Raw genomic sequence first — 219,004 nt, 5'->3', positions numbered from 1 at the left:
AGTAATTGATTATAAAAGTGAATTTATTCTAACCTAATCTCTACATACGGATTTCGAGTGTCATTTGAATAATAGGCTTTCGTCCTATCTCCTACGTGTAACTGCGCTGCAGCCTCAAAAAGATTGGAAACTCCTGATACACTCTAATATAGCTTTCCTGGGTAAATGGGTTAAGATTTTTTTTATTGGATCAGTAGTTAATTAGATTAGCGCGTTCAAACAAACAAACTCTTCAGGTTTATAATATTAGTATAGATGTGCCGCCCGTCCGCCCCGTCCTTCGTTTCACAGTCCTTTACACTGCGAAATGTTGGAAATCGTTTCACAGACAGTGAAGTTAATCATAAAAAATCACATCTGAACATAAAACATATATTTTTATCTCCTTCGTTTTGGAAGTCGGTTAAAAACAATAGCATATGACAAGTTAATCAACTTCCATCCCTCACTCATCAAAAATTGATGTTTCCGATGATCAAACTCAATTCATTTTGTCTCTAATTACCAATAACTATTTACCTATTAATACAAAATTTAATTTACCTCATAAATCGCGGGTAACACCGCGGGGCACAGCTAGTGGATAATAATTTGTAGGTGGCAAGACGTCCGTTCACTACTTCATAACATAGTCAACTGACGGTTAGAAGGCCGACCGTCGGGCAATCTGTAGCAATGTCGGAATCATGTCGGCCCCGTATTGGTTGGCCCGATCAAATCGAGGCGTCTGTTACTAGTACTATTATCTGAGTTTTTAACCGACTTCCAAAAAACGAGGAGGTTATAATGTGTAATATTGGTAGGATATTGACCATTAGATATTCGTTATCGTGCACAAGCGTGGGAAAGTGATGTAATAACCAGAAACGTGCTCTTTTGTGTTCCCTCCAATGATATTTTACTTATACAGATATGTTACGTCCATACTATTTTACGGCTTAAATCTCTTCCGAACAATTTTCAAATTCAAAATTGCAGATGTTAGGGTAACACTTATAATTAATGCACTATGCTGTACTCTATGTCAAGGATCTGACAAGTGTCAAACAAGGATTGACAAATGACGTTTGACAGCCAGCGTTTTCTATTATATATTTTCCCCGTTCTCCATTCTGCCGTCGTAATTATAAATGCAGTAATCGTCATTTTTCCAAATTCCTGTTTTTATCGAAAATGAAGTTAAGAGACACGTATGTAACTTTTGGTAAAAAAAATAATAAAAAAAATACTATGGAAGGTATTAAAATTATAAGCAAAAATGCAGCATTTGTATGTTTTTCCCGGGAGTTTGCTAATTTAAATGCAGTAATAATAATTTACAAGGATAAAATGCAGTACTAATGTCTATACTACTAATTTAAATTGCAGTACTAATCATGTCGTACATCTAAATGCAGCACTCGCATAATTAACTGCATTTTAAAGTTGTACGTTTTATTTTTGTATGCGTCTTTTGTTATATACTACTAATTTTAATTGCAGTATCATTCTTATCGTAGAGCTAAATGCAGCATTCGCATAATGAACTGCATTTTAATGTTGTACATTTTATATTTCTATGAGTGTTTTCAAAATTCAAATGCAGTAAATGTTTAATACTGCATTTGAGTGTAGTGTTAATAGAGTTGATTCATGGCGCTGTGCAAAATATGATATTATGTTTTGAATTTGAACGCGGGTACTGCATGTTGCCTAAGCAGCGCCCCGAGCCTCAGTCTGCGATTGCAAGCCGAACTCACCGCACGCGGCTGCTATTTAACATACATATACGATATTTGACGGTAAGTAGTCTCGTTTTTTATTTATAATAATAACCAATAATATAACAACTACAATAATAAATCAAATCAATGTCATAACGTATCCAAACTAGGTATTTACGTAACATTAAGTCCCATTAAAAGACCACATTGACTGTCCTTATATTTTTATTTATTAATATCTAACTAGTAGGTATTCCGTATTAATAAATGGGACGATCAATGTGGTCTTTTAATATATTTCTGTCTATCTTCTCTTTGTGCTCCCGTTTGTCAGCTTGCGCATTATAGGTTTTTTTAAAGAATCCAATATTCAACGATTATTTTGAATACCTACTTGGTATGTATTAATAAATGGGACCATTTATTAATAGATATTTTTGTAGATATTTATGTAATGTGTCCGTTAAATGTAGTAGATAGTTAATGTTTATTAATTTTATTTTATTGCTTTTGTGTTGCAGGTAATAATGACGTCAAATAATTTCCGTGGTCGCAAATTAGTACAAATGGTGGCCAACGCTGAGATCGATAGAAATAATGTTGAACAAAATGAGTTAACCAGCACAATTATCATGGAAATTGAACCAATTGATTTGAAAGATAATGGGATCGAAGTTGGGGCATGTTCTCGCGATATCACAGTATCACAACCTATGATTAATTCGTCAGAAAATTTTAATGAGCCACCAGGGGATTTGGGAGACATTAGCATTTCAGAATATTCTTTTTCAAAAGATGAGAGCTTTGGCTCATTATTGTGTAATGAGATAATTATGGAAAGTAAATATAAAAAATCTACATGAGGAACATGATACCACCACCACGCCTGGTGACGAGACGGACAGTCAGGAAATCAATAAAAATGGGCCTGAAGAGATTATGGAAAAGACTGGAACAACAACTGAACTGCATCAACAAATTATACAAACAGATTGTGTTCTGCAAAGACAAGAAAATGAATCTGATGTTTCTATGAGAGTGACAAAAAAAGGAACACCAAGAATAAGAAAACGATTCATAGAAACTGTGAAAACAAGAAAAGAAGTAAGGAAACAGAGAAAGTTAGAAAAATTCTGTGTAAAACCAGCGTGTACTACATCCTGCAAGAAGAAATGTTCTGATTCATTTTCAGAGGCCGACCGTTTTAATATCAATAACACCTATTGGAAACTAAATTATGAAAGTCAGGGACAGTACATACAATCCTTAGTAACTAAGCAACAAGTCTGTAGGCGGATACAAGCAAGTACCTTGTCTCGTAATAATACATTTAAATATTTTCTCGATAAAGGAAATGGAAAAGTAGAAGTCTGCAAAATATTTTTTTTAACAACACTAGGATATCATAAAAAAAATGATCGTAGAATATTGGATTCTTTAAAAAAACCAATAGGTGCGCAAGCTGACAAACGTGGAAAAAGGGAGCACAAAGATAAAATAGATAGAAATATATTAAAAAACCACATAGAAAGTTTTAGACCTGCAGTTGCCCATTATCGAAGAAAACACGCACCGAACCGAAGATACCTACCTAGTGATCTAAACGCGACTGTAATGTACAAAGATTTCATCGAAAAATATCCGCACATTAAGATTTCTTATGAATTATACAGACGTTTTTTAAAAAAAGATATGAATATCTCGTTTACCCTTTTGGGCAATGAAGAATGCGAAGAATGTGAAGGTTTTAAAATACACCAGCCCACGTGCCAGGACCCCGCATCCTGTGATACCTGTAATTTCTATAAGCTTCACAAGACAAGATATGAGATGGCCAGAAAATTGTATCAAGAAGATGTCGATTCGTCTACTAAATTTATTCATAAAGCCTTTTATTCAGCAGATTTACAAAAAGTCATCATGTTGCCTAGAATTGACATGTTCAAAGCAGTTATTTTTTGTCCTAGAATAATAGCATTCAATGAAAGTTTCGTGCCCCTGGGATCCAGTAAGACAAAATCTCTGCCATTTGCCGCAATATGGCACGAAGCAATTTCCGGCAGAAAGCAAGAAGACATCATTAGTGCTTTTAGAGCATTTTTCATTAGCAAACGTGATTGTACTGATATAACGGTATGGACTGATAATTGTTCGAGCCAAAATAAAAATTGGGCATTTTTTACATTTCTAGTCCATATAATAAACAGTTCTTTAATAAATGCAAAGAGTATTGTAATAAAATATCTCGAACCAGGACATACTTTTATGTCTGCTGACAATTTTCACCACCAGGTTGAAAATCAGTTGCAAAAAGCAAAGAAAGTATACGATTTTAGTGACTTTATAGATTGTGTGCAAATGAGTAACTCAGGAAAAGTAACAGTGAAAGCTATGGAAGTCACCGACTTTTTCAAATATGTTGATCAATCATCTCAACATAAACTAAAAAAAATAATTAATCGTATTTATTTGAAAGACATAGTCTACGTAGAGGTACGCATACAAAACTTTAATTTATTTGTTAAAACTGGATACGATGGTGAAATTCGAGAAATGGATTTTCTGAAACTTAAACTAACAAAATCAAAGTCAATTCCTGATCCAATTCAAAACACGATTCCTAGAGGTATAACCGAAGCTCGAAAATCTGCCATTCTTACCTAAAACTCTATCCAAATTAATTCCACCAAACAGGTTACCATTTTGGCAAAATCTTTACACTGATAATAATTCTATTGATCTCGTAAATGTTTTAGATGTACAAGAAGAAGACTGAATTTAAATAAACAAGTAAGAAGACTGATAAAGTGCCTTTAGTAGAATTAAGTTCGTTGTTTAATGTACGTTATTTAATTTTTATTTTTTGACGGTATAAGTTACTTTTGTTTTTAATTTTAAAAGAGAATAAGCAAATCTCTTTAGAAGATTTAATAATGAAGAAGTTATGATTGTTGATTTTGAGTAATTTGTTGAGTACAATTTTTTATGGCTGTGTTTTTAACATTGAATTGTTTAATGAGAGCTTTACTTTAATAAAGTACTTATTATTTTTATAAATTGTGACTTTTATTTGTAATTTTATCTACATTCCTATTATTTTATGTGTCCACAAAATGATAATTTACTGCATTTATAGAATTTATAGTCGATTGTTTAGTTTCGATGTACTAGAAATAATTGCAGTTTGAATTATTTCCTAGGCATAAACGCAGTACTAAGCACAAATACTGCATTTCACTTTAAAATAAATGCAAATATCAAATATAAATACCAAGATAAAATGCAGTATTCAACATTATAAACTAATTAATCGATAAAATTGTCATTAATGTTAAAGTAAATAGTAAATTGACTTATTATGTACATACTCAGTCAAAAATCAAACATATATGATTTCAGTAATTGTAGAGAACGTAAAAAAACCTTTAACCGCGTTTTTCTCGAAACCGCCATTTTGCAAATACTGCATTTACAATTACGAGGGCAGCATTGTGCATTGATATAATACAATAGTGTAAAATACTGTGTTATTAATAAAATAAGTTCAGCCGATTACGAAGTTTATTTCCAAGTACATATACAACAAACTGGCGACGAGGATGGGATCTGGACGCAAAAGCTATTGGTCGTTCTGACTTGTCTGGCATTATATGTGATAATACTGCTCCATAACCTGTGGATGAAGCATCAGTAGCTAAAGTTATGGGTAAGTTTACTTGAAATGGTGTAAGTACTTTGTCACTACAAATTTCTTCTTTTAATTTTTGAAAAATCTTTTCACATTCTTTTGTCCAAACAAATTTAGTATTCTTATGAAGTAATTGGTAAAGGGGATTTAATTTTGATGCAAGATTGGGTATAAATTGTTGATAATAGTTTATCATGCCAAGAAATGTACGAAGAGATGAGATGTCAGTTGGACGTGGACTATTTTTAATGTCTCTCACCTTTTCTTCTGTAGGGTGTAAACCTTTTACATCAATCATGTGTCCCAGGTAAGTGATGGACTTCTGGAAAAATTGGCATTTCTTCCTGTTCAGGTGTAGTCCGCACTTCTGTAATTTTTCAAAAACTATCTTTATTCTTTGGAGTAATTGTAAATATGTTTCTCCTTGTAAAGCAATATCATCAAAGAAACAAGCTGTACCTGGAAGCCCTTGAAGAGTTTGATCCATGTATCTTTGCCAGATATTGGGAGCAATCTTTACACCAAACATTAGCCGCTTAACTTTGTAGGTCCCTTGACATGTACTTATGGCTTGCATTTCAGATGTAGCTGCATCTGTCTTCATGTGCAAGTACGCCTGATTTATATCTAAGGTGCAAAAATATTTACCACCACTCAGCTTGGAAAATATCTCCTCGACTCGTGGAATTGGGTAGTTATCATTTTCTAAATTTTTATTCAGTGTAGACCTGTAGTCTGCACATAATCGTACTTGTCCAGATGGCTTAACTACTGGTACTATTGGTGTACCCCACTGAGAGTATGTGACCTTCTCCAGAATTCCGACTTCTTCCAATCGGTCTAATTCTTTTTCCACCATGTCTCGTAGGGCAAACGGTACAGGTCTTGGTTTCAAGAATACAGGTTTAACACTTTCCTTTAGTTTGAATGAAGCTTCATAGTCTTTTATCTCTCCAATTTGTTCCACAAACAAGTCCTTGTATTCTTCAAGTAAACTCTCTAACTTCGCTTTGAACTCCTTTTCTGTTATATCTTTTTCTACTTTATTTAGTTTATGTATTTCAAAATGGATCCCTAATTTTCTTATCCATTCTCTTCCAACAACTGGATCTACATCTCTATTTATGACAAATAATCTTTCTTTTACTTCCTTATTCTTGTATTTTATTTGTATTAAGCAGGTTCCTATCGGATGAAGGATTTCATCTGTGTATGTTTTTAGTTTAATCTTTGTATTTTGTAATTTCAGGTTAGGAAAATTTTCTTTGTAATATTTTGCCGAGCATGTAGTCACCGCTGCTCCTGTATCAAGTTCCCATGTATGCATTTTCCCATTTAATTGAAGTGTAATATTGAATTTATCATTTTCTGTATTTGTATTTCCTGTATGTAATTTATTTATTTCAAAAATCTCTTCCTCATCGCTAATATTGGAATTGGATGTGTCATACATTTGTAATTGTTTTTGTTCTTTGAAACATACTGATTCTACGTGCCCTTTTAAGTTACAATTCCTGCAAAATATTTTATTTTTCAGTCGGCATTTGTAAGCTGTATGATTATTTTTCCCACATCTGTAACATTTTATTTTATCTTCATTCTTATGGTCTGTATTTTCCTTGTATATATTTTTGCTCTGATTTTTTCTGTAATTATTCTTCTTTAATGAAATTTTATTAATGTTTGTGTAATTTTCGCTTTCCATTTCCTTGGATTCAAATTTAGAGGTTTCTATAGCCATTGCTGTCTTAACAATATTATCAAAAGAAGTTGTAGATGCTTCTTGCAAAAGTATTTCTTTAATCTCTGAACTGCGTAACCCTCTGATAAATTGAACACGCAGGTGTGTTTCAAATGTAGATTTCTTGCAGCTTCCACATACAAAGTTACATTTTCCACCAAGAGCTTTTAATGCTGATACATAATTAGAAAGAGATTCATGTTCTTGTTGTGTTCTGAGACAAAACTTGTGTTGTTGGGCAACTTCTCCAGGTTCCGGAGCTATATAATTCTTTAAAGTATCGATTAAAATTTCATATGTTTTGTTTTCCGGGGTATCTGGAGCAGTTAAATTCTTTAAAACCTGATAATATTTTGGCCCAATGCAATTTAGGAATAGCTGTAATTTGATGTTAGGATCAGAAACATTTTTCAATGTAATGTAATTTTGAAGACGCTGAATATAGCTTTCAAAAGTTTCATTTATTTCATCATAGGGCTGCAAGTTAATGCCACTCATATTGGTGCTTTGCTTACCCTGACTTAGCAGTGATTGTTGTAAATTCGCCTGTTGTAATTGTAAGCCGCGCATGGTTTCGGCCATTTGTGCCAAAACTTGTGCCAATTGATTTTCCATTTGGATATGTATGTTTGCTGAAAATGAAGATGGGAAAATTTGTGAAGCGGGCTATCATCACAGGACTGGGAGCCCCTGGATCATGGGAGTAAAGGGTTGTATGGAGCGCATGGGTACCGTACGTGATATTTTATCCACTTCCATCCACGGCACTTTTTACGATCCTCGTCGCCAGTTTCCATTTATTGTCGTCATTATAGCTTCTTACTTGAACTCTGTCCCCTTCTTTAAAATATTTTCTGTCCGACAATTCTTCTCTCTTATCGTTGATTTCAGTACATAAATTTCTCTTCACTAAATCTATTCGTGTCCGGTATAATCTCTTAAACATCATTTCAGCAGGACTGATTCCGGTTGTAGTATTCGGCGTTTTCCTGTAGGCCATTAGAAATTTCGATAATTTATCCTGTAGGCTTCCTTTTTCATTTATCATAGCTTTCAGCTTCCGTTTAAAAGTTTGCACATATCTCTCTGCTTGTCCATTTGTAGATGGATGAAAAGGTGCAGTAAATTTTGATTGTATTCCATTTTCTTTTAGAAACATTTGCATCTCTTCAGAGCGGAATTGCCTATGGAAAATATAGAGCAGCCTCCTACTACCCGGCCCAAGGAAAATATAGAGCAGCCACCTACTGTGTTACGTCGCAGTACTCGCATAAGAAAGGCACCTACCAGATTGGACCTTTAAACATTCTATATAACGTGGGAGAGTGTTAGGGTAACACTTATAATTAATGCACTATGCTGTACTCTATGTCAAGGATCTGACAAGTGTCAAACAAGGATTGACAAATGACGTTTGACAGCCAGCGTTTTCTATTATATATTTTCCCCGTTCTCCATTGTGCATTGATATAATACAATAGTGTAAAATACTGTGTTATTAATAAAATAAGTTCAGCCGATTACGAAGTTTATTTCCAAGTACATATACAACAGCAGACATTGACAAATTTGACAGATAAGTGAAACAAAAGATACGAAAAACCATTTACATAAAAGAGACAGTTCTATTTTTAAACGTCGAATCGTATCGCTGTCACTTTCTTCGCCTGAGCTATGACGAAAATTCGATTTTTTCCAGATTATTCGAAAAAATAATTGAAAATGTAAATAATCGAGGTAATTATTGTAGTCAAGACATGTGGTAAGAGATTCCATGTGTTTTGTTTACTTTCGAGTCATAATTGGTACACGTCATTTTCAATTTATTCAGGTAAGACAAGACGCGGCACTTTCGTGACTGCGCTCGATGCAGACTAAGCAACAGACGGCCCAATTGGACCGTATTTGAAGCTTCACAACGCGCGCAGTAGTAACATATCTGGTTTGAGTATTTCATCATTGGTTCCCTCCAAAACTCCATCGAAAGTTTCAGTAAAGCGTCTACCACTTTACTGAATCGACCGACTTGACTTCTTGACTGTATTGTCTTTATACTTAGACTTTGACTAGACTTTAGACCTGACTGACCTGACGATAATATAGAAAAAATTGTAAAGAATATTGTTTTCCCATGGTTTTCCCGCCATAATATTATACTCGACAATGACCATGGTTATAGCCGAAGTGCCATTATAAGAAAAAAAGGAACAAGTATGACAGATGACAAACGGCAAACAAATTGAACTTTGTTTTGGTGGTATTGGATTTTTGTACTTTTGTGTAAAATATCCGTAATCTTAAATTATAAGAGAAGAAAAACTTGTTTAACAGTAGCTACTTGAGTAGTAAGTTAAAAATGGGTGAAAACGAAAATCACAAGATTGCTGCGTGCACTTTTTTCGCGAAAAATCATCCGGGTGAAACCTGTGGAAGCAATGGGCTGCCTTTAACTCCCAGCTCCATAACTATTCTCGGTAGAGCACAACGCTTTCTAACTATAGAGCACACAAATTTGTGCACCTACTTGGACATTATACGAGGAAAACATGGTATGTTTACTTATGTACTAACTACTAAGACCTAAGTATCCACCTACCAAACAAATAATGGATTTAAAATATTCCAACGAATAATTCTTAATTTGATTTTATTTACTGTTTTAATGTTACGTTTGTTAATGTTTATGAAATCATATTATGATAAGTCATAAATCACTTATAGCACCTTGTGAATTTTTCAGAGAGAATTATAGTTGTGGCTGAAATAATAGGAAAATCATTATCAGAATATACATATAAATTTTCACATGAAGAAATCATTAATATTGGCCTGCAAGTAGCGACTGCAATGGCTTATCTGCATGATCTACAAATAACACACAGAACACTTTCCGATGATAACATCTTACTAGATGAGCATGGCAGAGTAAAACTATTCAATTATGGAATGTACTATATGACAAATTCTGGGAATGAAGTCCCTTTTCCTCTTGGGTAATGTCTTTATATTATTAAGTTTAAAAATATTACCATTCAATTTAACTAAATGAAAACAAGAATGTGAAATCAAACAATTTTATTTATAGTAAACTGCTCAACCAGAACTATTTTTTATATTACATTTAGATAAAATATGTAAAATTAATGAAGACATGAATACTTAATTGTAATTTTTGATATCTACATTCTTTTATTGTTTTAGCCTGCCAAAATACCTAAGTTCGGAGACAATATTAAACGGAGGTGGTCCTGCGGCTGATGTTTGGACATTTGGTATTATTATTCTAGAACTTTGCATTGGTAAGCTATGGAGTAATCTAAAACCAGGTCCTACACTGCGGAGAATACTCACCCTAGTTCATGCTGGAAACCCTGCTGAGAGGATAGCTCGGGAACATGATTGTTTAGAGGCCTATAAGGTCAGTAAGGCCGCATTTTGCAGTCGAGAACCAACTGCAATATGTGGTCGCCACATGCCAATCTGCACTTTTCAAACTAAATTCATATCAGCCATACATGGACCAATTGAACAGTTCTTGAGCGGTTGGTACAAATTTCAATGTGTCCGCTCTAGAGCAGTAGATTGGTCTATGGCTGGGCTAAGTGGTAGCACATTGAAGTATTATTATTGTTACATAATATCAAATACTTGAGTATTTGAAACACAAGATGGTACACCTTAATAAAAGTACCTACATCAGTGTCTACAGGCTTATAACAGATTTATTTTTATTTTTTTACATCACTTCTTATGTGTAAACATAATAATTCGACTATCCAATATTTTTACAATGTTACTCACGTAATCCATTGCTTATACATATTATAGGTACATATAGTTGATCAAATTTTTTTTCTGAAAATAAGGTTTTATTCATGTAGCATTACATTTTTCAGAATTTACCAGAGAATATTAAAAATTTAATAGAAAAATGTCTCAAAATTTATCCAAACGAGAGAGCAACATTCTCAGAGTTAGTGGAGGATTTAACTCAAATGAACAGTCAAGAGATGGTGGAAGTAAAAAGACCAAGAGGTCTCATGGGTTGCAAAATACAATATTTGTACCATCTGTGGCAGTTAGCTGGTGGTGATATTCAGGCGGAGTTAAAGAAGAATGGCTTGATCAAAAATAATCCACCGATACTTTCCATGCCAATGTAAGTTTTATTCTAGTTTGTTCTGCATTTGAATTTAGCTTTATATTTTTAGGAAAATTCCTATATAAACCTACCCCATTACTACTGAAAGTATTTACACAGGGGATAACAAGGTCTGTTTGTCTTGTCTAGCAAATTAAAAAAGTCACACGACAGGCGAAGATACCAGACAATAAATAGTTATTACTAAATAAAATGTTTACTAGTGAGGGGGTTAATTTATCTCAGGTAAAAAAATCTAAAAATCTGTTCTTCTGTCTGTCTGTCTGTCTATCTCCCGGCTGTAACTAAAGAACCTTTAAGTTAGACTTCTAAAATTTGTTACGGAATGTGTAAAGTGTATTTTTGTTGCCTCTATACTAAAAATACCACAAATACCAAAAAACACTACATATTTGGCCTTGCTCTATAATGATTTGTCACTCTACAAGTGCAAGTTCGACTCGCATTTTTTTAGTGTTACTATGTTCTGATAATGCAAAATAACATTTTTCAGTGCACTTTTACTAGACGGTTGCACAGTGGGTGGTAAGACTGGGGCGTTGTTTGACCGCCGTCTAGCCAAGTACAGTTGGAATCTACTTCAGAACCGACTAAGCCATATCCCACCACAAGAATTCTACCCTCTCATGCACGAGAAGAGAAAGCTACATGACGCTGTACATTTACCCAAGATTATTAGAGAACGAGACACAGAGTACCAGTTCCACAGACTGATATGGTTTCAAAGATTGCTACATGTAAGTTAAATTTAAAAGATGATTTTTATTTTCATAAAAAATAGTTTTTTTTTACTTTTCCTAAGTCTTTAATTTAATGGAATTAAAAAAAAATCTATACGCAAGTCAACAAACAGACGTTAATTCTGCATAAGGCCTTACACTACTTAGCTTTTTTACTTGCATACAATGGTAATGCAGTCTTGTTTCTGGTGATTAAGACTGCGATAGCAATATTATTGTAGGCGTAAGAAAAATAAACTTTAGGCTTTATGCAAAATTCCTCGCTTTTGGTACATTTTTTTTAATCTATTAAAGGAGTAAAATCAATAATATTACAGGGTTATCCATACATGGCTCAATACATAAGAGCAGAGGCAGAAGTAGACATACCTCCATTGCTCCGGGGTGATGTCTGGGCAGCCCTGCTCGGGGTCAAAGGTGACATCGAGGATCAATATGAGAGGATCGATAAGGAGACTCCTACTCCTACTGATAGACAGGTACTAAGAAATTATTTCATAGGTAGTTGGCAGATATTATGTACGTACATATTATGGTCTGGTTAATGCTAGTTTTGATCTGTCTGAAACCATAAAGTTAATATAACTAGCGGAATAGAGAAACAAAGGCCTGAGCAATAGAGATGTAACTATCAGCAACACTGCGTGGTAAAAAGAGACGTGTGATACATGACAGCAGCACTCTTTTTTTGACGTCCAGTCGGCACGTGCCGCCCGTTGAAAATTTGATCTCATAGAATTCATGTTCAATCATGCTTGTGTAAGTGTATACGTACACATATTTTTACACACTGATGAAACCAATTTCGGTTTCGTTTGACAGCTCGAGATTGTTGCTCTATTCCGCTAGGTATATTAACTTTATGTCTGAAACTCAAGATTATCTTGTTCAAAGTATATGATCCTTACCTACTAGATTTTGCCTTGATTTTGTTGCGTAAAATTTTGTTTATTGCGTAAACGCAATTTTCCAGGAGTCCAAAGTATTTGCGTACTAACATTGCATGAAAATCCTCTTGGCTGTAAAACCGTAAAAAAAGTTACAGCTACATACACACTTTCGCATTTAAAATAATATTATTGTAGATGCCTCAAGTCACATTTGTACACATAGATCTATGATATTCTATTATAAAAAAGGTAGATATCGCACTAGCGCGTACAGTCTGATACGGCGAAATGAAGGTAAGTCCCTTCTTTTGAATTAGTTGCATGTTGGCGGTGAGTGAGCGACGAGGTGTCACGTTAGAATATCATTGTGTCACGTTTTTGACTTAAAATGCCAAGCTGCGTTTTTAGGAAATGCAAAAATTATAGTTATAAGGTAAAAAAGGATGAAAAAGTTACGTATCACAAGTAAGTACATGAAAACATCTAGTAATTAATTTTTATTTGGAAATTTTCCAACATTATCGACAAATAATTTGATGCAAAAAATTTAACTAAAAAAGGATAGAAAATACGGACGACAACTGCAGCGTGATAAGGACAGATAATCGTGTGACATTTTAATCGCGCATGCGTGCCGATGTGCAACTCAAAAGTATAGCAATCCTTTTCTATATCATTCGTAACGTATTATCTGTCGCATTCATTGTTGTAATTTATAGATATACAAGAGGTAGGTATTTATATTTCGTACAGGAACAAATTCTGAGGACCGCTTTGTATGAGCATACGCCATCTTTAATAAAACATCATTGACATAGATGTAACAGACAGACACTTTTACACTTATAATCATTATGGATGCCAACTGGTATGTAATAAAATTATTAATATGTAGGTACAGTGGCGTAACAGGTGGCAGGGCTGGCAAAATGCCAGGGGCCCAGACCTAAAAGGGCCTCGGCCCAAGAGGCCGTGAGGTCAGAAATTTTTTATACATTTTTTTATTATTAACGAATAACGTGACGATTGTTACTGATAGGGCCCCATCAAATTTGCCACGGGCCCCGGTTTTTTTTTTATGAAATAAGGGGGCAAACGAGCAAACGGGTCACCTGATGAAAAGCAACTTCCGTCGCCCATGGACACTCGCAGCATAAGAAGAGCTGCAGGTGCGTTGCCGGCCTTTTAAGAGGGAATAGGATAATAGGGGAGGGTCGCTACCCTCCCCTAGCGAAAGGAAGGGTAGCGAAGGGAAGGGAATAAGGTAGGGGATTGGGCCTCCGGTAAACTCACTCACTCGGCGAAACACAGCGCAAGCGCTGTTTCACGCCGGTTTTCACGGATGTTATGGTTACGGCACTGCATATGTACAGATCGACGTGGACATTCCTCGCTGCCACCAGTACTGCTGGCTGCTGTCGGGTCGCGCGGGCCACGCGGCGCTGCGGCGGATTCTCAAGGCCTGGCTGCTGACCAACCCGCGCCTGGTCTACTGGCAGGGCCTGGACTCCCTCACCGCCCCCTTCCTCTACCTCAACTTCTGTAACGAAGGTAGGCTGTCTCTGTCGCTCGGGCTCAAGACTACGCGGCGATGCTTTGGATCGAGTGTTTTTTTTTATTGTATTCTATGATATTTTGAAGACGTGAGTGGAAGATAGTTAATACGTGGGAGAGCCATGCTTCGGCACGAATGGGCCGGCTCGACCGGAGAAATACCACGTTCTCACAGAAAACCATAACTAGAGACCGGACTATATGCAATGACCTACGTAGTTTGGTCGAGTTACAACTTACATCAAACAATTAACATTGAATTGTCATGATTCGACCAAAATTCGTTGGTCCGTCAATTGCGTAGGAATCAATGTCCTCGATGGTACAAACTTAGCCCCCATCCTAGGACGCCCTAGGACGCTGCCGCCCACGGCCTATACATAAATTCTTCCTTACAGCTCGCGCGTTCGCCTGCCTCTCAGCGTTCATACCGAAGTATCTGAACAACTTCTTCCTGAAGGACAACAGCGCGGTGATCAAGGAGTACCTGGCTAAGTTCTGGCAGACGACTGCCTACCACGAGCCCGTGCTGGCCACACATCTTCATGAGATCAGCTTCGTGCCTGAGCTGTTCGCTATACCATGGTTCCTCACTATGTTTAGCCGTGAGTATATCTACTTATTACTTCATCTATACCAAGGGTTCCCAAACTTATTTTGTCTACCGACTACCACCCACTTCGAAATAAAAAAATTTTTGGCGCCCTCTTTGTTTCACCTACTTTTAAATTAAAGCTTCTACAGTCTCCACAACGTCTCCGTTTTTTTTTCTGGGTCCCACATCCTCTTTAGGCCTTCAGCGCCCACAAGGGGGAGTTATCGCCCACTTTGGGAAAGGCTGATCTATACCAATTACTAATATTATAATTACTAATACTGTAAAGCTGAAGAGTGTTTGTTTGAACGCGATAATCTCAGGAACTAATGGTCCGATATAAAAAAGTATTTTAGTAGTAAATAGCCCATTTATCGAGGAAGGTAAGCCTATAGGCTATATTACATCACGCTACGACCAATGTGAGAAAAAAACAGAGGAAAATGTGAAAAACGGAGAAAATTATTTGACATTGCTTATCTTTCAAGCTACTGGAGTAATTTTTATGTCATTTGGCATAGATATAGACTAAAACACGTGGAAAGACATATAGGCTATTTTTTAAAGGGAAAATATACGGTTTCCGTGAAGTTATATAAAGCCGCGCGGAAAGTCTTGTCCATACATAAACTCTGGAATGAACTGTCACCAACAGTATTTCCCTCTTAAAAAGCCGGCAACGCACCTGCAGCTCTTATGTAGTGAGTGTCCATGGGCGACGATAGTTGCTTTCCATCAGGTGACCCGTCTGCTCGTTTGCCCCCTTATTTTATAAAAACAAAATCTATTCTCTTCAGATGTGTTTCCGCTTCACAAGATAGTGCACCTCTGGGACGCTCTACTGGTAGAGGGCGCTATGCTCGCCCCGTTCATCGGCGTAGGTCTACTGAGGCGTCTAAGGGACCAGCTACTGCCGTCCGGATTCAACGAGTGCATTCTACTGTTCTCCGATCTACCGGAGCTGGATATTGGAGAGTGTGTACAGGTATGAATAATATAAATACATGTGGCACTCGAGGACTGCCGCGGTAAAGCTATTGAATAGCATTATGTATTAATTACCCAAAAATAAACTAGCGTGATTTTTTTTTCGAATGGGTCTACGCTAGCGGCCCTGTGTGAGAGGGCTGTGTTAGCTTCGTCGGTAAGGAGACTGCCGTTTAGCAGCCTTGTGGTGAAAAACTAGCTTGAGAAGATCCTTACCACTTATAAAAATGAAATCATGTTACCACTATAGTTTGTGCGTTCTAAGATGATATGGGTGACAGTTTTCATGTTCCTTGCTACGGGTTTTTTTTATAAGAAAACAAAAAAAACAAAATGCAATAAATTATTTTCCATCTACAAAAACAAATGTTTCCTATAATTGTAAATGAATAAAAATGAAAAGAGGCTAAATGCTAACTTATTAATAAAAATTATAAATATTAACTGTGAAATAGGAGTATAAAATTATTGTTACGAAAACATTTGAAAAATGTCATATGCATGAAACGGAACTTATGTCAATAGAGATTGACTCGGTTGAATCAAAATCAAATCGATAAAAAATGGGGGCCATCTTAAATCGCCGGCACCACTGAAATGTCAGTGCGAAATCAATAATTTCGATTAAGTGATTCGATATTTTTATACTATCGATTAATTTTTGTTAGGTAACTTCCCTACTATTGTCAATTATAATGTGTCACGCATATCATCATAAAACGCACAACCTATAGCGCGATTTAGCTGACAAACACCGCCATCTATTATGAATTGTTGGAACTAACTCAACAAGCATTAATACCGAGACGAAGTCTGTTGAACTGAAACGACTTTAGATGAATTTTAGGTGTTTTTCGTTACAGAATTTCTTGATTTGGACGCCGTGCTTAAAGCCCGCGATAAAAGCAATAGCTTAATAAAATATATTTCTGTTCAAAACTAGCGGCCCGTCCCGGCTTCGCAAGGATGGACATAAGATTTTATTTATTTATCTAATTGATATGTTCTTTAATATTGTAGAACATACTTTTGTTCTTTCATCAATAGTTTCCGCAGCGCATGCGACGAAAAACGTTTTAGGGCACTTTACACCTTGGATTACGTTAGTTAAGTTTTAGTGAAGATCCCTAATCTTTACTAGCAATAAATATAGCCCATGTTACTCAGGGTATAAGCTATAGCTTTCTAAAGGTGAAAGAAAAAAATACGTACACAAAACTGCGATACGACAGCACCGCAAATATCGACGATAAAAATATTCCAAACTCATAGTAAAAAATGAAAAAAATTGCAGATGTTTTTAAAGCGATATAGCAATTATGTATGTAACGTGCTATAAGTAAGTCGATGACCGCAAGCAATTTCTATTTAACGCTGTGTTTTAAATAATTAATGTAAATAGAGTTTATTAATGGTACATACCGTACCGATTTACTGAACCGTTGTCGAAAAACATTATAGCTTTTCCTCTAAAGCGGTAGGAAGCACATGAAATTATAGTCATTGCTTCTTGTATCTCCCACTCGAATGTGTTGCTTTCGCCCACGATAGACAAATAATTTTATTTTCTCGTCGACCAAAGTCTCTGCTTTCCTTGGTCCAGTTGCAGTAGTGTAGACTGTAGAGCAGGGGTCACCAATTAGTTTCGCTCGGGGTCCATATTAAGAAATGAAATGACCTTCGCGGTCCACACTCCACACATTTAAAATAATTAAACAAAGGTAATTATTATGGAATTCACAGAAGTATTAGAAAAGTGTAAATTTTTATAGCTAATTATCTCTCTGATGTTTGGAGAGAAATTGGTGCAAGCTATTGATATTAAATCCTAGAGATGTTCATGAGTAAGTCTACACCGATTTTTAACGAATTTCATCTTCGAAAAAGCTCGGTCCGCACAAAAAGGGGTCGGCGGATGCGGACCGCGGTCCGCCATTTGGTGACCCCTGCTGTAGAGCATGGCGCTTAACTCATGCCATGAGTTAAGCGGAAGAAGCAATTGTGTGGATTCGATTCCCTCGTTGGAAACATGTTGTTTTCATGCTTGGCTAGGACTTAGGACAATTCAGGCTGATGACAAGTAAGATGATCTATGCGTGGGATGGGCATGTAAAAAGTCCCCCTAATCCCTCGCCAGTTTAGTTTCGGTCGTCCGTCCTACTTGGTTATGAGAGTAAAGGGAGAGCGAGTGCTCTTGTGTACTGCGCAAACTGTCCAAGTGACACTAAAATACCCCTGCGTTACTAGCCTGATTTCAATGAAACCGGCCACCGTCACCGAAACCGGCGTGGGAGGCATTATAATGTTAAAAAGTGTAACATGTAATATTTGGTCAAATAAAAGCTATTTATTTCTTCATATAACATGGTTACTTTCACAGGACTCCATCGAGATGTGCCGGAGCTCACCGCGCAGTATCTGCTACCGGAGATTCACCAATGAACCAGAGATAAAAGACCCTATGGTATGTACAATTTGCAGTTAAAAGGTATATTTTAAACCTTATGGAGAAATAAAGTTGAAATTATATGCTTCAGAAATAAAGAGTACTATTATTCGGACGGGCTATGTCAAGCCTATGTTGGCTTTCTAATTTCTACGCGACCGCGTCAACCAAAAAAAGTTCAAATATGCTTCTTTATGCTTCTTTATGCTAGGCCAGTGTTTTTCAACTTGTGGGTCGCGACCCCCTGGGGCAAAGCTTCTGTAAGGTGGTCGCCAGAGGTCGAGAAAACTATTTCAGTAAAAAAATTAAAAATAAGTATTTAAAAATATTATGTAGGCGAATTTCAACAAAAATAAGTATATATTTATAAACATTGACACATCTCTCACATGATAAAAAATGCGGGGGTCAAAAACACTGAACTAGCGACCCATGCGGCCACTGTTTAGTGGTGGCGTAGAGCAAAATGAAACGTATAATAGCCTAGGCCAGGGGTCACCAAATGGCGGACCGCGGTCCGCATCCGGACCGCCGACCCAATGTGTGCGGACCATGAAATTAACTTCGTTAAAAATTAATTTTGGTCTCGACATACTAATGAACATGTAGCAATTATTGTCACTTTTCTCATTGATACAAATAAATTTTGTAATTTCCGTTATTACATTTGTTTAATATTTTTTTAATGTGTGGACCGCGAAGGTCATTTTATTCCTTAAAACGGACCCCGAGCGAAACTAATGGGTGACCCCTGGCCTAGGACCTAGTAATCGCTAAAAATAAACGCTCCTAAGAACGGGGGCTGAAGTCTGTAAACGTGATGTTTACTTTGCAATTTATTCCGACAAAAATAGAGGATGTATAGAATATTTTCGGTAATAAAATTATTTCCGTCTGTGCTAGAGTAACGCTCTACGTGGGAAGACATTTTACTTTTAATGTCGTCTGGAGTGAAATTTGCATTCAGTTAAAATTAAATTTTACCTCGGACAAAATAAAAATAAAATTTTATTTATGTGTGAGTGAAAATACGCTACTGCAGTCTGCCAGTGGACCGCGTTCGCAAAATAAGTAGCGTAGTTTGATGCATATGTGCGTGTAAACAAACCGACCTTAGTAATTAAAGGAGAGCGGTAAACATAGACCGGGAGATGTTGACACAAAATTCTTGGTCAATTGTACCAGGCTGGCGGTTCTACAGGGGTCTAATTACGTAATGGCAAAAAGGAAAATGATGGTCATAGCGCTCGCACTGGCGGCCCAAACGCGTGGGCGTTAATCGAACGCTTCGGATAAATAACGAAAATCGAACGATTTGTCCCACAAAAATGCTTGTATTGCTCGCCAATGCGAGCGCTATGACCATCATTTTCCTTTTCTGTAGAACCGCCAGCCTGGTACAATTGACCAAGAATTTTGTGTCACCATCTCACGGTCAGCTGTTTGCTCGTGTTGACTGTTAACTATAATTTAAAAATATTATAATAATTATTAATACTAGATGACGCCTGCAAATCCATTACGCCAACATTTGTTTTTCGCGCTGCGCGCGGGAACAGTACATTTTTCAAAAGTATCATAATTAATACTTCGTTTCGCGGAACTCAAAATGTCTCCATACCAAATGTCAGCGAATTCGGTATAGCGGTTTGGGCGTGAAGAGGCAACAGATAGTCGATGACACATTTTCGCATTTATAATATTAGTAATGGATTGTTTAATATAACCAGACATTATTTCGTAGTCGTCGCTTGTTTTAGTCCCTGTGCTTAAAACGATAAGTACCTAGTTGTAACCTTAACATATTTGCGAAACAACTTTTTGTAAGTGTCATATTTTAACATTGAAAGTTTTTAATAATGGTAATTGACTAGTGTTTTACATAAGTAATAACTTCCTCACTAATTTCCCGGTTCGTTTAATGATACGGTGGTTTTATATTATACCGTAAAGACAGTTAAAAAGTTATTTATTCTTACTTATATTTAAGTACACATTATAGTCAGTTGATATATGTATTATAATTTAAATTTTACGAGAAACATAATTGTTCATTCGCTTGTATTTGAATAGGCTCTACTGCACCGATTGTGATTTGTGACATAGGCAAAAAGGCTACTTTTATCGCAGCATAATGTACGATTCTAACGGTTAGTTGATGGTATGTTTTTTGGAAAATAAAGGCCAAAAAATTATGAATAGAAGCTGACATCACATGGAGTTACTAATTGAATGCTGCTCATGCTGCGAAGCTTAGCTCGAGTCAATAACTCGTGCCTCGTGAGTTATAATTCAGAAACAGTAGGATTATGATTATGATCATAAGTTTAGATATTCAAATTGTGTATTTATTTATAACCGACTACTAATGGTGAAGTTAAAAATAATAATTTTGGCGATAAATGTATGTGCTCTTGTAACGGCCAAACTGCAGGTTTTAAATGAGGTGTGAAAAGATTAGTATTAGCCACGAGTGGTACTTATAGCCTATTATTAAATATTTTTTACATGCAGTCATTTTGGGTAACTTTGAAATTTGAATTGCGGTTTAATTTTGAACAATATAATAATGTATTGTTCAAAGTTAAACTGCAATTCAAAGTTACCCAAATTGAGCGTAGTAGGATTGTATTTTTTATATTTATCTATTATTATTTTTAAGAGAAAACTAAAAAAAAAACTATTGGCAGTCGCTCTCTATCTCTTCTTCGCAAAATGATAAGGACAACAAGAGGACCTTCCAATCTAGATCTTCCATCAGCATCTTTGATCGTTACTACAAAAATCTCGTTTACACCGGCGAAAAGTTACGAAGAGCTCCCTTGGTCTCCTGTCTCAGTATGATCGGGATGAGTCATTATTTACTGGTTCAGCAAGGTGAAGTAGGTGCATTATCTGTAGCGGAGGATCTGTGTAGTTCCTGGAGTCGGTTTAAGATCTGGAAAGTAATAAGATAAAGACCGTTTGAGCTTTGTACAAGTCGGACTCTTATAATTTTTATCATATTGCGTATTGTTAGTGAATAGTAAAACGTTGAGCTAAAATGTTACGAAGCTAGTATTTTTCCGGGATAAACTCGGGACAGGACTATACACTATCCCTATGTTCTTTCTGGACATTCGAAAGCATCATACCAAATTTTATCTATATCGGTTCAGTGACTTCAACTTTTATCCTTTTGCTTGGTACTACTAATATATGTATATTCTGTGCTTTTACTAAAAAAATATATTGACACGTTAAATATCTATACAAGCCCTGCTATCTCTGTTTGACATATTGCGAACGTCACAAGCCAGACAAAAACAGCGGATCTTTAATTAATACTTATAATATGTATACTCTGCGTAAATGTTTACTAGTGGCGGGAGAAGACGTAACAGACAAACATATTTTCTCATTTAGAATATTAATATACGTTTTATTTCAGGACATGGTGGAGATACCCCTAGAAACGTTGCTGTCGGAGTGCTGTCCCCGGATCAGTCTGTCGGATTTCTTCTCGCTGACGTGCCAGAACAAATGCTGTACTGTCGACATACGGTCCAACTTGCTGTGAGTTTACTGTTTTACTATCTGACAGCATCAAATAGATGGTACTCTCTACCTTCTACTATAAAGTCATGCTCATTTTCTAGTTCTTAGCTTCTTACCCTTCTAAAACAGTTTGTGCAGTCTTGACACAGGCTAAGACTCAGGGGTTCCCAAAGTGTGCGCCGTGGAAAGGCAAGAGGGGTGCCATCCTCCATTATTATCCGAAACCACAAAATATATTATAAAATAAAATTATAAAATTAATTATGCAAAGCAGGCAGATGATTAAATATTTGTTTATTATTATTTACCTGCCCAATAAATAGGTACCTAATTACAAATAATCATTAAAGGTGCAGTTTAATTCATCAAGCCCCATACGCTCACCGGTGAACGAGACACAATAGAATATCTACTGTGTCTCGTTTTCCCACGATCGACGGGTTAATGTTTATTAGTATCTTTTTCTAATAGCTAGGTAAACCGTAGGCGCCGCGACAAAATACTGTGACGTGTAACTGCGCCGCAGGCTGAAAAAGATTGGGAACCCCCTGCAAAGTCATTACTCTAAGCTTCTTACTAATATGTATAATGATATTTACGCAGCGTATTAACTATTCAAGTTTCGTTTCGTTACATATTATTTTATAATACTCTAATAATACCCCCACACCGGTTTCGGTGACGGTGGCCGGTTTCATTTGAACCAGGCCAGGACGTACGCAGGAGTAATTTTAAAGTGCCCAAGTGTGTGCGCAGTATACAAGAGCACTATCTATTCCTTTACTCTCATAACCCAACGTTTCCAACGCGGGAATCGAACCCACGACCTCCGAGTCAAGTGCCACGCTCTTAACCACTGGACCACGGAGGCGTATATTTATAATACTCTACGTATATTGAATACTGTCATTAGGAGTAACGTATACGTAAGTTCACCAGCTGTCAAACTCACTTGACTCTGTGACCGATTCTCGAGCGCCAAATATCATTTCGATCGCTAAGGGTCTGATCACACCTAACCGAGTAGATTAGCAAGACAGTGCTCTCGGACAAGCACTCGTTATGTTTATTATTGATGTGCTCGGCCGAGGGCACTATCTCGCCACTAATCGGTAGGTGTAATCAGGCCCTTAGGCGAGTGAGACGACCTGCGTTCGAAACGATATACGAGGCTTGTGAATCGGGCGCCTGATTTCAGATAGTCAAAATTTTGTATACTTGCCATTGCCAACATTATCACAATATCTTATCTTTTGATGGAACTGCGTGCTGAAGCGAACTCTATTTTTTTTTTAAATATTAACATTTCATTTAGATACGAGAAGAGCTGTATAGAAGGCAGTATAAACGTGCCCTACAGCGGTGTGCAACTCGGTCAAAGGGACCTCAAGACCCTCGGACCTAACGCCTATAAAACCCTCACCGCTGCGATGGATAGTAAAAAAGTTATAGTAGTTGCGTCAGCTGAAGATGAAACTGCACAGTTGGTGAGTAATATTAATTTAATGAAGAAAACCAACTTCAAACAGTATTTTTTTCTTGGTACCACCTGTGAAATGTCTTCTATCCAACAATAAAAGAATTATCTAAATCGGTGTGTAAACAACGAAGTTATCCGCGAACATACATAAACAGTATATTTGGTCGAATTGATAAACTTCCTGTTTGAAGTCAAACTTTCTCAAAACCTATTTAAAACAATATATATTTCTATAAGAACTTTAGATGTAGCTGTTTTATTATTAGAAACTTATTAATTATTGTTTTATGGTAATTAAAATAGTTGCATTTTTAAAACAGCTGTGAGTTTTCTCAGTAAATAAATAAATGAATGAAAAAGATGTGACACCATATAATAAGCGCCGTATTGGGTCATAGTTGTATTGGCTCACCAAAGTCACATAATATTATCTGAATCCGCATTTTCTTTTTCTTTACGTCTTAATATGGCGCTACGGCTTTATAAGAATTATAACCAAGGCCAATGTCAAGTAAATGGCGGGAAAACAATATTTATGTAACATTTTTTTTATTTTTATCATCGATTTTCTATTTCGTCAACTCATAAGTGTAGTCAAAATCTAAGTAATAGTCAGTACAGTCAAGGAGTCTAGTCGGTCGATTCAGTAAAGTGGTAGACGCTTTACTGATACTTTCGATAGAGTTTTGGAGGTAATACGAAATAGCACAGTTCTTGAAGTTGTACCACTTTCCTACACTTGTGCATGGAAACAACTATGTAAGTTATTAATCATTAAAGTATAAATACAATTGAGTATTTTGTGGACATTTCAGGTGCCTATCAGTATTGCCATCATGTATATCGAGCAAAAAATGGCAAAAATGTCACGTTTGTTGTATGGGGCTCCCATACAACAAACGTGGTTTTTTAAAATAAGTATTAATATTATTTTGTCTTTTAGTAAGTATTTGTTGTTATAGCAGCAACAGATACTTATATAAGTAAATAATCTGTGAAAATTTCAGAAGTCTAGGTATAGCGGTTCTTGAGATACAGCCTGGCGACAGACAGACAGACAAACAGACAGACAGACGGACAGACAACGAAGTCTTAGTAATAGGGTCCCGTTTTTACCCTTTGTGTACGGAACCCTAAAAACGTCACTCTTTCATGGCCCGGCAAAACTCCGAAACCGCGTCTAGTCTAAAACTGGTGATGCTTATGGTCATAACTCATAACAATGCTAATAAATACCAAAATATCACCTCATAGTGTCGTGACTCGTGATGAATCCCATATTATGTTTTTGTCGTTAGTTCGTTGAACCATTTCGTCCATTATTTACGTTATGCTTATGAGCCAGGATATTGACACTGCCGTCTTATTTTAGATGTGAATTCATAATAGGCTATTTGTTGTTTTTGATCAATCTTAATAGGCTATAATTCTGTTGTTTTTGGTCGTCTTAAAAGCCTATGAATGAATTTCTTACATAGTGTATACGTATCTCTTATGGCCTGAATTCACATTGATTAGTGATAAGTGCAGGTGATTGTTGCAGGGGATTTGTAATCAGAAGAAAGTAAGTGTGGACAGCGACTGTTAGTGCAAGTCCTTTATTTTTTCCTAATCACTTATCACCTGCCCTCGCTCTAATCAAAGTGCATGTGATTAGTGATTAGGAGAAATTAAAGCACTTTCCCCTAATTACTATAATTACCTGCAATAATCACCTGCACTTATCACTAATCAAAGTGAATACAGGCCATTATGTCGAGTTTACTGTTAAAGTTAAAACAAAAAAAGCTTCTTTTATATTTTTGATTCAGCAAATTCATGACGATAGAACTAAGTCAAGTCCACTCTTTCAAGGGACACATACACCTTATACGGGGTGCCGGGTGTAACAAAACTAAGTGATAATACTTTAGGTCATACAGTTCACTATGAAAGTTGCAGCCCTGAAAGAGTATTTTTTTACTTTTGTATGGGCAAAATTATGACTCTGCCCATACAAATCACAAAAAAATTTGCTTTTTCAGCGCTGCTACTTTCATTATTCATAGTGAACTCTATATGAGGGACACATACACACCCTAAAGTGTTATTACTTAGTTAATAGTTTTGTTACACCACAGACATAGATCAAGATTTATACGTGGGAGAGCCATGCTTCGGCACGAATGGGCCGGCTCGACCGGATAAATACCACGTTCTCACAGAAAACCGGCGTGAAACAGCGCTTGCGCTGTGTTTCGCCGAGTGAGTGAGTTTACCGGATGCCCAATCCCCTAACCCCTACCCTATTCCCTTCCCTCAACTATTCCCTTCCCTTCCCTACCCTCCCCTATTACCCTATTCCCTCTTAAGAGGCCGGCAACGCACTTGCTGCTCTTCTGATGCTGCGAGTGTCCATGGGCGACGGAAGTTACTTTCCATCAGGTGACCCGTTTGCTCGTTTGCCCCCTTATTTCATAAAAAAAAAAAGAAAAAAAAAGATAGATACCGCATGTCACTCCATTTGAATGAAAACGAGCGTGCCACTTTTTTATAGCTACTGTGACGTACTGATATAGGAAAAGTGCCCATTATCTAAGCCAACGTTTCTATTTGAATTTCTACAGCTCAATGCGGCACATTTAGGCATTTAGGCATTTTTTAAATTCCGATTGACGTCCGATTCCGATAGCAGACTAAAGAAGAGACTTTCGAAAGACGAGCATTGCTCGTCGTTTGGGAGCACAATATGGCACGTGATTCGCGAAGTACATACACATGCGGTATCTTTCATTATCTATGTCTGTGTGTTACACTTTAAATTCTTGCTCGAGAATGTGACAAGTAGCTAGAAGTAATTTTTTTGTCCGCAGTTCAGTGAATACCTGGTGCGGTGTGGGGTGAGCTTCGTGTGCGTTCTGCACGGGGGCGTCACCGCTCTGCACTCCCACATACCCTCCCTGTTCACAGTGCCACACAAAAGCGGTAAATAGTGTCACACAAATGTCACAAGGTGTCACACATAGGTGTCACAGAGGTGTCCTATGAGGCTGAGCTATGCTCAGGTAACAGTGTAAAATTTTTCGTTGAGTTACTGTATAATATTTATATTGTGATAGTACTGTGATGCCTCGGACAGGTTATTTTAAATGTCCGTATGGTTGCCCAATACCACAGAATAGATAATAGTCCAATACGGCATTCTCACAACATAGTCTGCTTAGTCCAGACTCCAGAAGAATGTTAAATTTAAGTATTCAAAATTTTAAATTGATCATAAAAATCTGTAATTTTATTTTATAAAGTATTTAGTCATTACATTCCTTAAATTATAATTTTCTCATATTTTTGCTTACTTACCTATTTTTTAATTTATTTTCAGAAATATGAGATTTATATGTTTTGATCTCACTATCGTGTAACAATATTAATTGTTAGGTAAACAAATCTTGTATTTAGTTTTTATTACTTAATCCGTATTAAGTATATATTGTATTCTCAAATTTTACATTAGAATTTTGTTTTTATCGCTATTATAATTTGTAAAAGTCATATCATATTATTTTACCTTTTTTGTTTGTATAATGTACCTAATCCAAAATTGGGTAGTGCAATGTATATTTTATGTTATTATTAATTTTAATTACTTATAAGAAACTTGAGTTTATGCAATAAAGTTTGATATAAGTAATAATATTATTTTCATTGTATCTGCTACCAAATTTGCCAACAAAACATGATAAATACTTTACTAATCTCATTTTGGCCATATTATACATTATGTTACTGTTAATATGCGTAAACCAGTTAGACTGCAGACTACCAAGGTATTCTGCAGATTATCTGAGTGAGTCAGTTAAAGTGCAAAAAGTTTGTGTGAATAATAGATGTTATTTGGTTAAAGATAATTAATTACTTAATATATTTTTTTGGACAAAGGAATAAATTATAAAAAAGTGAAATGTTTCTCCACTAATAAAATATAACAGATTGTATCAAATTGAAAAAAAAAAACAACAAGAACAACAACAGTCTTAGGTTGACCAGTTGAAGACAAAGTTTTAGGACTTTTACGAAGGAAGAGAATGCAAAATAATAATTAGGTAAAGTGCAAATATAAGCTTTTTCTATATAAAAATGTTACACTATAACGGATGGTATCAGGGAATCTGCAGATTACCTAGGTAATGTGCACGTTAACGTGTTCTGCATTCTAACGGTAACATATACAGTAGATGACACCCGCAATTACTATGATGCGCAGAAATTCGTTATCGCGCGGGTACCGTAGATTTTTACGGTATAAACAGTATCCTATAATATTATCCTTTATCAAAGTATCTCCTTACCCAAGGAAATCAAAATCCGTTTAGCGGCTTAAGGCGAGGATAAACCCCAATTTGTTATTCCGTGACTCCCGGTTTACCTAGTTCCAATATAATAACGAAGTGTTAAAAAATATGAGATATAAAGCACAATATTCAAAATACCTTAAACCATAAACATTTTAATAAAACGTAATACTTTGGCTGTAATTAATTTACAAACTTACCTCCGAAAAAACTCTATTTCATCGAAATATAAGTATTAACTAGGATAATTGTACATTTTATTTGAATAAATTGTTAGTAAATCTATATTAAAAATTCTTTAACCGAACAATTTTGTTTCTTAATATTTATTTCCAAAGATATTTAAAAAAAACATGAAAAATAGAGAAGATCCGCCCGAGAACCTGTAGTTTTATGCTAAGCTAAAATGATTCTTATTGCGATGCGTATACGCTTGGTCTTTGGTTGTGTGCAAGGTTATCGTTTTTGATTGAGATTAATCCCCGCCTTAAACGTTAAGACAGGGCCCGATCTAGCCATTTAGCCGCTCCGGGCACAGATCATTTTCGCCGCCTTTTAGAGAAATATTTATGTAAAATACTCAAATATTTCCACTACCCAACTTAAGATAGGTTAGCTGGTAAAATTCTCAAACTTAAGTGGTGGATGGCTAGGTTGGAAGATAGGAATAAGTCAATTTTGCCGCCCCTCATTTTTGCCGCTCTGGGCAAATGCCCGGCTCGCCCCCCCTTAGATCGGGCCCTGCGTTAAGAGGTAAGAGACAGGCAGACATCACGTTAGTATTGATGTATTTAACACTTACTTGAACAATAAGAAAACCTTTAAAAATAAAACATTTAAAAATAAAACAGATTTAAAACACAAACTCACTATAGGCACTTCTTATCTTAAGCTAGCTACTATAAAAATACCTCCCATCTATTCCAGAATAACTTGTCTACAGAAAACAAGAACGCTTCCCAAAACTAGCTAAACTCTCAACCGGTCATACCACATATTATAATACATAATATATTAAATTAGCTTACGAAATATATATTTCATTGGGAAAAGAAATTATTACTATCTAAACATTAACATGAATAAAATTTTTATTAAGTACTTACTGGATAATATGATAGATAAACCTAAGAGAGATATTTTCTTATTTTAGGGCCTGTTTCACCACTTCCTGATAAGGCTATCCACCAATTAACTTGACAGATCAAGTATGGAGAATCTGTCAAAAAAGTTGTGAATAGCCTATTAGGCACTTTATCAGAAAGTAGTGAAACAGGCCGTTAATGTAACTTTGTTTATAACTTACAGGTTTGCCCATCCCCAAAAACTAAATCTAAACACAGCTAAATACTTTTTTTTTTAAATAGGTTTGGCCCCATAGGCCATATTTATATACTTACAGGTTGCAATAATTAAACCTTCCGGCCAAATTTAGATATATTGATCCGTGTTAAAAATAAAAACACGTATTTTTTCTTTTATAATCACTCAGTACTAAAATATTGAGAAAAAGCTTCCAAAAGTTATCCTAAAGGCACCACCCCCCGCGTCACCCCCGCTCTACCCACCGCCGCGAAGTGACCGTTCTGCAACGATTTTAAGTGGGATAAAATATGCTGTGTAAAAAAATAACACACTATTTTTATCGGTTATATGGACTCTCCTGATGATACCTAAGCCCTAAAAAATTGGCCGGTAGATTTAATTGCACCCTGTATAGTCTGTCAAGAAAGTGAAGAAATTAAAAAGTGGCAACATCGTAGTGTCATCCCTTTTTTTTTCTTAGATTGATTTGAAAGGGATGACACTGCGATGTTGCCACTTTTTAATTTCTTCACTTTCTTGACATACTATAAGACGAGTACATATATCCAACTAAATATTATGACGTCCGCGTCCGCAACTCCGTTGCACAAAAATAGTTTATCGCGTGGAAACTACCTTTTTGCGGTATAAAAAGTATTCTATGTCATTTCCCATCTCTCAAGGAATCTACATACCAAACATCTAAATCGGTTCAGCTGTTTAAGCGTGAAGAGGTAACAGAGTACAGACAGACACACTTTCCCCTTTAGGGTGAGGCCAAACGAGCATAATTTTGTGAGTCGTGAGTCGCAGAATTTCGGTCGCGTAAATATTTTTTCATACAAATGATGACTCACAAAATTACGCTCGTGTGAATCAAACAGGACTTTTGCATGAAACTGAATGCAGCAGAATTTCTGCCAGCCGAAATTCTGCGACTCACAACTCACAAATTACGCTCGTTTGGCTTCACCCTTATAAAATTATAAGTAAGGATCTACATTCTATCCTTTGGCTGACTACTAAGGTCCATATGTATTATGCAACAACGGGTAAAGCCACGGGAACCGGTCAGAGGCTATTTTTATTAGTTTGTTTACCACTTTCTATGGCGTACCTGTTTCTAAAGTTTTACATGCATTTCCATAAAAATCTCGACCATGTTTCTGGAAAATTTTCCCATACACGTTAACATTTTATTCCATTGATGACAATTGACATTCAACGTGATTAAAAAGATAATTTTCATTAATTCAGGCCAACTTTGGCTGTCTGTGTTAAGAATGGTAACTTAAATATCAAGTTGAATTAAATATTTTAGAATTTGTAATTATTAATGGATGGAGAGCAGTATGCTAGGTATAAAGAGGCAAGACAGGATCAGAAACACAATAAGAGAACCAAAAAACCAAAGTAACAGACATACTTATTCAAATAGACCAAAGAAAGTGGAGATGGGCCGGACACAAATGTTAAGAGACAAACAAAATAAATGGAGCACAGCTATCACTCACTAGTACCCAAGAGATGGTAAACGGAGCGCGGAGTAGAGGTCGCCAACAAACCAGATGGGGAGATGATCTAGGCACTAACAGCTGGACACCATTGGAGAAGGGTAGCACTAGACAGAACTGAGTGGAAAAGGCTGGAGGAGGCCTATGCCGAGAGGCACACTGACCTTCGAGATTTTTTATAGCTCGATGTCAGAATAAAAGGCTATTATTATTATTTATATAGAGAAATAGTAGTCTCGGCTGTTTGCCGGAGAAATGACTCAGGTACGGGCATAAACCAAGTATCCTGATTCATGTTAATGATGTGTTATGATTGGAGTGTAGGGAAAGATGAGGATGGGCTTAAGAAACGGCGAACTAATAAACATGTATCTATGATAATGGATTTTTGAATTTGGATGTAAGTGTTTTTATGTAGGTCTAGAGCTTTTAGAGCAGCAGCGAGGGTTTTCGGTATTACTCCGGTTGACAATTCGCCAACAAACTGTTATAATTCGCCAACAAACTGTTATGCAGTTTGGCGATTTGTAGTGTCTAAGAAAAAATGTAAATTTATTTTGGATAAATAAATAAATAAAAAAAAAAAAATTATCAAAATTATTAATCTATTCATTTGAAAGCCGGTGGGCCGCAGGTTCAGCTGTAAATATTGGTTGGGAGCTACATAAGAGAAATAAACTATACAGTAACATTATAATCTCTATACATAGGTCATATTGTTATAATTCAAACCAAACCAGAGTAAGAATGAACTAAAGGTAAGACCAATACAGTTAATAAGCCGCCTACTAAATAGCGTTAGTAGTCAGTAGGTCCTACTATGCCTTTATATGGTTGATGCGTCATCAAATTTGCGGATATGCGACCCACAAAGAAAAGCGTGCTGCGTGAGTCTCCTTATAACAAACTAGAAGCGCAGCTACAATCGTACTTATTTCCCCGGAATAAAAAGTATCCTATTTCCTTCCCCGGGGTCTACCCACGGAGCTAATACTAAGAGGAGGTGTTGTAATCAAGTTTCCTTATGAAACGACGCGTGACAATTTGCGGGGTGAGGGGGTGTCAAGCTCCGCCCACTTCTCAATATTTCATCTATCGGCTAAAAGCAAAACTACTAGCTTAGGTCGATGTTGATGTTACTATGTAGTTCAACTATCTTACACAAGATGTCATTTTGTCTTGAATATTATGGGACGTACTACTGCCTTGGATATTTTGTTACGATTCAAATAGTTATCATAGATGACGACAGATGGCGGTTTATAAGTAATATCATAATAAAAGCTATATAATCACGGTTTTAGCTATTTAAATGTGTTTAAGTAAGACTAAGTGTATAACGGTTTTCAGTATTCAAGTATGATTATTGTTATAAACTTATGCAAAATTATACGCATTTACATCTGTATTATCTTTCAAAGGTTTGGCCATCTAGTGTCAAGTAGTATAATTAACGCTGAAAATGTTCTACAACTTTTATATTTAAATTACATTTAAAATTATTTCCAAATGAAATGTGATGGTATTTATATTATCAGAACCTCTGTCTGAGTGTTGTCGACATTGTAAAACACAATACTTCATCCTTTCCTTGTTAAAAACGCAAAAAACACCAATTTATTGGGAGTTTCGTTACGTGTGCACCTGACAAACGCTGAAAGTGTACTGACTTAAGCCCCGCCCACAATGATGACGTCAGGACCTAGTTGAAAATCACAGTGCACAGTTGCTTAGGCCAGCTCCTCTCTGTATTAGCTTCATGGGTCTACCGGTCTACTCTACAGCGTACAGGGTGTAACAAGACAAAGTGATATTACTTTGTTTTTTTGTGTTATTGTCTATGTGTACGTTGTATATTACAGTTTTTTTTGTGGTTTGTATGGGCAAGCGTCATGAGTTTGCCTACTCAATATAAAAAAATACATACTACTTTGCTTGGTTACCGCCTGTATCTGGGGGCACGGCAGTGCCCCCGCCAAGTCGAGCAAAAAAGCGGCACGGCCGTACTATCCTTTTCTCGAACCAATTCAGGCTCTTTTTGACCCCCTATAACTTCATTGTGGATAAACCATAATATATTCTGTACATAGCTTAGGTACAATTTGCTAGGTGGCTACCAAATTTTAACTTAAAAATCGTTCCAGCCATTTCATAGCCTATTGATAAAAACAAACGTTACAATATTTTGTACATTAATAATTATATTATGTACCAATTTGTCAGGTGGTGGATTTTTGGTTTATAAGGGCATTAAGACGTTTGAACGCGTACTTTTTGTCACCACTCGCCGTTCATTGTCAATGTCAATGATTTCAGCCCATATTTGGTTATTAATCAATTAATATTGTCCACTAACAAAGCTTACGTGGCAAAATTGAGGGGAAGAACCCGCATTCATTTTTATTCCTTTTATCTATGTGACGTCATTCAATGCACACAATTCTGTATGAAACATGTAATCTACTTAATTAACGGCGTTAGTATGTAATTGACATTTGACAATAATTAAAATATATGGCGATAATTATTATTATTGTTTTTAACATTGATTTTACATTTATTCCTCTATGATTTTACTTTTATTTTAACTCACACATTAAATAATATCTTAAGTAGTAGGTACATATTTACTTAGTGCACAAAAATACACATAGTGGTATTAGGTGTGGTAACACTAAACAGTCTATTGAGATAACTGCAGAATTCTCAGTAGGTAGTAACTAGTAGGGTTGTTGAGGAAGTGATTATGAGGAAGAGGAGGAGGAAGAGGAATTTTCACGCGCAAATTTAGAGGATGCGGATGAGGAAGAGGATATTTTTTGAGGAAGAGGATGCGGATGAGGAAGCGGAAGAGGAAGCGGATGAGGAAGAGGATGATAGGAAATTATAAATACTAGCGGACCCAACCCAAAAGTCTTTGTCCTGTCTGTACATAACTAGGTACATAGGTACATTACACAAAAATTAATTAAAAGGGCATTTTCCAGTGGACCAAACTATGAATCTAAATCATTCTCAAAACACACACACTAAAGAATCATCAAAATCCGTCCCACAATTAAGGAGGAGTTCAGTAACTAGTCTAAGAAAATTAGTTTCAAAATCGACGATCAGACCGAATAATTCGTCTAGTTTTGAAAGTTGGTACAGTTGTTCCTAAAGGTGTCCAGATGAATATACTAAAAGTCCCCGAGGGTGGGACAAGAGCCGGCGGTGGGGAAGGGGGGGAAAGGTCTCTTTTTCAAGGTTTTTGCTTGTGACTCGAAAATTATTTAAAATATCTCTTTAGTGACTTCGACCTTAATTATCTACATTACTATAAATTACGTCCAAACTGTACGATCAAACAATCATTACTTTAGGAAATACAGAGTATTAAAAGGGTACGCTCGCACTGTTTTTCCATACAAACGTATTCCTCAATTTACTCCCTGGACAATGCGTTTAGACAAATGATTTTTATACAATAAGTACTATGATCTGCTAAAGCTACGTTAGATTTTTTCTAAATTTACTAATAAATAAAAAATAATGCCCCGTACCCCGCCAATCGATCGACCATAAAATAAATTTGAAAGATGTTTACGATAAAATAAAAACGTAGTGGTATAGACTCATTCTTCCTGAAGATATTTAAAAAGAATAAATTTAGATAGGATCAACTTTGAAGAAAGAATCACGGGAATACGTTACCTCGATTAACTGTACCTAGAGACAGATACAGTAAATCGGCGTAACGTAGTCCTCTGATTCCATCGCGCGCCGGCTCTTGTCCCACCCTCGGAGACTTTTAGTATATTCATCTGGACACCTTTAGGAACAACTGTACCAACTTTCAAAACTACACGAATTATTCGGTCTGAATTCCTTTATTTTCCCAAGCTAAACATACACAACAACGCACACAAAAAAAAAGATGAGTGAATGATACAATTCTCTGGCTCTGGCGTGTGCGTTGCCATGATTGGATTCGCGACGCGCATGCGCAGTGAAATTCCTCATAAATTCCTCTTAAATTTTGGGGAAGCGATAGCGGAAGAGGATTTTTTAATTTTTATTTATGAGGATGCGGTAGCGGTTGAGGAACCCAAAATATTGCGGAACTTCCTCATTATGAGGAAGCGGAAGAGGAATCCTCAGCAACCCTAGTAACTAGTAAGCAATACAATCAGTTCTAGTACTTACGGCCGCACTCACATTTAGATCTAACTTGAAAGTTCATTTAATGATTAAAGTTAGACGTACGGAACTGTAGTTTAATGCTGAGACTGAGAGAAAAATGTTGAAGCTTATGTTAGAAACATGTTTAAATTAAAGTTAAGTTATCGATAAAGTCTGAGTGTGACTACTGTACTAACAATAATTAACACACAGTATTAGAATTAGACAATAATAAATTATAAATATTATTATATTATTGTTTTGTTGACCGTAATACCACAGTAACACTTCGACGTCAGAGTTTATTCGGAACATGATGCGTGCGATATTAAAACAGTTGAAAGTTTATTGCTCAAATTATTTACAAATACCTGTTGCTTACCTTAACGTCAGTTATAAATGATGTCCATACGTACGAAATATGTTAATTACAATTTACAACCTCATTACTAAATCATACATAATTAAGATACACTAATGAGTGCACAATAACAATTACTGCGGTCGATGTGGGGCAGGTCCTCATTATTTGATTAATGAAATTAGGTGCGAGGGCCGCCTCCGTGCCTTCACCCCTTCCCCGCGTGGCGAAATACCCGGCGTACCCCGTGTCCCCGTATCACGACATGAATGAGAGATCAGCGGAGGAGGGGGAGAGATAAGCGCCGCTCGGTTATTCGCCGGCAGCGTTCCGCCGCGAGTGCGCGTATCGTCCCCGTGTCGAGTGAAGTTTTATTTATCCTCATCCGAAACAAATGGGCGTCGATAGTGAAACGTGAACTCGCTGTGAATTTGTGATCGATTGTAAAACAGTTTTTGTGCATTTCGCCCGGCTCGAAGGAGCGTGACAGTTGAGGAATTTCGTCGGAGGCCGTCGGCTGCGTCGGGCCCCGACATGGAGAGCTACTTCGACATCTCCAACGACCTGAAGGATGTCTGGGACGCGGACATCGACCCGGTAAGTCGACCTCGTGCTCATCTCGACGAAGGTGAAAATTGCCGGATCCGAGTGCCGGCTCGATTGGAAAGCGAACGAGCGAGTAGATCCGCCTGTCCTTGCATTCGAGGCGAGCACTGGCAACGCGAAGAAAATTACTACTTTGTAGTATACGGTAGGTACCTATGCCTAGGCTAGACTAACGACCGAACAACACTACTACCGGACCTAGACAAGACAGCTATGAGGCGAGACTCGAGATTCGAGGCACAAAAGTTCATAACAAGTGTCAAGTGTGATGATTTGTGAATGTCCATGAGGACATACACAAATCATAGGTTTGAATCATAGTCGGTATAATGATTTTCGATTCGTAGTAGCATTCCAAGCCTGGAATTATACGAGTTGTTAATAAGTACCTTCTTTTCCTGGTAACTGGTTAGTTATTTATGTAACTGTTACTCAAATAAGCAGTTGAATATTCATAATATTATGCTCCTAATGCGAGTTTACTTCGAGCATAACATGATCGTGTGAGTAAACCGTAATACCTTCCCCCGCGCCAAGAGACCATCAACATTCAACAGGTATGTTCAATCTGTACGAGGAAAATTCTTGGAGCCAAGTTTTCATAGAATTGTACAACATAGATGTTACTTAAGCACTTTTAGTCATAAAAATGTAAACAGACGACTCTTACATCCACGAAATAGAGCGCTAGGAGATTCAACTACCTATAGATATTACCTTCCTAATCCTGACACTCTACTTTGATAAGAGTTTATTCTCATTGATAAAATTTAAAAGGTATAAAAAACTTTACCTACATACATAGACATACCTACCTAATAAATACTCTTGTATGTTAATTACTTTTGTTTATTATAATTTTTTGTTTTGAATAATGTTGACTGATGGAAAGTTTGTGACATAATTTATGTTCCGGTCAGTTGACATCGTATCTAGACTTACCTAATTTGTCTTCCTCCCTCTCGTAATCACGGTCTATAAGCTGTATCAACACGGTGGGCGACCGGCGAAGCAATAGAATGACAGTTTGGTATTAGGCAAGGCTATTGTTATTTGTTAAATCATCGATCAAATTGCAAAACAATTGTTACTTTTCCTCAATGGATCATTGATGGAGAATTCAGACATGTCAACAACAACAGTCAACAGAGCAGCTCTAGAAAGTTAGCTACAATTTCTTTTTTTTCTAAACTGTTTATTTTGAAATGAGCGATCTAAGATTTTTTTCTGTATGCTAAAAACAGTTGGCCAGTTAACCCCCTTAAACTAGTGGTGTTTATCTGAAGCCTCTTTCAACAGATGGGTATTTTATATCCGAAATATTTGGGACATGCATTATTTTAAATTGCACGAAAATACTTATACATATTTTATTAACACGAACGGTAAATAACCGGCTTAAATTACTTTTTAAATCATTTGAAACATAAAAGAAACCTTGCATTTATCAAGCGAAAGTAGATTAACATTTATCAATAATTTATTTGTTATTGATAAGTGCGATATGATTTTATTAACAAATGCGCGATTAATTTTTTTTATCTCATGTGTATCTACGAATTATTATGACGGGGATTTCCTGAGGTACACAATTTATAGCTTTTTGTTAAGGATCAATTACACACGAATACACATTCATTTAAAAAATTGCTTATAGTACCCGCATCAAATAAATGGATGTGACAGTAGCGTTGCCACTTTTTAAAGTTGCCCGATTTTAAAGCCAAAATTGTGGCTCAGTCCCGCTTTTTGGGGATAACTCGAACTGAGAAAGAAAGGTGCGTGTGAAGGTAAGCGTGGGAGATATAGGGGTGGACTTTATATGTCTACTTTTGCTACATATTGTCACGTAAACGTAATTTTATGTCTAATTCGAAAACTTTTGAATTTATAGGTTTTTTACTATGTCATGCTTTTGACGGAAGAATCCCGCTATTTGGCTCAAAAAATTCCAAAGTCCCGACTTGGCACAAAAAAAATCACTGTTTCCAAATCCGTAATGCCCGTGCACAAAAAGATAAACTTCGAGCATAATATCAGTTATACTATACTTACTATACATAATATTAGATTTGAATGCAAGCACTATGTACACGTTTAATTCGTGCATTTAGATATAAAGACAAACACAAAAAAATAAAAATAAGTGTAAAAAATAAAAATAGCTTTCTAGGGTCTTTAGACAAAATTATCATTAGCGCACCTAAATCCATTTAGATTGGTGTGATTATCAAAAATGCTACCTTCTAGATAAAATTAAAATATATAAGTATAATATAATTTTAATACTTTTAAGCAACGAGTAAGTAAGTAGGTATCTTCTTTGTCGAAGCTAAGTTTAACTTCTGTCAAAACATTATGCGACGATTATGCGACATCCTAGATTACGCAGATGTCTGCTACAGTGATCTAAATGATCAACTTCTTTCTTCCCTTGAACGCCTGCAAAATCTTTGCATCCGATTCATCTTTGGTCTGAGAAAATACGATCACATATCTAACTACCGGACAGAGCTAAAGTGGCTACCTGTTAAGTTGCGTCGGAATACACATATTCTTCATCTTCTTTTTAATATTCTATTTAATCCCAAAACTCCTGCTTACCTCAAACAAAACTTTACCTTTCTTGGACACAAGCATCCTACACTTCGCTCAGCCAATAAATTAACTCTTGCCTTCCCTTCCCACAACACTAACTTCTATGACTCTTCCTTCACCGTCTCTGCTATTCGTCTGTGGAATTCTTTACCCGAAAGCATACATAAGTCCAAATCTATTGATAATTTTAAAAAAAGACTCAAACAATATTACTTAGATTTAGCTGCAAACTCTTAAACCCTTACGATTTATCCTCTTCTTCGATTCATATTATTATATTACTTATATGTATTTATTTTATTCGGTATAAAGTATCTATTATATTTATTTGTGTATTATATTTATTTATTTATATACTAATAGTATCTTATCTTATTTTTATTTTAAATATTTTTAGTTATATTTTATGGTTGCCTGGTAGAGACTGCTTCCAGCAGTAAGGCCGCCAATTCAAACTATTTCTGTTTTTGTAACGTGTGTAAATTGATCTGTTTTGTTTGTTTGAATAAAGAGTTTTTTATTTATTTTATTTATTTATTATTATGCGAGAGAAGCCTCCCATAGAATATAGATACGAATAACGAGAGAAATAACAAAATTTAACCCAGGGATAATTTTAAACATTGATTAGAATTGCATAAATCTGAAATTTAGCATGTTGCGTAAGTCGCGAACTCGCTTTTGGGGTCGATGTGACCATACACCTGTATCGTGAGTCGTGACGTCACGGTTCGATAACCCTACGAATTTAAAGCGGTGTGCCGCGGGCCCCATGCACGCGGACACATCAATTTGTATGGGCCGTTTGCGTACATTTCTTATGGACGGCGGCGTACGGTACTACAGAGCGTCGACCCAGTGCGTTGAACTAAGATGCCCGCCAACTTTTTATTCGTGATCATAGCTTAATCTTTGATATTTTTAAGTAATACTATTGTTTATTTCTTTTCTTAACCTGCTCATCAATTTTTTTATTCAGATTTTTTGTTTATTTCAATAACAATTTGATCTTCTATGATAATGAAAAGATGAAGTGAATATTCCTGTAGTGTCTATAAAATACACTTCTCTTGCCTTTTACTTTAGTTAGGTTTGCTATCAACCAAAAAAATTACATTTTACCTGAAGTAAATAAAAGCCTAGCCAGCTACAGAAATAATAAAATCAGAAACATCACTTAACGCGCGTTTGTGAAATCCAAAATACTCATTGTCCTAAGTACATTTAACGTAAACAATATTATGTAAAAAAGAACAATGGCCAAATCGTACCAGGTGGGCGGTGGCGTCCCGATATGCCATTAGTAGCAAAAATTCCCTAATATTTTAAGGCATCGAAAATCATTAGAAATGTGTCTATAAATAGCCACAAAAAAAGATCAATATATTTTAGTTTCGTTATGTTCTGACAGCCGGCGATCATTCGCATTCGTTCTATTATTTGGGTTATACTCTAGGAAAAATTGAAATAATTAGAAACGAGATCGCCGAATATACACTTGTAGGCCACACCGCAGTCGGGAAAAAGGTAGTTCTTAAGTCTAACCTCAAAATAATTGTAAACGTTATTAATTATTATAAAAAATCGTGGCTATTTAGACATAATTCTCAAACGGAATTATGTTTAGAGCATAAGAACAACCAAATCTAACTATAGTTTATTTTGGGACATCAAAAATAAAAGTCGAGTCCAGCTCCTATACAAATTTGGCCATGATTCTTTAAATAACGCGATTACTATGCAAATATAATACAAAAAAGTTTATAAATAATTATTTACTTACCTTACAATAAAATACTGAATGAAGTGCAATATCTTATGACTTATCAATAAGTCGCTTTTACTAATTATGTAATTACCAAGAAAGTTATTTTTGTAACAAAATAAATAATTATTTTTTGTTAGTTTGACACAACACAAGTTGATGATATTGGTAATGAGTAATGACTAATGGTACTAACAAAAACATTAGCGTTTCAAGTTAAACAACGCTAAAAAAAAAGGTAAAAACATTAAGCAGGTAATTTTATATTTATTTTTTGGATAGAATTTTATGAATTTAATGATACAGAATCTAAAAGTAGTCGTTACAACGTCATGGTAATGACATTTTGTTAAAATATTCCAGAACTAAAAATAATAATAAGTACATGAGTTGATAAAATTCTAGATACCAATAGCTAAAACGTTCAATACTCTTTATTTGCATATCGTTAGGTTTTATTGTTAACACTATCAAGTGCACAAGTAAAATTTACTTAAAATGTGTGATAAGATGTCATGGTATGTTTAAACAAGTTGAGTTATGACTTGTAGAAAATACTACAAGAAAATAATAAAAAAAGTAATGTGTACAGTCTACATTTTAAATCAATTACTGATTTTTACAATAATCAAGGCTCTTATTATATTCGTGAAAACTCATAATTGACACTACACAATACACATAATATAATATATTATGATATAACACTACATGACTACACTACACTTTCACCCTAGCTTGAACCGAATGGGTTAATAATTAATATTTTTTCTTGACAAATCCACATTGAACCTATGTGCAACTTTGAATTTATACAGAAGGGCTATAATATGCCAAAGTTACTTAAATTTGGAAGAACTTAGATCTCGTCGTAAGTCCATAGTCAAAATGCACTCGCCAGTTTCGATAGCGAAGATGGCATATTAAAGCATCGCTAAGTGAGATGGTACAAGGTGCATTATGTTAAAAACTTAAATTCCACACATTTTTGACATATTCTAACTTCGCTATCGAAACGGGCGCATCCATTTTGTCTTAGGGGCTTATCCAATTTTACCAAGCAGCTACACTGACAGTAATTAGGCTGTTAGTAGTATAACTTATATGTGATCGATATTTAGTCGTGTTTGCAAGTTGAACAATGAGTGCCGATTGCGTAAACAGACATTGCGTCACTAAATGTATCGAATTGGTTCAAAAACATGTTGACACAAGTGCATTTTATATTGTATACAGTAAAAACTGCTTCAAATTATATCTAGTTTTATATTTATTGATCGGAATGACTTCTAGAAATTGAATGTATATAACATTCAATTTCTATTTTAAATAAAAGTGTCAAAACGTTTAGTCCATTTTTCGTAATTGCCATTTTTAATTACGTCTCTTTAACAAATGATCAATAATAAGGATGAAAAACATAATAGTCCCATGGCTATTAATAAAAACATATTACTAAGCCTGAAATCTAGTCAAAAAAATGTCCATACTTCAAATAAAGGACGTGTTGTATAGGTGCTAGCACATTATATAAAACATAATGTACATAATAATATTATGTATTATGAAATCAACAGCCCGATTACGATAGTCCAGTTAGAAGGTAGAATTGAACAAGTGACATTTGATTTGTTAAAAATTCAGATTTGTATAGGAATTTAGGTCATTTTACACATTACATTAAAAACATGTTTCTAAGGTTGCCGGTCTTTATGTTCACTATGATTTATTATGCCTTTATTATAAAACGAGCTTTTGCCTGCGGCTTCGCTCGCGTTATGAAGTATTATTATATACAAACTTTCATCCCCTATTTTAACCCCTTGGGCCTTGGGGTTGGAATTTATCAAAATCCTTTCTTAACGGATGCCTACGTCATAACATTTACCTGCATGCAAAATTTCAACCCGATCCGTCCAGTGGTTTGGGCTGTGCGTTGATAGGGTTGCTATTTTAGGGTTGTTATACCCTAAAATAGCTATTACTACTTCATTAAAAAAATAGTAAAATAGAATATTCAGTTTAGTATTAAAATGATTGTCGAAGTGAATTTGATTCATTTGGAACTAGTGTTCATTTTTAAGCAACGAAACAATATTATATTATGTATGTGGATAGTGGTCACTATTGTCATTCCTAGTTACACAGGAGTAGTGGGAAAATGGCAATTTAAAAAAAAATCGATAAGTACATCAAAATACATAATATGTACACCGCATTTCTAAATTTTTATTTTTTATGGATTTGACAGATTTTAATTGCGTGAAACGTCTTGAAAATCCGTCAAATCCATACAAATTTAGAAATGCATTTACGCGTCGCGTTGCGGTCTGAATTGACCCTTACACCGCAAGCCAACAGGCAACAGCTCGGCCGACGTGCGCTCGTGCACGTGAAAGGAGAGCTACGTTCCTCTCACTGATGGCACACGAGTTTAGAGAGCGGATATAGTGTAGAGAGCGATTCATACTGTCATAGCACTGCTAGAATAGTTGCGATTCTTCGTTACTGGTATGCGTCGCTCAACTTGTAAAACTTGAAAACTGTAACTTATATTCCATAAAAGAGTACATTATTCCTGAATAATGCAATAATTGACAATATTAAATTATAATAAAATATATACTGCGTCCTTGGAAATGTACAAAAAGGTTTTGTAGAGATTTTTGTATTGGGGTATTTTGTACCCCACCGCATACTTCGTGTTGCATTTTTATACCTGCTTCTCCCGGGTTAATAATTTTTAAACATAATATTATTAGTTATTTTTTAATAGCCATAATAGTATAGTCTGTCAAGAAAGTGAAGAAATTAAAAAGTGGCAACATCGTAGTGTCATCCCTTTTTTCTTATTTATTTTATTTTATTTTATTCAGAAAACTAACAGCTTGCAAACAATTTCAGTAAAGACACAATAATAAAAACATAGAGCCAATTATAAAGTTTTCACAAATAAAAGTAAAGTAATCTTAGATCGATTTGAAAGGGGACACTACGATGTTGCCACTTTTTAATTTCTTCACTTTCTTGACAGACTATAACTTAAATTACAACAGTTACTTAATATTTAAAGCAAATCATATGTTACATTATAATTTTTTTAGAGCCAACGAACTACTTTAATACATAATATATTAATAACAATAATTTATAGTTCTCTACCTACCGTGCAGTGGTGTCAGAATTCATTCTTGTAATTACTTTACCATTTATTATTATTATGATCTATGACAAAATTATAAAGGAATTTAATCTAAAATCTTGTCACCTTTTCTATTGTACATTGTTTCATTTTTATCAGAGAGCGAACGGCCTTGGTGAAATACAAAAAATTTAAGTACCTTGTGTATAATATTATTAAGCAATAATAAATCCAGGTATCATTCCAAGGTTTTGAATTTAGATTGTGAAATATTTTAAATATTTAAGTATATGTATTTTTCTTCAAATTACATATTCTAATGAAGCCCTGAAATCTGAATATATTCTGGTTAAGTACTTACTAATGATTACTTAATAGCTTCGTCCACACTGTGCCTTTTTCTGTTCGTCAAGGCCCAAGCCCAAGGGCATGCGTTATAGCACAGTCAACAGCGAACGTGAGGCATGCCCGCGACGTATGCCCTCTGACCGTATACAAAACTTTCGCTTTGTTATTAAAAATGACAGTTCGCGTTGCGTTCGTTGACGCATTCAATTATTAAATGCGCCAAAACGAAAGTTGAATGAAAGAAGATGACGAAAATTAAAGATGAAAGCGCGATAGCTATGTCCGGCACAGTGTGGACAAAGCTATTGAATAAGGTTCAGCTTGCATGCAAGTATGTATAAAACTTCCTCTTGAATCACTCTATTAAAAAAAAACACATCAAAATCCGTTGCGTAATGCGTTGCTCTAAAGATCTAGATTCTAGACCCTAGACTCTAGAGTCTAGAGGTAAGCCATGATCATAAGCGTTTCTTGCGCCGGTTCTACTCGCCGGGTTAGTTCCTGAATCGATGGTAGGCGTCATGTAGATTTTTAAAGTGTTAATTTCGAAACCAACTTGGAAATAAAATAAAATTATGATGCAACATTCAGCTTCAGAGTGCTTAGTCAAAATGTAATTTGCTAATTTCGATAGCGAAGTTAGATGTCGAAAAAGTATGGGATTTGACGTAAGTTGACGTAACGTATCGCTGAGGCTCAGCCTTTGTTGTGGCGATTGCGATGTGTTAAGTCAAAAATACACTTTTGACATAACTAATTCGATATTGAAACTGGCGAATGCATTTTGAGAAAGCACTCAGAATTTACTCAGAAATGCTTAGCGAGCTAATAACACCTTACAGTGTCTCTAATATAAGACGCATAATGGAATGCACAAATTCCTGTGATTAAGTTAATTCTGTTTAGAGAATGCAATTCCGTAGATCCAATCTGAGGGTGGCGTGGCCGCTGTTGCGACTTGCGGTAGACCTAGGGTTACCAACTCGGAGAAAACTGCAGAGATTATTTACATACTTTTACTGAAACTATAATTATTATGTATTTATAATTAAGTATTATATATATAATATACTTAATTATAAATAAGTACATATATAATTTGTAATTAACTATCCTATATTTGCAATTTTCTGCAAAAACAAGTTAGAAGCTTAAAAATTATAGCGTGACTGCGTTTAAAATTAGAAATATGAAAAAAAAAACACCTGCGTCATCATTACTAATCAGTAATCAGTAATCTGTTCACGACCACTGAACCGATTTTGCTAAAATTTGGTATTGAGAAATGAGATACTTCGAATCTCGGGAAAGGACATCTAAGGATACTTTTTATAGCGGAAAAGTTCCCGCGCTATAAACGTTAGTTAATTATAAAAAATCGGCCAAGTGCGAGTTGGACTCATCCATTACGGGTTCCGCAGCAGCAATAAGGTTTATTTTTATGAAGTTAAAAGGTTTTTGATTTATTTTTATATTTCAGTTGATTTAATGAAAGTTAAATTAAGGTTTACCATTTATGACGTATAAAAAAAACTACTTGCTAGATCTCGTTCAAATCAATTTTGTTGGTAGTTTTTATAGTAATGTAAATCATATATTTTTTTAGACTTACCATACCCCTACTTTAGAAGTTAGAGCTCCCCTCTACGACGGGACGGGACACACATTTTACCATTTTGGAAAAGTCTCTCTCGCAAACTATTCAAGTAGAAAAAAAATGATATTGCCTCAATCTGATTTTTGAAGACCTATCCATAGATACCCCACAGTCCACACCATCACACGCATAGGTAAGATGTATTTTTTTTTCAGTTGTAATTTGTACCTAATACCTATGGGGAGTTCACAGACTACATAGCTACTTACCAAGTTACAATAATGGCTCTTATAGCTTCGGAGAGAAGTGGCTGTGACATACGGACGGACAGACAGACAGACATGAAGAGTCTATTTAAAGGGTCCGTTTTTGCCATTTCGCTACGGAACCCTAAAAATCGGATCAGTAGTTTAGCCACAACTAGGGCACATTATTAAAAACTTACTTCATTATTAATACATAATCTAATACATAGACTGGGAAACTCATTACTCTTCATGGTGGTTTTGCAGCACTCGAGTAAAAATAGCTTTAACAAGTCACGTGTTTGTAAATTTCGTTTCTAAATTTGAGTAAATAGTTTCAAGAATAAACTTTTATTGATATTATATATGATAATTTTGAATATATGATAATTGACGACCTCTGTGGCTCAGTGGTGAGCGCGTTGGTAGCTCAAGCCGGGGGTCGCGGGTTCGAGTCCCGCCGACGGAACAAAAAGTTTTCAAAGTTCCTGGGTCATGGATGTGTATTAAATATGTGTATGATATAATAAAAATCTTAAATATATGTATAGTATAAAAGTATTAAATATATTTCCGTTGTCTGGTACCTGTAACACAAGTCCTTCAGGTACTTACCACAGGGCCAGACTGACGTGGTGTGAAGCGTCCATAGATATTATTATATTATTATTATTTTTAGTTAATATGTACTCTTGTTTAACTTTACTAATAATAATGCCTTATGCCACCCCTAGCTAAAATACAAAACGTATTATTCTTTTTATTATGTAACTTTACACAGCGCACTGTTAAGATACTTAGATGTTGACAACATTAAAAAATATAAATATATTAATAGATAATACAACTTATAAACAGTTTAGTAGGTAGTATGCAAAGATAAGGAATTTCTTATGTTAAGTAAGAGCAGAGATAAATAATTGTAGCAAGTCAAATGTCCATAGTTCCTTTGACTGCTTGATAAAAAATCGGCCAAGTGCGAGTTGGATTTTTGCTCTGTATCAGCACGGAACCCTTCGTGAGCGATCACGAAGGGTTCCGTGCTGATACAGAGCAAAAATAGGCAAAAAATGGTATTTTTGTATGGGAGCCCCCCTTACATTTTTATTTTATTTTAATATTATTATTAAATATTAAAGTACAGATATAACAAAAGAATGTGTGAAAAATTCAAGTGCCTACCTCTTGCCATTATTGATATAGAGCAAAAAAGACCGAAAAAATCACGTTTGTTGTATGGGAGCCCATCTTAAATATGAATTTTATTTTGTTTTCAATATTTGTTGTTATAGCGGCAATAGATATTATACATAATCTGTGAAAATTTCCGAAGTCTAAATATTATAGCGCATCTTGAGTTACAGCCTGGAGACAGACAGACAGACGGACGGACAGACAGATGGACAGACAGACGGACATACTTCGAAGTCTTAGTAATAGGGTCCCGTTTTTACCCTTTGGGTACGGAACCCTAAAAACCATGTAACTTATATTTTGAAAAAAAATAGTTTAAAAAAACCTCCTTTTTTGGGTTCCGTACGAGTACCCAAAGGGTAAACGGGACCCTATTACTGAGACTTCGATGTCTGTCCGTCTGTCTGTCTGTCTCCAGGCTGTAACTCAAGATACGCTATAATTAGGGAATGCAAATCTCGCGAGATTGGGGCTCAAGCGAGATCCCGCGAGTTTATGAATACAATACCGCGAGATCTCGCCAATTTCGAGATCTCGCGAGATTAGCAGTTTGGTGGTTTTTTTTTTGCAAATAATCACAATATTTGAAGAAATTACGAAAAAAAGTAATAAATATTATAAGTATTATAAGATTGACATTCATTTTCACGATTTTTTCAATAGAATTTTATGCATCAAACATTGTTTGATGTATCTGTCTATAATTTTTAAGTAGTAAACTTTGACATACGTATCTACTATCTATCAAATAACAAATGTAAGAAACAGCCAGTCTTCTCTTCTAATGCGCTTTTATAATGTTGGACGTGGGTTTAATATCGTGGACGTCCGCGGTAAAACGATAACATAGGGAAGTAAAATGTATGGAAATATAATATGGAGACGCTTTTAAATTTCCGTCGACGATAACTTTTTAACGTGCACGTTAGAGGACATCACAACGTTTACACTTCTGAACCGCACAAAACATCCGCGGTGCATAAATCAAAAGGGCATTTAACGTACATCCAACGTTTTATCGTGGAAGCCAGCGTCCACGATAATGTGACGTCCAGAATTATAAAAGCGCACACTATCAAACACAAATCTTTTAGTAATAAAATAGGTCTTTTATAACAAACAAAACAACGAAAAGTCAAAATTCAGGACCTAGTTGAGAATCACAGTGTACAGTTATAGGGAATATGCAAAAAAAATAATTCCATCTCAAATATATTTTTCTGTAATCTTTATCATCCTCACATTATAATCAAAAGGTATTTTTTTAATTAGTTATCATTTAAACCCTTAAAATGTTGTTTAAAAAATGAAAATTAATGGAAGGAAATTCAAACTTACTAAACGCGCCACCATTGGTCGAAACGAAATGTGACGTCAGATGTTACATATCGGCGTCGATATTCATACTGTGGTTATAGTATTTGTTAGAAAATAGTTTAAAACTGGTGATTTCTAGTGAATCTATATTTATAGTAATCTATATGAGTATATTAGGTTTTATAAATGAGTATATTAGGTTTTATCAAAGCACAATCGGACTATCTACCGAAAATAATATGCATTTATGATGTTAGAATATTTTGCATCAAATCTTGATTTTACGATTTTATTTAATTAGACTAGCGGACCCGGCAAACGTTGTTTTGCCATATAAATTATTTCTAGTATAAATTTAAAAAGTGAATAAAAACCTATTCTCAGACCTAACAAATGTATAAGTATACAAAATTTCAACAAAATCGGCTTAGCCGTTTTGGAGCAGTTCGGGCACAAACAGTGACACGAGAATTTTTATATTTTTATATATTAGTTATTCCAATTTCCAATTATTATGAACAATTTACGTTGAGTACCTACGTAAGTAGCTACTTATTTGTTTCAGGTCTTCTATTGCGAAATTAATTTACTTTTGACTAAATCGCATGAAGATGTATAACAGTAACATAAGTATGCTATATACACAGCATACTTACGTTGTAATGATCATCACAATAGTAATAAACACGATTATGGAGATACATTATCCCTTTTCATCATCTTACACCATGGTTCTCGTATTTTTACATCGTTTGGAATACGAAAAATACTTTGTCAGGTGTGTTTCTAGTAATGCTTTTGCACTTCAGTATCACACAATACTTGTAAGAAGGTTTTTTAGCCTCTTCCATGATCTCAATAGCAAATAAATCCGAAAGCAAGTACGAAGTAACTGAATCACTAAAGGAAACAAACACGGGACATAACATCTGACGTCATCGACATGGCGCGCTAAATGCCGGCGTTTGAACGGTACAAATTTAATCAATGTTTTAAATTTCAATTTAAAGAATAATTTGAATATTTTGAAGCCTATTTATGTTTTATTCTCATTTATAAAGATATAAAGGACTAATTAATGTCATAAAAAAAATCATGCATATTCCCTATTGCTTAGGCCAGCTTCTCTTTGTTTTGACTCCGTGATCGCAACTCCGTCCGTGTCAGTCCGCGCTTCAAATAAGACGTTTTTATGCTCAAGTGTAATCTCGTTAAACTCGCGAGATCTCGCCTTTTTTTCCTCCGAGATCAATCTCGCCAAAAAAGGCCGAGATCTCGCGAGAACGAGATTGCATTCCCTATAAATAATAAAATTAAAATATTGAATAAAATAAATAATTAAGGTGGACTCACATCCAAAAAACTCAATTTTTTTCCTTATTTTCGCTCGGTACGGAACCTTTCGTGCGCGAGTCCGACTCGCACTTGGCCGATTTTTTTCTAAAAAAATCGATTTCTTTCCAGCGTTTTAAACGAACAATTAACACGAACCTAAGTATATTACTGAAATAAAACTTAAAACAACGTAATATCTGTTTCGTGGATTAAGTTTGGTGTAAGCTAAACGTAATCCCTATGGCTAATCCCTAATTAAATATTAACTAGTATTTAGTACATATTACATAGACAATATTATTAACATTATCCCGTGGGAGTCTAGATTCTAGATTTTTTCCAATATAAATACTAAAAGTAAAAGTACAAGGTCCTCTCTAATCTCTATAATGTATAATGACAGACAGACATACTCTCGCATTTTTTATATTAGTATGGATTAATAATATAATACCCATAAAAGCAAGAACAAGAGGATTTTGCCAGTGGCTTCCACTATAGTTATTCAAAAGATACCTATATAAACAATGTAAGATATCAATACAATAACTAAATGATAACATCAAGGTCACATTATTACACAATAATCTCCCGAAATAACAATTTAGATAATGTTGACCTTTATTCCGTGGGACAAAAAGGTGAGTTTCCGAGGAAGGTCAAACGGTGATGTGCACTTGGGTAAATCATCTGTTTTTACAATTTCGAAATTTGAATTTAACTACATCATCGTCATCGATGAGCATCATCGAGCATTTGAAATTTAGAATCATTGGCATATTTTAAAAGAAAATTGGGGTGAGATTTTTTTGAGGCATCGTTTTTAGGTTATAAATTGGCAAATGTCAAGTTGACATTTAGGGCTCAAAAATAAAAACCTGTCCTCTGGGATATATTTTATAATATAAGTAAAATAAAAACCTGTCCTCTGGGATATTTATAATATAAGTAAGTATAAGTACTTTTCCGCGGGTAGGTGTGCAAAAGTAAACATTGCGATTGTGATCTCTGCTTTTAATAATATATTAAATATACTTTACGTTTAATATAATTAACAAGTAATGAATAATTAGATTGCTCACCTTACCAGCTTATCTCCCACATAATAAGAATCAAACACAACACTCTCAATAATTCATAATTTTGCAAATAAAATTTGTACTTACAAGATGGATTCCATAAAAGAAACTTTGAATGATATGTCCGAAATGTTTTATAAAAAAATGTCTCAATTCGAGAAAAGTCTGCAGGAGAGCACATCAGTCACACAAACAAAAGATCCGGCCAAGATCCAGGAGGAATTTCTTGAGTTCAAAAAACTTGTTATATTTGCTTTGAATTCGCTCCAAAAACAAATGGATTCCTTGTCTATGCAGTGTGATAAAATGGAAATGTATGCCAGGAAAAAGATGCTGTTGGTCCATGGTGTGCCTGAAGAGGAAAAGGAAAACATTCCAGGTATAATGTCTAAATTTTTTAATGACCACATTGCAGGACAGGCTCTCTCCTCTGATTCTTTCACAAAATGCATACGGCTAGGCCGCTTCAAAAAGGACAAACCTAGGCCCATTCTCTTGAAATTTAAGAATACTGAGATAAGAAACAATATTTGGTTCTCCAAGACAAGTCTTAAGGGCACTAGTGTAAGCATTTCTGAGTTCTTGACAAAATATAGATATAGAACATTCCTTGAAGCTCGGCAGCGTTTTGGCATGACAAAGTGCTGGACCAAGGATGGTAATATTCATGTCTTAGCACCTAATGGCTCCCGCCACCGGGTGGTCCATGTAAAAGATCTGGATGGCATCGCAGGCGCTAAAGCTCCTCAGGGAACCAGCGACACGGCTTCAGCTCCAGCAATCCTCACGCGCTCAAAGAAGCATATTATCAAGAAGTAAGACTGCATGACCTAATTTTGTATAGACTAGTAAAATATCATTATGAATCTTTTTTCTGTAGTCTTGCTTGTGTACATACTTTCACACTTAATTTAAAGCTTAAGTTGCTTTCGCATAATATGCTGTGTAGCTGAAATAAATGGATGCCAATTGTTAATTACTTTTGAACCTTGATTTCGCAGGTAGATTAATAATTATTTAATTTAAAATCTGTAGCTGTTTCTCAAATTTAAAATCACCATCAACTTCTATATTTTATTATGACAATTGACATCGTAGCAAATCTATCAGCTGTCACTGTAGTCTTGACAGTTGGCTGACATATATTTTTTTTTTTTTTTTTTCTCCTTGCTTTTAGCTACAAAGATCCTGGCTGACATCTGTGTATAGCTATTTTCTTCTTCTACTTCTTAGTTAATTTTTAGAAAACTGTAGAAGCTTAATATTTATATTAATTATTATATTATTGTAATTTTATATGTTCATTTATATATAAGTAATAGTATATTGTTTGTGTTGTGAAAGATTCTGCTGTGCTTTGATTTATCCTTGTCATAATTATTATGTTGTGAATAGTTTGGCTTAATATGCTTTATTTATGTAAAAGTATTATAGCTGGTAAGATTATGCCTTTGGTAATAAAGTAGTGCGTACTACTTGAAATATTTTGATACTGCAATTACTTTTTCACATTGCTTTTTCACTGCTTATATTCATATACCGCTTATACTTAGTTTATTTTTATTTACTTATTTTTAAGTTTTTATTTTATAGTTATTGAATTGATTAATATTGTTGGTTGATGATTGAACCGGAAAGTGATGAGTTTGTCTCATGTTCCTCGTCAGACGAATATTTGAGTGATGATACTCTAAACATATCGCTAAGATCTGCATTAAGTACATGTTTAGATACCTCCTTGAAATGTTTCAATGCCATTCACATAAATGCACAAAGTATTCCTGCGCACTACCCCGAACTTCTTACTTCCTTTGAATCCACAAACGCGCATGCTATTCTGGTCTCCGAGTCATGGTTAAAACCTTGTTTACAATCTACAAGTTACTCTTTACCAGGTTTTACACTTATCAGAAATGATCGTGTTGGTAGGGGCGGCGGTGGCGTTGCCATTTATCTCAAATCTAATATTCCTTTTCGTGTAATTAGTGCGTCGCCGCAGCCTGTGCCAGTCGATACGGCTGAACATTTATTTATAGAGGTTGAACTACGTCATACTAAATTAATTCTTGGGGTTTTCTATAGTCCATCACTGCTTATTAATTATTTTTCGTCTTTTGAATCCCTTTTGGAAAGTTTATCTTCGCTTTATGATCACACCATAATAATGGGCGACTTCAATACGTGTTTGATAAAAAGTGATATCAGAGCCAAAAAGCTACGATCAGTCGTTGAATCGTGTGATCTTAACCTGTTACCTCTTAATGCAACACATAATATGCCTCAATGCAGCCCTTCTTTACTAGATTTAATTATTGTTTCCTCTGAAAATCTGGTTACGAAATATGGTCAACTTTCATCTCATTCTTTTTCTTACCATGATCTCTTATACTTGTCGTATAACTTAAAGTCACCAAAATTGAAACCTAAGGTTGTTATGCAGCGTAATTTTAAAAGTATGGACACAGAAGCTTTAAAGGCTGACGCGAAAGACATTGACTGGTCCGATTTGTGCATGGCGTCTTCTGTGGATGCTAAAGTTGAAATACTGACGCGAAATCTAATTTCTCTCTATGACAAGCATGCACCTGTTAGACCCATTAAACTAAAACACCTTCCTAATCCTTGGCTAACCGATGACATAAAGGCTATGATAAAAAAGAAGACTCGTGCAAAACTTAGGCTAAAGTTCAATCCCTCCACTGCAAACATTGAAAGATACAAGAATTTACGTAACCAGTGTAACAGATTATGTAGAGACGCACAAAGACGACATATTCATTCATCTGTCGAGAATGGGGACGCCAGTAAGGTCTGGAAATTTTTGAATTCGATGGGAGTTGGTAAAAAACGAGAGAATTGTCCATTAAAAGCTAACGATGTTAATAATCTGATCACTCACTTTACCACCAATTCTTGCTACTATGATAATACCGTGAAGCTTAAAACTCTACAGAGCCTATCTCTAAACCTACCTACTCTCATAAACGAACAGTTTGTTTTCAGCGAATTTAGAGTCCATGATGTAAAGACCGCTGTGTTGTCCATTGCCTCAAATGCTGTCGGTGATGATTCTGTTAGCCGGAATATGATTCTTCCCATCCTTGAAATTATTCTTCCTATTATCACACATATTTTCAATCATTCTATTTATAGCGAAGTATTTCCCTCCAAATGGAAGGACGCGTTAATAATACCTATCCCCAAAAAATCTAATCCTAGCAACTATTCAGATTATCGACCAATATCTATTTTACCTTTCCTCTCTAAAGTTTTTGAAAAATTAGTTTACCGCCAACTTAATGCATATATTAATGATAATTGCCTACTTAATAAATATCAATCTGGGTTTCGGAGAAGTCATAGCACGGTAACGGCACTAACTAAAATAACTGATGACATAAGACTGGCGATGGACAACAAGAAAATTACTATTTTAGTTTTATTAGATTTTTCAAATGCCTTTAACTGTGTAGATTTTGATGTCCTACTTCAGCTACTGGCCGTTTTTCTAAATTTATCCCCATCTGTTTTAAACTGGTTATCCAGTTACCTTAAAGGACGTCGGCAAAGAATCAAAGTTGATGAACTACTTTCTGACTGGGCTTACACTTCTGCTGGCGTCCCCCAAGGCGGTGTGCTGTCCCCTCTACTTTTCTGTTTATTCATAAATACGATTAGCAAAAACATATCATCATTTTATCACATGTACGCTGATGATTTTCAAATTTATGTACACTCTTGCATTGAAAATTTGGCAACCGCAATTGCGCAATTAAATGAAGACCTGTCACACATTTGGGATTGGGCAAGTAATCACGGTCTACAGCTGAATCTTAATAAAACCCAAGCCATTATGATTGGTAGCCAGGGCATGTTACGTAGACTTGATCAATCTGATGTCCCTAATGTCGTGATGAATAACACAAAGATAAGTTACTCTAACACGGTTAAGAATCTGGGTGTCTTTTTCGATAAAACTTTGTCTTGGTCATGTCAAATTGATTCCGTTTGTAAAAAAGTTTTTGCGGCTTCTGCGTCCCTAAAACGTCTTAAGAATCTCCTACCTATACCAACTAAGGTTATGCTTGCTCAGACTTTATTGCTTTCAATTTTGGATTATGCTGACGTAAGTTACATAAATTTGACCGAAGACCAGCTAAATAGGCTGGAACGTATTCAAAACTTTTGCATACGTTTCATTTTTGGACTACGAAAATATGACCATGTCTCGGAGTTCAGAACTAAATTGAAGTGGCTCCCGATCCGTTACCGTAGGAATACTCATGTGCTGCACTTATTGTACAATGTACTTTTTGACCCTATGGCTCCACCCTACCTAAAGGAGATATTTACATTCTCATCTGAGGACGAGAATACTCGTCTAGCTTACAAACTAGATGTACCCACTCAAAAGACCAAATACTATGGTAATTCTTTTGCGTCCGTTGCCGTACGACTATGGAACTCATTACCCAATACTGTAAGAAAAGCGCCATCTCTTAGCATTTTCAAAAGACTACTCAAAGAATTCTACCTGACCGACAATATCAGTCAACAATCTGTGTAAATTATTATATTTTTAAGCTTTGTTTACTTGTTTGTCCACCCTAATTGTTATTTTCTAGATGTGATGCTCTCTGAAACGTTTTGATGGTTGCCTGGAAGACATCGCTTTTAGCGATAAGGCCGCCAAAATTGTACTTATATGTAACTGATGTGTATGTTATAACTGTATATATTCGTGGTGTACAATAAAGATTATTATTATTATTATTATTATTAAGTATAATTTTAGTCGGCCTAAGCTTTCGCGTGATTACAAAAGTTAAAACATATCGATGGAGCATAATACTTACAATCCTGCAAGGATGGTTTTGGATTAGAAGTTAGAACTGACGACGACACCGTCACCTTTTGTATGACTTGAGTCATGACTCATGAGTGACACTAGTTTCACACATCCTTTTAACTTATCCAAGAATGTTTTATTTTGTCGAATTATTAATTATTTCGCTGGTTTTTTGAGTGCCAGCTGTTTCGTAAGCCCAATGTGGCAATGTCATTCAGAGGATACCCCGAGGGCTAGAGAAATGAAAAACAAGTACTTATTTGTAAAATCTATTGCTGTCCCAACCTCAAGCCTCCCCCCGTAAAGCGCGATAGAGACAACTGTAGCTTGAATTGAAAATTCTGAACAGAAAATCAACGATTCGTTGTCCCCTGATTTCTTCTCCAAAACTTAACTGATTTAAGTACTTTTTCATTAAAAAAATTAAAGCAAGGCTTGAGCTGTGTTCCTGTTTTTTTTTGGTATAATCTAGCCAAATTTGTTTTCTGGGTGTTTGGACACAGCGGAAAATCTGGCATTTTTTTGGGTTTTTGAACGTTCATATCTTTTTTAATAATTAAATTATGAAAAGAAAGAAAACATAATTATATAATAGTGGCAATTTCAGGCAATAGATATTCAGGAAAAAAATTATAACTCTACCGGCATTATCCACGGAGGAAACAGGGGACAACGTTTGTATGGAAAAACGGCCCTAGTCACTAGTGTCTCCTCTTAAAATCCTTTAATGTGTATTCGCTATTTTGATGTATGACAAATTATTTCACCGTATAGCGAATTTCAATATAAAGTTGGGCGATATCAGCGCGTATACAATTTATCGCACGATAACCGTTAACTAACTTTCAGTTGTATCAATGTTATGTAAGTTATAACTGCGTCTCACTGTTAAACTGAACTATAGGTAGTAACTGTTTAGTAATCTGTGACTATACAGGTATAGTTACAAAACTAAGTGTACTTTAGGGTGTTTATGGGACCTCTATAGAGTTCACTGTGAAAGTAGCGGCATGCTCAATTTGCTGCAGAAGAGATTATACACAAAAATATGATGACGGAATAGAGAATCAGGACTCAGAAGGTATCACAAAACTAGACAATATGCAATTTTCTCTATTATAATTTATAGCTCCTACTTCCTAGCCTTACAATTATTATAGCTAGCACTCACTAAAGACACGGCAGTCTTAAGAGTTAAGAGATACTATTGCACCACAAAACACGTGAAGATGCACACAAACAAATACATAAATATTTTGTATTGCAATAGACGCACACACACACACAAACAATTTAGTATTGCATTATTTTGCCTGAAGACTGCCACGTCTTGAGTGAGCATTCGCCCTTACACGACAACTAAAATCGCGTGCGCCTGCGCAACGTTTCATGAAGCAGTTCCGATTTTACCTTGAATTACATTGGAATTTAAAATCTTGTATAATCGTGGTGTACCTGAGTGAATTATCGCACAAGGAAAACATTGAAACGCTCCATGTCCTGTTATATTACGACTTTATTAATATTACTATGGCAAAATTCGATATACATATTAGACATACCAAATGGCAAAAATTAGGATTTAATTGCACACTGTTACGTAAATGTAGTCTTGTTCTTTAGATTATTTACAACAAAACTGCAATCATAACTCAAGATCAGTTATTGTGGGTTGATGTACATATTATTACAAGATTTGAATCATCCTAGGAGAGTTTACCTACGTAGTGAGTTATCAGTTATCACTATTTAGTAATATTAGTATTCTGTGCCCTGTGGTATTTTAGAGTATCAGAATTTGGAAAGTTGTGGCTACAATATTATTATTATTTTAATTTGGTTGCTATTTGGGAATGCAAAAGTAATAATTAATAATATCTTAAAACTTTCACACTACACTTTCTTAACAGGAATGCCTATTTCGATAATCGATTAATCATTTGACGCATTGAGGACTCGCTGCAGACTTACCTTGAATAGTAAATTTAGTTGCCAAGAGCTCCTTATCAACAGCTTCTACAAATTCGATACGTTTGTATGAAAAATCAAACAAATCAAGTAAAAATGCGAAACGGTTGCATGAAGGTGATTGGAAATTGCCAAGCGATAGCATACCGTCAGTCCTTGTAATAAGGAAAGGAGAAGAAAATGTTTTCGATAAAATACCGGAAATGTTATCGGCTATAGGTGAGAGAAGTTTGCTAGAGTTTTTCCGTGGGTTTTTCCATCAAGAAACAATGACCAATGAGAGTGTAATTTTGGCACAATGGAGCTTGGACCAGAGGCCGGGGCCCTTTTTGGTCCTAAAATTAACCCTTGTCCTAAAATTAAGTATATTTAGGGCCTGTTTACTTACTAAGGACAGATTCTCTATACTTTATCTGTCAAGTTAGGGTGTGGATAGGCTATCCGGCACTTATCAGGAAGTGGTGAAATAGGCCCCCACGATAACAAAATTCGGCAACCTCCTCGACACTTATAGGAGTTATGGGTCCAAAAATTTTATTTTGGCAAAAGCGCAATAATACACGACAATGTTCGATGACTACCGACTTTCGAAATACCGAATAAATGTTTAAGTAAATAAAAATAAGCCCTTATAAACAAAACATTTTTTTTAATATTTTTTTTGCGAAAATTGGACATATTCAGTTTCCGTCTGGAGATGGAAAGTGATGGATAATTTCCTAGTTGACATTTATGAGGCTTTACTGCTATGATGAAACCAAACGATGCAAATATCAAATATCAAATAACTATATAAGTCTTAGCGTAAACCAATTAACTTCTAGATTCATCATCATCAAGATTAGTCTGATTTTTCAATTTTAGGAGGTCCGTTTTTAGCAACCACAACCTAATTTCTTCTTTCTCCTAACAGAGATTTAAAAACTACGGAGCCCTAATTAGGTTAGTAATTTTAAGTGAATGAAAATGTTGACACAAAGGCTTTACTTTATTTAAAACCTACGAAACCCTAATTAGGTAAGTAATTTTAAGTTATTGAAGATTTTGACATAAACTCTTTACTTATTCCTTCGAACTCTTCATTAAGTAAATTAAAGTTAAACAATAATCAATCGAGATCTCAGTTAGGTTAGGTTAGGGTGCGGTTAGTGGAAATTTGAGTTTAACTTCTAATCTCAAAATTCTTCTGAAAATACACCAGACAATGTTAATAAATGTACAAATTTTCCTTGTTTTTTGCATTTTCAACTTGTTAACTCTATCAATATCTTAACATAATATTATTCATAACTCAAGACGTAAGTGGATGAAGTGGGTATATAAAGGGCAATTACTATTTTTTTCCCTTTATCTAAGTAGGTAATATATACAAATTAAAAATGGATTTTCAATTGTGTTAGTAACGCTAAAACTCGAAAACGTCTTAACGGATTGGGCTAATTACCCGACTACGGCGAAGCAAAAAGGAGGGTAATGATTTTGGCCTGTTTTTAGTCTTAAAATATTCATAGACGTCCAGGGAAGGTTTTAAAGTGACACGAAGTTCACCGGGACAGCTAGTAAGTAAGTACTTAATATTATTTTGATCAAACATTTTAATTACCTATTTCTTCATCTGCCTAATATATCTCTGGCTATACGTAAATTACCATTTTTTCGGTTTATTTTTTCTGGTAAGCTAGATTTTATGACTGGCCTTCATTTGACTAGTTAAAAAATAAAAATATTTTTTGCAAAAAAAACTAACATTTTCATTTGAAAATGTTAATCATCCACTTACGTCTTTAACTATCACGAAACGCGACGTGGTTAGATTTAAATATTATATATATATAGTGTATATTTTCTAGGAAATCCACATTTATTATTATTTATATGTTTTCTTGTTATCTATACAATAACATCTTGATGGTCGATTGGGTTTTCTGTTTACGTCTACTGGTAATTCCGTTATATGTAACTTTTATGACTATAAGCTGATACTAAATTAGAACATTTGATAGCCTTGTACTTTGTGATTAGAATTTATAATTGTAACAAAATACTTTCTGGAATAAGATTTTTCATTTAGGTACAGTCAATATTATAAAGAGAAATGATTTAAATTGCTGGTATTAGATAAGCGATTCAAATAAAATTTTACACTAATAAATAATAATACGTCATACTAATAAATAAATATAAAAATATACTACTAACTACTAACATCATAAAATAGAGTTTCCCTTGAAATACCTACCATAAATACATAGAGGTAGGCACTAGGCTACTTTTTAGGTCGGCAAATGCAAAGATCCTACAAGTCTTCCTTTTGAAATTTTACGAGCATCTTCTTGAAGTAGTAATCTGGGGCCACGGTAGAAGTGCGCCAAGTCGCGCATTGGCACGGGGCTTGAAACACTACAAATTAAATCTAAGTACACTTAATATATCTAATAACACGTGTCTGAACTCTGATAAAAAGACCCTACTGTTTATGTTACATCTATTACATAATTATATTACTCATTTAAGTTCAAAGATTAATATGTAACGTATGTTATTTACAATGTTGATATTATAATTTAAATAATTATAATAGTGTCCAGTATTTTATATATTATTCAACAGAACCAACAAAATCGTATAGGTAACTCTACAATCTATACCCTAATGTTATAGCCAAAAAGTTTTGTTTATTAAAATATCAACAAATATAAATTATGTTTACCTACTAATATAGTAAAATACTCAATATTCTTATATTGAGTATTTTCTGTAGAATGGCCTCTTGGCCATACCACAGAAAAATCCCATTACTGGCATTCCTTGTATTTTGAAACAAAAACTCAATAAGGATAACTACCAAGTACCAACGAAAGGCTCACTGACAACAAAAGGATGACTGCCAACAACGTTTGGTATACTTTTCCCTATCCTTATATAAGTTTGCAGGACTTTTCGAGTATATAATGTTTAAAAGTCTATAAATAGCGAATAAATGTAATCCTAGGTCCTCCCACGCGTTATGAGATCGAGGTAAATGGGACAGGACGGCCGACGGGACTAACTCGTCCCGACAGACTGCTATTAACATTCTACGGTTAACTTATCAAGGTCTGTTTATAAAGTTAAGCTCTGCTTGTGATTAAAGCTGGATCAAGGAGAATATTATAAAGTTAATAGCTGCGTTGAATATCGTCCAATATTGGAGTGAAAAATGTTTAAATTTTCTCACTACAGTGCGGTACTAAAATGCGTCTGTTGGATTTTGCCATAACATTTGGTTCTTCCGTATGCTAAATACTACGTGTATTAGGAGACTATAATACATATACACTTTAACACTAAAAAAATATCCTGGGCTATTTAGTATTTTAGGCCAGTATTTGTAAACCTCTCTTACCATAAAGATTACTCTCAAAATCATTTTCATCTCATTCATGCAGTTGGTGCGCTCAGTTGATGCCATCAAACAAGAGAGGCAGTTTGTTAAGTGCTTTACGATCTTGATAATAAAACTACTAATAATTAGTAGTTTTATTATCAAGATAGGCTTTAATTATTGAAGCCCATCTTAAGACGCTGAGAACAGCCAAGATTCGTATTGAGGAGTATGAGAGCTGGTCCTTTAATATGACGTTCGACTCGTCTAATGTCAATTCCATACATTTTGATTGGCAATTCTATTTAAAATAAGCGATAAAGAAAACTTCTTGGCTGCAGGCTCTGTTTATTGTTACGGGCTTAAAGACCATAATGCGGTTACTAACATGGGTTCCTCATTAACTTAATCGTTACAGTTAGTATTAACCGTCGTAACAGTACGGTTTATATACGTGCACGTGAATGTTGTACGTATGCGTGTTAATTTCGCGAGATTTCACTGCTATTGGCATACTTGGCTTGTTATCGACAAACAGTTGGTTTGCCAGTAGATGTGTACTTGCTACTTGCTAGTATATCAGTTTTCTTGCTAGTTAAACAGCAGTAGATCAGTTGACTTGCTAGTGGATATTGTGTTGACTGAGGTACTAGTATTTCTATTGATTCTTATTAGATATATAGGCTTGTGAGTGCAACCGTTGGACTATTATTTCTAGGTTATAACATACAACACAACAATTTTAAATGTCACTTCTTATACAGTGAAATAAAAAACCATTATCTTTAATTTCAAACTTTTTTAAACATTTTAAGATTACATAACATAACAGATTAGATTTTGGTTTTTGCCGACAGTGGACTTTAGATCGATACTTCCATACTAATATTATAAATGAGATAGTGTGTCTGTCTGTCTGTCTGTTACCTCTTCACGCCCAAATCGCTGAACCGATTTTGCTGAAATTTAGCATGGAAATACTTTGAGTCCCGGGATACTCTTTGTTCCGAAAAAATGTTCGGTTCCAGCGTGATAGACGAGTTTTGGCGCAACGGAGTTTTGCGGGCGTCGCGTCATCTAGTTTCTGTATAAAGTTATCCAAAGTAGACTGGCGTGAAATGAAATGTTGTAATAATGAATTACTCAGCAGTTTCTCCATCTATTGCTTTCTTTTTCATCAAAAACCTACTGAAACGGATCGGCAGCATAATTAGAAATGATACAAGAAACTACAAATAAAAGATAGTGAAATAAGCAATAACAGTTGATATTTTCATTATTTTAAAAATAAGTTGCCGTTGTAGCAACGGCTTTGTTCTGTAACAGTATGAATTGGCTAGTCTTGGCGGTAGTACAGCGGTGCTCCTTATAACAGTATGCTGTATGATTATTGAGTATTGTCTATGTATTTCAGCTAAGAGTGCAGACCGTAAGTATTTTACAATAAAGATTGACGTCTAATTAAACATACTGTGTTTTTCCTGACGAAAGAATATTCTGCAGCTTTCATTAGTGAAATGCCCAGTTTTTAAAGTTTGACAATAGTTTCTCTTTTCCACGTTGTTGGTAAAAAGGGCTCTTGAATGGATAAACTCCGGTCAATAAACATTATTCTATCAAAACATAAAATAATAAAAAACAGCCAAGTCTCTCTATGCAAGCAATATTGTAAAAAGTTTTTGGAACATAATATACTTACATGACAGTAAGACAAACCCTTCTCAACTAATTTAATAATTTTTCAACCATTACTCACTGTATCAATAGTTTTCTTTATTTATATTATAAATTTTATTATAGTAACAATGAGCACAAAGTGTGACATAAGTGCTGGATGAAAAAATTTTGAGAGCCTTGTCACGGTAACTTGTTTTGCCATTCATTTATATATATTATTATACGTGGGACAGCCATGCTTCGGCACGAATGGGCCGGCTCGACCGGAGAAATACCACGTTCTCACAGGAAGCCGGCGTGAAACAGCGATTGCGCTGTGTTTCCCCTACCCTATGCCTTTCCCTACCCTCCCCTATTCCCTTCCCTACCCTCCCCTATTACCTTATTCCCTCTTAAAAGGCCGGCAACGCACTTGCAGCTCTTCTGATGCTGCGAGTGTCCTTGGGCGACGGAAGTTGCTTTCCATCAGGTGACCGTTTGCCCCCTTATTTCATAAAAAAAAATAGACAATCGGTAATACTCCGTACCATAAAATATATAAATAAGTCTATGCTCCGTACTGAATTTCTGTCGGTCAGTGTGACACAGCTTCACTGTTTTTGGCGCCAACTGTACATTGCCATGACATAATTCATTAAACGTATGATCGCTTCGGTAAAGAAGTAGGTCGCTTCGGACAGGGCTGTTTGTTATGTATTACTAATTTACTAGCTGCCATATAAAATATTTCGCCCATATTATTATTTTATTGAAGTGACTAAATAAGTATGGCACCATGGCAACGTCTATCGCTATCCCGTCGCACAAACCATGGTCGCCGTCAGTCTCGAGTTGTAATTATTTACTATTATTTATTCAACAAAATGCACTTATCAAATAAAAAGTACCCAGTAGCCGATTCTCAGACCTACTGAATATGCGTATAAAATTTGGTAAAAATGAGTAAAGCCGTTTCGGGGAAGTACGGTAACTGACATTACGTGACAGGAGAATTTTATACGATTTATCTTAATAATTATGTGTATACTAGGATTAATAAGTTGAAACGCATGAATAAATAAAATAAAATATCTTTTTATTCAAAATGGGTATCATGAATACACTTTTTGAAAAAGATTTACAAATTGCATGATATTTTTGGGCACACATAAATAAATAATAAATAAAATAAAATATCTTTTTATTCAAAATGGGTATCATGATAGACTTTTTGAAAGTCGAACGAAGAAACTACGTTGCCTACCACCGGTTCGGGAACTACCCCGCCGAGAAGAACCGGCGTAAGAAACTCGCGTTTAAAAATAAAGTGCGAATTCGTGAGAATTCGCATATTCACATCGTCATGTCATTTTATTATGAGTTTTGTCGCAGATATTTGCGATGCGATGCGAATTCGCAGTTTTGTGTGGGAGCCCTTATTCGAAACATTTTTTTAAATATTTTACATAAGAAAGAGAGAGTAACACCAATCTCTACATAGGTTACATCCTTAGGTTTATTATGAATTTAAAAAAATCAGACCTATTTTGACCATGTCTTGGACTAATTACCTAGTATATTATAATAGTTACAAATTACAATAACGATCCTTCCTGCTAGCAGTAATAGTAGGTGTAGACGGTAGTAGTGTGGTTTTAGCGAGGAGAGGTAACAGAGAAACGCTTAAATAAGTTATTTATGTTTAAATAATATTACTATGGATTAATATTGTAATTTATATTGTAAGTACCTTTGTTCTATCTAGTTAATAAAATGATATTGAGTCACTTGTCAGCCCTAAGCTTGCCATCGAAAATCCACTCTCTATGACGTCACGTGGTAGATCCTTTGTTGCGAATTCCTGGCATATTTTGCCAATGAGTCTGACTACTGACCTACCGCAGTAATCGCTGGTACTGTAATTTCTCTGCGGTATCCGGTTAGGTATAGATACACTACTGACAATGAAACAAATTAAAAAGGACGTAAATACTCAATTTGAACGAGCTATACACAGTTGTACACAGGGCTGTAACGTTTGTCCGAAATGTTTGATAAACTGAAGTCTGAAATAAACTATGACTGACTCATGAGTCATGCATGAATATTGAAAAAAATGAAAAATATGACTGACTCATGCATGAATATTAAAAAAAAATAATTATAATACCAGTATTCAGTTATAAAAAAATAGGACGATAATAATGAGTACCATAATATTTAGCTTTCTGTCGATATTAATCTCAAAAAATGCGGTCCAGCCGTTTACCAGAAAACTTAACTTTATGATGATGAAAACTAGCTAATTACATAATAATACGAGTATAAGTTATCTACTAGATGACGTCCCAAAGAAACTCTATCGTTAGTTTTCTACCATTGAATGTGCCAAAAAACCGTAAATTTTCAAATTCTGTGACCCAACAAAATTTTGGGGCCACGGGAGAGAACAAGCCAAGACAGTTATAATGATTTCATGTTTCTAATATCCATGAATGTCAAGATCGATTGCATGGCTGTCAACTTGGAGTACGCGAATGCGAAGCCCTATAGCTTACGTAACGCACCGGTTGAGTGCGTTCCGTTATACGCGTTCTCGTTTGCATGCGTTTTTTTAACACAAACAGCTCATTTCCATACAGCTTACTTTGAATACAAACTATTGAGCCGTTGTGCTATATTGCATCTTAAATATTAGCTAAGGAAGTGAGAAGTTGGTACCCGAAGACGGACGGCCTTGAAAAAGATGGCGCGACGAGCTAGAGGTGTCACCGGTGGAGCAGACTGCAGGAGTGAGCAGGATCCACACGCGTGGAAGACTTTGGGGGAAATCTTTGCCCAGCAGTGGGACAGTATAGGCTAAACAAAAAAATGGGAAGTAGTTTGTAGGTTATGACTTGTGTCTTGTGCCGCTTTTTTATAAATTTTGAATCCTTCTAACCTGCAAAATGGACACTGGAAAGAATAAATGTGCTCGTTGCTTAACGAGTGGTAATATTTTCTGTTTCGTATTAGGAAATTGAATATTTATGATATTAATGCTTAGATAGAAAGTAAGAAAAGTAAGCCAAGCGAGCCGTTTTAAATATTTTAAACATTAACTTTCAAAATTAAATGAAATGTTTCATGCAAATATTTTGTCTACTTTAAACTCACTGTAAAGACCAGTAAAAGTAATAAACATAAGGACAAATAATCATAAAGACCGCGATATAGGTTAAACATTATAGACATTATTAATTTTGGTTCCTTTAAAAAAACTCGCACAAGTTGCTAACTACTGAAGCATCAACTTTGAAAAAAAAAACTCCCATGTTAAATTTATTGTCGATTTTTACCTTTCCAAAGAGGTAGATATGTTGCTATCAAATGCTAATTTACTTCATGTATAACAGTATCTAATGGTGACCAAAAAGCCACTCGCCGTTTTGGCTAGCCGGTCCGGTGGGTCATCGACTTGGCGGCAATAAATTAAAATAGCGTTGCTGAACGTATTGATCTTTCAATGCTTCAGTTATTATTTACCGTTTATTACTTTTGGACTCTACCACTTGTACATAGAGTTTATTACCGATCGACCAGATCATGTCCCGGATTCGCTTGATTTCTTCAAGGAAAAAGCGAGGTGTCTACTTGTAAGTGTAATGGTAAATGGGGAATGCTTTTCATACTTGCTGTTTTATTTAACATCTACCATACCTTTGTCGTTCTTCTTCCAATCTATCTTTCTCCTAAATTACACAGGAAAGGAACAAGTTAACATTTTAGAGTTAGATTTTACTTTCTGTATATAAAATGTAATATGTGTGATAGTGAATACTTAAGAGCTCACCTGACTCTAAAAATCAAACATCGTCCTTCTCTCTTCACACTCACGCCCGTCTTTCATATGCCAGGTGAAAAAGGACGGCGCGGAATCATCGCCGAGTTAGTTTTACTTGAATAAAAGACGAACTATAATGATTATGAAAAAAGTGTTTTGAGCAAATTTAGGTTTTATCAATACCTTTTTAGATATTAAAAAATATTAAAGAAAAGACAGCAAACTTCGAAGATCCAAGCAAAAATGTGTCTAAAACAAGGTTTTTTGTAAAAAAGAAACTATCGAGCATTTTTTGAGTACTTAATCGTGTTTTCGTCTTGAGCATTTAATATTTATGAACTGAAGTTACTTGTGTCAAAAAATCAGTTTTCTAGACCTTACAGATTTTGAGATCTAGGTTAAAGTATGTAGTCAAGTTAGGGTCATATGGGCTCTTAATAGTGAATAGTGAATACACAAGGCGTAGGTTACGGCCTACGGGATGTCCGAATTTGGCCCACCGGATGGCTCGCGCGCTACCGGACACTTTTAAATTCAACAGTTCACTAGATAATGCATTATGCAGGACGGTATAAAATAGACAACTAATTAGCTAGTCAGGTCTGCTACTTTCTGTATTGTAATTATTATTTGATCATTCCGCTGTTATTTGAATGCTTTCAAAATCTAGTTGTTGGCCAAGCCAAAAAAAGTGAGCGATTCTATAATTTTCTGAGATCTGACTCGAATCCGTCGGGTTTAGTCTAATCTCTACACAAGTATTTGTGAAAACTAGTCTGAAATGTCAAGTGAACGATAAGCCACAGCCTGTTATGTAAATGACGAATGACTATTTCAATAATACCAGATTTTCAAGTCACATTATACAATGTCTCCGTTTTCATCACGTCTTGGCCCTTTTGGTTCCGGATTTTATCTAATACCTCGACTTGGGTATCAATAATTAATGTAGTACTATTTATAATGCCTTTACTGAAATTGGTATATAAATGATATGATAATAGTAGTTTATCATATAGAATCTCAATAATAACACCTAATTCGGGTTTGATTGTAAATATGGTTTTAACAGCAAATAGCAATTAACAATTTCTATGTATTTATTGTGTATATTCTAAATAAGAAAGCTTCTCATAAAACCTTTAAAAGGCAATAAAAGCACAACAAATTCCATGTAAGTATGTATAATGCATTTAAATATCTTGGCTTTGTTCAGTGTTTTGAGTTTTTGACTTGTAAGTCTATGGAATATGATAATATATTTAGTATTCTGTGTTCAGCTAAGCATGCCAACACAATTAAATTACATAGTAAATCATATCTTTATGACAGCTATAAATTATCGCCTGCCCATTAAATTTTATCAAGAGCATGACAAATCCTTAGCACGGCCATATAATATCACTTAGCCTTATTGAATATGTCAGGTTAATTGCTGAATTAGTTCATCGAAGGCAAAGATGGCAATTATCACCAATAAGTAACATACATATTTTATTAATATTCAATGAATATTTTATTGCCTTAGATATTTTTTAAACTAATATTTGTAATTGATATTATACAAGTGATTATTTATTCTGTTTCGACTTTGCATTCTTGGATATAAGTAAATTTTTCCTTAGCAACAGAAAAATTTCATAAAACTACTTATTTAAAAATTTTCAGCTACTTAGTACAAACAAAAACGCTAAGGCGTATAAAATAACTCCTTTCTGGCTGGAAATGTAATTTAAAAAATCCTATATTCAGGAGTGTATTCATTCTGCTAAGTATCGAAAACGGAATAATTAATATTCATCGTATTTCACTCTTGGAATAAATGTTCACTTTGTATATTATCACTGTCGAAATAAAAATTCAACGTGAATAATATCTCATATTTGCTTATATACAACTTATTGGAGGCCATCGAGAAATGCTGTTCGAATTTGGAACGCATAAATTTTCCGCTGCGATTCGCTGTAGAAGTGCAGTATCAGCGTGAACTAAATACCCGACGTGCAACAAGTCAATTATTCAAATACTTTGTCCTAGATATGACATTAATGCTCTTTTGCATTTTAAAACAACGTTTTCTGCATTAGCGTGAAGATTATTTACTTTATAGGTAACAATTATAATTAAATACTCGTCGAAATAGATCGGATTTTAACAATATGTATCGGATTGAAAACTAACTAGAGCATAATATTTTTAATCCCAGTAAACTTAAACGTTAATAAATACATATTTGATAGAAAATGTTAATTCGCGCTTCAGCCAATCCATGTGGATTCATAGTCTGTAGGACTGACTTGGATAAACTTAGTGTTAATATTATAAGTACATAAAATAAACTTAGTCAAAGAACTAGATTTAATGCTCCAATAAATTTGTAGAAGGTAAAACTTTACGATAAGGGATATCGATTTATTTAAAATTAATTACAGAGTAGCAAGTGTTATCAGTGTTACATAACTGCTTATCGTGGACTGTTAAAACTTACAACATAATTTATTTGCCTCGCATTAGTGCATCTTAATCCATATAAAAATGCAATATACATTGTACTATTTGTTATTGAATTGTAGGCAGGCCTACATCATTTGGTCGGTTTATGTTAAGTCAATGACAGTCGTGATCTCGGAGATTTCATATAACGCCACCAAATTATGATAATTCATTGTCATAATAATTATGATAATTCATTTCTATGGTGAGTGATATAACTACCTATAATAGCACATACTTATAATTATAATAGTATTATCATTTGAATTGAATCATAATTTTCGTCATCTACAAAATATTATGTTTATACTGAAACTGATTCAGTAAGTGCTGTGGAAGCACAAATCAGCACATAATTTAATTAGTACGTACCGAATGTGCAATATTCGGAAATAATGAAGAATAAATAAAACTAAGCTAAGCCTCGGTAATTAATCAGTCAAACCAAAAATTAAATCAGTGGAGTTTTGCAGAAAAAAACAATAGGATTCTCTTATTTTACTCAAAAATAAAATTTTAGTAATGTTACTTTCTTTATAGTTTTGCAGAAAATACTGCTGACTGCACAAATTGCACTTTGACATCTGAAACCCAATAAATTATGGACAGAGAAGACAGAAATATGGTTCCCTTGAGTAACACCAATCCTCAACATTAGTATAAGTTATTACTTATTAGTATAGTCAAGAAATGTATGCATGGATTCGATGCTTTTAATACTAATTTGTTTAAATAAAAATTCACAATTAAATGTTTAACCTAAGTTAACTATTAAAATCGTGTAGCCAAATTTTTTTAAAAAACAGTAAAAAGAGCACATCTTGGCAGCGGTTAACCGTGCCTCCACATTTTTTTCTGGTTTTTTTTTAGAAAATTTTTAAATGATTAATTATTGCTATGACAAAAATACACTTTTAGCGTTTACTTAATATCTGGTTTCCGCGTCCGAACTAGAGCACATGCTTTCACAAAATTATGAAAATCCGGTCGATTTATACTGCAATGGTGCACACGCAACCCGCATACGACATTCGGTTGTTAGTATTTTACGGCTTATTACCTACTAAATAGCTGACTCGGCAAATGTTGTTTTGCTGACTTTATACTATATCTACTAGCTGATGTCGTCACTCGTCCGCAACTCTGTTGCGCCAAAATTCGTTTATCGCGCGGGAACCATACCAAATTTCAGTTATAGTTTAGTGGTTTAGGCGTTTAGGCAACCTGTGGTTCAGGGCCGGCAACGTACCTGCAACTCTTATGGTGTTGCGAGTGTCCATGAGCAGCGGTAGTTGCTTTCGGTTTTATCATTTTGAAAGACACTGATTTAAAATATTATCAGTTATCACTCTCTAAAAACATAACTCTCCAATCGCAGTCGGGTAACCAAAAATGTGCATTCCAATTTCTAGGTCAGTGTAAGCGCTAGCGGCTAGCCAAAACATTCACCTCGCACCACGTGAGGCGGTCACCCGAAAACCACCTGTTGCATTCTCAGGGGGTACCGTTATCTCGCTTCCACCCCCTCCGCCCCGCGTGCGCCGTCTCGCTCGCACCCCCTCCGCCCCGCGCGACGACACCATTCATTCATAACATTCATTACTTTTACCCGACTGAAATGTAATAAACTTAACGGTAACATAAAAGTTATAACTTATTTGTCTAGCATAATATTATTATGACTGAGGGTCAATTTCGACTGCAACGTGACGCGTAGATGCATTCCTAGAGTATGGATTTGACAGATTTGCAAGACGTCTGACGCAATTGAAATCTGTACTTACATGGAAATACATAGTCTACGCGTCGCGTTGAGTCTGAATTGACCCCAGGTCAAAATGTATGTATGGCACAGAATACATATTAGTACAACTTACAAGGTTATGCATTTAATCAAAGTTAGAAGTAGGGATTTGACAATCCCAAATTTGATATCGCAATTCGCAAGTGAATTTTAATTTAGCACTCTCAGATATGATAAAGAAAGAAGATCAGATGAGATAGTATACATAATACAGCAGACTTCTTTAACCTTTAGCTACTAATATATATTCTGTGCCTTTAGATAAATGTCATATCTTTTTATACAGTGTGTAACAAAAATAAGTGATAATACTTTAGGATGTGTATGTGTTCCTTGTAGAGAGTTCACTGTTAAAGTTGCAGCGTTGAAAGTCCAAATTTTTTTTTCACTTTTGTACGGGCGAGCGTTACGAGCTTGCCCATACAAAAGTGAAAAAAAATTTTGGTCTTTCAGCGCTGCTACTTTCACAGTGAACTCTCTACAAGGAACACGTACACACCCTAAAGTATTATCACTTATTTTTGTTACACCCTGTATAAACCTCACTGATCACTCTCTTGTTACTTGGTGTCACTTTTATATTTAACGTTTTTGTGCATGTGACGTAAACAAAACGCACAACAGTTTTTTGTGAACTGACTATAACTTTTACTTTTAACAATGTGAACGACCCGCTTCGTTAGCCACTAAAATTTTATACGACTGAAGTTATTGCTCCGATAAAGCTGAGCTTCCGCCTGCTTCTTTACGAGAAAACCGGCCGGATCCGGATCGAACCGGATATCGTGTACCAGTAGTTACCTAATCGAACGATAAACTAAAAACGCCTTACAAACATCCGAAGATATTATAGTCTATAGAAACTAAACGACGTCCGCAAATCCGTTGTGTTAAAATTGGTTTCTCGCGCCGTTTTTTTTTTTAAACGGGCTTTGGTCCACCGCACATTACCACCACCTCACCACCACTATTTCTCCTGTGTCGCCAGGATCGACAGCGGTATGAGGAATTAAACCACGAAAACCCTTTGATATGATCTCAGGGAGCCCGAGGGACATGCTAAAGCTGTCTTGGGACCCGCAATGATTTTAATCAGAGGAAGATAGGAGGAGTAGGAAGTATACAGTTTTCCCTCACCATAAAAAGCGGGAGACAGCACAAAGTTGCAATGACCGAAAGTCAAAGAACTAAAGGGAAAGGAGCACGGGAATAATTAATGTTAATTATGACTACTAAGCTAGATCTAAGTTTATGTTAAATTCTCGTGCCGTTTGTGAAGCCTACATTTTTCCGGGACAAAAAGTATCCTATGTCCTTTCCCGGGACTCAAAGTATTTCTTTGGCAAATTTTAGCAAAATTGATCCAGCGGTTTGGGTGTGGAGAGGTAACAGACAGACAGACACACTTTCGCTTTAATTATAAATTTATACTATTAGTATGGATTGTTTGCTTCGTTGCTGACGGCTACACTTATTTGATAGGTTAGATCAAATATATTTTACTTCAATATCTTTGGGTTAGATACTTACTTTTCTGTCAAACTCTACATAATAAATTAAAGTTAAATTGTCAATATATTAATACGTGAGCCAAAAACTTTGTATCCCTTTTGACGAAAAATGGGGAAACGTAGCTGAATGAAATTTTGCACAGTTATAGTTTATATGGTGAAGGAGTACATCGAGCTAATATTATTTTTAAATTGTACTTTTATCATACATTTTTTTAACAAATAAAACATTACACACACAACAACACACACACTAGGAAAAATTACAGATTTTTGAGTGACAAGCCTATACATACGAATTATACTCTTATTTATGGTTGAAGTATGTTGACAACAAGGTGACAAATTGATAATGGATTTTTTTTTATTGAATTTTAGATACCATTAGACAATGCTTACACAGCCAGTCTGAGATCAGCTGAGTCCCAGAGACAAGAGTTGAAAAAAATATGATGAAGTCAATATTTTTAGTCCTAATGTCGTTGAAACTAAGGTCGAATTTCGACCATTGGGCGATCTCTAGTTATATCATTAAATCTGAGTGCGGCCTTATCAACTTGTGTCATAGCTTGTGGTTTTTACACGATTGTTCTACGTGTCTTGAGAATATATTATTAAGTATTTATTTAACCAGTTGCTCTTGCGCAGAAAATTGTTCGCATCTCTGATTTTGTCCTTTGGGTTAACCCGTAGGGTGAATGTTATTGAGACAGCTTATGGTTGGGTTTTACATATTTACTCGCAGAATTAATAAGACTAGAGATCGCCCAATGGTCGAAATTCGACCTTAGTTTCAACAACATTAGAGCTACTACCTATATTTTGTAAAAAAATATTGATTTTATCATATATTTTCAACTCTTGTCTTTGGGACTCAGCTGATCTCAGACTGGCCGTGTAAGCATTGTCTAATAGTATCTAAGAGTCAATAAAAAAAAAACTATAATCCATTTTGAATTTGTCACCTAGTTGTCAACAGACTTCAACCACAGCTTCAACCATAAATAAAAGAGTATAATTCGTATGTATAGGTTTGTCATTCAAAAATCTGTCATTTTTCCTAGTGTGTGTGTTGTAGTGTGTGTAATGTTTTATTTCTTAAAAAATGTATAATAAAAGCATAATTTCAAAATTATATTAGCTCGATGCACTCCTTCACCATATAAACTATAACTGTGCAAAATTTAATTCTCCTACGTTTCCCCATTTTTCGTCAAAAGGGATACAAAGTTTTTGGCTCACGTATTAATATATAGAATATAGATAGTTTTTCTTTTAGCGTAATAAAGGTATGTATATTGTGTAGTCTTTGTCCGTCATGTGACTTCCCCATCAATATGCCGGACAGAGACAAGCATTTAATCTTTTGTAGAAATTCTATGTCTTCGATCCAATAACGAAAGTCTGCCTATAAAACCGTTTATCTGATAGTGCATTGCCAAAACTGCAGTTAAATACAATCGATAACAATCTATAATATGCTTATCAATAAATATAATCGATAATAATAAACATAAGTTATCCTATTTAGAGTTGCCTCGTGGCTAAAAATAGTTATCCTTTGGCAAGCCGTCAATATCAAGTGCTAAACGTTTATTAAACAGATTTTGTTTTGTAGACGGACAAAAAATGTTATTTTAATTGATAACTTTTTAATCCCAATTATAAACACTAAACACAGAATCATATCCCATCAAAAACATCCTGTAAAAAAACCAAGTCTCGCAACTCAGTTTTTATACTGTAAAAAATTATGAGATCCATGCAATACCAAGTCGGTTAATTTATTCAGTCCCTACCTAGGGGACCTTCTGTCGCAAGTTAGTACGTAAGTTATTATCATAAATCAATATTAAAAATCTTTTACGTTTTAAATAAATAGATCGACTTGTCGCCGGCCTTTTAAGAGGGAATACCCTCTTAAAAGGCCGGCAACGCACCTGCAGCTCTCCTGATGCTGCGAGTGTCCATGGGCGACGGAAGTTGCTTTCCATCAGGTGACCCGTTTGCTCGTTTGCCCCCTTATTTCATAAAAAAAAAATTAAGGGATGCATAGGTACACGCCCTCTCACCTAAGGTACTAATTATGTATTCTGTGCTCTCCCTTAGTTTTCTTACACTCTTCGAATGTCAGAGGAACTAGGACAATATTATACATACTCACTCGGAACAATAATATATTATGTATATGTCTTAGTTCCTATTGTATTATGGATAAAGCAACAGGAAACTCCACATTTTCCCACGGGAGCGGTGGTAATTTTCACACATTTCCATCACACGCGGAGGAAATTGCTGGATATCTATGTGCTGGATATGCTTCTGGAATCTGGGTTTCCCCAGATTGACGCAGTTTCCTCTTGACCTTCCAAGAAGCGAATGTTATTGTTTTTGCGCCTTGCTAATTTGTTTTCAAATTTTGGATGAGTTTTGGTCGTTTTTGTTGTATATTTGGATATTTATTTAAACGTAATTATATGATAATATTATACTTGGGCACCTTATTTTCATCATCATGAATCATGATTACGACATTACCACGGAGTCACAAATTTCGGAGTCATTGTGTCATCAGGAATGTAGCTGCTTGCTTATACTATCCTGAATCCTCTTTCTTTCCTCTCTCTTATTCTTTTTTTTTTCTCTCGCTTGTCATTATCTCTAATTAGCCAGAATGATGCATTTTCTTTATCTCTTAGCTTTACAAGTGAGACCTGTGGCCTTTTTAGGGTTCCGTACCCAAAGGGTAAAAACGGGACCCTACTGAGACTTCGATGTCTGTCCGTCTGTCTGTCTGTCTCCAGGCTGTATCTCAAGAACTGCTATAGCTGTTCTTCTGAAATGTTCACAGATTATGTATATCTGTTGCCGCTACAACAACAAATACTACTTAAAATAAAATTAATATTTAAGGGGGGATCGCAAAAACGTAATTTTTTTTGGCTTTTCTTGTTCGTAATTCATAATGGCAACAGTTAGGTTAAAATATTCACAAAATATTTAATTATATTTGTACTTAAGTACTTTCAATTTAGTAATAAAATTAAAATAAAATAAATGATTCAGGGGGCTCCCATACAAAAAACACAATTTTTCGCTCTTAAGTGGTACGGAACCCTTGGTGCGCGAGTCCGACTCCATTTACCATTTAAATGCTGCATCTAGCAGTAGTGAATGCTAATTCTTCAAATCAATGTGATAGGTAAAGCGAAAATGGAATGGTAGGAACTAAGTCACTGATTTTAGCTACTTGAAGTCCGAGGATAATATGATTAAGAAACATGTATCATAGAATTTAATATTATACTTCAAAGACGCACTTTGATCATAATAATCACAGCAAGTAATACATAATTACATTATATTATGTATTATGCTAATTACAGAATAATTCTAACCCATATTAGGTATATAATAAGCTAAATGCTAAGTGTGGACTGTGACTGTGCAGTGGTGGAGCGTAGACAGAGACAAACGTATGACAGAGACAAACGTATTTTCAAATTAAGGAGACCCGAAACTATAATCTGAAAAAGTTGTAGTAATAAAAAAAATATTTTTAATAATCTTTGAAAACTGGATGTCCTTTTCAGTTTTCACATTCTCATCCTATAATTTTTCATTTGAAGTTAGGAATAATCTTACACAAAAAGCTGGAATGGCAAGCCGCGTGTCAATTCTCCTGCGACCTATAATGTCGTTGAGGTCCCTGAGACACATAGCGACCAATAACGTAATATTTTGTTACACTATAATAAGGGATCTTCCACAAATAACGTCACACGTTAAGGGGGTAGGAGGGGGTCGACGAAGTGTGATACTGTGTGACAGGGGGATAGGTGGGGTCCTACATTTCGTGACGTCGCTTTCCTTTGAAACACAAGTTTGCACTATGAACAAAATGCGGAAAAAAATACAATTTTGGATCTGCTTTTTAAATTCAATAATATTTGATGCCACAAACGGTAGTGGGGGTCACGTAATAGCTCCCACACCGGTTTCGGTGACGGTGGCCGGTTTCATTGAAACCAGGCCAGCTACGCAGGAGTAATTTTATAGTGCCCAAGTATGTGCGCAGTTCACAAGAGCACTCTCTATTCCTTTACTCTCATAACCCAGTAGGACGGACGACCGACACGACTGGCGAGAGATCAGGCGCAGGACCGACTTTTTACATGCCCATCCGACGCATGGATCATCTTACTTGTCAGACAATCAGGTGATCAGCCTGCATTGTCCTAACCAAACTTGGAAATAACATGTTTCCAACGCGGGAATCGAACCCACGACCTCCGAGTCAAGAGCCGCGCTCTATACCACTAGACCACGGAGGCGTTATAACGGCGAACGGAGGGGGTCACGTAAGTAAATGTGACAAGGACGAGGAGGGTTGAAAGACAGAATTTCGTTTGACGTGACTTATGGATGGCCCTTGTGGAGTTATCGGATTTATTGGCGGCGCGTGTAAGCGGTGTAAGTGTGGTTGCACGCCCATCACGTAGTCATTACTGTATCTTTATGGGATCATTCAACTTGTCACTTGATAACTCTATTGCGAAGGTTTCAAGGTCAGGACCTTAACGTGTCAGCGTAAATAGAGACAATATAACTCTAACATCGCTCGTCACAAATAGTTAGATTTAGGTTCAATTTATACTAGCGCAGAGTCGAAGCGCATCGAAGCGAATTATTAAAACTGAACATAACAAATTTTCAACCTTAACTCCAAAGCGTTAACGCACTTTGAATGAATGAATGAATGAATATACTTTATTGCGCACATCACAGTTACAAACACACACATAAAATAAATAACATAATAAAATGACTACTTTATTACTTTTGAGAATTTAAAAAGGCGCGCGCATCCGCGCGAATTCGCGTGAATGCGCCCGACCAACGCTGATGGGCCTCGCAGAAGTAATATTGTATGCGTTACGCTCTGAAGTTAAGGTTGAATTTTATGTATATTCAGTTTTTGGGAATTCGCATCGACTCTGCGCTATTATAAATTGACCCTTAGGATCTCTTTGCGTCAAGTCTGTCTATCTGTTTGTCTTCACGCCCACACCGATGAACCGATTTAGCTGAGATTTGGTATGAAGAGACTTTGAGTCTCGAGGAAGGACATAGGATGCTTTTTATTCCGGGAAAGTTTACGGCACGTTTACGGTCCATGCGCGATGAACAAATTTTGGCACAACGGATTTTGCGGGCGTCATCAAGTAGCTTATTATGTAATGGCTTAGTTCCAAGTTATGTCAATGTAGATTGTAGCATTCAGTCTGCATAACACGTTTCTGTAATTGTAAAATCTTACCGTTCGTTTTTTGGAAAAAGTAGGTAGCTAAATGCTAATTCATCTGACATTTGCCTTCTTTGGGAGTTCCCTAAATAACTATTGCCGCGATTTCTCTCCAAAATTATTATATAAAAATATAATACTGCATATTATTTTAAATAACACAATTAATTCTATTTTAATTTTAACATAACATAGGAACTTATATATTATTTAGATTTTAGATGCAATCCACAATTTAACTGCTTTGTACCGCGACAGCAAGGTGACAGCTGAGTATTATTCACAACATCCGTTGCGCAACCCGTGACTGAATTAATCGCGCAACCAGTTGAGCGATTGAGAATCGACGCAACCGGCCGAGTTCGCGCTACTCGCGCAGTCGGTGCCAACTGCCACCACGATCGCCCGCATCACAGTTGCGCCGCCGGCGGCCATCTTGTTTTACTAATCGGTGGAATTTGGTTGCGTTTATTGAGAGATTCGATTCACACGGTTTATTTGTCGGATAGCCTCTTCGTTAAAATGGGGAGATTCAAGGCGCTCCAGTTCATCGGCGAAGTACAAAAGAGACCGCCCATATGGGATGCCTCGTGCGAGGAGTACGGTAACAGAGATATTAGAAAGCAGTGCTGGGCGCAAATCGTCGATATATTCGTCGATAAGAAGGCAACCAAGGCGGAGAGAAGATATCTAAGTAAGAATTTTTAGTTTTTATGGCTTGGAATATGAAGTAGACCGGGACTGATGCACTGTCTGCTTAGTAACAATATGTACGGCCCCTGCGCTATTCTTTTCGGCGCACGAAATCGCAGAAACCTCGTTCATAATTTCAAAGCTTTTAAGAGTTACTTAAAAACCTTTATATTTTTTTTCCCCAGGTGTAGATTTGCAGAAAAGATGGAAAAACATAAGAACGTGTTACGCGAGGGAGTTGAAACGACAGAAACAGTTGGAGGCCGGGATCCCGATCGAGTCGGATCGGAAATCTGAGTATATATACTGGAAGCAGCTGCAATTCCTGCAGAAAGAATCCCAAGACACCGACACGCCAGAGATTAAGAAGGAATGCGTTGAGGAGCACTACATCGAAATAGAGGAGCAGCCTCTAAAGATGATCAAACTGGAAAACGAACAGCCAGACTCGGATCCTTTTGATTCCGGTCACACTGAGCAGGAACCAATAGCATCCACATCGGCCGAATCTAACGAAGACAACAGACTGACAGACGCTCCTTTTCATTCCGTTTATACTAAGCAGAGGAATAAAGATCACGAACCCAGTTTCGCCGAAGCGAACGTAGGCCACAAACAGACGGTCTCACGTCTTTTACCGTCCGTTTATACCGAGCAGAGATCCACAGATCGTGAATGCACTTTGGCCGAAGCTGAGGAAGACAAGATGTTCCTTATGTCGTTGTTGGGTACATTAAATAGTTTACCGTCTCGAAAGAAGATGAATACTAAAATAAAAATTATGTCGGTGCTGCACGAGGCGATGCAATACAACGATTGAAAGAGTGGTTCAAGTAGCAGGGTTAGAAGATTATAGATAGCAATCGTTTCAAGTCTCCACATGGACAGTTTTCAAGAAAATGCCACTCGGCGACACAATAAATATGGTTGAAATTGAACAAATAGCGTAAATGTAAAATATTTAAATACGTTTAGCTTAGACGGGCGACCGTGAAATTCGTTATTCTTACTATATTACTTGATTGTATCGGAAAGTTGTGAATAAAAATAACTTGAAGAAAAATTATTGTTTTCATTTTACACAATTTTATATACTCAATAATAATTTGACCGGAAGGTTTTTCGTTTAGCGTGTTTTGTAGACCGTATAAAATATTATTTACCAGTTATCCCTCGTCGTATAATTTTTTTTTGTACTTTCTATACCTTAGTAAGGCTGCAAGCGAGCCACTACCAGCCGTAATTTTGAAATAATTTTTTATTTCTCATTCAATATTATGTTGGTTGCGTTTAAGCGGGTTTACGTTAATGTAACCTGTGATTGAATCCAGCGCTACTATACTAGTAATGGTACTGGAATGATGTAAACTGACGCTGGAATGCAATTCAGTCCATCCAGTGCCCGTTTACATTATTCAAGGGTTGCATTGGATCACAGGCCACAGCTGGATTGGAATTGGAATAATAGCGGCCATTACGGAAGTGCGGGCTACATCTATCGGGGAGCCCGTTCGCGCAAACCCAAACTCAAACGTGTTACAAATTAAAGTGCGTGTGGTGTGCGAGGCGAATTGTCGCAATTTTGTACGGCAGAAACACTCGTCTATTTTGGTATGGTCGTATTAAAATTATACTCTAGTCTCTAATATTGTATTATATTTCATCTTATTTTCTAGTTGCTTTTAAATTATTTTCTCCTAAACACAACAAAAATTTCCCCCGATATTAGGGAACACAACAAAAAAGTATTAGCGAAATCGGTTCAGTCGTTCTCGAGATTAGCGGTTACACATTTAGCGATTCATTTTCATATTATAGAATGTAGAGCTCTCTAAAGTGACAATATACTCCGAAAGTGATTCTCCAGTTATGTTCAATGAATCCTGTGAAGTAGATTAGACACTATTAATTCCCTCTTACTAATAAAACAATGTTACACCAGCCATTCAGCCTTAGTGGAATCCTGGGGTTCCGCAAAGGCGCTACATGAATTGTTTTTAGAAATGTAACCAGCTTGAAGACAATAGGGATGATGACAAGGTCAAAGATTAGCGAATTTTGTTAATAAAATTAAGAAATCACGCTAAAAAATAAGTGTTCCCAAAATTTCAGCTTGATAGCATTTGTATTTTTTTTGTTATGCGCCTTTAAAGTTGGATATTCAAGTAAATTTTTTTTTCAATTAAATTTCTTAATATTTGTATACAATTCGATAACTTATGCAATTAAAAGCAACTTTTGTTATTTACTTTACATTACTAATTTAATATACCTGTCGAACAAAGTTGTCTCCCGATGCGTACAAACTACGAAAGACTGACGTCATACTTTAGTAGCACTTTGTATGGAGCGTTTCGGGCAGGTCTTTTTAGGGCTCCGTAGCCAAATGGCAAAAAATGGAACCCTTATGGATACGTCATGTCTCTGTCTGTCTGTCTGTCCGTCCGTATGTCACAGCCACTTTTCTCCGAAACTATAAGAGCTATACTATTGAAACTTGGTACGTAGATGTAGTCTGTGAACCGCTTTAAGATTTTGATACAAAAATGGAAAAATTATAAAAAAATTTAGGGGTCCCCATACCATAGATATAACTGAAATAGAAAAAAAATTTTTTCATCTAACCTATGCGTGTGGGGTACTTATGGATAGGTCTTCAAAAATCATAATATTGAAGTTTCTATAATCATTTTTTTTTAACCTGAATAGTTTCCGAGAGACACTCTTCCAAAGTGGTAAAATGTGTGCCCCCCCCCTCTAACTTCTAAAGTATCTCATGATAAGTCTAAAAAAAAATATGATGTACATTACTACAAAAACTACCAACGAAAATTGGTTCGAACGAGATCTAGCCAGTAGTTTTTTTTTATACGTCTTAAATGGTAAACCTTAATTTAACTTTCAATATATCAACTGAAATATAAAAATAAATCAAAAACCTCTTAATTTCGTAAAATAAACCTTATTGCGGCTGCGGAACCTTGCTGCGCACTTGGCCGGTTTTTTTATGAAATATTTGAATTGTCATATCTTGGTGAATTTTTAAGCTATCAGAGTCATTCTTTCAACGATGTTTCTATTTTTTAACGGCCATTCCCAATATTTGATCTATCTCTGGTTTTGCCCTACTAGAGATAGGAATAGCTCACATTAGACATTAGAGCCATATATTTTATGTCAATTGTGAGCTATTCCTATCTCTAGTAGGGCAAAACCAGAGATAGATCAAATATTGGGAACGGCCATAAGTGTCTTTCAATTACCGATAAGAAAAAAAAAATAGTCATCATGCCTATTCATTCAAAGACATTGCTTTTTTGGGTCCGCCAAAAACTTCACTTCTTAACAGGGTTTCGCCACAAAAAAGTTTGAGAACTGCAGGCTGTGTTACACAATGAATAAGCCACGCAATATTTGGTCCTTGACATTTGTATCTTATCAGACAAGGATATTATACCGTATCCATTGTGTAAATATTTTTATCACAAGGGGGGTTTTATTCATAACTTTTGTAAATTTCAAAGTATATTATGATCAGATGACGCCCGCAACTCCATTGCGCCGGAACCGTACATTTTTCCGAGATAAAAGAATCCTATGTCCTTTCCCGGGACTCAAAGTATCTCCATACCTTTCAGCAAAATCGATTCAGCATTTCTATTGTTTTTTTTTTAATGAAATAAGGGGGCAAACGAGCAAACGGGTCACCTGATGGAAAGCAACTTCCGTCGCCCATGGACACTCGCAGCATCAGAAGAGCTGCAAGTGCGTTGCCGACCTTTTAAGAGGGAATTGGGTAATAGGGGAGGGTAGGGAAGGGAAGGGAAGGGAATAGTTGAGGGTAGGGAAGGGAATAGTGTAGGGGTTAGGGGATTGGGCCTCCGGTAAACTCACTCACTCGGCGAAACACAGCGCAAGCGCTGTTTCACGCCGGTTTTCTGTGAGAACGTGGTATTTATCCGGTCGAGCCGGCCCATTCGTGCCGAAGCATGGCTCTCTCACGTATAATGTATGTCAACAAGTAACAGTAATTTCCAATATTAGTGTGGATTCAGAGGCGGTTTTTTTCTTTAGGAAACTTCAGTGTACATTCGGGACTGTCAATCTGATCTTCACAATACTGACAATTGTCAGACAGGATACGTCTGACCCCGGGTCATAGCGGAAGGTCAACGTCGAATTAATTTGGCTAAATGTCACCCGCCAGCCAGTTCTAGCGATTCTTGGAAATCTTTTATTCGATTCTTATAAATGTGAAAGTGAGGACATTTCTGTCAGCGGCTGTTTCGATTTTGATGTAACTGGCCGCTATAATATTATGGTTTATGACAAGTAGGCAAAAAAAGTAAAAAAAAAAGTGTTGTTTGGGTGTAGGCGTATGAAAATCAGGAGCAGGAAACTGGAGGACATACATTTTCATCGCGGTAGAAACTAGAACGAAAGGGGCATATTACTTCCTCTTCTACGTCGCGCCGGCGGTCTAGTTTGCCTTCGTCTGACATTTAATATTTTACCCATTCTAAAAAGGGCGAACGCTAAATACATTTTCACTCGAAAAAAAACATAATTTAGGAACGATTATAATAATAGGCTGTATGAATTGTACTGCCGTAATCACAGACACAATATTATATCAATTACACAACTGTTTACTGAGTGAATATTTTGACATAAACCCCATATAAAACTATCTGTCAAAGTCTTCATTAAATTAAAGTTAAATGTCTCTGAGTGCTGTGGTAAAACTTTTATGAAAATGTTAGTTTTAACTTTTTTATTGTTTGTTTCAGGTAAGTAAGCTGATAGATATCTTGACATTCGCCAGGAAGAAGCAATTGTTACCTAAATAACGGGACTAAAATAGCAATTCTACTAATTAGAAGGTAATCAATCATTCAAAGCACAGTCAAGCACTAATTGCATGAACTATTATAATACTGACTATATCTTAAGTTATCAACGCCTCTTGTATACTGCGCACACACAAGGGCACTGTTCGTATGTCTATAACTCTCTTATAGAGAGTTAGATCTTTAAAACTAGGAAACGGATTTTGTTGGATGCAGATAGCAAATATAGAGTAAATAGTTCTGCTTTTGAGGTGTAACAAAACTAAGTGTTAATACTTTAGGGTGTGTACGGGTCCCCTATACAGAGGTCACTGTGAAAGTAGCAGCGCTGAAAGAGCTAAAATATTTTTGTGATTTGTCTGGACAATCGCCAGAGCGTCATGAATTTTCCCGTACAAAAGTGGAAAATAAAGATAATTTTTCAACGTAGTCACTTTCACAGTGAACTTTTTATAGGGGACCTATACACACCCTGAAAGTGTTATGAATTATCACTTAGTTTTGTAACACCCTGTATATACGGGACATTTATGTGAGTATGTGTATGTTTGTGAGTAGCTTCATTTTGATAAGACGAACAACTTTTTTATTTTCGTAAAATCTCGAAAGTGGTAGCTAACAGAGATAGAAACGACTTCAACTTTGACTTGCTGGTCCTAAAATATGGATTATTCTATTTGTAGGACAATGTTACTCATAAATTATATGACTATTCAATATTAAACTATCAATATACAAAAAATCGGCTCGGCAGGGTTCCGTTATAGGGTTCTGTAATCAACAAAACTTGGTTGACTACTGGACCCTAAAACGGAACCCTAACAAGCTGATTTTTTGTACACTAAAGTAAGTATATATTTATTCTTTGGGGAAATTAAAGAGGTTAGTTACTCACACAAAGTGTTAGCAAGTAGCAACAAATGCGACAAAATTCTATGCAAAACTTAACCTTGTCAGTTAAGCAATTCAGTTAGTAAGGCAATGTCAATGTAACCGATAACTGTCTAGTCACGGAGGTCATTCACCTGCCCAAATCGTGGTCAAATATTTGACACATTTTACGGAAGAAAATTTTTGGAAAGTATTAATTGTTTTGGCGATTTTGGGCAATTTTGAGCAATTTGGTAATATAAGGTTATAAATTATAATAATTAATGTTTGTAGTTACAATAATCATAATCGAATGAAGCAAGCCGCGTTTTCATAAAGTTATGATAACTACCAAAGTATCAAAATCGTTTAGGAATATTGTTTTAGTTAAAAGTTAGAATTATCTACCTATTTATCTAGCTACTGCCACATCAAACAGAGCTCAGTCACAGATTACTAAAAACTAAATAGTAAATACTAAATAGTTACTAGTTACTACGTAAGCTAAGTATTACTTCCTATCGTTGAAGCAAAACAACAACAGACGCGGAAATAATGTCTTATAGCTATAGTTCTTGAAATTTTCAGGTAATTTTCAATTACTTAGTAAAAACGTAGTAAAGTTAGTAAATATTAATATAAGAAATGTTTATTGTAACTCTCTCTCTCTCTCTCTCTCTCTCTAATAAAAAAGTAAGGAATCTAGAATGTCTCTGACTTTAAAAACAACGGATCAAGATGGTTATGTTAAAACAATGCTTTTTATTGTATAGCCGATAGCGTATCCATTTTGTAATTATTTTCGATCCAGGATGAATAGACTATACTCAGAATTAGTAATACCTAGCAATACTAGGAACATGCTAAGTCGTGCACATAGAGACAAAGATAATACAGCCACGAGCTGTTTATTGACAGACATACAATACTTTGTTATGTTCGTTATTGTTTAATGGCATAATAAAATGTTTACTGCATTACGTCGTATCATATGATTGATGCTAAAGTTATTTCTAAAGGTGACTCTCCGATCCGCAGCAAGCGACCGATAAAAATAAAAATAAAAAACCGGCCAAGTGCGAGTCGGACTCGCGCACGAAGTGTTCCGTAACGTTATAAAACGAAACTTGGTAAAAAAGTGTGTATTTTGTATGGGAGCACCCCTTAAACATTTATTTTATTTTTGTTATTAATTAATATTATAAAGTGTACAATTAATATAATTAAGGATTTTGTGAAAATTTCAAGTGCCAAGCTGTTGGTTGTCATTATTGATTACGAGCAAAAAAGGCCAAAAAAATCCCGTTTCTTGTATGGGAGCCTTTATTTTGTTTTTAGTATTTGTTGTTATAGCGGCAACAGATATACACAATCTGTGAAAATTTCAGAAGTCTAGCTATAGCGGTTCTTTAGTTACAGCCTGAAGACAGACAGACAGACAGACCGACGGACAGACATCGAAGTCTTAGTAATAGGGTCCCGTTTTTACCCTTTGGGTACGGAACCCTAAAAAAGATTTATAACACAGATGCATTATGGTAAATGTTATGAAAATGAAACTCTATAGTGGGTAGGTTAAACTGACGTAAACGCTAAAGTGTACATTTGTGCGTTAATATTACCCTGTTTACATTTATTTGCCAGTTTTTATCGAATATGCGGACAGATTGCAGATTTTTGTTTCTGCTACTCATTTTTATGGGAAACTAGTTGTCCCGGTGAACTTCGTGTCACAGGTCACTTTTAAACCTTCCCTGGACTTCTACGAATATTTTAAGACTAAAATCAGCCCAATCCGTTCAGCCGTTTTCGAGTTTCAGCGCGACTAACACATTTGAAAATCCATTTTTATATATAAGATTACGCAGGGAAAATCTAGATTTATCTACGATACATTCTCACTAGATTTCATCTGGACCTGTATATCGATGGATAAACGCCTATAAACGGCCAAAATGCGTTAACCCGTCTATAATTATGGAACATACACATACTCTACCCTGCAATCATAGAGATTCTCTACAAAATGAGCACATTATCTTAATCTATACTAATAATAAAAAGCGAAAGCGTTTGTTTGTTTGTTTGTTTGAACGCGTTAATCTCATGAACTGGTCCGATTTGAAAAATTCTTTCAGTGTCAGATAGCTTATTCATCGAAGAAGGCTATAGGCTATATTATATCATCACGCTAAGACTAATAGGAGCGAAGAAACAGAGGAAAATGTAAAAAAAGACGGGGGAAAATTATTTAAAAGGGCTTATCTCCCGAACTAGTGGAGCAATATACCACGTGAAGAGACACAGGCTACTTTTTGCGGCAAAATATACTGTTTCTATTTATATATTTTTGTACTTAACATCTGGTATGTTAAGTTGGGAGAAGACAAATATATCTGCGAAAATCGCATTCAAACCGGATCAGTAGTTTTCGTGTGATGCTGGAACAAACAAACAAACAGACAGACAGACAGACAGACAGACAGACAAAAAACTAACCACAGTTTTGGCTTCTATAGCGATGTAGTAACAGCCCCCGCTTATTATTTTTTGGATATCTTTAATGTACAGAATTGTCATTTCTACAGTTTTATTATATGTATAGATATCTTTAAAGTCTTAATTATTTTAACTACTGCCTATACTGCCTAGAGCAGCCTTTCCCAAAGTGGGCGATAACGCCCCTTGTGGGCGCTGAAGGTCTAAAGTGTAGAGGCTTGGGGAGGTTTTTTGTATTTTCATTTCATCCGGATGCATTTTAAATTAAAGCAATGGGGGGGGGGGGGGGGGGGGCGCTAAAACATAATTTGTGCTCAAGGTGGGCAGTAGACAAAATATGTTTGGGAACCTCTGGGAACTTAATTGATCATTACCTATAGCGTATGTTCTTTAGAAGAAAGACCTAGGCTCAATTTCACCAAGGTCTGACAAAGTTAATCCTCGAATTAGTATCACATTATCTCTCTCGTTTTTCATACTAACGAAAGAGAAGACATGACATTTTAACAAGCTGTTAACACTAACAGACGTTGGTGAAATTAGGCCCTAACCAGTTATATATTCTTGACCTTCTAATAATAGTAACAGGTAAGAGAAGCCAAAAATAAAGGACCTAAAGACAATAAAATGGTATTTAATAATAACTTTTTTCTAGTTAAATTCCGCCACTTAACTTAATAAAGGGGGAACAATTTTTCGATAGTAGAGACTAGAGTCCAATGCAAATAATTTCAAAAGCTATAGTTTTGTTTGAATAAATATTTTATTGACCTATTACAAAATGTGAAATTTGAACTAGAAATGTAGAATGTTTAGCATTTAGCGATTTTTATGAGCTGTAAATGTTAAAACAGTGGCTGAGGTGAACGAACCTTAAACCTGTTTTGTCAAATATTTCCATTGTAACTTCCTACTGTCTCTTTACTTCTGTAGTACTTCTCTGTATTAAGTATCCAAAATGTCGCATAGATGCCCTCAACAATCACACGCCCGTTTCCTTCTTCCCTTCCCTGGTACCAAAGGACGTATGTTGCACGTTATTCTCGCTTAAAACATCTTCATTTTAAGAGATGATCCTAAAATACCCCTATAGAACATAATATTTTAGTGTTAAGTTAGGTTGGTGAAAAGTGAAATCAGTAGGCGCTAAATTCTTTTGGTGATAGTCGATCTCCCCGCTCGAAGGAAGAAGCATCCCGGGATCATGTTACTTTGCGCACTTCATACTGTGTTTAGTTCTCATATTGCGAATCGCCTAAATTCGTTTTACCTAGAAACTGTTTTCAAATTATAATACGAACATGTAGTTCTCTCGAAATTACAAGTAGACTATAGACACACTATTTAAAAAAAATAAAAAGCATAATATTTTATTCCACAACCTCAGGCGTAAATGGTTATAGGTTTTTAATAACAAACAGTTGAACATTGTGCGATAGAAAATGTTCATGTGGTTGTGGAAATTGCGCTAAATTGAGCTGTTATCTGTGTATTTATTGTCAAGGTTTAGTTTGTAAAGTGTTTTTTTTTTTCATATAATACAGGGTGTAACAAAACAAAGTAATAATAATTTAGGCTGTGCCTAATACTTTATAATTATGGCAAAGAAAATTTGCCGGGACAGCTAGTTATTATATAGAGTTCATTGTAAAGCAAGCAGCACTGAAGAATGATCAATCAACATTACCAGGGGGGGATTGGGAGGCGCAGCCGCCAAAAGTACCGGCCGCTCATATACTCAAAATCTTAGTAGTAACAGCCCCCGCTTATTATTTTTTGGATATCTTTAATGTACAGAATTGTCATTTCTACAGTTTTATTATATGTATAGATACTTTTATACTATACATATATTTAAGATTTTTATTATATGATACATATTAAAACACACATCCATGACCCAGGAACTTTAGAAAACTTTTTGTTCCGTCGTTATAATATTATAATTGATATGAAAATAAAAAAGTAACTCCTTCTGCGCCACTTTAATGCTTTCTCAGATAATGCGCCAAATAGAAGCCATATTTTTGAAAATATCTAAAGAACTTTCAATTAGTCCCAATTTATATCCTTAGTTATTGCATAATAATTGAATGAGCACAAAATAATTGCAAAATGTACTCACGTTCATAGTGTGAAAGTAAACGGAGATAAACCGTTCTCACGAACCGATCATTAGGAATTTGACATGCTAGTTTCACTATATTATCACACGGAATATTTGGTCATATTTTGTTCATTTTATAGCGGGTTGGTACTGAAATAATGTAACCAGGAATTAAACAAAATACCATGTCGCTGTTTCTATTAATTATATCAATGTCATATTTTGGTTATTGGCCTGGGAACGCACCTTAACTCTTCTAACATCTTAGGCTCTCCGCCTGATCTCCATCTGCTACCAATGTCAACTGCTACCAGAAATCACTGCACAGTTATAGTCAATCCATTACTTATCATCAGTTCATATCTGTGCTCGTTTGCCGTAAAAACCCCCAAAGATAAAATACGTTATGCAGACTCTACATTTTCGTGTATTGGGCCAAATTGTATCCACACCATGACGGTCATTAACCCCGTAGTCCGCAGGGATGCGGGCTAATTGCTTTTTAAAACTTTTAATTTCATTTTCTCTCTCACTCTCTCCTCTTCATCTTTTGTCAATGTTTACACATTCTATAGTTAAGATAACATTTGTATGAAGCTCTATAATCTATCTGCCCGCCGAGACGAGCCAAGCGAGGCGCAAGAGTACTACCTACCTTTTCTCGTTTTGTTAAACCCTCATAGAGTTGGTTTTCGATGTACCAGATAGTTCATATTATCAGGATATAATGTCAATAATAGACGAATTAAACATACAAAGTCTCCATGGAATAGCTCTAATACTTTAGATATTATTGATACCTACCTAAAATACGCCGATTTTGTCACTGACTCACTCATACTGACTCTCTCACACATAACTGACACACTGATCAATGATCATCATCGAAATGTTTGGCTAGTGGCTACTTCCTGAAGTGCTAGAATGCTGAAATTTGGTATGTAATCTAAGTTTAGTAACAACCGATAAAAAAAATCATTAACTTATAACTTTCGCCCCCCATCCCCTAGAATGTTGTTGACGGTAGCGAAACGGCGAAGCCAAACATATTTACTAGTATGTAGAATTTGTTTAAGTTAAGGTCTGCTGGCCGATTCTGTATCGTACATTTGTGAGTTAACGTGAGTTAATGTGAGTTAGTAACGAAACGGAGGAGTGAGCAACGGAAAGTCTCACTTTTGTATGCAAGTGAATACAAAAAGACATACAGAATCGGCCAGCAGTAGATTTAGGCCTTGTAGATTCAGAAGCTTGGCTCTACATGAGATCTGATATCTTTTTCACAGGGTAAACCTTATGTGATCGTTTCGGCAACATTTTACAAGAAATGTTTTTGGTGGGATATAATATTATAGAAATCCTTACCTACTTATTTGCCTATCCTACTTATTGCTTATAATTAAGTTACAGTTTTCTGTGACACATAGTACCTACAATATTGGAAGAATAGATTTTTTATTCTATTTTATTTATAGTACTTATTATACAATCTACGGTGTTTTTATTTTTGAATGAATTTAAATTCTATAATTTATAACTATTTTAATGATTTATAACTATAATACTTTATAGTTTATAGTTAGCGCGATTCATAAAGGAGAGTAACGTTTTAAAAATGTTACAATAGATTTTAAAAATATCCAAAATATTGGATTGGCCAATAATAAGTCGGTAAAAACTTAAAATACCCATGAGAATTGCAATGTGAATGCTTAAACACCGAACATGATCGCTTCCTGCACAATATCCGCAAACAATTACAATTTTTATGAGTTTCTTTTACCTTGGCGATGATGCATTGACTGAAGAACTGCATATTTCATACTAACGTTACGGTAGCAATAAGGAAACTAAAAGCAGGGCAAGACTATATTTACAGTCATTATGGCCTATTATATGACGGGAAACCCAGTTAATTTTCCTTCCCTCTAAACTCTTAACGCCGACTAACGCCTTTCATTTTGTCAATAGCGACTCAACGTTGTATGAAAATATTATGTTTTTTGACCATTTTAAGTCGCAAAAGACAATACTATAATATTATAGTGCTGCTAATTTGACTTTCGGTCTTATTTTCATCCAAAGCCAGCCAAACGTATCTACCTATGGTCTATAGCAGAGGCTCCCAAACTGTGCGCCGCGGCGCCCTGGTGCGCCGTGGAAAGGCAAGAGGGGCGCCGTGAGTCAATCCTCCATCATTATCTGAAACCACAAATATTATAAAATTAAATTTTATTAAATATGTAAACATGTACTTAAATGATTATTTTTTTTTAAAGTCGGGAAATGCCATTATGCATCCCCGGAAGTGCTGGGGAAGACAACCGGGGTATGTGGGACTCGCTGCGGCCGATGAGATGGTAAGTGACCGCAGCTCTACCCACTAAAACCCGACCGTGTTCCTTTCTGCGCCCCTACTGACAGAAACACGGGAAATGTGGGGCCACCGCAGTTCTGTCAGCGGGCGTCTGCCTGGTCGTCGGCAGACACGTCTGATTGAGGGTGTTCAGAGACCCACCCTACTAGGGCTTGCTTAGGCCATTACTATTTACCTGCTTAACCAAACTATAATCATTAAAGGTATTAATTTATGTATCTTTTTCTAATAGCTAGGTAGAGTAGGGCGTCGTGACAAAATATTGTGAGGTGTAACTGCGCCGCAGGCTGAAAAATATTGGGAACCCCTGCTCTATAGAATGAGTAACATTGATAACATAATATTCGATCATTTTGTTACCCTGATCTGTCGTTATTTCTATTCTTCGCTGTTTCCATTGCACTGCTTAATCTGCTGATTTATCCCTAGACTAATAGATAGAGTTAGTTAAATTGACTGTCGTTTTGTGCCTAAAATGTTTAAGTTCTATTATTTGATAGTTAATCTGTAGCCATGCTAATGCTGCTGTTTTCTGATAGCGATAAGTAGCTGTACTTCGTGCCAGGAATTCGCGATATTGCAATAAACCCGAGATGCAGGAAGTGGAAAGCGTAAAGTATAAGTTACGCGTTTCCCTGCGTCACGCGGTATTGCATTCTTTCACCTTGAATCCGGTGAATTGTAAGTTACGACCTTTGCTTCAATCTTCATAATCACTTTGAATTGAAGACGTGAGTCGATGTGGGGAAAACTAACGTTTTATTACATAAGGGCTAACTCATTTTCATAATCCACATTTTTAAATAATTTTCCCGGTCTTAAAACTTCTATTTATGCAAAACGTGAATATTCAAATTGTTATTTACGCACTTCACCCACTTACGTCATCAATTATTAAATTATGATTGACCTATTTTGAATAGAATTCTTGCTAGAAGTTCTTTGGAATTTTCACGAGAGAGGTTTCAGTTTTCTCGAGAGTTTATATTTTTATAGAGAAATCAATTTGATCGAAGTTCGTGTATTCTGTAGAAAAAACTTACACTTTTATTATACAAATTAACCTATGATTACATTCAGGTGGTTCTATGGTTTTGAGTGTCATTATACTTTTATTCATAAATGTTGCCCAATAATTCCCGCCAAAAATCATTTCGGCAACTACAACAGCGTGAAAGGCGCGATAAAAAATTTCTACGTCCTTTCACGGGACTCAGAGTACCTCAATACTCAGCTTCATCCTAATTCATTCAGCTTTATTACCCGGCTACGGCAAAGCAAAAAGGAGGGTTATGATTTTGATAGATTGTATGGCTAACAAACAAGTAAACAGACATTCGCATTTGTACAATCTTGTAGGGAGAGTAAATCAAACACTGTTATGTCACTCAACACTACCACTCGGGCTCGTAGCTGATAGAAGAAGGGAATATCGAGCGACATCCCTTTATTATATATCCACAACCCCCCTACTACAGCCAGAGGGCGTGTCTAAGTTTATTATCAATACACTACAGCATTGATAATAATATTATTTACCTCTGTGCATATTTACCTACAGGGAAATTCTTAAAATATATAAATATTTCCGTGGGAGAGCCATGCTTCGGCAGGAATGGGCCGGCTCGACCGGATAAATACCACGGGCTCACAAAAAACCGGCGTGAAACAGCGCTTGCGCTGTGTTTCGCCGAGTGAGTGAGTTTACCGGAGGCCCAATCCCCTACCCTTTTCCCTTCCCTACCCTCCCCTATGCCCTTCCCTACCCTCCCCTATTACCCTATTCCCTCTTAAAAGGCCGGCAACGCACCTGCAGCTCTTCTGATGCTGCGGGTGTCCATGGGCGACGGAAGTTACTTTCCATCAGGTGACCCGTTTGCTTGTTTGCCACCTTATTTCATTTAAAAAAATATATATGTTTAATCGTCTCACGGGAGCCAAGTATGACAGGTAGACATTATACGTTCATTAAATGCTTATTAACTACAAACATATGAAGACATTTAATAACCTGATCTACATTAAAAAGTTAACGTTCTCATGCACACTCATACTCGCACGTAACAATACGATAATTATCTTTTAGCATACAGCTTGAGTGAAAACAAGGGAACTGTTAGATGAATATCATCATCATCAGTCGGAAAGTATTAAGTATTTATACCAATCTGTCTGCCTGTCTGTCAGACAGACTATTGGCTCAGCGGTTTGCTATGGAGATACTTTGAGTTCCGAGAAAGGGCATTTTTTTTTTACTTCTAACTTCGCTATCGAAATTGCTGAACGCATTTTGACTAAGCACTCTGTGCTGTGTCACGAATCACGAAATGTAAGTCTAGGCAGAGTAGACAGAATTATAGAGTATGTCGACTTAGAACTGATGTTGAAATTATTAAATTTGACGTATTATGACGAAAATCGTCGCTAGGGTTGTTAACTTGTGGTACCTACGAATTTAAAACTATGACATATTCGCTGGACGTGTTCCTCTTTGGTCGTATTGTTGTTTGTGTTTTGGCACATTAAAATTTTCAGAATCCAATTTTGAAATCTTTATTTTAAATACCTATTTAAAAATAAATTATATCAGCCAGCGCGAGGCACAATCCGTTCATAATCCTAGTGAAACTCTACGAATTTGACAGATATTGAAACCTGTCCGTTCCTTTGCAGTCGAACTACTGGTAGTTATGTCTATTGTGGTCTAGGGTTGCCAATTGTCAAAGAAAATAGAGACTGATTTTCATTTAAATACTTTCGAGGAATTTGGCCTTTGGCTACCCTATGCATATCTAGCGCCTGCAATTTCGCTAGCCCGCTTAGTCACGCCACCGCACTCACCAAAGTGAAAAATTAAATAATCGCACGATTATAACGCTCACAAATAGAAAAGCGTTATGAAATGTTCCCATCTGTGTGGACTTAATGACCTATTTCGCGTGCACATTGTTCCCACGGTATCTTATCAGTGAAAACGTTTGATAGTCATCTGCTCACTGGGCCGTGTCTCTACATCCGTAAATACTGTATAAACTATAAAGGCATGATTTAGAAATTTCATATACGCTAAAAGCCCGCGCTTCGATAAATTTAATGATTGATTAAACCTTTAATTTAACGAGGGGTTAGACGAAAATTATAGAGCTATGTCAAAAATTCCTTATATCAAGGTTAGGTAAGCATTGGACTTCTCTGAGTGCACTGAGCAGGTGTTGTTACCGCACCATAAGGTACCTTCCTTCTAACGGCCTTCTCTCTCTCTCGTTATCACCAATTTTTGAACGCCTTAAGTCAGTAAGACGTAAAGACTTAACTGACTCTTGAGCTTTAATAAAAACGTTCTTGTCGAAATACAAAGCGAATAGACCCTAGGGGCTAGACTCTAGAGTGAAAACGGACTATAAAAGTTATTGTTTGTTGAGGTTTAGTTGAAAGTAACCTGTGATATACGCAGTATTTAAACGATACCAAAACTCCAAATCAAAATACATACTTATTACAAAATAAATTGCTCTAACTTTAACTCAGCATTGGGACAAAATAAACGGATCTCGTCAGAGTAACCTTCACCTTGCGAGGTCATCGACACCGGTTATTTGCCAAACATTACGCGGCTAAGATAATTATAACTACATACAGTTAGACTTGAAGTGTTCATAGTTAACTAGATGACGCTTGATGAACCAAAATTCGTTTATCGCGCGGGAACCGTACATTTTTCCGGTTCAAGCGTAAAGAGATTTAAACAGACAGATAGAAAGACACATTTTCACACTTGTAATATTTGGATTTCGGCTGTTAGATTGTAGATCTCACTCAGATCATCTGAATGCAGTGTCAAAACGCATTAGTTTCGACAGCAGAGTTTGGGTCAATTTACACTAGCGCAGAGTCCAAGCGCATCGAAGCGAATTATTAAAAGTAAATATGACAAATTCAACCTTAACTCCGAAGCGTTAACGCACTTTATTACTTCTGAGAATTCAAAAAGGCGCGCGCTACCGCGCGAATTCGCTTGAATGCGCCTGACCAACGCAAATGTATGCGTTACGCTCTGGAGTTAAGGTTGAATTTTCTGTGTTCAGTTTTTTTTGGAAATTCGCTTCGCTTCGACTCTGCTCTATCATTAATTGACCCTTAGATGTCAAAAGACATAAAGCATAGCAAGCTATGGCGATCGCAATGCGTCAAATCCCTTTAAATTCGTAGCTTAAAAAGTTTCAGGTGTTGTTAGTTGCTTAGTAGGAAAGCGATTTCGCGGAGCTAAAATGCAGCTTTATGGTTCAATTCCAGATAAAGGAAATAATAAGAAATAATTATAAGAAAAGAAGAGACATTTCTAAAACCTAACTTCGCTAAAGCTAGCGAATGTCCAAACTCTGCTCTCAGCCGTCTCAGGGTTCCTAGACTTACCTTGTGGTGTGAAGTCGTCCACGGATTTATTCCGCAATATTTTCGCAACGTACTCACGATTTGATTATGTCGCAACTATTGGCACTCGTATGAGCTAAAACCCGTTAAACCCTCATATTAATACGCTAAATGTCACGACAGAATATGTAACAACATGGGCTATGTCAGCAAAGTTTTCTAAGAAGTTCTCTACCTCTTTAAAGGTGTTATTTGGTTGTCTTCTAAAATATTAAGTACTGGATCACGGTGACTGAAAATGAAAGTTAAAAAGATGAAAACTGTAAAAACCTAGATAATAAGAACTGCGGCATAACCCGAGGGACATCCTAAAACATTCGTGGTGTCCGAAACTAATAATAATAATCAGAAAAGCATAAACTGATCTTCCACTCTTTTTTGTAGAAAGTAGGTATGGTCTAGTTCTTCCAATTTTTCACTATCAACGTCTATTAAGATGTTTCCACACCACATGACATTCTCTGATAGTAGCCGAATTCTCCTACTTGAAACTATCTTATCTGCTGTACTTATGTTACATGTGGTCGTCACGTAGTAAACGATAATTTCGGAGATAACACATTGTAATTTGTGATAAATATTTATGTTATGATCGATAGAGCGACTATTCGGCGAATCTTAAATGTCCGGCAGACCATGATCATGATCGAACTTGGTTCAGAGCGGACCATGCTCGTTGTGCGGGCTGCGGCCCGAACCAAGGGCCGTAAAACGAAACCATTTTGAGACTCAAACGATCGAATCAGTATTTTGATTCGATTCATTCTGATTCGATCGATGGAGCCTCAAAACGGTTTCGTTGTAGGTAACTTATAGGCCTTTTGGATGCTGTAAGTGCTCTGTATAATATAACAAGACGTAATATCGTTTTAAATGTACCTACCTCAATTTTCATGTCATGAGTCATGACTACCCAGTTCCATACTAGACCATTACCCACGTCCTCGCTTGTGTTATTTTCTAAAAACCTTTTGACTTTTCTGACATAATATTAAAAATCAAAATATACCTACTTTCTGAAAATTGCAGGTCCATTATTCTTTTATCAGGACCATTATTATTCTTTTATTGTAATAAATTAATTCTAAAAAACATAAATTGATTATATTTTCAAATCGGACGGTGCAATTATGACTTAACATGTAGAGCACATGATCAATGATCTATAATATGTAGATACGTTAGCTTTCTAATGACGTAACCGCCCACAGTTCTCATGGCGTATTGTCTCACCAACGCAGAATCCCTTGTTGCGCCCGTAATGTGACAAAGTAGATTAACGAGATGGATAGACATGCCGAGTAGTCTACTACGTTCGGCCATATGACGGCATTTTATACAAAGCTCTGTCTCAGCCAAATTCTGACGTCAGTCGTTACTCATTAGTGATATCCTTATGTTTGGAAATAAGGCTTGTGTTTTGTTTATAGACTAGTTCATGCCAGATGAAAATAATTTACAGGTAGACATTGAGTTGATGCCATGCAGTTTTTGGGAAATAGCAATGTTTACAGTTTTCAATATTTTTAATTTTACATATCTGCAATACGTCTACCGATAGCACATATTATTTTTTATTACTATTTAGGTTCAGGGGCTCAGAGCCAAAACAAGAGAAGAAGAGCCGCGGCGATACACAGTGGCGATAAAATATTGAAATGCCTGAGAGATTCACGCTACATTTCAATTCGACATCGCTTTTATGCATCGTCAAATCACGTCTCATTTCGGTGTAACTTGAGATTTAATCTATTAGTGCATGACTACTGACAGTGTCACAGTGTGTCGTGTTACAGCAAAAAGTAGCTACCGAACTTTTACGAAATGCGATATCTAGGCGCTTCTATGATCTGTGGGCCGTTATTTAGAAGCCAACTCGTATCTTACGATTTCATCTCGTTCTGACAATAGGTAGTGAGTACTAAATAAGTGACATACATTTATTTACACGCATACATATTACATACATACTTTGGTATATAGAGTTAGAGTGTCCCCTCTATAGATCGTAATGTACGAGTTAATGATGATTATATTATTATGTTATGTTTTACCAGATCACGCTAATTAAGCGTGTGTGTGAAAATTATTGCAATATCGTTCTCACTTCTTGTGACAAAATTAAATATCAATTATGTATAGCTTATTTAAAAGGGGATGCAGCGTCTTTGTTTTTTTCTTTGTAAGCCTATAATTACTCCAGCTATATTACATGTTCTAACGTGAGCAAACCCGTGACGAAAACCCTGCTTACTCGACAGGAAAGAGTATTTCTTTCTAATAAGCTGCAGCAGCTTGTAAACACATTATTTCGTTGTGTAAGTCCAATAAAGACATAGCAGACATAAAGAAGCAGGTAGATGTCGACGCCTGCAATCCCGTTGCGCCAAAATTCATTTATCGCGCGGGAACCGTACATTTTTCCGGGATAAAAAGTATCCTATGTCTTTCCCGGGACTCAAAGTGTCTCCATACCCAGCAAAATTGGTTCAGCGGTGAGGACGTGAAGAGGTAACAGACATACACAATTTCTCATTTATAATATTAGTATGGATGTATTATACGTAAAACTATACGCGTTGAAATGTTTCATTAAGCACCGTCGGTACCGGTTTGATACCGGATAGGATTCGGCATAACATTGTTTGGATATACGCAACTAATAAAGTCACGATTGGCCTCGATCACCAATGGAAAGTGATGATGGCCTGAGAACATGCCTAGAACGTCTGGGTCACGGTAAGCTAGCAGTTATTTTGCCCCTGAAAATGAACCCTAAGTTGTAGGCAATAAGGCCTGAATCTCTCACCATCTACAGTGCGGGATCAGTACTTTTTTATTATTACATCTTCTTCTTTTTATTTCTGGCGTGAGATGTCGATTTTGCCATTCTCATTTTACTCGATGGTTATTCCTCTACATTCTAAATTGATATTGGGACATAGTTATGAGAAATAGTCATGACGAAGAATCTCAGGAATGGACAAGTCCCCACGCTATCGGCTATCTCTCTACGCGATAGGACTAATTAGCGAATTTCAAATTTGAATCTGTCATTCGAATCTCTACTAAGCAGGTAACATAGTAAAGTTATCATAGCTACTACATGATCAAATAAGTTGTGCAATTGTGCATGTTGGCCTTGACATTCACTTACCAAAACTCTGAGATTTTAAACCAAAATTAAGTCCATTTCAATTATTACGCATAGTTCATAAGCACACCGTAGTGTTTTTTTTTAAAGAACGAGGTTAAACATTATTTAGAAATACTTATTTTTGTTTTGGGGTCATATTATAATTTATGATATGTAAATAACACGTCACTTATATAATAATATAAATTAATTATTGCGATAAAAGTATTCGCGAAGGTTGGTACTGAATTTGAAACGGAGAATTTAATTTGAATATTAAATATCTAAATATTAATGCTCGAAGCATCACGATTTATTTATGGCTTTTCCTTGAAGAATCATATTATGCATCCAATCCATTGAACTTGTCTTTGCACGGTAACCTATTGGGCTTTACCGGATATTATATGGCAGATTCTTTAAATGGAACACTGTGGCCTTTTTTATTATGGCACTTCGGCCATAATATAATCATGGCCAGTGTCAAGTAAATGGCGGGAAAACAATGTTTTTATAACATTTTTAGCACCGATTTTCTATGTTCTCAAGTCCAAAGTTTAAAAGTAAAAGTCAATGCAGTCAAGGAGTCAAGTCGGTCGATTCAGTAAAGTGGTCGCTTTTGGAGGGAACACAAAAATCCACATTGCAATGTGAACTGAACCTGAAAGACCGGCAACGCACTTGCAACTCTTCTGATGTTGCAAGTGTCCATAGGCGACGGTAGTTGTCTTCCATCAGGTGACCCGTTTGCTCGTTTGCCACCTAATTTATAAAAAATGTTAGCTTAGCTACCTTCAACTACCGCCAGTACCGTTGATGTATTTTCGTGTTGTATAGGAAACGTCTCCTCAGTCACGCTCGGACGGACAGACGAACTTTCGCTATTATGAATATCTGAACACCGTCTCACTCTAGTTGATGCTTCGTAACGAATTGTTTGGTTAATTTCTTTACACCTAGCATATTACAGAAGAGAACTAAATTTTTTCGTCCTATCAGCAATGATTTCAAAAGTAAGGATGGGCTACACTACACCGCACGATTGCAAAAAAAAAATATACAAGTGTTTTCAAAGCGATTGTATTTTATCTTTGTTAATTACTAATTAGAGAAGAAGTAAAAATAAAGAACACAATTTTTGAATAAATCTACTGAACCTAATGCTGACTTAGTGAATATGAATTGCAAAATATAAAGTAGGTTATATAAACGCTGTACCTCTGAGTAAACATTTCTGTTGGTCCAAACAAGCGATTTTATTTGTCGATTAATTAGATTTGAATGTATGTCAATCGTTTAGCAATCTCACAAACATCCAAACATTTTGAAAACCTTGAAGTGTATAATTACTCACTAGCTGCTGGCCGCGATTTTTTCTTTGTTATATCCCACGGGAACTCTACAAGTTCTTGATAAATACTTAAGTTCAACACAACTAAGGCTATGTGTTAATCTGCAGCCTGTTATAATCTACTAGATTATAAGTGACCAATAGGCTATCCAACAATTAACTTGACATAATATCAAGTATGGAGAATCTGTCAAAAAGTTGTGAATAGCCTATTCGGCACTTTATCAGAAAGTGGTGAATTAAGAGGCCCTTAAATCACAGAATATTATGAAGCATTTGAACCGTAGGTGATTTTGTGTTTTCCGTCGTTTTCTGCCAAAACTAACAAGTTTCTTTATACGTTACATATTAGATATTTTTAAATTGTTAAACGTATTAACTTGTTTTTCAACATTACGAACATAATATTTAGAAAACGAAGAGTGCCTAGGAATGTGGTTCTCTTCTATTGTAGCACTGTAGCACCAGATAGCACTGTAGATTAGAAATTATGTCATAACTCATAAGTCAGAACCGATGTGAAATAAGCACTTTTATAGAAAGCTTTTGAGGAACATCGACGAATCAAATTGCTTGAAATGCAACGAAAGCAACTTTTCATATTTAATTGCAAAAACAATACCTTTTTAAAATCTCAAATATATAAAATCGGTAAAATTGTCTCATGTTTCAACAGTACGGTGTACCTATCCTTACCTTTAAACCATTTTACATCAATCGTATATTTTTTAATACCTGGTAACCTGGGCCTATTTCACCACTTCCTGATAAGTGCCTGATAGGCTATCCACCACTTAACTTGACAGATTGGAGAATTTGTCAAAAAATCTCCATACTCAATCTTATAATAGTTTGTTCAATTCTCTAAAACTGTTACTTATTACTTAACTATTCAAAATTCACAATACAGTTCCACTTGTCATGATGATGATGATGCTAATGATGCTGATGATGATGATGATAAAACTAGGTAATTAGAATAGCACTGCTAAGACTATTTACCAGGATACGGGACAAAACCGTCTGACAGTTCCGAGGAATATGGTAGGTGGGATTCCCGCAGTATCTGAACCTTCAAGGTCGAAGCGGGTTATATTAATGTCAAATGTTATCTCCGTAATGATAAATTACCAGGTTTAAGTGCTGGTTTTTCTGCTGTTGTGTCTCTTTAACATACGGAGCTAAAAGGAAGGGTATAAATGATTTTGGATGCGTTTGCCCTCGTAGCGTCAACAGATCAAATCATTTATTCATTGGTAGGTTGGTAATGATACCACGAGACGCGACATAGGCTATACCGCTATAATATTTTTTCTTTGAATTTTTTCTTAGTTGCGTTATTGCTTTTTAACAACTGTCTATTGATAATAATTATTGATGTAAAAAATTATATTTGCACTTACATTGCAAACGCTGGCTGCCTTTTTAAATTTTGTTATAGAGAGTAAACCATCTAATTTGAGACATTTAATAAAATATCGTGACTCGTCTTGGCGGAGGCACTACCGTGCCTCCAGACTCTTGCATTGAATGTAAGCACATGTCCCGTTCAGTCTGATCGAGCAGGAATGTTGTCCGGGCGTGGTGCTTGTCTCGAAGGTCGACTGCAGCGGCATGGGCATCCAGTCCAATACGTAGAGGACATTCCAAAAATAAGATGACGACAGTTAAGGAAAATATTAAATTATTTTCCTGTTTTCACCAAATATTTAAAATATTTAAACTCACTTAAGTTGGTGAAAATGTATTTGTGCCAACTGCCAAGATAGCTAAGGAACATAAAATAGCGTTAGCTAGGGCGCTGTTGGCAAGAACGGTTGTAATGTCTTGTTATTACTAACTTATTACTAACAAATTGAATAAAATTAAATTAAGAAATTTAAAAAACCCCCGCCAAAACAACTTTAAAAAGTAATGAAATAATATTTACTGCCTTTAAGTTCAAATGATTCCTAACTTGTGTAAAGTAATAATTATTTTAGTCCATAATTGTTGTCACGGTGTGTCGGGGGACCGCCAAGTAAACTACAACCTACAACCGCCAAGTCGCTGATTACCTATCTCGATTCAGATCGCTGTGAATGTATCCTTAAACTTGTTAAGTGAAATTAAACATCTACATTAGCGGTCTTCCGACACACCTTGACAACAATTATGGACTAAAATAATTATTACTTTACACAAGTTAGGAATCATTTGAACTTAAAGGCAGTAAATATTATTTCATTACTTTTTAAAGTTGTTTTGGCGGGGGTTTTTTTAAATTTCTTAATCTAATTTTATTTCATACTTTTTAAACTTGTGTTGGTTATAGTGCAGAATATTAATTCCTATCAACAGAATCATATTCTCATGATTACCATCTATCAATGTCCTTTTCGATGAGGCCGTTAAAATGAGCCCAAACATGAAACCTCCACTTTGGGTTCATACGAAGCTCGGTTCCTATAGAATCCAGGTGATGCTGCAGCAGCAGCATGTAAATATTTACTGTTTATACTTTATCTACTTCTTACTGGTTGTCACAATTAAAATGAGCCCAAACACGAAACCTCTGCTCTTAGTTGGCGAGGAGTTGGATATCCTATTGATTACCAGGTGATGCTGCAGCACCAGGTCAACTTTCCATTATTATGTGTATACGTATATTGTATATTCACAAATATCACGAACTAAAATGAAATATAAAACCTATCAAACGACTAAAAGTTGCTAACGGCCTTTCATGAACCAGATAAACCCTGATTGTCCAGGACTGAGTAGGCTGATGATGATGAATTATAGCTAAGAACACTCTCGATCATGTCAGCTTTCAAACAAAAAAAAAAACTAGATCAAAATCGGTCCACCCGTTTGGATGCTACGATGCCACGGACAGATACACACACAGACAAACAGACAGACAGACAGACAGACAGACACGTCAAACTTATAACACCCCTCTTTTTTGTCGGGGGTTAAAAATATTGAACGTACCAAATGACCGACACAAAATAAACAAAATTAGGATGTCCTAAGCCATGGGTTGTGACTGTTTTTTTAACCCCCGACAAAAAAGAGGGGTGTTATAAGTTTGACTTGTCTGTCTGTCGGTCTGTCTGTCTGTCTGTCTGTCTGTCTGTCTGTCTGTCTGTCTGTGGCATCGTAGCATCCAAACGGGTGGACCGATTTCGATCTAGTTTTTTTGTTTGAAAGCTGACTTCATTGAGAGTGTTCTTAGCTATAGTTCATCATCATCAGCCTGCTCCGTGCTGAAAAATCGCGGTTCATCTGGTTCGTGAAGGGCCGATTAGCAACTTGCAGTCGTTTGGTGGGCTTTATTGTATTCTAGTTCGTGACATTTATGAATATTTACACATTAATGGAAAGTTGACCTGGTGCTGCAGCATCACCTGGTAATCAACAGGATACCCAACTCCTCACCAACTTAGAGCAACGGTTTCGTGTTTGGGCTCATTTGAATTGCGACAACTAGTAAGTACGTCTTACTAGTTGTCGCAATTCAAATGAAAAACCAATAAATTTTTGCATGCTGCTGCTGCAGCATCACCTAGATTCTATAGGAGCCGAGCTCCATATGAACCCAAAGTGGAGGTTTCATGTTTGGACTCATATTGACGGCCTCATCCAAAAGGACATTCGTAGATGGTATTCATTGGGATATAATATGATCCTGTTGATAGGAATTACTCTGCACTATAACCAACACAAGTTTAAAAAGCTTAAAATAAAATTAAATTAAGAAATTTAAAAAAACCCCCGCCAAACAACTTTAAAAAGTAATGAAATAATATATTTTACTGACTTTAAGTTTAAATAATTCCTAAGTGTAAAGTGATATTTTAGTCCATAATTGTTGTCAAGGTGTGTCGGAGGACCGCTAATGTAGATGTTTGATTTCACATAACATTATAGTTTAAGGGTCAGTTCACAGCGAACCGAATCGAGACAATCAGTGACATGGCGATACAAAATGTAAAAGACACTGTTGGCGGTCCCCCGACACACCGTGACAACAATTATGGACTAAAATATCACTTTACACTTAGGAATTATTTAAACTTAAAGTCAGTCAAATATATTATTTCATTACTTTTTAAAGTTGTTTGGCGGGGGTTTTTTTAAATTTCTTAATTGGTGAAGTAATAAAAAATGCATAGGTATATTTTTTTAAGATGAAGGAAACAAACAAGTAAAGAAGGCCCAATGAAGATGACTTTAAAATCGTGGGTATATTCTTATTATTCTGATGATGATTATATAGGTAGTGTTGCATAAGCACTAACAATAATATTTACCTAAAGTATTCGTCAATATGTTCATTGTTCAGCTAACCAAAGCGACCGATCGACCGCGTCTCCGCTTTGCAATAGCTGTGTTTTTGTGCATTGTCTATACTCTATAGTCTATAACAACTAGAAACCTCATTTACATTAGCGTCATTAGAAAAGGGAGAGATAAAAAGTTAAATGTGTTTGTGAAATAACAAACAAGCAAGAATAACGAATCTAATGCCCGTTTTCACCAATGGCTATTGGCTAAGCGTCCCCATAGCTTTATTATAGGATAATTTATCTCTTAAGACAAAAACGTCACCTATTAATATGTGAGGTCACTTAATGCTTAGGCTTAAAGGATTTTGTTAACATATGAAGAGTTGATAAAAATTTCAGAGACCTTTATTTGCCGCTACACCATCACAGGGGGTTGGTGGAAATGGCGTTACATTTTCTTTGATCTTGCATGAATCTTTTTTTGTCAAATAAACGACGTAACCTCTTAGTTTTGGAATCTTTGATAATATTTTATTATTAGTTGATAATTGCATTGTTGCATCACTGGAAACTAACGCAAATAAACTTTAACTTTTCCTCGTTTTGAATGTCCTTTTAAATGTTATGTAACTTACTTATTTAGAAACAACACAACGATATCACCCGTAGTGCTATTGAGTGTAGTTTTATACGGGTACTCTGATAAATCAGCAGTAGAAATCAGTAATTATACTAGTCATCGAACACATCGGCACGTGCTACTCATTATGTGATTAGTTTTACTGTTTACATCACTCTAGGTCTTTACGCTTATGTATAACTTTGACAAAGGTAGTAATACGCAAAAATGATTGAGTAATACGCAAAAATGAAATTCATAATTTTAGTGTTGTGACGTGCTGGTAGAGTAGCGATGGGTTGATCGTGTCCTGCAGAACATTGCCTAAGCGGGGAGTGGAGGACCATGGGGTCTTAGTGGGTAAAGCCCATGTCCAGAGAGTTCCACGTACTCCGGCAGATGTCCCCAATCCGCTGGGGAAGCGCAAAGCACTGTGACGTAAAAAATAAGAAAAAGAAGAACTGTCAATCAATCCGCATGAACTTCAGTAGAGTCTAAAGTGGATAATGTGAAGTGACTTGAGTGACATTTAGTGCGGGCGCGGGGCGAGGCCGGCGTGAAAGTGGAATTTGTCCTTACGCGATAAACGCCATAACTAGAGCGGTTGTGTAAGATGCGATATGTTTTTTTATAAATTCGTGATTTCTTTTAATTCTTTTTGGAACGTATTTGCGAATTTTTAGTTTTAGAAGTGTAGTTGATTTAAAACTGTTTTTTCTCTGTAACTTTTTGGTAATTTCAATTTTTGTATTTTCCCACCACAAGTATACTTGTCCTGTGTCCACAAGGAGATTTTGGAAAATCTGGTCTTTTATCACCTTATTCTATTGAATAAAGTGATAAATGAATCTTTCTACACCACCTAATGTTAGGATTGCGGTTGGTGAAAATAATCACACGGATGAGTGCTCGTTTTCACCAATAGAGTGAACGGACTTAATATTAATTAAATCCATTTGCTCTATACCAGGGTTTCTCAAAGTGGGGTACGCGAACCTCTAGGGGTTCGCCATTCGACGGCAATATTTACGTAATGGTGGCTTAATAACTGGCAGACACGCGCCGCCCTCTTTTGGTACTTTATGTGTTACCTTTCATTCAAAATAAAAAAAACCCTAATTTCTTCAACTCTCAAATTTATGGGCTTGGGGAGGGGGTTTCATTAGTATGGGGTTCGCTGTCATCTGAAAATTTTAACAAGGGTTTGTGGAGCCGAAAGTTTGAGAAACCCTTCTCTATACTTATACAACAATGCTACCTTCTGTAGTTGCACCTTACTGTTTTTTGTTGTCTGAATGTCACATTTTTAATAGTGGAAACTGGAAACCTTGCCTTCGAATTTCCAGTTTCACGGTGAGCAAATTAAAACCAACGACGAATTGGGGCATAAAGTGCGATTTTAACTGACAAGTCGACAACGCCCAAAGTGAGAGGCACTTACATGTAGTATGTAGCACACCCTTTACATCTCCATGTAAGATTTTATAGCTCATAGTCTTCGCTACTTGTAATTATATGCCTTCTCTGTTATACAACCCACATTGTTTCTAAGCATAGAATATTCGTCCATATTTATTAATACTATACTAGAGATCGCCCAATGGTTGAAATTCGCCCTTAGTTTCAACGACATTAAATTTAGGACTACCACCTATGTTTTGTTAAAAAAATATTGACTATCATATTTTTTAACTCTTTTCTCTAGGACTCAGCTGATCTCAGACTGGCCGTGTAAGCATTGTCTCATAGTATCTCAGATTCAATAAAAAAAACTATAGCTATTTTTAATTTGTCAACAGACTTCAACCAAAAATCGTATGTATAGGCTTGTCACTCAAAAATCTGTCATTTTTCCTAGTGTGTGTGTTGTAGTGTGTGTAAAACAACACTTGTGCAAAACAAGTACCAAAATGAAAAGTGTTGAGTTGCGTAAGCGAACGTAGGAAAAACTCTATGTTCCCGGAAAACCGTACCTTTTACTTCCTTCAATCTTCATGCGTGTTACAAACTTTCTGCTTTATAAAAAATCGGATTTTTTCCTTTCAGTATAAACAATTCCTTACAAACTTTCGTATTTTCAATAGTATTATAATTAGTATTTGCAATAGTACCTAACACTAGCTTTAAGGTGATTTTTAATATATTATTATCTTTAGTCCAATTTTAGTAATTTCGCTTAATCTGGATTCTGGATAAATATTGCATTTCTTATCTTTATTCAATACTAAGATAGAAAAAGATAGCATGTTATTTAACAACGATAGTCGTTAGTATGTTACATTACTGACACTTAAAAAATCTTCGCAATTATAAAATATTCGCAGTACATCTATCCCACGACTTACGGCCATTCCCAATATTTAATCTATCTCTGGTTTTGCCCTACTAGAGATAGGGAATAGCTCACAATTGACATATATGTCTAATGTGAGCTATTCCTATCTCTAATAGGGCAAAACCAGAGATAGATCAAATATTGGGAACGGCCGTTAGTGATTTGATGATGATTAGATAACAAACAGAAGCGAACAATAGCACAAACATTGGAATTACGTAATTTAATAACGACACGTGTTTTTTACAGGTAAGTGAGGCACCATGGGGTCTGCGGTCATTGAGCTCACACAATACAGGTATTTCCATCATTTTATGTGTTCAGGTGGTATGCGAAATGCGTAGGTGTTTTTCTATGGACTTGTTTACTTGTACTATCTTTTGCTTTATCGTGTAAATTAAACACATATTTTGATATTGCTAACACGTGTAATTTTTGCGACAAATATAGATTAATTAATAATTAATTTAGAATTCTCTGATTTACGGCCGCACTCAGAGACGTTTGATGATTGAAATTAAATTTAATGAAGAGTTTGACAGATAATGTATGGGGCGTGTCAAAAACTTCATTTAATTGCAAGTAATAAATTTTCGTCTCTGAAATCGGCAATAATCACTGCCGTACCCGACATACAATCAGTATGCTAGTTCAAAAATTAAGATAGGCTGTAGTCTGTACTTACTCGAAACAGGTATCGGAATACCAAGGCTAGGTCCAAAATTTCATACATATGTGAACATTTGAAATTAAGTTTTTGGACTCGCTTGGTCGCGGTTAGGTATTGTAGGTAGGATTGTCCTTAAAGTTTGAACTATCTGTACTCTAGATACTCTACGTAGTATATAGAGCAAGTACTGTAACAGTAATACGATCGATATAAAACTGTAACTGTATTGCGGCATACTTTTTGCCGGGCCAATTTTTTGCTCGCTTTTCGGTACTCGACGAACAGGTATTTTCGTAATCAGTCACTCACCTTATTTATTAACTTAATTCACTCACACGGTAAAACTTCGCTTAAGTTTTTTAAATGTTAATTAGTAAATACTTATAAATTAGTATTAATCTCTTATTTAAATTTTAAATAGTTATTATTTACAATTTAGGCCTACATCTAACTACTACTACATATAACATAGGCAAGCCTATCCTTATTGAACTCTGTTAGCTGCATATTACATATTATTCAACTCAAATTCAAATTGTTTATTTCAGACAGGGCATAATTATAGTCCATATTAAAAATTATATAAATCCCAATAAATGCACAACATAAAATACCTGATTACAAATTACGTGCATGCATTTGTGTCCATTTCTTCATGAATGGACACTCAGTGTCCATTCGACTCGCAATGAGTTGCAGGTAACTGTTGGAGCTGCCGCGTACTCTTCTCATCAGGGATGCGGATCTTTTTCGCATTATTGCAGCAAAGCTGTCCACTCCGGCGTCCGCGAACATCCCTGACGCGCTACAGAATCGCGGCAGCCCCATCAGTGTCCGAAACCCATTATTATATTGGACCCGCAGGGCACTATAAGCCGTTAGCGTATGTTTGACCCATAGGCTGTACGTATAGAATGCCTGACAGTAGGCACGAAACAAAGTAACCTTCGCCTCTGCCGTGCATTTAGCAAACCTACGAGCCAACATATTTGCCCTGACTGATAGTGCCCTTCGTTCCCTCGACATTTCCATGTCATCAGCAAGCGACTCGGTGATCCAGTGGCCCAGGTACTTTACTCTCTCGACTCTTCTGAGCGGCTCGTTGTTCAGAGTCACGCTCGGCATTGAGTAACTCTTGGTTCCCGCCTTGAACACGATTATCTCGCTCTTGTCAGTATTGTACCTGAGCCCATGCGCCTCCGCATTGCGCTCGCATATTCTTAATAGACGCCTAAGGGCACTGACAGATGGCCTCAGCAGCCTCATGTCATCAGCGTAACTTATGCTATTGATGCATTTACCATCAATAGAGCACCCCACCCCGGTACTGCTGAGCTCCCTGATCAAAGAATCCATGTATAGGTTGAAGAGCCGAGGAGAGGTTCGTCCACCCTGTCGAACTCCACTCTTCAACCTATACAGCTCCGAGCGCGCCCCGGGCCAACGTACATAATTGGTTTGGTTGTTATACCAAAATTTAAAAATATTATACCATGATGTATGAAGTAATTATTTCTATAGGTAAAGAAGTATGATTCCCATGCAAAAGTATGGTAGGCCTTTTACTACTTTAACCGGAAATAGCTTACGTCATAACCAAATTCTCAAATCTCACATCTACTCCTCACATCTACTCAATATACCGCAAAACTTTATTAAAATCAAGCTATTTTGAAGACAAACAACGTGACATAAGAATTTATAAAATACAGTATTAACCTTGTTAACATAATACAAGAAATATGGTCCATTTTCCTTTAATACACGGTCAACAAGAGTCTTTCTCGAGTGAGACACAGACAGACAAAAAGTGGAATCACCCGTTTGGAGCAAGGTAAAGGACGCGTGCTAAATATAACTAGGTTTCAATTATAGTCTAGACTTCAATATTTCTCTACACAGAGTATGACTAACCTGTTCTACAGGCTGAGGAAATGGTAGTTCCCATGCTTAGCCGGTAGCGGCAAAGAAGTGTGTAATGTGTACTTAAATAATGTAGAAATATTTATTCTACTTATGTAGTCGATTCATGTTGGTCGCAGCTTTGATTACTTACATTATTCATCAAAACTATCTTGCTTCAATGTATGTATATTCTTATTTGTTTAGCGGCTATTGTCTAAAGTGTGAAAGACAGACAGATATTAGAAATGTCTTGTCCCCTGAAATGGTGTCAAATTAGTGTTTTCCGTACCCAAAGGGTAAAAACGGAACCATATTACTGAGACTTCGTTGTCTGTCCGTCTGTCTCCAGGCCGTATCTCAAGAACCGCTATATCTAGACTTCGGAAATTTTCACAGATTATGTATATGTGTTGCCGTTATAACAAGAAATACTAAAAAATAAATAAAATAAATATTTAAGGGGGACTTCCATACAACAATCATGATTTTTTTTTGCCTTTTTTTCTCGATATCAATAATGGCAACTGGCAAGGGGTAGGCACTTGAAATTTTCACACAATTCTGAAGTACATGTGTACTTTAATAATTAGTAATAAAATAAAAAATAAAATTAAGGGGGGCTCCCATACCACAGAATATATATTAGTAGTACCAACAGAAGTCCAACTCGTGAAACCCGTTTAAAAAATAACAACTCTTGCTACGATACTATAAAGTTCAAATTCCGACCGCGCAGTGCTAGGTGCCTACAATTATATTTGCCTACATGTGCGCTCTCTTTCTATCACGTAAGAGGTACCCTTTCTGACGAAATCAAGATTGTCACCTTTTAGAAAATAAAATAATCTTCTTTTAATTACTATAGCTACTAATAGCAAACTTTTTTATAGTAATAATCAAATTTTAGTAACCCAACGTATATTTCATAATAGTTTTATATTCGACTAGATGTCCCGCGCGGCTTCGTCCGCGTAAATTAGAAATTTTACAGAAACCGTACATTTTCCCATAAAAAATATTTCCCCCGTTTTTCCCACATTTTCCTGAGTTTCTTCGGTCGTATTAGTCTTAGCGTGATAATATAATATAGCCTATAGTCTTACTCGATAAATGATCCATCTAACACTGAGGTCTGAGATAAGTTTTTAAATCGGACCTGTAGTTCCTGAGATTGACGCGTTCAAGCAAACATACTCTACAGGTTTATAATATTAGGTAGATAGAGATTTTTTTAATTATCGCTTGACAAACTCGAGTCTCGATCTCTAAGACTATGAAATGGTATAATATGGTAGTGATGATGATGATGATAAATGTAATTTGCATAGTAGCATATGCTTTCTGTTCTGAAAACAACGCCGAAACTCCCAAACTTGTATCTATAAAGAATCAGGAGTTCTCTCAGCACCTTCCGAACCACGGTATATCTCGGTGCAAAATCTTACTTGTTGGTAGCATATGCTTAGAATACTTCTCACGAAACCGAAGTCACCACATGTTTCCCTATAAGTTTTGAGGAGTTCCCTCGATTATTTATGGATCCTTCATCAGATCACCACTTTTGTGAATATAATACCAAATTGGGATGATATACCAAAAGAAAAATTTTGAAAATCGATAAACAAACGGCGGAGTAATCGTTGAATATAAGAAAACGAACATAACACCGGGGGAGGTGTGATTTTGAAAGTCGGTTAAAATTGTAGCCTATGTGTTATTCTGATGTATAAGCTATATTATTGTAAAGTTTCATTAAAATCCGTTCAGTAGTTTTTGCGTGAAAGAGTAACAAACATCCATACATCCACACATCCATACATCCATACATCCAAACAAACTTTCGCCTTTATAATATTAGTAGGATTATAGTGTAGGAGCTGGTCAGGAATTTTTTACAACTTAAACATAGTAACTTGTGTTTATTTATGTATAGTATGCGATTTGTTTGTAACAAATTGGTTTATTTGCTATGTTTGTGTATTTTTTTATCTTTTTTGTATTTTAAAGTCTTAAATTACTTTATTGAAATATTTCTTTGACTTTTTTTAATTGTTCATATTTATCAGATTAATAATGATTCTGTCACAGCGGTTAAATCAGTACGTAGATATATGCGACGAAAAAATCTTGCGCGCGCGTCACCGCTCGCTTGTGAGTCCCTTGTGATCTGCCCCTTTAAAGGGGTACTTACAGTTTATACCTAAAGGCGCGAGTGGGACAGGCCTGCCCATACAAGAAACACAATTTTTGGCATGTTTTTGCTCTATAACGGTACGGAACCCTTCGTACGCGAATCCGACTCGCACTTGGCCTTTTTTGCTCGATATCAATAATGGCAACTGGCAAGGGGTAGGCACTTGAAATTTTCACACAATTCTGAAATATATGTGTACTTTAATAATCTCTAAATAGTATAAAACAAAGTCGCTTTCCGCTGTCTGTATGTATGTGTGTATGTATGCTTAGATCTTTAAAACTACTCAACGGATTTTGATGCAGTTTTTTTTAATAGATTGAGTGTTTCAATAGGAAGGTTAATATGTATAACATATGCATAATATGGTAGAGAAACACTGATAATTTTAGAAGTTTCTAATGTTATGTCGTAAATAAATTCATTTTTTTGCGTTTATATTGCAAACGCTGGCTAAACCCTACGAGATAGATCAAAATAATGTACTACAGTATTGTACACCTTAATAAGGTAAACAAAAAAGTCCGCGATGGTATATGTCTATTTCTTAGGGATAACTCACAATAGCCATTTTTGTTCTTTACTTTTTACGAAAAATAATGGCTTATTTACGAAGCGATTTTAACAATTTACAACATTAACCCTTATCCAAATAAACATGTTTGGAAGCTAAGACATTAAATGTAGATTATAATTGTCTTTTACACTATACAATTTCGATCAATACTTTAGAAGTTTTCAAACGTATAAACTTACGCGGAATCAAAAAATATGTCGCGCGGCGGCGGCCGAGGGACATAGCGGTTACGGCGGAACCGACCGGGGGCTCTCATAAGCTTCGGGCTTATGTTATTGTAGTAGATAGTGTATTTCGTCATTGTGTGGTTGTGCAGACGGTAACGCAGAGAAGCAACCACAGCGCTTTCTTTCAGATATTCATTGTTTCTGGTTCTTTGGTTTCTGAATTGTCGATAAAAATATATTTGACTTGGTTAGAAAAACGGACTTTTGTTTTTGCTTTGCGATTGGGTTATTTGTTGCTTTGTGGGTATTACTATACGATCATGCCTGGAAGACGTCGTCGTTCGAACATAGGTCGTAGTACAGTGAATGCCAAAAGAGCACGTTCAGCAAGAGATGAAGAATCGTCAACGGAACGTGAGACTCGCCTCAGCCAGAATAGTGATAGAAATCGGATACAGAGAGAAAGAGAATCGTCTGTAGAGCTTGAGGCTCGCCTCAGTCGGAAAAATGATAGAATTCGAATACAGAGAGAAAGAGAATCGTCTGTAGAGCGTGAGGCTCGCCTCAGCCAGAATAGTGATAGAAATCGAATACAGAGAGAAAGAGAATCGTCTGTAGAGCGTGAGGCTCGCCTCAGCCAGAATAGTGATAGAAATCGAATACAGAGAGAAAGAGAATCATCTGTAGAGCATGAGGCTCGCCTCAGCCAGGATAGGGATAGGCATCGAATACAGAGAGCAAGAAAATCATCCGCACAGACACATAGCAACACCGAACAAAACGAACAACCAAACAGCCACAGACCCGAGAGAGTAACTAATTCATGGGTAAATAAAGAAAATTCTGCCAATTTTTGCGAAACTTTTATCGTTTACGCAGCACAATAGGAAAAATCACCCGATTTTGAAACATTCTTCATTGGTGCTCCGCTTCTATTGGTCTTAGCGTGATAATATATTATAGGCTACATCCTACTAATATTATAAAGGCGAAAGTTTGTTTGGATGTATGGATGTGTGGATGTATGGATGTTTGTTACTCTTTCACGCAAAAACTACTGAACGGATTTTAATGAAACTTTACAATAATATAGCTTATACATCAGAATAACACATAGGCTACAATTTTAACCGACTTTCAAAATGGGGGAGGTGTTATGTTCGTTTTCTTATATTCAACGATTACTCCGCCGTATGTTACCCGATTTTTATATCCACAAAAGTGGTGATCTGATGAAGGATCGAGGGAACTCCTCAAAACTTATAGGGAAACGTGTGGTGACTTCGGTTTCGTGAGAAGTATTCTAAGCATATGCTACCAACAAGTAAAAGTTTGCACCGAGATATACCTGGTATACCGTGGTTCGGAAGGTGCTGAGAGAACTCCTGATTCTTTATAGATACAAGTTTGGGAGTTTCGGCGTTGTTTTAAGAACAGGAACCATATGCTACTATGCAAATTACATTCATCATCATCATCATCATCATCACTACCATATTATACCATTTCATAGTCTTTTAGATCGAGACTCGAGTTTGTCAAGCGATAATTTAAAAAAAATCTTTATTTTATTTCTAAAAATAGTTTGACTACAGGCTATATTATATAATATATTATCACGCTTTGGTCGTATTAGTCTTAACTAATACGACCAAAGAAACTCAGGAAAATGCGGGAAAAACGGGGAAAATATTTTTTATGGGAAAATGTACGGTTTCTGTAAAATTCCTAATTTACGCGGGCGAAGCCGCGCGGGACATCTAGTTAGTAATAAAATAAAAAAAAAATCCCATACAAAAACACAATTTTTGGCATGTTTGGCATGTTGTCCCTATTACGGGACGGAACCCTTCGTACACGAGTCCGACTCGCACTTGGCTTTGTGATTGGTTACTACTTCCTAGCGACACAGGAGTTGCAGTGGCAGAATTGGTCGAAAAAAATACGCCTAAGAGGTTTTCTATTACCTACTATAGCTACTAATTACAGTACGTCTGTTCTTAAAATAAGCTGTTATGACTAGCTTTTGCCTTACGTTGCTGTAGCAACCAGGAATGATGTATGCCATAGTCCTCAGACAAGGACAGAAAGAAATAATATAAGGATAACGAAAGGGACGACAGGATATTTAATAGACAAAACGGGTTTATCCTGTGAATTCCTGTGGGTAAGACGCCGTCCTGTTTTGTTTTTTGTTCTTCAACATACATACATTTTATAATTAAAACGCGTGTGTGCTTTACTAATACATCCATAAGTACTAATATTATAAATGCAAAGGTGTATCTGTCTGTTACCTCTTCACGCCCAAACCGCTGAGGCAATTTTGTTGGGCATGGAGATACTTTAAGGTGACGCCGCGTTAAAGTAAATAAAACCGGCCAAGTGCGAGTTGGACTCGCCCATGAAGGGTTCCGCAGCAGCAATAAGGTTAATTTTTATTAAATTAAAAGGTTTTTCATTTATTTTCATATTTCAGTTGATTTAATGAAAGTTAAATTAAGGTTTACCATTTATGACGTATAAAAAAAACTACTGGCTAGATCTCGTTCGAACCAATTTTCGTTGGTAGTTTTTGTAGTAATGTACATCATATATTTTTTTTAGACTTATCATGCCTCTACTTTAGAAGTTAGAGGGGGGGGGGACACTCATTTTACCACTTTGGAAGAGTCTCTCTCGCAAACTATTCAGGTTAGAAAAAAATGATATTAGAAACCTTAATATGATTTTTAAAGACCTATCCATAGATACCCCACACATATAGGTTAAATGAAAAAATTTTCAGTTGTATCTATGGGGACCCCTAAAATTTTTAATAATTTTTCCGTTTTTGTATCAAAATCTTAAAGCGGTTCACAGATTACATCTACTTACCAAGTTTCAATAGTATAGCTCTTATAGTTTCGGAGAAAAGTGGCTGTGACATACGGACGGACAGACAGACAGACAGACATGACGAATCTATAAGGGTTCCGTTTTTGCCATTTGGCTACGGAACCCTAAAAACCGTGTTAGATATGTTTTAGATTGCTTGTTTTCAAAAACAATTTGAAAAAAAAGAGATACATACAGCCGAACGTATTACCCCCTCCTTGGAAGTCGCTCAACAATCTGCGATTATCGCGGAAATCTTACAATAACCGCGGGATACTGTTTTAAAAAACTTATAAGTCTTATAATATAGCAGGGAATTTATCGCGATTTTTATCAAATATCATTTTATTAGTGCCAATGACATTCTATGTTACTAACGTAACTAGATTGGAAGTTTACGGTAGCAACGCGTTGCCACTTCGAAAATGCCTGCAGGCATATCTCACATACATAATGACATAACGAATATATGACTTGACATTGTCTTTTGAACAAAAAAGTGGTTACGCATTTCTGAGAATCTTTTGTAAGACATTGCTACTCTAGTATTTTAGAAACTCATTGATTAGTGCTCTACGTATAGTTGCGTCACGTAAATTGATATTACGTGCACGTGGGAGTGATATAGGGTGATATAGTGAAGTGTACACTGCACTGTAGATGTGAAGGGCAAAAAATATACTTTACTAAATGAAATGGCGACATTCGTATCACTTTTCTCCTTAGAATATAAACCTGGACTTCTACGAGTATTTCCTGAATAAAATTAACCAAACCGGTTCAGACTTCAGCCGTTCTATGGTTTTAGCGAGACTCGCTTTACAAAATTTCTTGAATGAACTAAATAACTCTTGCTCTTTTAGTTTAGTGCCTTTTTCAGAATTCGCCTAAATTTCAATTATTTTTATACTCGATCTTCATTTTTTGAAGTCGGTACCAATCACAAGCTAACGTAATCTTGAGTTCTATGACAGAATATCTGCAATTTTTAGGACTGGATTTGGCAATGACTTTTTCGTCTTTAATTTATGTCTATGGTTTATATCAGCTACTGACTCGAAATCATGTAATGCTTTCCGAATCCTAAGTAGTCCAGTAGACGATTGAGTAGACCATACTGTCCCACGGCCCTTGGCTATTAAAACGCGCACAGAATTCATAACTCTACATTCGTATTCACATTGCAATAGGGTTCGAAATCGTGAAAAGTTTCAAAGCACGTCGATATAATCGGATTATTTTGTGTGTGTGGATTTTTAAAATCCTTTCGAGCGTTAATGATCGAAGTTTTCAAACGTGGACAGTGTATTTTTAAAAGGCAAAGATTGCTATTAGTTTTCCTTTAATAGTAGAGTTTGTTGAGACAATCTGACCGCATACACATGTTTTCCGCATACGATTACCAAATTCGTTTATCGTATTCGGAAATCCAAATGCATAGAATCAGTGGAAAATGCACCGTACGGAACGAATTCCGCACACGGTGTACGTTTCAAGTTCCCGCGTGAAAAACGAATGTTTGCGCTAGACACGGAATTCCAAATACGGACAAGGAATTCGAAAATCGAATTCGGAAATCGAATACAGTGCGGAAAACGTGTGTTTGTGGCCTGCCTAAAAAAGGAAATCTTTGTAAGAAAACTTAGCTCTATCTTTTCATAAAATATTATACTTACGTGAATATTTTTTACATTTTTTTTAGACGTGGGAGAGCCATGCTTCGGCACGAATGGGCCGGCTCGACCGGAGAAATACCACGTTCTCACAGAAAACAGGCGTGAAACAGCGCTTGTGCTGTGTTTCGCTGAGTGAGTGAGTTTACCGGAGGCCCAATTCCCTTTCCTATCCTCCCCTATTCCTTTCCCTTCCCATCCCTACCCTCCCCTATTACCCTATTCCCTCTTAAAAGGCCGGCAACGCACCTGCAGCTCTTCTGATGCTGCGAGTGTCCATGGGCGACGGAAGTTGCTTTCCGTCAGGTGACCCGTTTGCTCGTTTGCCCCCTTCTTTCATAAAAAAAAAAAATTCTATCATATTAAATAATGAGTATTTAATTTGGTTTATGTTGCAAATATTTTCATACAAATAACAAAAAATTATATTGAAAGTTTATTAAGGAATTTCAACAGTACTTACTTAATAATTTTCTGTACAAAGTTTATAAATCTAATTTTAAATATTTCTCTGTAACACAAAACGTAATCAGCGCCATAGTTTTTCACAGAAACGATTTACATAATATTTAAATGTGTGAGTGGGTGAACCACGTAACTAACATTTTAAAATATAAGAACAAATACTCATTTTTTGCCCTTATAATTCAAACAAACCATGTAACTATACATACTTCATCATCTAGCAAATATATCTAGCTACAGATATAATACACATTTTTTGATTTCAAATCATTATTTCGGTCCTAAAGCCCCCATTTAGCAATAAACGGCAGTTTCCTGATAGGATTGTGCCTCCCACGGTCCCACCCCGATTCGGTAACTAAACTTTGTGATAAATAACCTGGGCATAATATCATACTAACCCCATTGATAATGATATCGTTGTGAAGACTTTTAGATTTACAATCCCCCAGGTGACCAAGTGTACGTTGTAAGTTGCGTCATACAAAATAGCGAATCCTGATCAATGGGCTGGAAAAACACCTGATGCCGGAGGAGTGGAGGCCGCGATAATTGGCAGTTAACGAGTTTCTAAATCCTAGATCGATGAAGGCCAGAATAATAAATCAGTTTTCATTACATCATTATGATGAACCACTTACTATGATGGTTCTCTACAACGTGAAATTTTAGTGGTTGTTTTCCCGCAGCAGAACGATTTACCTATAGTAGTACTATCGAATCATGCAAGTTATTTTTTGGAAATAAAAAATAATATTTTGCATGAAGTACTACGTCAATTTATGCCGTATAGGCGCGACTCGCGAGCGGCCATGACCCGTTAGAATTTTATTTATGTTTCGAATAAAAAAAACTTCACAAATCTATTGTGCTAGGTACTAAGATAGAATTATTTTACTGCAGGAAAGCAACCATTAAAATTTCACGCAGTATATTTGCCGCTATGTCGCCGAAGGGTCTTTCGTGTCTATTGCCGTGTCATACAGAAATATATGATGTAACAACAGCTGTTTGACACGACAATTGACACAGAAACTCAATAACTCCACCTAGTGGCAAATTAAATATCAAAAACCCTCAGTGCTAAAAGTTAAATGAATTCCGTTTCCCAGTAGGTACCCGTATTTCTGAATACCTCAAATGCAATTTTTTTTATGAAATAAGGGGGCAAACGAGCAAACGGGTCACCTGATGGAAAGCAACTTCCGTCGCCCATGAACACTCGCAGCATCAGAAGAGCTGCAAGTGCGTTGCCGGCCTTTTAAGTGGGAATAGGGTAATAGCGGAGGGTAGGGAAGGGAAGGAAAGGGAATAGTTGAGGGTAGGGAAGGGAATAGGGTAGGGGTTAGGGGATTGGGCCTCCGGTAAACTCACTCACTCGGCGAAACACAGCGCAAGCGCTGTTTCACGCTGGTTTTCTGTGAGAACGTGGTATTTATCCGGTCGAGCCGGCCCATTCGTGCCGAAGCATGGCTCTCCCACGTATAAATTTCTCCAAGTCTGATCAGATTTAGTACTTGGCAGTTCGTAATGTAGAAATTTTCCATAACATTGGGTCTCTAACTTCCTAAACATTTTGTATGAACCTCATACCTGAAGTTGCTAGCTAAGCAGAAGTTCTGCATTCTCACAGAACTACTGAAAACCTACGTATTAATGTTCCCTGAAATTTCTTGTGTCTAAGTTAATTTATCGCGTAGTTTCACCGATTTCCCTTTCAAATCAAACTCATCCAAATCTGTAATTAGATGGAATTTAAGTCAAATCTTCATTAAATTATTATTGATTAAATTAAGTGATGCATTAAAGATCTTTGGTGCGGCCTAGACTTCAAGTATATAGATAAGATGTAATAGTAGGGGAGGTAGTGCTATCGTTTGCTAAGTCATTTCATACCGAGCAAATTTTTGTCCAGCGGTAGCTTAATATTTATCAATCAATATAATCAGCGTCAGTCGCCGCACCCGTGGTGGGATGTTAACTGAGAGTATTTCAAAGTTGTAAAAAAAATAATTGCGAAAAGTGATTTTATACCGAATGAAAATTTTATGGATGATTATTGAGGTCATGCTTAACCAAAAATGCACCGTCAGCCGTATCGCAGACGGGGGATTCAACGTCAGTCGCGTTACTGAACTATGTTAAAAAAATTAAAATATAAAGTCATTTCATACCGTACAAAATTTATACAGGTGAATGTTGATACCTTTTTAATAATAAAGACCACCGTCAGTCGTTAATATGCGGGTGGAAAGCCCGTCAGCCAGCGATATAAGCTATAACCAATATAGCCCTACTTCGCGCTCAATGTATCCTGGGGCGTCGCGTAGACGACATTTCCACCTGCAAATATTCAGCTGACGGCGATTTTCGTTTGAATTAATCATAAAATTGTCTCACATAGCAATTTTAAGTAATTAATTCGATAGTCAATATTTGTCAAGAAGAATTATATACATTTTACTTTAAAAGCGCCATCTGTTGTCTAAACGTGTATAATCTAGATAATATGACCTTTATTGGGTGCGAATTGGGATCTTTTTAATGACAATTCAATACAATATTCCACCCATACTGGAGTAGCTGACAATCAAAACTCTTATGTATTAATAGGATAGTATTATTGTTACGATTTTCGCTCGGTATGAAATGACTTTTTAAAATGAGCGCGACCTCCCCTACTATAATTTATGTTATTACGAAAACATAACATTAACATAGAGAACATCTATACTATATCTATATTGTACATGAGAAAGTGTGTCTGTCTTTCTGTCTGTCTGTCTGTTACCTCTTCACGTCCTAACTGCTAAACCGATTTTGCTTTTTGATATGGAGATACCTTCAGTCCCGGGAAAGGACATAGGATGCTTTTTATCCTGGAAAAATATACGGCTCCCGCGCAATAAATGAATTTTGGCGCAACGGGGTTGCGGGCGTCATCTAGTAGATTATAAATAGAGCTTCCCATCAGGTGACCCGCCCGCTCGCTTTCCCATGGTCTTATAAAAAGTAGAGCTGTTACGTTATCACAATAATAAACAGATACGAGTGTGATTGGCGCAATGTCACCACCAGCAATCTGGGACATACCGACACCAGCAACGTGAATACCACCCTAATCCATTGTAATAAGACCGCATGTCGCGTGCAGGTGCACCACATATCTATGCACATGAAACCAGGGCGAAACGATAATTGTGCAACTCATTTTTATATGAGCAGCGATTAAAGTGGTTGGTAATGATTTATTGATACGGCGTTAAGACTATTTCTTAGATATACAGGACTAATTTTATAGTGTCAAAGTGTGTGCGCAGTACACAAGACACTTTTTACATGCCCGTCAGACGCATGGATCATCTTACTTGTCAATTGTCAGACAATCAGGTGATCAGCCTACATTGTCCTAACCAAACTTGGAAATAAGTATAACATGTTTCCTACGAACCCATGACCTCCGAGTCAAGAGTCGCGCTCTAAACCACTGGACCACGGAGGCGTTAGATATACCCAGTAACTGTTTAGTTAATTGCAGTGGATATACGTGAATCTAGGATATATAGGAAGAAATACGATGAGGTTTTGGTTGAGATTAGGGAATCTTTTTTAGATTTTCTACTTGCGTGACGTTGAGATGAAGTTAACCAGTGTTCAGTGCATACAATGTTTAAAGTCCTGAAGGCTCTAGAAAACTCGAGATTTTAATTTTCTTTTCATATGTAAGGAGCTCTAAACGCACTGACTACATGTAAAGAAAAACTACCGTATTTTATCTCTACTTACGATTTATGTATTTTCTCTACATAATAATATACTCTACCATATCGACCCATATTCACTTGTCAAAATTACTTAAACCACTGAGTAGCGTTACACGTTACACATACGTATCCACCTCTGTTACCTGTTCAAAATGCCCTAAACCACTGTTATGCCTTAGATAAATCATAAATCGGTCCATTATTACCTCGTAAAAATTGCCTAATAACTACTGACCGTCTCCTTTACACGTTGATGCACATATTGACCCATATATGTTATTATAACTTTACAGCAATAATTATACGCTTTTCTTGCATTTTTCCAAATTTCCACTTTATTATGCATTTATTACGATTTTTAAATGTTTATTGCAAACCATATTACCTAGTCAAAATCGCCTAAACCACCGAGATACCTTACACGTTAACAGTTATAGAGGTTTGTGACACAGGTGATTGGAAAGGCCGCCGGCCGTACGCTCGTCACGGCGGATGGGAATGCGCGTACCGTTACAATTAGCATAGTTTCTTAGAAACACCACAGACAGACATACCATCCCCAAACATGTTTTATTATACAGTGTGTAACAAAAATAAGTGATAATACTTTAGGGTGTGTACGTGTTCCTTGTAGAGAGTTCACTGTGCAGCGCTGAAAGACGAAAAATTTTTTTCACTTTTGTATGGGCAAGGACCCGAGCGTCACGAGTTTTCCCATACTTTTGTATGGGAAAACTCGTAGTTTTCCCATACAAAAGTATGATAATAAGTTCACTTTTGTGAAAAAAAATGTTGGTCTTTCAGCGCTGCTATTTTCACAGTGAACTCTCTACAAGGAACACGTACACACCCTAAAGTATTATCACTTATTTTTGTTACAAAGGTATAGTTGTAGCAAAGAGAAATTATACATTTTCTAATTGGCCCATGATTGTAGTAATAAGATAAAGTTACCAAATTGACAACTTTTCCTTTTTGTAAGCCAGCCTATTTAATATAGTAGAAGTTAGTATTTATTTACAAGCCAGGCTAACTTAACTAACAATTTTGTAAAACGTTACATGCTAGTCAAGTAAGGCTAATTTAAAAGATAATAGTCGAATTTAACTTTTTTTACTGTTTAGGTAAGCATCCACGCCAAACGAGATTTTCAGTACTGATTGCTACCTCTAAGTTTTTTGGTGTGAAACAGGTCCTAAAGAACTTTCAACAGACGCACTAGCTGGTAGGAAAAACAGGAAAATATAGGTCGCCACTCCCAAGGAAATAAATTTTCCGCAGCTAAGAGACGGCTCGATTGACAATTAACAGCCCTTACGGAAATAATTACGAGTATAGAGCAGCTCATTTTTATTGCTGCTTGAGTCTTCGGTTTTTATTTATGTTTGAACTTAGCTGATGCTTGTATTGCTAGCATTTTAACTAATATTATAATATTGTCCAATACAAAAACGCTTCATAAGTGGTCACAATTCAGCAATTTAGCGTCCTGAGGATATAATTACACAATACCCACATAATATTATTAGTCCGATTTTGGATGTGTTTTAAAACAATATTTCACTTATTAATAGGTGTACATAATTCCAATTCAGAAATGCAATTCAAACTCAAACTCAAACTTTTTTATTCAGAATAATTTTTTGCAAATATTCTCTGAACGTCTACATGATGCCTACCACCAATGCAGAGCTGGATTGCTGCTGGAATCATGTGAACGGGCACTGGAACACACTGAAATGCAATTCATTACATTTCAATTCAGCGCTGCAATATTACTGGATTGGAATAATGTAAACCGGCCATTGCAGTAAAATAATAACTCCAAACTGTCAAATCTTTCAGCAACAAAACACCTTGATGATATCACACTTAAACCAACTTTTCCTGTTGTGTGAAAGAAATTCTCAAAACACAGTAAGACGATATTTACATAATTAAATACAACGCGATAATGGCCGACAATTCAACTTCCTTCCTGCGAGTCTGTTAGTTTTGTGATAAACGATTGTAGGTTAATTAATATTTTTGTCAGTTATAACCTTGAAATATTTGAGAGTACTTAAACAGGTATTTCTGTAGCATTTGTTAAAATTTAACAAAGGTCATGGGCATACAACTTTCGTTCTTTAAAATCCCGGTTCGGTAATTAAATTTTCGTCATCTTAGCTACGTCTTCTTTATCTCAGCAACTGGAGCCATATTACATTTGAGTGGTCAAAGTTACCGTTCTGTGTCTATGCCAACTTATTCCCGCGCACTGGTTTCAATAGCATATAATTGTTACTAGCTATCTGACCAAGCTTTGCTCGGTATTCGATGAAAATGACATTTTCTAAAAATGATTCCTAGCTAGATCAATTTATCGCCACCGAAACCGCGAATTTCATGAAAATCGTTGGAGCCGATTCCGAGATTCCAATTATATTATTATGTTGCGCACCCCTGCAAAAGACTATGAAAAATTTTTTGGGGAAATTTCGTTAACAAATTTACCCTACTGGGGTTATTTCGAATGTTTATTAAAAATCATAGCTAGAGCAACATAACCTATTCTTAGGAAAGCAATATAAGATTACTGCAATGTTTTCACGCTAGACGGCAGCACCAGCTCGGACAGTAAACGAAAAGTTTTGTTCGACGTTTGACAACGTTTCTATCAATATTCTGATATGACGTGCGCATCATAATATCAAATTATTTACCGTATGTGCCTGTAGCGCCCTCTGCGTACCGACCGTTGCGTAATATTCTCTGAACTGAGGGTGACCAGATGTCAGGAATTTTCCTGACATGTCAGGGATTTTAGACATATGTCAGGAATGCGGCCGGAAAAGGGAAATGTCAGGAATTTTCGGCAAATAATTGAAACGATAAAATTTTATACACTAAACTTTTATTTTTAATCATAATAACAAAAAATTTTAAGGCACAAGTACTTTGGAGTTTCATAAATTGCAACTCATAAATAATCGTAATTATCTTTTTACGAATTAAACATAAATCAATTAACATTCACAAATAAAAAAATTTAAAAATCAACAAATAAATTGCTCGCTGCTCGTGTCAGGAATTTTGGCCGAAAATCAGAAATTTTGTCAGGATTTTTGAAAGTATCTGGTAACCTTATCTGATATTTATTTTTATATTATTTATTTCACTGGCTCTACATTCTTTGAGAATTTGAACTTTTCGTCTTGTATGTATGGCCATGAAATGCCTTCTAATTTCAATGTCCAGCTTGTCATTAGGCTTCCATCTTTAAGACACAGTTAATGGCATTACATGTGCAATCCAATTATGATTTAGAATTGGGTCTGTCGGCTCCGCTAATCTCGCCTAATGTAATAAGACGTGTTTCTTTTATTGTAACATGTCAAACCGCCATTTTAGAAGTCGGTTAAAAATTATCAAAGAAAAGTAACGGCCCAAGTCGGGATACATAATATTATTAATATTGTCATCATTCAATAAATGCGCTAGTCATTCAGTCAAATAGCGGATTCAACCAGATGACTGCGACACATACACTGCTGTAGTCGGGTAAACTAGATGAACATTATTTTATAGATACGAAAAATTGGATATAATATATCAAGGATTAAATGGAGAAAAAGTTTAATATGAAGTTGAGAAAGGTTTAATGGTGAAAGAGTGTTATCAGTGGTCGCAGGCGGCTGTAAATTGACGACACGACGGGCGACGGGACGCGACGGGCCGGGGACGAGTGACGACAGCGGCGCCGCGTGACGTAGCGGCGCGTCCCTCGTACTGACGATGCCAAAAGTGGCTAAGTCCTCAAAAAAAAAAGAAAAATTGTGGGTTAGCTTAGGTTTTAATAATTTAAAAAATAAGCGTGAAGAAGTTGCAATTATTTTATTTAAGCAGAATGTTAAAAAAAATATGTGAACTTAAATTAAGAGGAGTCCACACCGCCCTTTTTTCCATACAAACGTTGTCCCCTGTTTCCTCCCTGGATAATGCTAGTAGAGTTATAATTTTTTTCCTGAATATCTACGGCCACTAATACGATGTCCCTATGTTTTCTTTTTTTTCATAATTTAATTATTAAATAAGATATGAACGTTCTAAAACCCAAAAAAATGGCCAGATTTTCCGCTGTGTTCAAACGTCCAGAAAACAGATTTGGCTAGATTATACAAAAAAAGCAAAACATAGGAACACAGCTCAAGCCTTTTTTTAATATTTAATGAAAAAAGTACTTAAATCGGTTAAGTTTTGGAGAAGGAATCAGGGGACAACGAATCGTTGATTTTCTGGATTTTCTGCAGTTGTCCCTATCGCGTTCTGCGGTATAGGCTTGAGGTAGGGGAGACAGCTATAGATATTACACTTGCTTTTTTTTTCATTTCTCTAGCCCCTGGTGTATCCTCTTAAGTGATTGGGGAGAGTATGAAACGAATTAATCATGAACTCGTTTTAATAACTTTGCAAATAGAATTCATTTGCAAAAGCAAAAATACCTAGCTCGATGAGATAGTACAATATGTCTTCTACATGTAAATACTTTCAGTATTAATACACTGCACAGCTACGTCCTAAGATTGTTTAATTTCGATCGATAAAGACATTAATTGAGTTAAATATCTACAAAACGTATTACAAGGTTTTACAATTAAAAATTATCTGATTACATAAATTGCACTGAAATTCTAAAATCTATAAGTAGGTATACTATATTTGATTTGTTTGCGTCGAAGGCTCTGAAGCTACTTTTTCAATTTTAATGAAATTTGGCGCAGATAATATGTATAGAAAGACGGGGAAGAACACAGGATAATTTTTAAGTCAGAAAAATATACGGTGCGCCTCACGACACTGTTTTACGAGCAAAACTGCACGCAATCCATACTAAATGCGAAAGTGTGTCTGTCTGTTTGTCTGTCTGTTACCTCTTCACGCTCGAACCGCTGAACCGATTTTGCTGAAATTTGGCATGGAGATACTTTGAGTCCCGAGAAAGGACTTAGGATAGTTTTTATCCCGGAAAAATGTACGGTTCCCGCTCGATAAACGAATTTTGGCGCAACGGAGTTGCGGGTGTCATCTAGTTTTAATATAAAATAATGTTATAAACTAAATATCACTAGAAAATTAAAAAAATAGCTAAATGATTTCTACGCGATTGTTCTATAGTGACATTTAAAAATAATTTTACGCTGGTCGCGTTATTTAGGTGCGTGGGCGGCGTGGGAGCCCGCCCGCCCCCGTAGGGCGGGATAGGCGGAAAATTGGAAGGAAACTGACACGGAATTGTTGCCATATGCGCCGAGCCACTTGTGGGGGAAACGAGATAGGATATAGCTGATACAATTAGGGATCCGATTCTTAAAATATACTGAAATTGGTTTATCTCTCGGGTACCGTACACTTTCTTTTTAATAAAAACTATCCTTCCCCGGGACTCAGTTCTGCGGTTTAAGCTGACGTCGGCATTAGGGTGCGTTTCCACTGACGCGGAGCGGAGCTTAGCGGTGCCCGAATTGTCCAATCGTGCTATTCCAGCGGAATGACAGCGAAGCTGAGCGAATATTTCGAGCATGATGGTGATTGGTCAATTCGGCACCGCTAAGCTCCGATCCGCTCCGCTCCGCGTCAGTGGAAACGCGGCGTTACAATTGTTTTTAAGCAGCATCTCGTTTCGGTGTGAATGACCCTTAGTGCCTTTTCACACGTGCCAGTTGCCGTGTAGCGGGTCTGCGGCTGCAATTAGCTAAGTGAATGTACGTTTGTTTTCACATAATAATATTATATTGACTTCACATTAGCCACTGGCTCAGCCAAAACCATAAAGTTAATATACCTAGCGGAATAGAGCAACAATCTCGAGCTGTCAAACTTAACCACTTATACACTTACACAAGCATGATTGAACATGATTTCCATGAGATTAAATTGTCAACGTGCGGCACGTGCCGACTTGACGTCAAAAAAAGAGTGCTGCTGTCATGTATCACACGTCACTTTTTACCACGCAGTGTTACTGATAGTGACATCTCTCTTGCTCAGGCTCATTTTCAAGAATATCTATATCACGCTTTGTCACTAGTAGTATAAAAGAGATAGCTAGATAGCGGGTGCGAGTAATAGAGCAAGAATACACTTCAATGGCCGAATTTCTACGTGTTCAGTTTCCGGAGTATGGCTACAAGAACGATACTATATTATTCTGCTTTATCCCCAGCTGTCAACTTGCGAATATCTTAAGATTATAAAGTGTGTCGGTTGGTATACGGATATAATAGAATCGAATAGAAAATACTTTATTTGTACAACTTAAATATAACTAAACTTAAACTTAAAAAACACAATAAAGGAAAAATATGTACAAATAGGCGGTCTTACTGCTAGCAGCAGTTTCTGCCAGACAACCTTTTGATACTTTGAGTCCAGGGAAAGGACATATGATAGTTTTTATCTCAGTGCCTCTCTCCCTCCCTTCTCTCCTGCGCGATAAATGAGGTGCAACGGTGTTGCGACTTACGGACGTCATCTAGTATCGAATAAAACAATACAGAAAAGCAATTTTTATACTTACAAATTGTACAAAAGCTAAGATAAATTATGTAAACAAAATACTAAGTTTATGGAGAGCCAGATGTCCCGTTGAGACGGAACCGTCTAGACGCCGCTGTGACGTCACTCCTGTTACTCGCTAACTCAATTACGCTTTGTTTCAGTCAGACCTACTTTCCACTAGACTAGACTTAGCAAATGTATATGATTTAGTCTAGTAAAGTTGTAGACTGTAGAGGTTATCATCACTTTTTATCCGAATTCTAAAAAGGAGGACGTTCTATGTTCCGCTATTTTCTGTCCCAGTCCGATCAGAGAAAATACGAATGAGAAGTCAGTCTTCTCTTGAGTGTTGGCATCAGTCGGTCTTCGAACTAAAGCTGTCCAGTTTTGAGGCTGTATCTAACGTCAAGTTTTCACAAAACACTCTATTAATAGCCCTGAGACGTTGAGCGTTATTCGTTGACCCATTTCGTGCCAAACGACGTGAGTAAGGACGCAATACCATATACATGATTATAGGGCTGTCACAAGCTGAATATGACCCATACCATAAGGCGAGTCACATAAAATTCAAACGCCATAATTTGTGATATGTCTCGTGGTTGACCGTATTTGTTCCTTTTGTTTTTTTTTTCAAACACGGCCAGAAAATAGTTGATAAGTCAGGAATAAGAAAAGTGCTTCTTGACAAAATACTTAAAGTGTTGCAAAGATTGAACAACATTCGCGTTAATATATTATAAAAATGAAACAAAAACAAAAGTGCTTCCTTTTTCCCCATTGTGCTTTTTAAATATATTAATAACGACTATTAAGCCTACATTAGTAAAAAAGAGAGAAAATTCTGCTATTGCCGATGTTGGAATTTCTAAATTCCAAAGAATGTCGTCATTAAATTAATTACCTTGTTTATAACAAAGGTAAAAGGTTTGTCAACATTCAAATATTTTGTAATTAATAAATTCGTATAATTTATTAATTACAAAATATTTGAATGTTGACAAACCTTTACACTGACACTTAAAACTATAATTTATTATGAAAAACGTATTTAACATAATATTATTAATTTGCAAGATTAAAAGATCACGACCGACCTAAATAATATAAGATTAATTACGCACGTACATAATCATTATTTTATTAATAAATAGACTCATTTGGTTAATTTAAATCGCTATCAGAGGTATTTAAAAATGAATCACTCTGTTGTCCCACATTTGTGTTCGATTAGAAAGTTTTAGAATGTCGTTTTATCATAATCACTTAATTCAGTAGATAAGAAGTGAATTAATCTTCTCAAATGCCTACAATATCAATACTTATAGAAAAAGTCAACAATATAATAAACATAGAGATATTTAAATAAACACTAAAGCCGCATTCTGAGAGATTTAAACTCTGAACCTTTCTGTCAATTTCTGAAACTACTGTAACCATTGGCAACCCTAATTTTATGAAGGCGTATCACAGCAACATTCGTAAGTAGCGACTCACTTAATTCCTCAAAATGGCGTCCGCTTACTACCAATCATACCTTGATACCATACCTACTTCTAAATGCTTGTTGCCTGCTTGCCTCTAGGCTCCAGCACAGTGTTTCCCAACCTTTTTTAGTCACGCACCTTTATGTCATCAAATACACTTTTTACGGACCCCCTTAATAAAATAAACAGCAAAAAATCGGATTATATAATATGATGGTCTAGAGATGACTCTGCGGAACCATCTCTACTCATGGACCGGGATCTGCGGACCACAGGTTCGGAAACACTGCATAGCATATTCATTACTATTTACTACATATCAAAACAATGTAGCTTTCCGCTGTCTGTCTCTATATTATGTGTGTTTCTGCATTTGGATGTGACAGTGATAGCAGTGTGGAGAGGAAGGTTTATATTACATGCATAATATAGTATGCTGTATATGGCCAAACAACGTATGTTGGGTCGGCTAGCTAGTAAATTATAATTTATAAGGGTCAATTATTAAGACGCGATGCATTAATTCTTTTAGAAATGCATCTACGCGTGGCGTTGCGGTCTGAATTAACCCTAATGCGTAACAAAATTCTTGCCGTTTCTTTCTATGTACACCACGATGGTTCTTATAGGCAAAACCACTATATTAAGAAATAAAATTACGGATTTATAAACATAATATTAGGTATATTAAAGCGAAGAGAGATTCTTCCGCCTTCGCACAGATTCTATCTATCATAACCTTTAAAGAGCATGAGTATGCAAATAAGACTCCGAGATGTGACTTTCTCAATTTAAAACAATATTTTACGTTACTACCTAGACTTAGATTATTCATCTTGGAGAAAAACCCGGTATTTAACTTTAAGGGTGAAGCCAAACGAGCGGCATTTCGGCTGGCAGAAATTCTGCTGCATTCAGTTTCATACAAAGCGTTTAAGCGTTCACACGAGCGTATTTTGTGAGTCATGAGTTGTATGAAAAGTTATTTACGCGGTAGAAATTCTGCGACTCACGACTCACAAAATTACTCCCGTTTGGCTTCACCCAAAGAGTTACTTAGTCACATGCGTAGTTATTTGCGATTGGGAAGTCGACGTTTTGTCATCACACGACGATCTTTTTCGCCAGAGAGACAATACGCATAAGTTAGACGGACTCGAACATGATGATTGATGACAGAACGATCGAAGTTATGTTCGAGCATTTGAATCTAAAATCACGAATCTACAGCACACCCAGGAAAAGGATACATCCATACCCTGGGTGTATTATTGGAGTTTGATACAGAAACGTCTGCTTCACACTGACAGTCATGCCTTAATTAGTATTACTAGTGTAAGAGCTCTTACTAGTGTAAAAGCCCCAGCAGACTACATACTTTTAGTCGGCCGATAGTTTATTTAAACGCTTAATTATAAAAAATGAATAATGAAGATGTAGGAGGTGCGTAAAATAAACGATTTGTATCGGCCAGTAATAATGTACTTAAATCCCAATTTGGTCGTATGACCAATGACCGATAGTATTATCGGCCGACTAAAAGTCTGTCGTCTACAGCCTGCAGAAAGCTTTGACTTGATTTGGTCAAATTATCGGCCGACTAAAAGTCTGTAGTCTGCCGGCTCTAAGGCCTTGATCACACCCACCGAATAGAGCGGCGAGTCAGTAGCGAGACAGTACTTTCGACCAATCAAATTATCTGTATGCACTGTCTCCCCACTCGGTGGGTGTAATCAGGCCCTAGGAACTGTGTATTTAGCAATATCAGTTCACAGTTTGTCATCGGAATAAGAGCGATACGATACGAGCCGGATACGACGCGATGGTGAAAGTAGATCTCACAAAAAATGCTCCCATTCCTTACGCGATCACGTTCACTTGGGCGAGGGTACTTTCCAAACCCTTGCGAAAAGCTCGTTTGGTACCTGTTATCATGTAAGAGTACCCAATAATCCTTAACATAGATCTTAACTCTTCAGATGAGCTTTAGGACCAATTTATTACACTAGTATTTTTCGTTTCGCAAATTCGTTATCGTCCTTCTCCGTGACTCTATTTGTATATATTTGCCATTTATATTTTAGCAACATGAACATGGTATGCAGTTTATTATCTGTACAAAACTTCATCAAAATAAATTCAGCGGCTTACGCGTGAAAAGATGATAGACAAAGCGTGAAAGAGTTTCTGGACTGTATCGGCGGTTATATTTGGAGAATCCAGGCTAAACTGTCTAAAATCTTAAGATAATCCAGACTGAATTGACTCTTTCCTTCTAGAATTCCAGGCTGAATTAACTTGTTTCTTTCAAAAACCATGCTAAATTGTCTCGTTTTCTTTCGAGATTCTTACAACAGTTCATATACTCTATCAATTCGTCTATTGTAGTCTAAGCTCCGTTACAGATGGTATCGGCTCGTTTCTCGTGTTGACTGGTTCGACACGCCCAACTTGTCTTAACGAGACACTTAAATTTTATGCCCGCTTTTCCTGTTAGTCACGAGTACTACTAACCATGTCCAGAGTCCAGACTACAGTATAGCAATATTAGTAGGGATAATATGTCATATTGCTTTACTGTGGTCCAGACAAACCTAGAATTTTGTGATACCTACTCTTTCTTTTTCTGTGACATGTGACAGGAAAATTGAATATTTCAAAACACAATAAAATACAATTTGATTAACTTTTGGCCACTAGTAAGTCTAGCTGGTATAGAGAGAGATAGTTCTATAAAAAAGTTTTAATAAATCTAAATTATTTAAATTTTTCATTGCTCTGAATTTTTCATGTTGTTCGAATCTTATAGACGCAGTGGTTTGTCTTTTTTCTGGTTATTAAATTTACAATTATTCATCCTTTGGTCCAATCCTCGATCCAGTGAAACTCATTTTAAGCAGGTGGCAAGTTAATTTCTGCGGGTTGTGCTAGTTAGATATTCGAAACATTTTCAAAGGGCTTTAAACGACGCTCTTATCTTATCGTATCATCATCAATCGCGCCGAATTCTAGTAAATTAATAATTATCATTAAGTGCTTAACCGATTTTAATCTTTTTTCCGGTAAGGATATATTGTTTGCTACAAGTGTTGTTTTGTTATCAAGAAGTGTTAAGGTTACTGTATATACAAATACCTGCCTAATAAATTTACGCTTATTGAATTCTCAGTGCTACATGAGAATTTAATGTCGTTGGACTATCGTATTTTGGGACGGGGAAGTTGATTCCTAGGCGGACCGTAATTTGGTCGCGTTAAGGTGACGCCGCGTTAAAGTAAAAATCCGTGTTGGATATGTTTTAGATTGCTTGTTTTCTATGAGAGGCCAGCCCGGCTTCTCATAGAAAACAAGCAATGGAGCAGCAAAAATGGGAAAGGACGTAGCGACAAAATGGTTTTTGATGCGTAATTTAAAAACAATAAAATATAAATACATTTCATATATGCTATGGACAAATTAAAGTGTATGCTTGAACCAATCTATGTACAAATTTTGGAAGCTCAAATCACTCAGAGTGATTTGAGAGTGATTCACTCTCCTCTGTTGGCAAAATAGGAATCCCTTTTTTACAGAGGTCTTTTTGATTGATTATTATGTGTTATAGAAGTTGACCAATCGTGTTATGCTATGGGTAATTCAAAGACAAAGACATGATGAATACTGACAGTGAACTTTAATTTCTTAGCTTTAGTCATTGGTGATAAAAATCGATATCGCTACAGCCAAATTATCAAAGCGTCGCCTTAAGTCAAACCCAAGTCCCAACCATAAAGTTAACATACCTAGCGGAAAAGAGAAACAAAGGCCTGAGAGCAAGAGACTGTGAGAGAGAGATGTCGCTATCAGTAACACTGCGTGGCAAAAAGAGACGTGTGATACATGATAGCAGCACTGTTTTTTTGACGTCCAGTCGGCACGTGCCGCACGTTGTCAATTTAATCTCATAGAATTTATGTTCAATCATGCTTATGTAAGTGTATACGTACACATATTTTTCACACAGATAAAATCAATTTTGGTTTCGTTTGATAGCTCGAGATTGTTGCTCTATTCCGCTAGGTATATTAACTTTATAGTCCCAACATAAGCCGACCACATGACGTAGGTCCGTCAACTGCCTGGGAATCAACTTCTCTGATAGTACATGAGACATTTGCGCTAATGACTCACTGCAGACTTACCGCGAACTTAAAGCTCATTCGCTCAGATAATAATAGATATTTGGTCAATCGCCAGTCAATACCGAACCACAAACACTCAATATGCTAATGCGCGGTATAGAAATGTCACTGGACGGCCTTCGGACCTTCGCGTTCGCGTAAATTTGGCCATCATCATCATCAGCAGCAGGAGCCCTGTTCTAATTGCAGGACAGACAGACTCACTTTTTTGCATTAATATGTAGTTATGTACAGTATTTGAATGGATTATAAAGTTAATATACCTAGCGGAATAGAGAAACAAAGGCCTGAGCAAGAGAGATGTCACTATCAGTAACACTGCGCGGTAAAAAGAGACGTGTGATACATGACAACAGCACTCTTTTTTTGACGTCCAGTCGGCACGTGCCGCACGTTGACAATTTAATCTCATAGAATTCATGTTCAATCATGCTTGTGTAAGTGTATACGTACACATAATTTTCACACAGATGAAAACCAATTTTGGTTACGTTTGACAGCTCGAGATTGTTGCTATATTCCGCTAGGTATATTAACTTTATGGTATGGATATAATTCTGTCTACTCTGGTATGAATACATGCTTATTATGTAATTCATGTGACAGTCAAATAACTATAAAAATACTAAGTAGCGAACTACATATTGGATAAGCTATCTTTATTATTTTTTGGAGAGACTGCCTCCTGGCTTCACAAACATTCCTCGGAGCTCGCGTATAATATACGTTATAATATGCGGCATTTCTAATATTATTGGTATGGATATCAAATAGATTAAAAAAAAGATGTTTCTGATTTTAATGAACTTGAATTGCATTATAATATTATGTTGTTATTCAGTATTATATCTAAGACCTTGTTATGTAGCGCACCTACTGTGGAAAGTCTTTATCAGGACCTATGTCCTGAGGTGGGTCTCCTTGTTCAGTAAGGCCAATTACTAGGGCATTCCAGTTTCCGCGTGGACCTACATTACTGGAATGAGCTTAAATAAATTCGAATTATGATTTGATAATTTATAAAATAAAGTACTTACATTTTATGCTCCCACTAGATGACTCATGAGGCATGACACCCGCAACTCCGTTGCGCCAAAATTCGTTTGTCGCGCGCTAACCGTACATTTTTCCGGGATAAATGTATTATGTATCCTATGTCCTTTCCTGGGACACAAAGTATATCTTCCTAATCCTATCTTCTTCTGATTAAACTCGATGCGGGTCCCAAGACAGCTTTAGCATGTCCCTCGGGCTCCCTTATATCATATCAAAGGGTTTTCGTGGTTGGATACCGATGTCGATCCTGGCGACACGGGAGGTACAGCGGTGGGAATGTATGGTGGGTCAAAGCCCGTTTAAAAAAGTATATCCTTACCAAATTTAAGCAAAATCAGTTCAACGGTTTGGGCGTGAAGAGGTAACAGACAGGCAGACTTTTGCATAAATTATTAGTATATATTGATAAATGTAGCCTAATAAATTTATTGTAAAGATAGTATTGATTGAGTTATATAAAGGCGGATAGAGATGGCATTGAGTGACCGCTATTATCTTTATTGTATCGAAACACCTATTTGTAGACTATATACTATTATAGTGGTCTCGCTAGTCGCGACATACTTGTTATGTATGTTACGTATGATATAATATCTATTTTCCTGTTTTTACTGGTTGTACTAAAACGAGACACAATAGTATGTTTTTATATGATACATAGTAATAGTAAGGACATAAAATTACTTTAATAATAACACTACTACGACTTCGCATGTTATGATTTAATATGCAGAGCTGAGTTACATTATTTGGTCGGATTATGTTAAGCCAGCAGGCAGTTCACACCACGGAAGGAAGATAAAAATGAATTGAACAATACCGAACAGTGAGTAGCTAAATGTTTCACTGAAAATACAACAAATAAATGATACATCTTTTCGATTTTTCTAAGATTGTCTCAGTTTTGGATTCTAAAATCATTTTCTTGCTACCAATTTGAAAGGTTTAATCTCTCTTGCGTTAGCACTCCCTACATCTGCTGTGAACGACAATATTTACGTGAAGTAAACACATCACTTAACAACAATATAACACGATCACATAACGTACATTCTTGAATCAAAAAGTGTTACACATAATATTTTAACAACACAGAGGTAGAGAAATCTGTAGAACATGTACCTTCTTACTCTAATGCTCATTAGCTTTGTCCACGCTGTGCCTTTTTCTGGTCGTCAAGAGCATGCGTTATAGCGCAGTCAACAGCGCATGCCCGCGATGTATCCTCTGACCGTATCCAAAAAACGAAAATGACAATGTTGGCGTTGCGTTCGTTGACGTACTCGTATTCAATCATTGAATGCGCCAAAACGAAAGTTGAATGAAAGAAGATGACGAAAATTGAAGACGAAAGCGCGTAGTGTGGACATAGCTATAAAGGTACGCAGAGCATAATAATTATTACTTATTCAAAGTCCGTTTTTTTCTGTCAAATGACTTTTCCAACATGCCAGACGAATGACTAAAACTTTTACTTATTCGTTCTGTTAATAAGGTAATTAGTAAGGATGATGTTTGTCAATCATTTTGATAACTTGGCGCCCTCCAAAAGGCACTATATTATTAATTTAAGTCAGGTTTAAGAGGAGGTGCCCTCAATTAAAACTGAAAAGGACTCGAACATGACATTAAGGAAGGGCCATCCGTCAAGTGTCCTTGTGCTTACCGCTTTTTGAAATCATACCAAAAAGAACAACGACCTTTGGAAGGATATTCGATAAGCATTGCTTGTAGGCTTTGTAGCTCTCTGTTTAACGATGTTAACCTGTAACGATGTAACCTTGCATAGTAACGAAAACAGAAAAGTTTTCGTTACTATGCAAGGTGTGATAAGACTAAGTGATAATACTTTAGAGTGTGTAATATGTATGGGTCCCGACTTACGTATACAGGGTGTAACAAAAACAAGTGATAATACTTTAGGGTGTGTACGTGTTCCTAGTAGAGAGTTCACTGTGAAAGTAGCAGCGCTGAAAGACCAAAATTTTTTTTCACTTTTGTATGGGGAAACTCGTGACGCTCGGGCCCTTGCCCATACAAAAGTGAAAAAATTTTTTCGTCTTTCAGAGCTGCTACTTTCACAGTAAACTCTCTACAAGGAACACGTACACACCCTAAAATATTATCACTTATTTTTGGTACACACTGTATAGAGTTCACTGTGAAAGTAACAGCGCTAAAAGATTAACATTTTTCACCTTTATGTGGAAAAATTCATCGCTGGGGCGCTTGCCAATACAAAAAAATTTTGCTCTTTCATCGCTGCTACTTTCACAGTGAACTCTATTATCTATATAATAGGGGACCCATAGATACACCCTAAAGTATTATATCACTTAGTTTGATACACCCTGTATATACTGGCTCTGCAGTTGCTCTCTATATTACTATTTAGGTTATTAGAATATCATTAATTATTATTATTATCTATTTGTTTTTGCCTTTTTCCAGCAGTGGAACACAAACAGCTAATTAGATTAGATTAGATTTAATTGTTTTCAACACTTTTCTAGTGTCATAGTCTGTGCGATCGTGCTAAAATAAAAATATTAAAATTGATGATTTATTATTTCACAATATATAATGTACTTACTTGTCATAGCAGTGTACAATGTACATACGAAAGTAATAATCCATTGTAAATTCAAAGACTTCTATTTAAATAGAAGTTTTTGTGTAAATTAGTATTTTAATACAATTCACCATCAGTTGAAACATCAAAAATGAATGGATGGATGCCCCCTTAATGCATATCTTTAGGTAATTAAAGACATACGCGCACTGTAAAACTGGTAAGTGTGGCCAGCAATATTCCGGACCAATACGACCTGCAAAACTTCAAGAAGAGAGCGTATTCCCTCTTAAAAGGCCAGCAACGCGCCTGCAGCTCTTCTATTGTAGCGAGTGTCCATGGGAGACTGTAGTTGCTTTCCATCATGTTACGCGCTTGCTCGTCTGCCCCCTTATTTTATAAAAAAAAACGTATTTGCCTAGAGAAGAGAGAAAGGTAGACAGTAGAGTGTCTTTCGGTATCGATTTGACATTATAATGTATTGCGCATATCCTGTGAAACTAGTTTTTGAACTTATAAAAGTTACGGTGTCTGTTATGCATATACGCTACTTAGAAGTGGCATCTGATTTTCAACACGCATTACATAATAGGAATATACTATACCCCTACGTATAAAAATTTTGACTAGTTGTAGAAGTTGTACGTAATGTTTTATCCTTGCCTGTCGATTCATCTTTCTAACGAAGGATAAAACATTATAGAAGTAACATCAGTAATTGTATATGTCGTAGGATGATTTGATAAATCCGTGTTTTCGCGAAATCCCTAGAATTTTCGCGAAAATTCGATTTATCAAATCATCCTACGACATCGTAGGATGATTTGATAAATCGAATTTTCGCGAAAATTCTAGGGATTTCGCGAAAACACGGATTTATCAAATCATCCTACGACATCTACATTTGTAAATATTTTTATAGTTAGAGACCGGGCATTGATGATTGAGACACAGTATTGGACTAAGGGCTCCAACACAAAACTGCGAATATGCATCGGATCTCAATATCTTATTTTTTGTATGAGTTTTGTTGCAGATTTTTGCGATGCGTTTTGTGTCGGAGCCCTTAATTCTATAATTTTTAGCTAAAAATATTGACACGTAAAATGTTGGCATTTAATACTAATCTTAAGTACCTAATATTATATTGTTATATTAATATAATAATTATTAATTATTATATTAAATTAATTAAATATTTAAAACGCCATATCTATAATATTCTTACAAACTCTACAGCATTAACAAGTTCACATTTTTCTGTCTGATTTTATCTCCCGTTCACCGTAGTCCGTAGTGCGTAATTTGGCGTAATTGCCGCGAGGCCAAAATGGCGAATCTGAACTTAGCCGCTTTTGGTAAAATGGCATTGTACACATAAGTGGTAATTAATGTATATATCACCGCATGCTATCGTTAATACTCTCGAAAACCGAGTAAAACTTGAATGGAACCTTAAATAAATTATGTCAGGTTTTTGTGAGAAGTTTAGCTATTCACTGTACTAGTGTAATTTATTGGCTTACATCAAACAGGTTAACTATCTTGCAACGTTCCTAATTAGCCAATCAAAACGAAAATGAATTGGTAAATTTCTGACAAAAACCTCAGAGTCGAGCATAGTAGACTAAGCAGCGACCATCCATCCAGCCTTTCCCAAAGTGGGCGATAACGCCCTCGTGTAGGCGCGGCTGAAGATCTAAAGGCGGTGTAGGACCCAGAAAAAAAGAGGGCGTTGTGTATAGGCCTGGGGGTGATTTATTTTATTTGGATGCATTTTAAAATGAAACAATGGGGGCGCTAAGACATAATTTGTTCTCGAAGTGGGCAGTAGACAAAATAAGTTTAGAAACCTCTGATCTATACTGATGTTATAAATTCAGAAGTGTTTCTGTCAGTTACTTCTTCACGCCCAAACCGCTGAAACGATTTTGCTGAAACTCTTTATGGAGATACTTTGAGTTCCTGGAAAGGAAGAATCTATACTAATATTATAAATGCGAAAGTATATTTGTTTGTCTGTCTGTCTGTCTCGTTTTCACGCCAAAACTACCGAACCGATTGTAATGAAATTTTGTAAACAGATAGTCTAAAGTCTGAGAAAGGACATAGGCTACTTTTTTAATGGAAAAAAGCGTTGTAAGGGAGTGAAAATGCGTAAATTTGTTCAAATTAAGTTAGTTCCAAAAATTCATACTAGATGGCGCCGTGCGTCTCCTACAATCTACATCGCGCTAATGCTTGCCCAAAAGTCTTTCTATTAGAGGTGGTATTATGTTACACTTGATTTTGGATATTTTTCGATTGTTATGCCTTTTTTAAGTTATTTAATAAATCAGTACTTTATTTATGCAGTGACGTATCTTTAAAGTTTAAACCTATCAATGATAAATAGTTTATGGGTAAAGTTGTGTAATTGGGGGGCTAAATAAGCTTAAAAATTTGGCATAAAATGTAAAGTTTAATTTAAAAAATTGAAATATCATGTGCACACTGCACAGCTGTTTTGATTTAAGGGGTAGGTACCAGGGTTTTTTTTATAAAAGCTTTTGACACCAATTTTGTTGACATCGCGCGCTATAAACTGAAGTCCACGCGGACGAAGTCGCGGGCAACAGCTAGTTCTCTATATTCCAGAAAAATGTAAAGTACCGGCGAGATAAACTCATTGGCATGTACGGTACCGGCGAGATAAACTAATTGGCATGTACGGTACCCGCGAGATAAACGAATTGGCATGTATGGTACCCGCGAGATTAACGAAATGGCCTGTACGGTACCCGCGAGATAAACTAATTGGAATGTGCGGTACCCGCGAGATAAACTAATTGGCATGTACGGTACCCGCGAGATAAACTAATTGGCATGTACGGTACCCGCGAGATAAACTAATTGGCATGTACGGTACCCGCGAGATAAACGAATTGGCATGTACGGTACCCGCGAGATAAACTAATTGGCATGTACGGTACCCGCGAGATATACTAATTGGCATGTACGGTGCCCGCGAGATAAACTAATTGGCATGTACGGTACCCGCGAGATATACTAATTGGCATGTACGGTGCCCGCGAGATAAACGAATTGGCATGTACGGTACCCGCGAGATAAACGAATTGGCATGTACGGTACCCGCGAGATAAACGAATTGGCATGTACGGTACCCGCGAGATAAACGAATTGGCATGTACGGTACCCGCGAGATAAACGAATTGGCATGTACGGTACCCGCGAGATAAACGAATTGGCATGTACGGTACCCGCGAGATAAACAAATTGGCATGTACGGTACCCGCGAGATAAACGAATTGTCATGTACGGTACCCGCGAGATAAACGAATTTTGGCGCAACGGAGTCGCAGGCGTTATGTAGTCCACATAATTTAGAATCTCGTCCGATTTCCCACACACTACACAGCCCCGTTTGAAAGCATTTGACCTTATTTGAGAGTGTGTGCCGGCTATAACACATTTCCTAGTCTGCCTCTCTAATTTATTGTAATTATCAACCTGGTTACGATCTATTAGCTCAGCACAATAAGATGGTCACGAAACCATCAGTGATTGGTTATTTGTAATTACTACCAATGTCATATCTTCAACAAACATAAAATAGGCAAATAACAGTTTTTGTTTTTTTTTTCTCTTTAATTAGCGTTGTTAATTCGTTATATGACCTTAGACAATTTGGAAGCGCTTATGAATAAATATTTGTTCTCTGCCGGTTAAAACCTTAGAAACTCCTACTTCCGAAAACTTGATGATTGGCTTTATGTTTTCTACTACAATAATTGTACTCTTACTGTAATTTCTGCAAGCTGTAAGATTTCCGAATAAAACAAATAAAATAAAACCGAGCCTGTATTGTTATAGTAGAGGATATTTTTGTAGTCACTCGAGCGTCATGGAGACCTAGTAGGTTTTTTACATTAGGTAAAACTGATAAAAAAATAAGAGCGTTTTTTTATTTAAGCTGTGGGTTCAGACACTGCAGCCATTTTAAAGTTTTGAAAAAGAAAATATATTCAGAAAATTACTTATTTTAGGTAAATTATAAATATATTTAAGACAACAAGGACTAAAGCATTTACCTAGTTTAGTGCAAAATAAAAAAAAAGGTTAGTTCGGAAAATAATTATGAACTACTACCCTACAGGCTTACCTGACCTTTGAATCGTCAGTGCTTTATATGGAAGCTTCTTTGGGGTATACTAAACATCCCCTACCTTAATCTGACAGATTCGATGACATTTCAATATAAAAAAATTTAAAAAATTAACCCACCACGTGAGAAATCTGATTTCTATACCATGATAACTAGACACATGTCTATACAAGCTTAATCTGACACGCTCGAGCGAATCCCGAAATCCCCTCTTCCCCTCCCCAACTATTACCCGGAAACATTTTTCCGTCACAAAAGGCTCAAGGTAGTGTATTCGTGCCAAATTTTTAAAAATGTGTTCACGACCTAGCGTGATGAGGTAACAGACAGACACTTTCACATTTATCGTAGCGTATTATAGTATTAGTATGGTTCAATAATAACGTCGTTCAAGGGCGTTTTAAAAATGTTAGCGTTCATCAATTATATAAAATTTAAAGACTTCAATTTTAAGAAAAGTTTGACAAATGTATGTATGTAGTAAGTATGTAGTAAGTATGTAGCTTATGTCAAAATCTTTTGAATTAAAATTCGACTGTGCGGCAGTAAGTTCTTACAGCTTTCGTTATAAAAGCTCTAAGGTCTCATGAGAGCTGAAAGGTGTGAAGTGAACGTCTGCCGAAGTAAGATTCGCCTTTGAGATTAGTGAGTCGACACTTTCGTAACATTTTAATAATGGACATCACCCAATACCACTGACGATCACGACAAATGTGAATCCATACTAATAAATATTGGAAATGCAAAAGTGTGTATCTGTTACCTTTTCACGCTTAAACCACTGAACCGATTTTGATATTTTGGTATGCAAGTACTTTGAGTCCCGGGAAAAGAAAAAAGCTTTTATTATTATGCAAATTGTATATTAAGTAAATTGAGGTTATAACTAGTTAAAATTTTAGGGAGAAATTTATTTTCTTCTCTTTTTAGAGTAAGTATTAAAAATAAAAGCTTTTTTTCAAAAAGTTTTTTGATTTTAATTTATTTTGCATGCTTTTACACAAAATTTTAACAAAACAGGGCTTTTTTCTCAGTAATACTCGGTCAAGTGCGAGTCGGATTCGCGCGCGTAGGGTTCCGTACCATTATAGAACAAAATCAGGCCAAAAATTGTGTTTTTTGTATGGGAGCCCCTCCCCCTTAAATATTAATTTTATTTTGTTTTTAGTAAGTATAGTTTTTTTTTTTATTTTGTTGTTATAGCGGCAACAGATGTGAAAATTTCAACTCTCTGGCCATTACCTTTCTTGAGTTTACAGCCTGGAGACAGACAGACAGACAGACGGACAGACAACGAAGTCTCAGTAATGGGGTCCCGTTTTTACCCTTTGGGTACGGAACCCTAAAAATCAATGCTCTATAGTGCCATAGAGCATCGATTCTCGTAGCTAAAGCCTAGTCTCAGCTCATTAATCTTGCTGTCAATTTGCGCCAGCTTCTTACTTGTTAATTGAAATCTCGCCATCAGAAAGTGACTTGCTATTTATTTTTCCATTATAACTGTATATTTTCGTGCTCACTCGACGATGGCCGACGCTGTATCTTCTGTACTTTCTATGAAAATAGAATTAGGGACAATCTTGGTTAGTGAACCTTCCTATATATTGTTCAGCGTTATAATAATACCTCTATGTGATTTTTAATCTAACGGCGGGTCATTTTTATTGTGACTTCAAAATTCTTTCATGGCTGGTTAACATCCCAAAATTATCCGGTGAAACAACTTTTTTTCATTAATAATTTTATTGCGCAATAAGTATTATGGACCGTCTAGGGTTGATATTGAACATCGCGCGCCTTCAATCCATTGTCAAACAAACTACTGTTCAATAAAATTGATACGTGATATTGCACAATACAATTGATCGTCTAGGGGCCGGCTAACAAATATAATATGTAAAACCCAAAGAAAACCAAAATCGTGGTAAGCATGTCATTATAGTTCAAACCACGAAGTGAGTCAGCAAACTTCCTTTAAATGTGAGTAGAGAGAGAATTTCATGTTAAAGTGACGTCATCTATTTAGCTATAATAGTGGGTTCAAACTTAATTTTACCTCGGATCAATTAAAAGTCAAGTAAACTAAGGTCAGTCAGAGAGAAAACAACAGACTATTGAAATGAAAATACGGGATTTCATGAGCAAGATTAAGTTTTTAATCATCTAGGTAGCCACAGTGGAAAGTATTCTAGGAAACCATTCGGGCCGGCGCTCAATCGATCATTGTTTTGTACCGTTTTTATCGCAAAATGTTTATATTTATCGTACAATGCGTCGAGAAATGAAACTCGATGTTTTCCAGGAAAATTAATTTTGAGCTTTCGACTCATTCGATTCTGTACAAAATCTATATACCTATATAAAACTCAAAGGTGACTGACTGATTGACATAGTGATCTATCAACGCACAGCCCAAACCACTGGACGGATCGGGCTGAAATTTGGCATGCAGGTAGATGTTATGACGTAGGCATTTGCTAAGAAAGGATTTTGATAAATTCCAATATATATATATATATATATATATATATATATATATATATATATATATATATATATATATATATATATATATATATATATATATATATATGACTGACTGACTGACATGGTGATCTATCAACGCACAGCCCAAACCGCTGGACCGATCGGGCTGAAATTTGGCATGCAGGTAGATGATATGACGTAGGCATCCGCTAAGAGAGGATTTTGATCAATTCTACCTCCAAGGGGTTAAAATAGGGGATGAAAGTTTGTATATAATAATACTTCTAAACGCGAGCGAAGCCGCGGGCAAAAGCTCGTTAGAATATAAAATTGAAAAGAAAATTGGAGGTGATGTCCGAAAGAGTACAAAATATCTTTGGTAATTATCAAAGAGCCATTCAAAATTTGTCACTACCAGAGTAGACAGAATGATATATCTATTGTGTCACTACAGTCTACAGAATACAGATACACATTGAATTTACAGATTTTGTAATCGCGGTGTTGGGCTGCAGCTTTTTCCAATTTTGAAAACACATCGCATCGCCTCGTCACGTTGTAACTTGTATTGTGATCCGATCTTAAGAGGATTCCACACCGCCCTTTTTTCCATACAAACGTTGTCCCCTGTTTCCTCCCTGGATAATGCTAGTAGAGTTATAATTTTTTTCCTGAATATCTACGGCCACTAATACAATGTCCCTATGTTTTCTTTTTTTTCATAATTTAATTATTAAATAAGATATGAACGTTCAAAAACCCAAAAAAATGGCCAGATTTTCCACTGTGTTCAAACGTCCAGAAAACAGATTTGGCTAGATTATACAAAAAAAGCAAAACATAGGAACACAGCTCAAGCCTTTTTTTAATCTTTAATGAAAAAAGTACTTAAATCGGTTAAGTTTTGGAGAAGGAATCAGGGGACAACGAATCATTGATTTTCTGGATTTTCTGCAGTTGTCTCTATCGCGTTCTGCGGTATAGGCTTGAGGTAAAGGAGACAGCTATAGATATTACACGTACTTTTTTTTCATTTCTCTAGCCCCTGTTGTATCCTCTTAAAGGTGGCTTTCCGATTCTTGCCGTAAGTGACGCGACTAACGTAAATTCAAATAAAATGCCACTTTATGACCTAGCCTAGGCTATAGGTGTAATTTCCTGCCGACATTAGTCTAGCGAGTAGCGACTAGCGACCCATGCCGCCGCCGATTTGTGGTGGCGTACAGAAATATAGCCTATGGTGTAGGTCATATAGTAGAATTTTATTTTTGTTGGTCGCGGTCGCTTGTTGTGTGGATCGGAAAGTTAGCTTGTGGGTGTTAGTCACAGCAGTGAGTGAACTTTCCGTCTGGGATTGTAATGTGTATCACGTATGGTGGCAGCGGTGGGACGCTCATGAGTCGTGCAACAGCCCCGAATTTACTCATTTGCATTGAATATTTATCGTTTGTTTTCACTCGTTTTCTCCTTGAAATGAAAACCACGTTTAAAATGAATTGTAAAAGAAAGAAAAAGACAATAATATACATAAGTTCGATTTCTAAATAATTATGAAGACTTAACTTTACTTACAAAAATGCTAACTACTAACTTTAACTTACAAAAACGCTACTCTGTGTTATTCAATTCCTTTACCGTGTATTAAATTGGATAAATAACAATACTTACTTCCAAAATGCTACCTAGATGATTAAAAACCGAATGTTACCTTCATCTGTTATATACTTACTTCTAAAATGCTACCTAGATGATTAAAAACCGAATGTTACCTTCATCTGTTATAAACTAAGTATTAACAATATTGTGGGTATATATAAAACTTGACATCACATTACCCTGACATTTCCTATTGTTTACTGCTGTGAGAAAAACGTTTACTTTTATGGCTCATGTAAGTGGATTTAATGTTACTCATTTAGTAGGTAATAAATAAATGAGCGTTTTATGAATATTATCAATTATGTAATGTAGAAGTACTAACTTATATCTGTAGTTCAATTAGTATTTTAGTATTTTTTTGTAGTCTTATTTAACTTAAAGTTGTTTACATATTTAGGTTTCGATAGAACTTTTGATTAGTATTTAGTTATTTTGTAACCACAATGACAGTATTAAAAACGTGATGTGTACTTGTGCTGTGTGCATAGCACAAACGAAAATCTCTCTCACTTTTCTCGTAAAAATCTCTCACAAGACAATTATCTCCTAAAATGAGATGTTCCTCATCAAAATTCTTTGGGCATTTCAATAAGTAGGAAAGTAAACATGGTGTGCGTTGGCCAGGCGGGGTCATCGGCCGGGTTTGGCGGCCAGCGCTAGGCCAAGGTGACGGCCGCGAATCTCGGCTCGGCTGTTCAACCCGACGCGGAATTCGTCTATTCCACATGGCCGACCGAAGGCCGATTTTTGAACGAATAGAAGCCGAAACTAAGCTCCTAGCCAAGCCAAGACGTTTTCTTTATCGCATCTTTTTAGACGTGGGAGAGCCATGCTTCGGCACGAATGGGCTGGCTCGACCGGATAAATACCACGTTCTCACAGAAAACCGGCGTGAAACAGCGCTTGCGCTGTGTTTCGCCGAGTGAGTGAGTTTACCGAAGGCCCAATCCCCTATCCTATTCCCTTCCCTACCCTCCCCTCTTCCCTTCCCTTCCCATCCCTATCCTCCCCTATTACCCTATTCCCTCTTAAAAGGCCGGCAACGCAGCTCTTCTGATGCTGCGAGTATCCATGGGCGACGGAAGTTGCTTTCCATCAGGTGACCCGTTTGCTCGTTTGCCCCCTTATTTCATAAAAAAAATCGTCGATTAAAATGTAAGTATAGAATTGACATAAGACGAGTCAAACGTCAACTTCATAATATTATCGAACGCTTATAATATGTCAATTTCGTACATAAGGAAGCGATAACGAAAACGTCTTGGCTAAAGGGCATGTTGATTGAAACGAGAGAAATTATTTTATAGAATGGCAATTGAAACGTGAAAAAAATTAAGTGAATAAAATTGACTTAACGGACGTTGTTCGTAGAGTCCACATCCTGAGGATGCTCCGGTGTTGGGGCGAAACGCGCGTCGAGGTTTTCAACCTGCCTGGTGGTGAGGGGCCTTGCACGGATTTGCCAACATTATTGCTTGTGTGGTGGTGGTGTTTGCAAGTTCTTGCATGCGAGTGTACGCATAGGCAGTGTGGGAGGAGGGAGGTGCTGTACGCATGTCTATGCGTACACTCACTCATTTACTTAAAGGTGGAAGTTGTTTTCGCGGAATATTGCTAAAAATAATAACAAACTAAATTTTGAATAAAATTCGCAAAACGTCCATGTTTTTCTAAGATACCTTCTTTTCCAAACAAAATTAAACCTACAGAGCTCTGTGGGTAGTAGGCAGGTGTATGCGTATTGAGTCTGTGAAAGTAGCAGTGCTATAAGAATAACTTATTACTGCTATTAGATCTATAAGAAATGCCCCTATATTTTGTATGTTTGTTATTTTTTATATGTTTGCCCATCAATAACAAAAAAAAGGGACAAATACACCCCTTAAGTATTACCACTACTTTATGTAACACCCTTAATAGTGAATGTCCATCAAGCAGTATCTTCATATTATGCTCTTTGTTTCAGGAGATGCAAGACGTGCTGGACGAGGAATCCGACATGGGCGACTGGCTGATCGAGCGGGACTCCAAGCTGGGCGTCATTCTCCACGACAGACTCATGACGGACGCCGCCCTCGGCGCCGCGCCCATCAAGACCGAGCACAGCTACAGCCTGCACTCCGACGTCGAGTCGCCGCCCGGCTCGCCGCACACCAAAGTCGATGGTAAGTGTCTAACCGCACGTCTTAGTAGGCGGTAAGTGTCAAACCGCATGTTTTAGTCGGCGGTAAGTGTCAAACCGCACGTCTTACGGCCGTTCCCAATATTTGATCTATCTCTGGTTTTGCCCTACTAGAGATAGGAATAGCTCACAATTGACATAAAATATATGTCTCTAATGTCTAATGTGAGCTATTCCTATCTCTAGTAGGGCAAAAACAGAGATAGATCAAATATTGGGAACGGCTGTTAGTCGGCGGTAAGTGTCAAACTGCATGCTTTAGTCGGCGATAAGTGTCAAACTGCACGTCTAAGTCGGCGGTAAGCCGGTGACTGTCAAATCAAGTGTCTAATAATAACTCCCACACCGGTTTCGGTGATTTTACATACCCATCCGACGCATGGATCATCTTACTTGTCAAGACAATCAGGTGATCAGCCTGCATTGTTCTAACCAAACTTGGATTGGACTGTTTCCAATGCGGGAATCGAACCCACGACCTCCTAATCAAGAGCGACGCTCTAAACCACTGGACAACGGAGGCGTTAAAGTGTCTAAGTAGAAAGTTTCCACCGCACGTCTGAGTCGGCGGTAACTGTCAAATTAAGTCGTCTAACTCGGTGGTAACTGTCAAATTAAGTCGTCTAACTCGGTGGTAACTGTCAAATCAAGTGTCTAAGTAGAAAGTGTCAACTGCATGTCTGAGTCGGCGGTAAGTGTCAAACCGCACGTCTTAGTCGGCGGTAAGTGTCAAACCGCACGTTAAAGTCGGCGGTAAATGTCAAACCGCACGTCTAAGTCGGCAGTAACTGTCAAATCGAGTTTCTAAGTAGAAGTGTAACGTTAAGTGGGCGATAAGTGTCAAATGAAGAGTCAGTCGATAGTAAGCGTCATGTAAAACTGGAGGCAGGCGTCACTTCCAAAATTAAGCGGTATCGAACTAAGGTTTAGAAATGTTATTACATTAAAATACATTCACAGTCTATAAAACGAGTATTACTCATCAATATTATCGTTTCGATCGTGTTTATCGCATATCTGTACGTGATTGCGTGACATAGCCCCCTACTCCAGCGTCACATCACCGACGCGAATGCCGTCACGTCCGACGAACGGCCAATCTGAGATTGCTGGGATACGCACGAGAATGTTTGAGAATGCGTTCTAGATTTGATGCGTAGAATAGTGCTTAAAATGCTTATAGGTACTTAATTTCAGAGAGCTGAGTCAAAATACTTTCGCCAGATTCGATAGCGAAGTTAGATGTCAAAAATCTGACATAACGCTAAGTATCATGGCGCTTGCTATGTGTTATAATAAATCCCATAATAATTATGATTTAATTATTCCTTTTTAATATGTCTCCTTCTCTCAGTCAATGTGTCTTTTACAATGTATAGTTTTCGCTGCGCAATATTTTTGGAACGTAGTTCCTTATCGCGCGTTGCGCCTTGGGCTAGACTGAAAAAGTTGTAACGACACTTTTTTATTAGTACCTACATGGTAGGGGCAGAGGGCGTTGATAGCATTCCTGAGCGTCAACTAGAATAACAATATATATTTTTTTGAGTGTACAATGTGTACATGATATATGTATAGAGGTTTTTTGAACATAAGAAATAACTTCGGTCCATTGGGGTGTCCCTTGACATCTCTCAAGTTTTTTTTTTTATTAAGAGGGAAAATGAGCAAAATTTTATTTGTCTTGAAGTGTTTTTAATTGTTAAATATGTGGATATTAAGAGACAACCTGTTTTTAATTACTGTGCAGTAAGAATGGTATAACTGTGTAACACGATACAGATTTAAGAGAATGGAATTTTAACATTTTGCGCTTGGTTTCGCACTATGAAAATTCACGTCAATTAATATAAGTGAGAATTTCTGATGTAAGTAGTTATACACACTAGGCCGAAGTTACGCGGCGTAAATTCCGCATGATTACGCCCGCAATGTATTTTAAATTACCGATGACACGCTATTCCGTCGCGTTCCGTCCGTATTTTGTATGCGTTTGTCATTGCGGACGTAATCATGCGGAATTTACGCCGCGTAACTTCGGCTTAGTGTGTTTAGACACTTATAGTAAATACCAAAAGGCTAAAAATGGCATATAAAAGCCAGTAATATTTTTAACAACACAATTAAATTTTCCAAGCGTGGGCGCCTTATAAAGTTGAATGAAGATGAACGTAATTCGCTTAGAAGGTTCAATGGAAAATATTACTGAAATATTAACAAAAGACAGTGTGGGAAGTATGCGGGAAAAAATAGTCTAAAAACCTACGCAACAAAATCTAATGAAAAATACTGTTCTTATTCTATTTCAACTTCAACAGGAACTTATTGATTGAGAAATTTATTTAAAATTATAAAATGCTACTTAAAACCAGGGCTCGGAACCGGTTTGAAAATACCGGTTTATTTCGGTTAAAAACCGGTAAATATATCGTTCTTTTATTTACCGGTTAAACAAGCGAAAGGTTTTTACGTAACCCAAATGGTAAAGGTTACCGGTTACTAACACACAAACGATTCTGAAAACCCAAATTAACCGGTTAATCCTTCGATCGCTGATTCTTGAAAATCTATTATTATCACTTATCGCGGCCCGCTTGGGCCACTTGGGAGTTGATAGGTTAATTTCGCAATTATTTTCACCTATCTTTTTTAATTTTAGAATGTTTTTTTTTTTTTTATTTTAATTTTTAATTTCAAAATAAATGTTAGATTTGACGTACAGCGATGACGGCTGGGACACAAAAACACGATAAGACGTCGTGTCGTACCACGACGCGGCGTCGTTTCACGATGCGACGTCGTGTCGTGGGATCCACGACGAGCATCGTGAAAAACTACGACGCGACATCGTAACGTGCCACGATATACGGCACGGCATCGTATCGTGTTTTTGTGTACCGGCCCGTACGCCGTAATTTAACGGCCGTAATAGGCCTCCGCTCGGCATTTTTAGGTAGCGCGCGCGGCTTCAAAACCGAGCACGTCACACTGATTATTTTTTTAAGGTATTAAATATTAATTTAAAAATTTAAAAAACTTATGGTGCATTCCGAACACTTCAAAGAATTTTCTCCCGTTGGATAACTTAAAGTTAATTTTTCAACAAATTGGACAAATGTTAACTAACGAAATTTTCTCGAACTTCCATCCTCATTGAAAAAAATATCAATGAAAGACATGTATTAACTAAAAAAAAAATTTCCGCCATTTGTTAACAAAAAAATTAATATAAACAAACGGACTATTTCGATGCTTTTAAAAATTTTATTTTTCTTAGCTTTATGCTCTTTAAAATAATATGATTTTTAGTTGAAGTTGAGTGAATTTAATTGTTTATAATCGTTTTTTTTTATATTTCTATTGTTTAAATTATTAATTATAAAAAAAAATCCTCTTAAAAATCATAATTGATCGTCCTCAATATGGTTAAAAAAAATTTATCAACAATTTCATTGTTTTTTAACTTAACAATTTGTTATAAATAAATTCTGAGCATTTTTATATTATTTTTCTGAAACTCCTAAAAATACAAAAACAGCGATGTACAACTAAGTGCAGAAAAATTTTAGTTTCAGAAAAATAATATAACAAAGTTCAGAATTTATTTATACTTTTTTATTTTTTATTAAAGGTTCACAAAACTAGCCTAACACTTAAAATTTAACAAAATATTTGCTTCTACTATACTTATCTTATATCTTTAAACGAGTAATTCTTGTATATATCTATATATCTATATAATTGGAATCTTGGAATCGGCTCCAACGATTTTCATGATAAATCGATATAGTTAGGAATCATTTTCAGAAAATGTCTTTTTATTCGTGTTTTATCGATAATCGATAAACTGAAAAATGTGACTCTTCCTGACATCTATTGGCGAATAATAATACTATTTTGTTAGCAGCTAATTTTTTTAACGACCAGCAGATGGCGTTATTAAGTAACACGAAGTCAATGAGTGTTTGCTATACCGAGCAAAGCTCGGTCATCCAGGTACTAAATTATAATATAACAATCGTGTAAGACCTTCTTGATGTGAACACAGCATGCTAATATAAAATAATATTAAAATACTTTACAAATTGTTAAGTTAATAAACAATAATTTTTTTTTGTTTTTGTAACCATTTACCATAGGACGGTCAATTATGATTTTAAGAGGATTTTTTTTTCTTAACTATTAATTTTAAGAATAGAAATATTAAAAAAACGATTGTAAACAATTAAATATTGTTATTAAGAAAAAATTTTGTTTCTAAAAATCATAATATTTTCAAAAGCATAAAGTTAAGAAAAAAAAATTAAAAGCATCGAAATAGTCCATTTGTTTATACATTTTTTATAAACAAATGGCGGATTTTTTTTAGTTAATACATGTCTTTCATTGATACAAAAACAATTATGTGATGATAACTGAAACAATTTTTTTTGACAATAATAAATATTACTTGGATTTATAATATATATTTTTGTTCAAGTTAAAAAAATATTATAAACAAAGTATGTATCATTTTTTTAAAACTTTTATAGCGTGATCTTGTTAAGTATAATTATATAATATTATGTTTAAGGGCTCCATGAAGTGAAAAAAATTTACGAAAATTATTATTTAAATATTTTTTTTTATGTACAATGAGGTTTACAAGTTCAAAAAAAAATCGTTAGTTAACAAATGTTAACTAACGATTTTTTTTAACGATATTTTTCAACAAATTAGACAAATGTTTAATTTGTTGAAAAATACTTTAAGTTAAACCAACGCAACGGGAGCAAATTCTTTAAAGTGTTCGGAATACACCATACGTTTTTTAAATTTTTAAATTAATATTTAGGTACAATATTTCGCGGTCCGAAATTCGACCTTTCGCGGTCCGCCTGTTGCCCACCGCTGACTTAGACTATAAAACAAATACACTTTTTAAGTCAAGTAAAAAAAAAACACTACATTTTTTAACTGATAAAATATTATGTTAAATACCTAATAGAAAACTAATTACCTATTAAAATCGGTATGATCATTTTATAAAAATCAAAATTGTCTGAAACGAGGTGGTTGCCGATAACAGGCATAAATCATAATATTCACCCTACAGCACACATACATACGACATAGTAATGTCCATGTCAATGTCCATTACTATTATCATTCTGATGAATATAATTTGCACATACTTTCCGACCTTAAAACAACGCTGAAACCCCCAAACTTGTATCTATAGGGAATCACTTCCGTCAGCACCTTCGCAACCACGGTATACCTTGATGCAAAATCTTACTTTTCGCTTGCGCTCGGGGTGGCAACATCGCGCGCGGCAAATTACCGGTTAATTTTCAATACCAAAACCGAAATTAAAGAAAAACCGGTATTCTGCGTTAACCGGTTTTTACCGGTAAAGTGCAACCTTTAACCGAATCGATTTCGGTTTGGGGTCAATGACCAAAACCGGTTTTGTTCTGCAACCGGTTTCCGAGCCCTGCTTAAAACTACTCAGGGTATTCAGCCAAGTTGTCTAATACTTTCGTCGTTTCAGTCGGACTCTTCGTGTCTTTTCGGTCTTTAGTCGGTATGGAGCTTAGACTTGTTGAGCATGTATGACATGCAGGGCCCTATTTATATATTTTTACGAGCATAGGCCCCTTTAATTTTGCCGCCCCTATGTACGAACTCTGTCGCCATAGGACGCTGCCGCGCATAGGGCATGGTCTATATACTGCCCATAAGCTTTGTCAACGCCTCCGTGGTCTAGTGGTTAGAGCGTCGCCCTCGACTCCGGAGGTCGTGGGTTCAAATCCCGCGTTGGAAACATGTTATTTCCAAGTTTGGTTAGGACAATGCAGGCCAATCACCTGATTGTCTGACAAGTAAGATGATCCATGCGTCGGATGGGCATGTAAAAAGTCGGTCCTGCGCCTGATCTCTCGCCAGTCGTGTCGGTCTTCCGTCCCACTGGGTTATGAGAATAAAGGAATAGAGAGTGCTCTTGTGTACTGCGCACACACTTGGGCACTATAAAAGTACTCCTGCGTACCTGGTCTGGTTTCAATGAAACCGGCCACCGTCACCGAAACCGGTGTGGGGAGTATTTTTATAAGCTTTGTCCACATTGTGCCTTTTTCTGTTCGTCAAGGGCATGCGTTATAACTTATAGCGCAGTCAACAGGGAACGTGAGGCATGCCCGCGACGCATGCCCTCTGATCGTATCCAAAACTTCAAAAATGACAATATTGGCGTGGCGTTCCTTGACGCATTCAATTATTGAATGCGCCAATATGAAAGTTGATGACGAAAATTGAAGATGAAAGTGCACAGTGTGGACATAGCTATTCATAAATCCAGAGCTGATGACATGTAGAAATACACATAATATAATAATATACATAGTAATTAGTATGTCGTGCACGGTGCAAGTCTGTCATTCACATAATTGTTGGTTTGCTATCACGTGTCGTGTGAAACTGTCGTATTGTATGCGCATACCATCAGATAGTCATACACCAAATAATGGCTAATAATGGTATATTAACAGGCGATAACGGACATGCCATGAGACAAGCCACGAACCTAGTCTCATGGCTTGGACTATTGCATGCTAACATACTAAAGTAAAGTTCTAAAACCAATTGACAAAATTACCTTAGTGTATCGCAGTTGAATAATATTTTTACTCTCAACTCATCGTTTGGACCGTAATATAACTCTCTTGTTCTTTCGTTTCAAAACCTCAAAGTTATGTAGAGTCGAGTATAGAGTCATTTCAAGAAAGTAGCAACATAGAATATAAAATCCTGTTTTTAATGATCTAATTCGCCTTAGAAAACATCACATCAGTTCCAATATTAGTGATAAGATAATTAGCAGAAATTAGATCGATTTATACCGGATGGGATACTCGATATCGCTTGATTAATTGTTTTTCCCGTTATAATGTACGCCCAATCGGAAGTGCTACTAAAAATAAAATTATCTTGAGTTTATGTATTTAATTGACGCTAAATTTTGAATGGCTAACGTCAAACAACCAATCCACAACACTAATAAAACGGCTAAAACCTTACCAAAAAAAAAAGGTATGCAATTGTCGCGAAACTTTTTATTTTTCATCAAAACGGGACAATTTTTGTGGTTTTCCGATTTCAAAATATTATGATGTTCTATCAATGGCATCGCCCGTGCCAAGAAACTTTTAAAGCTGTATCCTCAATCCTGTATTTTCTCACAGATTTTGTGTTTTAATTCGCTGTTGGAACTTGGGAATTCAATCAAAATAAACTAATTTAAATACAAAAAATAAGACTTAATAAAATTGGTAAAGCTGACAATACTTTATCTTTTATTCTTTTCTTTTCGCTAATGTCTAACTCTAGGGAAAGGCTTACTGATCGAATTGATAGACAGTCTTGTCCCAGATAATCTATTGAGCTGATAACAAAAGTAAATGGTATGATTAGACACGCTTTTGCCAGCTCCGAAGATCACGAATCACTATAGAAAGAATTATGTTAGTCTCTATACAAAAAACTAAATAGTGATTTATACTTTTATACCATTGTCGATTTTTTTGTCATAGAGTGAGATTAATAGAGATTATTTTCAAGAGATTAATTCGTGAATGGCTGCAAATTTAAAATATTTATCTGAGTACAGTTTCTTATGCTGTTTCTTACAGTCGCGTAACTTCCTCAAACATTTGGTTAGTTATGGTAAATCAATGAATACGAGAGTTTTGATTTCTGTACCCATCAATCCCCAAGCGGCAGCCGGCTGCGCATAACAATTGAAAATCTGTTGTTTCTGCGATACCCACGATGGAGGTGCTACAAGCAAGATGTCGCTGTAACTTCGCCAAAACGGTATTCGTTTATCGCACAGAAACCGTAATTTTGTCTTCCAATAAGGAGGAGGTTATATTTTACTTTTTTCATATTTGTTAGCGGACTATCCATCTTTGTTATTATACTATGTTGACGCGGACGAAGTGGCGGGCAACAGCTAGTCCATAATATAGATCGTCTCCTTGATTTGGCTTTTACAATTATACAAAAATGCTAACTTATAATAAACAAAAATCTATTTTTCGGCTTACCTTACTTTGGAAATTTGGTGTCGGCCAAAAGTACCGCATGGTTTCCGCACTTAACCTTTCCCAGTCACTTCCCAGAAGTTTGATGTTTTCTTCTCACGATGTACAGTCGTCGAATACTGAACTATGCCAAGTAATGCCATATACTTGACTGTACATGATACTTTGTTAACAACACAACTCAAGGAGTATGTAGCGAAATAAATATAAGAAAATACTTACTTTGTGATTTATGTAACCTTAGGTTATGCAGTGTAAAGGCAAGGATGATTATATGTCCTTTCCCGGGGCTCAAAGTATATCCGTGCCAAATTTCAGCAAAATTGGTTCAGCGGTTTGGGCGTGAAGTGGTAACAGACATACAGACAGACTGACAGATTGACAGACAGACACACTTTCGCATTTATAATATTAGTATGGATCTAATGTGAAAATTGTCCGACAAACATAAAAAAATATATTGGGGAGCGATGGAAGTGGCGGAGAGTTTGAACAGTACATATTAAGACAGATTGAAGTTTAAAATTTACACTTTTGCTACATGGCGTCAGCGCCATCCTTTCTTGATGCTTTTTAACCGACTTCCGAAAAAGGAGGAGCTTTCTCAATTCGACCTGCAATATATTATGTTCTTTTATGTTTTTAGCGGACACATTACTATCCCACAGATAATCCTTACCTTAGATATTACAAAAAAAAACTAAAAAGTAGGATCGCAATAAGTTTTTAAGCAATTTATAAAAGCAGTCGTGCACGAAAGTGTTAAGGAAAATCAAACGGTTTACATAACGGAAGGTGACGGAAGCGAGCGACCAAAATTCTTAGAAACGCTGTTGACTCTTCAACGCGACTCTCGAGACGTTGTAAATAGAAAAACCACACAAAAAGTTATGATTGAGTCTGAAAGGCTCCATTAAGAAATCATATTAGCATGTTTTCGCTACGTAAATAGCTGGAATCTGGATATAGAGGTACCACAGAGGTACACAATAGCCGTGGTAGAAAAATGAGCAGTCTTGGGATGAAAATTGTAATTGAACTAATAATTAGTGATTATAATTATTAATTTTATTTGCCCTCTAAACAGTAGACACTAGACAAACAACTAATTTTATGCTTAATTCCAAAACAAGTCAACCTTTTAACTAACAAACTTTTCTTTCTAAAATGTAATTTGCAACAAAAACGGCAGTGAAAGGAGTTTCATAATGTCTATGAACTCACTCGAATTTACTTTGTGTCTTATTTTTAATTGAATAAAGTACATTTTAGCTCGCCGATGATGTCGTTATTAATTGCCAGCAATTTGTATACCGGATTGATTCATTGAGAAATGTCAAGAACTTTGTGTCAGGCTGTAGTGATTGTCAATGATAGGTCATGTTTTTTCACACTGTTGCGTTATGCGTATCGCTTTAAGAATTTTTGTCGAATCACTTGTGATTACAACTGTACCTGTAACCCATAAAATATTTCTGTTGTAGAAGTTTTTTTTTTAAGTTTAGGTGTTCCCTAATAGAGCGGGAGTATGCAAAATATGAGGACCACATTCTGTGAATGGGGTTGACTTCAGAAAAGCATGCATTATGATTCTGAAATTTGCCAGAAGTCAACCGTATTGGTTGACTCCTGGCTCCTGGTTCCAAGTTTTCAGAATCGTTCAGGAACTGCTGATCAATGATCATGTCAAGTGAATAACCAGCACCTTCGTTGCGCACGTTCCTTATTGGGACCTCTAAGGGCCTTGTTACACTAGCACTGGTTTGACCGCGGCCTACACACGGCGGAATCGCGTGGTGTTCGGTAGGTGATTCCGCCTGCAAATTGCTAGTGCGATATACCCCTAGTACTCTATCTCTATCTACATAATTATTATCTATATATTCTATCTTTACCTATCTATAACGTGTGTATCTCTCGTTTCAGACATGGAGGACGAGTGCTACCCCGTAATCCCGGCGAGCGCGTGGCGGTCGCGGCGGTGCCTGTCACCGACCGTCAAGTCGGAGCCGAAGTCGGAGCCCGACTCCCCCGCGTCCTCCTGCCCCCCGTCACCCGCGCCCACCACTCCCGTCACACACGTCGACTACGTCATCGACCACACGGTGAGTGAGATATGTACATCTAGAAAAATGAAAATTTTTGGAGGTACATCACAAATTAATCAGCGTGTACGGGGTGCTCTGTTCCCAATTCCCATTCTTTTCGTAGATCGTCCTGAGATGTTGTATTTTTTGGTTCTTATAAACTAGGGTCTAGGAATATGTAAATAAAATGTCATTTTTTGAAGCACACGAATTACTGGCCACGGCACACCATTTGCGGAACACAGGTCCAGGCTAGACTTTTTATAGTTTGGACGCGGGTAACATGCATGCATGGTAAATGCTCGTCGAACTTGTGTTGTACACACAACTCACACAAAGTTTTTTTTTGTTATTAAGGGTTATTTTAATACTCAGCACTCAGGTTCAAAAGTTTTTTTCTGTAATTCCTTTGCTCGTACATTTGATATAATATCTAAAGATATTGGGTTAAGATCTTTGATTAGTGATAACCTGCAGTCTAACGTGAAGTTTTAACTCTATAAGTATAGTTTGTTCCAAAGCGCAAAACTTTATTGCAAAACTAAATTGGTATCCGAAGTGGGCAGACTTCTCATACAGCAAAGTTAATAAATGTTACGAACCTTCTATAATTAAATTATGTCCGACTTACCACCGAAGCAAATTGATATTGTTCGAACGAAGCGTCCTGTTATTCAATTATTATTTATTGCCTTCTGATATATTGGCTGTATGCTGTTAGCTCCTTTGCTTTATTAATATATCATTTAAAAAATAAGAATTTTAAATATGGAATCCATCATGGCGACGACCATTACGCGAGCTAACTCCGCGAAGACGTTTATCAGAGTTTTTATTAGTGTAATCAACGTCAATTCAAACACCATACATGACTCGGCTAAATAAAAGGTCATTACAGTTCAAGTATTTACTTGCACACTTTCACCAATAGGCTACTTGACCTACTTTTTTTCTTCATGCTAATCGCTTTTTAATCATTCATTTTCCCAAAAAAAAATTTAATATTTTAATATTTTACACAGTAGAAACCCATAAAAATGTTGATTGATGCCTTATAAATGGCGCCGAAAACACTGTCCGCCATAGTGTGACTTCATACGTTTTGTATTTTAAACTCTTTTTATTGAACATTATTTTATGTGCTAAATGTACGAGTCTAAAAGTGCCCAAAAATTATAAAAGAATTAAATAAATTAGAAATCATTTGTAATGTTGAAAACTTTTGGAGAAAAGTTTTGGCCATTTCATTTCCCGTCTACAATAAATGGAGATAATATAATAAAACTGATGTTTTATTTGAATTATTCAAGAAAATATATTGTACAAATCTTTCTAGGCTTATTCTTATTACGAGTTTGATGACGTCACATCCAAATTGGAAGTACCGCAAAAGCGTTTTCGTCAGTATAAATCCTTTTTTCATAAAATTATATTTTCAAATCGACTTTATTTATACAATACAATCATAAGCTTTTATTTGATGATAAGGGTCAAATACGGTTTCCTAGGCCAAGTTCTACTAGAAATATGCATTTGTTCAATGAAATTGAATATAGGTCAAGTAGCCTATTATTTTTACATTCACAATTTTCATCGAAAATATAGTGTTGTATGTTTAAAAATATATGTTATTGGCTACAAAAAAATGGTCACCAGCTGTTTGGTAGCTGGAACTCGCATACATATTACACACCTCAATAATTAAAAAGAAGTACTTATAGACCTGATTTAATACATTGGCTGTCAGGTAACGGAATTTTAAAAGGTAATCGCGGTTTGATGATATGAGTAATGCTACTAACACCTAATAATTACTATGCGTGACGGCACATTATTTATCACCGTGAAATTTATTAAAGTGGCTATGATAAGTAGGTATCTGAAATCATAATTATTATTATGATTAGTACCGTTAATTTACGCTGCCACCCAATTATCGTTTCAATACCAACGATAGATGGCGCTCTGTAAGTTTTAATCTGAAGGTAAAACAGTCACTAATGCCCTGCCCCTATACAGTATTTATTTTTATTTATTTTATTTTATTTTATTGGGAAAACTTACAGCACATAATTATAATGGTAATGATACAAATTATATAACGATATGCCAATAACAAGTTTTCGCTGGTAAGAAATAAATTTAAGCTAAAATTAACATTTCAAACATAAAGTCCTGACGAGATACAAATCACTTACTTACTTAATAAGTACTTACATGAATTGAGGTAATCTAAAATCAATTAAAATGTAAATTACTATTTAAGCAAACTACCAAATTTGTTAAATTTTATATAACACGAAATGGTTGAGAGATTAAAAATTGTTAGCTAATGAAGCAAATAGTACTCAATATAAAAATAATTATACATAATTAAACATAATTAAACACACAGCAGATGGTACGATCCTTTAGTATTTTACTTTTACGATAAAAAAAATCAATAAAAGTAATTCAATACACAAATTTTATTTATTTTAATTAAAGAACGTATCAGTCATAAGCTTTCTAATTTTATTTGGTTTTAGGGAGAACATGTCTTCAAGTGGATGGGCAATTAAAAATCTGTTAAAATGTGAACTAGACCTAAGTATAAAAGAATTTTTACGGTAGTATGTGTTGTAAGGTGTAACATAAAGGGGCATAAAATGACGAGCGTTTCTACGGGGAATATTAATATTAAATCTATTAAGTAAATCTGGGGAATCTATTTTATTATTTAGAACTTTACATAAATAAGTCAGGTCAGCTATATGTCTCCGGTGGTACAAGGGGAGAAAATGAAACTTTTTGCACCTGGCATCATAATCATTTAGAAAATGGTTGCACTTAAATTGAATAAATCTGAGAAACCGTTTTTGTATGGACTCAATTCTATCGATATATATGTTGTAAGCAGGGTTCCACAACTCCGAACAATACTCTAAAATACTACGAACATACGCACAATATAGTATTTTTACTACTTTGACAGATTGAAAATTTTTACACGACCTTATGACAAATCCCAGGGCTTTTGAGGCTTTTTTAATAATATAGTCGATGTGCTCATCAAAGATCAATTTTGAGTCTACAATAACTCCAAGATCCCTTATGGATTTCTTGATATCGAGGACCTTGTTCTTAAGTTCATAATTATATTTAATTAAATTTAGTTTACGACTAAAGTTGACGACAAAGCATTTAGATACATTAAGATCCAACTTATTAAGTACACAGTAGTCACTAAATCTATTTAAGTCCTCTTGTAAAAGGTGACAATCATTAAGCGAAGCTATATTTTTCAATATTTTTGTGTCATCGGCGTACAAAAAGAAATAAGAATGACGAAAACAGGAGGAAATATCATTGACGAATATAGCAAAAAGTAAAGGTCCTAACAGGGAGCCTTGAGGAACACCAGAAGGTACGAATATCCACCTAGAAATGAACCCGTTAATAGCAACGGCTTGGGACCTATTACAAATATACGATGAGAACCATCGAAGAAGGTTTCCGTGTATACCCGCATAAGCCAACTTTTTGAGCAGGATACAATGATCAATACGATCGAAGGCTTTGCTAAAGTCGGTGAATATCAAATCCACCTGAACCCCTGAGTCCATGCCCGAGCTGACATGGTCGTAAGTTAGAAGAAGATTAGAGGTTGTTGAGCGCCCTTTTAGAAACCCATGCTGCTCTTGTATAAACCAGCCTTTAAGAGCAGAAAAAACTTGTTTATGCACAATACTTTCAAAGAGTTTAGCGAAAATACAAAGTTTTGAAATCGGCCTGTAGTTCTGGATATTTCCCTTGTCTCCTCCCTTATGAACAGGTGTTATAAACGCTGTCTTCCAAAAACTCGGCACATATCCTTCCTTTAATGATCTCGAAAAAAGTATGGCGAGGGGGATAGCCAAACTAGAGGCGCACTCAACAATTAGTAGAGGTGGAATATCATCTGGCCCAGCACCTTTATGTAAGTCAACCGACTTTAGCAGCCTTAATAATTCGTCATGATCTATCCTTACGTCCCCTACGGAGCTGTGATGCAAAGTGTGCTCTTCGGTATGTGAGCCACTAGGCGTGGTATGAGAATCCAGAAAGTTTGCGTGAAAGTAAGTTGCAAACAAGTTGCAAATTTTTTCGCCGTCATTTGCTACTTGCCCTTCGTAGCGCATCGTAGAAGGAAACATGGACGGGGTTTTGCGGTTGCCCTTAATAAAATTCCAGAAGAGTTTGGGATTACTGACTAAAGAGTTCTCCATGTTACGTATATAAGAATCATAGCACGCGCGTTCCAATGATTTTGCTCTGCTCCTAAGTAGAGAGAATGTAATGTAGTCACTGTGATTCCCATATAGTTTAAATTTACGGTGGTATTTGCGTTTCTCTCTTAAGACTTTCTTAAGAGCCGAATCATACCACGGTGGATAACTGTTCGGAGAGATAATTTTATGTGGTATATATGTGTTCCGGAGGTCATAAATAACATCATAAAAATACTTTACAGCATCATTCAAACTCTTAACACTGAGGCATTCATACCAGTCCACTTTATTTAAGGAAGAGCAAATTAGGTCAAACTTACCACGATTGTAAAAATATTTTACACGGGTTTTTGATTCCAGATTACTTTCCAAACCCTGTGTAAGCTCAATACATAAAGACCGGTGGTGCGGCAAGTCATCTGGGACCAATGGGTCCTCGCAAGCAGTAACAGTCAGTTCACAATTAGTGAAAACTAAATCCAAGAGTCACAATTAGTGAAAACTAAATCCAAGTGAAGGAAGAACTGCATGCGTCACACTTCATTGTAAAAATAGAAAATAATAATTTACAATCTAGACAAAAATGTTGAGGACCTCTGACTTTTAAAGTCACAACAGGTTTTACGTCTTGTCTTGACCGATGCCGAATGCGAACTGGTAATGGTACTAAGCATGTACTAAGTATATATCTTTATTGAACATGAACTTCATAGCTTATTGTCACAATTTTTACGTTTGAATTTTTTTAAAGTCAATTAAAAAATTATAAATGTCAAAATTTTGATTTTCAGCAAAGAAGTTCATGTTCATCAAAGTTACTTATTAAGGGCTGATGAAAGTCATCAGACGTTTTTACTTTTTTTCTAATCATCCGTATATTTTTTCCAGACCGGTACAATTCACATGCCACAGGAAGTGCTACAGAAAGTCGGCGCTGCGGGCGTACAGCAGTTAGTGTTGAGCACAGCACCGCGCATCGCCAACTCGCTAAACAACAAACTCTCTATAAAAGTCACATCGTCCGGCTCAGGTGAGACTGTCACTCTCTTTCTCTATCACTATTTTTCTCTTTCTGTGATTCTAATAAAAACTTACCTACCACAATCAAACTACCCTGTTGTGCCGAAAGGCGTAAAGTTTATTGCTTTGGAAACGCTCTGTGCGTCCTCTACACTCTGCAGGGTGTAACAAAACTGAAAACATTAATAAGTTTAATAAGTTAAGTAATATTTAGGACGTGTATAAGTCCCATATAATGTACACTGTAAAAGAAAGAGTAGGTAACTATATTTTTTAATGTTTTGTATAGGCTAGTTCAAGACGCTGACGGCTGAGGCGCTCGTCCATCACAAAAAATACTCTTTTACCGCCTCTACTTTTACTGTTAACTCTATATCGGAGACTCATACACACCCTAAAATATTATGATCACTTTATTATGTTTCACCTTGTTTCTATGGTCTATAATGCGACTAATTAACACACGACCACCAGGCTTCAACCTGCCGCCGACGCCGCCGTCGTCCCTCTCCTCGTCGGACAGCGAAGGCGCACTATCACCATCGCACGACGCGCCGCCCGCCGCCGCGCCACCCGCGCGCCGCTCGCACCTCTACGTGTCGCACCACTCGCGACAACCGATCAACACGCCGCTCATTAGCACGCAGCCGGTGAGTGGATGTATCGGTTCTATAATCTATATCGGATCTGAGGGCTCAAAACGGCTGCGTTCGTATTTTGAAACATCATGTTTTGAAATTCAAATCTAAAAGATTACACAGGGTGCAATTAAACCTCCCTGCCAAATTTTTTCCAGGGCTTAGGTATCACTAGGAGAGTCTATTTAACAAAAAAGTTGGGTGTTATTTTTTTTTCAATGACATATTTTATCCTATTTAGAATCGTTGCAGAATGGTCACTCGCGGCGCGGGGGAATGAGAGGGGGTAACGCGGGGGGAGGCGCGGGGTCACATCACGCGCGGGCGATGCATCGCGTCGTGTCCATTAATTGTAGTGTTTTTTAGGATAACTTTCGGAAGCTATTTCTCAACATTTTAGTACTGAGTGATTAGAAAAGAAAAAATACGTGTATTTTTATTTTTAACAAGGATCAATATATAAAAATTTGGCAGGAAGGTTTAATTGCACCCTGCATTAAAAAATGCTTCATAATATTGTTACTATAGAGACCGGCCATTTTAGACTTGTTTATTACCCAAGACGCAACTCACACTCCACTCATATTATTTAAAAATTATATAAGCGCCATCTAGTTTAACCAACGATCAATATCAACTCGTTCGATAAAACAGATCTTGATTTAGTATCAACTATCAATAGAAAAAATAATATTATGTTATATGTATGTATCATATTCGTTTGTTAAAAAGTATTAATATTTTTTTTATAAAATTCCAGAAAGGCTCAACGGGTACACTAGTGCTCACGGAGGAGGAGAAACGCACACTGCTAGCTGAGGGCTACCCCGTGCCCACGCGCCTGCCGCTCACTAAAGCTGAGGAGAAATCGCTCAAGAAGATCAGGAGGAAAATTAAAAATAAGGTATATTATCTTGTCTGACATCAGAAATAAAATACAATAAATGAATGCATGGTAGTGGTCAAACAATACCACGAAAACAAGCCAATTACTTTTACGACTTAACATTATTATGTGCGCTATCAAATGCTATGTAATATTATATGCACGTTAACAATTTTTTTAGTAATTAAACTAAGACATAACTTTTAAATGAATCATTTTATCATTTCAGATATCGGCCCAAGAGAGCAGACGCAAGAAGAAGGAATACATGGACCAATTAGAAAGAAAAGTAGAAATTCTAGTTTCGGAGAACTCCGACTATAGGAAGAAGGTGGAATCTTTAGAGCAGAAAAATGCCAATCTCATGAGCCAGTTGGCAGCTCTGCAGGCCCTCGTATCGAGGGGGGTTAGGAAGTGACGTCATAACACACACAATGACGTCACGCTATGCACAGGGACTTAATCTGTTTTATTTTGACCGCCATAGGTTAGCCCGACCAGGAAGATGGAAGCCTTAGCTCAATTTTTATTGTGGCAACGCTACAAAGGATATGATTGGTTTAATCTCGAAGAATTGACGTTAGTGACGGTTCTAGTTCGTGAGTCTTCCGCAAGATGGCGTGGTTTTCTGTATTCCTGGTCAGGCTAAATATATGACGTCACATTCGAGACGGTGCAAGAATCTGATTTCCAGAAGTTTCTATCTCTGTATATAAAGTGTACGAGGGAGATAAAAATTTTGGAGCGTCAGAATTTTGCAGCGCAGACACTGCATTTGATCACAAAATCGCAAACGCATAAATTTTCAAAATACTTTGAATACCGAATTTATGTTCGAGCTCCTCTATAGAACAGTATTATTTCTATGGCATTTGTGATCAAAATGCTACAACTTAAGGCTGTGAGAAATGGCAGAAATTGTTCTCACAGTATAGGCGAAACTTCTTACTTGGGAGTCTGATTTTGAGATAGTTATGTTAGGACTAGGGACGCCACGGTTCGCGTATCTTGTACGACAACGATGTCCGTGTATAGCGATGTATATTTTGGATGTAATTTACATGTTACAAAATGACTGTAATTTCAATGATTGCTCATTGTTTCGTAGTTATTGTGGTGGTGCTGGCGCGGCGGCCGTCCGAGTGCCACATTAGATATTTATTTGCGCGGGGTCAGCTTCGGGACGCGCTAGAAATCTCGAATTTAAGGCCCCAAGGCACGTATTTTAAGTCTTTGATGCGTGTTTTTGTCATGCAGGTAGGTTAAGGCATTATAATTGTTACCGAAATCGTAATTTATCGATGTTTACGGCGAGTCGCTTTACTCCTCTTCTCCTGCTGATTGTTATTTTACTCTATATATTTATTGAATGTTATTAAACTACTCGTGATTCCGAGTATTTTAAGGTCGAGACGGCACTATCTGCTCAAAATATCCGTATTCCTTCCTGCTCGTAAGTCTGTGAATTTGGTCATAATATAGCTCGAGAATTATTTATTTGAGCAGATAGCCAAGTCCTACCATTAACCAATATGCAGCGAGCGATATTCCTCAAAAACATTTCTTATCGAGTGTTCAAAAAAATAAAGAACAACTGTTTCTATTCATATCCCTCTTATCACTGTATTTTATCTTTACTATATTCTATTCAGTCGATATTGAATTCTGGCCTCGTCTATTTAACTATCGCTCGCTGATATTGCGTAATTATGAAAAATAGAGTCCAAAAGAAAGAGGATTGAAACGCGGTGCGGTAGACGGCACAGTTCGTTTGCGTGCGTGGCGCTGCGTGTACGTAAACGCGTACGCACTGCGGACGTGCTTGCGTACAAATATGTCCTGACGCACATATAGAAAGTTCAAATAATTATCTTCTATCTCGGGCCTCGCCGCGCACGCACACGAGTTGACGCCGAGTATCAGGAATTATTAGCATAATAAATACTACGTAAGGCGTCGCCTTATTATATTTTTGAATTCCATGAATTTGCATTTATAGCGAAATGTGTATCGTCCTAGATTTATCATAAGGTAACTAGATATATGCAACGGACCTAAATGAAGACGGATTCGTTAATGTTTTCGGTAATGTCTAGTCTCTTAGAGAGGTCTCGTTGTCGAGACGGCTTCGACTCTATGCTCTAATCAAGTACAAAACCGGCGGAGTGGAGGCCACGTCGCCCGTTAATATAGAATCTCGCGGAGTCGCGCGCCCGGACTCGCTCCGGTCTTGCCAGCCTCGGCGACTCCCCACGTTTAGGGAAAAACTAACATTCTTCTAACATTCCATTGCTAGTTTTACGGAGCGACTTAAAGTGAGTGAAGTACTTATCTTCTAGCACTGTACAAATCCTCTAATTTTTAAAAGTATATTATGAAAAAGTTTTATCGCGTATCGATATTTATATCTATCGGCGGATACTTCGGTATGTTCGTGTGCAATTATCGTTCTTTTACATTCGTAGTTCTTCCTAATTAGGTGTAAGGTAAATTTCTATTTATATCGCGCTGAAATATAATATATACCCGCGGGGGATCTACGAAAGAATTTATTGAGATATATTTTAAGATATTTTTTCTAATAAAATTTTAGAAATATATATACATAGTACTGTTTACGTGTCTCTGTCGCTATAGTTAGGTAGGTAATACGTTATATGCGGTAGTATATGCTATGTACTATGTAGTAGTGTATGCTACTGGCTGTCGTCACCGGTACAGTGTGAAACTACTTATCGAGAGAGTATTTAACGTTTAGATGATATATTTAATTCCTACAAGGCATTTACCGTCTACGAGAGTGATTATATTGAAAACGACTTATATAAATTTACTAAAATAGTTAATTGTAGTATGTAACAGAGGGGCTGCCAGTCTCCCCTTTATTTTAGACAATTCTCTAATCGATTGTTAATCATTTAGATGTTCGAATGTAGAACGAATTTATTTATTGCCTTTTAAATGTTTTTTTAATTTAAAATCTGGCTACCATCATGAAAATGCCAAACATATTTAGTTGTTCACCGTACACTGGTTGACAAACTATAATTGTCTCCGAGACTAACATTACATTACTGTAAAAATTGCAATGTATAAAAATCATTAAATCTTTATATTTTTAACGTATTGGGAAACAAGTCTCCTCAAATGTTTTTTTTTTTTCTTTAAAGAATTTTCTATTTTAACATGGCTCTAAATCAAGGCCTACACGTTTTTATTACGATTTAATACTGCTTAGAATTAGTTAATTAAAAAATATATTATAGAGGATGTCATTTTGCACATATTTACACCTAATTCATTTATTATCTATATAATCAATTTTAATTTAAAAGCTACATTTTATTTCCTATGACTATTTATATTACAGTAATTAAGTATAAAAATATTTAATAACCTTAATAAAATCTTGTTTACTTGATTACAATCATAAAAAATTACGTGTAACATTTCAATCATCCTCATAATATTATTTTGTTCATATTATAATTATTGTGACGTCATAATTTGCGTTTTCAAAAGTACTTATACAATATTATTTACCTATTACTTAAAAAATGTATGTGTTTGTTAGTCTCGGTGGGAAGAGCGACACTGTATTGTTATGTAATGATGTGAATTGTGTATTATTTAATTGATAGTTTTGTTGGAACTATGCTGTTACCCGAGTCTTGTTGAATTGTTATACACCAATGACATTGCTGATTGACTGTCTGTCTGTCAACCCAGAGCTAATAAAGCGTCAGACGTATATCGATTGTTTTGTTTTGAACCAGACTTCTCCTCCTCCCATATCCTGTTTCCATAGAAAATTGTATATGGATACAGTTTTATATTGTGTAATGCGGGCATGTGAATAATGTATTACATAGAATAAATCTGCCGAGGGTAGGTGTAGAAAAAACGTCAATATTTATGGAGCGTCGTTCAGTATTCAAAAAAAATATGAACCAACGCTAGATGGCGATAGTGCATAAAAATAAAATATGGTTAATTCTAAACACCTTTTAAAATATGGGTACTATAGTAAAATATTATAGAAAAAATGCCACAAGAATTCTGAGTAAAAGGCAGTGCTAGCTAACATATTTATTAAAAATTAATCCTAACAATTCTTTACATTTACAAGGACAATGTAAAAGTAGAAATGTATAAATACTTAGTAACTTTAGACTAGATGCTAAATTTCAGAGTTCGTCAGTCTTAAAAATATGCGAAAAACAATCGTTTTGGCGCCAGACACAGTGCATATAATTCTTTCTTATCTTTTTAGGGTTTCGTGCTTGTCGATGCCTTATGAGATCACTAATAAATATTTTTTTAAAAAGAGCAAAGATTTCATTGTTTTATTTATAATACGCCTCTAGAGCCGGGTCCAGACGAGTGTAACGTGTAATGTAAGATTACGTGTAATTTAGCGTCAACAGTGTGGACGGCACACAAACTCAAAGCGAATTGTTCAAACGAGCGCTCGCGCGAAAACCGACAGCCGATGGATAAACCCCGAGCGTTACATGTAATGCTCGTAGTGCCGTCCACACGTAGAATTCGTGTTACATTACACGGTTAATTACATTACACGTTACACTCGTCTGGACCCGGTTTTATACGTCGACGCTGCGAACGCGAAACAGCGGTGAACCGATTTACTGTCTCACTCGCCACACGACAATGGCTTATGTTGCATCTCGCTTTATTCCTGTTTCGCAGATATTCCGCGTTCGGTTCACCGCTGTTTCGCAGTTCGCAGCATCGGTGTACTAGAGGCTAGAGGCATTAGATTTAATTTTTCTTATCTCGATAACTGGCAGTGTAATATTATATCCATTTTCTAATTCGACAATCTTAACACGATATAACTTACAAAATAAAAATAATGCTTATGTACAATCTCATCCTTTTAAGCTACTAGTGTCTAGTTTCGGAAGTTTATTCGTTCAATAGCGCATTTGATTGGCTCACGTCAAATTAGGGTCAATTCAGACCGCAACGCGTCGCGTAGATTTCTAATTTTGTATGGATTTGACAGATTTGCAAGACGTCTCACGCCCACGAAATCTCTCAATTCAGTACAAATTTAGAAATTCAGACCGGTCTGAATTGACCCTTAGTCAACAAAGCTATTGAATGGATAAATAATTCATGTCAAAACACTAAAAAAACCCCCCGAAACCAGGAATAACAATTCTTATTGTAGGAATTAAAACTGCCAAAGTCGAATCGAAAATTTATCAGTCCTAGTCCGCTGACTAGGACTGATAAATTTTCGATTATTTTCCTGCTAAAGATTATTTTCCTAGAAATAGCGCTCTATTTCTAGGAAAATAGTCTTTAGCAATTATTTAAATCACACTTTATGCACAATCTTAAACTTAAATCTTACTTCACCAAGCAAACTTACAATTATTAGGATTTTTACAGTGTAGCTTTACAATAATCGTGATAGTACAAAATTATAATAGTTATTTTTTTAAAAGTCAAATGACTTCCTTATAAGTTATACCTCCTATTAAAATATGAAGTAAATGTTTAACTCGGTAAATACTTTTTTTTTATAAATAAAGGGAATAAGTAATATATTAAATATGACCGATTTAAAATGAAATCATATTCTATCATCAGATCAAACAAAATTAATTAATATACGTACTTATATAATAATAATTATCATAACATAATTAATTTTGTTTGATCTACTCTCAATGAAGTAATTTTATTCAGATTAATAGGGATTCATACAATTTTAGCTCTTGGTATACTAGCCTGGATCTATGTAACGAAACTGATACAGCTCGGTCACTGAACACAGATAGTTGGCTATTGACCTATGGGCTATGGCTACTTCTCTCTTTATTTTGATACATCGTGTAAACTAATGAAACAGCAAGCGATAGTTCAAAGGCCTAATTTCTATAAGTATATATAATATATTCCTTTCGTGTTCAGTAACCGGGCTTTAGATAAAGAAAGAACAACAAAGAGCGAGAGCGTTATACAGCGTTCTCGCTCGGCGCCTGTCAGTACCACATTTCGATCTTACTACTACGATAATAAGGTCCAAAGTGGTTAGAGCGTTATAAATATCTTCTTCTTGGCCATAACGTGGGCGATTATGACCCATAGCGCGGTGCCCCACACGGCCTCGAGAAGGCGTATGGCGTGCGTCTCCATAGAGGGCACTCGCCAGTGGAAGGGGAATATGTGGGAGCACATGCTGTGTCCCACGTAGAGGGCGATGGCGTTTAGGCCCGGAGCCCTGAATGGGCCTCCGCCCCACAGCCTCCAGGCGTCGGTGAGAGTGTAGCAGATGCTGAGTATCACCAGCGATACAGCAGACGTCACCAGGACGAACGAGATAGACCTGCAATTTGGCATTAGCTTTAAGAATCGATAAGGAAAGATAGATATCTAACAATATTAGACGGATGTCATCTTTTTAAAGTAGATTAGAGGCAAAGATAGAGGAAGATACAATGATAATTGAATGAAGTGGTTATTTTGCTCATCGCTATCCAGTAATGAGCTAAATAATTGGTTTTGTCCTTGGTCTTGCAAAAAAGCAAAACCAGGACCAATTTTGCTTATCACTAGATACTACTGGGATAGATTACTGCTGATCCTGTGCTAAAACATCGTGCCTTTTCTTTCTTCTTTGGCCTATTATTCGTAACACTTCCCCAAAGTCTCGCGACCTTCTCAAATTTTCAGGCTGTGACCAAGCCGGACCAGCGCAAGCAAGCTTTAACTCACCACAGGTTCTTATTAATGGGCACAACACCGTGTTCCCTGGAGAAGCCGGCTAGCAGGGCTCCGGCCAGCGCAAAGGCCAGCGCCCAGGCGAGCCAGCGAGACACGCGAGCACGGTGCGAGCGCTGTAGCAGCACTGTCGCGCCAGCTTGAACGCCGAGCAGCGCTTGCACTGCTGACGTGAGGCAGCCTGAGGAAAATATGTTGTTAAGTTTTCTGTCCCTTTCCTCCATGGTGACCATGACGTAGAGTAACTCGATTGCAAAAATTGATTTAACCTTAACATCCTCCTTGAATTGGAGGAAAAAGCAAGCGCTTCCTCGGGCTATAAAATAGCAAGGAAGCTCTTAAGTAATTATGATTTTGAATTATCACTTGCTGTTCTATAGTAGTAGCTACAGCCACATATTATTAAACAGTTTAATAAAGGTCAGCCGTAGACGTTCCTGGCGTCGCTGTTCTGGTAAAGGTGGGAGGAGCCCAGCCAGGCGCGGTCGCAGCCTGAAGTTTTGGAGGGGGTCACTCACTAGTCACTAGTCACTACACTAAAAATTTATCGCTGTAGGGTAACTAGAAATTTCCTTTTATTATAGATTTTGAGATTTTTCAATTTGAACTTAGATTTTGGGGGGGGGGGGGGTCATGTCCCCTGTGGACCCCCCCCCCCCCCCCCTTCGGACCGCGCCTGAGCCCAGAAGCAGACGGTCGATGAAGCCAGCCCTTTATCCGTAGACCGTATCTCACCCAATATCCCCTCAGGGTCAGTTACTGGTCCGTCGTAGACGTTCCTGGCGTCGCTGTGCTGGTAGAGGTGGGAGGAGCCGAGCAGCAGACGGTCGATGTACCCCGCCGCGCCCCCCGCGCACCCCGCCGCCGCCCAGTCGTCGTGCTTGCCGCCAGGACCGAGGTAGCCGCTGGAAAAAGTTTAAGTTTATTTACTAGCGGCTACATACTGCCTTATATTTTTTTTTCAGAAATTCGTTAATTGTAGGGGAACCGTACTTTTTTCGGATTAAAAAATAGTCCAAAGTCATTTCCCGAGACTCAAAATATCTCCATAGCCCATACCAACTTTCATCAAAATTGGTTTACCGTGAAAGGTAATAGACACTAGACAGAGAGACAGACAGACACACATTCGCATTTATAATATTAGTATGGAAGTATGGATACTTAGGAAATTATTAACAAAATATGATTTACAAATTGTAATATTATGTATTGACTTAAAGTTCTGTACCTATAGGTAGACCGTAGACGCCTGGTAGTTATGTCTATTGTGACGCCTGATAACAATGAAAGTTTTTGCCCTTCATTACATAACAGGTCGGTGGCATCAAGCGGTGTATGTCATCAAACAATTTGCTACCTCTATCTGGATAAAGTCTTCACTGATAACGAAACAATAGGTCATCCAGTTATCTCTACTTTTGAGCCGATAATGAAAATATCTCAAAAATGTACCGATAAGTCAGACGTACAACTATGTAAGTTGGCACACACAATGGCGAAAAAATAAAAGGAAAAGAACAGTCTACATTAGATAGCATTTTGGTATTTTTACAAGAGGAATGTTTTCCAAGTTCTATCCCTAACCTAACTCTATCTAGACAAAATCCCTAACATCTGTGCTTCATCACTATGTGTATCGATCAGATACACATGTCATACTAGATAAAGCCTTGGCTATAATATAGTAGCTAGGCTGGTACAGCCAAGCTAAAAAACGAAAAAAAAAATTGAATTGAATCTAAACATTTTCTATACAAATAAGAAAAAACTAGCGAGTAGCGCCCTTATTTTTTGTTCAATCTTTATGGTCAAGCTGTAAGTAGTAAAAAGAGGCTGGTCTCTTCAGTCGCTTATCAAATATGAAATAATCGTTTAATCTAGGTATACTTAACCTTACGAAAAATAAGGGACAGATTGAGAGTTTTTTTTTTTATAAAATAAGGGGGCCAAACGAGCAAACGGGCCATCTTATGGAAAACAACTGCCGTCGCCCATGTCCACTCGCAACATTAGAAGAGCTGCAGGTGCATTGCCTTTTAAAAGGAAATACGCTCCCTTGTTGAAGGTTTGCAGGTCGTATTGGTGCGGAAATACTGCTGGTGACAGTTCGTTCCAGAGTTTTACAGTGCGCGGCAGAAAGTTACGCGAGAAACGCACGGTGGGAGACTGCCTCTCATCGAGGTGATGAGGATAGTAAATTATTCGCGCGGAACGATGGCTAAAAGTTGCAGGAGGTATGATTCCTCAGAGCACTCCCCGTGATACAACCAAAAGTGTAAATATCCACCTCTCTCACAACTTACGCGGGACAGTCAGGGTCGTGTATGACGAAGGTGATGGCGCTGTGTGCGGCGACCAGAGCCCCGGCGAGCGCCCAGCACCACACACACGACAGCACGTCCTTCAGGGCCTGACCACACGCTCCCTGAAAACAGATTGACATAGCAGAATGAGATGAACAGAGGACACAGCTGATATTTTTAATAAAGATTCAGGTTGACTAAATTACTATAGCCAATTAAGCTGCTTAACCAAGTTAGCCTGCCGTAAAGTTTAGGTAATATCAGGTAGCGCAACAAAGTCGTAATTTCTACGTCATAAAATTACACTCCCGGGCCATGAGATGCCTTTTGTCGCTCGCATGGAAACTGAACAAAATCGCCACCTAGGACCACGCTAGAATATTCTAGAATCTAGAACATACCCTCGGCGGAGTGTAGTATTTGGGTGCGGTGAGCGCGTAGAAGCCGGCGGCGACGAGGTAGGCCACCGCCAGCCGCTGCAGCACTCCGAACACCCTGATCTCACCCAGCATGTTGGACCCGTATATGGTGTTCAGAGATACTCCCAGAAGGAACATCACGATGGAGCGCTGAGGAGGGACAAGTACTTTTTAAGGGGCGTTGAGACGAGAAAGAAATTGCGTCTTGCGGGCAACATTTGGTGATACATATGTATGAGTTATTAGTTATTACACATATTATCAGGGCGAGCGAGGCGAGACCTAGTATATTGTCCCATTTACGGAAAAACAATTAATTATTATAATTGACCCATTGTATCCCACAGCTACTGGGCAAAGACCTCCCCTCTTCTATTTATTCCATAATTCGCGATCTTGTGATGTGCTCATGGTATTTTTTATTTATATTTATGTATCGGAAGTGTCATCAGTCAAGGCTTGGTTAGTATTAACCCATCAAGCCCCGTAAGCTCACCGGTGAGCGAGACACAATAGAATAACAATAGATTTCCAAGAATCCACGATCGACGGATTATTAAAATATATATAAAAAACTCTACCACGCAGAAAAACGACGCGAGCCCTCACAAAGCTCGACTTTTAGCTAGTAATATATTTATTTTATGCATATTCTGGCAGTGAGCATGGACACTTCGGAAGTGCACTTTTTAGTATTTCGAGGTAAGCCCATGTCTCTTACCGGTACTAGTACTAATACCAAATTGTAATTTTTATCATAATCGGATTGAGGTAATACACAAACAGAGAGAAGCTTATAATGACTACATTTTATGAGGAAATTATCGTGTATTGATATGAATGTTATTTATGTACCACATGTAATAAGTGCATGTACACTTCGTAAACCAGGCTAAGACAGCGGGGCTAAAATGGTCGCTTTGAAGAATCATGATATGAATCATAATATGATTCATTTTTCTAAAATCGCAAAATGCAACTCTGCTTGCAATTCATTTCTGTACTGATTTGACATTTGTCATTTTGACAGTTTTGACAATTCATTTGCTGAATTGATTGAGAGGAATTGCGAAATGTGACCATTTTAGCCCCGCTGTATTTTCTCTGCGTGTCAGTAATTCATGTCAATATAGAATTTTCACTTCTGCCTGAACTAGTTACCTACATAACATTTTCATGATTCATGGCAAACTTGTCTATAGAACCACTGTGTTCTGTAACTAATGTTGGTTTATCAAATAACAAAATGAGTACTTATAGCAAAAACTTATCAAGCTGTATAAGTACATTTTTACCTGAATATGGCAGTCTAAACTACTGGTAGGATTTTAACCAATAAGTATTTTTCAAAACGGGTTAAACATTTTAAAACTTATATTATTACTTGTTGTGTCTGTCTTTGTTAAATCAGTGTATAAAAAGTCTGCGGTTGCTTGAAATTTCGATCATGGTGGTCACTGGCCAGCGCCTGTCAATCAAACCTCCCAACAGTATCCTTACTAAAAGCCGACGATTCGGTAATAGGAGAAAGCGGTTTGTAATATAGTGTAATATTATGCGCTTAGTAGTCAGAGTTCTACATTATTTTTTGCATTTTGAAGTATTGTATTTTGTAGTAGGTATAGTACTTAAGTAAATTACATGCTAATTAGTCAGCCTTGAACGAGTTGTCAAGAGTTTTATATCACCCACCAGGGACCATCCTCACAATTTTCTAAAGACTATAAGCTATATATACTTACCATAACAGTTTTAAAAGTATATACTTAACAGTTTTAACAGTATTTTAAATACCTACTTTGAGTGGTTGGTAAAGAGATTTATCATTTAAGTACCCAAATTTTCTGTGTGTCCGCCGTCTGTCCAGGCTGTATCTCAAAAAACGGAGATAGACGATTAAAACTGATTGCCTTTCATCTGAGACGCCATGTTAAAAAGTGACAGCGGAGCACGGTACTCGGTAGAAAACACTCGTCACGCCACAAGTCACAGCATTCCAAGTCTCAACACGTCTAGCGACGAACAAAAACTCAACGAAAGTGTTATGTAAGGCCCTAATTAATATTTTGCAACTATATATTTAAGTTAAAAACGGGACCCTTAAAGGGTTACCTCATACCTGTCTCTATGCTAATAATTGTAGTGTCAACTTAAAGAGTTCATACTAAAAAAATCTTTGGCATATACAGTATATAAAAGAAACTAAGTATATTATTTGTTTATAAAGGAAACTATAACCCCTTTATACAGCCCAAGATTTTTCCTTTCTCAAAAGTCTGCTTAAACGCCAATCGCTCCATCTCAGTTCCCACCCTTAGTATCAGTTCGCTAACCCTTTACATAATCGTCAGACTGGTTCTCCCTAACAGGATACACGAACCTGTATGCCCTTAGTTAGCTCGTGTGTACGCCCTTTATTCATCACCATGGATAGAGGGATAGTTATGATTCGAGTTTATCTGGAAGTTATGATAGGACGAAACGCGAAATGGACTAGCTAATAAATAGATTACATAATATTATCCCCGTCACCCAGCCCTGTAATAATAAAAAGAGTATATTTACTCAAGTCTTAAGATTTTATATCGTATCAGACAAGGACAAATCATTGTATAACAATAACATCTACTCTTCTTTCATCTTTTTAACCGAATTCAAAAAAAGGAGGTTATCAATTCGACCCGTGCATGCTCTATGTTAATGTAGGATAATATTTTCAGATTTTCGTCTATGTCAGCGTCTGTAAAAATGTGCCAATTTAAAAAAATGTATGTTAAATGTACGTATGTATGTTTTATGTTTGTGTTCGCATATCTCCGGAACTGCAAGTCGGATTTAGTACGGGAAACGATAATAATAAACTATCTCAAAAATTGGGCTGTGTCGTCAACTGGTTCCGTGGTGTAGTGGTTATCACATCTGCTTTACACGCAGAAGGCCGCCAGTTCGATCCTGGCCGGAATCACATTTTTGTGGCTTTTGTCATTTTAGTTTTTTAGTCTTTTTTCAATTTTAAATTAATTTTATTTTCGTTAGTTTAAATTTATTATTGTCATTGAAAATTATAACAAAAAATATTTTATTATAATTTTCAATGACAATAATAATCGAATTTCATTTTTGCTCTACCTAGCTAGAGCAAAAATGAAATTCGATAAATACAGTGCTTGCACAGCTGGCGCGTGCCGCAATATCAAAGTAAAGCCAAAGTCATATTTTATTATATTTTATATTATGCATAAGTAATATATTTGGACACACAACACACTTTTAAAAATTTCGACGTAACGTTACCATGGTCCATGATGCCTCCGGGAAAAATACTATTTGTTGAATTGTTGTTTTTTATTAAGCTTGAATTCCCACCAGGAACCTACGGTGCGCCGTACAATCAATAACATAATACAGTCCCTAAGAATGCTTTTTGGTTCCCTGGATGAAACTGCTTCCAACAGTAGATAAGGCTGCCAATTTGGACTTTCCTATATTGTACATTTTTGTAGATTGTTTTATTTTTGTTCGGAAAAGTACTTATTTTATTTATTTTGTAACGGAACGTTACCTACACTCGATCCGTTACCTACGTTCCGTTACAATTTATTCAAGTTAAAACTCTTAACTCACCCTCACGATGTGTACGAATATCTTCCACCTGGGCACGCCTTTCGCGAAGGCGGATTTCACGGACAGGGGGATGCAGACGCCCATGATCCAGAGAAAGGAGGGGAAGACCAGGTCGCCGGCAGCCAGGCCGTTCCACGTCGCGTGCTCCAGCCACCAGTACCCGCCGGCGCCGTCGTTCACGAATATCATGAACACTATCGCTATCCTAAAACGTAAGGAAGTTGCATTTTTATATAATTTTATTAAGGCTTAAATTGACGAATTGTCAAAGTTAAACAATTCGTCAAAGAACTAAAGTCACCGACATAGTGCAGAGAATCAGTACGCTGAAGTGGAACTGGGCTGGTCACGTAGCTCGAAGAACAGACGATCGCTGGAGTAAACTTACTCTGGAATGGAGACCAAGGCTGGGAAATCGGGGTGTAGGTCGACCTCCAACTAGGTGGGACGACGATCTCCGCTTAGTTGCAGGCCCATGTTGGATGCGAGTAGCAGGAGATCGGTCATCTTGGCGTTCATTAAGAGAGGCCTATGTCCAGCAGTGGACGACTATAGGCTGATATGATGATATGATAAGGCTTAAATTAATTTAATTTCAATTAAGTTTATGAAAAATCTAAATACATTTAAATATTGTTTTAAAGTAAGAGCCAGCTAAAGCCAGATTTTCGTCATTTTTAAATACAGTGTGTAGCAAAACAAACCGATATAAGTACTAGTAAAAGTTGGAAAAATAACTCTTTATCACTTTGTTTTGTTAAGTCCTGTAGATTTATAGATAAAGATTATTTCTTGATCTCTCTTACCCCCTGAACGTATCAAGTGCTCTCAACCGCTGTTGTATCGCCAACTCCTTATCTCCGTACCGCAGCTTGGCGGAGCGGGTTACCCGTGACATGATGAGCTTGAAAACCCCGTACACCACCCACACTCCCACCAGCACCGCCAGAAGTAGCAGTAGAGCTGCAAAGATAAAAGGTAAATTGTCAAATGTGTCGCGAATCGCAGCTTCGAAGGTCGAAAGAAGATTCGCCGGTACTCTCACCACAAAGGAACTAAAGTTAATGTTAATATGGCGAGACTGCAGACGCTCGACTCTCAGGCGGAGTATCGTCTCCTTATGGATGTTGTCTACAACGTCCTCGACTTTCAAGGAGCAGTGCAGGCAGGATATGGCATTGTGGGGACCTCGCTCGGCAGACGCAGCTCGGGTACATATGGTGCGATGCCGCTATGTTTTTTTTGTCATCTAACTTCACTATGGAAACTATCGAATGCATTTTGACTAAGAACATCTTAGACTGTTTCTTAAATCTTGCCAATCAATGTAAAGTAGCCATCATTATTGTATTATCATTTTGCGTTACTCTTTTTCATACGGCATCTTGAGATGTGACGTAACCTCGGCCTTGAAAATTTCACCACATATGAAACAGTGATCAGATAATCGATACTTGAGATAAATGCTCTCACGTATCGCGTTTTATCAGTCGCATTATTCGGGACGTTACCTAGCGGCTAGTTCTGTTGGATGTTCGAAGATGAAGTGTGTGTTGGTGTTCGCTCTTTGTATATTTTCCGCCCATGGAGCTCAATATAGAGTCGACCCGTTGGTGCTGACGGACCAGGGACTAATCCGAGGGATGAAAGCCAGCGATGGCAGCTACTCCTCATTCTTGGGAGTCCCGTACGCTACAGTCGACGCAAATGATCCGTTTGGTGTAAGTACAGTCATACTAAGTACTTATAACAAAAGTTTTAATAAAGTGTAGCGTAATACTTAATAGTTCGGTTATACATTAATTTACACTATAAACATTTTGTATGTTTTTTACGGTAATGCAAACGCCTAAGGTCATTTTCTACTGCTTGAATTTCAAAGAGTTGCATGAAACTTGCAATTGAACCAATTCAAGTCAATTTATCAACGTTTAGTAAGTATGTGCAATATGTAGTTCATTATATTTTTTTCCAGCCCGCCTTGCCTCACGATGGATTCGGAAGCTTGGTGTTCAACGCATACGACGGGCTGAGCAAATGCCCCCAATCCATTCCCCTATCGTCCCGCGCTTCGACCAGGGAAGGTGAATCCTTGGACTGTCTGAAAATGAATATCTACTCCCCCATCCTCGCCAGCACACAGAACCCATTGCCGGTGCTAGTCTGGTTTCAAGGGGGCGACTTCGCACACGGAAGCGCGGGAGAGTACAACCCGGATAAACTAGTCAGGCAGGGCATTCTGGTCGTCACCGTCAACTACCGTCTGGGGCCGTACGGGTTCATGTGTCTAGACATACCCTCGGTACCCGGCAATCAAGGCTTGAAGGATCAGTACGAAGCTTTGGTCTGGATTCGAAACAACATCCGCGCCTTCGGAGGAAACCCTTACAACGTAACGATCGCCGGTCAAAACGCGGGATCCACCTCGGCATTGCTCCATCTTTACTCCAATAAAGATAAATTATATAACAAGGTGATCGTGGAGAGCGGCACTCCGCAGAACGTCGAAATGTTCGTGAACGGTGACGTAGATGCGGCCCTCAAACTAGCATCTCATCTGGGATTCAGCACGTCGAATACTTTAGAAGCTCTCGACTTCTTAAAGGAAACCTCCTACGAGCTGGTAGCGGGGGCTGCGGCAGACCTGAACATGCAGTTTAAGCCGTGCCGCGAAAAGTCGTTCAGTGGCATCGATAACTTTATCGAATACGAACCCCCCGCTCTATCCAATCCGAGGAAGGTGAGAAATACCCCGGTGCTCATAGGACATACGAGCAACGAGTTCGCCAATAAAATTCGAGACGACAGCTACTACAAAACTAATCCGTTTTACAAGAAAATTGAAGATAATTTTAATCTAGACGAGGATAAGCTGTCTCAGGCTGCCGATATAGTCCGACACTTTTACATTGGTGACGAAGACATTACTGAAGCGAGGAGGGCGAGGCTCGAGCAGTTTGAATCTGATGTGAACGTGAACCATCCCATCCAACGGACTATTACGAAATTGCTGAACGAACAGGCCCAGCCGCTGTACGAATATGAATTTAGCTTCAAAGGGGAGGAGGACGGTGTTGCAAACGGCGAAGAGATAAAATACTTGTTTTCTTCAGCAGAGGAATCTGACGAAAATAATTTAATTGCAACCAGATTGACCAAGATGTGGTCCAATTTCGTCAAATACGGGTAGAACATTTTAATTTCAAAATTTATGATTTTATGTTGTGAGATTTCTTTTAGAAGTTTCTAATTTTCTTTTTTTTCAGCAACCCCACTCCTCAAGCGGAGGAAGTTTTGCCAATAACCTGGAACCCAGTTTCATCTGAATCCAGACCATATTTGAAGATAGATTCGACCATGGAAATGAAGAGTAGAATCAACAATGATCGTATGGCGTTTTGGGATCTCTTCTACTCCCTCTACGAGAAGGACAATAAGTTCTCAAGGGAATGCATCAAGCATTGATATAGTTAATGGCAAGGCTGTGACTGAATAAATTTTATTAATTAATTTAAATTAAAATATACTTAACTTATTGGTATAAATAATTTTATTATTCAAGAAGTCATGATATAATAAAATATTCGAGTATAGTATTTTATTTCGGAATCTTCAAGAATTCTTGGGTTTAGGGCCGTTTTGCGCTACGTCCGATCCGAATTCATTAAAATAAAGTTCGAAATAGACGTGAAATTATTTCTATGAACTAGCTTTTTTTAAATATACTATAGAGTATAGTTGGTGCCCGCAACTCCGGTTTATCGCGCGGGAACCAAAATCGGTTTATCGTGCGGGAACCATATTAGTACTTTTAACCGGGACTCAAAGTATCTCCATACCAAATTTCAACAAAATCGGTTCAGCGGTTTGGGCGTGAAGAGGTAACAGGCAGACAGACGGACAGATAGACACACTTTCGCATAATATTAGTATGGATTTCGATTCGAATAGAATTCGATACAGATGTACACTTTTGCCTTACTCTAGTTGAATAAAAAAAGTAGATAGGTATAGGGACTAAGCCCCACATAAAACATGGGCATTGGGTACCTAATTGGTTTATTAGCGAAAATCGAATGCTGACACCGTTTCCTTTAGTGTGTCACCTGCCTAATAGGTTTAGGTGTATGCAGGTCACATAGTGTACCTAATGCTTAAAATATAGAGCATAGTTGGCTCAACTTAAATTAGACTAGTTTCTTTTAGAAAAATCCATTGTACTCTAATATAAATCCGAAATTGTGTCTGTCTGTCTGTTACCACGTCACGGCCAAACCGCTGAACGGATTTTGCTGAAATTTAGTATGGAGATACTTTGGGTCCCGGAAAAGGATATAAGATTCTTTTTATCCCTGAAAAATGTATGCTTTCCGTGCGATAAACGAATTTGGCGCAACGGTTTTATGGACGTCATCTAGTAGCCTCAGACCAAATCAAATATCAGCCAAGTGCGAGTCGGACTCGCGCACGAAGGGTTCCGTACCATTATGGAGCAAAATTAGGCCAAAATTAGTATTTTTTGTATGAGCCCCCTTAATTTCTTATTTTATTTTAAAATTATTATTAATTATTAAAGTACACATATTATATTTTAGGCTTTTGTGAAAATTTCAAGTGCCTACCTATTGCCATTATTGATATCGAGCAAAAAAAGGCCAAAAAATCACGTTTGATGTATGGGAGCCCCCATTAAATATTAATATTATTTTGTTTTTAGTATTTTTTGTTATAGCGGCACCAGATATACACAATCTGTGAAAATTTTAGATGTCTAGCTATAGTGGTTCTTGAGTTACAACTTACAGCCTGGCGACATCCAGACAGACAGACGGACAGACGGACCTTATTGCTGCTGCGGAGCCCTTCATGGGCTTCAGTGTGTAATGTGTCGAGCCAGCGGACGGTCGCGCTCCACGTTATGCACACGCAGCAAATATTATTAATTATTATTATTTTCGCGAATCGCGCGGCTGATTGCCGCTGCACGTCACCATGGCGCTCGTGGCGAATCAGTCCATCGACACAATGGACGAGGTTAGCATAATGCAGATCTGCAAGCCCTCCTTCACCAGCGAGGAGATTTGCCAGGGGAAGCATTTGCTCTACGAGACGCTCGGCCAGAACGCGAATATGCCATCGCGACGGAGGGATGGAACTGAAAGAAGAGTGCAGGATGTTATATCCTTGCTGAAGCAGACGGATCCGGATGAGGTGCCGGCTTTTGTGGCGAAAAAACTGCACAAGCTGTCGACGTCGTCACCCTCTTAAAGGACATCAGATTCCTGAAAGAAGAGTTGGCCGAAGTTCGAGGTAGACTGCAGGTATCGGAGTCTACGATCAGCGATCTACGTAATGAATTAACACAATTAAAGAGTGGTAATTCAATATGTAGGTCACCTGATGCCGAGTTCGTCACTCGCCGACGTGGTGCGCAAGCGATCACGTTCAGCCCGTCAGCACTTTCAGACGGGTCAACGCACGAGCACGTCATCGCCGCCGCCGCCACCGCCGCCGTTGCCAACGCCACCCGCGCCCCGCCTGCAACGGAGCCGCGGCCGAACTACGCAAGTGTCGCCGCTTGCCCCCCGCCTCCCCCCCCCGCGTTCCAAAAACAAAGGGAAAAAGGAGTGTCCTCCCTCCGAAAAGGATCGAAAGTGCGATGATGACAGGTTTATAAGAGTGGAGAGAAAGAAGAAGAAACCCGTCGTCCGCAACCATCGCGGCACCGCACCCGAAGGACCCGAGCAGCTGTTGCGGCGTGAGACTCCCGCGACGCCGCTGTACGTGTCCAGGCTGCACTGGTCCACGACGGTCGAGCAGGTCGTGGACTACATCAGGAGCAAGACCCACTTCGTCTTGAGGGTCGAGCGCTTGGAGTCCCGCCACAAAGTGAATTTTAGCTCCTTTGTGGTGAGAGTCCCGACGCACCATCTACCGACCTTCGAGAAGGAGGAGTTCTGGCCGAGTCCAACCAGTCCGAAATGGGCGAGTCCAACTCGCACTTGGCCGGTTTTTTTAATAACTCCCACACCGGTTTCGGTGACGGTGGCCGGTTGTATTAAAGCCAGGCCAGTTACGCAGGAATTATTTTATTGTGCCCAAGTGTGTGCGCAATATACAAGAGCACTCTCTAGCCGACACGACTGGCGAGAAATCAGGCGCAGGACCGACTTTTTAGGGTTCCGTGCCCAAGGGGTAACGGGACCCTATTTACTAAGACTTCATCGTCTGTCCGTCTGTCTGCCTCCAGGCTGTAACTCAAGAACGGTAATAGCTAGAGAGTTGAAATTTTCATACATTATGTATATCTGTTGCCGCTATGACAAATACTAAAAACAAAATAAAATAATCGCCGATCAAGATGTATGAAATAAATGATGAGAATGATGAAAAAAAAAAATGAGTCGAATGGCGTTTATCGATCGCTTAGGTATAGGTATGCCAATTTCATACATTTTGATCGGCGATTGTATGAAGAAGCGATGCGTCTTGGCTAGGGGTTCAGGTATTAAATCACCCGTATAGTTCTTGAGTAATAGTATACTAACAGAAAACTATGCCAGTTTTATTAGAATGGACAGCTTCTGGCGGATGTTCGAAAGATGGGTTCCATTTAATGCTAAATCAAGGATTTAGGGCATCTGCTGCGCCCACTAGACAATTGTTAAAGACGTTTGCTACTCTAAATCAGAGGCTTGTAACAGTTGTAACTTGTAACACATACAACAATCCATACTAGTATTATAAATGCGAAAGTGTATCTGCCTGTCTGTCACCTCTTCACGCCCAAACAGCTGAATCGATTTTGCTGAATTTTGGTACGGAGATACTTTGAGTAAAATCCCACATAGGATACTTTATTCCCGGAAAAATGTACGGTTCATGTAATATTTAATTTGATCTTGTCTTTGATACAATTTCTCTGATGGCTCAAGGACCATGGTGCATAGAATCTCTCTTATGATTATATCAGAGTAGACTGATTATGTGTCGAGTGAAATCTGAAATTGTGTCAAATCATAAAATATGGAAGATTCATGCTTTGGGACGGATGGGTCGACTAGAACGTCCTTATAGAATGTATCTAAAACTCTACGAGAAACTTGGACCGAAACCACTGAATGGTTTACAATTTATTAATTTACAATAATATTTATTAATAAACTTTCATCGTTTTCAACTACCATTTGTTCCGCCACTACAATTTCTACTGTCCCTTAGCGCGTGACATCGCTATCATATTCAATCAGAAATTCAATGAAATATCTAAGAAATAGCCACTCATTTAAATGATCACATTGGTTAAAGAAAAGTTGGACACCACGAAATTACGCGTCGACTTTGAAACGAGACGGAACGAGGTGCGACACGGCATTGCACATAATTATTGCAACGTCGTTTTGCACCGCGATCGTATCTAAGTCGTCGCGTAGTGACTAGCGGCCGTTCCCAATATTCAATCTATCTCTGGTTTGACATACAACCGATCGCAGCTAACATTGAATTGACATAAAATATTTGTCTCAAATGTCTAATGTGAGCTATTCCTATCTCTAGTAGGGCAAAACCAGAGATAGATCAAGTATTGGGAATGGCCGTAGGTGTGTCACGCTTTTACGCGACACTATTTTTTTCACGTACAAATCACGTCCCTTATTTTTTCGCTGTGAATTGACCCTTGATTCTACTTAGTATCTAATTGAAATTAAGGGTCAATTCACACAGATAATATTCTAATCTTAAGCCTCTATTAAGAATTTTTCAAGCTACTAAAAGTGTTTTTAATAAAATAAATATAATATTCAAGTCAGCAATTTCCAATTCTTTCACTTTTCTTTAGCCGCAAAGTATTATAAACAGCTAAGTTTTACTATTACGGAATACGGAGATAAGTAGTAGGTAATTTAACAGGGTCTTTCGCTGGTTCACACCACAGATTTTCGAACCGCGGTTCGAAAGTTCGAAACAGCAAAGAACTGTTTTTGGATTTCCCGATTCATACCACGGTTATTGGAGTAGTGTGAAACCACTTATTAATTATTTTTTGGTATGGGTGGATTTGGACCACGAATTTAAGCCAATAATAATTGTACTAATGAAAATTTTTTAGTCTCATTTTTATTTATTTGTACAGACGTATAGAAAAGTGGTTTCAAGAAGAAATAAAAACGCTTTTTTAATAAAGAAATGACATTTATTTCAAAATCATAAAAAATGTGAAACTTTACATATTTATTACAATTGGATCACAGTTTGATTTAAAGTACACGTTAAACTTTTAACTAATCGTAAATCACAGTCCACACACAGGTAATCGCTAACTTTAAAATTAACCTAACACTATAATTGCATAAAATCACAGAAAAAAAAATAATATCTGATGTAAATAAAAAAAAAACTTAAAACTACATAATTGTAAAAAATCGTAGTCGGAAAATTAAAATAATAAAAAAAAAACAAAGTAGTAAAACAATCAAAAGGAGTTAAAAAAAACTTATGTTACAAAAATCTTTATATTTATAAAGATTTTTGTAAAGCTAATTTTAAACCCTTACCTTAAGTTAAATTTTTCAGGCAATTGCCAATGGTTACTTCACTCGCTAATAACTCTTTTATGATGTTACCTATTCTTTTAAGTCGGTAATTTTTTTGCGCCCATCTCGCATATTTTTAATTTACTTTTACATTACACATACATTATAGAAATATCTACACTGCGGTTCGAATCATGCACTAATAAAAAAAAGGTCTTCTCTGTTTCGAACCGCGGTATGAATCGGGAAATTCAAAAACAATTCTTCGCTGTTTCAAACCGCGGTGTGAACCATCTGTGGTGTGAACCAGCGAAAGACCCATTTAACAAAATACCTACTTTCTTATTTATTACAATAAACAGAAAGTAAGCATTCAGCGCCTATTGCTATTATTTACAATTTGTTTTCGTCGATTTTCTTCGTTACTTACTACTACTTATACCTAAGTCTAAAGTAGAAATCGCCCATTCACTTATCGGTACATGTCTTTTTCATTAGCGTTGTAGAATCGCAGCTAAATGGTGCTCCTATCGACTTTTTATTACTTTTAAATTTTTGTGTTGACTGCTGCCCTACTCAAGTAAAAAGTCGTCTTGACGGTTGATGGATTTGTGACAATTATTATTAAAATTATTAATGAGGTATTGATCTTGAGGTATTGATATCTTGTACGTGGGAGAGCCATGCTTCGGCACGAATGGGCCGGCTCGACCGGAGAAATACCACGTCCTCACAGAAAACCGGCGTGAAACAGCGCTTGCGCTGTGTTTCGCCGAGTGAGTGAGTTTACCGGAGGCCCAATCCCCTACCCTATTCCTTTCCATACCCTCCCCTATTCCCTTCCCTTCCCTACCCTCTCATATTTCCCTATTCCCTATTAAAAGGCCGGCAACGCACCTGAGGCTCTTCTGATGCTGCGAGTGTCTATGGGCGACGGAAGTTGCTTTCCATCAGGTGACCCCGTTTGCTCGTTTGCCCCCTTATATCATAAAAAAAAATCTAATTATAACAATTAACAACAACAATACCGAGGAAACAGCTATATCAACTTGCGAAATGATAGCATCCAATTATTGTGAGGAAATACGCTATTTATAATGTTTTATATTTTTATTTATAATAAGCGTTATTAACTCCGACATTTTAATTTTTGTTAATAATAGTGTGAACTCTTATTTTAACTTATAGGTGGCGTGTCACTTGCAAGTTGCAGTGCCCTACGAGTTATATAAAATTCCATACATCTTTTTAAAATTTTAATTCTATCTTCGAAAATATCGAATGTAAGTTGTCAGTGGAAGATCCTGGGGGAGGCCTTTGCCCAGCAGTGGGACACATAGGCTAATAAAAAATAAAGTTGTCTAAGTATCTAAATCCGATTTTAACCAACGATGTAAGAAGAATATTGTTGTAAGCAAAATGTAATAATTTTTGTTCATCGAGCAATCCTTGAACCGAAATCTTTAGCTTTTCTTTATGTTTTGCCGTCGGGTAAAAATAACATAAACAAAACAGGTTGTAGTTACATCAGCGAGACTAGTAACGGACCTCGGAAGTGCGCGGTGTCGCGTCGGCCGTGTTGACTTTCGTTTCATTCAAGTTCAAGCGGCCGGCAAATGACATACAGATAGCTTCGATCGATCGTTTCAATCTACTGCTATTCACTAATTAATACGGATAATTATTAATTAGCGAATAGCGCTATTTGAACGAGCGTTGCTCGGTATTCGATAAAACACGAATTTAATGATATCGCCCCCGAAACCCTCTATATACTAAATTTCATGAAAATTGTTGGAGCCGATTCCGAGATTCTAATTATATATACAAGAATTGCTCGTTTAACACCTCCATCGTGGGTATCGCAGACATAATAGATTTTCAATTGTCATGCGGCAGCCGGCTGCCGCTTGGGGATTGATGGGTAGGTTACAGAGTAAGTATAAGAAATTACATTCATCGAAAAATACGGTACTATGGAATACCAATTAGTGTAATACAATATTTTTAATATCATAGAGTCATTTTACTAGAGTGATATAATATGTTATATGAGTATTGAGTAGGTATAACATTAACTCACTCTTATAGTAATATATTTAGTATACTAGCTGTTGCCCGCGACTTCGTCCGCGTCAGCAAAATGTGATAGAAAAAGAAAATGAAAAAGAGAGAAATTTTCCCCTTCCTTACCCAAATAGTAAAAATGGGATCTTGTTAAGTAGTTGATCTGATCACTTTTCATGAACCTAAAGTTGTAGATAAAAACGCCAATACTGTACCTATAGAAAATCTTAAGGATAACGAATAGAGTAAAATTATTATTTTTAAACAAAAATTGAAACCAACTTCCAAGGTAACAATAGTAATTTTCTTAAATGAACTAAAAAGTATTAATTAAAAATTCATATTCTGTATTCAGTATTTCTGTTCTCACTTCTCAATCTTCATAATTTGAAGTCGTTACCAGTAATATAAGTTGCAGTTATATTTTGTCACAGAACTGGAGATTAGGTTAGCTGGTAGTTGGTACCGAGTACCGATTTCAAAATAATGAAGACTGAGAACAGAAATACTGAGTACCTACTTACAGAATATGAATTATTTAATACATTTTAGTTCATTTAATCTAGATCTACAAAAAAGCGGTAAATTGCATATAGAAATTGCGCTAAAGTTAGCTGCTACGAACACGGACGTATTGAAAAAATATGAAGATTGAATACAGAAATAGTTGACGCGTCTATGTGTGCCCCAAAAAATATCCAGGAGTTCCTTCTGTATCTCACGAATTTCAGTATCAGATCGCCACTTTCGTAAGCATTGTACCAAATTCGGGTTATTGTACCTCTTTAAACAGTAAACACTAAATAGCAACAAAAGAGTTTTGAAAATCAATCAACATACGGTGGAACAATAATATAATCAAAGGCAAGATTTTTAGAATAGAATAGAATAGAATAGAATAATTATATAAATTATGATATATGATAATAACTTAAATTATGATAATATTACAACAAAATAATGACAATTTCTAAATACATTTTTGATAATAATGTGATGATTCCTGGCATAATTATAGTGATGATGATGATTATTATTGACACATTGACATAATCATATGCTTTTAGTAGTTGAAACAACGCCAAAATTGCCGAACATTTATCTATAAGGATTCAAGAGTTCTGTACAGCACCTTCGGAACCAGGGTGTACTTCGGCGCAAATTCTTATTTTTTGATAGTTTAAGCTTAAAATCCTTCAGAAAAACGTAAAATCACTATATGTTGCCATATAAATTTTAAGGAGTCCTGTCGATTTTTCATGGATTGCATCATCAGATCACCACTTTTGTGATCATGTTACCGAATTCGGGCTACTAATCTCATACAACAACAAAAGAATTTTGGAAATCGGTCTACAAACGACGGAGTTGTCCGCGAACCAATATAAAAAAGTTAAATATATCCTCCTCCTTTTCGAAAGTCGGTTAAAAAGTAGCCTAAGTTATGCCTTACTATATCAGCTATGTGCCAAAAAAAGTCCCGTCAAAATCGCTCCAGCCATTTCAGAGATTAGCTGGAACAAACAGACAGACAGACATACAGACAAAAATTGTAAAAAATGTTGTTTTGGTGTATGTACCATATAAACATTTATATGCATGTAGTAAAAAACCGTTCTTTCAATATTACAAACAGACACTCCATTTTTATTTATATGTATAGATAACAGTAATGAGAGTCAAATGCCGTAATCAGTATTCTAATTTATGTTCCCGTATGCAAATAATTTCGGCCAAGGTGAAACCTTCGGCAACCTTCAGAAACGTGTTTTTGAGATTTTGTACGAAGATAGGCTGTAAAGTGTAAACTAGTGTAAACAAGTGTTTTGCCGGGTGACCTTTTATCGATAAGGTTAGACGTTGGACCGTTAGGACGTTAGGTTATATATTTTGGCGCGCAGTGAATATGACAGTTCTGTTTTTTTCTTAGGGCGCGGACGCAATCAGTCTATTTTTTTTACTGACCAGTGTAAAAGTTACGAGCTACGGCGGATTATAATATAATATGCAAAAATTTAATTTTTCGTAATTTTAATTGTCTCAAGTGTAATCCATGTCTGATAGTTTTAAGTTGGCATTTTATTTTATCCAAACTGGGTACCAAATGTCGCAACTCGCAACTCTTAACTACTGTCAGCTGGCAACCCTCAAACAGATCTCAAGAAGGCCAGGAAAATGATAAACACAATATCTTTAGATAAAATTGATACAAAAGGACAGTCTTATTGTGTCAAGGCACTTATTAACAGTACCAAAACAGTACCAAAAAAGGCTGTATCCTAGAAATTTATTGTTCGATAAAAATTAATTGGCTTCCTCATTTACGCGTTTTGGTAATGTTTTTGTGCCATGAAATTTTTTGGGGTTTTATGTCGTAACTCCTATAATACATGTTAATTCTTAAATTAAAAGTTTTTATTATCTCGTAGGAATATTGAGTTACATAATATGATCAGTTTTTGGCATCTAGTTAGTTTAGGACTGGGTATGTGTATGTTTAGGACTGGGTTTAGTAAACGTGTCTTTGGTACTGAACTGAAGCCCGATTCTCAAGCTTCGAATGTAAAAAAAAACAGCAAAATATTGACAGCAAAAAGACAGCATAATATTATACATAATATGCGCACGCGATTAAGATAGATTACGACCGAAACGATAATCACTTGATCAAAATATGGCCTACTTTTTACATCGATTTCCAATGATACAGTAGCGGGCGCATCACTGGGTTTCTATTTTTTTAACCTACTTACAAAAACGAGAATGTTCGGTTATGGAGTTTATAGACTCAAATTATGAATGAGTATTGATTTTTGGCGTCATTATAGTAAAACAAATAAAATGCGTCCCGCCGCGTCCCTTCATAACATGTGCGTATATATTTGTATAAACTCGTCATAGAGCATAAACAAAATTTAAGGCGCATCCCTTCATAAAAAGTGCCTATATTATATAGTGTATAACTCGTCATAAAGTATAAACAAATTAATTCAAATTAGGTATACTCACGCAAATAGATGTCAACGGGTTCCTTCTCAGTTCGCAGGTCGCAGCCCTCGCGCGTGGCGTTCAGCCGGTACACCCCGAACTCGCCCAGGTGCGGCCGGATTTGGCACAACAGTCCCCTGTAACACAACACTCAAATGACCAGCAGGAACTTTTAGATGGCATATTGCCAAGTAAATATATTACTGTACAGACACAACAATTAATAGGGAACTGCATGCACACGTGCAGGAACTATAGGTGCATTGCAAATAAATTTACACATATTTCGGACGATGCTAGCTCTGATGCTAGTATGCAGCACTTTGAGAGAATGCAAGAACTTTAGGTGGTAGCAAGTAATTAATTGAGTACAAGTTTCGGATTGGCGACACCGAAGCAGTGAGTATGATCTTTGGTTGTATGCGATTACATAGCCGCGTTACCACTATTTCTGCACTTATATGACCCAACCCCCTAGTCTAAATGTATTTTGAATAAGCCATCACGGGTGTTACGGAGTTATCTATTGTAAACACACAATTGAAAATGGATGGATGGACGTTCCCTCAATGCACACAGTTTTCATTACGCTGCTGTATACAGGAACCCATGCTCGCTTAATAAACGCAGTTACGATTATGCTGCTGTCTACAGAAACCTATGCTCGCGTAATGCACACAGTAACGATTACGCTGCTGTCTACCGGAACCCATGCTCGCTCAATGCACACAGTAACGATTACGCTGCTGTCTACAGGAATGCATGCTCGCTCAATGCACACAGTTACGATTACGCTGCTGTCTACAGGAACCCATGCTCGCTCAATGCACACAGTTACGATTACGCTGCTGTCTACAGGAACCCATGACCACTCAATTTCAATCCTCTGGAAACCTAACCGTCATCATAGTACCTTGTCATTTCTATTCGGTAATTAATCTCGCCAGTATCATTGAATCAGTAAGAACAATAAACAATCATCTTCCGGTTCTCATTTATTACGGGAAAATTGACAAATTGTTTTCACTGGAGGTCAAGAGGTTGTTTGCTTTCTTCGTGATTACATTATCATCTTTAATTATTCACATTGTTTGTTAATGGGATACATGATAAGTACCTAATTTAATTTTGTACGGAACCTTGTTGTTTAGGAGCGATTTATTTTAGAAGTTACTAATTTTGAATTGTAAAAATAATTATTAATTATTATGAATTAGGACGTATTATTACTACATTAACGTGGGAGAGCCATGCTTAGGCACGAATGGGCCGGCTCGACCGGAGAAATATCACGCTCTCACAGAAAACCGGCGAAACAGCGCTTGCGCTGTGTTTCGCCGACTAGTGAGTGAGTTTACCGGAGGCCCAATCCCCTACCCTATTTCCTTCCCTACCCTTCCCTATTCCCTTCCCTTCCCATCCCTACCCTCCGCTATTACCCTATTCCCTCTTAAAAGGCCGGCAACGCACCTGCAGCTCTTCTGATGCTGCGAGTGTCCATGGGCGACAGAAGTTGCTTTCCATCAGGTTTCCCGTTTGCTCGTTTGCCCCTTTTTTTCATAAAAAAAACAATGTTTTCACGCTAGAGGCGGCACCAGCTTAAACAGTAAACAAAAAGTTTTGTTCGATGTTTGACAACGTTTTCATCAATATTCTATTACAGACCGTGTATACAACATGTTTTGCTCGGATTATTTACTATATGAGCTAGTAGCGCCCTCTGCTCCAACCTTTGCCTAAGATTCTCTATTAAAAAAAGTAGTTTTCTAAAAGTAAAAAGTAGTTGTTACCAAAACAACAACACTTTTAAATCGCGTCGTTACATTTTGTAAACTTTCAAAAAACAAAAGTACTTAAACGCATTTATTTTATTTTGCTAGAAGCTATCATGTCGGTTCTGAATTTGCATGCAGCGCGGTTTTCTAAACGTTTACTTTTACTTTTAACTTTGTACGTGAGTCTAAAGTTACAGCAGTTGTGCAACTTACAATCATAGCAATTACATGTAATATTCAAAGTGCATACGAAACAATAAAATTATATTTACATTTTGCAAAGCTATTACAAAAAGTGCCATTTTAAGCATGTAAAATGTCAACGATAGAAAATTGCTCGTAATTATTCGGTGACTAAATAAAAGTAAAGCTTGAGTTGAAGCTGTGACCCTTTTTCACGTTGATAGGTCACCATGATTGCGAAGCTGTCTAAAGCATACAAAATCCACATCGGAAATTGACACTTATTAGTCGAATATATAATGAGCGTCCGTGGCCTAATGGGTAAACCTTCGGTTCGCACTCCTAGAAGGTGCTGGTTCGAACCCGGGTGGAGGCGTGTACCTATGAGACATTTTCTGATCTCAAGTACATAATACGGACGCTCGTACGGTGAAGGAAAACATCGTGAGGAAACCCGCACATAGTTGGTCCCAGACGTATTGACTAGTGGACTACCTCTGGACTAGGCCGACTCTGATGCGAGAACGCCGTATGCGCTTGGGCAACCATACGGACATTTAAAAATCTTGTCCCAGGCACTACAGTATTATTTTGAGGAGTGGTTACTTTGCTCTGAAAAATACTGCATAAATCATCCACAACGGATGTAAAGGCCTAGTTTTTTAGACGAATATGCCTCTCTGTACGTTCATAATTATCGCATATCCATCGAAATCCATCTTTAGGCAACGTGTAGAGGCCGCATAATATTTCATATTTACAGACAGACAGATACACGTCTATCTGTCAGTACCTCTTCACGCCCAAACCCCTGAACAGGTTTTGCTAAGAAGAACATAGGATACTTATCCCTAAAAATGTATGGTTCCGCGATAAAAAATTGCGCAATTGTTCCGGGCGTCATCTAGACTCCTAGCATTATGTATTAAGCCTAAAAGGTCACGAGTTCATCGTCCTCTCCAGTAAATGTTGTTTAATATCTGATAGACAGAATAAAAGTAGATTGAAATGAAAAAGTAGGTGAAACCGTTTCCGCGTTTGACTGGTCTAGCAGGTTTTATTGTTTTAATATTAGATAGTATTAATATGAATATTTAATATACTAAAAAAATAGGGTTCATTCAGAACGCAACGCGATGCACTTCAAAATTTGTATGGATTTCGATGTAACACAAAGTAATTATACAGAATTATATTTTAGGGTGTGTATTGTCCCTTGTTCTTGTATAGAGTTCACTATGAAAAAGTTAACTGCGCTGAAAAAGTTGACTTTTGATTTTTATGTTATTTTTTCAGAGAAAAACGTCAAGGTCATAAGAAATGAATTTGCCCACAAAAAAAGTAACTCTTCCAGCTGCTACTTTCATAGTGAACTCTACACAATGGACACATTACTTACCTTATTAGTATCATTGCATAAATATATTTTTATTAGCATTAAGTGTTGTGACAATGATATATGGATGACATGATTTTTAGGGTTCCGTAACCAAAGGGTAAAAACGGGACCCTATTACTAAGACTTCGTTGTCTGTCTGTCCGACTCGCACTTGGCCGATAGTGCAGTGCTCATTTTTTGTTATTTAACTATCAGACAAGATGATTCATAACGCATGCCGGCGCGCGGCGGACCTACGTAATTTGGTGACGTTTCAAACTCAGATCATGACTAAATATTTAAACCATCTGCCTAATAATTTCTTCTATGCTAGAAGCTGCAAAGCCTCTACTCACGTGGTGTTCCTCGCACTGACGTACTGGTCGGTGAGCTGGTGGTAGACCCGCCAGGTGGACTTGTGTGTGGTGCTGACCGTCCACCACTGCTCCTCGCCCGCTGACAGGTTCTGACGGAGCTCGAAGGGGCACTGGAACAAAATCACTTAAGTATACTTACTACTGACTTTGGTCTTGGTTCCATCTTCTAAAATTATACAAGGTGTAACAAAACTAAGTGATGATACTTTAGGGTGTGTACGAGTTCACTGTGAAAGTAGCAGCTCTGAAAGACAATTTTATTTTTTCACTTTTGTATGGGGTCTGGGGTATAGGGTTGGTCTTTCAGCGCTGCTACTTTCACAGTGAACTCTCTACAAGGAACACGTACACACCCTAATGTATTATCACTCTGTTCTAGATTACCATCTCAACAAAATAGACTCTAGAAGTCTAGATTCTAGAGTAGTCTAGAGTTATGTACCCCATTGAGCTCAACCTAATTTTTTACACCATAACAATGTAATTATACGGTCTATGATGACCGCGAAGACGCGCCTCTATTATACCATAGACTACACAACTAGTAGATAGGCCATTCGGAAAAAAGAAAATCTAAGAAATATTTTCACATCAAGTTAAAGACTTAACAAACATTCTCCTTTTTTCCTATTGTAGTGCTCTATTTCCATTTATCTGTTCCTATTAAGTTTTACTGTGTCGTTCATATTATTGGTGGGCGCAGTCTCGGTAGGATCGGGTTAGTTCACTTTAACTTGTTAAAGCCCGACTAAATAGACGTTATTTAGTCGGACTTTTTCAAGTTAAAGCCGTCAACCTACGAAACCATTCCTCAGATGGTACGAAAGAAATTGGTTCAAATGCAGATGACGGATCGACGCTCTTTGGTCGGGTTATGTCAATTTAAAGTCGTAAGCTGTCCGCTGGGTTGGCAATAACGCGACTAAATTACGACCGTCATTCGTCAACTGCCTTAAGGTACCGTTCCGATCTTTGCCGTAGCTAACCGTGACCGACAAAAAATCGAATAAAATGCCACTTTATGACATGGCTACGCCACAAGCGACGGCAGCATGGGTGTGACAGCAACAAATGTGAGAAAATGATACATAATATAGTCTATGTCATAAAGTGGCATTTTATTTCAATTACTAGCTGTTGCCCGCGACTTCGTCCGCGTGAGCAAAATGTGATAAAAAAAGAAAATGAAAAAGAGATAAATTTTCCCCTTCCTTACCCTAATAGTAAAAATGGGATCTTGTTAAGTAGTTGATCTGATCACTTTTCATGAACCTAAAGTTGTAGATAAAAACGCCAATACTGTATAGAAAATCTTAAGGATAACAAATAAAAGAAAAATTATAATTTTTAAACAAAAATTGAAACCGACTTCTAAGGTAAAGACAATAGTAATTTTCTTAAATGAACTTAAAAGTATTAATAATTCATATTCTATACCTACTCAGTATTTCTGTTCTCAATCTTCATAATTTGAAGTCGGTACCAGTCATATAAGTTGCAGTTATATTTTGTCATAGAACTGGCGATTAGGTTAGCTGTTAGTTGGTACCGACTTCAAAATAATGAAGACTGAGAAGAGAAATACTGAGTACATAATATGAATTATTTAATACTTTTTAGTTCATTTAATCTGGATCTACAAAAAAGCGGTAACTTGCACATAGAAATTGCGCTAAAGTTAGCTGCTACGAATTGAAAAAAATATGAAGATTGAATACAGAAATAGTTGACGCATCTATGTGTGTCCCAAAAAATATCCAGGAGTTCCCTCTATATCTCACGAATTTCAGTATCAGATTACCACTTTCGTAAACATTGTACCAAATTGGGGGTTATTGTACCTCTATAAATTAGTACAGTAAACACTAAATAGCAACAAAAGAGTTTTGAAAATCAGTTAACAAACGGTGGAACAATAATATAATCAAAGGCAAGATTTTTGATAATAATGTGATGATTCATGGCATGATTATAGTGATGATGATGATAATTAGTATTATTGACACATTGACATAATAATATGCTTTTAGTTGTTGAAACAACGCCAAAATTTGCCGAACAAATGTTCAGAACCAGGGTGTACTTCGGCGCAAATTCTTATTTTTTGGTAGTTAAAGCTTAAAATCCTTCAGAAAAACGTAAAATCACTATGTTTTCATATAAATTTTAAGAAGTCCTGTCGATTTCTCATGGATTGCATCATCAGATCACCACTTTTGTGATCATGTGATCACAAAAGTGGTGATCTGATGATGCAATCCATGAGAAATCGGCAGGACTTCTTAAAGCATAACTTAGGCTACTTTTTAACCGACTTCCGAAAAGGAGGAATGTAGCCCGAATTTGGTAACATTACCAAATTCGGGCTACATCTTATACAACAACAAAAGAATTTTGGAAATCGGTCTACAAACGACGGAGTTGTCCGCGAATCAAAACAAAAAAAGTGAAATATATCTTTCTCCTTTTCGGAAGTCGGTTAAAAAGTAGCCTATGTTATGCTTTACTACATCAGCTATGTGCCAAAAAAAGTCCCGTCAAAATCGCTCCAGCCATTTCAAAGATTAACCGAAACAAACAAACAGACAGACAGACATATAGACAAAAATTGTAAAAAATGTTGTTTTGGTGTATGTACCCTATAAACATTCATATGCATCTAGAAAAAAAGGGTTCTTTCAATATTACAAACAGACACTCCAATATTATTTATATGTATACAGGGTGTAACAAAAACAAGTGATAATACTTTAGGGTGTGTATGTGTTCCTTATAGAGAGTTCACTGTGAAAGTAGCAGCGGTGAAAGACCAACAATTTTTTTCACTTTTGTATGGGCAAGCGCCCGAACGTCACGAGTTTCCCCATATAAAAGTGAAAAAAAAATTGGTCTTTCAGCGCTGCTACTTTCAAAGTGAACTCTCTATAAGGAACACATGCACACCCTTAAGTATTATCACTTATTTTTGTTACACCTTGTAGATGTATAGATGTATAGATTTTATATCAGTCGCGGGTAGCCGCGTAAAAGATCGAAAAGTCACTTCGCGAATCAATTGCTTTGGCCATCTCTACAACCAGCTAACCGTCGTCTCGTAATTTCCCCGGTCGCGTGCGTAGAATGCTGACACACATACAGGCATACATAAACACGGTATTTGTTGCGTAAATACATCTTCCGTGATCGGCATCTTCGAAATGATCTAGATATTTAATTGTAGAGTCCAGACATGTATGCGAAAGAACCATCGATTACTGAAAACTGATTGATGCTGTCTTAATTGGCATATTGATACTAGTAGAAAGAGACAGTGAGTGATGACAGCCACTATAACATGTTATTTATTTTAAATAGCATTTTTTCTCTAGTTACTCTTGATCCTAAAAGCCCTAGTTCCTAACGTTTTGTAATGGTTAGACTTGCAAAGGTAACAACACGGACACGAATAAACAATATTAGGTTGGATAGGAAATAAAAAGTGTTTTGTGTGACTAAAATCTAATAAACTTATATTATAAGTGTGTCTGTTTGTTACTTCTTCAGGCTTGAACCGTTAAATCGATTTAGATGTTTTCGGCATGCAATTTAATTGTGCCATATGCTAAACTTTAAAGGAAAGTTAACCAAAAATTTTACGCACATTATTTTACGCACGTATGTGAAAAAAATATCTTAAAAAGTTAAACAAAAATACGTTAAAAAGCTTCTTTCAAATTATGAAACAAAAGAAGCCGATTAGCAGCTACTTTGAACAATTAAAATCGTTAATCTTTCACTACTTTACACTGAATATAATAACTATTTTAGTGACTCACAAGAAACTCTACGTTTTGAAAGTAGAGGCGCAACGCTTGAGCGGTACTCATTAATTGCCAGTTGATTAAGTTATTAAAATAACTTACGACATTATATTAAGTAATATCTGATATGCTATAATACAATAGACTTTATAGTACATTATACAGGATACTTTTTAAAAAATAATAAAGAAAGCGGAGATAGCGCATGCGCGGTTACCTAGTTCCCTAAGAAATGACAAAAAACGTTTGTTGTAAACTATTTTTCGTATTTTGTTGTCACGGCGGAAATAATAAGAAACAAATCTATAAAAATACTGTATTACAGGATAATATTTAAAATCCTCTTTAAAAAGACTTCAACGAACGCATCGTCGCCGAAACTTTATTTATTCGTATAATAACAATGACTGTTGCTATTAAATTTGGCAATCTTCATAAGACTTTAATATTCTATTATTAGATAGTAAAATTAACTATATAATATAATTGGGGGGGATGATATGAAAAAGTTTTTCAATCTTATATCATCCCGCCTCATAGATCGCACAGGTGACCAGAGGGCTGGAGCGTATTTTGGCCAGCGATTAAGCCTGGCCTTACAGCGGGGCAATGTGGCTAGTATTCTGGGCACTCTCCCTAAAGGCAGCAGTCTGGATGACAACCTTTTTTATATTTAAACTGTTCTCTTTTTACGCTAGTTTTTATTGTAATTTAGTTTTATTGTTTTAGTTTAATAAAGATATAATTATTATTAATTTTTTATCGATCTTAAAGTTTTACGCTCCATATAATGGTCATATTTTACGCGCAATCGTAGACAATAATTTATTTTCATGCGATAAATCGTTCAACTTTTTTACTACCAATAACATTTTTTTCATTTAAACCGATATTAATATTATTAATTCGAAAGTGTGTCTGTCTGTCTGTTACCTCTTCACGTCCAATCCGCTCTTTGGTATGAAGATACTTTGAGTCCCGGTGAAGGACATATGATAATTTTTCAAAATGTACGGTTACGAATTTTGGCGCAACGGAGTTGCGGGCGTCAACTAGTAATATATTGTATATTTTACACAAATCACTTTTTATATAATAACAATTGACATGGAAAGACGACCCAAGAAAACTGCTTATTTCTAAAAGAATTTCTTCAGCAGTCCTGCACAGCGCCGTAAAACAAGGGCACACTCGCACAGGGCGCAAAAAAGGCTATTTACGGCTCTGGTCCTGCAATACCATAATTAGAAAATTACCCTACTCAAATATTGTATGAAGGGAGATTGTAACCCTAATTTTAAATAGTAAACCCATGTTATCCTAGTAATCGATAGCCATTACACCTGCCTTTTCCACCGGGAAACTCCTATGACGCATACCTTAATCTACTAGTTAATCTATATTCTACTACTACCTGACCCGGCAAACGTTGTTTTGTCATGCAAGTTATACTGTATACGTCATAATATAAATAGTAATTATACTCTTGAATGACTTTTTAACTATAGCTATTAAAAAAAATCGGTGCGTATCGTTTTAACCCTTAAAGATATAAGCATAATATAAAGGGACATAAACCTATCAGAAAGTGACTTTGTTTGATACTATGTTAAGATAAAGAGTGAATATTGATAAATGTTTGTTAGTGATAGAAATATGAAATCACTGGATCGATTTTGATATTGTCAGCTCGAAATGTAGAGGAGGCTACTAAAAGATACATATTTTTACCAAACGGTTGAAACTGAATTTTTAATATAGCAAACATTTTTTTCTTTTTAGTAATAGTTATAAATCACTTTGTAAGTCAGTTTTTAAACAGGTTAAGTAGCATTTAAGTATTATATTACAATGCATTTTATTCATAAACCATTTTATAATACTTAATCAATAGTGAAACGAAAGCAATTTTGTACTTGTGTAATAATATTATTATATAAACGTAATTTTTTGTACAATGAATTCATATTCAAATATGGTAATTTGTTAAGTTACTTTAATTTAGTTGTAAACTTCCTAGTTGCAAAAAACCTTGCCATTTGAATCAAAACCAACGGAAAACACAAAAAATCGGAAAATTATGGAAGGCTGCCAATATCTTGGTTCTAATTACTAATTAAGAATAACATTTAGCTCAAAAAATATAATGAATGTGATTTATTTTATAAATAAATACAGGAAATTTAATTAAGCAATTCGTGAGCATTGAACGCAGCGCATCCTGCAATATCACTTTACAGATTTCGTTATCCTTCGTGTTGCCCAATTTAACACTACGATATACGATGAATCTTAATATCGGATACTTTGGCATGAATAGGCCGGCCCGGGTAAAAAGGCATCGGGAAAAAGGATTTAAAGGATAATAGGCGATAGTTATTTATAACAAGTTTAAGATCTACACTCCTCAGGAGTATCCACGGGCAATCGCTTCCCAACAAGTGATCCGTTTGCAGGTTTCCTGATATGGTTTGTGATGACTGCCTTTGGTGGTAATCTATCTCGTGATCGTAATGTCATTACTCATTAGGTTACGATCCTTGTTCCATCAATCCAGACTGGATTCATGGATAGCAAGGACGCAACACAATAGCCTTCAAATCTCAGACATCACTTCTTTGAGTTTTGACGTCGGTTTCGGACCTATATATATAAGGGATGATGACAAGGTCAAATATTAGCGAATTTTGTTAATAAAATAAAGAAATCACGGTAAAAAATAAGTGCTCCCAAAATTTCAGTTCGATAGCATTTGTATTTTTTTTGTTATGCGCCTTCAAAGTTGGATAATCAGGTCGAATTTTTTTTCAATTAAATTTCTTAATATTTGTATACAATTCGATAACTTATGCAATTAAAAGCTACTTTTGTTAACAAACCACTTTCATAAACGCAATATTTAATATACCTATGGAACAAAGTTGTCTCCCGATGAGTACAAACTACGAAAGAGTGACGTCAGTCTTTCGTAGCACTTTGTATGGAGCGTTTCGGGCAGGTCTATTTTATGAGATGTATGAATTGTCAAATCTTGGTGAATTTTTAAGCTATCAGAGTAATTCTTTCAGCGATGTTTCTATTTTTTAAGGGTCTTTCAATTACCAATAAGAAAAAAAATTAGTCATCATGCCTTTTCCGATCTATAATGACAAAGTGTGATATAATCTTGCAACATATGAAATAACAAATTTAATCCAAACCACTGGATAGATAGGGCTGAAATTTAGCACGCAGGTAGATGTTATGACGTAGGCATTCGCTCAGAAAGAATTTTGATAAATTCCACCCTTAAGAGGATAAAATAGGGGATGAAAGATTGTATATAATAATACTTCTTAACGCGAGCGAAGCTGCGGGCAAAAAAAAGTTATGTTATATAGCTATATAGCTCTATCATAGCTTAATTATGATACTTAGAAGCTCTAATTTATTAGTCCTTCATGTAAACAGTATAACTTATTAATATTTAAAAAATCAACAAAATATAATGCACCTTCAACAATTAGCTTAGGTCCAAAATGGAACAATACAAGCAATAATAAATGTATAGATTGTCTATAGCTTTTCAATCATGGTAGCAATCACAGTTATTGATCTTGGATCAACGTGAAGGCCCTTGATTAAACAGATGTTTTATCTCTACAGTATCTATAGATCTCTCACAATATTATCCGTGATAAATTCGAAAATCTATTTTCTACAATTAGTGTCTTTGACATAGAACTGATTGTTGAATGAGTTTCCCATTTACTTACTTATTTAGGATTAGACTTTCAGCGCGGCTTCGCCCGCACGTATATTTTGCCGCAAAAATAGCCTATATCTTTCCATGTGCCAAATAACATAAAAATTGCTCCACTGTAGTTTGTGAGATAAGCACTTTCAAACAATTTTCCCGTTTTTTCCATATTTTCCTCTACTTTTTCGCTTCTATTGGTTGCAGCGTAATGTTACATAACCTCTATAGCCTTCCTCGATAAATGGGCAATTTATCGAGGAAGGCTGAAAGAATTTTTTAAATCGGACCCGTAGTCCCTGAGATTACCTCGTTCAAGCTAACAAGAAAACAAACTCGTTTGCTTTATAATATTACTAGACGTTCCGCGCGGCTTCGCCCGCGTAAATTAGATATTTTACAGACAAATTAGTCCACAAAAAAGGGCCTATGATCCTTCACGTGGTCTACTTATCTGTGCCAAATAACAAAAAAAATTGCTCCAGTAGTTAGTGAGTAAGCCCTTTCAAATAAATTCCCCGTATTTTCCACATTTTCCTCAATTTCTTCGCTCCATTAGTCTAAGCGTGATCTAATATAGCCTATAGGTAGCCTTCCTCGATAAATGGGCTATCTAACACTTAAAGATTTTTTTCAAATCGGACCAGTAGTTCCTGAGACCTTCAAACAAACAAACAAAACAAACTAACAAACTCTTCTGCTTTATAATATTAGTATAGATAGTATGATGGTATAATTATAGATTATTTTACACCAAGTCTCCAAACTCGAACTCTCTACTTTGCTTTGTTTACTAAACGAACATTATTAATAACAGTTAAGTATACTGTACTAACCATAACAAAATCAGAAAAATATATAAAAATAAACCGACATACAACGGTAAATATTATGGGGATTTGAGATTACAAAAATACATCGAACATTAGTTTTTGTTTATTTTAATTCTACCTAAGAATATTTTCTAGCTGACTCGAGAAACAGATCTTTCTGATAATACACAAACACACGAAATTTCATTAAAATCGATGCAGCCGTTTTGCAGGAGTTTGATAACAAATGCGAGAATTAAATGCAGTCATAAATATTAGACAGACATAACTTAAAGCCATGGCCCATGACCTTAGGCTTTAGACAACGTAAAACCTTCAAGAAGAGAGCGTATTCCCTCTTAAAAGGCCGGGAACGCACCTGCAGCTCTTCTAATGTTGCGAGTATCATATAAATATGTGTATCATACTTATAATAAAAACCTTAAATATATGTATAGTATAAAGGTATTAAATATATTTCCGTTGTCTGGCACCCGTAACACAAGTCCTTCAGGTACTTAGTACGGGGCCAGACTGACGTGGTGTGAAGCGTCCACAGATATTATTATTATCCCATGGACAACGATAGTTGCTTTCCATCAAGTTACCCGTTTGCTTGTTTGCCAAAAAAAGCCATGCGTACGCTCCTAGTACAGGACTTACCCGAAAGCAGTCATCAGAGACGGAGTACACGGAGACGTCTTGGTCAGCTACTCCACCCATGTAAGCCTGATCCATGTGCAGCGCGCTCATATTGACGCCCTGGTATTGGCCAGGGTCCTCCAGGAACCACCTCATCACATCGTACACCTCCTCCCACCTGCTCCTCCCCGTCTCGTTCATCCTGGAGGAAACTCTCCTGGTGATCCAGAGGAAAGTCCAGGAAACTTATAAGAAATCTCCAGGAAAGTTCTAGGAAAAGTCCAGGAAAATGTTGTGTTTGAAAATTCTGAAGGAAACTTTCCTGCAACTCTCGAGGAGAGTTCGGGAAACTTAAAAAGGAAAGTTCAGGAAACTCCGGATTCAACAAACTTATATCCAAGAAAAGTCCAGGAATATTTCGTACACAAATTCACGTGCGGTTCTCCTGGATCGCGCTACGTGCTCCGCTCTCGGCCAGTCGAATGTTACTGGCATATGGTTACTGGCGAGCGAGCCGTCGTGTATCGCGAATTGCGAGTAATTGGCTTTCTCTTACTGCAACTTGTTTTCTTCTAAGAACAAATTCTTCGCGTCCTGAGAACGATTGATAATTAAGTCCTGATAAAAACGAGAGTGTTTTTTGCATTTATGAGGATTTTTTAGAGTTTTTTCCGATTTCCTCAAAAGGCGAGGCTACCCGATGAGTCTCGATGTTTTTTTACTCTATGAGAGGCTGTGGCTATTTATTTTGTAAATCACAAGGCAAGGAATGTAAACGCTTGGGTACTAGATACACAGCTCTATATAGAAACAGTGAAAGATAATTCTGATAATGTAGGTTTTAGTTTTTTTTTTTTTAAACATAAAACGCCTGTATAACAATTAATGCAAACAATACTTTGTTCAATGTTGACACAAAAATATAATATTTAAAAGTTTGTTTCATGTTTAGAATAATTTATTAGTACCTTTATGTCACTGAATTATTATTATCATTGATTCCCATAAAGGCCAAGGTACTGGGTGTGGCATGTGATGAAACAAAAATTTGAATAATTTTAGCGCCTCTATGTTAGCAGTCGTGATTATAATGCCCGAATAACGAATTCTGTAAATAAATACATACTTACAAAGTCAGCCAATCACAGACGCTAGTGAATAAATAAGCTCCAGTTAAGGGGGCGACTAACCCTAAAGTGTCGATTTTATAATTCATTTTTATACTTGAAAATAAGCCCCTAATTGTTTCATTTTCTAAAATTAGATACTACATTATATTTCCGAGAATTAGATATGAGCAAAAACACGATATCGTAAAATTTTCTCGATAGAAAAAAATCACGTAGATGCATCTAATTTTCACGAATTTTTCATTTATTGCCATAACCGTGCATTGAACTAAGTTAATATTTTAACACATTGTATAAAATTCTATCATTGAGAGATCGACCTAGCAGATTTTTAAAATGTTGTATATTTATCGAGTTATTGAGAAAAACTAATTTGGCGATGAATCCGGGTCATTTTTTTCACCTGGCATATGAAAGACGGGCGTGAGTGTGAAGAGAGAAGGACGATGTTTGATTTTTGGGGTTAGTCGCCCTCTTAAAAGAACTTAACAAAGTTCTTTTAACTGGAGCTTATTTATTCATTAGCGTCTGGGATTGGCTGACTCTGTAAGTATGTATTTATTGTAGATTTGTAGAGAATAAAACCAAGAAATACTAACAAAATTGCATCGTATGGAACCACGTATGGAATCGGGAAACTGACATTTCCATCATTCCCTACTTTTGTTTCCTTTTAATTTTTTGTTTCTCTTCCTTCGTACAGGTTAATCGTGTATTTGACTGGAATATAAAATTTGTCCAGGATAGAGTATCTCCACCCTCAGCTATCTATACTAAATACTAATATTATAAATGCGAAAATGTGTCTGCCTGTCCGTCAGTTACCTCTTCACGTTGAACCTATTTTGTTGAAATTCGGTATGGAGATATTTTAAGTCCCGGAAAAGGATATAGAATACTTTTTCTCCCGAAAAAATATACGATTTCTGCGCAATAAACTAATTTTGACGCGTCTTGTCTTAAATAAGTTTTTTCAATAAAGCGTGTTAAAGTAAAAACTACCAATGTAATGTAATACATAACAGGTTTAGGTAGAGGTAGACAGATCATAGAAGTGGTGGCATCGACATCCGATCCCTGAGTGCTCTTATAGCTCTTTGTCTTGAACAAGTCAATAATGTTTGCTAAAGATAACATTTCTTTAAACTGTGCTTTTCTACGACCAATCGCTCACAAAATGGCGGTGGTTTAGGCCCGCCATTCTGAATTTTACCCGGAGCTGTATTCGCTGATGCAATGTAAATACGGAATAATTGCTTGATGTGTGTGTAAAAGTAGCCAAAACTAAAAACATTTTACACTTTAGATAGTTTTCTGATTCCTCTAATTCCCTAAATAAAATATTTATATAGCGAATAAGACTGATTTAAAGCAAGATAAGGTCATACGTCATAACGAAATAACTAACATTTCTTTCAAGTATATAATATTATAAAATATGTATAATACCGGTATAAAAAACCGTACTCTTTTTTCATACAAAACTTGGATAATACGCTCGCAGTGTCCTTATAAACATTTCTTTTAAATGTTGTTTATTAGAAAATCTAACTAGTTACCACATAGAGAACGTAATCTCTAGTTGAGATTTGAAACAGTACAGTACTCATCTTTTCAGCCTGCCGCATCTGATGAAGTCGATAATTTCGATCCATATTCGTGTATTATCTGGTTCTATTTTTTGTAAATAAGCCTGTTCAATGTTCTTACCAGTTCATTCACAATAGATCGAAACGATCACGACTTAAATGATGAAACTGGCAACGGTACGCTTTAACATTTAATTTTATTTATTTATTTAAAACTTTTTGCACGTTGTTGTACAAAGGCGGGCTTAATACCTTGTGGCACTTTCTTCCAGCCAAACCTTAGTTATGATAGTGAGGTAGATGCAAACACTTAGAGAGAGAAACACATCTTAAAATTAATATTATGATAATACAATTATAATTTTACTAATTTCAGTGATTACTCCCCCCTTACTGCCTATTGCTGCTCATTAGATTTTTAAACAAATAAAAAGCTTCTAGACCATATTTTTATACTATTTAAAAATCTTATACAGGGTGTAACAAAAATAAGTGATAATACTTTAGGGTGTGTACGTACGTGTTCCTTGTAGAGAATTCACTGTGAAAGTAGCAGCGCTGAAAGACCAACATTTTTTTTCACTTTTGTATGGGGAAACTCGTGACGCTCGGGCCCTTGCCCATACAAAAGTGAAAAAAAAAATTCGTCTTTCAGCGCTGCTACTTTCACAGTGAACTCTCTACAAGGAACACGTACACACCCTAAACTATTATCACTTATTTTTGTTACACACTGTATAAAAAAAATTACATTAATATACGTAGAAGAGATTAACATAAGGTCTTCGAAATACGCGCGACCTCCGAGCGAATACATTCCGTAAAAGGTCGGTTTGAGGTCTCTAGTTTTTGCAGATCACATCTACACTTAATCAAACCTTAAAACATGTTTGAGGAATACGTACGAACATCAGCATCAGCTATTTTCATTGAAACCGTTTGATAATTTGATAAGATTGATATCATTATACTAAATAATAATAATTGAAGTTCCTAAGAAAGTTGTCCCTGTATAAAAGGTAACCACTTGTTTCGGCACTAACGTGTCGGTACTATCACTAGTATCACAGAATACCGTACATATTAGTTTAACAACTATCGTAGTAACCGAAATCTTTGCTATCACTATAAACATTTTTTTATTAATTTATTATTAATTATTATTAATGTACAAATAAAATTAAAGGATTAAGTGAAAAGTTTAAGTACCTACGTGCCTTTATTGTATACGAGCAAAAGAGGCCAAAAAAATTACGTTTGTTGTATAGGAGCCCTTAAATATATGATTTATTTTGTTTTTAATAGTATTTGTTGTTACAGCGGCAACAAAAATACAAAATTTGTGAAAATTTCAGAAGTCTAGCTATATTAGCGGTTTTTGAGATACAGCCTGGAGATTGTCGGACAGACGGACAGACGGATAGACGGACAGACATCGAAGTCTCAGTAATAGGGTCCCGTTTTTACCCTTTGGGTACGGAACCCTTAAAAGTAGGCGCTAGTTTCTATTTTGAGAGGTTTAATCAGAAATACACATATGATTAAACCTCTCGAAATAGTGAATCCGACTCGTACTTGGCTAACTTTTGTTAATCTTCTCCATAAGACACTAACTATACAATTATATTTTTCAGCCAGCAAATAAAATAATAATTATTATTAAGTACCGAGTATATCTATATTCAGCTGTAACGCACTCAGAAACAAATTTTAATTAGTATAAAGGATCTATGTACTATTTGATATAGGTACCTAATGAAAGTTTGACAGATAATGTATGGGAGGTTATGCCAAACCCTCATTAAATTAAAGTTAAGTAATCATTAAATCTCCATAGTCTATACACAAGCTACTTTCAGCAATGTCTAGTTCACATAAGATTCGCGTGCGTGAAACGAGTTGGTCTGAAGGCAAATATTTTAATGTTCGGCCTCAAACGTCTCAGAATGAGCTGGATGTTGGCCTGATAGGTTGTGCGCGATGTATGTGTTATTGTTGTGTATCTGTGCGGTGGTCGGCGATGTGGCGCACGACACGGGCTATCCCACAGGACTGTTGGCCGACTGTGAGTATACATGTACTATACTTACTATGTACTAACGAAGTATTGGTTTAACTTCTACCTGACTTCGTTATCTCTTTGATGTTAACGTGGCCCGAAATTTAGTTGTCCTGAAATATGTTTATCACGAGACAACCGTACATTTTTCCGCGATATTTGTTCTTCTTTCCGGAGGCTCAAAATATTTTCTCCACACATACATTTCATCAAAATGGGTTAAGATGTAGAAGGTATAGAAGATCGCCAAGGGGATAGTTATGTCACTAAGGGTGGGTTGCAGAGGCGTAGTTATAGTTAAGGTTAAGGTTATTGTCAAATATGGCGTCCATTATGGACTTTTACTTGGGATTTGACAGTTCATTTGACATTTTCTTATGGTTAAAGTTAAAGTAAGTTGATGCAACCCACCCTAAGTTACACTTGTAATTCGTCTGGTTACTGAATCATGATTCATGACCATTAGCGTTACTAAACTTTTTCCCTATAGAACATTAAAATATATTAAAAATTCTGGTCATTGAATTTCGAACGAACAGATTTTAATTTTTTTTCCAATCAGAAATCAGAATTTGTTAGACAGCTTATTAGAATACCGTTTTAACCGACTTCCAAAAAAGGAGATTTTTGTTTTTGGATTAATCGATACTCTGCATCTGATCTGTGTATAAAATGTGTTAGATTTAATATCTAGAATCTTACACTGTACACACGTAGCAAATTGAGCTATGGCCTAGGAAACTCATAATAATGAGCGTGCTAGCTCAATTTGCTTAAACATAAAAACGTACAAAATGTGCGTACATTATTAAAACATAGCATAAGGTTATTTACCGGTTTGAATAAGTACAATGTACTGTGTAGATACATACCTACAATTAAGGAAAGGTTTTGTAAGGTAAGTTCAGTCCCTACTCCCTAGTTAGTAGTCAAATTTAATAGTACCAGTATTACCAGTTGACAAATCGCGGAAAAAAAACTAGATTCTCTTGAAATTGTTCAAGATATTCTATGTTAAGACGACATGGGGGGGACTAATTATAAACTTCTTTATATATAAGAGTAAAATTTGTAGTAATTTCTTGAATAAATTAATGTAATTGTTGATTATAATTACTTAGAGGCTAGACAGTTAGTCTTAAATATGTACTACTATAAAGTATAATAATAATAACTCCCACACTGGTTTCGGTGACTGTGGCCAGTTTCATTGAAACCAGGCCATTTACGCAGAAGTAATTTTATAGTGCCTAAGTATGTGCGCATTATACAAGAGCACTCTCTCTTCCTTTACTCTCTGTGATCAGGCGCAGGACCGAATTCTTATATCTTACATGCCCATCTGACGCATGGACCATCTTACTTGTCAGACAATCAGGTGATCAGCCTGCATTGTCCTTACCATACTAAGACTTGGTAAGTAACAAAATATTGTTTCCAATGCGGGAATCGAACCCACGATCTCCGAGTAAAGAGCAACGCTCTAAACCGCGGGACCACAAAGGCGTTTTAAATACTAATTACTAGTATATCGGTAGGAGTGTTACTAATTATGACCATTTTCAGTTTTATCGCAAAGTGTTAAAACTGAAGTACTTACTTAGTTATTAGTACATTATTTAGGTTGTAAGGGCTTGGTAGTCACGACGGACGAGTTACGATGCATCCTTTATTTTAGCGTATCGGCCTGTGCGACTCTAGTTTTCGGCTATTAGTAAGGGTACCGAGCTACTTTGATTGACTTTCTTGAAATTTAAATTTACCTTTTATTTTATTATATCTAATATTATATCTTTTCATTTTATAGTTTCTACTCTGTAAAACCTGCACCCCATGGCCATGGTGCTGCAGTTAACGCATCAAGTCTTTCGTCTTTTTTTCGGCATATTTCGCAGTTACAAAAAATGTAGAGTTTTAACTATTCAGGCCATAGGTTAAATATTTTAAATATTGTGTATGTGTGTTTTAGTAATTCTAATCGATTATATAATTATTAATTAATTAATTGAACATTAACTCATATATTGTATGTTTGACCCCGCTTGTGACTTTGACCGCGATAGAATTTTATTTTAGGCGTGTTTTATAATTTACAATGTGTCTATTAATATTTAAGAAAATATGTTAACGTCTTGGCATTGAACATACATAAATAATTATCTAACCCACAAGTTATCCGCGTATTAGATATTATTACTAGTTGACGCCCGCAACTCCGTTGCGCCAAAATTCGTTTATCGCGCGGGAACCGTACATTTTTCCGTAATAAAAAGCATCCTAATTCCTATGTCGTTTCCCGGGACTCAGAGCTTCTCCATACCAAATTTTAGCGAAATCGGTTCAGCGTAAAGAGGTAACAGACAGACATACACACTTTTGCATTTATTATATTAATAGTATAGATAGTTGAGGGTGAAGATAATAATAATAAATAATAATAAATTCTTTATTTGCATTTTGCACACACAAAATAGAAAAGACATAAAAGTACATAAAAGAGACAAAAAACAAAAGAAATAAAACAAAAAAGATAAGTACTCATGAATGAGTGAGTTTTGTCTCCAGCGCTACTACTTTTACAGTGTATTATAGGCAGTGTATTATAGGGTAGGGAAAGGGTACATATTACTATAGGGTGTGTAAGTCCCTTATATAGAGTTCACTGTGAAAGCAGCAGCGCTGCAATTTTTTTTGTGATTTATATAGACAAGCGCCCCGGAGTCATGAGTTTGCCCACAAAGTTGAAAAAATACTCTTTCAGCGCTGCTACTTTTACAGCCAACTTTATATAGGGGAGCAATGCACAACCTAAAGTGTTCCTTATCACTTGGTCTTCTTGTGCGGGCTCTACACCCGCGGCGCGAATTGCGGCCGCGACTCACGGATGCTACACGCTACGATGCGTACAAATACGAAGCCGCGAAGCGCAAACACGAAGCTGCCAAAACCCTCCAGTCCTCCACACTCGCGATTCGCGGGCTTTCGCGCCGCGAGTGTAGAGCCCGCATTACATCCTGACTCCTGTATAAGGGATTAATACACACCCGAAAGTTATGCGATTTTAACACAAAATCTAAATTAAAAAATATTATCTCCAGGCCCAGGTATGAAGGCAACGACCAGCCTCTCTCAGAGGACGCGGGATGGTTTACGTGTCCGAGTGCTGTGGCCTCCCACGGGGTGGTTTCAGAAGGCCGAAACCACGTGCGGCGTGGATGAGGCCGGCGCCGACTGTGTTGCTACAAACGTCAATTTGGCCACGGAGGAGGTTGTGGTAAGGAGCTGCCCTGAATTTATAAATAGGCCGTTATTAGGCCACGGCCTAGGGACGGTAGCGTCCATAGAGGCTCTACAGATTACGTACGGCGGAAATAAAGTTGCCTACTCATATTCATTTTCGTGTATCAATAAATAAATAAATAAAACATAAATAATATAAATTCGGCATTGGTAAAGAGTTTATTTTATTTGCGAAGGAAAGACGAACGAGTTGTTTTTGGAAAAACTATAGTTACTTACTACTATGCAGAATATTACACGAGAAAATCATTTTCAATTAAAAAAAAATATGATCGACGATAACTTTCAGTAGGATGACACTGTATGGGCAAATTCGTAACGTTAGGACTTAGGGCATTTCTTATAGAATCATAGAGGTTAAAAGCATAGCTGGGCATTAACTCGTTAATCCGTTAATCGTTAATTAACGAAGTTAACATTTTGATTAACGGTTTAACTTTTAAGTTAACATTTAAAAATATTAACGGACTCGTTAACTTCCGTTAATATGCAGAAGTCCGTTAATCGTTAATCCAATGCCTACTACATATTTACCGCACGGCACCGCGGCGCGACGCGAAAACAGGTTCAGGCAGTTATAGTATGAAACGACAAGTGCCGGGCGGGCGAGCAGCGCGGCGCCGCGGCACGGCAGCAGCGAGTGAAACAAAAACAATACTAGATACATTTTCAGGCGCGTGCGAGTGAGAAGAGATTCGTTTCGTTATATCATTTCAGTACTCAGCGCCAGTGCTCATAGAGAGTGATTTGTTTATTGTTGCATATCATTTGGATGTTGATAAAGAAGAGTGCAGTATAATTTAGTTAGGTAGAATACAATAATTATAGAAGTATTTTGTTTTGTCCCTAACATTTTAACTTCCAAAACCTTAAACCAACAGGTTTTGTACGTACACTTACGCAATGATATAAGTTACAACAAGGCCATATTACATATTAACGGATTAACGATTAACGTTAACTTGCGTTAATTTGTCCGAAATGTAACGCTTTAACGTTTAACGAAGCTAAAATTTTTTTAACGGATTGACGATTAACGAAGTTAACTATTTGATTAACGGTGTCCAGCTATGGTTAAAAGTTACTCTTTCAACGCTGCTACTTTCACATTTCGAACTCTATATAAGGTGTAACAAAGTAAGTGATACTTTAGAGTTTAGGCTGTGTATAGGTACCCTTTCTAGAGTTCGTTGTGAAAGTAGCAGCGCTGAAGGAGTAACTTTTTTTTTGTCTTTTTATGGAAAAATTCATGACGCGGGGGCGCTTGCCCATACAAATCACAAAAAATTGCTCTTCCAGCGCTGCTTTGGGAACTCTATGGGATGGGACCCATACACACCCTAAAGTATTATCAATTAGTTTTGTTACACCTGGGCCTGGAGACAAATGTCAAGCGATTATCGTAAACGCCAACAAAATGTATGCGATTTGACATTAAGTCATCGCTTCGCTAGCGAATACTAATGTCAAATCCCATACATTTTGTGGCGTTGGCGTTGGCGTTTACGATATTCGCTAGGCCATCTTATATGGCAAAACAATGTTTGGCAGATCTACTACTACTAACATCTTAATAATCTCATTTCCAGCTGTTCTCGAGCGGCTACCTGGACTTCTCGTACTCTCCGATCACTCGCAGCGTGGCCCGGACCTACCTCGACCACGGGAAAGTGGTCATCATACTGGAGCTATTCCCGATACTTGTCAAATCCTACCCGATGTGAGTCCATGTATAGCTATTTAGAACTTACATTTTATGACAGGAAATGTTAGTACTAAGTAGGTGCTATTCTTAAATTGCCGAATTCTGTCCGTGGCGGTCGCCTGATCCCCTGTGAAAAAACTTGGCATGTTTCATCATTTTCTATACAAACCGCGATTGATAATGAAGTGGCAGATGTTTCTAGGGGCGATATCGTATTTTGCATACTGGATGCGAACTTAGTATGAAATATATCACTTCGAACACGGACGTAAAATTTTTTTTACGTCCGTGACTTCGAACTCATAAATAGTTGAAGATTATCATTCTGAGAGTAACCAAGAGGTTTTCCGATGAATCTATAATAGTCTGTGTCTTTATTCAATTTTTTTCGTAAGTTAACCGAATACAGTGCAAGCATTTTTCATATAACTCCTAGACTATAAAGGACTGGTGTCACCTTAAAATATTTTAACTATATTTTTCTTACACCTTGTATATTATATGATGTATCTGATAAAAGATCAACACTGCCAGCTAATACATATCTAACCTTTTATCAATTCTAGAGCCGCCCGCATAACCAAACCTCTCGGCGTCCACTTGGGCCGTTTCCTCATAGAGCTGTACCGGCGCGGGCTGTCCCCTGACAGGACTCAGCTGCTCGGCGGAAGTTTAGGAGCCCACATCGTGTCCTTCGCAGCCATGACGTACACCAATGCCACTGGACTGAAGGTGTATAGACTTACAGGTACGATCTTTACTACTTTACAATCCAAAAAAAGATTTAAAATACCTTGATAGTAGATTTCTTTGCTAGGACTTTTGAGCAGTAAGCTAGTTGACACTGATGAATTAAGGCTAAAATCGGTCTGAGTCTAAACTAGATTAAAATCTGCTCATTAGTATGAATGCTACGATGGCACGGACAGACACACACACAGACAAACAGACACGTCAAACTTGTAACGTTAAAATTAGAATTTATAATAGGGAGATGTATAGGGAGACCTAAAAGGGGAATGATGAGCGAACGAGTTTGGCCAGAGGTGTATTGTACGGTATATCTAGGTATTTTGATAACAATACATTATTTTCCTGCACTAAAACACAGAATATATATTAGTAGTACCAAACTAAACCCTTAAATTGCATCGATCTTACTTATACTCTGGCATAAAAGTGAAGAAATTAAAAAGTGGCAACATCGTAGTGTCATCCCTTTTTTCTTAGATTGATTTGAAAGGTACGAAACTACGATGTTGCCACTTTTTAATTTCTTCACTTTTATGCCAGACTATACCCTTCCTTGTCTGATGCGTAGGAAATATCACTCTTAAAGAGAATAAAACAAACAACAAACTTTGTTGTTGTTGTTGTTAGGCTGTTTACACACACGCCGCAGTGGCAGCGGCGCCGTGTGTAAACACTAAACTGTAAGGGCAAATAGAAATACAAGGATGAGTAATGGAGCGGCACCGCCGCGGCGCCGCCGCAGCAGCGGTGCTGCTGCCGCTGCGGCGTGTGTGTAAACAGCCTTATTGTACGTTGAGTAAATATTTAAAATGGACTATGGAGGATAAGTTTCAATGGTAACTCACGGCCTCCAGTACCTGTCCTACAAAGTTAACCTTTAACTAATTTCAGAGATAATCATATCTAACATGTGTTTATCTGTAGAAACGCGTGCGTGATACCAGCGCGTTCTTAAACCTCCGTATCCCGTAAGGTTATCATGTATGCAATTACTGGCTTCCTCCAATTTTGTATCGACTTAACAAGATTCAATCGATCTAAACTCGTTTATTTGCAATGCTAATCTGTTTTAGATGGACCGTTAGTCAAAGAGAGCATGATAACGAATGACGGATGACTTGTTACTATAGATATTATTTTAATTCATTTGCATTTTGTTTAATTGACGACAGAATAATCTATTCCAATATTAAAAATGCGAAATTGTGTCTGTCTGTCTGTTACCTCTGTCGGCTGAACCGATTTTGCTGAAATTTGGCATCGAGATAGGTAGGTACTTTGAGTCCCGGGAAAGGACATATATTTTTTTGTATATATTAAATTCTGGGATAAAAAGATCATTTTTTATCCCAGAAAAATGTACGGTTCCCACGCGATAAGCGATTATACAAATTTTGGCGCAACGCAGTTTTGGGTGTGATATAGTTAAAATAATTTTAGAGCTTGCAATTTTTTGCAGGTCTGGACCCTGCCGGACCGTGTTTCCGTAACCTGTCACCTCGGGAGCGGATCAACCCTGAAGCGGCAGCCCGCGTCGACGTCCTACACACCAACATAGACGGGTTCGGCATCGCGGACGCCGTAGGACATGTCGATTACTACGCTAACGGAGGTAAAGTAGCCGTAGGACATGTTGGTGCAGGTAAGTTAGCCGTAGGACTTGTCGATTACTACGCTAACGGAGGTAAAGTAGCCGTAGGACGTGTTGGTGCAAGTAAGTTTGCCGTAGGACTCGTCGATTACTACTTTAACGGAGGTAAAGTAGCCGTAGGACGTGTTGGTGCAAGTAAGTTAGCCGTAGGACTTGTCGATTACTACGCTACCGGAGGTATTAGTAGCCTTTGCCCCAATTTCACCAACGTATGTTAGTGTTAACAACTTGTTAAAATGTCATGTCTTCTCTTTCATTCATAAGAAAAATAAAAGAGATAACATGATACTAATTCGAGCGTTAACTTTAACAGTCGTTGGCGAAATTGGGGCTAAGGATCAGTGATTGATTAGAGCTTAAATCACATAGATAAGATAATAATTAGGATCGGATAATCTCGATTTGATGAAAATAATGTCGCCTGTCTATGCATATTGGCAAATACCAGCGGATCAGAGATTCCACCCCATTCTTCAGTTTTTTAAACTGAAACGGGTCATAATAAAATTTTATGAGACAACGAGCTGCGCAGTAGTATTTTAAGTAACTCGAGCCCTATTATTTTCCATCCGTAACTAATTAAGAACTCACCAGACTCTAAAAATCAAACATCGTCCTTCTCTCTTCACACTCACGCCCGTCTTTCATATGCCAGGTGAAAAAGGACGGCGCGGAATCATCGCCAAGTTAGTTTTACTTGAATAAAAGACGAACTATAATGATTATGAAAAAAGTGTTTTGAGCAAATTTAGATTTTATCAATACCTTTTTAGATATTAAAAAAAATACATATATTAAAGAAAAGACAGCAAACTTCGAAGATCAAAGCAAAAATGTGTCTAAAACAAGGTTTTTTGTAAAAAAGAAACTATCGAGCATTTTTTGAGTAATCGTGTTTTTGTCTTGAGCATTTAATCTTTATGAACTGAAGTTACTTGTGTCAAAAAATCAGTTTTCTAGACCTTACAGATTTTGAGATCTAGGTTAATGTATGTAGTCAAGTTAGGGTCATATGGGCTCTTAATTTAAAATAATAAAATAAATAAATAAATTTACAGGAGAATACCAAGGCCGCGTTGCTCCAAATTTCCTGCTGCCGTGTCTACAAGTCTGCAGCCACATAAGGGCAGCGACATACTGGGTTGGTGCGCAGTACAACCCTGACAAGTACCTCGCGGTTCGCTGCGACTCCCTGCTAGATGTCCGACATGGAAACTGCTATGATAACCCTAAAGTCGTCAACGCTTTAGGTCCAACAACAAATTTTTCCCGGCCCGGAATTTATTACTTACCGACGCTAACCAGCGAACCTTACTACATGGCAGAAAAGGGATTAGAGAGGCGAAAATATGACGAAAATAACTATCTCTTGGAAGTAGCAGATGATAAGGACTTGGAAGTGTGAAAACCGAATAGTGATCAGTGAAAGATTGTGATGTGTACCTTACCACCGAAACTGTATAGATTTAAGTGCTAACAATATCTAGATATGTTTAACTTTGATGTTTAACCTAGTCTATTTAAAGAACAGTCCAACTAGTGATAATATTTTTTTAAAAAAGCTTGTAGAATATAGTAGTGTAAAGTTATCAATTCTGTGAGAAATTATGATTACTAGAGATCGCCCAATGGTCGAAATTCGACCTTAGTTTCAACGACATATTTAGGACTACCACCTATATTTTGTAAAAAAATATTGACTTTATCATATTTTTTTCAACTCTTGGGACTCAGCTGATCTCAGACTGGCCGTGTAAGCATTGTCTAATAGTATCTAAGATTCAATAAAAAAAAAACTATAATCCATTTTCAATTTGTCACCTTGTTGTCAACAGAATTCAACCATAAATAAAAGAGTATAATTCGTATGTATAGGCTTGTCATTCAAAAATCTGTAATTTTTCCTAGTGTATATGTTTTAGAGTGTGTATAACGTTTTATTTTTTAAAAAGATGTATGATAAAAGCATAATTTAAATATAATATTAGCTTGATGCACTCCATCACCATATAAACTATAACAGTGCAAAATTTCATTCACCTACGTTTCCCCATTTTTCGTCAAAAGGGATACAAAGTTTTTGGCTCACGTATTAATGTATAGATTAAGAAGGTTTCAGAAGTTTTTATCAGAAACGATTTGAATAGTACATAAAAAAATAAAATTCAGATATAACATTTTAAATGTATATTAAATATTACATTGCCGATATACAACACACTATACGGTTCAGATATAATAATATGTTCACGTACAAAACTTTACAATAATAATATGTACAGTAGAAAATTTAAGCCGCGTACGCAATTGCGTGCTCGTTGCGTACATTTTGCACGCACAATACTGCTCAAAACTTTGCTCAAGCCTTCCGCTTTTCAGAGCTGAATTATACTGATACTTTGAGCAAAATATAACACCATTAATTTTATTTCATAACTTTGCATTTTAACTTACATTTGCTTATGAATATAATTTTTAGGCGCAATAATACTAAAGTGTAATACTAGCCTGAGTTTATAAAAGCGTACGCAAAAAATATACTTTTAGTCACAATATTCAATATTCATAGGTAAATTATTGTAGATATTATTGATTTACTATTTGATATGAGTAATTATCAACAGTAAGCATAATTTTTAAGTAGCAAAATGATGTAAAAATAATTTCATTAAGTATGTCAAAATTAAATAGCATGCAGTGATCTAAAATAGCGAAATTTATAAGATGACGCATGTATTAGTAATTAAAAAAATAGAACATAAAATTTAGAAGTTTATTTTATTTTTTACTATCTGAGAAACAGTCGTTGAAAAAGCTTCGCAATTTTTTTTGTAAGATAATATATTTTGAGACTTTAAGCTACACAGAAAACTGTTAGGATCAGACTGCGCAGATAACTTTAGACAAAATGTTGTACAAAATATATGAATTCGATAATAGTTAAATATAAAATATAACATTCAGATCTAAAAATGATAATCACACATGAGTACATAATTAGCGAACTAGGAAGCACCACACAGTTGACAAAGGGAGTTAATTCAATATTTTTGGAATGTTAATAAAAACCAATATTCTTTTTTGGTAAATCCAATAAA

At 36.4% G+C, this 219,004-nt stretch overlaps 6 protein-coding genes and 1 non-coding gene across 8 annotated transcripts; 5 read left to right on the top strand and 2 right to left on the bottom strand.

Moving 5' to 3' along the window:
• Nucleotides 1-5,250: 5,250 nt before the first annotated feature.
• Nucleotides 5,251-7,177, bottom strand: LOC121728644 (uncharacterized protein K02A2.6-like). 2 transcript variants are annotated; one of them, XM_042116868.1, is made up of 3 exons: nt 5,851-7,177; nt 5,651-5,758; nt 5,251-5,376 (listed from the first exon to the last, which is right to left on the bottom strand). In XM_042116868.1, the coding sequence occupies exons 1-2, from the start codon at nt 7,130-7,132 to the stop codon at nt 5,682-5,684; spliced, it is 1,359 nt and encodes a 452-aa protein (XP_041972802.1). In that variant the 5' UTR covers nt 7,133-7,177; the 3' UTR covers nt 5,251-5,376; nt 5,651-5,681. The 2 variants fall into 2 exon arrangements, with proteins under 2 accessions (XP_041972802.1, XP_041972801.1); XM_042116867.1 differs by having other exon boundaries at nt 5,651-7,177.
• Nucleotides 7,178-9,389: 2,212 nt separating this feature from the next.
• On the top strand, nt 9,390-26,631 carry LOC121728895 (TBC domain-containing protein kinase-like protein). Its single transcript, XM_042117217.1, has 13 exons — nt 9,390-9,681; nt 9,873-10,125; nt 10,334-10,550; nt 11,029-11,291; nt 11,788-12,031; nt 12,352-12,513; nt 14,298-14,475; nt 14,877-15,083; nt 15,871-16,058; nt 18,441-18,524; nt 21,937-22,061; nt 23,359-23,530; nt 26,376-26,631. Exons 1-13 carry the CDS (start codon nt 9,489-9,491, stop codon nt 26,493-26,495), a joined length of 2,406 nt encoding a protein of 801 aa, XP_041973151.1. The 5' UTR covers nt 9,390-9,488; the 3' UTR covers nt 26,496-26,631.
• Nucleotides 26,632-35,503: 8,872 nt separating this feature from the next.
• On the top strand, nt 35,504-166,326 carry LOC121728978 (cyclic AMP response element-binding protein A). The gene is made up of 7 exons (XM_042117334.1): nt 35,504-35,792; nt 147,142-147,340; nt 157,368-157,546; nt 162,667-162,808; nt 163,273-163,448; nt 164,197-164,340; nt 164,552-166,326. The coding sequence occupies exons 1-7, from the start codon at nt 35,730-35,732 to the stop codon at nt 164,738-164,740; spliced, it is 1,092 nt and encodes a 363-aa protein (XP_041973268.1). The 5' UTR covers nt 35,504-35,729; the 3' UTR covers nt 164,741-166,326.
• LOC121728980 (transcription factor Adf-1-like) lies at nt 77,590-78,884 on the top strand. Its single transcript, XM_042117337.1, has 2 exons — nt 77,590-77,888; nt 78,073-78,884. Exons 1-2 carry the CDS (start codon nt 77,717-77,719, stop codon nt 78,705-78,707), a joined length of 807 nt encoding a protein of 268 aa, XP_041973271.1. The 5' UTR covers nt 77,590-77,716; the 3' UTR covers nt 78,708-78,884.
• A 3,934-nt stretch (nt 166,327-170,260) lies between the features above and the next one.
• On the bottom strand, nt 170,261-204,184 carry LOC121728977 (heparan-alpha-glucosaminide N-acetyltransferase). Its single transcript, XM_042117332.1, has 10 exons — nt 203,741-204,184; nt 194,709-194,839; nt 191,038-191,153; nt 178,234-178,390; nt 177,428-177,632; nt 173,786-173,953; nt 173,385-173,506; nt 171,814-171,983; nt 171,073-171,259; nt 170,261-170,683 (listed from the first exon to the last, which is right to left on the bottom strand). Exons 1-10 carry the CDS (start codon nt 203,918-203,920, stop codon nt 170,389-170,391), a joined length of 1,731 nt encoding a protein of 576 aa, XP_041973266.1. The 5' UTR covers nt 203,921-204,184; the 3' UTR covers nt 170,261-170,388.
• Nucleotides 176,696-176,768, top strand: Trnav-uac. The gene has a single exon. It is a non-coding gene; the product is annotated as a tRNA-Val (tRNA).
• Nucleotides 204,185-208,418: 4,234 nt separating the features above from the next.
• Nucleotides 208,419-217,351, top strand: LOC121729090 (lipase member H-like). The gene is made up of 6 exons (XM_042117476.1): nt 208,419-208,503; nt 211,596-211,771; nt 213,387-213,517; nt 214,069-214,250; nt 215,715-215,867; nt 216,965-217,351. Exons 1-6 carry the CDS (start codon nt 208,419-208,421, stop codon nt 217,309-217,311), a joined length of 1,074 nt encoding a protein of 357 aa, XP_041973410.1. The 3' UTR covers nt 217,312-217,351.
• Nucleotides 217,352-219,004: the final 1,653 nt, after the last annotated feature.

This window comes from Aricia agestis, chromosome 7 (genome assembly GCF_905147365.1).
Source record: "Aricia agestis chromosome 7, ilAriAges1.1, whole genome shotgun sequence".
Classification (NCBI taxonomy): Eukaryota; Metazoa; Arthropoda; class Insecta; order Lepidoptera; family Lycaenidae; genus Aricia; species Aricia agestis.
This window is presented reverse-complemented; position numbering and strand designations above follow the sequence as displayed.

Excerpts from the sequence above, each read along its gene's own strand:
- LOC121728644 (XM_042116867.1), bottom strand. The coding sequence starts at position 7,132 with ATGGCTATAGAAACCTCTAAATTTGAATCCAAGGAAATGGAAAGCGAA. Across the intron at positions 5,377-5,650 it reads TACACCCTACAGAAGAAAAG|GTTATGGAGCAGTATTATCA; the intron begins GTGAGAGACATT and ends CTTCATCCACAG.
- LOC121728895 (XM_042117217.1), top strand. The coding sequence starts at position 9,489 with ATGGGTGAAAACGAAAATCACAAGATTGCTGCGTGCACTTTTTTCGCG. Across the intron at positions 12,514-14,297 it reads CTACTCCTACTGATAGACAG|ATCGACGTGGACATTCCTCG; the intron begins GTACTAAGAAAT and ends GCATATGTACAG. Across the intron at positions 15,084-15,870 it reads GTTCCTCACTATGTTTAGCC|ATGTGTTTCCGCTTCACAAG; the intron begins GTGAGTATATCT and ends TATTCTCTTCAG.
- LOC121728978 (XM_042117334.1), top strand. The coding sequence starts at position 35,730 with ATGGAGAGCTACTTCGACATCTCCAACGACCTGAAGGATGTCTGGGAC. Across the intron at positions 157,547-162,666 it reads ACTACGTCATCGACCACACG|ACCGGTACAATTCACATGCC; the intron begins GTGAGTGAGATA and ends TATTTTTTCCAG. Across the intron at positions 162,809-163,272 it reads AGTCACATCGTCCGGCTCAG|GCTTCAACCTGCCGCCGACG; the intron begins GTGAGACTGTCA and ends CACGACCACCAG.
- LOC121728980 (XM_042117337.1), top strand. The coding sequence starts at position 77,717 with ATGGGGAGATTCAAGGCGCTCCAGTTCATCGGCGAAGTACAAAAGAGA. Across the intron at positions 77,889-78,072 it reads GGCGGAGAGAAGATATCTAA|GTGTAGATTTGCAGAAAAGA; the intron begins GTAAGAATTTTT and ends TTTTTTCCCCAG.
- LOC121728977 (XM_042117332.1), bottom strand. The coding sequence starts at position 203,920 with ATGAACGAGACGGGGAGGAGCAGGTGGGAGGAGGTGTACGATGTGATG. Across the intron at positions 178,391-191,037 it reads ACCCGTTGACATCTATTTGC|CTCTACTGCTACTTCTGGCG; the intron begins GTGAGTATACCT and ends TTATCTTTGCAG. Across the intron at positions 171,984-173,384 it reads CACGACCCTGACTGTCCCGC|CGGCTACCTCGGTCCTGGCG; the intron begins GTAAGTTGTGAG and ends AACTTTTTCCAG.
- LOC121729090 (XM_042117476.1), top strand. The coding sequence starts at position 208,419 with ATGTATGTGTTATTGTTGTGTATCTGTGCGGTGGTCGGCGATGTGGCG. Across the intron at positions 213,518-214,068 it reads CTTGTCAAATCCTACCCGAT|AGCCGCCCGCATAACCAAAC; the intron begins GTGAGTCCATGT and ends TATCAATTCTAG. Across the intron at positions 215,868-216,964 it reads CGATTACTACGCTAACGGAG|GAGAATACCAAGGCCGCGTT; the intron begins GTAAAGTAGCCG and ends ATAAATTTACAG.